Below are 288,358 nucleotides of genomic sequence, written 5' to 3'. Positions count from 1 at the left end.
GTGAAACAAGTAAACTAAAATAAATCCAACTGTACCCAATTTTGGCTATGAAAAAGATCTTTCTGTCAAGTAGATTCCACATATGGGAGAAATTATAATTAACAGGATACAATTTTTTTATTGTCATCTAGCATCCAAATGAAACTTGAGAGAGAAGAAATGTTAGCTTTCAAAACTAACACAGCATTATTTTACAAAGTATTAACTAAACACCTGAAAGAAAGATAAGTCCATGCTATTTGCACTCCAAATGATGCTGATGTGAAAAGAGCTATAGAATTCTTAGTGGTCTAAACATAATTGTTATAATGTAACAGATAATATGATACTACACTTCCTCTTCTGCTATTACTTTTATGTATGAACTTGAAAACAATATTTTTGCTTCTGAGCCAGAACAGATCTTAAGTGGGCGGCATTAGTTTTAATCACGCAGTAACAGGTTATGATACCTTTCTCCGCTTATATTCCCCCAAGGCTTATATGAAGAATGCAGGAAAATAGCAATTTTCAGTTGCAACCCTTTGCTGTTCTGTGGTGTTATAATATTTGCAGTGATATGAAATGCTATAGGGTTTTTAAAAATATTTTTTAAAATGTACTAGAACCTTTTCCCCTTTAAAAGTGGTTCATTGATTGTACTGTATCAACTAAAGAAGGAAGAATAAATAAATAAACTTCCTTTCAAACAGTTCAAGTTTTACCTTATAAAAATTGCTGGAAATTACCAGATCTTTTAAGAGAAGTAATTGTGTGTATTCTTAACGCCTCTGCTTTGACAAACACAGAAAACAATGGCTTTCTCTCTGAAAGTACATTAATCATTGATTTTATGCAGATGGAGAGAAGAAAAAGTACTTTCCATTTTTAGCAAATTCCCCTAAAGGGGAAGGATGGCATATTTGCCAAAATACAGTAATTTATGCTCAATCACCAGGCACTTGGTTCTAAAGCAATGGTGAGATATAAAATTTGTTACTACCGGTTCTGTGCGCGTGGCTTGGTTGGGGGGGGGAGTTAATATGACTGAGTAGGGGTGGCCAACTTTTTTTTAAAATTTTAAAACCATTTTTTTCTACAAAAAAATGCTTTTAAAAGCCTCTGATGATCCCAGCTGAGCCGCGCGATCATCAGAGGCTTTTTTTTTTACTTTTAAAAGCATTTTTTCGGCCAAAGAGGTTGTAGAAAAAAATGCTTTTAAAAATAAAAAAAAAAAGCCTCTGATGATTGCGCGGCTCAGCTGGGCAATGGGGGGGCAGGGATTTTTCCTACCGGTTCTCCGAACCATCCGCCTCCATCGCTATCGGATTATGCGATCCGGTCCGAACCGGGAGCATTTCACCCCTGTTCTAAGGTGGAAGGAGAGGTGGAAGGTTTGATCTGGTGTCTCTGGCCCAAGTAGCATAATGCTTAGTTACAGAGTCCTCACCGAAGTGCCTTCTGGACATGCTTCACCTAACCCTCAAGCTATATACTAATATATACTAATATAGTATATGCTATATACTAATGATGTCCTGACAGAGTTTGAGGAGAACTGATAATATCATTTTGCAATTTACCAGAGATAATTCTTTGGAATGCAGTTTCTCCATTCATGATGACCCTCTTCTCTTTCTTCAGGGCACGGGAGAAGACAGTATGTTCGTGACATTTATCAAGCCACATCCTGCATACATCCCATTCTACAATGTTTTATACTTGTTTTAGAAGACATCACAGAGTAGATTAGCAGATTATATGATCTGATGGAAGACAGTTGGAGTTGATTTTACCATTTGTCCTCTTTGAAGAGAGGTCTTGACCGGTGGGAAAATTGTTTTCTCTCCAGCAACATTAACTGTTTCCTTGAGGCCATCCTGTTCAAAACGATCTATTTATTTTTGCTAGGGATTTGTTGATGGGCGTTTGTGTAACTAGAGGGAGGTGGACAATGTAGTTCTCTTCTACTATTGACAGTTAATGTTGAGATTCTACTCTTACGTCTTTGGCTATTCTTAGAAGGTGGTATCTGCTAGACCTCTTGAGAATATTCTGGAAGGCTTCTCCAGAGTTCCATCCAGAGTTCTAAGTTGTATGGTATCTATATGAAGCCATATGGGAAGGTTTGGATTCAACTGATGCTAGGATGCAATGATATTCATATGCTAATGATATGCTAATGATCCAAATGTTTTGTGAGCCTAACTTCTAGGCCATAAGAGGTTAGATTTGGAAGAATAAGATGAAATGGAATTTGGATAAAAAAAATCTTACTATTGCTGCAATATGCTTTTTCAGATGGAATCTCTCTTCCCTTTAACTAGGACAGAGGATCATCAGTTCTTCAAGGAAGATCAAGGCAGGAAATAGATAACACAGGAATTACTGGAACTTGGTTATTATAGGCCAGGGGTGTCAAACTCGTGGCCCATTGGCCACACCCACCTCTATTTTAGCGAAGGGGGAAAAGTCACAATACGTCATGTGATGACAACATGCCGCCATGAGTTTGACACTCCTGTTATAGGGCATGGTGTGCTGGAGTTAACCAACTCATGAGAGCTGGTTGTTTAATTTTCTGCAATTTTTCAAGCTGATTGACAGAAGAACTGTGATAATATGCCTTGCACATCAATCAGCTGTTCCATGGCTAGTGGTATGGTGCAACAATGCAAATGGAGCTGACAGAGCCATTTCTTAAATATGTACCAACATACCACCGTATAAAGTAAAATAATTGAAAGCTGAAAGCCTGACAGAGGTTCTCTGTCTTCCATTTTATATTGCAAGTGACATTTAATTAAATCCATAAATATTCAAATATTTTTGATGATCTATTGTAAATATTTTGCCAGTGAAGTTATTGTTTATACACCTAATCATACCAGTTAAAATACTGGAGACATAGGAAAATTGTATGCTGTTAATCTGTGTGTTATTGCTTACACTTTGTGCCAAGAAATTTAACGGAAGAATGCATTCTTTTTTTAATCCAGGTACATTGTATATAGTTTTAAAAATGAATATGTTTCTCATTTTCTTTTTCATTCCCAAATGATAGAATAAGCGCAGTTATAATGGGATGACAATTTGCATTAATAAAACTTTTGGATATGTCAAAAATAGAAGTATCTATAGAGCTTGGCAGTCATGAAGCTGGCCAGAGCTTTATGGTCTGTAGAATCTGATTGGCATGCTGATGCAAGGATCCTAAATTGCAGTTATCTTCACTTCTGCAACAGTCAAAATAATGAGTACTTATTATGGGTACTCATGGTCATTCTTCTCCCACGTGACGAAAGAAAGTGCAAAGAATGCAATCAATCATGTCAAGTCTTCTGAGTTATTATTGGTCCTATAGTAACAAAAATACCCAATTACCCTCAAAACTTAAAGCAAAAAACAGCCCATCTGCCTTGTCTGACAGTTTACAGAAACGAAACAAAACAAATCAGAACAGCTCATATGATGGAAAACTATGCGAGGAAGATTTAGTTGTAAAATATGAACCAAAGCATTGAAATCTCTCAAAGGCTTTCAAGTTCCTTAGCCACCATTCCTTTATTGCATTAAAAATACCTTATAGAACTGTGAAAATGAAATGATCATGTCAGCAATGAACACTCTTGGCAATAGCTAGATGCATGGTTGCCTGTTGTTATGGCAGCTTGAATAGGAGAGATACATTTTAAGCTACATGCAAATATAAGCTTCAGTAGGAGAATGCTGAAACTCCAAGACAGTATTGCTGTCCTGAGGCCAAGACCAAAAAAAAAAAGTGAAGCAATGGGAATCTCACCAATGGGAAAACAGATCACCCATAATGTTTGCAATTTTTTTAAAAAATGCCAGCATTATAGCAGTTTCAAAAAATCACAGCCGGGTCCGAAATAAATTGACCATTGTCTCCCAAACAACATTGACAGATCAATTAGGGTTCAAAACTGATGCCAAACAAAACACTGATGTGAAAGTGTTGTCCAAGTATTCCTCACCTTAGCTGGAGATGCTAAAGACTGAACCTGGAATCTTCTATATGTAAATCATGTTGTATGCTACTGGTTTAGAATCCCAAGGTCATGAAAACTTTGAAAGTTATGCTAAATAATCACCACAAACAAAATATCTGCATTCCTCCAATATATACAGTATATAACCAGTTTTTGGTGAACACACATGCACCCCCCCCCTCTCTCTCTAACACACACACACACACACACACACACACACACACACACACACACACATTTCCAGTCATTCTTGATTCCTGGAGACCACATGGGCAAATCCATGCACTATTCTTGACAACATTTTCAAAAGTGATTTGTTATTCTTATTACCTTCTTCTTCCTAGGGTGAGAGAGAGCCCAAACTCACCACCTGGCTTTATATAGCCTAGCCTAGCCTAGCCTAGCCCAGCACAGCACAGCACAGCATAGCTTAGTTTATCTTAGCATAGCATGGTCTCCATGGACTATTTTGAATCACCACTTAAAATCTCAATTTTAAGTGGTGATTGAGGCTTGAGGCCTGATATGGTCCTTTTTTTTTTTTTTTAATTGATTTATATGCCGCCCTTCTCCGGAGACTCAGGGCGGCTTACAGTGCGTTAAGCAATAGCCTTCATACTTTTGTATATTTTATACCCAGTCAGTTTATTGCCCCCACAACTGGGTCCTCAATTTACCTACCTTAGAAAGGATGGAAGGCTGAGTCAACCTTGAGCCTGGCGAGATTCGAACTTACTTTAATTGCAGACAGCTGGTGTTAAATTACAGTGCCTTGTCTGCAGAGCTATCCAGGCTCCTTGACTCCTTGTCTCTATCAGTCCTTGACTGATAATTCTTGCTATATCTTACTGAGATTCTTGCCTGCTGCTCTAGTTAGTTTTAACATATCTCTTTTTGAACTACACAATCTATGATAATCAAAGCAATCTTCCCTGGAAGAAGAATTCTTCTTTCACATGCTATTATAATGTTAAGTACTAACTTTACAAAACTGTGCCTTAGCAATTGTCACTTTATATTTTGCATTTTTGACTTGAATTCAGAAATCCCAGGATAAAATATACATAGATCTTTCACTGACTCTGAAAAATACTTCACGTAAGATTTGGAATGTATTCATTTATAATATATGAAGAAGGAACAGACTGAGCTGATTGTATATGTGTGTGTGAGAGAGACAGAAAGCGTGCATATACTTTAGAATTATTTAAATCCCAATAGAAATTTTTTTTTTTTTTTTTTTAATTTGATTTATATGCCGCCCTTCTCCGGAGACTCAGGGCGGCTTACAGTGCGTTAAGCAATAGCCTTCATACTTTTGTATATTTATACAAAGTCAGCTTATTGCCCCCACAAACTGGGTCCTCATTTAACCTACCTTAGAAAGGATGGAAGGCTGAGTCAACCTTGAGCCTTGGAGAGATTCGAACCAGCAGTAAATTGCAGGCAGCTGTGTTAATAACAGGGTGCTTTAAACCACTGTAGTACCAAGGCCAAATTATTGGCACCAAAATTGGCAAGGCAAACAGTGAAAATGTCTTCTATACGTAGACTTTTTTTTCCCAAGTGCCACCACTTGTGGCACTTAGCATGCATTTCTGAGAGAATTTGGTATATTTTATTTTTTTTATTTATTAAATTGATACGCCACCTATCTCACTAAATACATATAGAACAAATACTTTCCCGAATATTATATATTTTCCATATATCATCATATGAAGAGATACTTTTTCATAATTCTTATTCTTTAATGTCCTTCGGTCAATGTCATCTGAGGGAACAGTTCTATGGTATGAATTGCTATCTTTCATTTTGAATCTTACTTTTTCAGGGTGCAAGTCTTCTGATAGTGTGACATAACACTTCAATAATTTAAGACTTAGGCCCCGGAGAAACACATTTCCTATTAAAAGCCATAGGGATATAGGCTCCAGTATGCTTGAGGGAGACAACTGTAATCTGCGGAAATCAGTAAGCATTTGGCAGGGACTTCAATGAATCTGGCCACTTTGCAATAAGAAATTATACCCTGCAGAGAAACATAGACTTCTGCAAGCGTAAACAAAGGAAAATTGACTGGCTTTGCAGGATTTGCCAGGAGATACTTGCATTTTAAAAATCATTACCAATAGGTGGTATAGAGATATTACATATTGGGTCCTAAATGTATTGTCTTGTTTTTTATGGCAAGGATTGATTTCAAATAATTTTGGATAGCTATTGACAAAAGCAACACAACCTTTATTTTGTGATTTATTTGAAAAACAATATACAAGCAAAAACAATACCTTAGCTAAATGGCTTCAAGATTTTATACCAGCTTCTGAGCTTTTTCTTTTACCAATAACATATAGTTGAATGCAATACAAACATAATGTAAGCCTATTATTGGAATCAATCTGATCCTGATATCAACAAGATGATGCCCTTCAGATGCAATCTTGGTTCTATACAACTACTAATTCCAAGATATTAAACTCTTAAATACCTATCCAATTTCTGTGACAAACTAGAGAAAATTCAACTCCTTTCAACTCCCTGACTGCAATTCCTCACATTATATATACTGAGAAATATATTTGTCTGCTGCAATTTATCAATAAACCTAAATTCCAGACATTACAGAAACACTGTGACAATGATTTCTTGCTACTTCTTTTTCTTAACTTGAATGAAAAACTTGCAAAAGTACATTGTTTTACTTTTAAACTGAAAATAAATGAAACATACAAGGAATCCTCTCTCATATTACATCTTCAATCCCCCTTTTTATTGCTTTATTTAACTGAATACCATCTTTAATAGTAGTAGCAATCTCTAATGAAACAAATGAATTCAGCTTGTTGGTTTTTCTGAAAGGCCCAGAAACAAAATGTATTCATTTATTTATTAAACTTATTAACCGTCCATTTCCCTTACTTAGGGACTCTGTTATAGTTATGAAAATCAAAAGTTCATTGAAATCAGTGCCTATCAAACAATCTTCATGTTCTACTAATCTGTCCCAGAAATTAAGATAATAATTCATAGGACTTCTGAAATCTTAGTTCATGCAGAATCAAGGCTGCCTTGTATTAAATAATTCATTCATGTTTCAAAGTTTTAGTCTTGTTTTATACCATCTTGATAAACTGTATATATATTTTTCAAGGACACAGGCAGGACATGGAATCTACATCATTAATAACAAGATGCACTCCATTCCCACTATCGCCTTGTATGTACCCGTCTCTAAAGAAATGGTGGATGTGATCTTCTTGCTTTATATAATGCTTTCCTTTTAAACAAGAAGAAAAGAAAACTACATTTGTGTCCCCAACCTTACTATGTCTTTTCATCAACTGAAACCAGGGGCTAAGGTTTGTTACAAATAAAGAGTTCCGTTAATTTCAGTAAATTTACTAAAAAATATGACTAATTCAAAAACTTTTTTAGTTTTCTCTCAGCTTTAGTACCACTCACACTGACCCCTTATGAGTTGAGACAAGGATTAGGTTCAATATTACCCTGAAGTTACATTTATTCTGTTCATTTTAATTGCATGAAGGAAAGAATTATTACAGGTGTCATTCTCATTTTAGGAGAGTTACTTGGTATGCTACTTGGACTTGTAGGAACATAATACTTCATGTAAACCTAGCAAGTACGTGCTTTTCACCTAATAAACCTTTACTCTTCTAAATTAGAAGAATGACACCCATAATAACATCAACCGCAAAACTGCCAATTGCAAGCAACTAAAAATAATTAACAGTGTTTTGTTTAGATGTGGAATCCCCTGGAAGCAATTCAGCAGAATGCAATTTTTAGTACCAGATGTCACATTCACAAAATTGATGGCCCAGTCCTAAAAATCTGCTGTACCAAAATAATAATTTATTTTGTATAAGACAGGTGGCCATAAATAAGTCTTCCAAATAAACAAATACATTTAATTTTAGTTCTTAAATCAAGTTAGTTTTTGTTCTGTCTTTGCCTGTTCTTGGAGTCTAACTCATTCCAGATCCACATTCAACTTTGTAGTTCAAAAATATATTTCACCCTTGAAATATGGAATGTTTCCAAGTAGAGCAAACTTCTCCAACTGCTTATCATAAAAGAAATGACCTCTCTACCAACATTCCTATGATCCACTTTTGTCCCTCAGCTTAGAACAAAATATTTTCCAACCTCTTTTAAGTTTTTACTTTTTAAAAGCCCCATTTATATCTATTATTCCTTGAGGAGACACACACACAAACTTTTTGACCACAGCCACATGTCTACTTGACTATATGAGTAAAATATGATGCTGGCACAATGCAGAAGGTTTCATTTTGGAGATTTTGCAGAAGCCATATTGGGAGAATGCATAGCCAACATAATCGGAGGGAACTCCTACTGTGAACATGACAAGACTATGTTTTCCACTCCCTGAAACTGCTTCAGTGCTTCTTTTTCTTGAAACATTTGACATCTTACAAGAGTAATTAGCCAAATCTGAATCTCAGAGTGAATGAGGAAAGAGTCGGTAACATGCGCAGGCTGCAAGGTTTGGCTTAGTGACAATGTCACGTGGGCAAATGAAGCCACTTGAGAGAAAAGGTAATTCTTTACTGTAGTTATTCAATGGGATTGTAGCCATTTGGTTCACTGGTTATTCTCAATCTGAAAACTTCCTCCCTCTTTAAACCTGGCCAAAGACCACCACTGGTAGAAACACCAAAGACTACTTTTAAGTCACAGTTCTTCCCTTGGGAATCCAGGAAACATCTGCAGCTGAGGTGTTCAATGGTGGATGGGCAGTTCTTCCATCCTGTCCTGAGCCAGTGCTCTGATGGTCATCTTTGGATAGTAGTATTTCTCTGCCCAATGGTGCACTTAGCATTTAGAAGGCAAGATGGACCCCATATACACTTCTTTGTGCACTCCATGCCCAAGTTTCCTAATTTCAATATTACTATAAATCCCTCCCCTTTCTTTTCTTCCTTTCTCAAAAGGGCCTCTAGGCAAGAAAAGCAGGAAGAAGAAGGGGTAGAAGGGATCACTCTGCTAAATGTGTATGGAAGATCTCCTGATCAATGTATGGCAGTATCACTAACCTTGTTCTTGCTACTAAAACATGCACTGAAATGGGCTACAAAAGGATAAATTTCGTTTAGTCCTGATATTTTGGCTGTTTGCTTGTACTACAATGCTTAAAAAACATTTAAGCCATTTCTTTTTGTTGTTGTTTTTCTTTCTAAAGTTCACAGCTTCAGGCAGAAAAAAGCATCCTATTTCTCATAATTTCAAAGCCTTCATTTAAAGTTAACATTCCTCTGCTTTTAATATCTCCGCCATTCCACCCCTTCATCAGTGCGTAGGCCTACAATGATCTTGGTCTGCTACAGATGGCTTCCTGTACTTTCTGCCAAATCTGAAATTGCCATAAAACTTGAAAAGAGCTTGTGGTTGTCACTGAATGAAAAATGGTATTTTCAAAAGAGGGATGACGAATTAAATATCAGATTTATCCTTTAATTGCTTAACTTTAATCTTGTTTCATAAATGAACTTTTTTACCCCAAACCAGGGGTGAAATCCAGCAGGTTCTGACAGGTTCTGGAGAACCAGTAGCAGAAATTTTGAGTAGTTCGGAGAACCGGCAAATACCACTTCTGGCTAGTCCCAGAGTGGGGTGGGAATGGAGATTTTGCAATATCCTTCCCCCAGGAGTGGGGAGGGAATGGAGATTTTGTAGTATCCTTCCCCTGGAATGGGATGGGAATGGATATTTTGCAGTATTCTTTCCCTGGAGACGGGTGGAAATGGAGATTTTGCAATATCCTTGCCACACCACGCCCATCAAGCCATGCCCACAGAACCAGTAGTAAAAAATTTTGGATTTCACCACTGCCCCAAACCTTACCTAAAGCTTCTGCAAACATAACATAAAGAGTAAAATAAAATACAGTGAGGTATTTCAGCCTGATCTATGTTCTTTATTAACAATAACAACTGCAAAGCAACAGCAGAAGAATGATTGCCTGGTTCCATTTCAGATATGGTCCCTATCCCATTATCTTTTTTAAAAAAAGTAACGCAGATCCTTACATTGTAAAAATATAGAATCTAATCTCTTCTAGAAGAGACAAAAATAAAGAATGCAGTTCTAAAGAAAGTGAAATCTCTGAACATCTATGTTTCTAAATTGTTCTTTGACCCTCTGGGATGATTGTTTGAGGATATGATTATAAACTTGAGTAATAGGCCTATTCACTCATCTAAAAGCTTGCTCACTAGAGAATAACTTCCACTGAATATCTTGAAGTTTCCACCTGAATAAATATAAATGGGAATGTGCTCTCCATCAGTGGATATGCAATAACAAACACTATGAGAAATACAAATGATGAAGTTAATATTGTTATTATTAGTGATGGTACAGTCTATGCTACAAATGAAAAGATCTAAGGCAATTTCTTGAACCCCAGAATAAAATGTAGTAAGGAAGGGATAGGAAGAAGACTATGAGGTCATTAAATCTAACTTGATGCTCAGTGCAAGAATCCAATTAAGGCATCCTTGACAGATGGCTGTCTGGTCTCTTCTTCTTGAACACAGCTGATGAAGAGGAGCAGCCTGTCACCTCCTGCATAATCAGTTCCAACGCTAAACTCTTCTTACTGTTAATAAGGTTTTCTAACATTCATTCAGAATCTGCTGCCCTGTAAATGAAATCCATCGTTTTGGGTCCTGCACTCTAGGATCTCATCTCTTTCTGCAATAGAATAAAAAGGCTGCTTTCACATGTGATCAATAAAGATCTTGCCTACTTTGAAATTGATTGGCAATTGCTAGTTTGTTCCAGCTGACCAAACTACAGCATTCTATTCTTTATTTTTACCAGTTAACTTTCTGATTCTACTTCTTATATGCTCTGTGTTTAGCAGTCAAAACCCACCATCTTTACACACATTCAAATGTTCTTTCCTTGCTGTTATCCATCCTTTTCCTTTATTTTGTATATGTCATGTATTTTATATAAATGAACTGCAGAACAACTCTGGATAACTTGCAAATGAAATGGAACACACATCACAATATCAAGAAAGATAATAGTCACCCAGAAAGAACAATAAAATCTTTTTCTCCAGTACAGTCTCCAACTTAAAAGGGGCCCAAAACCTGAAAGAAGAGCCAGGTTTTAAAGGCCTGGTTAAAGATAGACAGGGTACTGGGTGTAAGGTAGTGGCTTTCCATTCTTTTTTTCATTGCATATCTTCCTCTCTTCCTCCCTCTCTTTTTTTTTTTTTTATTGAAAAGTTTTACCCTTCCTCCCTCTCTTGATACCATAAAAATCAATCAAACAAGGAAACAATAAATAAAAATTTGTGTAGGTACACCCTGATTGTCTTGCTGAGAGGGAGTTTTTTCTTCTTCTAGTATTGTGTAGTGTATGGTTATATTCCATCCATTCCGTGCTCTCTTCATACCCAATGTTAAGCAGGAGATTGGATCTCTATTTTATTTAAATAGAGTGCCAAGGACATTATTGGGAGCACTGGGAACTGAATGTAGTTCATCTCAGATCCAGCTGAGTCTGATAGATCACTCACTTTGTGAGATATTTCACACAATTCCTGTTTAATCCCCAGTGTCTTCCTCAAAGATTGTAGAATACCTCAGAGATGACTTTGGAGAAACTATGCATCATTGTTTTCTCTTTTTCACATGGGCTTAACAGGTGGTTTTGTTTCCATAATTGTTTCTGCATAGTTTCTCCAAGGCCATCTCTTTGGCTCTCTACAAAAATAAACCGATTGCCTAATTGGAGAATGGCAAAGTATATGGATGGGCTTAAATCCATCAAAACTCCTTTAATCCAATCCATAATGGTGAATCTCTGTTGACATTCTTATTGATGACACTTACACTGAAGACTTTTTGCAGATGCCTAAAGAGAGGAGCCATTTTATAACAGCACTAACATATAAAAAAGTTATACTGTACAATGTAAGTCTATCATTGTATCCCCAACTATCAACTTAAGTATTATCCACAAGCGATATGCCAAGGGCCTTGATCAGACTGTTTTAGTCATGGAACAAGCAAGTTCTAGGCTACTAAACAGGCCATTCAATTGAGAACTATTGTATTACCCTACATCCTTACCCCCAAAGTCATAAAGCTCCCTCTCACATGTTTTTATAGGAAACAAATGTTAATAGTTATATTTCACCAAGCTGTCAACCCTATGTATATTTTATTGGCATTAAGCTTTATGTCCACCTTATTGATTTACAGTTACTCTTGTTTTTATCAATTTTTTTTATGGCATTACAACATAAATGTGTAACCCAGCCAGAATCTTTTGACTTGGGTAGCTATAAAAATTTTAGAATGATTAAATAAATATTTGACAAAGTATTATTGCAGCTTTCTGTAGAGTCTCTCTATGCTGCTTTCATCGATCTGAAAATGGCTTTCGATTCAATTCTCTGGGAGAAAATTAGCAATTTCATCTATCAATCAGCTCCTCCTCCAACAATAATGGTTCTCCATGAGAATAGCTTCATATATGTTAAAAACATGGATAGTGATGACCTGACACCTGCATTATGCCATTTAATTTCTATGTCAATAACATTGTTCAGGTCTTTGCAAAATATGAATTCCACTGTCCAACTACCATATGTTGATGGTGCCATTACAACATCAACTTCGCCTTCAGTAAAGATTTCAAGGGCTAACAATATACTGTGGTCACACACCAAAAAAGTGAAATTAACTGTATTAAAAACAAAAGTGATGGCATTTATTAGTTGTCACAATCATCATCTCTATAACTAGAAAAATAATGAAAATCAAATCAAGCAGATCACAACATTTAAATATCTAGGTATCAATTTCCAGTCTGCTTCCTAGAAATGTGAAGTCTGTGATTTCGCAACATAGCCCATCAATGCAATAATCAGATCTGCAAATTTTATGAGCAATAACTTTGTGCCTGCAGCAGACACTTTATTTAAAGCTGGAGTGTTACACTCATTTTGCACTTAACTCATTCAGAAGTAACCCAGTTTAAATTAATGAGAACCATGCTCAAGCTTCTCCACTCACAGAAGATTCATTGCTTGGCTGCAACTCTCATTGTAACCTGCGTGAAATTTTGCTCTAAGAAGTACTGAAAGAAACAACTATTTGGGACTGAGTCTCTGGGTCCAGCTTATCTTGGTTGACAGAAACACTTTTCCCTGGAAGAAATGCATAGTCTCTAACCAATATTGTGTATTAGGATTGTCAATCCACTCTCTGCTTATGTTGGGCCCACATAAAGCTTGGTAGAATTTAAGCAGAGAGACTGATAGCTACAAAACAGAAGATCAGAAAGCTTTTGTTATTGCTTCATGAACTTTAGCGCCCATTTTACATCATCCCTGAATATTTTTCTAATTAATTTATAACGTAAGCTCATTTATTATTAAATCATATAAATTTATAATATTATCTCTGCTCCCCCAGAAGGTCATTCACATCAAGAAGATGTGATGCTCTATTTTAAAGTGTTGGAAGCAAGATTCAATGATATCCCCTCCAGGAATATATACTTGTATCCTTAGAGAAGCTGAATCACTTCCACGTGTTCTCTCTGTGCATTGTCTGATATGTAGAACTAATGTCTTTCCTTTCTAGCAGATGCAGCACATGAAATGGTCCCAATCAAAAACTCTGCTTCCTATTAAGGAACCCGTCTATTGAAACCTCTGCAAAAATCTCAGCTTTTTTTGACATCATGTTTTAGAAGATGCCAAGATTGATTTGCCTTCGGACAAAAACAGATTTTGTCATGCAGGCTGGCTTGTGATATCAGTGTTTCAGGTTTTTTTTAAATAGTCTTTATTTTCTGTATATCGTCCTTATGTTTATTGCAATTTCTTTGTTCGATTGTTGTAATCAATGTTGAGATTCAGGTAGCATTCAAGTGTAATTTATTACAGATAGTCCTTGACTTTTAACTGGTCATTTAGTGACCATTTGAAGTTACAATTCCCCCCCCAAAGGTACTTAAGACTTGGTTCTGAAGTTGCCACAGCCACCATCACCTTTACAGTCATGTGACAGCATGTTGGGTGCTTGGCAACCAGCCTGCATTATTTATTTATTTATTTATTTATTTATTTATTTATTTATTTATTTATTTACCACCTTTATTATTTTTACAAATTACACACATATACTCCTTCCTCCTCCTATTTTCCTCACCACTTATTTTCCTCAATCCTGTGATGCGAATTGGTCTGAAAGAGAATAACCGGCCCAAAGTCATCCAGTTGACTTTTATGGCTAAGGTGGGACTTGAACTCCCAATCTCCCACTTTGTAGCCTGCTGTCTTAATGACTAAACCAAACTGGCTCTCCAATTCTCTCCAAGTACAGACTTGGTTCCCAGGTTCTGACAGCTGCCACTCCCTCCATGGTCATGGGACAGCATGTTAGGCCCTCACCAACTAGCCTGCATTTAAAGCTGTTTGCAGCATCCAGGCTCCACATTTTATGATAGTCTTGCTGAAAACTACCATGTTTCCCTGAAAATAAGACCAGGTCTTATTTTCTTTTAGGCTTGAAAATAGGAACTTGGGTTTATTTTCAGGGAGGTCTTATTTTTTTTGAGATGCAGGAGGCGGTGAGCACGGTCACCTCATGGCTGCTGGGCCCCTTAACCATGGCCCACAGATCAGCTGACCCAGTGAGGGCCAGGAGTTCTGTCTCTCCAGGTGCCTAGAGATATTTCCAGTGCACTCTTGCTAGCCCCAGCCCTGCCCACGGTGCCAGGCAACCTTGCAGCTGAGGCCCCTCTATTCTGCAGTCACCTTATGGCTCTGGAACAGGCGGCAAACACGGTTTGCACTCCGCCAGGCCTGGAGCTTGGGTGTTACTTAGGCTGCTGCTACGATGAGACAGAAAGCCATGCAGCCCAGTAGAATCGGCTTCCTCCTCCCTGCCTCTACCCTGCTACTGCTTGAGAAAAGGACAGGCAATTGTGGAAGATTGTGGGAAACACATGCTTACGATAGAAGCAAAGCCCAGCCTGTCCCTTTCAAGAGATCAGCTGTCTCTGTGTGTGTGTGTGTGGTGTGTGTGTGTGTGTGAGAGAGAGAGAGAGAGAGAAAGAGAGAGAGAAAGACAGCATTGTCTGCAATTCTTGTTACTCCCATCTGTCTTTTCTCTCTCTCTCTCTCTCTCTCTCTCTCTCACACACACACACACACACACACACACACACACACACCACACACAGAGAGAGAGAGAGAGAGACAGACAGACAGACAGACAGACAGACAGACAGACAGACAGACAGACATTTGTTGAGAAATGGCGAAAGGCAACCAGGTAAGGGGACTGACCCTCCTCCAGCTCAATGCCTGCTCAGGGTGGCACCCTGAGGCCTGGCCTCTGGGTTGGTGACCCTGCATGGCCAATGTGAGAAATGGGCTCCCTTGCAAGTTATAATAATTATTGCAGTAATATCTACGGTTACAGGCAGTTCCAAGTAGGGTGAGGGGGGGTTTTCTTTTGTAAAATTAGGTGTTCAGGTCCAATAAATCTATAAAGCTAATAAATAAATACATCCATCCCAAACTTTATTAAGATTTGCTTGCAACTGTGTGCTTCATGAAAACTACACCTGCACAAGAAGCTATTCTCTAGCTCTCATATCATGATATGAAGTTGACAGCCAAAAGGTGCTGTAATTCCCTACTTTGTACACTTGTCCTAATGGTTGGGAGCACTTCACTTTTGCAAGAACAATAAACTCTTTGAGATACCGTTGGTTTTGTTCTCTTTGGAAATGAAAATAATATTTAAGCAGGATCCAACGGTAGCCCTTTACTAACCTCTTTTTCAATACCCTCAATGGAGTTGTGGACATATGCTCCTGTTCCTTGAATCATTACTCATCTTGCACTCTCATTTTAGGTTGTAGACGGGATGAACAAGCCTACCAGTACATTTGCTTTTTTGTATAGAATTGCATATTTGAATAGAAGGGATGGCAGTGGGGTTTCAGGAGACTTTATAATACGTCTCCCTTATTACGAGTTCCATTGTAATAGATGTGAGCAGTTTCAATATGATTCTCTCCATCTCAAGTAATCAAAACTCCAATCTTCCTACAAAAGGCTTATAATTTCATCAAATACTTTGACCTCTTTTCTAGCAGCACTTGAAACTTTATATATTGAAATTCTCTCTCTTTTTTTCTAGTTATGTGTTGGTGGCTAGATGTGTCATGCTATGTCAGCTTCTCTATTTTTCAAAGTGAATATTCAAACTATGAACAAATAAGGAAACTGTTAGGATTTTTCCCCTTGCAAATCTGGGATGACATTTCCCTTACTTAGAGCTTCTGGAAGCCTTATAAGAAAACTGCATTTTTGATACTGATTATATGAAGCTTTTACGAATATGAATACAAATAATTTTAAAAGACTACATAGTATTGATTTTACTGTTAAAACACATTTGGGGTTCTGAAAGTCTTTAGCTTTCATCAAAGGAACAACACAAAACTGAAGAAACAACAGTCTTTCTTTGATTTAAGGGCACATATGAGCTGTATTTTAAAAACACATCTTTCTATAGTTCCTTTTGGGTGGGTTTGTCTTTGTTTTTCATTGGTGTCTAGGTATTCATTTCACCACTGAGGACAATAAAAATAAGTGGATCATATTAAATCTTGCAAAAATAATTTTTCTCTGTTTGGGTAGAACAATTATGCAAAACATTACTTCACGCCATCAGACATAACAGAGAAGATCTGGATAAAACACTCCCCAATTGTCTTCTTTTTGTAAAGGCTACTATTCCATTGCCTTGGCTGCAATCTCTGCCCCTCTGTGGCCCTCATATCACCACTGGTCATCCCCCTGATCAGTGGTGGGTTCAAATTTTTTTGCTACCGGTTCTGTGGGTGTGGCTTGGTGGGCGTGGCATGGCTTGATGGGCGTGGCTTGGTGGGCATGGCAGGGGAAGGATACTGTAAAATCTCCATTCCCTCCCCAATCCAGGGGAAGGTTACTGCAAAATCCCCATTTCCTCCCGATCCGCTGGGACTTGGGAGGCAGAGAATAGGCGGGGCCAGTCAGAATTTTTACTACCAGTTCTCTGAACTACTCAAAATTTCTGCTACCGGTTCTCCAGAACTGGTCAGAACCTGCTGAAACCCACCTCTGCCCCTGATGCAAACTAGCATGGACAAAAGGTGATGTCACTAGGAAAGTTCTCTCTAAAAATTGATTCTGGGATATACCACCAGAGATCAGACAGGACTCGTGTTCTAGATGGGCCTTAATTTTTTAGTTCTTCTGGGCAATGCGTGACAGCATAGCACATGACCACAACAACAAGGCAACAAAGCAATATGCTGGCATCTTAAATTGTTAAGGAATTGCAAACCACACAGAAGATCTTAGTGGATTCAGTTTTGATAGTTTTGAAATACGGCATAAATGTCCCAATAATATTGATCCATAATCTTTTGGGCTTTGCAAAATTACTGCCATAGATGTAAAGGAGAGAATAAGGCTGTTCCCCCATTCTTGTTGTCCTTCTCTTGTGAAGACGAACTTCAATCAGACGTCAGTTTTTGTCTGTTGTTTGCTGTATAGTGTAGAAGAGTCTTTCTCAATCTTGGCAGCTTTAAGACCTGTGGACTCCTAGAAGTCATGTTAGCCAAAGAGTTCTGGGAATTGAAGTCCACACACTATAAAGTTGTCAAAGTTGAGAAACACTGGTGTAAAATGTGGTTTGACAGCAGTTTGACACTTGACAGAGAACTGGCATGGATAAAAAAATCCCCTGCTTTAAATTTATACACAAGGATAGCAGCATGAAAGAAGAGAGATCTTTCTTGTATTTTAGTATCACACATTGTAGCAAATAATATTTAGAATGCCTGAATAACATTTTGTTTCTAAATTGGGGGAAAATGAAACTGCAATCAGGAACTTGGCTCCTTTGGAAATTATAGTAGTGATCAAAATTTAGACACTGGCAAAAATAAGTGATTGTCAGAACTGAGATTAGAACACACTGATTGAAGAAAACATTTCAGTTTCTATTAAATGTAAAAACTACAATGCCATTGCTTGTAGAGTTTCAAACAGACATTTGAACCTGGATGGGTTGACCTCACTTCACACAAAGGTGATATCTGCAATGTAAGAGTGCTATCATATGTGCGGGCAAGAAACATTTACAGTCAAAGTAAGAGCATATAAAATAGTGTATGTACAGATTATCCTCAGTTTATGACTACAATTGGAACCAAAATGTCCATTACTAAGCAAAACAGTTGTTAAGTGAGTCACACCCATTTTTACATTATTTTTTGCCATGTCATTAAGCAAATTTGGCTTCCCCTTTGACTTTGCTTGTCAGACACTGGCTGAGAAAGTCACAAATAACAATTGCATGATCCCAGGACACTACAAACATTGTAAATACATGTTGGTTGCCAAACACCCAAATTTTGCTCACATGACTGTGGGGATGTTGTGATGGCCATATATGTGAGAACTGGTCATAAGTCACTTCTTTCAACTTATAGAAATCCAATTTTTTTAAAACTTCAAGCTGAAGTTTTAAAAACATGAAGGCTACATGATCAGAAAACATCCTACATTTTTGGGTGCAGGAGACCTGATTTCGTATTGCTGAAACAATAAATCCTTCATTCTGTCCTGCCTGAACAGCTATGAAGATTATGAATTTTCATTAATATTCTAGCTTGAGAGAAAAATTACAAACAATAAATAATTGTTAGGTGAAGTGTGTGACAAATATATGCATATCCAAATACCTTGAGTGAGTCCTAAGAGAATGGAATACATGAGTGATACAAGCGGAACTTTATGTAAAGACTGTAGATACACAACAGATATTGCAGACATGATTCTATTTACAATGAAATTTTATTTTTTTTATTATTCTATAACATTTAAATCTACACCAATTGCCCAATTGTTACTTTATTATTCAGGATTTTCCATATTGTTATAATGATTAAACCTCAGTCTAATGATATATACATGTACTTTGGACAAATTATCAGAGGCACAGCTAACCCTTTTTTCTATTTATTAAAATACTTCCAGTTTTTGGTTCCAAAAAAGACAATGGACAATATGCTTTAGAAACAATGATAAGCAGAAGCAAAATTAAACTCATATGATTATTAATAGATAATTGATATTAAGTTGTGGATAATGGAAATTATCAAATAACTCAGTTGTCTTTGGATTATTTCTGCATGTAAAACAATTTGATAATTTCAAGGCAATTTGGGAAGGATATGTAAATTTGCATAATTTTATTGTAGCATAGGAGAGGATGAGAGAGAGAGACACTGAAAATATGTTTATCAAGGCATCATAAACCAAAATACAGCTCTGGAGAGTTGTCTGGATAATGGATTTGTATAAAAGATAAACATATAATATTTAAGGCAAAATGGGATGATATTTCATCCCTTTAAAAAACTGCCTCTTTCAAAAGACTTTAGAATAGAATAGAATAGAATAGAATAGAATAGAATAGAATAGAATAGAATAGAATAGAATAGAATAGAATAGAATAGAATAGAATAGAATAACAGAGTTGGAAGGGACCTTGGAGGTCTTCTAGTCCAACCCCCTGCCCAGGCAGGAAACCCTATACCACTTCAGACAAATGGTTATCCACCATTTTGTTAAAAATCTTCCAGTGTTGGAGCATTCACAACTTCTGAAGGCAAGTTGTTCCACTGATTAATTATTCTAACTGTCAGGAAATTTCTTGTTAGTTCTAAGTTGCTTCTCTTCTTGATTAGTTTCCACCCATTGCTTCTTGTCCTACCGTCAGGTACTTTGGAGAATAGTTTGACTCACTCTTCTTTGTGGCAGCCCCTGAGATATTGGAACACTGCTATCATGTCTCCCCTAGTCCTTCTTTTCATTAAACTAGACATACCCAGTTCCTGCAAGCGTTCTTCATTTGTTTTAGCCTCCAGTCCCCTAATCATCTTCTCTGCACTCTTTCTAGAGTCTCGACATCTTTTTTACATTGTGACGACCAAAACTGAATGCAGTATTCCAAGTGTGGCCTTACCAAGACATTATAAGGTGGTATTTATTTACTTAATAGAATCAGCCATGAATATTGGCTTATGTGACCTACTGATTGAATAGAAACTTCATAATATTGTGCAATCATTTGAACAAGCAACTCATTTTTATTTCAAGGTAAGGAAAACAAGCGGTCTTATTTATTTCAAGAACTGGGATGACTTGTATTAGGGTTGAGCATTTGTGTGGTTTACAAATAAAAAGTAAAGATGACACAAGTGATATTCTAATGACATTATTGATAAATGATTCTGAAATAGAGTCCCTTATATTGAAACACCAATAGCAGTTTTTCCCAACTCAGTTTACTTTAGATGTGCTAAACTACAGTGACATGGCCATTGCGGAATATGGGAGATTACGCAAATCTATCTGGAATGGATGATTGAGGAAGGTGGCTTTTGCATGATTTAAAGATGATACAGAAACACAGTACATCACAGCAATTATGCAATAGGAACAGCAAAACCCAGATATATTTCCAGAATAGCATTTACAACAGCTATCCCTGAATAATTATTATGCAGTTGTTACCCTGCCTTTCTGTGAGGCTTTACAAAATAAGGGATTAGGATTAAAAGATTTATAACATAGATTAAAACCTAGAGAGCCTATGTATCTATATAGCATATGTATATATGTGTTTTGTATGGGCAGATATACTTTCTTTTGAGAGCAGGCAACAGAATTTCATTTTTAATGTGTGCCAATGTGCTGACAGTAAAATGACAATAAAGATTATCTAAATTTTACCTTAATCTTAATCTTAAAAGTTAATCGGAATAAAAACATTTTCAGAATCTATCTGAACAGTCAACATTCAGTGCAAAAGTGTGGGCAGAGAGATGTGTGCATTCATTAAAATAATCTATATCCCTGGTGATCATTAATCTAAACTGTTTAAACTGTAGACATCCTTGCAATTCTATAGATGCAGATCTATGTCAGGGTCTCCAAACTTGGCAACTTTAAGACTTGTGGACTTCAATTCCCAAAATTCTTCAGCCAGCATGGGAGTTGAAGTCCACAAGTCTTAAAGTTGCCAGGTTTGGAGACCTGTAATCTAGGGTCTCTAATCCAATGCCCTCCGTATGCACTTAGTCTCATGGATGAAGATTATACGAACAGCAATCCAACACATGTCAAGGGTATGAGGACAGATGAAAAAGGTAGGCTGCTCTACATAAAATAAAATAAATACAAACTTTTACATTACAGTCTGGTATAAAGATAGTAAACTTTATTTTATCTGCCCAGATCTTTAGTGAAATGATTGCAATATTTTAATGCATTCCCACTTTCTATATAACTATATTTTAATTAGAATTCCTTGTTAAGAAAAGAAGCAGGAAATATATTAGATGAGTGATAAATAAGATTAAATTATTTCATCAGACAGGTAGTGGATGCACCTCTGAAGTGATTGACATTTGCACTTAATACAAATGTCTCCGGTTCTTGGAGGCCAAGAAACACTTTTAGAATTTATTATCTGTGCTGCCTGTTGAATCCTCTTGTGCATCTTGTGATTGGTTGAAAATCTGTTAAGATCCCATGAATATAACAGAATCCCAGAAAATGTGACTCAAGTTACTCCTTTGCTCAAGAGTGGAGAAGACCTCACAAATGCCATGAGTCATCTTTACGGGTTTCATGTTGTCTATGTGCTTGAAATAGCTGCTTGATACTTTTCAGGCTGTTGTGTCTCATGAAACAGCATGGTGTTTGAGGTGATTTGATGTTAAACCAAGGTGGCGCAGTGGTTAGAGTGCAGTACTGCAGGCTACTTCAGCTGACTGCTAGCTGCAGTTTGATAGTTCAAATCTCACCTGCTCAAAGTTTACTCAGCCTTCCATCTTTTCGAGGTGGGTAAAATGAGGACCCAGATTGTTGGGGGCAATATGCTGACTCTGAAAATTGCTTAGAAAGGGCTGTAAAAAGCACTATGAAGCGGTATATAAGTCTAAGTTCTATTGCTAAACGAAGGGTGTGTAAAGCCCATTTATATAGCCCATTCAATGGTCGATGCTGGGGTCAATAAGCAAAGAATGTTAACCATATTCTGCTTTGCAGGAAAATGAATGTATGCATCTTAAAAATACATCTAACATTAGTCCTCTAAGCCTATATCATGGATATGTATTCATGTATTCCTAAATAGTGTATTCTGCTAGAAAACTAAACCTAGATTATTGCTGCAAATCCATTAATTATTCCCCTCCTCCTCCTCCTCCTCCTCCTCCTCCTCCTCCTCCTCCTCCTCCTCTCAGTCTAAATTGTTAAGAGTCAGCCAGGTATATTGAGGTGTTCTCCCCTGTAAATATCCTTGTGGGAAATGTGATTCTATCTGCATGTTTATGAGTCACAAGGCATAGAACAAGTATACAGTCAACTCTGAAATCAAACAGGATATTATAGGGATCCTTCCAATCAGCTAACAAATTTTTTAAAAATGGCATTAAAATTGGTGATTTTGGCAGTATTTCCTTTGTTATTATTGGGGCTGTTGTTCTGTCTAATCTCCTTGGGGGCTGGATGTGAGTGAGACAATTGACTTGCCTCTTCTTTTTACAGCATGAAACTTTTACCTTCCAAGCCGTTTATGTTGGGATTAGCAATTTGCTACCCCACTTTGGCAGCACTTCCTTAATCTTTCATTAAAGGCCTTGAGATTGTCCAGAGGCTTCAACTACTTCTAATCCCTGAACGGATTTAACATCCCACCAAATCAATGTTATTACAGTTTCTTACTTCTGCATCTGTGTCTGCAGTCAGCAGAAATGCTCTAGACCAGGATTTCCTATGGATTTCAATTCCCAGAATCCCCATGCTGGCTGGAGAATTCTGGGAGTTGAAGTCTACAGGTCTTAAAGTTACCAAGGTTGGGAAACCCTGGTCTAGATTGAAACTGAAAGCTGTGTAGCTGCTACTAAGAGAAAGAAAGGCACCATGTAGAGAAGTTTTTAAAAGCTTGTATAGAATTTTATTTCATCACAATGTATTTCACATGAAATAAAATTAATGAATCAATTTATCAATGTAACCATATCTCACTTACAATTATCAGGAAAGTAGGGTAATGGAACAGATGCTTTCTTATACACAGAGCCCAATAGTGGTACCAGTCATTCTGTAGCCTTCAGGGTAATAAATGCCACTGAATTAGTTTCATTAAATTAACACATAATTAAGGATTACAACCTTACAAAATTTCCTCACGAAAGTGCTACTTCTTAGCATTTCTCAAACAGTTTGGTCAAAATAATGTCTAATTTTCATTGATGGTAGAGATCAAATTCCATTTCCATGATATGTTCATGGTTAAATATTTTAAGCACTGGATAACTGTTCCTTACTTTTTAACACCAAAAATCAAGCTTCAACAGTTGTTTTAACAAATTGGACACATGAAAGAAGCATCACTCTTGCTCTTGAATACACTCTTCCATGTTCACATTATTATAACATCACACTGAGTATTATTAAAATCCAAAATGATGAAATTCTACACACATTCCTGTGAATAAAGCTATTGAGCAGAGTGGGCTACTTCTGAATAACTTGTACAGCTTCTGAAGTTTACATATGCTTCCTTTTTTTTTTTTTTTTGCTGTGCCCTCATGCCGCTGAAGAAATTATGGCTTTTCCCATTTGGACTATTAGACTGACTGAAGTCCAGATTTCATTTACATCAGTTCAATTCGGGTCAGACTTTGGCACAAAGAATAGAGTTTGAAGCCAAAGAGGTTAGTGCTAGGGGTAATTGATTTGCTTTGCTTAGAGTTTTTGCTTGTGTGCTCAGGAATTTTTAAAAATGCCTTGGGGAAATATTTGGAAAGATTAACATTTAATAATTATTTTCACTTTGGCTGCTTTTTAAATGAATGATTGCAAAATTTCTCAGCCAAGAAAGATTACATTAAATACTCCTAATCTTAGTCATTTAGCGAAGTTCATATCACCCCCTGAACTAATTAACTTTGTAGTTTTCATAGTTTTATCTAGTTCAACAATTAAACTCTCCAACAGCTCCATGCCTTTAATTTAACTGACTATAATAGTATTCACTGCTTTTCCCAGGTGCACAAAAAATATGGAACCCCCTTTATTCAGCTTTTGATGAATAAATATTATTTAATTAACGTCATTCAATTAAGAGATCTTTTTAAAACACTTGGAGTATCTTAGAATAAAATTGCCAGAATTTTTTATTTCTTAGATTTTAGTTCTTCTTTGCTACAAGAGCTTCAGATATTGTGTGTGTGTGTGTGTGTGTGTGTGTGTATAAAATACACACAACACACACACTCACACATACATGCACACATACTGTGTATGTTTGTATATATGTATACAGTGTGTACGTGCTGTTACACTAAACAAAATCCTGATGTGTAGGTTAATGTGATTTTTTTTTTTTAAATTTGATTTATATGCCGCCCTTCTCCGGAGATTCAGGGCGGCTTACAATGCATTAAGCAATAGCCTTCATACTTTTGTATATTTATACAAAGTCAGCTTATTGACAAACTGGGTCCTCAATTTACCTACCTTAGAAAGGATGGAAGGCTGAGTCAACCTTGAGCCTGGGGAGATTCGAACCTGCAGTAATTGCAGGCAACTGAATGTTAATAACAGGCTATTAGTCTGCTGCGCCACCAGGCTCTTTTAATAGATATTAAATCACCCAACCTTTCATGGATAAGGAAAAATTAGAACCTTGTCCCCAATCCAAGTCTAACAATTAAAAGCTACACCACACTGGCTCAGATGTACATCATGTCCATGCATAAGCCAACATTTATACAATTGGAGTCACCACATTCAGTGTTTCATTTGAACAGAAGACAATTAAGAAAAAGCTTGGTGGTTCCTACTGAGAAATCAAAATTAAACTCTCATGAAAGATTGGGAGAAAGACAAGATTAATAAGAGGATCCGGTGCCATCAGTTGGTAGAGTGAGGCAGTTGTCTTACCTATTTTCAATGTCATAAAAAGTAGCACATTTTTAATTTTAAAATCTATTATTCATGGTGTTTTAGAATGGAGAGTTTGTAATTCTGGGATACTTCACTTGTCAGAATAATTTGACATATCTTAGCTACCATGTACCTTAACATATGAGGAAACCTGGTGAGATGGGTTGATGCTCCAATTGAGAGAGAAAAATGATTGCAGTCAATCACGACAGAATAAAAAAAAAATCTAACAACTCTAAGTGGATAATAAAAAGAGTGGATTTGAAAGGAATAATAAAACACTGCAATTACTTTAGCAGCAGCAAATACCTAGAATACCAATAATTAAAACAAAAAGAGAAATAATATATTGCAGAAATTAAAATATTAAATTAACCTGGGATTATGCAAAAGAAAATCTTCAAGTATTGTAGGCTAGGTCATAGAATTAAGGATAATTTTTTTCAACATGCAAAATGGTTTTCTCTCCATTTGGAAGAAAATCATAACAGGCTCTCACAACCAACCTCACAGTCGGGACTAAGGAGGACCTGAGCTTCTTAACATTGTCATCAAAGGGGTTCAGTGACATCAGGAAGAATTGACTTGGGATCAAGACAGCACCTTTCTTTATGTTACATTGATTAAGACCTCTAATAATGTTAACATTGAAAGCTTTCAATTATTAAGACTGAAATTTACCAACAACTTTGGTTGTTTGTGTCTTCAGGGTGAAAAAAGAGCATAAACTGAGAGATTAATTGACCCATAAATTTCTTTTTTATGGAAGTATATGCTGTGAAAAACACACAGCCATCAAAAATATTGAAAACTAATTGTATAGTTTTGTCAGAGAGATTGCAAAGGAAAACTCTTCTTAATCAAGTACTTCAAACAAATTATTAGACGTATGCATTCAAAGTCCAATCTCTACTAATGTTCCGAAACATGTTTCATATCAAGGATTACATTCCATAATTCCAAAGGGATTACCAATTTTAAGTAACAATCAACAGTCAACAATTAGAAAAGATGGAATCCAAAATGCCCAACCTGGAGCCTATCTCTTTGGAGTTTGTTTCTCATGATCAAGATGTCCTTAAATCTTGAAAGAGATTGAAACAAATTTCTGGTCCCTGGTTCTGCCCCTTCTATTTTGCAGTCATGTAATCACCACTGCTATCCAAAAGCCATACACATTTCTTATACACATTTCTTTTATGCTGAAAAATGTTTGGCCTCAATCAAGGCTGCTGAATGCAAAAGTTGGGTTCTGATCCTTTCTAGTGAAATGGTGGGAAATCAATAAAATTTCTCTAATCTGAATGACTGTATAATATTTCCAGTTCAACTCATAAATATCCCCATATATCTTAGTTAATTGATATACTCAGGGATCCACGGAATGTGATCATCATCTTGTATCACCAGTACTTGGTTCTCTGTTGCTCCGGATGAGCAATATTGAGAAAGCTTTCCTCTAGAAACAAAACTGTGCAGGCTGCTGAACTTGTATTTACAGGCATGTAATTCCCCACATTCAATCAACCTCATCTCAGCAAGTTACTGCCTCGCAGTAATGTTCTTTGTTCCAGACGGCATAAAAACTACAAATATTAAATTGGTGTTCTGTACAATCCAAATAATTAAACCGCAGTTCCTTCATGGAAGCCCTGAAATTTACTGTCCACTAAAGTCCACTAAAGCTACTTACGCACCATTGTAAAAACCTATATGGCAAAGAGAAAGCAGATTTGATATAAATTTCATGCTTTATTACATGTGCTGTGAGGAAAAAACTAATTCTGAACAAGTCCTCAACTGAGAAAAGTAACACAGTTGTCTAAGTGAAAAAAGAGATACATGATGCTTTTCAGAGCAACGTCCTCACACAATAGTCCTTTCCTCACCCCGAAATATTAATATTTTGAAAACTTTACTAGATTGCTAGAACACAGTTCTGCCCTGAATACTATTGATTGTCTCCAAACATTAAATTTCTTTCATTAAAAAAAAAAAACTTACCTTATACAGAACTACAGCACTTAAACCCCTCTGAGCAGTCAGTAGGTTAAAAACATGTGGAGAATATCCAGTTTCAAGCTACCGAAATAATCTTTCCAGCTGACATTGGTCATTTCATTGTCAGATGCTGCAGACCATTTAAGTAGATAATATCTATTAAGTATTCTAGTTTAGCCAAAGTCCACTTGTAGGCTCCACTTTGCTAATCTTGCATCGACTTCTCAGCTTTAGAAGTCTTCTCTGCAACTTTTTCTTGAGTTGTTTCCTAACCGGTTTGAAAGATCTGAAGAGTAGAAAATTCATCAGGGGCTTTTCTTACACGAAAACTAATCTGCGCCATCTAGAGGTCATAAAACCAGAAGAGCTATTACAATGGGATGGTGCCAGCTTCATCCCCAGTTCACACCCTGGAACCAGTTCGCTTTTGTTTGTTTAATATGATTTCCTTTTTCCTCCCTTTTTGCTCTGACATACAGATACCAGCATGTATTGTAATGCTAATGTTTAGTAAGGGATTTTAATCATTGCAAATCAAGGAACTAAGAAATGTGAGATAAGATAGCTTATTAAATTATGGTGGGTACAAAGCGTATTGAGTGAAACTCTGTTTCTCTTTAAACCGCTCAGTTTCCCTCTGATAATAGAAGTGCTGTTTTATATTTTACTTACTAGTGAACTTTGCCACTAAGAAGATCAGAAGTTACTTATCTCAGCCAAGTTTTAATAATACTGATAAATATATACAGTAACAAAGGGAAGTCGGGAGATCTAAGAGGAGAGACTGAGTAAATAATTTTCTGCTTGTAGTTGTTGTCACTTTTCTGCTACATTTATTCCTAAATGTGTAAAATACAATAAAGAGCAGAAGACTTAACTGATCCTGCAAACTAGTAAGGTTCTTCCTCAGACCTTACTCAGGAGCAAGCATTTTATCTTCAATGCTAGTTTTCCTATATACAGTATAGTAGTCCTCAACGTACGACCACAATTGGGACTGGGACTATTTATTGTTAAATAATGTGGTTGTTAAGCGAGTTGTATCCAAATCTATAAGTCTTTTTGCTGCAGTTGTTAAGCAAATCCTGTGTATCCCATTGACTTTGTTATCAGAAGGTGGCTGAGAAGATTAAAAAAATGGTGATCATGTGATCCTGAGATACTGCAACTGTCGTGAAAACATGCCAGTTGCCAAGCAACCAATTCATGATCACATGACCATGGTGATACTGTGACAATTGTAAGTGCAAGGACTGATTGTGAGTCACATTTTTTTTTTAGCAAAGTTGTAACTTCGAATAGTCACTAAATGAATGGTAATAACATGAGGACTATCTGTATGTGTACAGAGCAGGGGTGAAATCCAGCAGGTTCGGACAAGTTCTGGAGAACCGGTAGCGGAAAACCAGCAAATACCACCTCTAGCTGGCCCCAGAGTGGGATGGGAATGGAGATTTTGCAATATCTTTCCCCCAGGAGTGGGGTGGGAATGGCAATTTTGCAGGATCCTTTCCCTGCCATGCCCATCAAGCCACACCATGCCCACCAAGCCACGCCCACAGAACTGGTAGTAAAAAAAATGGATTTCACCACTGGTACAGAGAGTTGTGCAGTTGCAAGCATAGATGAAAAAGAAATCCTTCACAGATTTTCACAGAATTAATTCTCAAAACCTGCCAGAATCATCTCTCCCACAGCATGAGCAGCAGCTCTGCATGGAACCTGCTAGTGATTTCCTCCACACAGAATCTCCTGCAGAACATTGCATATAAAACAGGGTATTGACATAATAAAGAGAGATAACACCGGGGAAATTTATGCTTTAAAAGGCTTCATAAAGAAGCCTGGGTGGGAAATCTGCAATTTTTGAAAAAAGGATCTTGGGGAATTTATATTAATAAGTGCTTACAGGAGGGTAAGCTGCATTCAATAAATCTCTGCATTGGGAAAGACTGGGGATGGAAAACGGATATGGAAATAAGTTTTAATCTATTTAAAACATCACCATCCCGAACCCCCAATGGACTAACCCTTTCATCAGTGTTACTGTTAAAAAAGAAAGCATATCTTTTAAAGCAAGTTTAATACAGAGTGGTTGGGGGGAAGTGGAAGAATCCAGTAATTTAATGGCCTCCTGAGATACAGGCATAGGAACTGACGTCTTTATTCAAAGTGGCACCGATGCTGGGACTGTTTACAGTGTTGGCAGCACAACCTGACCTTCCACCTGCTCAGCTGCAGGCATTTGGAGCGCGGGGCTCCTTTACGTTGCCAAACTGAGCTTCAGCCAAAGGCTGCTCTGCACAGAGCCAGCCTTGCAAAGAAAAAAAGCAGCAAAGACCCACAGAGCTACATTGGGATTAGCAACCTGGAGTAAATTGAAGAGGGGCCAGAGAAGAAAGAAGCAGGGGAGATGATCTGGAGAAAAATCAGAGCAGTTCTTTTCTTCTGTAGTGAGATAAACAGAAATACATGATAATCTATGAACCAGTAGTAGTTCTTGATATTTTTACAAGTAATAACGCTAATGTCATTTTAGATATTTCTAATCTCCTTGGCAAGGTGGGTGCTCAGTTTGATTGCTTTCATTTCAGAGACACTATATGTACCCCAAATTAACTTCCATTGAGTTTAATAGAATTTATGTTCAGCTAAGTGGAATAATATTGCGTTGGACTACATCCAGGTCAGAAAACGTATATCATGTCGGTATTACATTTTGATGGAACAGTGTAAGTGATGTTCCAAATACTTTTCACGCCAAGTGTGCGCAATATAATTTTCTTATATAAATGGCTCTATTTGTGATACCTCTCCCCTGGTTGATTGCCACCTTTTTTTAAACTACTTTTACTGCCCTGGGTGGTGATTGCCAGGAAAAGTCTCGAGTTTGCCTTTAATTATTCTGTCTTTCCAGGAAATGCATCATCAATAAACAGGCAACAAAGGGAACATGCCACAAATGTTACCAATATGTGCTAATTCTTAAGGAACAAGAATTAAGAGGAAGTTAAGGCTTCCTCTTCTTTTTATGATTCTTTTTTCTTTCAGCCAGACTCAACCAGACATCATTATGAAAAGGAGAACTTACAAAAAGACAACTGCTGTTAAGCCTGAAGTTTATGACGTTAAGATAACCCATTATTTATGGTCCTGATGCTAACCAAAGTCCTACCCTAAGCCTGAAATCCCATTTTAGAGATAGAATGATGTGACTGCTGTATGAAAACACCTTTTTACTACAGACCAATGGAAAATAATTTTAGAACCATGAAATGTATGCAACCAGAATAACCTTGTTGCATCTCCATGGATTGTACCAGTGGGGTTGTGAGGAACCCTCTCTATGAGCAAGCTATGCCAATGTGTATCAATAAAAAGAGATTTAGAATCAATTAGAAATCTCAATACAGTCATTTTCAACATGGCCATGAATTGGCATAGCCAAGTAATTTTATATTTCTATGGGCCTATCCCTCTCTCATGAGCTAACAGGAAATTTCTCTAAGGCCACAAAACTTAACTATCTTGGATAATTAAAAAAAGGAATGGGCAGATTTGTAAATAGATAAAATAGAGACTATAAGGCCAGGTGCATTCCCCTGAGAACTTCCTTTTGCCTCGATCAGTTGTGCTGAAAACCAGAATGATAGATCCAAGATGAAAAACATTAAGTAGTGTATAATTTCCTCTAATGAAAAATAACGCAACTGTATAATTGAAAAACAATCTGTTCTGCAGTTTTCTGTAGCTGTTTTTACAGATGAAAGGGCTCTACAGCTAAGGTCTGCCACTTTCAATAGGAGACACTACTGCTGGCAATTTGGAGCAATTTAATAAATATTAAAAGAAAATTGTGCAAACATAACTTTCTAAAAGTTATTTCAACTTGCATAGAAGTCAAACTTAGGATAACTATTGTCATCAGATTAGAAAAATGAAGCAAAAACAGGTACTATCTCCTATCACACCAGGCACAACTTTTTCTTCTGATCTCTTCAACCAGTCAATATGTCATTACCAAATGTTATCATGGGCAATCTTGACAACAGAGAAAAATAATCCAGATTTATTTTTCTTTGATCCGCTTGATCCATAGTTATCCACTTTTATTCCCCTTTGTAGTCTCTTGCTAGCACAGTTTGTCCATGGATAAATGTCAAATTTCCACATGAAAATATTACTCAGCTTGTTTCCATTGCTTGACCTGATCACCTCTTCCCAAATTAAGTTTGAGAAGGTGTAAACGTGAACTTAAAGTACAGCCTAAGGAATTTGATTTGTTGTTATGACTTCTGCCCTGTGATATGCAAATAGAAAATTTGCAAGCTTTTGGTTCATTGACTGTGTTATTGAGCCTTTGAGCAAACCTTTCAGCTAATCTACTGGTAGGTGGTGATCAGTGATGAGATTAAACAGATTCTGGTTGAAATGTTAACATCCTGAGCCAACCTTACAGCTTCCCATCTATTTGTGCATAATTTTACTCTGCAGCTATGGGTGAATGTGATGCAAACATTATGGGTGTTCACTACTGCCTTTCATGACGTGTGCCACAGCCCCATCAATTCCAATTTGACTGATAAGCGAAATGTCTGATATCATCATTTTTATTTTATTTTTTTTGCTTCTGTGAAAGCTTGTTTGCATGGTTCTTCCCCTTCAAGGCCTTCTCTACTTGTAGCAAAGTTCTCAAGTAATGTTGCATAGTGGCTCCATTTTGCATGGATCTGTTAAAACATCACGTTAAGGTTTGCTGGGTATGTTGTCAGTAATACTGTCAGTAAAACGTGACTCTTTTTTTACAGCAACCATCTCATCTGCATCCAAAATGTTCAAGTCTGCCTGTATACAATAATCAATTATCTGTTGCACTATCAAATACATTGATATTTCCAATAAATCTAGATATCCCATTGTGCTCTTCCTCTCCTTCTCTTTATTCATTGGCATTATTCAGCATTAATCTCCCTGTTTACACAGGTTCTTTTTTTAAATGCCTTTTCTCACTTCCAAAATTAAGGAAAAGTTAAAAGATATACTACAAGTCCACAGTGCTGCCATTGTTTTGCATTTCTAATGGTCCAGCAAAAGATACTGGAGTGAGAAATATGTTTCTGTTTTCTTCTGTTGCTTTCTTTACCTGAACATCAAGAAAAATGAAGACTGTATATCTGTAAGTATTACAATATATCTTGTCAAGCATCAATAGCAGATCATAGGAAAGCTTACAATTATATCCCAGCATCCTAAAATCACCCTTTTTAGAATGTCACTGAAATTTAAGCCTTGCCGTCACTCTTCACAACTTGAATTGTTCAGACGTCAGATGCCTGAACAAACAAGCACGCGTTCATTCATTTATTTTAAGCATCTATAACAGTCCTGTAGGGGGCGTGATGGCTCAGCATTCAAAGATGTTCAGCTTATGAGCTGGAAAGCTGCCAGCCCTGTAGGACCCGGAGTGGGTCCAGGAAGATCTCCTGTTACTTACCCCAGCTCCTGCCCACCTAGCAGCTTGAAAGCAATAAAATGCCAGTAGATAAATAGGTACCACTTAGGTAGAAAGGTAACATCCTCCCATGCACCTCGGCATATAGTCATAGCCACATAATCACAGAAATGTCTTTGGACAATGCTGGATCTCTTGGCCAAGAAACGGAGATGAGCACTGCGCTCAAGAGTCAGACACAACTAGACAGGAGAAACCAAACAAGAGTCCTGTAAGGTTGGCCGTGCCATGCACTGTTCGTTTTGCTTTATGTAGAACAGAACATGTAACAACTGAAAAGTAATCTTAAGTATGCTAAATTCTATTTTTATGTTTCTGAAAACTCCCATATCTTATAATTCCACAGAACATATTAGAGCTGTAGTTAGCAGGTACAGCTTCTGCCTTTTTTCTTTGCTGAAAGGGCAATTTTAATTTTAATTATGTTTTACATTATAGAAGATGTGCCTCATACCAAGCAGCACAAGTGTGCCAATTTCCAAATTAAAAAATAAAAATGGGGATAGACGTTGTAAAGTTGAAGCATTCATGGCCTCGTGTTTTAAGGCACATAAATAATTTAAAAAGGAAATAAGGAAAAGTTTTAAGTTTTCAAATGATTTGGAGGCAAAAAATGGCAAGGATTAGAAGCCCAAAAACACAACTGTTCATTATCAGATGTCCACCCAAAGTGCCTAATCCACTTATTTTAAACTAGGATTTTTTTAAAGATAATAGTTAGTTAAACCAGTGATATACAATCTTGGAGATAGTAGACATTTGTGATATAATGTGTTGCTGGTTTTTTGAAGTCACTAAATCTCAAGAGAGTCATAAGCATGTAAAAAGGGATGGATCATATGTCAAATAGTGATAGCCACCATCTTGCTTTCTTTTACCCATGCCACAGATTCCTTTGCCTAAGGAAGACAGCCACAAGCCACAAAATGCAGCAATCTTAAAAGAGAACGGGGAAAGGCATGAATTAGCATCAAAGAGATTTCTTCTGCCACAGTCCCATATGTGAGATATATCTATAAAAGTAAGTCACAGATCAAAGATTACAGCTGGGAATATAAAGGAAAAATAATCATTTTGAAGCACTTGTGATATAACATTTTCAGCTTTGCATCAAATATTTCTGATTGTGTCATGTACTGGGAGAAAGAAAACTTTCTAGAAGATCTACAAGGTTATAGGGCAGATCTGAAAAGGCCTGATAACATTTCAGTCTCTCTATTTCTCTTTGTCTGTCTGCTGTCTGTCTTTCTCCTTCCCTCTCTCTCCTATTAACTCATTAGAAGTCAGAATTAAAGCATATAATCCAGAAATACAAAAGGGGTGCCAAACCAAGATTGATGAAGGATGTGTGAGTGTGTTGATGGGGATATCCTTAGATATTCATAAAAAACAAAATGAATCAGATTTTTATACCACAAAAAAAGCAAAGGAAATGGTAAACAATAAAGTAGCACTAACGTGAAAGAATGCTTCAATTTTAGCTGCAGAGAGATACCCACAGCTCATAAATTGCAACAGATTTATGGCCTAGGAAAAAAAAATAAAGTGAAAAGGAAGCAATCTGTGCTCCATGAGTTATAGCAAGGCTTTATAGTATCTCTCTAATATAGATTGGTTCATTTTTACACAAAAACCTGCACATTACAATCCTTGAAGGGGAGGGGGCATCAATTTTCACTTAAAACTTTACAGCATCCCTTTAAGGTTGAGATTATTTTAAAAGGATTAGAATGTTAATACCATAAAGATGGGAAATTCCATAAGTAGAGTTTATAATAAATTCTCCAAAGTGCAGATTTTGAATGGCAAGTGATGATCCACATATAGATTTAGGAGGTGCAAAGTAAATAATTCATTTTTTAAAAAAATTAACTAGACAAATTCTCTATTGTCAGATGAAGAGATCTTAATTGTAGAGACAAAAAAATATACAAGCTTGTCTCTATGTTGTTGTCAATATACTGTAGATCAGGGGTGTCAAACTCGCAGCCTACGGACCAGATACGTCACGTGCTGGCCACGCCCACCCTGTGTTAGTGAAAGGGGAAAAAGTCACAATACGTTACATGACAATATGGCGACGTGAGTTTGACACCCCTGCTGTAGATAGTACAATACAGAATGCTAGAGAAATTTTCTTATGTTCACATAAGAACATTTAAAAAATAGAAATAAAAAAATGTAAAAGAGGGATTGGAGTAATTAGAAGCTTAGTAGTAATAGATACAGCAGTAGATTGCAGAAAATATGGAAATAAGGAGCTGAACCCCAGAGTTTGTTTAATAGCTTTCATCTGATAATTTGACATTATGACATTCTGCAAATAGTAAATATTATGTAAAATATTGAGCTCTATAAAATAGCAATGTCAGGACAATTCTCCACGTAGAACATGTCAAGAAGGCATATAAAGTTGCACGGTTAGCATCTAAGAGGAAGGCTGGCTGCCGTGTAGATCCTATATCTACATTCAGCTGTCTACCTCTGTCCAGTGGAACTTATATGCACATTAGAGGATGAGTAACTAGTTCATTCTTTGCCATAAAATGTAGAGGTCACTTTGTGGCTATTCTGACCTTTTCAGATTCTGATGATATATTTGATCTCTGAGTACAACCTAATCAGGTTTCTGCTGTTATATAATTGGCTTAATTGTTTTTTCTTTTCTGTGGATATAACCCATGTCTGGAGATGTAAAACGTAATAATCTTTGATATAATTCTACAATGGAACTCTTGAAAATTAGGTTACAGCAGCTGCAAAACAAGTGGAATAATGAGGCTTTGTCTATTACAGAAATGATGACATAGTGTGGATACTCTCTAATATATTTTATTGATTGCCTTTGTACTATCCAAGTAATAGATTCTAGATCATAGTTACATTCTTGTAATTGAATTCCTTGAGAAGGCTGAATGAGGAGGAAAATTTCTATTCCCTAGTGCCTTTTCTATTAACACAACCTAAATCTCCTTTTGGTTTATCCCTTCAGTTAGTTAAAACGTTATAAATTTCTTCACGGATTGCTGTTCTGATGATACAGGAATTTATCCCTGACCAGGCTGTACTTGGAAGACTAATAAACAAGACAAGGTTATTCATTCGTTTTCTGCTTTGTACCCTTGAAAGTTAGGTTAAGAAATCAAATTGAAGGAAGTTAATAATCATAATATTTGTAATTCAAGGTTCTAATCATCATTTGTTACACACACATACCAGTTTCTCAGAATGCATTTTAAATCCACTAGATTCTATTCAGTGACCATCCCAGACAGAAGAACAGCCAAGATAATAAATGCCACAAAGGTAGTAATGGTGTGGAAAAATTAGCAGCAATTGTAACACAGTTGAATGCAGGTTGTTGAGCCTCAGGTTAATGTTGCTTTGAGACTACTGTATCTGTTCACCTTTTGCTTGCTTGCTACTTACCCACCCAAGCTGTACTTTTGAAATAATTTGGTGATTACAAACTGTGAAACCTTGTTTCAAGGAAACTGACTGTAGCTAAGTATTTATTGGAAGTTTACAATCCTGGAAGAAAACAGAAACTTCAATTAACATAGCCTTTGGCCCCACATCTTGTGATGAGTGAGCATCTGCTAAATTCTAAGCTGTTTAATTTCTAAATTAACTCAGTATGAGTGAAGAAGTTGGTTAGGTCTCTTCTTCACAGCGAAAAAATCCACAGCAGGAGTCTTCTTTTGCAATTGACTTCATGATTATGGTTCACACATTCCCTATTATAAAAACAAATCCATGCATTTACTTAAACATGGCCAATTCTGCTGTCATTACTGGTTCTTTTTAGCTCTATGCTCTGCAGAGCATAGAGCTACCTCTTTCCTTGGTTCCATCAAAACCAGAAAGAGCAGATAATGTTTTTGCTGCATATTGGGATTTATCTTGCTTCTTAAACCAACAAAGGCCTTACAAATCAATTTAAAAAGTGTTTATTGAAATATGTAGTAATAACATGAACTGCACAAAATAATCTAGTTGTTCATTTCATTGAAGGTGAGCAGACAGAAGAAACAAAAAAGAAAACACTGAAGAACACCTATATCAGTGATGGCGAACCTTTTTGGCAATGAGTGGCGAAAAGGGAGTGTGCATGTGTGCACGGCGCCAAGTGCTGAAAAGGGAGCACTTTGTGTGTGTGCGTGCTTTGTGCACGGGTACACGCTAATCAGGGCTGCAACCAGGAAGAGAAACTGCCCAGGGGGCATGAGTGTGCCAGATAAGGTACTGTTGTGGCCCATTGTAAACTGCCCTGAGTCTCCAGAGAAGGGCGGCATATAAATCAAATTAAAAAAAAAATATCAGTGGTCTGTGCAGTTAATAGCTGATTCCGACAGTGAGGAGGCTGGTGTGGTGCTGTGCCAGCAGCCTGTGCAGCTGGTGCTTGAGTCAGACAATGAGGAAGCTGGAAAAAGATGTGATGTCAGAGGCAGGGATTAAGCCAGGGCCTTCAGAACCTCCAGAAGCTCCCATAAGTGAAGAGGAAGAAGAGGAGGAGCCTCTTCTTGATGCACGAGCGCGCAAAGCTGTTAAAAGGCAGTAGTGGCTCCTCAGGAGGTCTCCTCAAGAGTAAGGCTTGGGGCTAATTGGCTACTCCCCTAGTCTATTTAAGGAAGGACGACAACTGAAGCAATTTGCAGGAAACAACTTTGTTCATATTCCTTCGTGTCTTGATTTCAGAAACATTTGATTCGGCTTGTGTTTCTCTCTTGTCAGTTTTTCTGCAAATTGCTTCTGGGCATTCTGCCAACCATAGTAAGATTATGGTTATCTGAAATATTGTGCCTCAGAATTGAATTATTATTCTTTGGATTCTTGTTGGCTGTTAATGAAGTTAAATTAACAGCCCTTGTTCAGAAAAAACTGATTTAAACTGTACTTATGTTCGAACAACTACTAAGAAAGCTCATTAGTAGTCCTTAATTAGTAAACTAAGGTTTGTATGGACTTTATGTGTGCTGCATTCTTTGGGGTCCGTAACTGGAGCAGAACAGGTACTTCCAGGTTCCAGCGCACGCATGTGCACCAGCCAGAAGTCTTCTGGTTACTGCTGCACATGTGCATGTACCAATCAGCTGGCCAGCACGTATGCTCACACCGGAAAACAGAAGACCAGCTCTTCCGGTTTCCGGCAGTGATGCATGCACAAAGGCTAGCTGATGTCGCGTGCACATGCGTGCCAGAACCCTGAAGAGAAACTGGCAACACCGTGCATGCCAGGTGACATGGCTCCACATGCCACTTCGGGCACGCTTGCCATAAGTTTGCCATCACAGATCTATATGATAATATTCTTTCAGACTGAAATACTCTTTGAAAGGCAGTTTATAACCAACACTTATCACTACAATCATTTAAATAAGCAGTGGAAATATCCTTTGTGGAAAAATGTTCGAGAATATACTTGCCATTAATGGAAAGACTTAATTTTAGCTACATTTGTTTTAAAGAAGGCAAAATATGATCACTGGATAGATATGTCTATATAGGGAGGGAGTGGGGGAAGGAAGGAAGGAAGGAAGGAAGGAAGGAAGGAAGGAAGGAAGGAAGGAAGGAAGGAAGGAAGGAAGGAAGGCTATGAATCTATTTATAGAATGGAGCGTAGCTAACATTTCAGATAATATTCATTTATGCTAATAAGTCAGGTTTTTGCAGCCTACAGTAGCTCTTATGAATAGGACTATTGTTTTAGAAATATAAAAGAAATCTGCCAGAAATTCAAATTCAATAACTTTATTGCAGTCATAAATCATTTGCCATAGAGTTTGTTGGTAGACTTAAACAATTTACATGTTTGCAATGATGCAAACACTAATATATTACAGATTTGATTAATTAATTAATTATTAATTAAATTAAATTAAAATACGAATGCAAATATTTTTCTCAAGTACAAACAGTGGTAAACATTGAATAAATCCTAGGGACATTAATACTCAGGAATTAAAGTAAGGAAAAAATAAAATAAAACCATTTTAAAAAGAATTCAGGTTAGTTAGTAAATACATAATAGAAAACGTGTCTAAAAAGCTCATGTTAAAATGAAGAAAGAATCCCAATAGCAAATCACAGGACTTCTCTGAAAGTCAGTAGAAACATGTTATATCTGAGAATAGCAATTGATATGAAAGGATTCCACTAAAAAGAGTGGAAGATTCATTACAAACTAACATACATAGCATGAGAAGAATTTTAAAAAGCAATGGAATGAGCCAAGAAGTAGAAATTTAATTAAATGGATTCTGTTGCCTTTTCTGTTCTGTTATATAAATTATAACTTAACATGTTCTGTCACAGTCATAGAAATACTTAGATTAACCCAATTTGATATTTCTTATATGAGAATAAAACAGGTGGAAATCTACATAGAAAATGAAATCCTGGGAGGATGCTTTATAATTACTTAAAGTGTTCATGTATTTGTGTGTGTTGTATATGTCAGCCTATTGGTTTCCTATTCAACAAAACTTGTGAGGTTGTCCTACCTACTATATGATGGTGGAAAGTATTTATTCCAGCTCACAGGCAGGTTAGAAAGTGGAATTCTCTTTGTTTTCGTTTTTAGTTTTTTTATGTACAACCTAAGGGGCATATACTCCATATGTCAGTGGGTGACATATGAAACTACGTGCATCTCTTTGTTTTCCTTTTGGGATTACATTTTGTATTTTCACCTGCTGTGAATGAGTTGCTTCGCCATAAAATGATCTGCATGTGTTTTATACATACATTAATGAGCATGTTGTTAGTTGTTCAGTATTCAACTAATGGCCCATATGAATGTATTGCCTCTGGCTTTAAACTAACTATTAAAGAACTTCCAGTGGGATTACTAATAAATGTTTCATGCTCACAGAGTACAAGGAGCCAAACAGAACAATGAAACACAAATCACTTCACTTAATTCCCTAGTGTACATCACGGTATTGTGTGTGTGACTTTGGCAGCTTCTTCCCAATAAGACGTAATGTTGAATTCTTCATTCTTGGTGAAAATAAAATTAGTGAGGCATCTGTCATAGTGCATCTCTGGACAGCTGGATACTGAAAAGATCTCATATTTTCAGGGCCACACAGTCTGGTATGATAGAATGCTAAATGGTCAAATTCTAAGCTTTGTCAGAAATAGTTCATGCCTTAAATGGTTTGGAATACTTGAATTCCTGTTATAATGTAGCGCATTGCAACATCACCATTCAGTCAGTTGATTCATGCTTATTTGCAATTCGAGATCTGATTGGTTGGGATCCAAGATAGTTTTTTTTTCTGAACCTGAAGAACATCATTGGCAGTCAGCTGAGCAAGTAAGGCATTTTCATTCCATTGCTCCAAGAGTACTGCACTGTTTTGGTAGCCTTTCTAGATGACTTGTGCGGGAAACAAGATGGGATGAATGTGACTCTACTGTACTAGTTCTCTTGAACTTCTTGGTGTCTTTCAATACCATGAACCATGGATCCCTCTGGATGTTCAGGTAGGGTTGGACTTTGGGACTTTGTTTGAAATGAACCTGGTCTTTAATTTTGGGATATACTCAGAATTACAATTCAGCATCTATATCTCTGTCCTTTTATATTCCATAGCAATGTCTTGCCTTCAATACTGTTTAACATCTACAAGAAAGCACCTAGGGAGCTTTGAATTTTGATCAGATCTTTGAAGTGAGATCCCGTTGGTATTCCAGTTTTACTCTTTCTTTTCTTTGAAATCCAAGGAAACAAGTTGAAATTAAATCCAGACAATATGGTGGTGATAGTTCATATTCAGAGAATGGCCCTGATGAGAACTAGAAGTTAAAAGCAAACCTTATAAAGACAAAACGAAGGAATTGTGTATGTATAAGGTAACCTTGAGAAGAAAAGTCTCAGGAGTGGATAAGACTATGTTTATCAAATATAAGGAATTTTGTATGACACAAAATGAGGCCATGACTTATTTGCTATTATTCCAGAAATAGTTTAAGTTACAGAATGGGCTGGATGGATAAAACATTAGAAAAATGTACAAACTAAAAAGAAATGGTGAATGGTCCAGACAGCTATAGGTCAGGAATACTTTCTTTTTTAGTCCTGTTCTGAGTAGTCTTAGTGACCTCCTTTCATTTCTATGATTTTGTAATCTTTGCTTATGATTTATTAACCTTATTTCCCCAGTCTTGTAGTATCCAGTGGCATGTCCTACAAGTCTCAGAGGTAGTAGTGGGAATATGCTATCCTTCAGAGTTATGCCTATCTGAAAATCAGTCCCAAATCTGATGGAAAGAGAAATATGATATTCCATAAAAATATTTCCTCAGGCTTGGCATACATATTATAGTTTGAGAACCTAGTTGTTCAATTATGGATAGTAGAGAGCTCTCATATAATAGTGAAATAGTTCCTTCAGTGCTAAAGGATGAGTCCTTAATATTGTATTACCATTGCAAACCAATGGGGACGTGGGCCTTATGAAGGCTCTTGCTTTAGATTTAAGAATACACTGGAGAGACGTCTGCAGTATTCGGATTTTATTTCCTTCCTGTCCTGGGAACTCATTGGCCTCAAGTCCTACATACTCCTTGTGCCCTAGAGACAATTTTTGATCTGCATGCATTTTGGAAAGAGGCGTTTATTCAATGACACTTAGGTCATCGGATAAAGATAATGTTCTGACCTAGGCTCTCTTAAAAAGCAGGAAGCAGGAATTGGTCTCGGTGTTGTGGCTCCGTTGCCTGAGCCTGGGCTATCGACAGATGCAGACTCTGAGAGTGAGGGAGAGGAGTTGGCAAGGCCTCCCTCTCCAGGACCCTCCTCTCTGGCAATGCCTCCGGAGGACACCGAAGACCAAAAGATAGGCCCAGAGCCAAGTACGTCCCCGCAGCCACAGGTGGACAGTGACGAGGGAGATAAGTGCTGTCTGGACCCTCGGCAGAGGTGCAGGGAGAAGCGTGCGCAGCAGAGGGGAAGGCGTGCCAGAGATTAGCTGAGTCACTGGACCATACCCCACAGGGTATAAATGTGGGTGTGGTGGCCGGTTCAGTTTGTGACGAGCAAAAACTAGAAATAATCCATGATCTCTGCGTTACTGGACTTCTGCCTGCCTTGTCGGACTGCATTTGGACTAATCCTTGTATTGCGGAAACTTTGCCTGCTTTATCGGAATGCTTGCAGTCTAATCTTTGTTTTGTGTGAGTAAAGTCTGAATTGGCAGCTAGCCACTGGGTTGCTGCCAGCTTTATCTTCAAAGATTTTGTCGTGTGGCTTATTAACTCCGGGCCGTCTGTGGGGGTGCATGTGTGGGACGGGGACAGAACACTCGGCAAAACCTCATTTATTTACACGACTGTGAATTACTTTCATTCCCAGTCAGCAAGGTTTGTCCAAACTGTTTTTCAAAGAAATATTTATCACACACCTTATCTCGTTTGGCAAGATGCCACATAACTTGTTTCCAAACGCAGAGTAATGCAAAACTTGGCAGAGTCTCTTAGAGTCGGGGACAGAACTTTCCACTCTTGCAACTACCAAATGAATGAACAACTTGTTTCTTGCAAAAAAACCCTCCCTGTTCGCTCCTCTTTTGTTTCCTATGGGAGGGGCCAATCATCTCCAAGGTGTGGCTTTACTCCCAAGTCGACCCTGCTTTCGGAGTTGTTCTTGTCTTTTGGCAGCTCTGGAATTGGCTCCAGCTGTTCCTCTGCTTTGCTGCTGTCTATCTCCCTCTCTGCCTCCGACGCAGAGCCCTTGTCCGAGCTTTCCCCAGCCCTCAGGACTGGCCCATGTTCCTCCCCAACCTCCTCACTATCTGACTCTGCTGCCAGCTCTGCTGGCTGCCGGCATGCCACAACAGATAACACAATGGAACCCTCACAGCAAGTTGAGGACAAAAACTCCAGGATTCAATAATATTCTCAAGGTCTTTGAATAGCAATATAGGATTAAAATGTTACAGATTAACATGTAGACAGTCATTTACACAATCATTTATTATACTGATATTCTGCCTTTTGTAAAGAGCTCAAGATAGCACTAGCACCAGCACTTAGAATTATAACCACTTCACAGTGCTTTACAGCCCTCTCTAAGCAGTTTACAGAGTCAGCATATTGCCCTCAACAATCTGGGTCCTCATTTTACAGACCTTGAAAGGATGGAAGGCTGAGTCAGCCTTGAGCCAGTGAGAATCAAACAGCTGGCACAATTAGCCTGCAATAATGTATTCTAACCACTGTGCCACAACGTCTGGCATAGATGGCATAGATAGTGCACCGCCTCCTATTTTTCCCACAATATTCTGTGAGGTAGGCTGGCCGAGAGTCACCTAGTAAGACTTGATGGCTATAGTGGACTAGAACCTGAGTCTCGGTGCTCCTGGTCCAACACCTTAACCAACACATCCAACTGACTTTCACATGCGACAGCATCTTCTTCTCTTTTTTGAATTAGAGGTGTACAAGCAGCAGCAAAGTTCCAATTCATTAACCAGTACTTCTAAACAATAGATTTAAAAATAAATAAAGTAATATAGAATTACATAATATCTGAGTTATCCATCCTTGAAACCTATCGTTTGAGAGACCAGTTATTCATAAACTATTTTGCATTTAACTATTTCACTCTTAGCCTATTAGAATTCATTATGTCTATTTGCAACACTGGACTGGTATACGGAATTATAAAGTGAGTTGGAAGATTGAAAAAAAGCAAGAGCAAGATGGAACGACATATATTTCCAATCAGGAAAGTAGGAAAAAGCCATAGAGATGAAAGAATAGGTTCTGACAAACAAGAGTAATTTTGTTTTGGAGGCATCAGGTGAATGTTTAGAAATGATGATGATACAACTAAACTAAGTAAAACTCATCAAGGGATTTTTAGCAGCATGGTAAGGATCCTACTGCATTTATAGCATGAAAGTCTATAATGTGAAAAAAGCAAATGCAATGCAGAGTATAATAATGCTTGCAAAAGAATTGGTTTCTGAAATTGTCCTAGAAATATAATTCAGAGCTATAGCAGAGACACAACAGAGAGTCTCTCAAAGGGTGGCTTTCCAAGAGATATTATTGCTAGATTTCCAACTGCCAGTGAAGATAAACTATTGAAGGTAACCCATCAAAAATCCTTTATAGAGTTTAAAGGAGACAAAAAGTGTGTTTCCTTAAAACCTTTGGCTAGGAAGCTTTGTTTTAAAAGAAAATATGTAAGGATTTTATAGAAGAAGCTTGACCTAGAAATGTTATATTGTTTATATTTCCACATCATTAGAAGGAAATATTAACACTGCTATTTTATCAGCTGTTTTAAGTAGTCTTTTTCTGAAATCTTTACCTTATTTCTTTTTTGAATTCTGAGAGAAAATATCTGACTTTTTTGTTTCTTTGGTTAACATTCATTAGCTAAGCAAATACAGTGAAATGTAATATTATGAATATAGTGGCCACATTTGCTAGATCCAGAATGATAGGACTTTAATATAAAAATAAATCTAACTCATAATTTCAATTTCAATATTGTTTAATAGATATTCAGAACAAGAAAACATTTCATATTATCCAGTAGTAAGTTCAGAGCACAAAATGTCCAAATTAAAAATGTTTCAAGATTGCAGTAGATAAAAATAAATGTAAACTCATCTCCAAATGCAACCTGAATTCTGTATTTGAGTCAATAACAATGTTATATAGATTTAAGCAGTTTGATTTGCTGTACGCTGACTAAAAGAGACAAACTCCAGCATTCAGTGTTCATTTATATGATTCTAACAATGAAAACAAATGTAAAACAATACATGTAAGGGTAATTGAATATTTCCATCAGTATAACCTAATACTGTGCAATATTAGATTATATTGTAAGTCCTGTAAATAGAATGACAGTCCATCCTTGCTTTGGTATCCAATATCTGTTAACATCTGTGCCATGTCACCAAAGACAGTTATTATACCAAAGATCATCATCATCCATTTAAAAGAGTTTATGTCTTGCTGATTTAATAATAATAATAATAATCATTTTATTTCTATACCGCCCTTCTCCCGAAGGACTCAGGGCGGTGTACAGCCAATTTAAAAACACAAGACACAACAATAATTAAAAATTAAAATAATTAAATAGATTTGGCTGATTTAAAACCCCAAAAATTTAAAATACCCCAATTTAAAATTATTAAGTTGATAGCCCGGCCTGGTGGAACAACAGGGTCTTCAATGCGCAACGAAACACCCAGAGGTCGGAGATCTTACGTATTTCCGGGGGCAGTTCATTCCACAGGGCTGGGGCTCCCACAGAGAAGTCCCTCCCCCTGGGTGTCACCAGCCAACATAGCTTGGCTGATGGCACCCTGAGGAGACCCTCTCTGTGGGAACGGACTGGTCAGTGGGAGGCTATTGGTGGCAGAAGACGGTCTCGAAGGTACCCGGGTCCTATGCCATGGAGCGCTTTAAAGGTGGTAACCAACACCTTGAATCGCACCTGGAAGACCACTGGGAGCCAGTGCAGCTCGCGCAGGAGGGGTGTCATGCGGGCACAACGAGTTGCTCCCATAACCACCCGCGCGGCTGCATTCTGGACCAGTTGGAGCCTCCGAGTGCTCTTCAAGGGGAGCCCCATGTAGAGAGCATTACAATAGTCCAGCCGGGAGTTGACAAGGGCATGAGTGACTGTGCGCAAGGCATCCCGGTCCAGAAAGGGCTGCAACTGGCAGATCAGGCGAACCTGATAAAAGCCCCCCCTGGCCACGGCCGTCATATGCTCTTCTAAAGACAGCCGTGCGTCCAGGAGGACACCCAGATTGCGAGCCCTCTCTGTGGGGGGCAAAGATTCACCCCCAATAGTCAGCGATGGCACCTGCTGACTATATCGGGACGCCGGCAGCCACAGCCACTCGGTCTTGGACGGGTTGAGTCTTAGCCTGTTCCTCCCCATCCAGATCCACACGGCCTCCAGGCAGCGAGACATCACATCAAGGGCATCGTTGGGGTGGTCTGGGGTGGAGATGTACAGCTGAGTATCATCAGCGTACAGATGACACTTCACCCCAAAACCACGGATGATCTCACCCAGCGGCTTCACATGAATGTTGAACAGAAGGGGCGAGAGGACCGACCCTTGTGGCACTCCCCATACGAGACGCCTCGAGGTCGACCTCTGCCCCCCTGCCAACACGAACTGCGAGCTGTTGGAGAGGAAGGAGGAGAACCATCGCAGAACGGTGCCCCCTATTCCTAACCCCCTCAACCGCCGCAGCATGATACCATGGTCGATGGTATCAAAAGCCGCTGAGAGATCTAATAGGACTAGGACGGAGGAGCAACCCCTGTCCCGAGCCCTCCAGAGATCATCCACCAACGCGACCAATGCCGTTTCTGTGCTGTGCCCCTGCCTGAAGCCTGACTGGCACGGGTCTAGATAGATAGCTTCATCCAGGTGCCCGGGCAGTTGTCGTGCCACCACACTCTCAACAACCTTCGCCACAAAACGAAGGTTGGAGACCGGACGGTAGTTAGCTAATTCAGCCGGGTCCAGGGAAGGCTTCTGGAGGAGGGGCCTCACCACCGCCTCTTTCAAGGCGGCGGGAAAGGCACCCTCACTCAGAGAAGCAGTTATAATCCCCTGGAGCCAGCCTCATGTAACCTCCCGGGAGGCCAGTACCAACCAGGAGGGACACGGGTCCAATAAACATGTGGCGGCACTAATCCTACCCAGAACCCTGTCCATTTAAATTAATTTCTATTATGTTTTCCAAATCTGAGATCATTTAAATAAGATTACAACAATGTTGTCCAACTAGAGAGTTAAACACAATTCTTTCAGCCAACTCTGGCTGGTTCAAAGATTAAAAGGTATGTAAAATCATTTTAAAGGATTATATAAGATACAACCAGTTAAACATAAAACATTAAATACAACAAAAACCTGGCACCTTTCATTCAGTATTAATACAGAGTATACAGTTACCGTATTTAAATTTTAAAATGTGTATACATGGAATTGTGTATACATGGAATTCTGTCTGCACATCAGTGGTGGGTTTCTAACTGGTGAACCTCTAGTGGTGGTGGTGGGAAGCTCTGCCCACCCGCCCAGATGTCATCACAGACATTCTGCGCATGCGCAGAAGGTTCTGTGCATGCGCAGAAGCACCAGGAGCACTCACGCGCACACTCCCAGTTCTGAACCAATAGTGAAGGTGAGTTGAACTCACTACTGCTGCACATCATGCATAAATATAGTATAGTTGGAATAATTATATTTGTAATCAAACCAGTTTGCATCCCTGACCAGGAAAATAGTAAGATCTTTGAGCCTCTAGCAAAGGTGAATTACCATTTCCTATTTTTCATAGTTGCCTTTTTGATAGTCATCATTTCTGCTAATCAAAAGAGTGAGCAGTATATTCATCCATCTCCTTCTTCACACAATGTGTTGAAGCCTGTATAAGGTCTTTCCAACCTTATCTCAGACATTTCTGCTAATCAATATTTGGTCTTACCTTCTTTTATCTAGCCATTACCTCATTTACAGAACATGCTCTTTGTATACTCTTTATGTTTCAGTAGGTTAGTTTTCTACATGGATTGCATTGCTATCTTCTGTTGCACCCCTAATCAATTTGTCCATTTTTGTCTTCATGCTTGTGAATCTTCCTTCCAGATCAGGTCCCATTTTTCCAGAGCAAGGACACTTCCAGCTATTGATGTTTATTTATATGATTTGTATGGGACCTTCATTTGAGTACATTTAATTGTCCAGCATCATTGTTTGGATGTCACAGCAATGAATCCTGTCTTTATTGGCAGGGCAGTGCTATCTTCTATTCCCATCTGATTAGATTAGATTCCTGCTCCAACCATCACTATTGTAAACTCACCAGTCAACCATATACAGAGACCATGAAGAAGAAAGACAGGCTGCTTACCTCTAACTGTGATCCTTCAAATGGTCATTTGTGCTGGACTGGCTTTCTCAAATATTTCTGCAGTTATTTGTCAAAAGTAAAAAAAAAAAAAAAACCCAAAAAAAACCCTATCATAGAGCCTGTTAGTACTTCTAAAGTCTAAATTGCCAACTGTCCCAGCCAGATTCTTCCCATGAGTGAGTGTTATTTATTTATATCCCATCTTTATTGTTTTTACAAATTAACTCAAGGCAGAAAACACACACAATATGCTTTCCTCCTCCTATGTTCCTCACAAGAACCCCTGAGATGGATTGTCTGAGACAGAGTGATTGGCTCATATGTCTATGGAGATTCTCACTCATCCAAGTTATGATTGTCCCAAAAGTGCTGTTCAAAAGGAAACTGGACTTTATTGGGGGGTTTCCCCCTTGAAAACATTTTGCTTCTCATCCAAGAAGCTTCTTCAGTTCTGAACTGAAGAACTGAATAATTTTTTTGGATAAGAAGCAAAATGTTTTCAAGTAAAAAAAACCCAACAGAGTCCAGATGCATTTTTAATTTGCAAATTTGTAGCCAGCCCAAATTTACCCAACTGGCTTTCATGGCTTGAACTCACAGTCTCCTGCTTTCTAGCCTGGTACCCTAACCATTAGAGTAAACTGGCTTTCTTCCCATGCAGTACAAGGAAACAGAGACATATACTGAAGGTCTCTACTTACCAATAAATATGGCAGCAAACAACCCCAGAAGGGGCATTTTCTGTGAGAGCTCTTGTTCTGTGTAGAGCAATTGTCAAAATTGAGAAACACAAAAACACAACATCCCATTTTATGGCTTCCAGAAGCTAGTAAAAACATGGCGGCCTTGGGGGGGATCTTTGCATCCTGATTTTAGTGGGAATTAATGGTTCTAGGTGTGTTGATGTGATTTATACATCAAAAATAATACAGTTACAGATAATGGAATGTTTCCATTTTGTCCTTGGATTTCAACATTTCACAATTCTAAGCTTTTGAATCAGGGATGGCTTCTACTTACCTTTACTACTGATTTGCAGTGGGGGGGCGCACTTCTGCGCATGCGCAGAAGCGTTTTGATGATGTCGGGGTCGGTGGGCGGAGCCTCCCACCAGTTTTACTACTGGTTCTATAGAACCGGAGCAACCCATCGCTGATTTGAATACATTTTAGTTAATTTTTAAATTCTACAAACCTGAATATGAGACAGCCTATTGATTATTTATGACTCTAGATATATGTGTACATTTATGAAATTAAATGGTGAATTATGCGAACAGAAACAGTCTTCATGGTTGCCTTGCCCTTCATCACATCTGAGGTGTATAACAGATTGATTATAAAACAGCAGTTGAAAATATGTGAGTACAATTAAGCAGATCTGGAGTGATAAATCTTGTAAGACTTGCATATAACTCATAATCTCACAACAAAATTGTTATGTGCATTTAGAATCCTTCTTGCTCTGGGCATTTATTTGGTTAATCTGTTGGTCAGTATGGATTTAAAATGTTTTATATAACATAAGAAAAATTTTACTTGGTGAATAAGGAAATACATTCATTTCTTACTGGTATATTAGAATTAGGACTGTATTTTCTACTCTCTTAATAATTATTTTCAAAAGAAGTCAAATCAATTACAGAAACTACTTTGTAGGAAAATGTAAGCAGTAATTTAGGGGAAATGTTCTTAAGTTCAGTCTTCTTGATCTTTTCATTGCTGTATAATAAGATATGCATCTGCAATTACTATTCAGGAAACAATTATCAGGGTGCTTTTTTAAACTGAAAAGTTAGAGTAAGAGCGCTAAACTGTATACATTATGGTATTAAAACATGCTTATGCTCAGTTTCTATGATTTTACACTTTAGCACTGTAATTATTTTTATTTTTTGTAATGTGTCCAAAAAAAGACAAATTTTATTTTCCTAATATATTTAAATAGAAATATTTATACTTAGGATACACACAATTATAGGACTTTCTTAAGTCTCTCATAGTGTATCTATATTACACTATATTGAACTATGTTATAAATAATATATATATAAATGTTTATTTGGGGTCCAGTGACATCTGGCTTACTCTTTGACGTGGCTAACAAATGAAAACAGGGTGGTTTCAAGTTCTGCAAAAAAAATAAAAGAATATACATTAGGGATCAGGAAAATGTAAAGCAAAATTATATATTTTTGCAACTCTTGATTAGCATATGGAAATTAGTTGGAAGACTGAAAAAGAACACAAGAAAACATAAGAGTACTTTATTCAGAAAGCTGCAAAAGGCAATGAAGATTAATTAGCAGTTAATTACAAGCATTTAAGGAAAAACTAAAGCAAAATTGGTAGACCTCTATTAACCTTTCAGATGAAAGAATAGGCTCTGACAAACAAGAATAATTCTGTTTGGGGGGCATTGGGTATAGCTTTAGAAATGATGATGACACAACTAAACTAAAGTAAAACTCATCAGGGAGATTAGTATGGTAAGCATCACGTGGTAAGATCCTACTGTAGTGGTTCTCAACCTATGGTCTGTGGACCTCTGTGGGGTCTGTGATCTCATCATGGAGAGTCTGTGAAGGCTTGAAGAAACGTTATGGTTTCAATCTTGAGTTAAATCTTGGGGGTCCGTGGCCACAAAAGGTATTTAAAGGGGGGTCCGTGGTGAAGAAAATGTTGACAACTACTGTTCTACTGAGTTTATAGCATAAGAACACATAATGTGAAAAAAGCAAATGCAATGAAGAATATAATAATGCTTGCAAAAGAACTGATTCCTGGAATAGATCTAGAAACACAAGTCAGAGATATAACAGATACACAACAGTCTCTGAAGAATGACTTTCCAAGAGATATTATTGCTAGATTTCCAACTGCCCCACTGAAGATAAACTATTGAACCTGACAGGTCCAAAATGTGTTTCCTCAAAACCTTTTGCTAATAAGTTTTTTTTTTTTAAGGAAAATCTGGATTTTATACAGTAGAAGCCTGGGCTAGAAATGCTCTATTGTAGGGCATTGAATTTGCCATCCACAAGTCTTAAAGTTGCCAAGGTTGGCCATCCCTCCTCTATTGCTTAGATTTCCCTTCAACTCTGGAACAGAATGGTTCTTGCTGCACACCTTTATTCCTAACTGATCACTTGCTATCATATCCCACCAAAATGTTTCAGCAAAGTGAATTTACCCACAATCCTGAGAAAAAAATGGTTTGAATGTGGGGGAAACAGGTGTTGTAGAGGAAGTAGATGTTATTGAATGGAATGACAAGGCTCTGGAAAGAAGAATATACCATCCATAGAGAGATAACTCACACTTTATTCTGAAAACAAATCAAGATTTTTCCCTGAGAACTCTAGAGTATTGAAAGACCCAGTCCTGGGTTCTGAAGAAGACTGTTCTGAAGACTGTTCTGCCTTGAAGCTGTGTTATTGTAGAGCTTTATATGGTACTTATTTCCAATAAAGTATATTTCCATTCTTGTTTGAAGATGGAGTAGAGCCAGCCAATAGGACACAGTCTTTCTGCTTGTAGAAAACATCTTTGACCTGTCTCACCCCTCTCTCCAACTATCTAATTCTTTAGTTTAGGACTGTATTGCAAACTACTAGTATTTAATTCCACTAAAAGAATTAAGAAATTAAACCATGATTAAGTTTCCATACAGACTTCAACATAACCTAGTTGCAAGAACAAATGCTTCCATGTTTTACAAAACCAATTCTAGGGCAATCAGTTTCTTAAGTGAGTAAAACCATACAGTTCCTTTTGTAACAAATAGTTTAGTTATAAATGTAGTTATTGAGAAAAATGACAAATAAATATGTATGGAAGCTTCGTTTAGTCTTAGATGGAGTGTTTTAAAATCATTATCTTTAGAAATTGATAGTAAACTCTGCCAAGTTCCATTATTTTATCTGAGCCAAGGACATCCCCAAGATAGGAATAGAAGAACAACATACCAAATTTACATAGTCACATAACTGTTTATACATTTGTATCAAATGTTCTAATACAAGTGCATAATTGCAGCATATGAATGATTACTTTATGTTGATGTCAGTTTGGTGATATCATAGTTTGCTACAGAGGCTACTGCTCTAAGCACAAACATTCCAGTGATGGTACTGCCAAGTTCAAGAGTTAAGTAGGGTGTTGTGTGGATAACATTTTCTCTGGGCCAGTGCAGAGATTACAAATTGATTAGTATTCATCCTTTTCTCTTATAGGTCAGCATGGGGTGCAAATTATAAACATCTGATGACTTCAAAATGATATGCACATTATATTATTGCAGAAATGACAGTTATGTAATTTGGATCAGTCACATGAGACAATTATGTATCTGTATGACATCACAATGTGCCTGTTGTCATTTGACTCCATTTGCACATTTGCAGACACATAAAGCCCACCATTTTTTTTCTTTTTACTAGAGCAGTTCTTTTTTAAACGAATTACATAAATTGTACTTGACGCTGTGTTATTCTGGATTGGAAAATAGGAGGCACACATCATCTCTTTTGCAGTAATTCCTAATGTTTTATAAGTTTGCATCTTTATTCAACGGTTATTCTTAAATATACTGTTGTTACCATAGCATTTGCCATGTTTCTTTATCTATTTCACATATCTAATTATGGAAAAAGTCTTCGGAAAATTTGTTTTGTTTTGAGTAATATTGTTACTTATATTAACTTATGATCCACTGCTGGTCTGTGCTGTATGTGTAACTTCTTGCTAAATCATAATAACAGTGATAATTTTTTTCTGTAACTGTATCATTTCACCATTTGATATGCACATTATACAGTCCTCATTGATTTAGCTATGTTCCTGCCATGAAGGAAAACAAACACCAGGCTAGAGTTAGCTATGTTTATATTTAAGTAATCTCTTCACATGACTCTTAAAAAAAAAAAAACTTAAAAAATCCCTTGAAAACCATAAATGCAAAATGACTCATAAAATAATTAATGTACTATTTTAAATATTACCATGGATATTTTAAATTGCTTCTATTTATATGCTTTATGAGCAGCCAAAAGTAATTTTTATTGCCGTGAGGTAGCAATGTGTTTAATGAATAAATAAATAATAAATGTCACAGGTTAAAATAAAGTAGAGCAATGATGACAATCGGATATTAAGGAATTTGAGCTTACACTGCTTGAGATCAATTCATTTTCTGTTCTAGATGACTTAGTATCTTATCATATTTTACGATATCTGTTAGATTATGCAAAAAAGATGTTCATATCAATAGGTAGGTAAATAGGTAGGTAAAAAAGATATTATGAAAAACTGAGAGGATATTCCAGAGTCAAGTGATGCTTCAGGCTAAGTTGTCCTAGCAAACTATTGGAAAACACAGTAGGACTTATATCTGATCCAGTGGTCGGTTTCAATTTTTTTTACTACTGGTTCTGCGGGTGTGGCTTGGTGGGCATGGCATGGCTTGGTGGGTGTGGCAGGGGAAGGATACTGTAAAATCTCCAATCCCTCCCCACTCCAGAGGAAGGTTACTGCAAAATCCCATTTCCTCCCAATCAGCTGGGACTCGAGAGGCAGAGAATAGATGGGGCGGGGCCAGAAGTGGTATTTACCGCATCTCCGAACTATTCAAAAAGTTCTGGAGAACCACTACAGGTGGTCAGAACCTGCTGAAACTCACCTCTGGTCTGATCCAATAGGGTTTACTTCTACATAATATGTACTGGGCACTACAAGATATATTTCTGAATAAACATCTATCAGAGTTATAGAAATTGTTTTCTGACCTTGATATCCATTTATTTCCGAGATTCGCAACTCAACAGGACTATGTCAAATATGATGATGGCACACTGTGCTAGTTGGACCAGATTATTTCCCTGCCTACTTCAACAGTTCTGTCGCATAGTTTTTATTATTGTTAAAAGACGGTTTCTTTAATCTTAACATGGTCTAAACTTTTTAATAATTGTTTATTTTATTTAAATCTATTCTTTAAAAGCACAGTATGAACATCAGGAACATCCAACAACTTAAAATTTAATTTGGATGTGAAATAGATATTGTGACATACTTATATTAGCATCTAATTATAAATCATAGGCTTAAGTAAGCAATTGGTTTAAAACATATGTAAATATAGATGACACAGGATTCTTGAGGCTATTTTAAGCAGGATTATTTCTGCTATGGGATGTTTGGCATTTTTTTTCTTTCTGAAATGTAACGTTTTATGCTCTCCAGTTGCTTTTAAGTACTACATAAATTTTAATTGGGCATTAATCATTCTGTATATTAGCATTTTTTTTCCAAATGCTTCTTATTGCCTTTTGATATAGAAAAATAATATGGATCCTGTACATCATATTGAACAAGAAATAAAAGATGAAGACTGAGTTTCTTTAAATTTTATCAATATAAATTACCTGTTTTGTTAAACATGGCTTATATTTAGCTTAGCAAACATTTCTATGAGTGATTATTCATTTTATCCTTTAATTGCCAACATTACTTTTGGGAGCACAGATTACTTCCTTAGTATGAGATCTAAAAAAGAAAAATATGCAAGGTCAGTCTATACACTCAGGTAATATATGCGGGAAAATTAGCTTACTTTAAACAGCCCAGCTCATAGCTTTTAATTTTTTGTCATTGAATTAATCTATAATATTTCTTAAAGTAACAGCTAATGCCTGTAAAATAGCTTGAACATGTGGACAGATGTAAAAATGGCATTCTATGTGCATGAATGTTTCTTTTCAAGGCAATATTACTCATATTTCTTTAGTAGTTTACACATTATTACTTAACACAGGGGACTCCAACCTTGGCAATTTTAAGTCTGGTGGACTTCAACTCCCAGAATTTCCCAGCCAGCTTTGCTGGGAGTTGAAGTTCGCCAGGGTTAAAGTTGCCAAGGTTGGAGACCCCTGACTTAACATATATTAAGTTTGACATTGGATGCTTTTTAGATGAGACAGAGAAATTGTTCCATTCTGAATAAAAATGTTTGGTAAGCATTTTTAAAACACAGCCTGTTGATCTGTTGTGTCTTTGGTTTATACCCACCTTGATTTATGGGAGGTAAATGTGTAGAAGAATAATAGCGTCTCAACTGACAAGGTCAGCTGCATAGGAAAAAGTGAAGACCTCTATCTTTATCTTTACTAGTCACTCTTTACAAATGCAATACTTCAGCTCTACAAGCAATTTGCAATTCATTTTTTTTTTTTTATCAGTGGATCGAAACATACTGATTTACAGTAGTTTTGCCAGTGGTGGGTGAAAAAAATAAGCTTAGGTAAAACTGAAGTTACAACAACTTTTATCATTATTACCAAAGGAAAATGGAAAGAATTATCTCATAGATACCTAGAGATGAGCATTCCAGGTCTGTTAGAGCACCGGATTAAGAAAAGGTTCTTCTGTGGCCCAAGGGATGCCTTCAATCTTACCTCTCTTGGTCTCCTATTCCAATTTAGGTAAAGGTAAAGGTTCCCCTCCCACATATGTGCTAGTCGTTCCTGACTCTAGGGGGCAGTGCTCATCTCCGTTTCAAAGCTGAAGAGCCAGCGCTGTCTGAAGACCTCTCCATGGTCATGTGGCTGGCATGACTAAATGCCAAAGGTGCATGGAATGCTGTTACCTTCCCATCAAAGGTGGTCCCTATTTTTCTACTTGCATTTTTTAATGTGCTTTCGAACTGCTAGGTTGGCAGAAGCTGGGACACATAACGTGAGCTCACCCCGTTATGTGGCATTAGGGATTTGAATAGCTGAACTGCCGACCTTTCGACTGGAAAGCTCAGCGTCTTAGCCACTGAACCACCGTGTCCCTTATTCCAATGTTTATTAGATTCAATCCAACATAATTAAAAATCAACCAAACCTAAGCAACCTGTTACTTGAATTAACTTGTAAGCATGCTTTTGAAATAATATCCTTGTCAGCTTGTTGTTATTCCAGATCATTGGAAGGTCCTTTCACAGTTGTACAAGGAAAATTTACTGAAAAATACTTACAGTATATTTACAGTAAGAATATTTACTGTAATATTTTCTCTGGCCCTAAAAAGCTGATCTGTAACTTAGTTTAAAGAAAAATATACTGTTGGAGAACACTCTTGCTATAAATTATGTTAATGCAGTCTTTTTTGCATGATTGCAAAAATGGGATGGAGAGATGGCATCTGACTTGTGGACTAGCAGCTTCCTATTGGTGCTCCTATTTTGGGAATGTTTTCTTGTGTAACAAATCGTTTTAAGGCCTGCTAGGCCACCTGAAAAAAAATACCTGGTTTTTTAAATATATTGTAGACTACAGATTATTAAAAGTTAACTACTAAAGAATAATTAAAGCAATATCTACTATACATCTTACTATATGAGTAGTTTCAAAAATCCATTTTTGTGACTGATATAAAAATAATGGGAAAATGTTTCAGTTCTGGAGTTCATGCTGCAAAGTTCTAAATATCATTCAGTTTACTTCATTTGGGCTTTGTGTTATGTTGGAATCTCTCATTGGGTGCATTTTTGTTGAAGTTTTTGTACTGAGCAAGCAGTTCTCTATCTTATTTTGTTTTGCATTGCATTTTTATTGCTTATTATATTGTGAGCTTCCCAAAGTCAAATGGAATCAGGGAGCGCCTAAGCTGAATAAAATAAATAAATAGTTGCAACCTTTTAATGTAAAATGCAGATGATGGTTGATATCACTGTTATCACCCTAAAAGCCTCTCTTAAAATTGATTTAAAAGATACAAGCAGGATAATTTTATAGTCCAGTTAAAAATCCATTTGATGCATGCCCTGTTTATTAAAATATTTGCAACCAACGTATGTTTTGACAATGCCTTACACTTAAAAAGTTTTGAGAGAAAGTTTTGGATTATATAAATATAATTGTGCAGTTAAAGCTAACAATTTTAGATAATAATATTCTTTTGAACTACATTCAGGGAGTCCTTGACTTATGACAATTGAGCTCAACATTTATGTTGCTAAGTTAGACATTTGTTAAATGAGTTTTGCCCCATTTTATGACTTTTCTTGACACAGTTGTTAAGTGAATCATTGTAGCTGTTAAGTTAGTAACCCAAATTGACTTTGCTTGTCAGAAGGTCACAAACATGATAACATGACCCCAGAACACTGCGATCGTCTTAAATATGAACCCAGTTGCCAAGCTTCTGAATTTTAATCATATGACCATGGGGATGCTACAGTAGTCATAAGTGTGAGAAACGATCATAATTCACTTTTTCAGGGCTGTTGTAACTTTGAACGGTCAGTAAATGAACTGTTGTAAGTCAAGGACTATCTGTACTTGAAATTTTACATCTGGACAACATAAATGGATTACATGTGGCATTACCATGACTAAAAGACTTAGATTGCAACATTGGAAAGATAAATCTATGGTCCCATTTACTCAATGGGAGACCAAAATGCACTTGTCACCTATGTGAGGATTTTCCTTTAGACACAGACTCTGTATCAAATATAATAAAATGGAACTCATTTATCTAAAATACAATAGCTTAAAATGATAGTTAAATGAATGCATTAGAACTACTGTACATATGAATATGAATAATAATTGCATTAGATAACTATATATAGTTGTAGCTATTCACAGCCAAAATTATATATTATACCTTTTTTCCTTTTGTTAGATTTCTTTACTTTAAAAAAACCATTCTGTGTTTTTCTTTTTCCTTTTCTTTGACATGCATGTATTTTTATCTTGTGGAGTTTTTTTCCTTTCTCAGACATTATTTAAAAAGCAATAAAAGAATAAATTTAAAAAATACATGCCACCAAAATTTTCATTTATGTATCTACAGTTAGATAGGAACAGAGATAGGGCAATGCAGCACATGATGTACAACTTTAAGAATAAATGATCTTCCTTTTCTGCAGTTTATGTAATCTTAGTTGTCAAAAGAATAGTTATGAAAATAGAATTTCGCACTTTATTACAATTACAAGTACTTTATTACAATTACAAATATCAATTGTAGCATCTGTACAATCGTACTAGACTTATAACAGCAATTGAACCCAAAAATTTCTATTGCTATGTGGGCAGTTGTTAATTTAGTTGCGCCTCATTTTATGAACTTTTTGCCACAACTGTTAGGCAAATCACTATAGTTGCTTGTCGGAAGACGACTGGGAAGGTTACAAATGGTGATCACATGACACCCCCCCCCCAAAGACAATGCAACTGTCATAAATACATGACAGCTGCCAAGCACCTGGATTTTTATCATGTAACCATGGAGATACTGCAATGGTTTTAAGTGTGAAAACTGGTCATGTCACTTTTTTAGTGCTGTTGTAACTTTGAATGGTCATGAATGGTTGTAAATCGAGGACTACCTGTATTGAAATTAATTAATGCATATCAGTCCCTCCTATTACTCATGTGACCATTGAAATTTCTGAATTCAGTTGTTCTTCAGCAAGGTCTCAGCACCAAAAAGGGGGGATGTTAGTAATCCCAAACCATTAGAAACAAATGGTCCCTACAACGTCGTCATTTCATTCTAGAAGCAATTCCAAATGGCAAAACCCCTTCCTGCTCCATGCAACCATTTTATCCTAGATTATTTCCATTTTTAAATAATTTTGCAGTTGACCTAACAATGGCCAATTAAGTCAATGAAGTATGTTCACTTTTCTTTCTTGTCCCCCTTTTAAAGCATCTTTAAGTTGCAAGATCAGAACTTTGCTGCTAAGTTTTGCAAAGCTGGACTATAAATTCTTTATTGCAAAATATCCAAAGGCATACATAGAAAAATGAAAAACTGTTCCTTATTGTTTTAATTATTGTATCATCAGAGGATTGGATGGTTTAGCATCAAAAAAGATACTGTAATGTGGGAAGGATGTGGGAAAGCATCATGTGTGGATATTTTTGGAGATGCAAAGGAAAGTCATGGGGACTAGCGAAGAGAGAACAAACCCTAAAAGGAAAATACAGGCACTGGTAGACCAGTTTGTACATTACTTTCCTTGTACATTTGCATTTCCTGCATAAGTGGGAAGGGCAAGAAGCATGGGAAGGACCGATAGGCCTTGCAGAAGCTCAGCGCTGTTGTCTACCCGTTCAGTCTGGAATTACAGTCTGGAATTACAGAGACAGCTGAGAGCAGCCTAGGCAGCAATACAGAGTTTCTCTTGTCTGCAATTTCCAAATTGTGTGCGGTGGTGCCCCAGGGCATTACAGCAAGCTCACAGGGGCACAGTGGGAAATTTTAAATTCTCAGGGGAAGCTCAACAATGCTGAACATCTTCAGAAACTGCATGAACTACTAGCTCAAGGTGATTGACAATTTGGATGCTGGGAAAAAAAATTCTGAGACACTAAGGGTGCCATGATCTGAAAAAGTTTCAGAACTTCTACCCTTATATGGTACAGTGGCTTATAACTTCCCTGTATCACTGTAATCACTTGTATCATCACAGGAGATATGACAGCAATTCTATTTGTCTCTAGCAAGTGTAACACCAAAGTGAAACTGCAGAATTATTTCTGTTTCCTTAATTCAGTAATCTTGTCACTTGAACAAAGTTTTTCAAGTTTGTGTCTTTGAAGGAAATGAAATACAAATATAAATGAAATAAATAAATCCAAAATTAGAAAAATGGTAAAAGTGCTACAATTTTTACTGCATTTCTTTCTCTTTTCTAGTTATTGTTGTTAGTTGTGAAGTCGTGTCCAACCCATCGTGACCCCATGGACGTTCCTCCAGGCCTTCCTGTCTTCTATCATTTCCTGGAGTCCATTTAAGCTCACAACGACTGCTTCAGTGACTCTATCCAGCCACCTCATTCTCTGCTGTCTCCTTCTTCTTTTACCTTCAACTGTTCCCAGCATTAGGCTCTTCTCCAGTGAGTCTTTCCTTCTCATTAGGTGGCCAAAGTATTTGAGTTTCATCAAATTTGAGTTTCCTCTCTTTTCTAGAGAAGAGTCCAAATGCTTTTATTTCTGAGACTAACAGCTCTAGTAGATTAGTGACCAAGTCCTTGAGGCTTATTTCATTTTTCATATTTCGTCATTACATCAGTATTATTTAGAGTATATTCTTTTAGCTAGTTTGTTCTGTTTTTGCAAGGACACTGCTGAATATTACCCAGAAACAAAAGATCTTCTGATTTTTTAAAAAAGGACCAGCCTAACAAACATGGTCCTTCTATGTACTGAAATATATTATTTTCAAAACATTTGCAAAGCAGAGGTTTTTATTCCTTAGCTCCATAACTAATTTTTATCACAGAGGCAACAATATCTTCATGCAATTACAACTGCATTGTAGGTCAAGGATTGGCCTTACCTATATTAGATATATGACAAGCAGACAATAGGATTCTGGGCACCATAATTACATAGGGAGATCGTGAATGGATAATTGATTAAAAGTGTAGCTCACGGGAAGATTAGAAATATGTTTGAAACCATAAAATCATTTCAAGCAGAGAATGGGATGGCAGAACACAGTGATTTTCACTAAAACAACAGCACAAGAGGATGGTTTTGAATTATATCCTTAATCTTGTTTCTAAAGATTTTTCCCCCACTATGTATTCTAAATGGTCTATGATTACTATATATATATATATATATATTTCTCTCTGTGTGTGTGTTTGTGTGTGTGATATCTTTGTAAGTGTGTGTATGGTCCTCTGTCAATTTCTTATCTAGCTCATCCACATTTTTCTTTTTCCCTTTATTTTTTCTTACTGTGACTGTTCATAATTTTACAACAATGTTAGCAGAATAAAATTGGCATTGGGTCAGACCAGTTTTCTTCAATTCTCCTCCTACAATACAATCTGCAAGTGCAGGCCCAAAGACACAAAACAGGCCCACAAATATTTGAGCCTGGGACATGTTAGCAGCCTCAAAGTAAACAAGAATATTTTAATGTACTGACATGTCATTTCCAATTTTTCTTGTCAAGTGTTAAATTAAATTACATTTAAAAGTGAGCTAAAGAGCAACATTTAAAATTGTTTGGTTACAAAATGTTATTTGAAAAAATAAAATCTACAAAAATGTCAGATTTATCTGTCTGTCTGTCTGTATATCATCTATCATCTATCTATATGTCTGTCTGTCTGTCTATCTATAATCTATAATCTATCTATCTATCTATCTATCTATCTATCTATCATCTATCATCTATCTATCTATCATCTATCATATTTCTTTCTTTCCCATCTCTCTCAAAAATGTTTTGCCTACATTTTTATTTGGCTGGCCAGACAAATCCTCATATTTCCCTCTGCTTAACTTTAAATCTGAATAAGGGCTTCCAGCCCTTCAGACCAAAGTCCACTTCTGTGGTTATTTAATCATTTCTTTAATTCGACAGGTCATTTAATTAATTAATATAGTTATACAGAAATTCTTCCTAACTGCAGGTCAACAACAGATCCATTAACAGATTCCATCTACTGCTCCCCCATATGGACACCAACTCACCAACATGTTATAATGTACTAGCTAGCTAAATAGGTGTTAATCAGTATTAATTATTAATACCATTGCATTTTTCCCCAGTATCAGGTTGCAAAGTGGGGGGAGGGGGAGCCTGAGTGGCGTAGGAGAATAATGCCTCCTACTAAGGCAGCATTTAACATCCAGCTGCCTGCAATTACTGCGAGTTCAATTCTCACCAGGCTCAAGGTCAACTCAGCCTTCCATCCTTTCTAAGGTAGGTAAATTGAGGACCCAGTTTGTGGGGGCAATAAGCTGACTTTGTAAAAATATACAAAAGTATGAAGGCTATTGCTTAACGCATTGTAAGCCACCCTGAGTCTCCGGAGAAGGGCGGCATATAAATCAAATCTAAAAAAAAAAAAAAATGTGTGGAGATGGAACCTAAAATTTTCCTTTTCGCTGCAAGTTTATCAAAATGCCACTAGAGGGAAGCCAATTGCAAGGAATATCTTTGACTCGTCCGGAGTGGGCAAAGTTCTCCAAACTTCCCATCTCCTCCGATTGCTCCTGGGGTACGTATTTCCGTTCCTCTGACGCTTGGCCGAAACCGAGCTCCAGTATGCGAAAACATCCCTCTCTACGCCTCCCCCCCCCCTCCGCCCGATGGATTCTATGACTAAGAGAACATTCTGCGGTGTCGTAGCACCACAAGACAGCACGAAGTTGGCGTCTCATTGCGAAGACCCACGTAACTTTCTTTCGCCTCTAGCGGGATCTGATTTCCAGATTCCAAAAGGAAAAGAAAACAAAGTGATGGACCAATTTTGAAGAGAAAGATTGGGAGGGGGGGGCGGAATAACGGATCTTGAGCCTCCTAGATGGAAGACGTTTGAATCCCTCGGTGGACCAAACGGAGGACTCTTAGTCGCATCGTGCAATTCAGCCCCCTTCGATTAGCAGCGAGCAGCATCCCTGGAGGAGAATAACAGGACCGACGTCGAAAGAGTCGAAGGCGGGGACTGAGAGGTGGTCCTGAGGCTTAGTGAGCTCGGGAAGGGCAGAAAGACCCCAAACCTGCCAGCAACAGAACTTGCCCGGGATTTAGGATCAGGCTGAACTCCTTTCTCACCGGGATCCACGCAACAAACGAGGATTAGAGCAACTGATCGGTCACGACACCCCCCGCAACCTCATCCCACTCCCCCCCCACCCCTCTTTGTATCTTCAGCACCCTCGTCGGGAGGAATATTTGGAAGATGGGAGCGCGTGAGACCCAGCGGGTGCACAACGGGGAGCGGCGGTGGGAAAGCGAGGGAGCCGCGGCTCAGTAGAAGGACCGGAGGAGGAAGCCCCAAAGAAAGGAACGGCCGCTCGCTCTCCGGCCTTTGGCTCTGGCGCTGCCCTCGCTTCCGAGACGGAGGTGAGGAGGAAGCGCCGCGCTTTGAAGAGCCCCGCCGCGCTTGCTGACAGCCAGGCGAGCCCGAAGCGAAGAGAGCAGGTGCCGCTGACCTTCTCTGGCTGGCTGGCGGGCGGGCGGGCGGGCTGGCTGGCAGCGACCCCCTCGCTCTGCCCGGGCTTCCGTTCGCCGGCGGAGGCTGCCGAGAGGCGAAGGGGCGGCTCGCAGTTGTCCCTGTGAGGCACGGCGGACGGCTACGAGGGGGAGCGCGCGGAGCGGCTGGCAGCCCCCGCCCACCCCAGGGAGCCATTGCCCGCCTGCCGGTGAGGAAAGCGGGCAGGGGAGAGAGTCGCGCTCCCAATCCCCGCCCTCCGCTCGGCGGCTGGCGCTGACAGGCCCTGGGCGGGCTGGGCTCGGCGGCCCCTGCTCCGGCTGCCATGTGCTGGGGCTGCCGCCTCTCCCGCGGCCTCCCTCGCTGGTCTAAATGCTCCTAGGGGCGTCCTGGCTGTGCTCCTCCAAGGCTGCCGCCGCAGAGAAGCGAGCAGCGGAGGAGAGGCGGAGGCGGCGGGCGGCTTCGGCGGTAGCGGGAGGCGGCGGCGGGGGCAACGGCGAGGGACCGCCGCCCGCCGCCGGAGGGGCCATGGACGAGTCGTCGTTGCTGGACTTGTTGGAGTGCTCCGTGTGCCTGGAGCGCCTGGACACGACGGCCAAGGTGCTCCCCTGCCAGCACACCTTCTGCCGCCGCTGCCTGGAGAGCATTGTCAGCTCCCGCCACGAGCTGCGCTGCCCCGAGTGCCGCATCCTGGTGGGCTGCGGCGTCGACGAGCTGCCCGCCAACATCCTGCTCGTCCGCCTGCTGGACGGCATTCGGCAGAGACCCCGCGCGGGCGCTGGAAGCGGCTGTTGCGGGGGTGGCAACTGCGGGCCCGGCAGCCCCAAGTCCCCCAGCAACGCTGGCCTTTCGGGCGGCGACAGCGGGGAGAACCCAACCGCCGTTGGAGCAGGAGGTGGAGGAAACAGCGCGGTTCCCCCTGTTAACCCTGGTTGTCAACCCGCCGCGGTGGCCACCACGTCCAGCGGCTCCCCGAGTGTGGCCGCTGCAGCGGCTTCAGCCGCCGCCAGTCTGCGGGAACTCGCTGCCGCCAGCCGGAGCGCCTTGCTTAAGGTAAATTAGAAGCCAAGTCTTTCTTTCTTTCTTTCTTTCTTTCTTTCTTTCTTTCTTTCTTTCTTTCTTTCTTTCTTTCTTTCTTTCTTTCTTTCTTTCTTTCTTTCTTTCTTCCTTCCTTCCTTCCTTCCTTCCTTCCTTCCTTCCTTCCTTCCTTCCTTCCTTCTGTGACCCGCCCCTTTTCCCAACGCTGTTTGTGTCAACCTTTTCAACTTTGCACCATAGAAACACCTTTCTGCACTTCTCATCCAGGAGTGTGACTATGTGTTATTGGGTTGGCGCCAGCAACTTTGCAGGCTCTCTGAGTTAAACTTTGATGATTAGATTAGACGTAGCAGGGTATGTGGCAATCCTAAGGGTGGTAGATATCCTGCAAAGACTGCTGTCCTTTAAAAGCATGTTGTGAGAACTGTGTTTTTATTTACTTTTAGAAATTCCTCACCAGGAGGCAAAAGTGGAGTCAGATGCAATGGGGGAGATTGCAACTCCTCTTTCTTTCCATGGCTTTCTCTCCCATTTGAGAGCTTCCGCTCAGCTCTGTGAATGTCCTATAATTTTCCTTGAAAACAGCTGTAGGAGGTTCAAATTATGATTATTCAGAATTGCAGGACTAATAAGAGGTGCATCTGCCAAAAATCCTTTTCTCTAAACTGAAGCATAGAGGATTCACTTTGGCATCAGTGACAATATAGTGATGGTTCTTTAATTTGTTTCAAACAGTATTTAGCCACCGATACTTGTTTATGTGACATATAAGACACCCTCTGCTTTTCTAAAATGATGCACATTGACCCTCAAATACTGGTGATGTAGTAAAATGTATATTAATTGTATACTTAGCTTAGTCCTTACTGTTTCTGAACCTCCTTTCTCCTACTCATGCTTTGGTCTAAGGAGGATTCCATTCTGTGCAATTGTCCTTAGAAAATCCCCTTTCTTGTTATATTGTTTGAAGCTATTCTTTATGTTTCTGTTACAGTACCATGGATCATCAAATCCTGAAGTAACAGTTTAGCTTTTTAAAGCAATTTTCATAAGGACATATCATTTCTTGTTTCTAACATGAGTACTTCAGGGAGTAAGCATTGTTTAAAATCATTGCTAAGGGTTTGGTCTGGGCAACATTTCTTTCTTTGAAGGAACAGTGACTGTAATGAATTCATTTCTTTTACATAAAAGTCATAATGCTTTAAATAATAGTCAGTGTGTTGAATAATATACAGTACTGGACTTTGTGGTTGAATAAGCTACATGATACAGAAGCTGTAGTAAAACATATGCTACATAAATACAAGTTCCCTGGTACCTCTAATCCCAGTTGTAAGAAATAGTCAGCAAGTGATTGGAAACTCATTTCTCTTCTTCAGACTCCAGAGAGCACCTACCAGTCAGAATAGATAACATGGTGCTGAATGTAAAAAATACGCTATGGTGAAAAGTAGCTTTCGCATGTTCTCGTGAAGCAATAGCATTATTTAATCATCACATAGTAAAACTAGTTTTTCCATGTGTCAGGTGGACTTCCTTACCATCTCATTATGTGAGACTCTGGAACATGACCACAATCAGGAGATACTGCTAGACCTATAGCAAAAATCAGCATTGTTAGTGCAAGAATGAGTGGTTTCTTGTACATACTAGTGTATAACAAGTGACAAGAGTTGTTAAAAGCCTCTTTTTGTTTGCAGTGACAGACTCGCCTCACTTTTAAAATAACATATCCACTGTCACAAATGTGTGGTTGCATGTTTGCTCCCTTTTTCAGGGTAATAAGTTCATGAATGAGTTCATTGAAATTATTTGTTTAGCCTTCTAAGTGATTTTACAGCATTACCTTTTAATCAGCACAGCATTTCCAATCCTTAAAAGGTTCCTCACAGCAAAAGAACTTTGAAGTAATGCTAAATATGTAACTATACAAGGAGATAAAATTCTTGGAATTGTTACTATTAGTTATTTCACACCTTCGCCTCAAACCTAAATGGAGTTCCTTGTATGTATTAAGCAATATAGATTATAAAGTAGGTGATTGCAAAGAACAGATGATTTACCAAATTATAATATTTATTCAGGGGGATATATCCCCAAATAACTTCTTACTCTATAATTTTCTGGGAATAAATACTAATTGGTCATCAAAAGTAGAATTCATCCTAACTCTTCACCTACTACCACAGGAAGAATTATGAATGGTAGAAGTAGCATGCTTATGCTTACTAAGTGCAAAATTATTATCATGTTGGATAGCATTTTTGTTAAAGAAAATTAAGAAGCAATTTTTTAAATTTGATGGCAGCCATCCATTGTGCATTTGCAGGAAATTTAAGTTCATAGTGGTTTTGTAAAACATAGCTGATAGCTTCTTCTTTGAATTCCTACCAATCTAAACTGTCTTTATGAGGACGCAGAATACATTAACTTACTGCAGCGCATAGCCTTAGACTGTATTGGACTAAGTAATTAGGGATATTGGGATGTGGAATTACCTACAAAGGGAAGTAGAATGTCAGCCATTAGAAGATTTTTTTTGTCTCAGATCCAATATGCATTTGTTATGGATGCTTAAATTGGCAATAAATCTCAGAATGGCAAATTATACCAGATGATCTGATTTCATTGTGCCTATAACTCTGTATATCTATTAAGAAATATGCAGTTCTCTCAAAGCAAACTTACTGAATTAAGTAATTAAAATTTCCCTAGAGAAAATTTATCAGTCATCCGTGTTATGACCATAAAGTACAGGTAGGCTAACTAGTTTAGCCACTGTAGGTTACTGTAGATTACTCCACTTAAAAATGTCTGTCTTGTTATAGCTGACACTATAAAACGGTTTTGCTGCTGTTCTTCTTGTAATTGATATTGTTAAGAAAATCCTGTTTCTCACTTCTGAAATGTACAGTTGATAAATATATCTGCCTGAACCTATACTAGGTTGTCATTGCTGATATTTTTTGTTTAAATAAAATCTGAAATCCTATTCTGTTTTATAACTTAATAAATATTTTGCATCTGCAAATGAGATGAATTTTTGATCCTCAGCCTATGCTAGAGAGTACTTACTTTTACCTAACTACTTATTCAATAGTCAACATTTTTAAAAGCCTCATGAAGTCCAAGACATTTAGCATTCATTTGACATGTTAAAAGGAAACAGCAACAAGCTCTGGATTTTTATTTGCATTTTGATGCTTCATTTTGATAAGGGGATCACTGGAAAAAGAGGATGTGTTTAGAAATATATGCAGTATTCATTAAGCTTGTGTTATTCAGGAATATTGTTCTGTATAGTTGTCATTTGTTTGTTTGTTTAATAAGACCCTGACCTCTGTTTAGATGAATAAGCACACATTGTGGTTTTTTTCCAGTGGAGGAGGGGAAATAATTTACCCAAAATTGAATGGAAGAAAAATTATAGTAATTCCTATGATATGGGATATATAGAATATTTTCACGCTCAAACATATTTATTTACTCTATATAGTGCCAAACTCCCAAAAGGTTCCAGAAGATTACAGTATAACTAATACAATTGTAAGATCAATACATAACATAAAATCCATAGAACTGCCATCCCACTACAGTGTCCGTTAATGAATGACAACTTTTTGGTGAAAATTATAGATTAAACTCTGCGAAACAACTTTGTGTTTACAGCTTTGGAAAAGTGGTTTTCACATGCTTGTTATTGTTGCTGTGTTTAAAATATTGGGGGGGGGGGTAAACTATTTTATTTTTCTCTCTAATTTGAGGGTACACTTGTACAAGTATTGACCCATTCAACTGAATATAGTTACATATTGACATCAGCCACCAGCTTTGTATACTTTCATTCTTTGTTTCACAACCTTAGATTGTGATGAATAAAGCTTGAAGGGTCACGAGTTATAAAGGCAGCTATTAAAAGGATATGACAAGAACTCTAATTATTTGGGGGCTACCAGATCCAGGCAAGACATAAACTGCACAAGTGCTAAAATGGCAGAAAAGAGTTTTCTGTATCTTTTTGCTACTATCTAGTGATCACCTGGATTTATGCAGTCTAAAACTAGCAGCCCCAAACTATTCCTTCCAACATGCTTATATTTAGAAAAAAAATGCAAAGTGCATGTTCTTAAAGATTCTCAATATGTAAAGATACTAGTCTTCTGTGATAGTGAGAGATACTGAAATAGTGTCTTTATGGTGGATATTCTTAAAATTGATTATAGAATCTATTGTTCACAAATATCCAATGCATTCTATGTTAAAGTATTTTGCTACATTCAGTATTAGCAAGTTGCATTTAACTAATCTTCTTTAATTGTAACCTTTAGTTTCTTCTGTTTCCCTGTGGTGTCCAGTCTTCAAAGTCTCATACTGTCATGTTTTATTTTAAGAATTCAAAACTACAACATTTCCTCATGGGAAGGATTGTTATAATTATTTTCAAAATCTTATTTCAAATCCATCTGGACCCTTAGTCCTTCTATAACTTTCCAAAATCAACACTCTAATCATCCTTTTGTTGTTTATTTTTTCTAAGTCCCTAAATACATACTTAAAACTTCCTTCACTAAGAATTGAAGGAAACCCACTCAGTGAATGCCATAAAACTTGTCACTCTGGGGGTTCTTAATATTTGAAAAGCAATTAAAAAGTAATTCCAGAAGTGATTAAGAAATGAGGTTCAATCAAACTTTGTTTCCACATAGGCTACATGAGCTTAGTTGAAATCCCTCAACTCCCAACTGCTTAATTTTCAACTGCTGTCTACTACCAAGGAGCAGCTGCCTGGAGATCCCCTATGGGTGATCTCACGATCTCTCCTTTCTCCAGAGAGATTCCGCTTACTTGGATCCAACAGCTGGTTACCAATCTCCATTGAAATGTCGTCCCCACTCCTTCAGGAATATTTAGGTCACTATGATCTACCAGAAGCTTGTGACTCTTGGAACCTTTTTTCCATCACATTTCTTCTTCTTCTACTAATTGAGGAAGACTTTTGCCATTATTTATTTATTTATATTTGGAGTGAAACCATATTTTGAGCTGTGAAAATTTATATTATAACAAATTATCTGCAATTCTGCTATTCCTCTAGAGTTTATTAACATTTGTCATCATGCTGTGGGATCTGGTTATGGTATGGAGCCTTCTGGATGACTGTGTTCATTGATGCATGGCTTGCACTTTTCTGCTGATTACATTTTATGGTTTCAGTTTGTATTTAATGTAGTTATTCTTTTATTGCTATCTGTATTTTGTTTGGTAGTTGTTTTAATTGTGAGTCTTCCAAAGTCACAAAAGTGAGATGGGTGACTATATAATTTGAATTGCTTAATTAATTAATCCTTGGAATTTTTAATTTACTTTAGTTTTTAAACTCTTGATGTTCACAGATAAAATTATATATTATTTTTATACTTCCTGGATCACAATTTGTTACTACATATATGATGCACATAAATATATTTTGAACATTTAATATGGCACCCCAAAAACGCACTACATATTGTTGTAATCTATGATTGCTTTTAGCAATGAAGTGCAGTTGACAGAAGTTAGTGTCATTTCTCTGTTTTGTTAGAAATATGACCAGACTACCAGTAGGAACTGGGTAGATCAATGAACAATCTGAAACTTTATGAAGAAGTCAATGTGCTTAAGATTTTTGAATTCCTGGTTTAAAGAATTACAAGTCAGAGTTTCTGATAAAAACTCTGATAAAAAAGACTGATTGATTGATTTATTGCTATTATAGATTGCCAATGTATCAGCACCAAGATGAGGATAAGTCAGTATAGAGAGCATGGTTTATAAATAAAGTAAAAGAAATTTTTAAAAAGTGTTTGAAATTTTCTATACAGACAGCTCCCCAAATTTGACTCCTTTTTTGTTTTTTAAAAAAATCCTATATCTATCAATCAAAGTGTTCCATTGCAACAAATCAAATATAATTTCATCTTTTAATGTTGTATGAAAAATCCTTATTCCCTGAATCAGAAATTTACAAGTCTTGATATCTCGATAGTTTCCAAATATTGGGGATATAGCCATGTAGAACCTATGCATCTTTGAGAGATAGTGATTAATCCAGAATCATATCAGCAATCCTGTTGAATTTGCCCCAAATACAACAATAATAGGACAAGATCAAAGCAAACAATACAGGATGAAGGTCAAAAACCTATCAAAAACTATGTCAGGAAAGACATTTGTGGGCTTTTCTCTTATGGGATACCTTGCTTTCCAAGACGGAGTATAATTCATATTTTCAAAGCCTTCTGTAGTCCTGTCAAAAGATTATTTTTCTGGTAGGCTTTTGGAAATTAGCTAATCGGAGTTGGATAGGTACCAGAAATTGAAAGTGAGGAATAAAAGTTTAGCATTGGTTACACATTTAATATTATTACAAAAGTGCTGGATTCTTACTCCTATTTTATAGTATGCTACCTAGTGTCTTTTTGGATTACAGTGGTATAAAAATCTTAAATACACAAATAACAGGTTCATAGAAGTCAACTCTTACTGCACATTTTCTAAAATAGCAAATATGTAGAAGTATGGTTCTGTGGTATGAATCACATGTTAAGATCAGAAAGCTAATTTCACATTGTTTATGTAGCCTTCCTTTGGTTTTCCGGGGCATGAAATTAATGTCTGTTGTTCCAATCCTATAAATAAATAATATCATCTTCCTATAAAAATGATTACTGGCCTAGGAACCAACAGTAATTCCTCTAATACCTCTAACTACTATAGAACTTCAGAAGCACAATAGACTCAAATCGATCCAATGTAAGATACTTGAATAAACTACCAAGAAGCATCCGAGGATCAATAAATTCATTTGTTACTATTTTACTATACTCTCATCTATATTTGGAAGAAAATATCACTTCCACATATTTTGCAAAGATGGTTTGATGAAGAGATTTACTGAATGTAGGTCAGAACTATTCCACATTCCTGATGGTATTGTATCTAGCTCATTGTTTCTCAGTCTCAGAAACTTTAAGATGTGTGGACTCCCTACTCCCAGAATTCCCTAGTCAACATGGAGTTGGGCGTCCACACATCTTAAAGTTTCTGAAGTTAAGAAATACTGAGCTAACTGGAGTCAGCTCTACTATCATTGGCCCTAATATGGCATCATACTAGGTCTCAACAATGCATGTCAATCTAGGATCAAACGTGACATGAGAAATTTATTTTTAATTCTGTAAAATTGGGTGACACTAGCTTGCCAAAGATATATTTCATTTCACAGAAGTCCATTTATTTCAGTGTTATTGCACTGAGATTAGATAGAACTCATTAATGAACAACACATAAACATTCTGGGATAAACATTGTGTTCCATTTGCTGTTTATAGCTAAAAAGAGAATGCTAAGTATGAATATCATGATGGAGATGAAGTGGCATAACAAACCATTTAAAGTAGTTTTCTGGATTAGTACTATAACAAAATGAATTCTTGCTATGAATGGTTTTGTAATTTATGATTGTATCCGAGGAATGCAATTTTGTACAAACCTATTGTGTTGTGAATTTCCCATAAGATTTACAAGAGATTATTTACATTTGTTTTCCTATTATGACTACTTTTGCCAGATTCAGGTCCTTATCATTTAATTGGTAAGAATAAGGAAGAAGGGTCTGCCAAGTCAAGATAACATATGTCCTCTACACTACATTTTAAGAAGCCAAATATTTGTTTTATTCAGAGCGATTGTGAACATAGTTTTTCTCTTTTCTGGTTTAAGAAGAATGAATTTATTTAAAAGGTAGAAGTCTGTAAACAATATTTATCAACATTTCCCCAGAACTCAAAAGCTTTATGTAACTATTTAACCATGGACTCATCATCACATTTCCTAATTGTGGCATAAACATATCTTCGTAGCCATTTTTTTATTTCATGACCTCATGGCTTTGCCTTATCTTACCCCAGACCACAGTTCAGGCAGCTTAGTCATCTTGGTTGTTCCATTTTTAAAGTAATATTTTCTGTTTTCTAATACAATTTTTGCTTCACGAGTAATGCGGGCATTAACCCAGGCAAGGGTAAGATCTGTCTTCTTTCTTTTATGCTGTTGTGGGCACACCATCTCTCAGAAACACAAGATCTAATGCTTTCATTAAAATGACTAAAGTATCATCTTCTGGACAGTTGCTTTCTTTTACATTGCTCTGAAACTGTTGACAACATTACATGTCTAGGTTATGAGTAATTTATACCCAAACTCTCCAGTTTTCCTCAGCAGCTTGGTTATAACATTAGTTTAACAATATGCCTCATAAAATTATGAAATAACTTTCCAGGCCCCAGATTATTTTGAATAAGGCCACCAGAAGGCTAGCCATGACACAACGATGGCAGATGTTACCCTAATTGTACTATTCCAAGGTAGGTGGTTATGATGGCTATAACTGATGTTCTTTTGGATTCAATCCTTATTGTCCTCCAGCAGTGCTTTAGGCATCTTCACTTGTCTCATTTCTCTCAACTTCTCTAAAAATCACAGGGAATTTCAAAATCCACCAAAGAAGAGAGTTTGTATGGGCCTGATCCAGAGGTGGGTTTCAGCAGGTTCTGACCAGTTCTGGAGAACCAGTAGTGGAAATTTTGAGTAGTTTGGAGAACCGGTAAATAGCACCTCTGACTGGCCCCGCCCACATCTATTCTCTGCCTACCAAGTCCCAGCTGATTGGTAGGAAATGGAGATTTTACAGTATCCTTCCCCTGCCATACCCACCTAGTCACGCTCATCAAGCCATGCCACGCCTACCAAGCCACACCCACAGAACCAATAGTAAAATTTTTGAAACCTACCACTGGTCTGATCTGATCCAAGTTCCCCATTACATTCTCATTCCAAGAAACAACCTGGGCATCTGTTAGGCCATGAAGTGGACGTTAGCTCCCCCTAGAATAGATTCCAAAAGTCACCTGGGGCAGACTAATCAAATAGGTCTCTGCAAAAAAGCTCTGTTAACTGAGTCGAGCCCTGGGACCTGAAGGTGACAATAGAGTAAGGTGCTAATCTTTTATCTCTTCTCCCCTTTGTAGTGGAGTCCATCCACTTTCCTGCTGATGTCACCTTCTCTTTTTAGCTTTTCCAGCATTACAGACTTTTCAAGAGTGTCAGGCCTTCACAAAACCTTGGAATGCATTCAAGAGATTTATTCATGGTCCACCATTGTCATTGTTTCAGCAGAAAAATTGACTTATAGATTTTAATCTTGCACAGCTGTAAAAGACTCATTTTTGTCTTATGCTAAACCCTTCACAGATGAATTACATCGAGTATTTTTTTAGCAATGAAGGTTAAATACGCACTGCTACTTTCAGAACAATTTGAATATTCTTTGCAATTCATTAATCAGAACTATTGGAAGTCAGGAGAGAAAGCTGTAAAGCTATTGCATCACTGATTGAAAGAACAAAAAATAACATATCTGGAAACCATGATAATGATGGTTAGTTAAATAGTGATAATCTATTTGATTCCATTTTAAATTTTTGTTTTCAGTTATATAAATTGGAGACATCTGTAACTGTCAGCCCTCTGAGGTAGATCAGATTAGGAAACCAATGCCATTTAAGTCAGTACTTCTTTTATTGTATAATAACAGAATCATGCAAGTCTGTATGCATTTTTGCTTTCCTGCCCTTTATTTCTATGTAAACGAGGCATTTACATGTTACATTCTTGCCTCAGACTGACATCCCTTTTATCAAGGCAATTATCTTTGTCCTCTACATCAAGTAACCAGCAAATTATTAATTTGAGGGAAGTATTCAAATAGTAGAGATCTTCTGTTGCAGGGTGTCAAACTCACAGGATCACGTTGCCATCACATGTCGTATTGCAACATTTTCCCCCTTTCTGGAGCTGGTGTAGGCTTGGCCTACATGTGACTCATCCAGCCTGTGGGCTGCCTTGACACGCCTGTTCTATAGTGTATCTATCCATCCGTCTTTTTATCTATCTACTTATCCTTCTGTAATGTATATATCTATAACGAATGCAAGAAACTACGATTTATAATTTATATGCACTCTATAAAATACCTGGCTTTATATATATTCCTTGAAATCTATAACAGAGTATTGGAAAATATGCCTAAATGTATAGATTACACTTTCTGTAGATATAACCTGATGATTAAAACTTCCGCTGAGTCTCTGAGGCAGGATGAATGTAATTAAAATGAATATTACATTGAAACTAATGTATATTTTAAGAGAGATTCTAACATTAATCCCTAATAGATACTTTACAAAGATAGACAAACTTATGAAACAATTTATGGTGAGCCAGGGGTGAAATTCAGCAGGTAGTGACAGATTATGGAGAACTGGTAGCGGAAATTTTGAGTAGTTCAGAGAACTGGCAAATACCACTTCTGGCTGGCCCCAGAGTGGGGTGGGAATGAGGATTTTGCAGTATCCTTCCCCTGCCACGCCCACCAAGCCATGCCCACAGAACTGGTAGTAAAAAAAATTGAATTCCACCACTGTGGTGAGCCCAAACTCCTAAAATATCTGTGACCAAATTGAAATTGCCTTATGCTGAAGAGAGCTTTAATCTACCAGGTTTTCAATTTGGACTTTTAATTTAATAATTTTATTTTTTTTGCATTGAGAACTGTTCTGATTATTACCATCTTTGGACCTATTTGAAGTGTAAACCTGTACGTTTTAGAAAGCAAGGATAGTAAATAAAGATTTTCATTTCAAGCCTTGAAAGCTGCTAGACAATATTTGCTCATTAATAGGTAAAGGGTTAGGATTTAATCCAGAAACCGCAAGAAATTGACATTACTGAGCCAGGCTAAGATTCGATATTGGGATAAAACTCAAATATTAGAAATCCAAATCTTTGGTCAAGACAGAAGTGCCTCTCCCGTGCCAAGGTGCTGAGATGACAAACGGTATTTGACGTAGGTACAGAATTGTAAAAGGGCAAACTGACCCTAAACAGATACATTCTGTTGTTTAATGTTTATTGCATCCCAAATGTCATGCATATCCCTGGATAAGGGGTGCTGCTTCCTTATTGCCCTTAAGGCGTCTTCTAGCCTCTTATCTCCTTTTGTTATGTCTTGAGCTCCGGAGCTGAAAACCTGAGCCTGTGGGAACAGGGCTGTTATGTCTTTCCTAGAGATAGATTAAAGGGTAGCTTCTACGTGTGAAATGCATCACTCTCTGTAATACTTTTGCCTTTAAACTGTATAAATACATGGCCAGAAGAAGCCATCGGCGTTCAGACCCTTTTCTTGTCTTTGGACTGTTTGAACCTTGCGCAATAAACTCTTTCCTGCATTGAAGAGCTTGCCCAGTCCGTTATTTTGTCTACAACATTACAGTAATTTTAAAGCCTTAAAAACCTCTGCTGCTCAGGTTTGAAAATATCAGGAACCATCTTAACCGACATGTTTGGAACGGGTGAAATCCAGCAGGTTCTGGAGAACAGGTAGTGAAAATTTTGCGCAATTCGGAGAACCAGTAGCGGAAATTTTGAGTAGTTCGGAGAACCGGCAAATACCACCTCTGGCTGGCCCCAGAGTGGGTGGGAATGGAGATTTTGCAATATCCTTCCCCTGGAATTGGGTGGGAATGGAGTATTCTGCAGTATTCTTCCCCTGCCACCCCCACCAAATCATGCCCACCAAGCCACACCACACCCACCAAGCCACCTCCACAGAACCGGTAGTAAAAAAATGTGGATTTCACCACTGGTTTGGAATATTGATTTCTAACCAATGAAAGTATCCAATCCATTTTTTTTCCAATTTTCCCCCCAGCCATGGTGGATATACTACTCTCTGCAGACCTATGGGGGCATTATAAAAACATTCCTCTAAATCAGTACATAGACCTATATGGTAATGGCTTTGTGGAGTCTCTGAGTCATCCGTTCCTTTATTGATGTTTTTGTAGGGAATCTTAGATTAAATTAATCTATCCCATTCTAAAGAAATTACCCTGGCAGAGAGTACAATGCTTTTTTGTTGCTTTTTCTGTCTGACTGGGACTTTGATGTGCCCAGTTCTGTTCTTCTATATGTTTTATTCATCCCTCTTAACAACTGGTGATTAATGCTGATTTTCATTTTCAACACTGTTATTTATATTATTACATTTTTATTATATTTTGATTTACTTTTTGTTCATATCCACAGATTTAGGTCTATGTGTATCTATATAAATCTGATATACATATTTGGCGTATATTATATTTTTTAGTTCAAAAGGAAAAGAAAAGAAGAGGTATAAATATCAAAATGTCAAAATAGAAAAAAAAAGATGCTATATTGGAACACTTGGGCCAAACAAGGAATCGCCATTCATCATTCTAGCCATTATCTATTCACTTCCACACGTTTCCAACCAATACTATCTGGAGCTTTCTTTTGTTAATTGGGCCTGCAATACGTGCTGATGTTGTCGCTCCATCTTTTGTACATTTTTAGGTACAATATACGATATCATCAAGAGAGTAGAAGAATTGAAATGGAAATGAGCTGGTCATGTAGCAAGAACTGATTGCAGGTGGACCAAGGCAGTCATAGAATGAATTCCACTTGATAAAAAGCATTCAGAAAAGTTACCTAAAACAAGAGAGAAACAAGGAATAAACACCTTAAATCTGTTGATTTAATAGTTGTTTTAAAAACATTGAGAAACTGAATTTTGAGTTTGGCAATTTATGTAGATGAACATGCACTGAGAAAACAATATAACACAGATCTTTTAGCTACCCCAAAAGTACCTGCAATTGAAATGTTTCTTAAGAGATGCAACACTTGAAGCAAAACCAAAAATTAAGTTTCATAGGAAATTTAAAAATAGAATGAATATTCTATTCAGTCAGTCTTGGAATATCAATTAATTTTTATTTATTTTTTTTAATGTAGGGTAAATAGAAAGAGCAACATATTCAAAATCCATATAAATAGTGTGTTGTCTGGTTACAATTGTTTTGAGTAATACTCATCATAGTAATAATAATAAGATTTTTGTTATTATCTTTTCTTCTGTAGGGATCTCTCCTTGCCCTTCCAGTGTTGTGCAAACATGATTCTGGCCACTGTTAACACATGTACTATTAATTATACATTCCTTTTACTGTATTTTTCTGGTATAATGCCCAACAGAAATATTTCTGGTTTTAAATCTATATGTTCCTTTACCATTTTTTCTATCCATGTGTGTATTTTAGTCCAATTTTTTTTGCTTTCGCGCATGTTCATCACATGCAGGTGGTAGTATGAGTCCGGGGTTTGGTTGCACTTCCAACACTTGGCAGGCATATTCTTAAACATTCTATTCATTCAGACTTGGAAAATCAATGGATCCAAGTTTTTTTTTTTTTTTAAAAAAAAAATATTTCTTATAATTTAATATATCAGAAAATATTATTATATAGTTATTAGGCCCCTCAAAGAAAAGATAACAAATCAAATACAGTATTTTGCTGTTATACTAAAAATCTACGGATTTTTATAATATCATTATAAATAATAATATAAATATTATTATTCGATCTTGTGCATTCATAACTCCCTTTTGGTTTCAAATTGTAACATATGAATACAATTTTGAAAAGCAATATATCTTAAGATTTAATGCGAGGTTAAATTATATTCCCAATATATTGAATGCGTGATTGTATAAAGAGCTTTGACTTTGCTGAGAAGAATTTTACATCAATCAAAAGAAACGTCTTCTGCAATTTTAAGCAATCACTTCAGAATTGAAATCAGTATCTGTTTTAGAAAAATCTTTGTATTATTAAAATGAGATGAAGCAGTATGTTTATCTATGATCTCATTTGATGCAAATTTAATAATGATTATTATTATTTATAAAATTTATATGCCGCCCAACATCCAAAAACACTGAACAGTTGCAAGTAAAATCATTAGGAGCAATAAAAATACAACTAATACATCAAAATGAAGAATAAAGATTGCAAGCATAGCAAAAAAACTGTATAGGAACAAAAGAAACAAACTCACACAATCCAAAGGACGTTTCACTCACCCTCGACAAAGGCCTGGGCAAAGAGCCAGGTCTGCAAGGTTCTTTGGAACACCAACAGGGATTGAAGTAATTCCATACTGATAGAAATGAGTATTGCATGGCTTTTTTCCTGTTATTTGTAGTTCATTTAATCACTGTAGTATATGCAGTTATTTATATTGTATAATCACTACTCTTTTTTTGCTAGTGTTATAGTATAATAATATAATATAATAAAAAAAATAAAATAATAGAAAAATTATGAAAGCTTTGTTGTATGCATCATGTGCAAGTTCTCCCCTTTTGTACGGGTATGCAACATCAGTACAAAAGGGGTAGAACTTGAATTGTTATGGCGCAAATGCTAATTCATCAGTGAGCCACCCTTTGGACACATCTGCCTTCTTCCACCAGTCATTAGAATTGTCATTCTGACATTTGCTGCTGGAAATGGTGGCGGCGCAGTAGTTAGAATGCAGTATTGCAGGCTAATTCTGCCGACTACCGGCAGTTTGATTCTGACCAGCTCAAGGTTGACTCAGCCTTCCATCCTTCCGAGGTCGGTAAAATGAGAACTCAGATTGTTGGGGGCAATATGCTGACTCTGTAAACCGCTTAGAGAGAGCTGTAAAGCACTATGAAGTGTTATATAAGTCTTAAGTGCTATTGTTATCTGGCTTCCCCAGGAGCACCTGCCCACTTCATGCCTGATTGTGGGCTTGCACAGATTCCTTACCATAAAAGATTCTCGGTCTTTTGTATAGCAACATTTCATATTAGGATCTTTTTAAACTGTAAAGTTGAGGTGTGATTAGCATGCCAACTGGGGTCCCTCTTTAGTTATTAGGTTGATTGAAAATACAATATATATTTTACTACTTTTTTCATTGAATGCAGAGATGGTGTTGGAGAGCAGGTAAGGATGCACTGATGCGCACACAGAGAGAACCAAAAGATCAATTAAAATGTTTATTCTTTGGATAACTGCTGTAGTTTGAATGTACAAGTGAGTGCAAAAATAATAATAAAGAAATGGTGGCTTGTGAAGTCGTAAAGAAAATCTTAGCGCAAACTGCACTTCTTTCCCACCTCCTTTCCCCACCTGCTTATCTATAGTGTTAGCTTTGGAATGCTAATTGCTTTCCTTCCCCTTTACTCTATTGAAAGCAAAAGCTAAAGAGACTGTGCCTGTGCCCCCTGTACTCAAGCTTTCTCTGGCTCCAACACCTGAATCAATTAGGTTTTTGTAGAGGACCAGGGAGATGAAGAAAATAGGAGGTAGCTGTTAGGAAAAACATGAATGTAGCTCCCAAAAAAGGAAGGCACAAGAAAAAAACCTCAAAATTGCTTCACTTTGACTATTTAAGGGAGAGAAAAGGGGAAATGCTGTCAGGTTTTCAAGATTATTGTGTTATAACCTATACCAGCGGTGTCAAACTGGCGGCTCCTGGGCCGGATGCGTCACATGCAGGCCACACCCACCCCAGCTCCGTGAATGGGGAAAACGTCACGAAACATTACGTGACAGCAATGCGATGCTGCCAATTTGATGCCCGTGACCTATACTAATAAAGCAGAGTTCTAGTATTCCTTGTGGTGTTTGGTTTCCTGACTTCGGCTACCTTAAAGGACTGAGAACTTTGCAATACAAAGGTACTCAGTCTAAGCCTGTCTTTTCCACAACACTTTCATCCTGTTTCTCCTCCACTGCTAAAGGTGTTCCCTGTTTCCTTTGGGCTGTGTTTCTTCCTGGCTCTCTGGTCATCTTGACCCTGTTGTTCCGCCAGGCCGGGCTAACAATATAATAATTTTAAATTGGGGCATTTTAAATTTTTGGGGTTTTAAATCGGCCAAATCTATTTAATTATTTTAATTTTTAATCATTGTTGTGTCTTGTGTTTTTAAATTGACTGTACACCGCCCTGAATCCTTCGGGAGAAGGGAAATAAAAGAAATATAGAAATAAATATTATTATTATTATTATTATTATTATTATTATTATTATTATTATTATTATTATTATCTTTCTCTTTGTCTGTCGTCATTGGGTGTTCCTCTCCCTGGAAGCATATCCTGCAGAACTGTAAAAAGCTGCCTTCCTGGTTTTCTTCTTCTTTGCAGTACATAACTGTTAACTTACATCCCAGGTTCAGGTACTCCTGGAAGAGTTTTAAGGATTTTTTTTTCTTCCTGCCTCCATACCTTTATATTTGTACTTGGCCATTAGAACTCTCTGGAAAAAAAAACTTTTCACATGAAATCTTTCACACTTCTTCAAAGAAAGTTCCAGTTCTCAAAAATGGCAACACCGTCTGCACAGGTGACGAATGGATCCCATGTTCTCATGAATGAAACTATTCTTAATGTAACACTTAGGCTTAACTTTAGCATTGATTTGGTTGCATGGTGGATGACCTGTTGGGCAAGAAAAGGGAAGTGTGTAACTCAGTGGATTCTTTTAGAACTCTTAGAAGCTTTCGATACTCTGCTTAAGGCATGTTCTTGAAAAGCTAGTTAAATTGTAGTGAGCAAAACAGGCGTTCAGTGGTCTTGTTCAAAATTTGGACATATCTTTTTCAGTTCATCTTCTTGGTATTTTCATGTTGGGCTCCTGCAAGATTATATCTGACCTTCCACTTTGTTCAGCATCTGTCTGAAATACATCTGAATATTTGAAATCTAGTTGCGTTGGTATGTTAATAACATACAGCCCTGTGTCTTCTTTTTCATCTGAAGTAGATGATGTGACAGAAGTACTAAATTTCTGTTTTTTCCAGACATGCATATCATTGTTTTTATTGTTTTATTGTTTTATTGCTTTATTACTTTTAAAGTTGTAGAATCTACAGAGTCATGTGGAGTCAGACAACCTCCAAATGTATGTATGTATGTATGTATGTATGTATGTATGTATGTATGTATCAATCAGATCAATCAGTAGTCATTTATCAGGGTAGATTAATAGTGTTGAAACGCTTTTGTAAGGAGTTTCAAAATCAGGTCTGTAGTTTGAAGTTGTTAATTGTCCCAGTCTTGATTTTAGAAAAACAAGTGTTTTCTGTGACTCAGAATGTTTTGTACAATTTGCATTGGTGCAGCAACTATTATATCTACGTAAGGAAAGAGGATGATCACTGTTCTAATTTAATGATTGTTGCCTTAGTTAGTTTCAGTGCCTTTGAAAACAATCCAAAATTTGGCTGACATGAATTGAAAGTAGATACTGATAATCCTTGATTTACAACCATTTGTTTAATGACCGTTTGAAGTTACAATGGCATTTAAAAAGTGACTTATTTTTTGTATGGTTTTCACACATACAACCATTATGACCATTGCAGCATCCCCATGGTCACGTGATCAAAATTTGGATGCTTGGCAATTGGCTCATATTTATGAAGGTTGCAGTGTCCTGGAGTCATGTGATCATCTTTTGCGATCTTGTGACAAATTTAGCGCATGTCAATTTTTTCAACTTTCAATTTCCAAACAATAGGGGTGCTCAAATGTTGTTACATGCCTTGGAAATTGTAAAGTTATTTTGATTACTTTAATGTAATTTAGGTGTGCTTGGTAAATAACTACATAAATATCACAACTTTTTAACATTTTATTTGTTTCAACCGTCAATAAGGAAGCCAGATTCACTTTACAACCATGTTACTAACTTAACAACTGCAGTGATTCATTTAACAACTGTGGCAAGAAAGGCTGCAACATTGGGCAAAATTCACTTAACAACTGTCTCACTTAGCAATGGAAATTTTTGGCCCAATTGTGGTTGTGGTCAAGGACTACATGTATTATGATTAGTTGTCTCATCTGAGTTGTTTCATCTTCTCTATTCCCAGTTTGTTTCCAGGCTCAATTTGTGACTGATTGTGATTAATAAAACCATTCACAAGTTAGAGTTACAATAGCTGAAGAATCCAAAAGACTATTGTTCTATGAGCTGTCTGTTCTTCAGATCATCTTTAGTAGTGTTTCTTTTTTGTATCTTTACATGTGAAAGTTGGTAACTGATTGTGAATCAGTCCTTCCAAAGGCTGTGTGCCACTTCTCCCTAAATGTGTGCTTACAGCATATTCATGTTGTGTTAAACATTTGTTTCTTTAAAAATATAGTAAGTTTCATTTGCATTTTAAATTTGTTATACTTGTGCTATTTTTGTAGTCTGTTTTTAAACATTTAATTGCATTTTTGCAGCTATAATTTCTTTTAGTGATTTTGTTTTGTCTTATATATTACTTGAAGTGTCTAGGCCACAGAGAAATGCACATATTTAGAAGATGATAATGTTAATCAAAAAATGTTTATTATGTACATTTTTATTACATGGTTTACATAATTTAACAGTATAGGTAAAATTAAGTGATTCCTTTAATATGTGAATGACATCACAGGTTAAATATGTAATGTGAAATACGTGCTCTGTGGATTTATGTAGTCCAGGGTGTCAAACTCACAGCGTCATGTCGTCATGTGACATATTGCGACTTTTCCTCCCTTTGCTAAACCAAGGGTGGGCATGGCCAGCATGTGACACATCCGGCCTGTGGGCCACAAATTTGACACTACTGAAATAGTCTATCCATGTAAATTATGAGTAATTCAGTGATAAGAATTGGAGTTGTATATAGCAGAAAAATAACAGAATAACAGAGTTGGAAGGGACCTTGGAGGTCTTCTAGTCCAACCCCTCTGCTCAGGCAGGAAGCCCTATCACCATTTCAGACAAATGGTTGCCCAATCTCTTCTTAAAAACCTCCAGTGTTTAAGTGTAAATCATCCTATTCAAATCTTGGGTATACCATTGCACTATGTTTCAGCTATATTTCCCTTTTTAACTTTTCCTAGTTTTTCAGCTACCCTGAAAATTTGCTTTGAAGCTAGTTTGATCTATAATTGGTTTATATTTGTAGGTGGCTTTTTATTATTGCATTTGTTACATTTTGATAATACACTGGAGTGGAGTAAATGAATAGCTAAGACAGTCTTTTATTGAACTTGGCAGGCTTCACACAGATAATGTAGCGATTTTGGCATTGGTGTTGTGGAAAAGAATAACACAAACGGCAAGAAGATCAGAAAGCAGAGCTTAGTTTGGAATTAGTGCATCCATCAAAGATAGGAGTTCCCATGCAATTCTTTCTACTTTTTACATCCACAAGTTTTGTAACACTTCTTATATACTTAGTTTTTTTTAAAAAAAATGCATAGTGACAGGATATCATAAAACTCAACTTGACCCAACTCAGTTGGGGCCCACAGAGGTGCACACAGTCATGGGGCTGGTTAGTGCCTTGAAGGCTCTCTCCTGTCTTTTACTTCTGAATTTTAACTATTTTATTCTTGTTTCATTCTGCCTTGTATTATAATATGTATACAGTTTGTCTTATTTGTACACCACCTAGTGTTGCTCTGTGAGGGAGGTGGACAGTTTCTAAATGGGATAAATAAAATAATGAAGAAAGTTTCAAAGAATAAGACTATGTAGCCGTTTATTTTTTGTTAGTTCATGATAGATTTATACCACTTAAAATCTGCTTTTGAGAATAGATTAGCAGGCGTGGTCTCCAATTCTGCAAAATATATTTGGGAAAGAGAACTTTCCCTCCACTTTTTTATTGGCCAGCTAAATAGATTCTATCAGTTTTCACAATCAGTTACCAGTTTTCACAATCATTTCCTAAGAATATACTTTTAGATACCGTATTTTTCGGTGTATAAGACCGGAGTATAAAACGCACCTTAATTTTGGCGGAGGAAAACAAGGAAAAAAGTATTCTACCTCTGCCTACCAGCATTTAAGATGGCGCCGCCCTCCTCCTGCAAGTGAGAGGTGCAGGGACTACTCACTTTCCCCCAAAGAGACCCCTAGCATGCTCTGGGGGGAGGAACAGAGCACAGCCTGAGGAACAACCCTCTTCGGGACGGTCTGGGGAGGGGAATCAAGAGAACATCTCGCAGGCCAGACCGGTCTGGCCGCCAAGCCTGAAAGTCTCAGGGAGGCAGGGCAGAGTTGTCCCCCCCCCGGCCTTTTGCAGTAGTAGGCACTTTACGGAGAAGTTCCTGGGCCCTGCTGCCCCACCATCCCAAGCACTGAGGGGGGGCATCTCTGGTCCTCGGGGGAGGGGACGCACGGCTCTTGCGTCAATCAATCCCCCGCCCGGCTCCGCACCTGCACGGCCGCCCCCAGGAAGCCAGAACCCCTGCCTGGTGGGTCCTTCACAGCGACAGAGGCACCAAGTGGATCCAGCCCGACCTCGGGCAGCTCTCCCCGCCGGCTGGCCGGCCCTCCTGCCGCCCACCCGGAAGGCAAGCACCCCACCACGTGAGCTCCCGGGCGGGCAGCACCGAACCGAGCTGCAGGGCTCTTCAGGAGTGGCAGTGCTGGGCAACGCATGCTGGACTGAAGGCCGCCCTCTGCCCTGCCCTAACTGGGGCTCTCGGTCCGGGCCGCCTTCCGCATGCTGGGCGCTCTGCTCTGCTGCGGCGGGCAGGCGGTGCTCCTTCAAGGCGAGGCGCGGGTGCGGCGGATCTGCCCAGGGCCTCGTAGGGTGCCACTGCTGAGAAAAGGGTGTCTCGGCAGGGCCCAGGAGCCGTCTTCCCCGGATCCTCGACCCAGCTGGCTTCTCGGCTCGCTCGAGCTGTTGAGCCGCAGCTCCAAGGCTGAAGGTGAGCTCTGTGTTGCCTGAAGGCACCCAGGGAGCCTGGCCTGTGCTGAAGCAAAGCCCGCCTGAGCACTGGAGGGGTTGGGGCCAGGGGCCGGTTTGCATTGGGGCTCAACCTGAAGGCCTTTGCCAGCCCACAACTGAAGGCTGTTCCCTTCAGTTTCCTGCTGCCTAAAAGTGCTTTAAAGCCCGAAAATGGCCGAAGGGTGAGGGCTGGCAGGTGGGCGGGGCTACATTTAGTGTATAAGACGCACCCAGATTTTTACCCCCTTTTTGGGGGTAAAAAGGTGTGTCTTATACACCAAAAAATACGGTACATCAATAGTACGGTACTAAATACGGTACATCAATAGTTCATTTCATTTTTTTCCTCGGGGAACTTCGTTCTTCTTTATGGAATGAAATTATAGACTATATCTTGTGCAGTAAATGTAACTATGAATACCAACCAAGTTTCTTGTTTTAATTGTTTCGTGTGGGAGACGTGCCTATGAAAGCTGCTGGAGAACTTGCTCAAAAGATGTTTAAGAGTCAGAAGAAGACCTCCCATATTCTTGTATATCCGCCCTTCTAGGTGAATGAATATGCATATATGCATATATATTTGGTGGATATATATTTGGTGGATATATATTTGGTGGCATATATGTTCCTTGGTGTGCCACTTCTGCCTAAATGTGTGCTTACAGCATATTCATGTATGCTTACAGCATATTCATGTATGCTTACAGCATATTCATATTCATACATTTGTTTTTTTTAAAATATAGTAAGTTTCATTTGCATTTTAAATTTGTTATACTTGTGCTACTTTTGTTTATGTTTGTTTGTTTAGTTTGTTTAGGTTTATTATGCTAAAATCATTTTTTCTGAGATTACTAATTCTGAATAAATGTGCTTTTGATTTGCATTTTGATGTAATAGTTCCTTAAAAAATAAACATGCAGATATAGAATGGAGATGCCTGGATTGATAAGAGAACATGTGGAGAACATCATGACATTGTAGTTGACAACAAACTAGACCTAACCTCCTCCACAAGTTAGTGTTTCATATATCCTTTGAGATTTGTATACCATATTTTTCGGATTATAAGACGCACTTACCTTTTTTGGTGAGGAAAAGAAGAAAAAGAAATCTCCCTCTGCCTCTGCGCAATTTTGCCTGGTTGCAGCAAACAGCCTGCTTTACTTTCATTTTCGTTTTCAGCATAGCTTGATTAGCACAAGGGAAAAAAAATCTGCTCTAGCAATTTACCTCTTTTCAGCAAACAGCAGAGCCCTGTGCAAAACAGCTGAGAGCAAATCAGCTGAGAGTCAGGAGGCTGATCCAATCAACTTGTGCTAATTAGACTGTGCTGATGCTGAAAGGAGCTGTTTTTTCTTGCTGTTTGCTTGCAAGGAGGTAACTGCTGCGAGGCAGAGGCCAAAGGGTGGGGGCCAGTGGGTAGGCGGGGCTACATTCAGTGTATAAGACGCACCTAAATTTTCACGCCCTTTTAGGGGGAAAAAGGTGGGTCTTATACTCTGAAAAATACTGTAATCCTTGAAGGAGGACTTTTTTCAATATGCAGGAAGCCTCTGGGCAGAAAAGTAGGATTAAAATTGATTAGATGGCAGCAATATATCAGTAATATATAAACTTATATATATAAGTTTCCTCTATATCTAGCAATGTTTGATTTTCAGATGCCAAAGCATTTTTGTTTGTCAGAATAGTAACTACTGTAATGTTCTTTTCCCATGGCGATCATAGGATCTATATACAATAGAAGGAGGACAGGATTTGCAGGATAAAAACCTGGTCATTTAGGTTTTTGTAAGTTATTTCATCAGAATTGCAGGCCTATTTAAGAAAGTTCCAGCTGAGAGTTTATCTGCTAGAGAAAATGTCCAGAACTCAGCAATATCATAGATGCGGATTCATACACATCTATGGATTGGCTCTTGGCATGACATAAAAGAATTATATTGTAGAGTTACTTATGATTACAGTCTTTGGGCTGTATTTTTCAGGAACTAAAATAAAAGAATCTGCAACTCTGAAAAGGATTCTATAAATCCTTATTTGACCTTTCCCGCAAAGAAGGGAAAATGTCTCTTTGTAATGTCATTTTATTATATCTCTACTCTTTATTACTCTTTAGAAAGAAAAGTTGTTTAGCTGGCCAAACAAGCTGTGTGAAATGTACTCTTGTCTATTAATTAAAACAAAGACTAAAATTGTGGCTATTTCTGTGTTTGAAGATGAACATGAAGTACTCCTGCCACAAATATCCTTCTAAGAGAAATTAGATGAGATGCCAAAATGGTTTCTAGGTTCCTAGTTGTGGAAACACCACATTGGAAAAGCACAACAAAATACCAGTTTGCTTTTCCATTTAATAATTCTTTAGTACATGCATCTTTCAAAGGCATTGTTCAAAATAATTTAGAATTATCTATTACAATTTGTAATTTCAATGTGCTCCTGTTAGATTGTAGTACAAAATGACATACTATATGTTCCTTTTAATTACCGGTATGTTCATCATACAAAGGTTCCAAAATCCTTTTCATAAATTAAATAATATTTTCCTGATATTTATAAATATAATCACCAACTACAAAAGAGCATATACTGCTGCAGAACTGGATGAGCAACAATTGTGGTAACTAATCAAAAGCAGAACAGCTTTCCATTTCTGCATTTCTGATCTGCTTAAATACTGCTTATATTATTGAACTATTAGTGTAATACATTTTGCTTACATGAACAATGCTGCTACATCTATTTGGTATCAATAGGTAATTCTAGTTAATTTCTTCTCAACACTGAAGAGAAATTGTGCTACCAATAATTATGCTAGAGAAAAAGATCGAATCACTGCATAACTGTGGAATTTTTAAGCATGGAAGATTTTATAGTAAAGTACAGTCCAATGAATGTCTAAGTGGTTTCTCATACTGTATTTCCAGTGTTTTAATGAAACAGATTCTGGTCCTTTCCAAGGTTGTTTAGTCTGGGTGTTTGGAATAGTTAATCTGTTCCAGAAGGCTAACCACCAAGAACTTTCCTTGTCTGGATAGCTTCCGTCCTTCCCGTCCTTGTAGTTGCATTGCAATGCTTTCAAATTCTGCTTCCTCCCAAGCAGGTAACACAAGTCTTTGGTCTTCTCCAGCATAACATGAAAGAGAGTAGGTTTTGGCAGTGTGAAGCTTGAGCAGATCTATTTCCTGTCAGTATTATTACTTAGAAGGGAATACAAGAAACTGACTGCTTCACAGTTATAATTTATTTCAACAACATAAAGAGATTATATGGTTTCTAGAATTTGGAAAACTCATTTTTGGTCCCATAAACCATTAATCTGTGAGGCAAAAATGTATATAATTCACACCTATATAAAGATGGAAACTTACTTTTAATCACTGATATAAAATGCAATTTTTATTTTGCAGAGATAAAAGCAGAAATTACATGAACACTTTTACAATCTGCAAATCATTCATATTAGCGCCTGAAAGCCAACATAACACAAGTCTATTCAAAACTATATCTCATTTAGTTTAATGAAAATTATGGCCCAAACAAATCATTGTATCATTGTATTCATGGTTTCTTAAAGTCATTCTGTCACATCAATTTTCAACCGTAGTTCTTTGAAGTTGCAGTTATTTGAAATCCACAATTCAAGGTACAAAATTTTAGTGTTTTCATTCCACATCCTCTAGGTCAACATTTATTAATGCAAAATAATACAGTGCATGTTAACCCAATTTTGGGTGGATTATGTGGAATCATGCGATTCCATGATGAAATGCACCCATATAGATCCTTTACAGAAGATGTTCTCAAACTTTGCAATAGTATGATCCCTTACATGATAAATGACATAAATTATTCACTGGAATTAAGGAAGGCAAGGAATTACTTATGTTAATTATTACATTTTAATCTTTATAGCAAAACATTGTTGGAACCTACAGGGTTATAAATGAAAATTATTCCATTAGAAATGAGCAACTTCCTGCCCAAAGAATTAAAATATTTTTTAATTGGAAGGATGCTCTTACTTTTGCATAATTTCTGACATTTGGGTTCCATTTAAAAATTAGGCATTCTCATTTAACAAAGTAAAGAAGAGGAGGAGTGCTGTTTCTTTACTTTAAATGCTGTTCTTCTCTTAAAATGCTACACCTTGCAAAACATTGCCATGCTATGAATTGCTTTTGGGGTTCCCTTCAGCTCAGCTAAACTGAATATTAATCAAGTCATCTTCCTTCCTTCCCTTCCTTTGATTATAATTTCCTCTGAATAGCATTCGATGTGCTATATAACTAAAAACATTCACACCCAGATTCCACCTAAGATCCAGAGAGCCAAATGGTTCTCAAAGTTGTGGCTTGACCCTGGATATGTGGATTCAAAAGCCATTTTGATCACCCTTTTAGAGTTAATGCACTGCATGTGTGAGGAATTGTCCTGCAATGGAAAAGAAGTTACAGAAAATGCAGAACCTTGTGCAAAAGAAAAACGTTAAGCGATCTAAAGGAACAACTGTTAGAAGAGGCTCAGTTTAAGCAAGAGGGAAGAATTTTACCATAATTCTTTAAGGTATTTCTTTAAGCAAAAAGCAAGAATGAATGTTGTGCTTCATTTTTCCCCAAAGCTCCTGGCAAATGCGTGATTATCAAGTGCTTGATTATCAGAAATAAATTGATATTTTAATACCAAGTTTAGTACAGGTAGTCCTCAAGGCCACTTAACAATGGTTCCAAATTACGACCGACATCCCAAAACTATATATAACTCTGTTTCAAAGTTAGGACAACTGCAGTGGCCCCACAGTCATTCATCCTTATGATACTGTATCATGGGAATGCTAAGCACAGATAACTCTCTTCCCCCCATCCCACCCTGATTGAACCTGAAGTACTTGAGCTTGCTCCCCATGTCTCCTAGAAGCAGCCGCCATTTTCAGGGCCCTGACAGTTACTTGCAAAATGGTGGGTGTTTTCAGACTTTCTGCACCAATCAGCTGGTTATTGGGAAGCTGCAAAACTCTGCTGCTTTGGGAAGCCAATCCTTGCATAAAAGGGGGCAGTCTGCTTACCTGTGGAGGTCAGCTAGGACTTAAAAGGTAAACTGCCCTCTAGAAGCAGTCAGATGGACAGCTAAAGCTTGCAAAGACTCAGCGTCTTCTATTTTGTTGGACAAATTCTAGAGTATAGTAGTTGGCTAACTTTTAGAAATGAAGCTTTTTTTTTTTCAATTCAAGGGGAAAAGCTGTTTTCTTTCCTTCTCGCTAACATTCCTCTACTCTTCAGCCTGGGGTTTAAAAGGCATAGAGATTGAGAGCAGAGGTGGAGAGTTTAGTTCTAGCACCTGATTGAGGTGGGAGGTGAAGATCAACAAGTCTGTCTCTCCCAGCTGTTTTTGTTTTATTTATTGAAAAAATGTGGCTTTCTGAGAGAGGGAGGAGGGGTTAAGCAAGGAAAAGGTTTGGGAAGCTCGTCCTGAAGCTGCTGTCTTTTATGCAAGAGCCGGCTTCCCAAAGCCTAGCAAAAGGCAAGAGAGCTTTGCAGCCTCACAGATGGCCAGCTGATGAAAGGCCAGGAAACTGGTCTTTTTGTGCCCCAGAAAGAAGGGCAGGAGAAAAGGCAGAGGCAAAATTAGGAAAGGCAGGCACACCCTGCATTTTCTTTGCCCATTGTTTCTTGCAGGAAAGACAGCTGTGCAGTGGCCAACAGGTGAGGCACCCAAGAGGCAGGAAACAGAACATGGAGGTGTCTTGAGGTGGAGAAGGCTTAAAGCAGGTGGTCTTGTGCCTCCTAGGATCTCCTTCACCCCCGAGCTCCACTTAACAACTCATGCATTTATTTTACAAAATACCAGGTAGAGCAGGGGTGGCTGGTTGTTACTTGAGGCAGGAGGCATTTCATTTAACATTGACCCAATCTTTGACCCTACTGTGCAGGCTCCATTACGGTCATAACATGAGAACTACTACCTGTAATATGTTTTTGTCTATTCTTTTTTATCAAGTGAGTGGATTCCCATCTTGTTTCATATTGCATTTGTATTTCTTTTTATATTGTCAGTTTGGAGTTATTTGGCACCTAATTGAAATACATATATCTGAACTCTTGATTTTGTTTAATCCCTACTCCAGCATTATGGGCGCAGCTCGTTATGCCCATGTAACACCTCTCCTACGTGAGCTGCACTGGCTCCCGGTGGTCTTCCGGGTGCGATTCAAGGTGTTAGTTATCACCTTTAAAGCGCTCCATGGCTTAGGACCTGGGTACCTACGAGACCGTCTTTTGCCACCAATAGCCTCCCATCGACCAGTTCATTCTCACAGGGAGGGACTACTCAGGGTACCGTCAGTCAAATTATGTCGACTGGCGACTCCCAGGGGGAGGGCCTTCTCTGTGGGGGCTCCAACCCTTTGGAATGAACTGCCCCCGGAGATACGGAATATCCCTGATCTCCGTGCTTTCCGCCATGCCCTCAAGACCCTGATGTTCCAACATCCAACAGGCGGGGCTAAACATACGAACATGTGAATGATTTTTTAAATGTTATCTAATTCTGGGTTTTATTTAATTGACCAAACTAAGTAATAATTTTAATTAGCAATTTTATGATGTTTGTGTGTCTATATTTTTCTTGACTGTACACCGCCTTGAGTCCTACGGGAGAAAAGCGGTATAGAAATATAATAAATAAATAAATAAATTATATCACGTTAGTCTTTTGAGATGGCTAAATTTACTACAGAACTCAAAATTGGTAAAGTGGCTTGGAATAATCTGATTTTGGCAGGATGCTAAGGACGAACATGGATTGATGATCCCCAATGTTGGCATGTAAAGATTTTCTTTACAAACACCTTGTAAGAAGACTAGACTATCTCTGCTGTAATTTCAATACATAAAAAGAGATATAAGAAGAAACCTTTGGAGCAATCAGCTTGCTAAGCATAAAGAATAAGCATTTCTAAAAGCATTTCTATACAAAATTGGTAGTGTACCTAGTGCCAGATAATGTCCAATGCAGGAGCAAGACAGTTTCAGGAAGAAGAGTTAATGTTTGATTAATATCTCATCCTTATCTTTATCATTAACAGAAAACAAAACAATAACAATCTGCCTGAAACCCTTTGTGCTGCCTTTGTGGCCCTTGACTCCATCTCACGGATAAACTTTGGGAGAAATTGGCAGCTACTTCTTTTGAGAAACATCTTTTCTTATTGATTTGACATTTATGAAGAAGATAATGCTGGTCTAATATGACTATCGGGGTATCTCAATTCATGACCTTAAAGGGACAAAGCCACTTTTTACATTACTTAATTAGTTCAATATGCAACAAAGTTTCAATTTTATCCTCTTTGTGACAGGCAACAGGCCTGTTTCATCAATTTTATATGCTGATAGTGCAGCAATCTTCTAACACAAATGAGCCTGAGCCTTTGTTCTCTTGCCCATTACCGCAGAAGGGAGCAACTTGTCATCAATTACAATAAAAGTAAAGTAGATGTGTTCTCCAAATGAACTGTCACCCACCACTACTCTTGGGAAATTAATGGCTTTGACATTGATCAAATCAAGAGTATTTAAACACCTAGATGCTTCCTTGCAAGTCTCAGCGACCCGGAACAAACAGCAAAGTCTCTGCCCAGGCCCATAAGCTTTCAAACACCATTGTGAGTTTTGCTAATCATATTAGTAATAAGTGTGTCCCAGCTGCTGCCAAAATTTTCAGAGCCAAGGTCATTTGTTATACGGTGCACAGATTTTCCACTCTTGTGACTTAAGCTGCATTTAAGCAGTGCAACTGAAATGTCTAAATACCCTATTGTGTATCTAACTCACAGTTGACTTTAAAATCCAGACTAATCTCTGATGGCCAACATCTCTTTTTGGTAGCTAAAATACTGGGTTAAATGACACTGTCTTAGTGGCATACTGGAAGATAAGGATTGTGCAGACCCAAAATATGATAGTTCATCAGCTTGTTATTTGATCTGGTTAGGCCCCAAGAGAGTCTATATGAATTGAGGGAATTATTTGCCATGCCACTGACATATAGGCATGGTTTAATCAAACTACCATCTTGTATGCTGTATTGTAGCCCAGCGGTGACCAACTGGTGGTCCGTGGACCACTTGTGGTCTCTGAGAAAATTTTGGTGGTCTGCAGAAAAATTATTTGCATTTTTTATATTGCACTAAATTGGGGTCCTCAAACTACGGCCCCTGGCTTGTGTAATGAATGCTTGTGTTACTGCAGAGAGTCTCCCCCTTCAGAGTCTTTTTGTGCAGGTCGGGGGGGCAGAAATTCTGACTTGGGGGTTGCTTCAGCCTCCAGTGCGGGGCTTTGGGTGAAGTCTGGAGGGAAGCACCGCTGGTGGTGAAGAGCCAGAGGGCCTTGTTCCAGTAGGACTGTATCATGGCCTGGAACTGGCTGACCATCTCAGCCCAGTGAGCCTCCAGGCGCAGGTACCTGGCCTTGCACTCCCGCAGGTCTTCCCTCTGCTTGGAAAGCCTGTGCTCCTAGTCCTCAGTATGGTGCTTCTTCTGAGCCTTCTTCTTGGTCAGATCCAATTTGAACTGAGCCAGCTGTTTTGCCAACTCTTTCTCATGGTGGCTGCTTAGCTCCAACAATTGCTTCCTGTTGGGGCCCTAAGGAGCCCGGGCAGGCAGGCAAGGAGTGGGAGAGGAGGGGTGAATAGAGGCCAGCGAGGCACCCCTTGACATGAGTGACATCAAGTTGGCCACGCCCACCCAGTCACATGACCACCTAGCCATATCTACCAGCCAGTCATTAGCCACTAATATGATCACGGGATTTAAAATTATGAATTTAGTGGTCTCTGAGTTCCGAAAGGTTGGTGATCCCCTCCTGTAGCCTGTATAGTAGATTTTACACTATATATTTACCAGTAGCATATATCCTTTCCCGGATCCTCAGAAGTATTTTTATTTTGTCTGCTATAACTTCTTGCCATCTCCTTGTTAGGAGGAAGATTTTAGTTGTCCCTGTCATTTTCCATTTATGATGTCCTTTCTAAATATAATGGTGAATTAATAATAATGCTTTTCTTAATCCATGCTATCTTAAAGGAGGAGGTTACTTGCCTCGTCCTAACTGACATATTATCAATTATCTCTAGAAGGGTTGCTAAATTCCTCCCCCCGTCCCCCCAGATATAACCACGTTCAGCAATTGCAGTCATTTTCTGTACTGCTTAAGCTGATTTGTTCTCTTATGCTCATTTTATTACTCTGGTCTGGTTGTCAGTTGAAAGGCAAATATTCTTGGGTCCAGGGTTGTAGAATTGTTGCATTGTTTTTTTTATTCAGTATACATTAAACTGGTAAGCCTGCTTGGAAAGGAATGTAAGAAAATTACTGTATGATGGCCATGCATCCATTGTCTTGTTACCACCATGTCTTATAGGGATTGCAACCCATACTTTAGAAACACAATTCTATAAAGTGAACCACTTCAGAAGTCACTGACTATCTGGTTGGCTACTCGGTGCGCTGCAGAATTTCACTAATTGTCTGTTTGAATGTAGATTGCAGCTACATAAAGAGATTAAGAGATGCCATTTCAACATTTCAGGCAATTGTTCTATAATTAGAATGCTTGAATATAAATCTATGCCCAGCAAGTAGTTTTAATCTTCTTGATTAAAACTATTTTATGATTCTTTCACTAATCATCAGGGTTGCCTCAGCTGATTTAACTGGCTAGGTGGGTGATTAGAAGTGCCCTGGACAGACACCTGCTTAACTCACTGAATTACAAGAAGGAGGAAGAATTACACTGTAATAAAACTTGCAAGATTTGATTATTATAGCCAATTTTAATAAAAGAAGCTTTATCCTTATGGAGTTGGTTTCTTTGTCTGATCTACCTAGTGAGCTGATAGTGTGCTTGGGAGTGGAGTATACAACATCCAATCTGGATCGGTCACATGGAGCGATCCATGAGGAAGAGGTTTACTCTTCCAAGCTTTGGGAGCCCATCCTCAGGGGACTTCTCTCTACGATCTGAGGATGGGCTCCAGCACGGAAGAGTAAATCTCTGGTCTGGGTAACCAACCCAGATTGAATCTTACAACATTATCCTGGGACATGTATATTTGCCTTCATTTGTGGAATATACATTTGACTCTTATGCCACTTTTAAAAATTTCAATAAGCAGATGTGGTACAATTTATTGTCATGTCACAGAGCATTTCTTTGAGAGAGAACAATAACTTTGCATACTAGATTTATTTTGGGCAGCTGTTTGTTTCTCACCTTTAAATTGATTAGAAATGGAAAACCTTTCAAATGGATGATACTTAGATGCAACCAACCCATAATATGGAACTAATTCTGTATGGATAGAAATTGTGGATCATGGGAATTAAGGTCCATTATATCTGAAACCAAGGGAGATTTCTAATAAAAGCTATTCTCTTTAAATATGGGATGTCTTCAAGTTGAGATCCTTATTTAAAAAAGCAAACATAAGATATGACCATCCCAGTTTTAGTAATTAACAGAATTGTAAAGCTACTTCCTAAATATTCATAGTTAATAAAATCATAAATTCAGTGGCAGTCCCAAATTTAGACCTCCTCCCTAACAGCCATCTGTGACAAATAACTTTTACTACTGCCTGCAGCTTTTCTTTTTATGACACATGCCATCTGGCTTACTACTGATATGTATCTTGAGTCTTTGAAATGTTTTGGTTCATTGTTCTTCAAGTATTCTCCCTTTCCTGTTTTGCCATGTAAGTAAGACTCTGGTGAATCCTTCTGAAAAATTATACTTCAATTTATCTGCAGGATTGTATATTTAACAGCTGGTAATCCTTATAATTGCTAAGAGGAATTAAGGGGCTGATTTTAACCTTCAAAGTTGATATTTGTCATAAGAGTTCACTATGTTATGCCATAGTTTTATCAGTATTTAAAAGGTAGCATACATGATTAGAAAACATGGTTATTCATTATATACGAATAAGAATGGTATCAAAGGAAAAAAATGGAATTCTGGTGGAATTCCAAGTGATTCAGACACATTCCTACAGTGTTGTGACAAATCCATGTACTCAACATGCCATAATCTGATTTATCACGCAAAGACTCATCTTCTGATAATGAAATCCACAGAACATTTTAAAGACCACATGTTTATTGTGGCAAAAACTTTTGTAATTGTAGTCGATTCATCTAATACAAATGAGAAATTTATTTAAGAGAAGAATGGCCAGAATTTTCTTTTTTTTATATTGTATCTTTACTTTGTTTTGTGCTTTCTTTGATTGCATTTGAAGTAATGACTATCAGCATGAAAGTGTATAAAAATGTGAATGCTGCACTTTCTTGCTAATAGTAGCTTCTACTTCAAGACGTTCCAGAGTTTATTTACATAAAATAAATCAGCATGACATAAGAACAAATATATACATTAAAAACAGTAAAATAATGTACCAACATTAAAAATACACCTTTAAAAATCCAGTAGATTAAAATAAGTTTCCTACTTTAGAAAACATAAAATGAGTTAGCTTGCAAAGGTCCCTGTAGAGTCATAAAAAGTAAAACATACAATATCCTACTCCTTCCGTTAATGAGCATAGTCTCAGAAGATTTTGGTGTCAAATGAAGATAAGCTTTCCACAAGTCAGGTTGAACCTCTAGTGACTACATGGACACTTCAATGTAGGCTTCTTGGCAGTAATATAGAAATGATTTTCCATCTCTTTGATTTGTTTGATTCTGGGGGGGGGGTTTACTTGCAGCCCTGATACTACTCTGATGGCTCACAGGTTTGACAGTACTTTGTTTTCTATTCTTTGAGATCAAGAAAACAAACAAAATAAAAACATCTTCCTTGATCAAATTCTGCCTTTGTGCAAGATTGTAAAAAAAATAGCTACAAGATAAACTTTGTGTAACTTGAAAACTTGTATGTTACTATACAGTATTCAATTAAATGTGATCCAGCTAAAATGGTACGAACATGTCTTTGCGTTATATAACTTGTAAAAAAAGACTAGCATTAAGAGTTTTTGCTAGGTATTTTGCCTATATCCTCTTAACAAGAAAATCCTTTAATGCATGGGTGTCAAACTCGCCGCGTCATGTTGCTTTCACATGAAGTTTTGTGATGTTTTTCCCATTCGTGGAGCTGGGGTGGGTGTGGCCTGTGCATGACACATCTGCCTCATGGGCTGCCAGTTTGACATCCCTGCCTTAATGTATCTTAGTTCTTCCTTTTCTGTGTTTTATCTATCCTTCCTAGGTGACAAATAATATAATACACTTCATTTTTTTCCCATTGTCTTTTTAAATGATTGTGAGAAGAAAGCAAGTGGTACTGAAGTTGCCTAGCACAGTTCTTTCTCCCAAGTCAGTGCTCCCCTTCTGTAGTGTATAATGTCTGTTTTATGATTGTGTAAGGGCCAAAATAAACATTACACACAAAAATTAACTAAAGTTCAGTTGTCCTTTTTGAGCTTCACTTTGCTTTGGGTTTTGTTTTTTTTTTGCTTTATTTTGCTATAATGGAGAAAGATATTGTTGTTCCGCCAGGCAGGGCTGTCAATATAATAATTTTAAATTGGGGTATTTTAAATTTTAGAGTTTTTAAAGCAGCCAAATCTATTTAATTATTTTAATTTTTAATTGTTGTGTGTTGTTGTGTCTTGTGTTTTAAACTGGCTGTACACCGCCCTGAGTCCTTCGGGAGAAGGGCGGTATAGAAATAAAATTATTATTATTATTATTATTATTATTATATATTGTTGTTTGTGTTATGTTATATGTTATTGTTGTGAACTAACACTTTGAGAATTTGAGAAGCGATTTGAGAAGTGATTTGCAATAGAGTACTATTTTGGGGAAAAAAGGTTAGCCAGGTGGCCTCTCATTCCTGTTCAAAGTAACTTATTTCATAAGTAGATAACTTTATAATAATTGTCACAACAACAAAAGAAAGCAATATTTAAAACATTATTTGACTTATTATAGTCAAATTTATAATCATAAGCTGGGTGAGAGCTGCTACTAAGGCCTACCTTGTGGCAATTCTTGCAGCAAAGTGTAAATACTTCTCCACACTTGACTGCATTCCCAGTTAGATGCCAGCGTGTTTGTTAGTCCGGTGGAAGCCCCTGAGGCAGGTTCTTGCCCAGTTATCTCGGAACAGTTTGATCCTGTTTCTCCCGAGGAAGTGGACAGGATCCCAGGGAGTATGCGCGCAAGCACCTGTGCTACATATTATTCAATTACATTAGTGTTACATTCTGAAAAATGTGCTTTATGTGGTTGTGAGCTTACAAATGTCGATATCTTTATATGCATATTCTTCGTAGTTAGTTTGATTCAGACGAAATAAAGGAAAAACATTAAAAATTATAGATCTACAAAAATATTTTGCATTTGAAATGTTCCCTCCCTACCACAGGTTGTCCAACGTCGAAACACAGATTGAAGAGTCTGTTTGAGTCAGATCCTTCTGGTGAATGGCCATTCTAAAAGTTAATATCCAAACATAGAACATTTCAGGCTTGAAAAATGTTTTCCATACCTTTGTTGAACATTGAACATAGTTACTCAGTGAAGTAAAAGCAGTGTGACCAGAGATTTATTTTGAGATGATTATGAATGAATGAATGAGATAATGATGTAAGGATGCCAATACTTCTTGAGCTTTTCCCAGAAGTGCTTGTAACACACTCATTTTGGCAGCAAATACAGTCATGAGCTTCTGAGTTGAGATCAGAAAGTGAGGGAAAAAATAAACTTTTGAGTTTGGCACAATGACATCTACTGAAATTACTAGATGCTGAATGAAGCTTCCTGCTTCTCTGAGCAGTGTTGTATCACATTTCCAGATTTCTACTGGCGGCATGAATTGAATTGTACTGTTGGGAAAAGAGATACATCAGCCACTGCTCTGCTTGAGTTCTTTACTGTTTGGCTTTTTGGAGCATAAACCTGCTGATGTCCAAATGAACCTTTGTAGAAGTTATTTTATTTCTTACTATTTGTTCTTAAATAGTAAATGTATAAATAGATGGTTGTTTTGAGATAATAAATTAACTTAGTAGGATTCCATTAGCAATCATACGCATATGTACATGGAAATATAATGCAATGAATTTCACAGCTTCATGTAGGACAGTTGCTCACATCTCTTTGTGGTACTAATTGTAAGACTGATGCTTCAGCAGCAAGACTGAAATTTTATGTTTAATTGCAGAATGATGAAATTAGGCTGAACATTTTAGTAGCTGAAAGATTTTATAGAGAAAATCTCTAACTTCATGTTCTCAATTGAAAAGTGATGGCCTCCAAAACCATTGTACCATATTCTATAATATCAATAATTTTCAAGCCTGTTGTGGCAGATGAAGTCCAACATGAGTTTAGGCATTTAGCCATTTACTTTAGAGAAGTAACAGATAATTCATGAGAAGGGTAATCAGGAGCAGGAGAAACAAGAGAGAAGATCAAAGAAACATGTTTGTCTAATTTTATAAAAGTTGAGAAGATTCTTCCAAACTAGTTTTCTTTTGGGAATCAAATCCTAGAAGAGGGGAACTGGAAGCATACGTCTGTCTTTCTTCAGGTGTTTCAGGATTGAAGTTAATATATGACCATGTGTTTTCAGAAGAACACAGAGATAGCTACCAGTATTTTTAATGGGGTTTCCATGATATAAATAGGCATAGGACAAGCAGAAGATTAAATCTGAAGTTTTTCTTGCTATTCTCCTACAGCAACATCTCTGCAGAATTTTTGCTTATGATTCTCCTCTTAGTGGCACAGAAGTCCAGGTACATAAATACTCTATGAAATTAATGTAATTTGTGGCTTAAGTTTTGCTCTTCACAATGCTAATAGTAATATCCTTTACATCTCCAAATGACTGACTATGGTTCTTTTTTTTCTTACCCACAATACAGGTATTCTTTAACTTACAATGAATTGCTTAGAAACTGTTCAGAGTTACAACAAACCCAAAAAGGGGAACTTGCAACCTTGATTCAAAGTTCCAATAGTTTTTGTAGTCATGTGACTGAATATCAGTTAGCAACACGGCTGCATTTATAGCTGTTTATAGTATCGTGCAGTTACATGACCATATTTTACAATGGTTTTGCTGAAAACCTCACTTCTGGAATGAACACTGCAAAAAATATCATCAGATCAGGTTGGTCATTTGACTGACACGTTTTACGACTATCATGGCATACAACCATAATGGGCAGGCTCTATTACAGTCATATGTCAAGGACTGTAGAACACAAAGAATGCTATTTAAATTTCTTTTTACGCTGGGAAACAGTGTTAGGAAAGCTGTAGTTTTTGAATTGATGCCTTCTTTGGAGACAGAGAAACACAGTTTGGTCAGGAAAGCTTATGGTAGTCATTAAATAATTGAATGGTTTAGTGACTTCGAAAGTAAGGAGATATGGTAATCTATTCTGAATAAACATTACATTTAATGCTACAGGTCTTAAAATATATAGAATGTTTTAAAACCATGATCACAAGCCAGAAGGTTAGCTCCTTTGGACCACATATGTTATTATAAATAATAAAGAACATTAATTCAGATAATCTGTGAAAAAAATTAAATTCAGTTTTAGGTCTGAAATTCATCTGCTTCACCTTAGAAAAGATTGAGTAATTGAAAATGAGAAAAAATATTGAAGTTAAATTAGCAGAATCACTTTGCCATTTTGGGAGTTCTCTATGCCCAATAAGTGCAAACAGGAGATTAAAAACTATAGTGGAGATAATAGGTTTCATCTCTCTTCAGTAGAATATCCTGGAAATATTCTATTAATTACATATATAGAAAGAAAGAAATAACATTCACTCTGATCCTCCAAACCAGTGGTGGGTTTCAAATTTTTTTACTACCGGTTCTATGGGTGTGGCTTGATGGGTGTGACATGGCTTGGTAGGCGTGGCTTGGTGGGCATGGCAGGGGAAGGATACTGTAAAATCTCCATTCTCACTCCACTCCAGGGGAAGGATACTGTAAAATCCCTATTCCCACCCCACTCTAGGGGAAGGTTACTGCAAAATCCCCAGTTCCTTCCAATCAGCTGGGAACTGGAAGGCAGAGAATAGATGGGGGCAGGGCCAGTCAGAATTTTTACTACTGGTTCTACGAATTACTCAAAGTTTCCGCTCCTGGTTTTCCAGAACTGGTCAGAACCTGCTGAAACTCACCTCTGCTCCAAACCATGGGAAGAACTACGAGAACAGTGACATCTGAATCAATTTATTATTGCTGTTTTCTAAAACATAGATTGTGAGAGAACTATCAGATGCAAATTAGCCAGTTTTAATCACTGAATAAAATCCTTTGTTTTAGTTTATGTGGTAAATAAATAATCTGCACAATATAGTTTTTAAAGAGGTATTTGAACTTAGATTCAAAGTTAAAATGTTTCTAATTGAATTTATTTACTTTTTATTCATGTGAATTATAAATGGATTGTTATTTTATCTGTACTTTGGAATATTATAAAAAATATACTGGTGGTGTAGAATCTACCCAGGTTCAAGAATACTATTTGAAAGAAGGTTTATTAAATAATCAACAGCTTTTACAGCACTGTTTCAAATAGTCTTTTATAATATAACAGTTCCCCATTAAATTTAGTTGTCATCACTGAACATTATCAAGCAAAAGTGTTAATTAGTCTGTGAAGCATCTGTAGAGGTACTCCAATGCTGATGATATGTTATAAAAAATTAGCCACATAAAATTCATAAATGAGGATGAATGGAAAATGATACTTAGGTATTTAGATCAATTATACATAGAAATGTAAAATTACATGGGGAGTGTAAGATGGTGGTTGTGATATTGCAATTGAACACTTTTATCTATGCATTTACTACATATATTAAAGAGACATTGTATGGCCTCAGTTGTAATACTGAATTTGCCATCCTGCATATTTTTAAACCCCTGCAGATACTGCTGACAATTTTTTCCTAGTTGCTATTTATTTGCTATTTATATTTATAGTAGCTTAAGTTTTTGGAGACTGGATAATGTTTGCTTTAAATAAAACTGATTACAAGCTTTTCATGGCATAAGTTACTTGATGCTTGGAGGCACCTTGACCTTCCTACCTGAAATAGAAAGAATGGGAGCAGAGGATAGTAATATTGTAGAAGGATAGATCTGTGTACCAGCTGTAAGGGCTGAAATACATTATTTGACTTAGCTGAATAATTCAATTATAATATAATTTAACAATGGGCCAAGGATACAGCCTAATAGTGAAATTTCTTAGGTTGGAGTAACACATCATTCTCTGCTATGATTTGTGACCTAAATTACTGAATAGTTATATTGTATTATTGGTATTACACCAAATATATTATAATATTGATATAATACCAAATTATTGAATAAATTACAGTTAATTAAATTTTCACATAAGCTATTAATTACAAAGGATGGGTTCATATGGTATGCTAAATCAAAATGAAACAAACCACATTTTGGCCTTGTGCAATTATGAACTTGGTGTGTTTATATTTCTAGAAATTAGCCAAATTTGTGTTAAATTTCGAAGGTTAGAGTTAGAATCCTAGTATTGGCAAGTATTCGATGAGTATTTGACGATTAACTTCACTATTTCAACACTTTGTCCTTAATCAATAAAAATGTTTTTACTTAAACTTTGTTTTGCCCTTATGTTGAACTATTTATAGCTAAACTTTATTTCCTGTGCTAAGCCTTTATTCTCCAGCATATCGGGAAAGATCATCCAGGAGTAGGTAGTGCTCAGCTTCTCTTCTTGGAGACCGAGTCAAACTTTCTTGGCCACGCCTACTCCTGCCCGGCCGCTCCCCAGTTCGACTCGGTCTTCCACGAGTTGAGACTGAGAATAGAGACCTATTTCTCGATTATTTTCTCGACATAAAAGGACAACGTTTTGGATTCTTTTTTCCGAGCGAGGCTCTGTGATCGCTCATGAGCGTTCTGAGGGATCTCCAATCAACTGGTTCCCTCTCCTTCCGGCTTGAATCCCAGCCGAGGTCCCTGCCGTTCCCGCAATTAGCGGAGGGGGCCTTGCCTGCTAACAGGCAGCCCCTGGCATTAGTCTGCTTCTGCAGAGAGGGACTCAGTCCCTGCCTAGATTCGTCTAGGCACACTGTTTGAGGCCAGCGCTTCGGGCGCCTCACGGGCCTTGGCAGGCGTGCTCATAAAGAGCCAGGCTGCCCTACCTGCAGTACGCGGCTGGTGCGCTAGGCATCTTTTTCGGCCGCGGCAGGAGTGCTCTCTAGGAGCCAGGCTGCATGATTTGCACTGAAGCGGCAGACGCTTTTCACGCCTTCCTAGCCGCGGCAGGAGAGCTCCCAGCCAGGCTTCCTATCGTGCAATAATGTGGCCGGCGTGCCAGGCGCCCTCATCGCCGCAGCGGGAACGCTCCATAAGAGCCTGGTTCCTGCTTCTCGGTTAGCGGCCAGCGCATTCAGCGTTGTCAATGGCCATGGCAGGAGTGCTCATGGCGAGCCGGGCTGCCCGAACTGCGGAGGAAGCGGCTAGCGTGTTAGCGCCTTTGTAGCTGCAGCAGGAGCGCTCATGAGGATCCAGGCTGCCTATCTCACAATGGAATGGCTGGTGCGCTGGGTGCCTTTACAGCCGCAGCAATGCGCCCATGAAGAGCCAGGTGGCATGATCTCTGAATGCCGGCTGGAACACTAAGCCTCATTACAGCTACAGCATGAGCGCACATAGGCCGACAGCCCAAACTCAGTATGGTTTGGATGAAGGTAAGCCCCATTTCAGCTGCGACGGGCACGCTCCCGAAGCACAGGCGGTCCAAATCGTGGATTGAGGTCTGCCCTTCCAGGCACCATTTCACCCGAGGTAGGCTCGCCGATATCGATCCAGCGGCCCAACCTACAGAGGAAAGGGCTGGCGTGATTGGCTGCGTTAGGGCTGAGGCAGGATAGCCTTTAACGGGCCGGGCTGCACAATCCGCTTATAGAGGCTCGCACGCTTCGTGCCATTTTTGCCACGGCTTCAATTGTGGAATTAGGGACTCCTCATAGCCATGGTAGGAGAGCCCTCCTGCAGCGATGCCTATTGCTGGGGAAACATGAGTCTAGGGCCACTCAGTACTTTCGCTCAATGTCTTCTCCCTTTGGCTTGTGGAGCAGGGAGCATGGGGAGCTCTCACGGCCATGACAGTAGTGCCCTTGGGCCAGTCTGTCAGTTTCATTCTGACAGAAAGGGTCGCCTCGGTCTCTCTTCCCCATCAGAAAGTTAACAGGGCTGCGGCCTTAGACGGCGACGGGATAATCCCTCAGCGCCCAATTCCATCCAATAAATTGGCAGGAAGTGGAATATCGGCCGCTCTAAAAGCCCGAGGCTAGTCTGCTTTATGTGTACCAGTTGCCAGTTACTCCAGCTAGGCTTCTGTCAGTTTGTCTAGCTCCCGTTTGGCCGCAGTGACAGTGTTCGGGGAGTCCCGCCCTCCGACTGCTCCCAATGGCGGGTAAATTGCTGTCTCAGACATAGCTTTGATGGCAATGGAGCCGGTTTCCTGTTCCAGTTCCAGATGAGAGGAGGCAGCATTGCTTCTAAATGGCCACTTACGACAGTTGCCTTCAGCATAAGAAGCGAGACTGCTTATCCAAGCAGGTTCAGGCAGTCATCCGTCCTCCTCTGGCCCCATATTTATATATACTTTAACACGTTTTCTATTGTTTTGTAACACAGACTATCCTGCAGTCCCCTGGTATCATTATGCCTGTTTCAGGAGACGGTTCAGGGCAATGTCATGGTTCCAGTTACCTCTTCAGAGGTCTCTTCTGCTTCCGTTCCAATGGGACTGTATAGCGCTGGAGTGCAGTGGTTTAGGGCCCTCAGATCCCTGGCTGCCCCATTATCCCCTCTTAATTGGGAACCTGACTTCTCAGACTTCTATGCCTTCAGTTTCCGAAGGGTATGCCTGGGGGGGGGGTGAAATCCTGATCTTGGGGGGGTCTGGAATTTCTCTCCTCCTCTAGAGGCATATGTTTACCCGGTTCCCAGGGAACTTTCTTGGAATCACATAAGGTTATGCAGACCTCCAGTTTCCCTAGGGACCTCTCTCCTCTCGCGAGGGACATAATGGTTCGCTAGATAAGACGTTGACTTAAGATAATTGCTGACCGGGGGTTGGCATTTCAGGTCCCTAGTGCCCGGGTTTCCGGCCGTTAAGTGAGACATCCGTTAAATGACATTTTGCCCCATTTTACGACCTTTGTTGCCACGTTTTGTTGAGTGAAACACTGCAGTTGATAAATATTAACCTGGTTGTTAAGTGAATCTGGCTTCCCTATTGACTTTGCTTGTCAGAAGGTCACAAAAAAGGGATTCATGTGACTCCTGGGATGTTGCAACTGTCATATTTTGATCACATGATCATGGGGATGCTGCAGCAGTCGTACGTGTGAAAAATGGTTATAATTGATAATTTTTTCTTTTCTTTTCTTTCAGTGCCATTGTAATTTGAACGGTCTCTAAACAAACTGTTTAAGTTTGAGGGCATGTGGATGGTTGCAGACGGGAAGTTGGGGACCTCCCTTGGTGGAAAGGTGGCTCCGTTCCATGCACCTTTGGCACTGGCCGCGCTTGCCACATGGCTGTGGCTATGTCTTCGGTCACCGTGGGTGATTGGACTTGCAAACGGCGATTACGCTACCACCTAGAGTTTGGGGGTGAATCGCACTTGGGTGCGAGAAGGACCTTTACACTGGTTCAGGGTCAAGAATCTGTGATCCTCTCCTATGTGGAACCTATCAACCCAGATTTAAGAAGTGGCTTCAGGTCCACTTGTCTGACAGCCTGTGCCGGAGTTGGTTTCCACGGAGGGTGAAGCTAGCCTCGGCTCTTACTCCACCACTGGGGCCAAGGGTTCTTCCTCAGCCTGAGTTGGATGTTTTCTAGGTTGTGCCTGTCCTCGGTTTTTCTCCGGTAATGCACAGTGCCAGATTGTTTCTTCTGCAAGTCATAGGCAGCTCAGGTATGGACGGTAACACTCTTAGGAAGGCTTTCAGTGGACGCCAAGTTTCCATTTGGTGTTGGTCACACGGGCACATTGTCGCTGCCCATTCACGCCTTGAGTTGTGAGACCATTTTATGGCCGGTGCAGACGGCCTTTTGAATTCACCTCAGTGTGGGGCTATTTTCCGTGGATTCTGGGCACCTGTCGGTGTGGTCGTTCATTGTTCGGGTAAGGTCAGGTCTGTCATCGGTCTCCTCCTTCGCCTAGTTGACGGTTCTCCCCTTGGATTGTAGACGTCTAGGTGTCTTCCTTCCTCAGCCGATCGGGTTACGGCAGGTGGCCTGGGCTCCAGCCGACAGCAGCTTCATCATGGGCTTTGGAGGCATGCCTGCCATGGTGGCTCAGTAGTTGAGACACCCAGCTTGTTCTTAGGACAGATCGGTGGTTTGTCTTCTTCACCCACCGGTACAGTTTCCTGCTCTGGCAGGGGATTGGGCTGGATGAAGTCCAGGTGCTTCCCATCTTCGACGGCCAATCTCTCTCGACGTGACGAGGTGGGGATGCTGGTCCAGAGCCTTCCGGTCCTTCCTCTCCTCCTCGTTTCCGGGCTGTCGACCTCTCGGGCGCGCGCTTTGAGCTCCTCGCTGGATAGGGGTACTTGGGAACCTGCCGAGGCCTGTTGTTTCCGTTTCCTTGTCGAGAGTGCACTCAGGTGCGGCTCTCCAGCATATCTGGGACAAATGCCTTCATTTCTTTACGGGAGTAAAGTGGTTCCCTTTACTCGCCTCACTATGTATGTGGTTATTGTATATTTGACGGTTGGTAGTGGATACCTGATTAGCTCCCGTCGGACTGCCGATTGACAGCGGTCTTCGTCTTCGTTTTCCTCTTCACGTTTAGTCTTCCCTCATTATCTCGGTCAGTCAGTAACCATTCTGGTGCCATGTGAAGTGAGTAGACTGATTTCTTCGTCGCCATTTTGGTTGTGGCACAAGTTCGGCGGTACAGAACTTCAGTCCTTCCTGGGTACAGGCCTCGCTGGTCTCCTGCCAACGTCGCTGTCTTTTCCCTTTGCCCTTGTTGATCCACGGGTCTTCTACATTCCAACCTTCTGTGGCTACCCTCTCTTCTTTGTCAACAGGGGTCCCTTCGGGATCCTTCAGGGACCGCTCCTTGGGGTCCATGCGTTACCATCTCCCTGACAGGGGAACAGCCGCCCATACTACCCTTTCTGAAGGCAACTGCCAGGTTCATTAAGATCCTCGAGCTGGTCATGGGGGGCGGTGTTCCTTCTCTGAGTTGGTTCGGTTGCCTCTCTGACTGTCCAGGAGGGGTTCTGATTGTTGTTGTTGTCCACCGTGTTGGCTAGACTGTTCATCCCGATAGCCTACCATTGGTATTTATTGTACTACCTTGGACCGGGAAGCGTCTACAGCTAGCGTTCAGCCCAATGATCCTTGCTCAAGGGCTGGTCACTTACAAATTGGCGGACGTCCACATATCCTGTGTCCTTTCAGGGTTGTATCCATGTTCCTCAGCCTACTGGGAATGGCTCCCGGTTCATCACCTCTCCCTTCTGGAGTATCTTCATCATCCCATACCCTTGGGGGATTTCGGTCATGTTGTGTCCTTGTTCCTTCCAACCCTGCCTCTGGGCCGGCTGGTCTTGCCAGCTGGAACTGTGGCGACAATGGGTTGGGGTCCTTTCCCCGTGGGGGATGGCATTCCTCTCATTGCAGGTCTCCTTGGAAGCACCATGGAGAGTCAGTGGCCAGGGATGGTTGGTCCTCGAGGGAAGGGGTCTTTGCTCGTTGACAGAATTCCTGTTTCCTGTGCCCCCGGCCTTCCAGATTTCCTTGGGACATAACGTGGCTAGTGGCCCTGCTGTGCCGATTGCTTCTCCGCTGCTGTCGTCGGTCCTGAAGGTTGGTACGGCGGTTTGGTCACTCCTTCCGACATTCCACTGTTATTGCAGGTGTGGGCTGCCTTTCGCTGGCCCAACGTCGGTAGCGAGTAGTAGAGTTCGGACCAGACTGCTTCCCTCCCGTATGACTGACCGGCTTTGGTAAGTCCCACTCCTGGATGATCTTTCCTGATATGCTGGAGAATGGGCGTTGGTCCTACCTGATACGCCCTTTCTCAGCATGAGGGGAAGATCATCCAGCCCCACCCTGATTGACCGTCTGGTCCTTAGTCTGGGGGAGGAGCTTCTGTTTTTTTGCAGGTGGTGAGTCTCAACCTTGCTACGCCTTCGTCGAACTGGGCAGCGCCCGGGCAGGAGAAGCCGTGGCTAAGAAAGTTTGACTCGGTCTCCAAGAAGAGAAGCTGAGCACTACCCACTCCTGGATGATCTTCCCCTCATGCTGAGAAAGGGCGTATAGGTAGGACCAACGCCCATTTTCATCCATCGCTCACCATAGAAGCTATTTGTTATAAATGCATAACGAAAATGAACTCATCTATGCTTGATTTACCTTTGTATGTGAGCTTATGTGAAAACTTTAAATAGTCTGCTATTGTGGATATTTAAATAATACTGGAACAGTATTTAAAATAAGCAAGCTTGTTACTCTAGAAATGCAAAATAAATAACGCAGGTGATACAATTCAAATCTCTGTAGAGAAGTTGTTCCTTGAGAATATATTTAGAAGTTTTAAAAGTATTTTTAAAGCAGCAGAAATTATACATGTGAAATTAATGTTTTCTAAAATAATAGACTTTTTAAAAATAATGATTACTGTATAGTAAAGAAAAATACTCAATTGGGAAAAACAAATGGAAGCCTGCCTCCCACAATGGAATTCTTCTAAAACATCATGTAAGAAACATTTGTCTGTTTCTGTTTACTTTGGAGAATGTTTGGTCATATAATGCTAAATAATACCATTATGATTATTTCCATTTATATTCTAATTTTCTCTGACAACTTACACAACAATAATAACTGTGTAAGTTGGGCTGCTGGTCTATGCCTTCACCACCATAGTACAGATGTAGTCCTTGAGCAACGTGACCAGATGTCCCGCTTTTGGCGGGACAGTCCCAATTTTTAACAATTTGTCCCGTGTCCCGCGGCGTTTTAAAAAAGTCCCAATTTCTGGAAAGAATGCACGACAAACTAGGGAACGACGGGAGAACGGGAAGGGAATATATTAAAAAAATATATTACAATACTATTTTTGCGTTCTATGAAAATTTTTGTTGCTCCATATAGACCAAATTTTTAATCAATAACCCCCCCCCCCCCGGGTCAATGGTGTCCCGCTTTACCAATGTTAAAATCTGGTCACCTTATCCTTGAGGTACAACTTAAAGGCTGTTCAAAGTTATAACACACACATACTCAAAAGCTACATGCAACCGTGTTTCAAAATAATAGCAGTTGCAGCACCTTTATGGTCATTTGTCCTTATAATATGAACTAACAGTCTGTTTCTGAATAGAAACAGAAAGTTCCTACAAGTTTACCTAAGATCCAATTGTACTAAATTATTTCAGCATTAATACAATTATTGTGTCTTAGCTATTCTATTAAATCTTCTGTTTTAAATATAACAGAATGTAAATATTCCAGAGGCCTAGTGAATCTGTATTGATAATATGATATATAAAATTATATATATTGTGTTACTATTAAAAAGCTTATTGCTAATTAGTGTTCTTCATTTCTCTGTATTCTTTATTACTCCTTCTATGCTTACATTGGAGCCTCAGTGGATCCTTTCTGTTACTAAGGAGAATTTTGTCTGGGAGAGTATATATATCAGTGCCTACTCTTAATCTGTGCCCTAACCATCTCAGTTCTTTTATATGACTGCCTTAATAGTCACCTTATTGGGAAGCTTCTCTGCTCTGTCAGCTAAGGCCAGATGAGGATATTTATCCCTACTTCATTTCTGTCAATTTTATTGGCCTCTCTATTTTTCTCTAAACCAAGAAGAAGAAAAATAACAAAAAAAAAAGCAAAATATTTTGAAGCTGAAATATATAGATATGGGACTGAGAGCCATTTTTGCTGTGCCTTAGGAAATGAAAAATGCTCTGATTGTGACAGCAAATTATAGCTGACTGGTGGCTGCCCACTCTTTTTGAATGTTGATTTTTCATACATTCTCCAAAATTCATGATAAGAAGCCTACTAAATATGGGTGCTTCTTTGGAAGCACTGATAACAGTGGTGCTTTATGATTCTTGAGGAAGTATTTTTCCTTTGGTCTTAGCAAGGTCCAGGTCTCATCTATCTGTTACACAGCTTACTTGACCAGTCTTTACAACTTCAGAAGACAAGTGTCTACCTGCGTCAAGGGAATCTTTATATTTATAATAATCTACATAATTTCATACATAAAATATGATTTTATGGTCTGATTGTATTTTCCTTCTGCATTGTTTCTGATTCCCATTTCAAGGGACCTTTATCCTTTGACCTTTCTTCTCACCCATCCTTGTTCCCTTGTTCTGTCATTTTATACCTCATTTTATTTCTGTACTATTGTACTAGGATCCATTTTTCATTCAATGCGTAGATTACAAACTTTGTTGGTCTATATTGTCAACTTCCCCCAACACAACTTCTTTGTGCAGACACTTTACATTGATTCTCTCCACTTCAGTTACTTCCAGGTATCTGCCACCTGTACTGTACGTTTTTTAAAAGCATGATGGATTGGACATATGGGATAGAATGAATTACAAGCAGTAGGATTATAAGTAGTGCCTTCTATATTGGGCAGAGATGGGCTCTTGGAACTGCCCTTTCTTAATTTTGCTGTTCACTGTGTGATGTACAGGGACTACAGTGAAAAAAAAAATAAGTTGCTTACTTCGTACAGTAGCTCTTAAAAATGCATTCACATAAATAACCTGTGTTCCTTTTTTCCAGGTGTTGCTTTGGTAGATGTTCCTGGTTTCTGGACAACACTGGTTCAAAAGGAATTGTGAAGAAAATATGAATATCAGTTAGGTCATGCGGCTGAGATGTATTTTTTACCAAAAAAAAAAAGTGGTCTACTATAGAAAATTTAAAATTGAGCATCAGCAAAAGTAGTGAACTTAGTACAATTGGATCTTAGGCGAACTTGTAGGAACTTTCTGTTCCATTCAGGTGACTGTTCAGGCACAAACATCTAATGCTTCCTGGTTTAGTTTTAAGTCATGGAAGCTTTATTATAGCTTCCTATGAGCAATTTGTACTTATGCAGTACAGCAATATCATAAGCCTCTTTTTGAATAGGGAAGCAAAGGGCATGAAATGTAGTCATAGAGCTATTTGTCTGTGCATCGGGGCATTCTCTCATACAGTTGGATACTGTTCATTCATAGCCACATAAGGTGCAAGCTACAAAATTGCAGCCAAACCAAATTCTTTCCAATGTTAATGTCTGGGGACAGCGAATTGCTATTGACAATTAAAATAACTCTATTTAGAAATATTGCAATGCTACCACAGTCACACAATCATTATTCAGGTGCTTCGCAATTGGCACACATTTACGGCAGTTGCAGCATCTCAGTTACATGATAATCATCTATAACATTCACAGCCAGTTTCTGACAAGCAAAGTCAATGGGGAAACTGGCAGGAAGTTGTAAGTCACTGTCATTTGAAGTCATGCTAATGACCTGTGTTGATTCCCTTAACAACTGGAGTAGAATTGACATAAGTCTTGCACAGTCATATGATTGAGACAGAGTTGCCAGTCTCAACTAGGTCAATTAGGTCTACCTGTATATGGTAAATGAGATATTCTTTGTTTGAAACTCACCAACTTCAGTGTAGGGAAGCAAATGTATTGTGACTATTTATAAGCAACAAACTGAAGGTCAAGTGCCCAGTTGTTATGGCTGTAATTGTATTTGAGCCAATGTGCCCCAATATGTTCTTTCAGAATTCAGACATTTCAACTAATATTAAAGTACCTAAAATTGTGAATCAAAATAATTCAATAATAATTTCATGTACATTTGAGAAAATTTCACATATGCATATAGTATTAAATGTATGTTGGCATTACTCTGTTTTCTTTCTTGTCCTCCAAATGATTGTTAGTATTAAAACCAGTATGGTTTCAATTTGCATAGAACTAATTATATTATACAAAAACATCTTGCTGGTTTTTGTGCATCATAATTTCTCTACAATGATCACAAGCCACACCAAACTTATGCATGATGCAGTTTAAACCAAGAAGCAGTGTTTAACTCTGCATTAGTTATGCACAATATGTTTTTCATTGCAGAAAGTTGTTTAGATATTTTTATATAAGCTTGAGAATAGTAAACGTAAAAAAGGTTATGGTTCTGTGAAATATCTAGATGAAAATTACACTTGTTTTCCCAGTAATAAGAAGAGAAATTGGTTAAATAGTTTCGTTTCCTTCTTTCATTCTCATTTTCTTTCTGTAGTCTTGGAAACCTACTTTGTACTCTAGCCAAAGTTTTGTGAGTTTTGGAAAGCTGCTCATACTTGTTCTTGTTGGACATTTATAAATTAGTCTGGTTAAGATTATATTTCCTTAAAATAAGCCTGAAATACAAAGGAACTTCTAAAAGTCACGGATTGAATACATGGGTTCAAGGAGTTAATTGTGAGAGGCACTGCCACATCATATTTAATTGTAGGAGGACACCCATGTCATTCTATGGTAGCCAAAGTCTGTTATCATCTTTTAATAATAATTATACAGCATAAGCTTTCATGAGCTTCAGCTTGCTTTATTTAATGGCATAGAATGAGGAAAGGGGAGAAAGAGGGGAAAAGTCACAAGGGTTATGAAGATCAAGAGAGACAGATTCCTGCCCATCTCTATGAATTTAAATCCAACATTGCTTTAAGCCACCCTGTGCATTTGACAAAGTAAGCTGTCTTTAGCCAAAGTTTATTCCTTCTAATACAGTGTGTTATTAAAAGATGCTACAAGATTTGTTACAACATAATATTCCAGGGTTTCTCTTATTTAACTTACACTGAAAAGCAATTTCAGCCAAACTATGGAAGGAAAGTTTAGTGCTTCACTGTCTAGCTTCAAGCCTTGTTAATTGCTTTGCATTCTTTAGTTAATTGTTTCTCTTGCTGCCTTTAGTCCTGTTTGCTCCAGGGATAATCTAGCCAGCACTTTGACTGTTTAAGCATTTCTTCTGAATTCCAATTTTCAGTTCTAGTCAATCAAAACATTTACAGGTAGGTTTGTTTAACAATGATAACTGGGACAGTAAGTTCTGTTGCTAAGATATATGGTCACACAGCACACAATGTGTCATGACTACATTGCTTACTGATGGCAATACCACCATTTCCCATTGCTGTTGTTAAGTGAGGGTTGTGGTTCACTAAGTGCGGACCTCAGGTGCCAATGACTTATGACTTGCTGCCAGCTTTCAACAAGCAAAATCAATGGGAAAGCCAGCAGGAAGTTGCAATCCCAGGAGGTTTGCAAGTAGGTTGATGGGTGAGTGAATACTGTGGAATGCAGCCAGGGACGAATGCTGTAGCATCGCGTGAGGGTAGAAAGGGACCCTATGGGTCTGCTTGAGAGTGAATTGGCAAAGGAAGGGCACTGTGATGCTGTGTGAGTGCTGGCAGCTATGAGAAGGAGTGTTGATTTTTTTTTTCATAATTGAATTTTTGTACAATATATAAGACTGATGTCGTATTCTGCTCACCGAGCTGGCTCGATCTGCTGTAAACACAACTTGCAGACAAACCACGAGGTTGTTAACAGGTTTAATCCTCATATCCCGGTGGAGTCATACCCGAACGTTGCAAAAAACATAAAGTTGGCGTTGGGAGCGGCTGCCTCCCAGCGCCCTTTTAACAATAATCAAATTAAACCGGGAGCATCTCTAGCCAATCGGCAGTACTTCCGGGCTCTGCCCCGCCCCTCTTTTGCAGTGGCCGGGAACTGCTCTCCCTCCCCTCACGTAGCCCTGCCCCGGCCGTGGGGTGACCGACCGCCTATTCTTCGGATTCAACACCACCCACCACCATTGTGTGAGACTGTAATCAGCACTTTCCCCCCCTGTCCTGACGTAGCAGAAACGTTGTTGTGCGGTAGAGCTGCCCCATCACTGATGGTCCTGCCGGATATCCCCTCCCCACTTCAGTGTCGAGTTTGCTTGACACTCGACAACTGATTTCTTTAGAGAAATTTACATTGTTTCTTTTAATTCTGCATTTGGGCCGCTAATGATATAGTTCATGATTTCATATTGATAGTCTTCAGCTGAAGGTTATGAACCATCTAAATATAGAAATTCAGAAGTAAATTCCCTATATATCCCTGTATATAGAATTCATTTCTATATGAATTCTATATGAGCCTTGGTGGCGCAGCAGACTAAAGTGCTATTAAGTAGCACCAGCTGCCTGCAATTACTGCAAGTTCAAATCTCACCAGGCTCAAGGTTGACTCAGCCTTCCATCCTTTCGAGGTAGGTAAAATGAGAACCCAGATTATGGAGGCAATAAACTGACTTTGTATATAAAAAAGAACACCGCTTGGGGGGGGCGAAAGCCCTGCTAAGCAGGTATATACAAAAGTATGAAGGCTATTGCTTAACACATTGTAAGCCGCCCTGAGTCTCCGGAGAAAGAGAGGCATATAAATCAAACCAATAAATAAATAAATAAATATAAAAGCATAATCAGGAGACAGCTCTTAAAATACACTTTTGGCAATGAATAATGTACTTGATTTAGATTTCAGGCACATCCAGTATCAGTATTAATTCATTCCATTCTAGTCTTACTTTCTACTGAGGCAATAACACTGTAATTGGCATAATGAGGACCCAGATTGTTGAGGATCATATGCTGACTCTGTAAACTGCTTAGAGAGGGCTGTAAAGCACTGTGAAGCGGTATATAAGTCTTAGTGCTATTGCTATTATACATATTTATGAGACTATTTAACCTTGCATTTTTGTCCAGTTGTAAGAAATCATTACCTGGAATTAGTAAGAAATTAATATGCTAACATTTTATATGACTTTAACTATGTCCCTCCATCTGTCTTTCTTGTCTGTCTCTCTTTTACTCTCATGAAATAGTAACATTCCTGGGAGATAACTGCACTATGTATTTTATTGAGCTTTTTCCATTTGAAGAATTTTTGTAACTTTTATTTAAGTTTACAGGAATATTTAGTTATATAAATTTTCACCTGAAGTGTGAATAAATAGTAAAGACAAAGTTTTGGTTTCTTGTGAGCAATATATCTGGCTAGCATGGCTTTCTGTATCCATTTCTATAGGTTCATCATATGCTGAACTTTACATCTTAATGAAATTTGATTGACATAATTCCTTCTACGGAAAGCCATAAGCAAAGTATAAAAATATAGTCAAGAGCACACTCCGTATTCTATAAATATGAAATTATCCCTATTTGTGTAGATTTGCAGCATTTTCCTGAAATTGGCTGGCAGTGATATTCCGAACTACAGACTTTTTGAAAGCTGAATAACAACATTCAGATCCAGACTTTCTATGCAAGTCTCTCTTGAATTCAGATCATATTTATATTACTAAAAAAGAAGTAGGGAAGGGGAATGGATTACATCCTTGAGTCAAGCTTGTACATATGAAACCGATTTTGTGGATAATGCTTGATTAATATATGCCATTTTAAAAAGTTGCTTCTGTGAAAATAAAAATGTGTTTTTTGTATGTAAATAGCTTCTGAACCACAGTCTCACTGTTGTGGTGAAACATTCAAAATACTACTTACTAAGCCCACTGGTGTTAAGGAAAAGTGGGGTATAAATAACTTAAAAGACCAACCCAACATTTTTGAAGGATTTAAAATCTAAATTAAATCCAATTTCAAGGCAAGTTCAAATTAACAATAAATTATTTGCAGAATTTTAAATAGGTATTATTTATTCCCTCCATCATATAGAAAATCCATTCTACAGGGACTAATGATTTTTATTTTTTTTGTACATGGAGTTAAATAAATTCATGAAAAGATGTTTATACACTTATTTTAACATTGATTCTGTATCATGTAATGTAAGGAACACCATCTAAAGATGGTATCATTCATTTTTTCAGAAGGATCAAATATTTAATTTTTCCTCATTTTTAAACTAAATGGTGTTAATTACATTTTTAAAATTTTAAAATTTTAAAGTTTTATAATTCATGCTTGAAAAGTTGTCTATAGATCTAAAAATGTTTTGGTAATGAATGTGTTTTCAGGTAGCAAAACACGAATAATTTGGGTCAAGGCTACGTACTTGCTAATACTTTTAGACAGATCACATCTGGTTTACTGCATATCTTTGAGATATTATATTTCTGTAGACCCTGATCAACCTACTTCCTACTTCTCTAAAATTTGTAACAACAGTATGTTAAACCATCGTTCTGAACCATTTCAGTCCCTTTGTGTAGATTGATATAGCTTTTAGAAAATTGTGTAAATTTGTCAACCTGAAGTTGAGTTTGATTTAATGTAATCCAGTCCCATCCCTCACTTCTTTTTAATGATAAAACTACAACCTCTGACTACAAAACAGATAGTTGTATACAATCAGAATGTTTAAAAGTGTTTTTTTTCCCCAATGTTGATTTCTACATTTCCTTTTATGCAAAGTAAGGTCATGTATATTTTTTAGCATCCAAACAATTTCTTTGTTTTATGATGTCAAGCCACACTTGATAAGATTATTATTTACACATAAATAATAACAGCTAAAATCTTGAATCTAAATTTGAATTTAATATTTTTAATTTTAAACCTTTAGAAATATTTTTAAATATTTTTGAGTGCCCCCTATTTATAATTTTACAATATGGGAAAGCATCTTCTAATACTGTTGCATTAAAGAAAAAAAGTAACTTCCTAGTTCTCAGCCATGACTCCTGGATTTTTTTGGATTTTTTTTTTTAAAAAATAAAGCAGCATTCCTTATTTCTGCCTAATAGTCTGTTACCTACACGACTGCGTGGCTTGTTGGAACACTCTAATTTCAAAATGCTCCAAATTAATTTTTAATCAGTCTGCAAATGAGGCACTGAACGTATAGAAGTCTCGTAACACCAATATTCCCTGAAGCATGAGTTATAAAAAAAATGGACAGAAACACTTAAATTCAAGGTAGGTTTTTGAGCCTGTTGGGAACTGATAGCTATTTCAAGTACTCAGAGGTTGCTATAATTGTGGTGCCTCATTAAGAAACTAACATTTAGCTGAGCCCCTAAGGATTATAATCCTTTGTAAACTGTCTTCATAAGTTAGTTATAAAACTGTTCCATGTACAAAGTATTTTATTTATGAGGGTACCAACAGTCTTGTAGATGTTATTCTTAAAGACAAATTTCTGGGCTCATCAAAGCTAGATTTGAATTTTGTGCCTCAGGGCGATCTCTGTCAATTATTTCTTATCATTCAAGGGTTTACTCCAAGAACTTCTCTCAACTGATGAATATTACCGGTAAATTGTCATTAAATGTGTCTTTTAAGAGTTATGTAAATACTGTCTTGTAAGTTTGTAAACAATTTTTATCAGGTAAAGTAAGCTGGTAGAAATATTGAAAAATATAAAATATACGTGACATATGTAAGTTGCATTGAATTGGCCAATGGAGAAATGAGTTTCATTACTTGCAATTAATTGTCAAGGTTCCTGAATGTCAGTGGACAACAGTAATAGTAAATGTGGTTCATGGATAGCAGTTAATATTTGTTATGTTCTTTTCAAAAGACTAGCTAAAATGCCCAGTCCATTTAGGATCAAGGCAATTTATTTTTGTGATTATGTTCTTTGTAAAAGGACACACTTATTTATGTATTCATTCACTCACTCACTCACTCATTCAATCATGTGACTAGAAGGCATACAGTAAAAAGTGTAAAATAGAAATATAAAAAAATTAACACATCCCAGAAAATTTAAAAGTTGTGGTTAAATAAAAGGCAGAGGGCAGCAGATATTAACAGCAGTGGAACCACATTAGAAATTCACATGTCTGTTGGGGTCCCCAAGCTGATATGATATAACCAAGTTTTAAGGGACTCCCAGAAAATTAACAGGGATAGAAACAACCCCATTTGGGGGAGGGGGCAATGTTCCCTTAGGCATACATTCCTGTTGTTAAATATCTATTGTGTCTATTAGATTGTTATGATTGACATGTTTCTTCTGACTAGATTAATATAATTAATACATATGAAATTACATACATACCTATACCGCTTTCCAGATTCCTCAGAATAAATTAATACAGACATTAACTTATTAAAACTGGTGGTTTGAAAATTAATACAAGTAGAAGTCCAGTTTTCATTTTATCCAACAATGGAAATTATGGCTGTTTGATCTACATAATTGACTATTGACCGGGTCCAGAAGTACCTTGTGCATCTGTACAAATATACAGCCACTGCTCATTTAGCAACTGCCTCAATTAGTGACCATCTCCAAATATCAAGGTAATACATGGTAATAAAAATCATTTTCTGAACAAGGTACACATTTTGTGTGCCTGAGAACAAAAGATTTCAGTGTAAAGGTGATTAAGATCTGGTCAGGCAGCCCCTGAGAGTTGGCCAGAATGTGCTAATTAACTAATTAAGGCCACAAAGCTGAGCTTGTTAACTTGTGGTTGTCACTTTTTAGGGAAACACTGTGCTGTCGAGAAAAGCATCTCTGGAAGAGATAGTTTGTTCAAACAATCTCTCCACGCTGTGAGGGGGCAAAAACGGGGAGTAAAAGGCAAAGTACATTGTAGAACTTTATATAAATAAAATGACAGCAACCAGTGATCTTAACAGCGTCAGTAATGAATATGTTTGTGTGTGTGTCTCATATGTTCACTAGGCAACCATTTTGCTTAACAACCAAGTCTTTGGAATGGAATATGGTGTACTTGCACAAGGTCTGAAGAGAGGCTCCCAGGACGGGCTTTGAAGGAGGGTAGAATGAGGATAAAGAAAGATAATTCTATGCCAACAATAATAAGATAAATAGAATTAAAAATGAATATCAGGAAATTATTGTTACAATTAGATTTTATCCTACCTTTTAATATATAATTCAAGACAGGTATTCTTGTCTACTATTTATTTATTTATTTATTTTTCATATTTGTATACCGCCCTACTCCCAAAGGACTCAGGACGGTGAACAGCCATAAATAAAATACAAAGACATACAAAAGTTAAAAACTATTAAAAAAAACAGATTAAATAATTTAGGCTCAAAGATTAAAACATCCAAATTTATCTAAAAGAGATTTAAAACCCAATTTAAAAGCCAATTTAAAAGGGAGAGTTAGGCCAGACCAGCCTGTTGGAATAAAAACGTTTTTAGGGCGCAGCGGAAGATGCGTAAGTCTTGGATCCTCCATATCTCCGGGGGGAGCTCGTTCCAGATGGCAGGTGCCCCCACAGAGAAGGCTCTCCCCCTGGGGGCCGCCAGTCGACATTGTTTGGCCGACGGCACCCCGAGGAGCCCCTCTCTATGGGAGCGAACTGGTCGGTGAGAGGCTACTGGTGGCAGGAGTTTCCTCACCCCAACAATAATTTTGTGAGTTAGGTGGATTTCCTGCCTAGAATATAGTCTCCTCATTTCTAAACCAACATCTTAACCAACAGTGAAATCCAGCTGGATCTCACGCGATCCAGTAGGGGCGGTGGCAAGAGGGTCCGCCCACCCGCCCGGACGTCATGACGACCCATTTTGGACCCTCTGTGCATGTGCAGAAGGCTCTGTGCATGTGCAGAAGAGGCACACATGCTCACATTTGCAATCCAGTAGCAATCCAGGGGTAAGTGCATTTTACCCCTGGCCTTAACTACAATGCCAAACTGGTTCTCCCATCTTTAAGTGAAAAATCTATAATCCTCCGGTGCACAGAAAATAAGTATATATTGCATATTCTTCCTAATTACAGATCTTATCCAGAATATTGAATATTGAAATATTGGAGAATGCTAATTAGTTCAATACTACTGTAATAAAGAGGCTTTTGCAAACTGTTTTGTAGACTTTTTAGGATTTCATGGTGAATAAGAAGAAACTAAATATGGAAGGACAGACTATAGTTTTGTTCTCTCCATTTATCCTGCCAGGTAGTTTGAACAAAGAAGACAAACCTTCTGGAAGTTGTGTAATGAACAGGTTTCTAAATTCAGTTTTTCACAAAGACCTTCTGTTGTGCGAGTAATTGCCAAGATACACCCCTTCACTACTTGGAACAGATGGGAAAGAGTGGTTTGCTGGCCTAGCTAACCAGTGGGATTCTGTGCCAACACATAATTGTGCTGATTTGTGTACAGATTCCAAAACCTATGTTTGATATGCAGACTGTGATGGTATGAAGGGTTAGAGTTTTGGCAGTGTCTGGAATGCTAATGCATATGCAAGACAATGCTTTCATTGAAAAAAGAATCGGTATATGTGGTTGAGAATTTAAAGTAATATTAATTCATCACTCTCTTCCTTATCTACCAAACACTGGTGTATACTTTGCCATCTGTCTTTGTATTTTAATCACAGTTGCTATTGTGACTATGGGGCTTTTTTCCTGCGTCGTTTAGCTAAGTAAATAAAATCATATGAAATTAACTCTTTGTATTCTGGTTAAATTATGCTGCACATTTCCAACATTATTTGTAGGTAGCATGGTTCATAGGGGTGTAAAAATAAGATGTCTTAATTTATCCCCTTTTTTGGTACTTCTTTTGTTAAATTAAATTTACTTCATGTTTTATTCATTAGTATTTAAATCATTTTGTTTCTTAATCTCCGTTTTCCTTATCTGTTCATTTGAATATGAAACCCATCTGTTCCTCATTTGCCAGCAATATAATCCATCTAGTTAGTTTCACTATTTCAGACACTCCCCTCCGTTTCCACCCTTAGTCTAGATAGGCCAACTCTGAGACATAGAGAAAAATGTTCTCAGTTTTGTAAAGTAGTGAAAAAATCCTGCAATTTATGGAATGTTATGTTCAGAAAGGTTTTCCTGTTGCTCTTTTGGGTCTTTCTAAAATAAGGAAAGGGCTTTTTTGCATTCTTAAACAATATAGTTTTCACTTACCTGTAAAAAAGTAAATGGGGGTGTGTGTCAGGTTAAAAGAGTCTAATCTCCGGGTGTCAAACTCACCATCACGTGACGTTTTACGATGTTTTTCCCATCCACAGAGCTGGGGTAAACATGGCCTATGCATGACATATCTGGCCCATGGACCGCCAGTTTGACAACCATGCCCTAATCCAAATACATCTTCCCATGGAGACAAAGTACTGGCCCAATTTAAAGATGTCAAATTATGCAATTAGCCCCTTTATAAAAACACTTTCCCAGGGAAACTTCCCTGTCAGCTTAGCCATTAAACATTTTAGAAGGTGAAAGAATGATAAGCTGGAGAAAGGTAGAGATAGTCCTCAATTTACAATAGTTCATTGAGTGACCATTCAAAGTTACAACAGCACTGAAAAAAGTGACTTATGACCATTTTTCACACTTACAACCTTTGTAGCATCCCCATGATCATGTGATCAAGATTCAGATGCTTGGCAACTGGTTCATACTTACGACGCTTGCTGTTTCCCAAGGTCATGTGACCACCTTTTGCAACCTTTTGACAAGCAAAATCAACGGGGAAGCCAGATTCACTTAACAGCCAGTTATCAACTGCAGCAATTCATTTAATAAATATGGCAAGAAAGATCATAAAATGGGACAAAATTCATTTAACAAATCTCACTTAACAACAGAAATGTTGGGCTCAGTTGTGGTCATAATTCAAGGACTACCTGTACTGGGAGGTGAGCAGAGCTCTGGAAAAGGAAACCAAAGTGACATGTTTTATGAGCCATGATTCAGAATCTGATGCTAGTTTTGAATCTGATAATGTTGCTTCAGCTGAGCTTGTGCTTCTGGATTCAGCCTCTGCCTCCAGTAAGCCAGGATTCAATTGAAGCTGGTTAGCCACAGGGATCTCCTGTTGAGCTGGACCATTCAAATGAGGCACAACCCCCAGGTCCAAACACATACACGGGTGAGCAGAGTAAACCTCCTCAATCAGGTTACTTGCTAGGCAAAAGGTAAGGCATAATTGCAGCCAGCTGTCTGCAGATTTAGGTAGCTGCTTGGCTTGCAGTCTTAGCTGGAAACAACCTCTTGTAATTCTAGTTTTTGGTTCTTGCTTCATGACCCTACCTGATTTGACTTTTTACGACTCTAGGAATGTATTTGGGCAAGGCTATTGCTTCTTGGACTGTAATTGGCATTTTTCAGACAAGTCCTGTCTGCTGAGCATTTGAATTACATTTCTGTCTGCTGTATCTCCTTCAGCTTTTGAGTACTGTCTGCCTGTGTGTGCCTGAAACCTTGAAACACAAGTCCATGTTCATGAAATAATTCCCTCTTTATTCTTGCAAAACATCATTGTCTTTGTAGTCCAACCCTGTTGCATCTTAATTGCCTCACTGTCTTTGCTAGGAATATGACATATGTACCCAATCAAATACTTGCTGTTGTCTATACCTAATCAAATATTTTTGCTGCTGTTTCCAATTATATGCATATTCTAGTTTGCCTAAACCTATAAAAAGGTGGTGAAATCCCATCTCTTTCTACTTGACTTTGCCTCCTGTGTGGCTAATGAATCAATTTGTGCTTCAGTGTAATGTGTCCTGTTCTTGCATTCAAAGGTATGTTTTTAAAAAGTCTCCCTCAAAAGCTCCACTGAACTAGATCTGTTGCTTTAGTAAGTGTTTGACCTTAGGTAATTAACTTATTCTTCTGTAGAGTTTTGAAAATCTGGCTGTTCTCTTATTCACTTAGCCAGAATCTTAGTTGAGCCAATGTATAAAAAATTTTCAAATGGTTTATTAGGAGCCTTGGATACATTGCATTATTTATAATTATTTTGAGGCTGATGTAATAGATTCTTTAAAAAAAAATTAGTTATAAAATTGGTATTGTTGTTTTTGTACTTAGTATTTTGTTTTTATCTATTGTTAGGCAATGAGAGTCACTCTGCTGAAATGGGAGGCTATAAACATTTAAATAGTCGTAAATGGTAGAAGGTATCCACCATTTCAGTGACTTCATTATCAGTTTCTAAAGCTCCCTGCCATACCTGCTCTCTTTCCTGAAGTCTTCTTTATATTTAATTGCAGTCCTGTTTTTCCACTATGCTCCTTGACTTTCAATACCAGAGTTTGGAGATCATTCACATTTTCTATTATTAGAGTAGCGTTATCAGCATAGCAGGGTTTATTGATATTTCTTCTTCCCATCTTCCAATCTAGGTTCCATCAGAATATATTAGGTATATAGATTGAATAAATGAGGAAAGGCAATACAGCCTTGTCTCACTACTTCAACATGGATACAGTCTGTTTCACCATATTCCATCCAGACTGTGGCTTCCTGTTCTATATATAGATTTTTTTAAAAAAAAAAAAGAATCCAAACATCTCAGTTGCACACATTCAAATGAAGCTTTAAAGGTAGAGGTGCAGTGGGTTTGCCAGTCCTGTATGTACTGTTTTGCATTACAAGAGGAAATTTAAGTGACAAAATTATACCATCACCTGATTATTTCATTCAGAAAATTAGCCTATGTTTCAATTGCCATACAAAATGCAATTTTTATGGCAAGTCTTTGATTAGTACCTGTAGTCTGAAGTAGCATGGATCAGACATGAAAACAAGGACCAGATTTGATCAACATAGTTATTTCCTCTCCAGTTTATGAGGATTTAGTAGACATGAAATCATTATTTTTATGGGCTACAGTATTCAACCAAAATTACCACAGCTTTCATAAAGGCAACTTTCATAAAATTCAACAGAATTTAACAGAGAACAAAAAGCCACGATACATAAAGTGGTAAGAATAAAATGACAATCCAAACAGAAATTACACTCTTATTCAGTTGGGCTTCCACCATATCACAACCCAAAAGCCCACTAAAGAGCCAGACTTGACAACTTATCTAAAGTTCAGCAGTGTTAGAGCCAACCATAAGTTGAGAAGAAGACCTTCATAAGATACTGTAAACTGAAATTACCCTTAAAGTGTGTTCTTGGCGGAGAAAAATGCTAATTAAAGAAGTATATTAAACTAATCAAAGTTAAAACATGCAGTATTGCTGATCTGGTCTTATTTATTTATTACATATATAATCTACCCATCTCACTATCCAAAGTGATTCAGGGCAGCTTACAATACAATAAAAACATAAAAGTATTAAAATGTTAAAACATTAGAATTAACAGGAATTAAATAAAACTAGAAAGCAAGTACGTGAGTGTAGCAGGTGCCTTACTTCACCTCCAGCATAAAACACTCCCATCAAGGTCCCAAGCCAATCAGCAGAGCCAGGTTTTGAGGTCCTTTGGGTGAGCCAAAGATGGTCGGGGTGGGTCTTGTCTCCAGCAGCAAGAGGTTCCAAAGGGCAGGGGCCACAGCAGAAAATGCTCTTCTCCTGGACCCCGCCATCCAAAATTCCTTGACCAACAGGATCTGCAGCATGCCCATTCTGCCAGAATGAATAAGGGTGGGAATTAAATTGAGACAGTTCCTCAGGTAACCTGGTCATATCATAAAAGGTTTGAAAGTTTAAACCAATACCTTGAATTGGTCATAGAAGCAAACTGGGCAGCTCACATAATGGTGTTACATGCATCTCCCATAGTTGCTACTACAACTGTCCTTGCAGCTGTTTTCTGAAACACTTATAGCTTCTGAATACTCTATAAGATTAACTTCATGTAATGCATATTGCAGTAGTCCAAGCAAGAGATGATCAGGTCATGAATGTACCCATAGATTCCGTGTACCCATAGCCTCTGGGCCTTACCAGGTTCAACTAAACCTTGTTGTCCCCAATCCAGAGTCCAACAGGCTAGAGGCAACAACACACTTGGGTTACAAGGGCTAGAAATATAAAATTGAGTATCGTCAGCATACTAATAATAGCTCATCCTTTGATGTTGGATGATCTCACCCACCAGCTTCATATAGATCCGTGATGGCGAACTTATGGCACATGCGCCCAAAGTAGCACATGAAGCCATGTCGCCTGGCACGCGTGGCCTTGCCTGTTTGTCTTCCGGATTTCTGGTGCGCATGCGCGTGCGATGATCAGCTGTCCTTTGCATTCGCAGCAGTGCCAAAAACCGGCATGCACATGCGCACCGGCCAGCTGATTGTTGGGCGTGTATGTGCACTAGAACCAGGAAGTTCAGCTTTCCCGGAGCGCAGCTCTGACGAGCACATGCGTGGCATTTCCCCGCAACCTTTTTGGCACCAAGTGCCAAAAAGTTTCGCTATCACTGATATAGATGTTAAAAAATAGCAGAGAGGGTACCAAACCCTGCAGCATGCCACAAAAGAGTTGCAGAAAGTTGGACCTCTCCCTATAAACACCAATTGGGACCAGCCTTGGAGAAAGGACCTGAATAAACACAAGACTGAGCCACCTAGCCTCGAATCCTGCAACCAAAAATGATATAAAGGTGGATGATATCAAACCTGCTGAGAGGTCTAGGATGGATGAACTACCCCCATCCCGCTCATACCAGAGAACATCTACAAGTGAGAACAATGCTATATAGTAGAGAGTACATATCTACAGTTGTTACTATTTCAGCTTTATTTTTCATATAGGTTTGATATATTCAAGCACCTATAAGAGACTAATAATTTAAAATTATTGTGTGGAAGAGGAAAATGATGAAGAGGTTACTATGATTAAAATAAGTTTGAGTTCTATAAAATAAAATGTTCTTCTAAGTACAAATTTTTGCAAGAATCAGCTTTCCAGAGTCTTAAGAAAATGAATTACAAATTAGATTGACAAGGAAAACATGCTGCACACAACAGATTGCATTTTAGACAGCTTCTTGAATAAAGTTAACCTTCTTAATAGACTCTATGAAAATTGACAAATTATAGCCTGCTACTATAAATTATTTTTAGTTCTTACCTAGAGCTTTGAACTGTTACATTTTCAATATTTAGTTAGACTGACAAGGTATACAGTATTTCCTGAGAATATGTCTCTGCATGTAGAGGCTTATTTTTAAATAAGTAAAATATAATATAAATTGACATTTTAGCCATATTATTTACATAATTTCCAACATACATACTCCAAAAATGTATGGTTATATCACCATTGTAACTCAGTAATACAAAAGTAACATCAACAAATCCTAAAACTGCAAATATTCTACAAATTACTTGTAAATTTCATGGGCAAGGAAGTTTCTATAAAAGCTTAAATCATAAACTGTGTATCAATACTTATATAAAAATAAGCTGATATGTGTAATTTAGCTTCTTCTTGTGCCATATCCATCATCGGACATCAGTGATCATGTTGGTAATCCTATTTTTATCAGCAGCCGCATGAAAAAGTGCTGCTGAGTTTTGTCCAAACCAGTCCCTTAGATTTTGAAGCCATGATGTTCTTCTTCTGCCTGGACCTCATTTGCCTTCAGTCTTTCCTTGGTGGATTAAGTAAAGTATGCCGTATTTTTCTGGGTGTCGCATCACATGTCTGAAATATTCTAACGTTCGCTTTTTAATAGTTTTGATGATTTCCCTTGACTTTCCCAGGCGGCTTATCACCTCCTCATTTCTGATTTTGTCAACCCAGTTTATATGTAACAGCCATCTGTAAATCCACATTTCAAATGCTTCTAGTCTTATATAAAAATAAACTGATATATGTAATTTTATCTTCAAGTAAGGTAAAATCACTGCCCTGTTATCAGAAATTCTTTTTTCCCCAGCAGAATATCACATTCTAGATATTTTTTTTCAATCTTTCAAAGGTTGTAGTAGCTGCAGAGGAGGGATTAATTTTAAGAGATGTACTTTGAATAAATGATACTTGAGACAAAATTCTCCATATTTTTTCCCAATGGTCACTATTTTAATATCTTAATGATATTTGGGCATTTCTTTTTTACTAACCATATTGATAAATTTTCTTTGTTTCCTTTAGCCTTGGTTATTTTGTTCTATTTTACTTTCGCTTTGTTTGAATAACAGAACAGAGGCTACAAATCAATATCAATTTATAGTACAAGATAAAGTATTCACAGAAGCAGAATTGGAAGAATTACAAAGGTCTATCTTGACCAAAGAAATCAAATCCTTGCCAGAAGTAACTCAGACTATAGAAGCAAACCAGAGGGAGTTGGCAATAGAGCAATCCAGCAGAGATATAGAATTGTTTTCATTTGGAAACCAATTCTTTCCTCTGCCTCAGAAAGAACAAAGACCTCTAACTGAAGAAGTAGAAGAACTGAAAGAAAAAAATAATTTAGCATCTAGAACAGCACAAAAACTTCAGAATAAGGCTGCTTACCTTGAAGCTTCTTCTAAAGAAACAGCTAGCACAAGTATTACAAGATGCCAATACTGCAATATCAAATATAAGCACCAGTTCACCTGCAAGAAACAAACCAACTAATTTATAGCACAATTGTAGTTATAACTGAATACCTGGGATGAAAAATCAACAAAGAAGAAAGAAGCCAAACAGTGTGCCATCAAAATGGAAGATCAGATTGGAAAGTCAGATCAGCAAGCTATATTTGAAAGAAAAGAAGTTGAAAAACAAAAAGACTGAAAAATACCTAATCAAGAAATCAGAATGGGACAACTCATCACAGCCAACTCACCATGGCCAACTTGCTACAGGACACTTGAACAATTCAATTTAATTATTTAAACTAATTTAAAAATATTTTATTTTTTCCTCATTCATATTTCATTTTGTCCTTCCTTTGGCATCCTTTCTTTTATTATTCTATTCCAATATTTCTTTGACATTAGTGTAACTTTCTGATGGCAGGTTGTCCCACAGCGAGTTGCCCATGGTGATTGGTCTTGCAGTGAGTTGGCTGCAGTGAGTTGGCTATGATGAGTTGTCATCGACCCTCAAGAAATACCACTTAGAAACAAGGACGATCAAGAAGCAACGGAAATAATAAAGCAGCAAATAATATCTGTAGCCAAGAAGATCAGCAGAAATGAAGCTTGAATGGCAAATTATAGGCAGAAACTCCCACTTCAATCTAATCATAAACATTTCTACCAATCCATCAATGGAAAGACTACAGTGAATCAATTAGTACCTGATGAAGAGGAAACAGTGCGGGGGTGCAGATATGGGATAATCCAAAGAAGTACAACAAGAACGTTGCTTGATTAAAAGACGTGGATAAGAATAAAAAAGATGAAATGAAAGAACTCAGAATAACAGCAAAAATGGTGGAGAAAAGGATAAGGAAGATCAAGAATGGGTGAGCACCAGGTGAAGATGAACTGTGTGGATTTAGTTGAAACATCTGAGTAGTCTACATCCACATGTTGCCAAGCAGTTTAACAATATAAAACAACTGCACTGGCTCCCGGTGGTCTTCCGGGTGCGCTTCAAGGTGCTGGTTATCACCTTTAAAGCGCTCCATGGCATAGGGCCTAGCTATCTCCGAGACCGCCTGCTGCTACCGACGACCTCCCATCGACCCGTGCGCTCCCACAGAGAGGGCCTCCTCAGGGTGCCATCAGCCAAACAATGTAGGCTGGTGGCCCCCAGGGGGAGGGCCTTCTCTGTGGGGGCTCCCACCCTCTGGAATCAGTTGCCCCCAGAGATAAGAAGAATCCAGGACCTCAATGCCTTCCGTCGTTCCCTGAAAACCCATCTTTTTCAGCAAGCCGGGTTGGCTTAAGAAGAAATTTTTAAATTCTTTTAATTAGTCTGTGATTCTTAACTTTCGGGCCAAAATTTATATATATTTTTAAATGTTTTAATATTTGTATTCTATGTTTTTTATCTTGGCTGTACACCGCCCTGAGTCCTCAGGGAGAAGGGCGGTATATAAATTGGAAATTAAATTAAATTAAAAAAATTAAACAATAAGGAGGTGAAATTGAAGACTGGCTAACATCTGGCAAATCTACCTGATAATGAAATATCCAATAAAAGGAGCAGCACTAGGGCAACCAATTACCTGCTTACCAACAACTTTCAAATTACTAACTGGTGTGATAGCTGATGCTATCTAGTTGCAAATAAGTTCAAGATGATTCTGGAAAACTGCAAGAGAAGGAAGTCCAACTTGAATGTAGCATGAATTGATTACACAAAGACATTTGACTCCCTGCCACATGATTGGATAATGAAGTACCCAGAAATAACCAGAGTCAGTAGAAACATCAGAAACTTTATACAAAGATTGTTGGCACAATGGCAGACACAGTTGCTGGTTAATGGTGAACAGAAAGGGAGAGGTTAACATTAAGAGAGGAATCTTTCAAGGACACTCCTTGAAATACCTATTGAATACCATTGATGTTGTGTACTTCTTGTTTAGTAGCAGAAAACCTCATTTACATGTTGTGATGACTCGGGGTGTGGCATGAAAGCAACACAGCCAGAGAACAGGTCTAACTCCCCTTTATTGCTCTAACTTTGGCCCCAAACATCCCCACATTTACTATAAATTCTGGAGCAAAGCTCTCACATGCACCTTCTGCAGCCTGTGACTGCAAGTAGTCCAGTAAGCCAGGTTAGCCAAACAGTAACCAGGGCCAGCAGTCCAATAAGCCAGGTTAGCAAAACAGTAATCTTCAGGCGTCGGCAAGTGCACACAAGACTCCACAGATTCAACGCTTGTTCCCGACAAATGCCCCTCCCACCAGCACTCCTTACATCTCAATCCCCAGGTGTGCCTTGTGAAGGGGGGCGGGACACTCTCCTTCCTCGTAGCTGGTTCAGTCTGTGTTGTTGTCGCCTTCTCTCTTCTCTCCATGCTCTAGGATCAGAAGGGAGTGGTCCTTGCTCTTCGCCTGAGCTCTGTCTCTCCTGCTCCTCCCCGTCTGCAAGCCTTTCTGATCCTGAAAAGTCTTGCCCGGACTGACTCTGCCCTTCCCCAGTTTCCTCCAAGGCCAACGCCCTCTCAATCTCTGTCAGCTCTTGTTCCAGCTCCTCTTCTCCCACAGATTCAGACACCAATGGGGGCATTTATTTTGCAACTGCTCTATATAACATTTAATTTTCTGTATACAAGGGAGCAGGAGAATTTCCCTCCACCTGCTGTAAAAATAATGTTTTAATTAGTGGATTGTTTATAAGTGAAATGCTTAATAACACATTAAAAGCAGAAATTTTCATTAGATAATCTTGATGCCTGTGCTATAGCTGATATAGCCTATATTTTTGGTTTTTGCCAAAACAATTTTTCGCCAAGCACAAAAAATCACTAAATCTATTCAATATTAGGCCAAACCCCAATTCTTTGTGTTCCAAAATATAATCCTGGCATCTGCTATGACGTATTGTATTATGGCAGCCTTCCTCACTCTGGGCCACCCGATGTGTTGGAATACAATTCCCATAATCCCCAGTCAGCAAATACAATATTCTTGCTGGCTAGAAATGATGCATTTTAGTCCAATACATCTGGCAAGCATCAGCCTGGGAAAAACTAACATACTGTTATGTTCAAAAACCTACATATTTATAGGGATGTTGCTGTAGAACCGGACAAATGAATCAACTTCATTGTATTAGAAACAGCTGTATTGTTTTGTTCAGTAATCTCATTGTGAGAGGCAATTGTAGTGCGAATGGCACAATTCCATTCTTGAGAGAAAAACTTTCCCTTTACATCTCTAAAACAGCAAATTAGAAGTCAGGTCTTCTGCATCCCGGTTGTAGCATTTTCCTTCATTCTAGCTACAATTATATATTTTCTTTTTTATCCTAATTAATTGTGACTTTTATATTTTATCTGCTGGTCTGTGACTGAATAAGATTAATTCATTGGTTGATTTCACATTATTTTTCTTTCTGTGTGTATGATCTATTTGATCTACATGTATGATTTGTTTGGTCAAAGATTTGTGTCTATGAAGAAACCAAGAGGAAGACAAAACAATCATTTCTAAGTTGTGGGTGTGTTTTGGTGCTACAGAACCTATATGATGGAAGAAAATAGACTTTAATGTACGTTTCAATTCCATTCTTCTGTAGAAATATACAAAAATATTGAAAGATGCTAATGTGGATACCCTAATGGCAAGTCAGGAGCCAATTGGTTCATTAGAATTTGATGGCAATACTATAGGCTCACAAATTGGGGAAAGAGCAAAAATAATTTTAGTGAATAGATGTTAAAAGAGTTACTAGAGAAAGATAGTCAATCCATATCCCTTATTCATGCTAGGAATCCCTAGATCCAGCAGTTATCTAGCACTCTCTATGGATTTCGGATCTACAATAAGATCAAACTGTCTGGGGGCTTTTGCCATCTTTTTATCATTTTCTTAGCGGACATGGGGTTTAAACACTAATATCTGGAGATGGCTTGGTAACCCCTCTTACCAGGAGTTGATCATAACTTTGGACATTATCATCAATGTCTTCTAAAATTCTGTATATTTTTTCAGTGGATTACTTTCATCAATATGATTGTAAATTAAACCTAAATGTAGTGAAATTGAATTACAGTGGAAAGTGATAGAATAATTTAATTGATAGAAACGGTAATAATAATTATAATTATAAATATAAATATAAATATAAATATAAATATAAATATAATAATAATAATAATAATAATAATAATAATAATAATAATAATAATAATAATAATAATAATTGATAGAAACAATAGTTGCTTATCTCACAATGGATGAGTGTTTGGTAGATATCAGGAATTGTGTTAGTATGAGCATAATAAAACATTGTGACTAGTAGCCATATTCTAGCTAGGTATTTTGAGAATTTGTCTCCCAATATATCTAGAATATGCCACCTCCTAGAAAGGCTCTGGAGCCTGGGGGAAGTGAAAAACGGGCCTTCCGCTCCCCTCCCCGGAGGCCAGAAATAGCCTGTTCCCCAACTTCCGGTAGGCCCAAAAGGCATGCAAAAGAAGCTGACCTAGGGCAATGCTTGCATGCACACCAATATGGCTCCATGTGCCACCTGTGGCATGCGTGCCATAGGTTCGCCATCACAGGTATAGTGTGTGAAAATAAAGCTTTATGACATACATTCAAAAATCTTGTATAACTTAGTTAAATTGTGAGAATTCTATAATCATAGTTATTCCTTTTATTGTTGCAGAATTTGGCAGAATAATCTTGCTCTCCTTCCTTCCTTCTCGCCCCCCCCCCCCACACACATTGTATCCATACTACTGAACAAACATTGCCCATAGTTCCTTGTCTTTTCTTGTAACAAATGCTCAACAGGGGTGAACTGCTCCCGGTTTGGAACAGATTGCCTGATCCGGTAGCGATGGAGGCTGGTGGTTCAGAGAACAGTAGCAAAAATTCCTGCCCCCCCAATTGCCCAGCTGAGCCGCACAATCATCAGAGGCTTTTTTTTTATTTTTAAAAGCATTTTTTCTACAACCTCTTTGGCCGAAAAAATGCTTTTTAAAGTAAAAAAAAAGCCTCTGATGATCGCACGGCTCAGCTGGGATCATCAGAGCTTTTAAAAGCATTTTTTCTACAACCTCTTCGGCCGAAAAAATGCTTTTAAAAGTAAAAAAAAAAGCCTCTGATGATCGCGCGGCTCAGCTGGGATCATCAGAGGCTTTTAAAAGCATTTTTTCTACAACCTCTTCAGCCGAAAAAATGCTTTTAAAAGTAAAAAAAAAGGTTATAGAAAAAATGTTTTTAAAGGGAAAATAATGCCTCTGCCAATCAGGCAAGTCAGCTGGGATCGTCAGAGGCTTAAAAAAAAAAAGCCTCTGCCGATAAGGTAAGTCAGCTGGGATCATCAGAGGCTTTATAAGCATTTTTTCAGCCGAAGAGGTTGTAGAAAAAATGGTTTTAAAAGTTAAAAAAAAAAAAAGTTGGCCATGCCCACTCAGTCATATTACCCCCACCCCCACCCCCACCAAGCCACGCCCACAGAACCGGTAGTAACAAATTTTACATTTCACCACTGAACAAACCTATTTATAATTTGATCTGAATCAGAAAAAAAATCTAATTTATTTTATTTTATTTATTTTATATTGGATTTCTATACCGCCCTTCTCCCTGAGGACTCAGGGCGGTGTACAGCCAGATTAAAAAACATGCAGAACAAATATTAAAAACAATTAAAAGATATATAAATTTGGCCCAATTAAAACTCATTACCAATTAAAAACGTTTAAAACATTTAAAAAACAGTTAAAAATTTCATCTTAAGCCAGCCCGGCTTGTTTAAATAAATGGGTTTTAAGGGCGCGACGGAAGGCACTGAGGTCTTGGATTCTCCGTATCTCTGGGGGGAGCTGATTCCAGAGGGTAGGTGCCCCCACAGAGAAGGCTCTCCCCCTGGGGGTCACCAGCCTACATTGTCTGGCTGATGGCACCCCGAGGAGGCCCTCTCTGTGGGAGCGCACGGGTCGATGGGAGGTCGTTGGTAGCAGCAGGCGGTCTCGAAGATAGCTAGGCCCTATGCCATGGAGCGCTTTAAAGGTGATAACCAACACCTTGAAGCGCACCCGGAAGACAACTGGGAGCCAGTGCAGCTCGCGCAGGAGCGGTGTTACATGGGAGCGCCATGCTGCTCCCGTCACTACCCGCGCTGCTGCGTTCTGGACCAGCTGGAGCCTCCGGGTGCTCCTCAAGGGGAGCCCCATGTAGAGAGCGTTGCAATAGTCAAGGCGAGAGGTGACGAGGGCGTGAGTGACTGTGCACAGGGAATCCCGATCAAGAAAGGGCCGCAACTGGCGAATCAGGCGAACCTGACAAAAGGTCCCCCTGGTTACAGCCGTCAGATGTTCCTCCAAGGACAGCTGCATATCCAGGAGGACTCCCAGATTGCGAGCCCTCTCTGTGGGGGCCAATGACTCGCCCCCAATAGTCAGTGATGGAGTCAACTGACTATATCGGGATGCCGGGAGCCACAGCCACTCAGTCTTGGAAGGGTTGAGCTTGAGCCTGTTCCTCCCCATCCAGATCCGTACAGCCTCCAGGCACTGGGACATCACTTCAAGGGCATCGTTGGGGTGGCCTGGGGTGGAGATGTACAGCTGGGTGTCATCAGCGTACTGGTGGTATCTCACCCCAAAGCCACGGATGATCTCACCCAGCGGCTTCACATAAATGTTGAACAGGAGAGGCGAGAGGACCGATCCCTGCGGCACTCCACAAATGAGAGGCCTCGAGGTCGACCTCTGCCCCCCTGCCAACACAAACTGCGACCGGTCGGAGAGAAAGGAGGAGAACCACCGCAACACGGTGCCTCCCACCCCCAACTCTTCCAGCCGGTGCAGCATGATACCATGGTCGATGGTATCAAAAGCCGCTGAGAGGTCTAACAGGACCAGAACAGAGGAACAACCCCTGTCCCGAGCCCTCCAGAGATCATCAACCAACGCGACCAATGCCGTTTCTGTGCTGTGCCCAGACCTGAAACCCGACTGGAACGGATCTAGATAAGATGTTTCCTCCAGGAATTGCGGAAACTGTCGTGCGACCACACTCTCAACAACCTTCGCCATAAAGCGAAGGTTGGAGACAGGACGATAGTTGGCCAATATTGCCGGATCCAGGGACGGCTTCTTGAGGAGAGGCCTCACCACCGCCTCTTTCAAGGCGGTGGGGAAGTAACCCTCACTCAACGAAGCGTTGATAACACCCTGAAGCCAGCCTCGTGTAACCTCCCGGGAAGCCAGTACCAACCAGGAGGGACACGGGTCCAGTAAACATGTGGCCGCACTAAGTCTCCCCAAAATCCTGTCCACATCATCAGGAGTCACAGCATCAAACTCCTCCCAGATAACATTCTCAAGACTATTCCTCGTCACCCTGCCCTGATCTACCCAGTCAGAGTCCAAATCCCCCCGGATCTGGGCGATTTTGTCATACAGGTATTGTCCGAAATCCTCCGCCCTGCCTTCTAAGGGATCCTCCCGCACTCCCGGATGGAGCAGGGCACGGGTCACCCTAAACAGGGCGGCCGGACGATTCCCTGATGACGCAATAGAGGCGGAAAAGTAGTTAGACTTTGCCGTCTCTATCGCCACTAGGTAGGCCTTAATATGCGACCTTACCAGTGTTCGATCAGATTCAGCGAGACTGGCCCTCCAACCGCTCTCCAGGCGTCTTTTCCGGCGCTTCATTTCCCTCAGCTCCTCAGTAAACCAAGGAGCCGCACGGGATCGGCATCGGGTCAGAGGCCGCAAAGGCACAACTCGGTCCAAGGCCCCACCAGCCGCCCGATCCCAGGCGGCTACCAGGTCCTCGGCCGAGTCATGTGCTAGATCCTCAGGAAATGGCCCAAGCTCCGTCTGGAACCTATCAGGATCCATCAGGCGCCTGGGGCGGATCCATCTAATTGGATCCGCCTCCCTGCGGCGAGGGGTCGCGGTTCGAAGATCTAGGCAAAGGAGTGAGTGGTCAGACCATGACAAGGGTTCCATGTCTATATCCCCTATAACAAGACCACTCAACCACTGGCCAGAGACAAAAATCAGATCCAGAGTGTGACCTCCCCTGTGAGTAGGGCCATGAACTAACTGGGTCAGGTCCATGGCCGTCATGGAAGCCATGAACTCCCGAGCCACCTCAGACGTTTCACCGACGGATGGCAAGTTGAAATCACCCATGACTAAAAGCCTGGGTGTATCTACTGCCACCGTGGCTATCACGTCGAGTAGCTCAGGTAGGGCTGTTGCCACGCGGCAGGGAGCCAGGTACGTAAGCAACAAGCCCATCTGAACCCCACGGCCCCACCTCACAAGGAGGGACTCACATCCGGCTATCTGAGGCACAGTGGTCTCCCTCGGACCCAGATCCTCGTTAATAATAACCGCCACCCCCCCCGCCCCTCCCCTGAGCCCTCGGCTGATGGAATGCTCTGAAGCCTGGTGGGCACATTTCAACCAGAGGGACGCCACCCTCCGGGCCCAACCAGGTCTCCGTAATACCCGCCAGGTCCGCTCCTCCCTCTTGTATAAGATCGTGGATGAGGGGGGCCTTAATGCCAATGTATGAACTGAAGTATCAAGAGATAAATCTTTAAAATATCTGCTTTGGAGAAATGGGTACATATTTGTTTTTTCCAGATTGATTCCAGCACAGAAGCATAAATATGAATGCAACTATTCCTTGAATACATAAACATAGGGCATCTTGGGGGGAGAGGGGAATGTAAAGAAATCACTAGTTAAAAAGTGTTGAGTTTTGCCAAGGCAGAATCTGTTGGTTTAGTAGGTATCTGACCTTAGATAATTACGTTTTTAATATTCTTTTGATGGATTTCAATTTTTTCAATTTTTAAAATTGACTGAGCATAATTATACTATTTTGTCACTTTGGAGAGTTTATGTTAGTAGAATAAAAAAAAAATATTCAGAGTAGTAGTCCCTTATATCACAATATAACATATTTCTTTGTCTGTGACTAGAGATCAATAAATCTTTCTAATTTTTAATGGTTGTATACTGGGTTTAAGTCAGGACTATAATTGATTTAGATGTTACTATCAAAATAGGATTAGGGGATTCTATTGTCCATTAATTTTTGCTAATTTTGATGAAAAGAAGAAGAGTAGGCTAATATGTTGGCTAGAATACAGATCTGAGAATAAATTCATGCAAGGTTGCCTATTAATGGGTTGCCCTTGGCAAGCATTTGTGTGAATTGGACACCAGCCTATGTGTGGTGTCTTTAATTGCAACACTGCAATCTTCCTTGAAATAAAATTCCTGAATCTATTAAAACTATTTGAGTTTCTTTCTGAGATTTCATGGGAACTGTTATTTGAAATTTAAAGTATGATTTTATATTGCTTTTTGTTTTAGTCCTTAAACTTTTTCCTAATGAAGAATAATTATATAGGAAATACAAAACTGCATTCCGCATTAAAATTGTAGTCCGTTTTCTAGAAATAAACTCTATTGAAAAGTCTTTAAGGGCTCATGTCCAATTTCCGTCTACAACAGACAGTGATTTTTTTATTACTGTTATTATTATGGTTACTATCTGATCAAGGGAGTTCATTATTAAGAGAAAGTATCTAAAGACTGTTTGAATATGAAGTGTTTTCAGGAACTGTCTCTCGGTTAAGCTTGTTACATTGTAAGCCTTAGCAGTACACCTTGACTTTCTGTCTGTAGACTGAGCTTCTCCAGAGTCGTCTCACCCACCCACACACCGGAGTTTTTTGTGGTACTTTTATTCCTGGGGCTTGTCATTCTGTCTGATTTTTTTACTGTCTTTCTGGGGGAATGTGGGGAATCCTTAAATCTGGATGATTACCTAAGGATATCTTGTGATGTGAGTGAGACCAGCTGGTATCTTTAAGTGGTGCAAATTGATCTAATGATTGTTTCTCCTGGGTGGGAAACTGTGCTTTGTCAGTTCACTGAGCACAGGAGTTTCTTGTCTATGGGGATTCTTCAGTCATCCAGGTCATAGTTGCCCCAAAGGTGCTTTTTCAAGAGGCAACTGGACTTTCTGGAAACCAAGAAAGTCCAGTTGCCTCTTGAAAAAAGGAGTCTCTTGCATTGCTTCAGAGTGGGCACATGATTGCTCACTGATAATAAGTGGATCATCCTTCCAATTTGTTTTAGTTTTCTCTCATGATAATATGGCATAGAAACATGGCATCAATTGTAGAAAGTTAGCACCCACCCCTCTCCTAGAAGAATGAAATATGTTGAGAAATATTAAAAAGGAAGAATATATTTCTGAGAAATATATTGAGAAATGGAGAAACATGTTTTCTTAGAGGGCGAAAGCAGCCCCCACCTTTCTTAATAGCCCACAGAAGATGTCAGCACTTAAGAGAAAAAGAGCTAGATAGCTATATTCATAGGCAAAAATTCCCTGCAGCAAGGTCTGAACAAAGGCACAATGTGGTTAGCCCTTACTCAAGATGTTAATTTGTTAATTTGTCTCTTTAGCTCAGCATTTTGTAGCTCAAATATGCCCACCCACTTTCTGGAGAGCTTAAATGACCTCTCTGCTAAAGGTTTCACTTTATGAGCAAGAGTAACTTGGCTGCTGATAGTTATCCTTGTATTTTAACTATTTTAATTCCTCAATGTCCTCTGGCAACCTGTCTGATTTGTAACTGCGGGTTGCAGGTATTGCTGAGGAAAAGGAAGGTATTCAGACAGAATGGTTTAGCTTTCCATGACAGCTGTGACTCGTTGATCTTCAGTGTGTATTCCCCCATTTCTAATCTAATGACTGGTATTTAGGGCACCTTATTGCAAGCAAAGAAGCTTTTTGTATTTTTGTAGAGGTAATCCTTGATTTACAACAGTTCATTTAGTGACCATTCAAAGTTAAAATGGCCCTGAAAAAAATGACACGACCGTTTTTCACACTTACAACCATTGCAGCATCCCCAGGGTCATGAGAGGGTGGGCGAGGCGAAGCGCCCCTCGATGTGACATCGAGTTGGCCACACCCACCCAGTCACATGACCACTCAACCACGCCCACCCAGCCATTAGGGCAGAGAACCAGTTGTTAAAAAATTGGCAGCCCACCACTGCTGGGAAGGCATGCTTCATGAGTCTGGCAAGATAAGCATTTTTTTATAAATGGGACCTGAAGCATGACCATTTTGCCTGACCCTACTGGCAGAATTGGCAGACTGGCATAATCTATTATATTATATTCTGAACCAGTAATGTACATTCTATATAATTTTCAAGGGCAGCCACATGTAGAGAACATCACAGTATGTTCACTCACACTTTGAGGAAGCCAAAGTGGGAATGACTGTCTGATTGATCTCTACCCCATAGCAGTTTATAATAGTGTGCTGAGTTACAATGGCTGTTCTTTTAAATAGATTAATACCCCATTTCCTTTTAATCTTTAAAAATCCATTTAGAATTTATTTCTTTTAAATTTATGCAGTCTTGGAAAGTAGGAATATTGTACTGCCACCTTAATCTGGACTGTAGAAATCCAGAAGGCACTAATTCCAACAATGGTTAAGTTTTTCTGTTTCTTTTTGGGTGGATTTTTGCAGGTCCAATAGACAAAGTAATTTTTTAAAAAATGTGTAGCCATCTCCATAATTAACATAGACAATCACTGGTGTCTGGCTTAATTCTCACTAAATGGAGAGTGATCTTAATAAGTGTCTTATTCATTAATAAATCAGAAGGCTATTAATACTGAGTTTGCTTATTATTTTCATTATTTTAATATTTCCACTCCTCTGATGAAAATATGTGCTACATTCGGTGTATAAGATGCACCCAAATTTTCATCCCCTTTTAGGGGGGAAAAAGTGCATCTTATACTCCGAAAAATACGGTAGTTATAGAGATATGAAAAAAAAAGTGGAAGAAGTGACCTGAAAAGATTCCAAATCAATGATACATAAAAAGATCACTGAACTAGAGTCAGACATTTTGTAAAGTGAACTTAATAGTCCATTAAACATATAGAAACATAGAAGGCTGACTGCAGAAAGAGACCCAATGGTCCATTGAGTTTGCCCTTTGAGTTTGTTTGTTAACAAGCAAAGCTGCAGGATTTGGTGGAATACCAGGAAAATTGTGGATTTTCTTAGAAGATATTGAAATGCCACATGATGTTTGTAAGCAGGTGTGGAAAACTCAGCACTGCTCAGAAGACCCTGAAAAGGGCCCTTTATATTCCAATTCCAGTGACAAAAAGGTCAAGGTAAAGAATACTCAAGCTCTCAAGGAGTTGTAGTTATTTCACCTGTTATAAAATAATGCTAAAAATTTTGTAGACCAAACTTCAACAATATACAAAATGAGAGCAGCATGTTGTGAATTACCCTTAAAAACTCCTTACCTCTTGAAGGATTTGTGTGACACTTGGTTTTTATATATATATATATAGTTGTGTATATTTGTTCTTTAAAAGGTCACACTTGCTTTTCAGAAGCAGAGACAGTGGAGGCATTTATGATTCTTTTACCATATACAAAACTACATATAGTAGAATAACAGTACAGCAATAAGGAGCTACTATTTACAAGGGTGTCAACTTTCTCTAGGTCTCACTACCAGGGCTATTCTCTAGCAACCACTAGCTTTGTTGCTTAGCTACCAACTCCCCCATTTTTTTGCTCCCTTCCCTTCAGCTTCTCACTGAGAGGGAGGGAGGGAGGGAATTGGCTGAATTACTTAGGCATGTGGCTCCACTCTTTCATCATCAGCCACTCTCTCCATAGACATTGCATTGATGCAGTTCCCTCTGGATCTTCTGCCCAGCCCTTCTGGTCCGAGCTTCTCTGAAAAGTTCAGGTGTCTGTCTGCAGTTAGGCACTTCCCTCCTTTCCTGTCTGCCTTGGGTTATGGGTGTTTTTACTTCTGTTTTTTCAGGCAAACCTCCAGCTGACGTCCCTTTTTTCCCTTTGGGCCAGAAATTGGTAACTACATGCTCGAATTTCCAGCACCCTTGCAACAGTGTTTAATTTTCAGCCAGACAACTTCTAGCACAGTCACTCCACAGCCACGTTCTGCAACAGAGTCAGAAATATGGCAATACGTCTCTGTGTTGTGCTCCCTCTTTTGTTCTCCTTTACAGTTAGAACACTAGCATGTCCCCCAGTAACTGGGAAGCTGGCTAAACCCACACTTTAGTCCCTAATACAATTAATCCCTAATACAGTAGTGGGTTCCACTTACCTTCTCTACTGGTTCGGAACTGTGCATGCACATGGGTAGTGGCTTTGCTTGTGTGTGGCGCTTATGCACATGTGCAGAACCTGCACATGTGCAGAGCATCCGTGATGATGTCCGGGTGGATGGGCGGAGCCTCCACCGCCACTACTACTGGTTCGCCCGAACCGGGGCGAACTGGTAGAAACCCACCACTGCCTTAATCCCTATATACAGGTAGTCTTCAATTTATGACCACAATTGGGACCTGAATTTCTTTTGTGAAGAAAGGTGGTGTTTAAGTGAGTGACGGCAGAGTTTACAACTTTTTTGCCACCGTTGTTAAGCAAATTGCTGCAGTTGTTAAGTGAATCATGAGCTCATTAAGTGAATCTGGCTTTCTCCCTTGACTTTAGCATGTTGCTACCATCGTAACTCAATGCCAGTTGCCAAGCAGCTGAATTTTGATCACATGACTGTGGGGATGCTGCAACAGTTGTAAGTGTGCAGACTGGTCATGAGTCATTTTCTTCAGTGGCATTGTAATTTCAAACTGTCGCTAAACAACGACTACCTGTAATAGGCTTGGGCAGAGAGAATGCTGCCTCCATGATCCCCATAGCAGTCCTGGCTACCAGGCAAATCAGCTCATATGTTCTGATGATGGCACAGCTACATTCCAGAACCATATCATAATGCATAAGCTTTTTCTTCCCATTTTTTCTCTCTCTCCTTCTGATTCATACCAGCCCAGCAGCAGCCATGTCTGGCCACAAAACCCATAGGCCACAGTAATCAGGAAGGAACTAAACATAATATGGAGCAACTAAATGATTGAAAATTGGGAAAAGAATATGGGTGTGTTATACAGCCTAACCTTATACATGAAAAAAAATGCATATGAACTGAGGAGAAATCATTTTCTCCTCAGTGTTCTGAGGAGAAATCAGAATACTTCTGAATACCTCTGCTACAATTTATGCCAAAACATTATTAGATGAATTAGAAGACTGGATAGAAATTAATGAGATGATTTTATATTTTAGAAAGGGCAAAAGGATGCTTAACGGTTGCCAAGTTTTAATTTATCTTGCCTCTAAATATATAAGCATTATTACAAAACATTTTTTGTAGCACTTGCTGATTTGGCTGCTGTTTTTGAGTCAGTAAACAAAATGAACAAAATGAATGGATAATGGTGTAGATAAGCACCTATTGTATTTTGGCTATATAAACTGTAGCCTTATACATGCTTTTAAATCTTTATAAAAATTCAGTGATGTCTTATTTGTTAGCTTCATTGTTTTCCCTTCATTTCAAAATAATAAAAAAAACATTTGTTTTATTCCATGTTAATGATATAGTTCTTCTCTCAATAATAAAAGAATGATTTAAAATGTTTAAAATAATAACAATGATTATAAATTACTTTTGCCAAAATTAAAATTATCGATTTTGAGAAATAATTTACAGAAACAGATATTAGAAATTATACAAAATCAGGAAATCTGCTTTGTATGAATTGTTCAATAAATATCTACCCTTAATGCCACAAGTATTCCTTTAAAATTTAAGGAGTTGTTAGAGTTGAGTTATAACTTGAGAAGTTCAAGATTAATGAAATTGATACACAGAATTCTGGTAAAAGAAGACTAAAAATGAGACTGATTGAGCACAGGTACAAACCCAAAATTGGATCTATATTATGGCAGTAAACTGATATGTATACCCTGTCTCACATTGTGAATCCCAAGACTGTTGTTGACCAGTCTTCACGTAAATGGTAAAATATTTTTTTTCTGACTGTACATATTACAATCTGTTATGGATATGGATATGGTATAGATTTACAATAAAATGTACTGTATAATTTCAGTGCTGCTACAATTTGGAAAAAGTTATGTTGCAGAAATGCTATTGTACTGCTGTATGGAATAAAGACAATGCTTCTCAATGTTAGTTCAATATCGACCTGATTCCTTATTTGAAACATTCTTTTTCTCACCAAATGATGTTGTTTTGTCCTTTGTGACATACTATTGTTTTCCCATATGTAAAAAAATATATGATTTCTACTATGTTTACTAGTTTTATCTGAACGGCTTTAGGCCTTACAGATTTTCTGAGGCATGTAGATAGATAAAAAGAAATATTCCTTGATCCTGCCTGTAGTGGTACCCACCATCCTCAGTGGATTTTAGCAATTGGGTTGATTTGATTTCAAGGGCTGTGTGTTCCTATACTTGAAGTCTGTTTCATGGAAGTAGATGGAACAGCAGTCAGATAACAACCCCAGAGGATATACCGCCCAATAATATGCAGGTTATATTAAGGTATGGAACACAACTTTATGAAACTATACTTAACTCTTAGGACAGCTTCATTGTTAATAGTAATTACTAGATTTTCTAATCTCTTAATATTAATGGAAAACCTCTGTCTTCCAGAGGTGGGTCTTGGTGCAAACAGAATATTCAGAGAAATTAATGAAAAATCCAGACTCTTAAATAGAGTAATTTTCTAAAACTTACACCTGTGTGATTATTTAATAAATAAAACTTCCATAAAACTTACATGCATCATTAAAACTTTTAATAGAATATGTGATAGATTTTTAAGTTTAGCTTAGAAAATGTATGACTATCTCTCTGATGCAAGAGACTAAAGTAGAAACAATTACATGGTTTTGTATTTTAACGGTTTAACAAAATAAATGGTATTAAATCAAATACATACACTTTCATTTCATAATTGCAGTTTTATCTCTATCTAGACACTGTCTTATCAAGTTCTGAGTATTCTTTATATATTTCTTAGTTTGTGCTTCTGCTTTACCATGCATTACTGAGACTTGGCTGAGAACAGAAATGTGGGGAGCCCCCTTTCAGAAATTTTCCCAATTTTGTTTCAGGTGTGGTATCAGCTGAGACCTCAGGCAAGGGTGGTGATGTGGCAATCAACCATAAGTCACTTAAGGGTTTCAAAGACACTGCTCCACAGGTTGCTAATATGAAACCCTGTTCATTAAGTAGGGCTCCAGAGATCAGTTGGGTTTCTGGAAGGGGGCTCCTCATACTTCTGTTCCCAGCTAGGTCTCAGCTTCATAGGACTCTGTGTGAGGCAGATTATTTGGACCCTTCCAGTTGGGATTCGTGCCTGGATATGGGACAGAAATGGCATTGGTCAAGCTTTTGGATTATCTCTGATAGGGTCAGGATGGAGGTTGTGCATTCACCTTTGCTGTAGTTGACCTTGCAGTTACCTTCCATACTACTGATCATGGTATTCTGGATCAGCTCAAGGGATTGGGGATGAGCAGCACTGTATTGTGCTGGCTCTCCTCTTTTCTCCAGGGTCAATACCAATTGGTGGGGTTGTAGAGGAGAGAACCTTCCCTTGACTCCTTTGTGGGGTTCCTTGGGGCTTGGTTCTCTAGGGACCATCAGGTTTCAACTGAATCTGGGCAAGGATCTGGACTTTGGGCCCTCTGATTCAAGGACTATGCCATCTTTGGTACTGAATGGGGTTGCACTGTTCAAAAAAGACCCAGTGTACAATCTAGGGATTTTCCTAGTCTCACATCTCCTACTCGAACAACAGGTGGAAATTCTATCTAGGAGGGCCCTTGCACAACTTCACGTTGTGTGCCAGTTGCACTTGTTTCTGGGCTGGGAGGCTTTCCTCACAGTTACTCATGCCCTGGTCACCTTATCAATAGACTACTGCAATGTGCTCTACATGGGACTTCCTTTGGAGAGTATTTGGAAGCTTCAGGTAGTACAAAATGCAGTGGCATGGGCAGTTAGGTGCGCTTCTTGAACAGTGCATGTAACAATTCTGCTCTATAAGCTGCATTGCTTATCAGTTTGATTCTGTGTTAAATTCAGTGTGTTGGTTTTGATCTTTAACGCTCTTCATGCTACAGCGCTGGGTTACTTGAGGGACACCCCCATTGGTTACATCTGCCTGTCCCATAAGGCCTAGCAGAAGAGATACACTACAGGTCCTCTCTGTGAAGGAGTTACATCTGACATGAATTCAGAGACCAGCCTTTTCTGTTGTGGTTCCTGCCCTGTGAAACATCATTCCCCCTAAGGTGAGACTGGTCCTTTCTTAACATCCTTCCAGAAATCCGTGGTGAATTAGTAAAATGGCTAGATTGCCTATTATGATAGCTCTAACAGAGTTTGTTACTCTCTGGCAATGGTAACTTTGACTAGTGTTTTTAATTGTAGAACGGTTTTTAATTGTTAATTTTTTATTATGTATTTTTATTGTATGTGTCCAATAGCCACATTCTGTGAGATGAGCAGCTAAATAAACGGGAGAGAGATTCTTTAAGCTAAGGAAGGGCAGGTGAAATAATCCTTCTCTGAATGTATACCTTTGGTGAATTTGCATAATCAGGTTAGGTCCCTTCTCTTTCATAATTTATAAGGAACTCTGAAAAAGGAGGAATGAGGTTTCTACTTGTACTTTTCAGACTTTTCCTTTAGACATCTCTTAATGCATTGTATTGCTTGTTTTGGTATTTATTTTAATCTGCATTTGCAACTGTTCTTTTTTGGAAAAAATGTTAATTTTTTTAGGTATGTGGGCTACTCCCCAGAAAAATAAGTTGAATTAATAAATGAAATAATAGAAAGTATCAATCTTGTTGTCAGGAATATAAAGTTTGTGAGGCAAAGTCCAACTAAATAAAAATAAGATATGAATTTCTTCATATATAAAAAAGAGTATGTCTAAATCCACAAATTCAAATGTTATTGTACTGTCTTTATCTAACCTGCTACCATTCTGTTCTATAATATTTAGAATAAACTTTATCTAAATATGTACAGCACTATTTGATAGAAAATGAGGTTTGATAAATAATCTTGCGTATTTGATAAAAAAATTCTATTTCCAATGCATTTTCAAATCCCATTATCTGTGAAAAAAGTGAATGAAAATGATACCTGCATACTTTCCAACGTACTCTAGATATTTTTAAATTTTGAGAAATGTGAAATGAAAAAAGAGGAAAAAACTATTTTTTATTTTTTCATTGCAAATTTTATTTGTGAAAATTGAAAAATGTTGACATATTGAAAGTACATGAAAACAACACCTCTGAGCAACTACTTATAATTTTCAAAATAATGTTCGGATATAGGAATGTGTCTATATTGTATATTTGCTTTTCAGGGCACTTCAGTTCATTAATTGCAATTTTATTGTATTTGAGTCTTTTTTTTGCAGGTGATTGTGTCATCCAGAACACACCAATTATACATGTGCATGCATCACTTGAAGTTGATTTGCATAATTATTGCAGTGAATAGATAAAAGACTAGGCCACTGATAATCCATAATGATGAAGACTATCTTGGACGGTATATTGATTGATATTGCAGAGTAGGGTATTTAACCTTTTCCATTCAGAAGCTGGATACATTTGGGGATCAGCTTCATAACACATGGTTCAGTTAGAATGATTAATCCTCTATTTTTTGTTTTACTGTTATCCGTTGAAATCATGTCCACTATTCTTATTAAATACAGCTAAAGTTCAGAAAATTAGATACTTGTACAGTGTAATAATGAGATACATGAATAATTATTTTATTGCTCATAAATAAAGAGAAGTTTTACAAGAATAAATATTTGGTATTTGTAGAAATGTAGAATCGAGCTGACAAAATTAAAACAGTGATTGTTATTTTGGTATGATTCTTGACTTTGTACAACTTCTTCAGATTGAGGTTTTGTATTTCAAAGACTCCATCATTAATTGTGTTCTGCAGGCAGTCAGCTTCAAAGCATAACTTTGTGATTGTGAGTCCAGAAAAATACCAATTTAGTTCAAGTTGTTTCTGCCTGCCTCTTTCGTTCAGGCAGAATCAGTGCAGTCTTATTTCTTACAATTAAATGCTGCCGTCTTGCAGAACTCAGGAAGTTCCCTTCTCAGTCACAGCTCCACCCTCTGTAATAGTTTCCCCCAGAGATTCAGGTTTACCTTATGCATGGATGGATGTTTCTGCAAATATACATGATAGTGCTTTTTAAAAGTAACCATGTGTACTGTTAGTCCTTACTTAGCATCTGCCTCATTTAGTGGCTATTCAAAGTTATGATGGTGCTGGAAAAAAAATAATTTTATGACCGATGCCTACATTTAAGACTTTTACAGCATCTCTCAGTCACGTTACATTGACTGTACCTTGATCTATTGTTTTTCTTTTTTTCCCCTTCCTTTTTTTCCCCTTCCTTGCAGAGAGGATAGATTGATTGATTTATTTTATTTTTATTTTATTTTTGAATTTGTATACCGCCCTTCTCCCTGAGGACTCAGGGCGGTGAACAGCCAGATAAAAACATCAGATACAAATATTAAAACACATTTAAAAATATATATAAATTGGCCCCATTAATTAAAACGATAAGCAAAAACAAAACAATTAAAAAAAAACCCTTAAAAAGAAATTAAGCCAGCCTGGCTTGTTGAAAAAAGAAAGTTTTAAGGGCACGGCGGAAGGCACTGAGGTCATGGATTCTCCTTATCTCAGGGGGCAACTGATTCCAGAGGGTAGGTGCCCCCACAGAGAAGGCCCTCCCCCTGGGGGTCACCAGCCTGCATTGTTTGGCTGATGGCACCCCGAGGAGGCCCTCTCTGTGGGAGCGCACGGGTCGGTGGGAGGTCGTCGGTGGCAGTAGACGGTCTCGAAGATAGCTAGGCCCTATGCCATGGAGCGCTTTAAAGGTGATAACCAACACCTTGAAGCGCACCCGGAAGACCACCGGGAGCCAGTGCAGTTCACGCAGGAGCGGTGTTACATGGGAGCGCCACGCTGCTCCCGTCACTACCCGCGCTGCTGCGTTCTGGACCAGTTGGAGCCTCCGGGTGCTCCTCAAGGGGAGCCCCATGTAGAGAGCATTGCAGTAATCAAGGCGAGAGGTTACGAGGGCATGAGTGACTGTGCACAAGGAATCCCGATCAAGAAAGGGACGCAACTGGTGAATCAGGCGAACCTGATAAAAGGTCCCCCTGGTTACAGCCGTCAGATGTTCCTCCAAGGACAGCTGCGTATCCAGGAGGACTCCCAGATTGCGAGCCCTCTCTGTGGGGGCCAAAGACTCGCCCCCAATGGTCAGTGATGGAGTCAACTGACCATATCGGGATGCCGGGAACCACAGCCACTCAGTCTTGGAAGGGTTGAGCCTGAGCCTGTTCCTCCCCATCCAGATCCGTACAGCCTCCAGGCACTGGGACATCACTTCAAGGGCATCGTTGGGGTGGCCTGGGGTGGAGATGTACAGCTGAGTATCATCAGCGTACTGATGGTATCTCACCCCAAAGCCACGGATGATCTCGCCCAGCGGCTTCACATAAATGTTGAACAGGAGGGGCGAGAGGACCGACCCCTGAGGCACTCCACATATAAGAGGCCTCGAGGTCGACCTCTGCCCCCCTGCCAACACGAACTGCGACCGGTCAGAGAGAAAGGAGGAGAACCACCGTAACACGGTGCCCCCCATCCCCAACTCTTCCAACCGGTGCAGCATGATACCATGGTCGATGGTATCAAAAGCCGCTGAGAGGTCTAACAGGACCAGAACAGAGGAGCAACCCCTGTCCCGAGCCCTCCAGAGATCATCAACCAACGCGACCAATGCCGTTTCCGTGCTGTACCCAGGCCTGAAACCAGACTGGAACGGATCCAGATAGGATGTTTCCTCCAGGAATTGCGGGAACTGTCGCGCGACCACACTCTCAACAACCTTCGCCAGGAAGCGAAGGTTGGAGACAGGACGATAGTTGGCCAATATTGCTGGATCCAGGGACGGCTTCTTGAGGAGAGGCCTCACCACCGCCTCCTTCAAGGCCGCGGGGAAGTAACCCTCACTCAACGAAGCGTTGATAACACCCTGGAGCCAGCCTCGTGTAACTTCCCGGGAGGCCAGTACCAACCAGGAGGGACACGGGTCCAGTAAACATGTGGCCGCACTAAGTCTCCCCAAAATCCTGTCCACATCATCGGGAGTCACAGCATCAAACTCCTCCCAGATAACATTCTCAAGACTATTCCTCGTCACCCTGCCCTGATCTACCCAGTCAGAGTCCAAGTCCCCCCGGATCTGAGCGATTTTGTCATGCAGGTATTGTCCGAAATCCTCTGCCCTGCCTTCCAAGGGATCCTCCCGCGCTCCCAGGTGGAGCAGGGAGCCGGTTACCCTGAACAGGGCGGCCGGACGATTCCCTGATGACGCAATAGAGGCGGAAAAGTAATGATGAGGAAGAATTATAAGAAAGTAAGCAGGCAAACAATGGGGAATACACTGGCTCTTTACACAGCACGATCAGGGCTGTTGGCACAATCACATTATTTTCAATTCTCCATTGTATGCTTGCTTACTCTCTTGTAATCCCTTCCTTTTCAATGAATCCAAATGCACATATTTATTCCCTTCTTGCTCATTATCTCAGGACTAGGGTAAGCATTCCAAAGGGAATGGAGGAAAGAAAGCACAATTGTATGATTCCTACCTGGCAATCTCTTAGCTTAACAACGTTGCTGCTGGTCCCAATTGTAGTTGCTAAACAAGGACTATCTAAACCACGGGTGTCAAACTTGCTGCGTCACATGATGTTTTGCAATATTTTTCCCATTCGGGAGCTAGGCACGTGACGCATCCGGCCCACAAGCCGTCAGTTTGACACCCCTGATCTATACTCATGGATAGGTTAACCATCAATTTTTTACCAATAAACCAATTGTGTAAATTAAAACATAAAATTTTGATGGTCATCTTATCTTTCGGTGATACAGTTTTCATAATACTTTTGGTTAAAATATTTGAGGGTTGGTTTATCCATAGATGGGTATAATAATGAGTATGCATAGTAAATTAATTGCGTCACACAAAGATGTAAGAAAAGGAAGTAAAACTTTCGGAATCTTTCCTCCAAAGTTGGGGGTTTTTTTCCACTTTGATGTTGTCTTCCAGAAGCAAATTTAACATCAGGAAAAAAATAATTTCTTGCTTTCTTTGATTTTCTTCTCCCAGAATGTATGTTTTACTTTGAAAACTGTTAGCTGCTCTGTGGATCTAGCCTTGTTTGATCTCAGCCTTGCATAGACTGATCAAGTTCTGCAAATATAATGAAAACATAGCTAGTTTCATGTTTCTACTCAGAATTTAAGAATTATAAAGCAAGGAATTTCTTTCAGATAAAAGTGTTTCTGCCTCATTAAGGAATTACTATAACTTGTTGAAGATTTTCTCACAAGTATTGTTTACCTACAAACATATTTCTTTATTTAGTGATTCATAACTCATCATAGATTATATACTCTGTTTTAACTATTCTATGGTTAATGAAAAATTGTAAACTATGTCTTAAGAAATGTACTTGTGCTGACTTTTTGCCTTATTTTGAAGTTATTCAAGTCCAAATTGATAAAACTAAATTAAATATTCCCACCATTTATTTTCTTGACAGTTCACATTATAAAAAAGTAGTTGGCTCTAATAAATATATCATGTCTTAGAACAGGGTGTCAAACTCACGGCCCACAGGCCAGATGCGTCACGTGCTGGCCACACCCTCCCCTGTTTTAGTGAAGGGGGAAAGTTGCAATATGTCATGTGACAACAATGTATTGTTGTGAGTTTGACACCCCTGTTTTAGAACTTCTTTCTTTTTTCCATTATTTTCTATTATTTGGGTACTTAACTTCATTAAACGTAGCAAACAGAAGAATTTGTAGGAAACTCAGTAGACTATGTAGCATGTAACAATAAAGGTTGTATTGAACATCTTAAATTGTTATAATCATAAAGAGAAGTCCTGTTTTATTATTATTCATTGGGTAGCTCTGGATTGCTGGTACACAGAGGGTGAGGCCTGGTTGTCATATGACTTTATTAGGTGACTTAATGCATAGTCAATATTTCATTGTTTTCTTTGAGATTAGTAAAATAATATTTATTCAATACTCAAGCTTCATGCTCTTTTTAGTATTGACTATGCTGTCTCTGAAAGCAATAAAACAAATTCTGACTTTAAAAATTATGCAAAATTCAGTAAACAGCTGTGGCTCTCAGTATGCGTTGTTTCAGGCCTTTTGTAACAGGTTGCTTTAGAATGAGGTCATATTCCTCTTATCTCACAATTGCAGCTAGATTAAAGGAAGGCACAGAAGTAATTCATCACTCTACCATGAAAGAATCTGTATGTAGAGGAGGAGCATCTGTGAGGCTTCACACAATCAATAGTCCTATCATTCTGTTCACAGAAAATACGCCTTTGCTGATATACGCTGGTGAACATCACTAAACTGAGAAGCAAGTGGTAATGTTTCCTATTTTCACAGCTTGCGACTAAGTGCAAATTGAAGGATAAAGAAGACAGTTAAAATAAAATGCAATAACCTGTGCCTGACACAGACATTTTTACATCTGAAAGAAAACTCAGAAAGATATTGATACCTTTCCCGAAGTATCTTTAAGGACATGCTAGAGCCCTGATTTATTCAGGATGGAATGATTATTTTTAATTCACAAAAATTCATGATATATTTTATACGTATGTTTATAATGTCAAATTTGTTAGTATTGAGTGAGGCAAGGATCTCCTTTTATAATCACTCAGCCACCCAGGGTTGTTTCAATAGTGACATGGGTGGCTAAGTAAGTAAGTAAGTAAGTAAGTAAGTAAGTAAGTAAGTAAGTAAGTAAATACACACACACACATACACATTTGTTTTTCATCTATTTAGTCATGTCCAATTTTTGATGATAGTCTGAACAAGTTCCTGCTGGATTTTTTGGTGAGATTTCAGAAGTGGTTTGCCATTGCCCCCTTCTTAGGGCTGAGAGAAAATGATTGGCCTAAAGTCACCTAGCTGGCTTTGTGCCCAAGGCAGATAATCACACAGATTATCTTAAAGGATGGGTCCTATTTTCAGGACCTTATTATGAAAAAAAAAGTCAATAGGAAAAAACATCTTCATCCTTCATATCTAATTTGTGATGTTATACTCAGCATTGTTCTTTAGATACATAATGTGTGTGGCTTAAGTATAAATCTATAAATGATACTTGGATGTTGGAATCACTTTCATCTCATTATCCATAAAATCTACTTCATGTTACTTTGGGATATTCATCTCAGAACAGCTTTATATAGTAATATTTTATGTTAAACTCAGCACTCAACATAAACATAATTTTTTTCTAGACTTAACAATTAGTCTTTGGTTATATAAGCGTCTTTTCCTCCCTAGTTTTTGCAAGACTCTGAAATGTTATTTCTGTTTTCCTCTTAGGTTTTCTTACTGCTTTTTTTTTTTTTTTTTTGGATTGTTTTAAATATTTTAATACTGTGTGTGACCAGCCATACACTAAATAAATAAAATAAATTTGCAAGACTTGTTGGTGCAGAGTAGCGTTTTTTGGATTGATAGTGATACTTATGAAACTCTCATAATTCCACAATTTTCCATGACAACATGTGTGATTTAGGTAAATATTTGAGGACTGTGCTTATGCATTAATACCTGAGAAGGTTATTGGATAACTCTATGTTGTATTGTATTGTTCATACTAATCACTATTCCACAACAGAGTCTTAACTTAATCCACTTACTGTAATGTTTCAATTTTATATGGCAACTTTCAAGTTTTAAGACAGTTACGTTGTGTCTTTACTGAATATCTATGTCTTCTAAGTATCTGACATTTACCACATTATAAAAATTAACCTATCATAATCTTCTGTTTCTCCCAGACTGTTTTGTAAATGATTTTTTTTTGCAAAAATAAGTAATGACATTTTCATAAACAAATATATTTAATATTTGAAAATCATCAAACATTCAGAGGGTTTATGTTGAAGAGCCCAGCAGTACAAATCCTTTAAAAGCAGTGCTACAAATGCACAGGTGTTGTGTACAAAGTATCTCTTTTTGAATTGTTAAGGCAGCTGCATCTTTTTCCAGGCTTATGTAGCAGCTGCTTAGGAGCTACTCCCAGCTGTCTCCATATGTATATGCATGCACTGCCACTTTGCCTGACATTTTTCCCAGACTAATGCAAAGCTTTGTCATGCCTAGATGACCAGATAAGGGGTACTTGTTCTTTTAAAATTATATACAAGTATTTTGACAGACTCAGCAGAGATTGAAAAGAAGGAGCTAGAATTAAATTCTATATTTGATATTTTGATATGTTAACTATCGTTAGTACAAACGGCAGGTTTCTGAATTCAGATGTGATTGGGAACTGCAATTAGTTTAATGATAAAAGTGGAAACTTCTGTATAATCTCCTTGCATGTGGAGAACTGGGACAGCAGAAGAAAGGTTGGGTGTCCTCAGGGCTTTTTCGGGCTTGCCCTTTTAATGCCAAACATGATTTCTATAGACACATGCAAATTATTCTTTATTCACACTCTATTTGACTTAGCTTAATTTAATTTTTCACATTATCACAGCTTTAAGCAACCTGTGCATTGTAGAACTCAGACAAAACTATGCAACCCAAGAAAGGACCAAATCACTTTTTAACTTACATGTTCCATTTCAAGATACAGTTTAAATGTCTGTGTGCCAGATAAAATTAAATCAAGCTACTATTTCTTCAAGTGAGAAAAATTTGTTATTCACAAATTTTCGTGTCTGACCCATTGCGACCCCGTGGACAACGTTCCCCCAGGCCTTCCTGTCCTCTACCATCCTCTGGAGCCTACTGCTTCAGTGACTCCATCCAGCCACCTCGTTCTCTGTCATCCCCTTCTTCTTTTCCCCTCAATCGTTCCCAGCATTAGGCTCTTCTCCAGGGAGTCCTTCCTTCTCATTAGGTAGCCAAAGTATTTGAGTTTCATCTTCAGGATCTGGCTTTCTAAAGAGCAGTCAGGGTTGATCTCCTCTAGGACTGACTGGATTGATCACCTTGCAGTCCAAGAGACTCGCAGGAGTCTTCTCCAGCACCATAGTTCAAAGGCCTCAATTCTTTGGTGCTTAGCCTTTTTTATGGTCCAACTTTCACAGCCATACAGTACACTGCGACTGGGAAAACCATAGCCTTGACTATGCACACTTTGTTGGCAGGGTGATGTCTCTGCTTTTTAGAATGCTGTCTAGATTTGCCATAGCTTTCCTCCCCAGGAGCAAGCATCTTTTAATTTCTTGGCTGCAGTCTCCATCTGCGATGATATTGGAGCCCAGGAAAATAAAATCTGTCACTACCTCCATTTCTTCCCCATCTATTTGCCAGGAATTGAAAGGGCCAGATGCCATGATCTTAGTTTTCTTAATGTTGAGTTTCAAGCCAACTTTTGCACTTTCCTTCTTCACCCGCATCAAGAGGCTCTTTAGTTCCTCTTCACTTTCTGCCATTAGAGTGGCATCATCTGCGTATTTGAGGTTGTTGATAATGCCATCTGTTGATTCATCTAGCTTAATTCCAACTGTTGATTCATCATTCATTCATTTTTCATCTAGAAAAATTACTGCATGTTAATTCCAAAAATAAAATGTTTAGAAGCAACATATATATATAAACTCCATATTTCCACAAGCAATGCATTTTACTTGAAACAATATAGTCTAGTTGTTAGTCATAATAAACTAGGGATGTGGGGGAGAGACAGTGGAGCCCACACCTGTTTATAGAAATGATTTTTGGCTGTATAAATAAGCAGGGCCAGCTGGTTCATAATCATCTGATCATTTTGACTTATTGTTCATGAGCTTGAAAATGAATTTTGGAATTAGCAAAGGCTCATTTTATACTAAACTGTGGAAACGTGCATGAGAAATGCGGCATTACACAGATGCTCTATTAAGACAAGAAAAAAAGCATCTCAATTCACCACAGATCTTTGCATAAAGCAGCATCAGAAATTAATGAGTACGTTTTGAAAAATTATGTAATATTAATATAAATGATATGCATTATAGTTGCAATCCACAAAACTATTTCCTGTTTTAGATTTCTGGAACTAATTTGATGGGGGGGGATTGTCTCTTTGATGGTATTTTTCCCGCAAATGCCTATTTATGCTACATGAATTGTCATCCTTCACCCCAAAAATCCAGGCAGTAGAGAGTGACAGTGTTGAGAATGCCATTAAGAAGTACAGTAGCTCTCCTTTTCTTTTACAGCTCAAGTCAGTGGATCTGTGTGGATATATAGGCAGAAATAGCCAACAACTTTCAAAGCAGCTGTCTGAGCAGGAAACCTTATGATTCTTTTAGTAGTTGGAAGTGAGTTATTCAGCTCTACCACATTCCAAAGAACATCTGAAGGGTTTATACAGCTCTATCAGTTATAAGTTGGGTTGGGTGCAGCCATGGGCAAGTCAAACTCTAAACACAAAATGGAATGCTTGTGGTTGCTACCCTTTACCCAGACACCAGTTTCTGAAATCTTCATATGCTCAAGGTGCATTCCTGTGTTTTGGCAAGAAGAAAATGGGAAGATGATGTTGAGCAAAGGATGATTTAAATTAAATGTTGGTAAGAATTCACTTTGAAAATATATAAAATCAATCCGTCTTCAGAGTAAGTCAGGCAAACCTATTTTATTTTTTATACTTCTGTATTCTAGGAAATATCATTGTTTTGGCATAATTTTAGAACTTTTTCATATAAACTTCCATGAATCTTAATATGTGCTAATCTGTCATCATCAGATGGATGTGTTTAGATCTCTTTCTAACTTAAACCCTAGTATTTAAATCCAAGAACTGAAATCCATTAAACTCCTTGCCTTACATTTGACAGGCAATTGTCAGACAGTTTATACTTTTTTACAGCAAGAGCCATATGTGCTGTTTAAACAAACGGAACAGTATTTAAGTTAAGAATTAACAACACAACTTAAAAATCATATTTTAAGGTTATGATTTTTATCTACAGAATTGTAGAAACAATAGAGATTAATTATGAACATTTTTGTTTATTCCATTGGATATAGCACATCTTGTTTGAAAGTTGTTAACATTGAAAAGCAACTTGTATGATTCTGAAATCTGGTATTCAAGGTGATTTTTAAAACAATTTCTGTTCAGAATATTGATTTCCAATGGTTCTTTGGATATTATGTATCAATGTTCAACATTATTATTGGTATTCATTCAGGTGTGATAATTATCCTCAGTTGAATGCCATATCAATTTATTTCTAAGTACTGGTATATTGTTTTCACATCAAAGATTCATACTGTAGAGTCTTATATGTTCTTTTCCAGTAATACATTGCAATTTGTCTATAAGGGCTTTATTTTTAAAAAAACTAATTTAAGATTTACAATTGCTTTCTAGATTTGCTGTGGTAATTCATGCTGTGCATTTTTATGCCTACTGAATTATGGAAATGCATTTTGAAATATGACATAGAAATAGATGATATCCTGCATATGAGAAGAATTTGAATAAGACTTTTGTTGTGACCATAACAACAATCCTTGACCAGTCAGAAATCAATGAATTACATAGTTCTTTGGAATTATACAGAACATTTTGGAGATGGACATTATAGTTACTACATATTTGGTGCTATAAGAGACCTCATTGTAAGCGATAACACACTAGTTTACTTTTAGTTCTATTTTTATGTGTGGCTAAATTTATATTCATGAAGACTACTAAAAAGAGATCATGATATGAATTTTCAGACTTAACATATGTCCTTAACATATTTAAAAGTGAATTCTTCTTAATATTTATTTAGCCTATGATATCTCCTCCCCTGGTCTTCTTGAACAAATAGAAAAGCATTTGTTTCTCATTAATAAATAGTTTATTAAGAGTGTTAGACAACTTATAGCTTTAATTTCAATTAGTAAAACTAATAAACTTCACACAAGAATGAATATACCTGTTTTATTTTCATTAAAAATAAATAAAATAACCCTACACTTTACTACTTAATAACTAAACAACATTTAATCTAAAATAAAACAAGTAGTCATTGTACTTGGGCTTGAACTAGGAAGATCCAGATTCAAGTATATAATCAGTCATGAAAGTTCTTTGGTGATCTTGTGGATATATCGTGAAGGGCCAGCAGCTTCCAACACAAGCTGCAGAGTGCACACTATGTCTCCAGGAAGCTGTCATCCCTCTGCTTCCTCCAGTTCCACTGCCACCTTAGACATTGCCCCCTTCAAAGCTCTTTGCCCCGGAGCCACCATCACTTGTCCTGCATTGTGCTTCCACCATCATCTCACTCTCCACAATCTGTAGGCTATCACTCCTCACTCCAATGGCACAAGAAAGGGCTCCTCCACCCACGCTCCTGCCACCTGCCTCTGCTCACTTATCTGTAGCTGGATCCAGCGGTATCTCTTCAGATGAGGTTCCGCCTCCTGCCACTGCATGTCACAGGGCTGTGCCCTCACCCAGTGTTTGTACCCCAGGCCAGCAACAACAGGAAGAAGCAGCAAGGGGCAGCTAGGAAGGTAGCAAAGGTAGGAAGAAGAATGCAGGGTGACCAAAGGGAGAGAGGTAGGCAGGTAGGCAGGTGGGAGGAATTGAAGCAGAGGCAGTTTCTGCAGGGCAGGACGCAAGCGTAGGACACTGCAACAGTCATAAAAGTGGTTTAGTCACCAAGCACCTGAATTTTAATTATGTGACCAGGGGGGGTCACTGCAACAGCCAGAACTTTGAGGACCAGTCATAACTAGCATTTGTTCAATGAATCTGTAACTTTGAATTGTTGCTGAACCAATGGACATAACAAAGACTATCAATTTTTAAAAATCATCTTGGAGTTTACATAAAAGAAATGTTCTAAGTCTAGTGGAGACCTAATGTGAGGAGGAACACCTGATAGTAGGCATGGATTAGAAATTACTCAACAGATGCAGAAGGATCAAAATGGCTTCTTGCAAAGCTTCGTCTCACTCACCTCTTAGCTTTTGAGAGGCATTAGCTATGTGCCATGGATTATTGAAGAATAGGAAGCAGGTAGTTAAAGTAAATGGACTATTTTCACAAGAGATATGCAGTGTGTGCAAAAATTGTTTTGAATTGATGTGTTTAGTTTTGTTTCAGAGATGACCTGAACTTCAAAGTAAACTATATGGAACCACATGACACCAGTATTGACTTAAGATAATGTCTGGAGTCTGCTTGGATTTAACACCATTCAGTGGAATGTAGCTTGTCCAGTCTTCCTTTCTTTTTCCTCCCTCCGTCTTTTCCTTCCTTCCTTCCTTCCTTCCTTCCTTCCTTCCTTCCTTCCTTCCTTCCTTCCTTCCTTCCTTCCTTCCTTCCTTCCTTCCTTCCTTCCTCCCTCCCTCCCTCCCTCCCTCCCTTCCTTCTTGCAACTGAATCTCAGTAAAATCATGTCTTTATACGCTTAGCATAAAGTATACTTTTAAACATGCATACACATGCATACATACATAACTAATCATGTGAAGTGGATTTATGGGAAGGCAGGGAAAGGGGGAAATGTCTGTTTTACTGTCAGGAATGAAAATATAAGAATTGGGTTAAGAATTTCAATATGTTTATCATAACATTCATAATGCACTCCATTTTTTTCCTGTGTTCTGGAGTACAATAGTGACCCAGGTTGTTGTTGGAGACAAATTTTAACCTGTGTTTTTCAATTATTCTAAGTGTGGCTTATTTATCAATAGTTTTCAAAAACGCGGTATCAAACATTAATCAATTATAGTTCAAAGTTGAAAAATTCCAATGCTCAATGGAGCTTCGGTGGGTTTATTTTTCTGTCTTAGTGTTCTTGGACATTGGGGGGTTTTTTTTAGTTATTATTCCTATACAATCAGAGCTTGTCCATATTCACAGAATATAATTCCTTTAAAATCTGAGGAATTACAAGTTACCCTCATTTAGCGACTGTCTTGCTTAGCAACTGTTTTCAGTTTTAACAATGATAAAAAAGTAACTTTGCAACCAATGCTCGCATTTATGATGTTTGCAGGTGTGTAAAGCAAAGGAAAGCTGAAGATCATAAGCAGAGTGGCAGTTCTGCTTATCAGTCTCTTCACTTGATGACCAAATTGCCAGTCCCATTTGTGATTACTAAATAAGGACTTCCTGTATACTAGATTTATAACCACAGCTGAGAATGGGAAATGCTTTAAAGCTCTTCCAATTCTGGCTATATCAGCTGTTTAAAAATTCACTGAAGGAAATCAAATTGAGATAAAAAACTTAAGTCTATATTTTATATTACACTAAGAAAGAATATTTTTTCTCATTGGACTACTATTTTGTTCTGTATGCCTGTACATTTTTTTTTAAACAAATATATTCATGTTACTGTTTACTTTCTAGAGTTTGTTTTGAAAGCATATGTTATTACGTTTTTGTATTTTGTGTGTTTTTGTGCACATTATAACAGTTTTTTTACTTACATGATTTATAAAGAATTTCCACAATAGAAATGGCTCTAAGAAGACTGTGGGATCACTTCATGTTTAAAATACATTTCAGATGACAGATGAAAAATAAATCTCTCTGTCTCTCTTTCGTGTGCATTTCAAATAATACAGTGATGATACTATATTCCTCTGAGGCTGAGATTAAATGAGGTCTTGAAATACTGCCTGAAGAAAGGTTAGGCTTTATTATTGCTCAAACATATTTCTATGCACAGAATTTCAAAATTCCAGTATGTACTCATTTACGTTAATTCATTTTTCCATTCTCATGTTTCTGAATGACAGGATACTAAAAGAGCAGTGCCATATATATTTGAGACAGCATTCTAAATTATCTTCTAACAGGGATGGTGCTTGCTTTAAGTTCTCTCTGGGGCTGTGAAGATGATTCACCGAACTCTAATTGAAACAAATACGTGAGAAAGAAAAATGCACTTTCTGGATTAATGGTGCATGGAGTTATATCCTCAACCTAATTTCCTCTGGGGCTTTTATTTTAAGTATCTTCACAAGCTGACAATTCTAGGGGGCAATTTTCTTCATATACATATGAATTAAGTGAATTACATTTTAAAAGTAATTATAAATAACAAGATAATTTTGTAATGTCTATTGTAGTCATAAGGAGCGAATCTGATAATCATATTAGATTTTTATTGTATTTGTGTATAAAATAGGGTAGCTTTTTCTTGCTCCTTCCAGGTATGAGAGGATTGGAATATAATTCCTGAGTATTTAGAAGTCTTAAATTGCTCAAACTGATTGCAGCTGAATTTCCATTTATGAAAGACATTGATGCATTATTTTGTGGAAACAACTACAGGTAGTTCTCAATTTATAACAGTTCATTTAGTGACCATTCAAAGTTACAATGGCACTGAAAAAAGTGACTTATGACCATTTTTCACAATTATGACCCTTATAGTATCCCCATGGTCATGTGATTTACATTCAAATGCTTGACAACTGACTCACATTTATGACAGTTAAAGTGTCCTGGAGTTAAGTGATCCCCTTTTGCAACCTTCTGACAAGCAAAGTCAACGAGGAAACCAGATTCACTTAACAACCATGTTACCAATATAACAACTGCAGAGATTCACTTAACAAATGTAGCAAGAAAAATAGTAAAATAGGGCAAAATTCACTTAACAAATTTCTCATTTAATAACATAAATGTTGGGTTCAGTTGTGGTTGTAAGTTGAGGACTACCTATACTTTGGTTGTACAGGTAGCCCTTGACTCAGCCCTTGACTCATTAGTTTTTTAACAACTGTTTGAAATTTTAACAGCACTCATCACTATCACAGTGTTTCCATGGTCACATGATTAGAACTTGGGTGCTTGACTACTGGCATGTATTTACAACATTTGTAGTATTCTGGGGTTATGTGATGTCATTTGCAACCTTCCCAAGGCCTCCAACAAGCAAAGTAATGCTGTTTGAAATCAATTTAAGAAGATAATATTTTCATAAAGCGGGATTTTTTTCTTCTTTTTGTGATCTGTAATCCCTTGATTGAGGGTGGAGTTGGATCAACTGAATGGAGCTGAGCATTCACTGGCCAGATGCCCTTCCTGATGTCTATACATCATAAAGCAGAATATATACTATTTATTTCCTAACATAGGGGGTGGTAGAATTAACTTTTGATCATGGCTTCAGAATGTTTATAAAGATTAAATAGGAAAAAAGTCAGAAACAGGGCAGAAAGGCCTCAATTTCCTGTACATATAACTTACATATATGTATTCTCTTGAAGTATTATGATTAATATAACCAGGGCAATCCTTAATGTTTCATCCCTGGTGGAATTTCACTTTTCCAGGTCAAAGGAATTGAATTTGCTATGGTGTGCAAATTTGTGCCTATGGTGAGGAACAAAATTTTGAGGTTATCCCAAGTTCTTAAGAAGAATATTCACGTTCCTCATTGCATTTCCATTGTAAGCTTAATTCTGAAGCTAAGTTGCATTCAGTTGAGGTTTGTGTGAGGATTTGCCAGTTAAAACACTGGCTAAAATTAAAACTTTGGGGGAAGATCTCTTTCCTATTTCATCCTTGCTGACAACTTTCGCTCCTCATTGGAAAAAAAGTATAGCCTCCATCTATCTATCTTTGGATTCTCAGCTGCAGCATTCACTTAATGACCACAAGAAAGGTCATAAAACCTCTTTGAGGAGGTTGTGTTGTTACTTGTATAGTAGAATACCTGGTTAGTGTGGATTTCTTTCAGGTAAATTTGGGCTTCTAGTTCGTTATTTCCTCTGATGAGGATACCCAGCAAGGGTATTGTGTTGTTGGTTTCTTCTTATTTTGTTTCAGGTTTTAGTCACAGATGCACACAGTTTCTCATGAGATTATCAATTTCACTTTAAGTCTAAAGAATTAGTAATGAAATAAAGGAATGTAAATTAAATAGGGATTTGCCTGCAGAATTGGCTTTGAAATAGGAACATGCAGAAAAATGAGATTTACTCCCTTGCTTGGCAAGAAGCCTAATAGATCTTCGCTGTTCTGTTCTGTTCTCTTCTCTACTTGTGCTGGGAAGTGCTCCTCATCTGACTTTTCCAGCTGATTAGGTGGTGCCTATGTTTGATCAGCCTCATGTGATTCCTAGATTTCTCTCTCCTGAGGATGACATTCCATAGGCTCACTTGGAGCAGCTTCTTCAGGATTAAATTCAGCATCTAAGTACTGAGTTTATGCCATGACATTTCTTCTTTTGTGAATTTCATTCCTTTGAAAATGTTGATGATTGTTTCATGTGTCTTTTCAAGTTGTTCCTTTTTAATTATGATTTGATATCATTTATGTCTCCTGCCAACCTAGCAGTTCAAACATGCAAATGTGAGTAGATAAATAACTACCACTTTAGTGGGAAGATAGCAGCGCTTGTAACAGAGATGAATACCAGCCCCTATATTCGGTAACAACCAGGGGTGGGTTCTACTTACCTTTACTACCGGTTTGCAATGGGATCGTGACCGTGCGCGCAATCGCTTCACTCACGCACCTGCCTTGCTTCTGCTCATGCGCAGAAGCTTCTATGTGTGTGCAGATCGCCAATGATGACATCCAGGGCAGTGGGCGGGGCCTCCTGCCAGTTTTACTACCAGTTCTTGCGAACCAGTCCAAACCGGGAGCAACCCACTACTGGTAACAACTAGCGGAATAAAACGGTCATTTACCATTACCTTTTTATTATGTGTGTACAGATTCATACTTTGGGTTTCCCACTAGATGCTCCATCATAATATCATGAATGCTTAATTAATTGAAAACATGATTTAATTCCTCAGATAACATTACAAAATGGAAACTAGTTTATAAAGGAAATTTGAGTTTCCCTATAAGCCACTTCTTAATATTCTAAAAACTTAATACCTACTTGGATATATACTAAAAAGATACCATTCACGTACCATGTAAATATGACTATTGTGTTTCTGATAATTTGTGGTGTTACTAAAGCAACACAGAACAAATGCACCAATTTAGCAGGTTTAAATAGTATGTTTTTTATTGCATTGGCATGTTTTGCTGCTTTCTTATTGCTTATCTAATTTCTTTGTAGTCTGTCTTAGATGATTTTCTGACTCCAAATTGGACTTGGTACTATATACTGTATTTGTATCATCCTCTGCTGCATGGCTAATCCTCATGGAATTTTCTATACCTGCTTTTCCTTCATTGTACTGATCTTTAGAAACTGAGGCTATAAAAAAAATGAATCTCAGTAATAAGTCCTAAGTGCAGAGGCTGCAATAATTCTAAATTATGTCTGGATATTATAATATCTTCTACAATTTGGAATACTCCCTCACATAGTTCTGAAATATTGCTAAGATTTCTATGGCCTTTACTTCCTCAGATTTCCATTTAGTATTACTACACTATATGAGTTTCTGGTTTATGCATAGCCTTTGGTAAAAGTAATGACCCTTGATTGCTGACCCTTGATCATAGAAACTCGAGAATGATTTGCTGCTTTGTTATTATTAGTTTAGCGTGAATATCCCATTTGATTGATGAGCTCTATTAGAGTGGGCAATTATCTTCTTCCCCCTTTTGCCTGAGTTGATTTTAAATATAGCTCCAATTTTAGAAGGACATTCTAATGAATGGTGCAAGACTTCAAGTAATTCATGTCCTTAGAATTATGTACTTCTTTAATATGTGCAGTTGTTAAACTTATCCTTTTTTCACTCTAATCTGCATTTCTCTCATTTCCATAGTCGTGCTCCAAAGTCTTGAATTCTGCTGTTCATTAAAATATTTCGACTATTTGTTTTAGTTAAATACAGTTATTAAAAAGCCTGTTCTTAGCCTTGAATACCGTTGGCAAAATTCTTCCTTATTCAAGCATAGGAATGTGTATCATATCATTCACTTAGTTTTTGAAGTATGGCAGATATAATCAATTTAAACAAATGATTATACTTTGTATTAAGGTTCATTAAAATAGTTGATACAGTCAGATGATTTCACACCAAATTTAAGACTGTATTTCTGTACTTCTTTTAATACATAAAAATTCAAAATCAGATCTCTATTGTTATGCTTCTGCGTATATATATTTTGATGGTGGTAGTTTTTACAAAGCTGAACTGAAATGCCCATGCGCACAATATTTCTAAATTTGAATCACATAAAGAACATTCAGAAAATCCAATATATTAAGCATTTTCACCTGGTATTTTAGTCACAACCTTATATTTATTAGACTATTTTAAATTATCCTTCATTTTTACTGGCTATGGTGTAATGTACAAGTATGAACTATTAATTATTCATAGTCAAAATATTCACATAAAATAATGGCATAATAATTCAGGTGTTGAGCTGTTAAGACAGCAGACCATCAAGCATATCTAAATTATGGGGATTATGAGGTCTTGAAGCAGTCAAGTCATGGATCATGCAAGTCTGAATTCCAGCATACCAAATGAGTCAGAAACAGTTCATAATTAAATCCAGGCATAGCTTAAGGTCCAAGACTGGAATAGAGTCATAAAGCAAGAACATGTACATCGTTAAAGTTGAGAAGAAACAGGAATCAGGAAAAGGAAGTAAGGCCAGTTATTCAGAATTAAGAGTAAGATTAGGACAGGGCTTTATATAATTTGGTGAAATAAATTTAATCCTTGGATCATCTTCCAGGCTAATTATTCAAAGAACCAGACATCCTTTAAAAAATGGACTATAGTCTTATAACCACAATACTCTGTTGATCCAAAGAAAGTACCAAAAGTTTCACTTCCTGCCTAGGTCATTGGTAGAAACGAAAAGCATAAAAGACCAGGTATATTCTAAAGTGCAAGTTATATAAATGAATAATAAAGAATTAAAAAGACACATGGAGTTAAAGTATAAAAATTAATTTATATAGTTGTGAACTTGCTGTTAGTCCCCTTCATCCCTGGCACTCATGCCCCCTGGAGACTGCTATCCTGTAGTCTTTTTGCAAAGATCAGCTGTGTGGAGCACATATGTTATATATCTCAGTTATATATTATCATCCCTGGTGAAGTGAGTGATGGATGCCTGAAGCTGTAGGAATCTAGATGAGGAACGGTAGATTTCAACTGAACCCCAGTAAAACAGAGTAATTGTGGGTGGGCCCCTCTGAAGCCAGGAGTTTATCATCTTTCATCTTGGATGAGGTTGCACTACCTCAGACAGACCCAGTGCATAACCTGTGGATCATCTTGGACTCACAGCTCCAACACAAAGAGCAGGTGGCAGCTGGGGCCAGGAGGGCCTTTGCCCAAGTCTGAGTTGTGCACCAATTATGCCCTTTACTGGACAGATAGTCTTACACTCGGTCACTCATGCCCTGGTCATCTCCCAATTGGACCATTGCAATGTGTTCTACATGGGACATGCATATTGGGTGCCCAAAGAACGGCACAAATATCAGCTATATGTTGTTAATTTAATAACACCCGTCAGTTCCGTGAACTGCACTGGGTACCAGTTTGCTTTCAGGTCCTATTCAAAGTGTTGGTTATCATCTATAAAGTCCTACATGGCATAGGACCAGGTTACCTACATAATCAACCATGCAATCTTATCAGCCCATCACACTTGATCAGGCAGTGAAGGTATGTTACAGACCCCATCAGTCAAACTACTTCGAATGACAGGATCTATGAGGAGAGCTTTCTTTTCCACTGCCGCTTTGTGGAACATCCTACCCATGTAGGTGAAGAAATCCCCCAATCATTTGGCTTTCTGTGAAGGGATCAATGCCTTGCATGGGGGGCATAGAGCACCACACAACCATGGAGCTGGCAAATCCCTTGAACCCCCTGTTATACTGTTAAATGGCCATCAGAGGATTTCCCTATTTTGATATTTAATTGTCATTCTATAATTTTAAAATTGTTAACCCTTATTTAATGTTTAATTTTAATTTTAATGTTTTTTATTTATCAATTATATTGTACAACGCTCAGAGCCCCTCTTTGAGGGTTTAGAAATATGAAATGTAAATAAATATAAACATGGGGAATCTCCCATCTTCACCTTATCTGGAGAGGCTCTGAAGAACTATTCTCAATCTTTCCTCAGATGTCTTTACCAGTAGTGGGTTTCAAATCCCTTCATTACCGGTTCACTTGTGGGTGCTCATGCGCTCACATGCACGATGCTTCTGCACATGTGCAGAAGCTTCTCCTAATGCGCAGAGACGTCCGGGCAGGTGGGGGGAGCCTCCCGCTCCCACCACTACCAATTCACCCGATCTGGAGCAAACCGGTAGCAACCCACCACTGGTCTTTACTACAAGAAAACATGGTCATTGATCTTACCTGTATCTTAATGGTTAAGTGTGGGTATGAAAAATAGAAAGCAAATTGTTTACAGGTTCTTAAATTTAAATCACAATTAAAGAACAGATACTGAACAAAATTTAAAAAATTAAATGATTTTATACAAGAAAAAGATACTAAGAAGAAGGAATTGATAACATGGAACAAGAACAGGAACCGTTCTGACCCAGCCTTAGCAGAAGCAAGAAACAGACTCCTTGTCACAAAAAACTCCTCTTTATTTACCTCTTGTGAATTAATTGCATTCACCTACTGAAAAGTCCAGGCAATAGTCCTTCAAGGAGTTAACTGCAATAACAAACCTTATCAGTTATTTGCGATAATTGCAAGGCCATGAGCTGTCAGCTGAAAGGCTGCAAATTAAGTTCTGGCAAACAGTCTTTTTGGCACAAAACACAATGAGCAAAATCTTCAGAAATATGAATTGTTGTCTCCTATGACAACTACTCCCCTTTCCTTCTATTTATTCCCCAGCCAGGGAGGGGCCATTCAGTGTCCACGTGTGCTTTGCTTCTCGAGTCAACTCCTTGTCCTCCATTGTTCCCCTCTCCTAACTGCTCTGCGCATACATGTGTCTGAAACAGGTCCCAGCTGTTCTTCCTCCTCACTCATCTATCACTATGGAGCTTTATAAGGCCAAGAGTTTCCAGCTATTCATCTACATCCAGTTAGTAATGTTTCAGAAGCAATGCACACAACAAGGGTTTCTCACTATTGTCAGCGCTTATGAGCTCAGAAAATGCAAGAAAACAACAGGGGAAGCAAGAAGAAAGAGCAGAAAATATCTTAAGATTGGAAGCAGGTTCTTTGACTTGTTGCTCTGGTAGCCCGGGTTTTCTGGAATCAGAGTACTGGTAATGCAGAAGGTAAAATAACTGCTTTAAGAATGTACCTGCTAAAAGATTTAGTTCACATTTTTGCCCTCAGTTGCATGTTTTGCTTAAAAGTAACCCCTCAAAAAAATTTTCTGCACATTTAGTTATATCCCTTAAATGAAATCCTTTTATTTCCAGGATAATTATTGATTGATTGATTGATTGATTGATTGATTGATTGATTGATTGAAACTGACTGGCCCAAAGTCCTCCAGCTGACTTTCATGGCTAAGATGGGACTAGAACTCACAGTCTCTTGTTTTCTAGCCTGATGCCTTAACTACTATACCAAACTGGCTGTTTCTGTGAGACTACTATATGTGATTCTTATATGAGAGTGCTATGGAAATTATTCCATATACTGTACAATATATTTTATGAACATTTTTTACAGTTCCCTGAGAAATATATCACAAACATCAGACTTGTCCCAAATTTTTGAGTTATAGACCTTTGCATTCTTTTTTTCCTGACTAGATTCCTTTTGATAGAAATCTGGAGGGAGTCAGAGATTGCTATGGTAGGAATGTCAATGGCTCTAAGCCAGAATTAGGTCTGTGTTCTGTATATGGCTAATCTATCTGAAAATATAAGGTGATAGTAAGACAATAAATATATTCATGATTCCATCATAATCTGAAGAAAATTGCATTTAACAATTCAATTTAAGGTACTGCACCATTTCTTTAGCTTTATTTTTCTCTCCAAAATGATTTAGAGAAAAAAACCATATATTTAAAGCTTAATGCCTCTGAGGAGGCGAAGTCATCTGGCCCGAATGTCTTTCATGTGAACAAGTCTGAAAATTAATCTTCCTGCCACAAGCGCAAGGTGTATGATAACCTAACCCATGACCATTTCAGTAAAATAATAAATTTTGCTCCATTTTTTTTACTGATTTTTCATTCAGATATGAACATAATCTGACCAAAGAAATGTTAAATTACTTCCATCATGCCCTTTTCTGTCAGTTGGCTGTGAATTTATGAACAATAAATAACTTCTGAGGAGAGGAAACTTGAAGAGCCTTCTGTAGCTCTGTTAATATAAATGAAGTCTGTTTAATTTGGCCATTTTGAATTCTGGGACATTTTAAGTAGAAATGTTCGTTTAAGAAATGATAATGAAAATCCTAACTAGTTTAGTGTGCTGTATGTCATTACCTTGACAGATGAATTCATAGAGTCCATCATTCTGTTTCCAGAAGATAACCAACAGGAAAATGCTGGCATTTGTAAGCACAGCATAAAATCATTGTCTTTTTCTAGTTTTTGATTCTAAGCATTGGATTTTGATGAAGCCCAATATTTTAAATCTTAGACTTTGATTATGATCTGACAGGTTTTTCCTAAATCTGTTCCTAATTCACAGGCCATATCTGGTAATGAATGATAAGATTCAGCAAATATAATTAATATCTTTTATGAAAGTATTCAAAGTATCCCAGACCCAGTGATGTGTGCAATTCACAGCAGTCACTGATTACAAAGCTGTACAAAAATTAATTAAAATGTTTAACTATTAAAGAAAAAAAATACTATTGTTGTACAGAATAATAGCTAAGAGGCAGAGATTCCTGTGGCCTTTTGTTATCATGGAAATGGGTTACAAAAATAATTAGTGCACAGATTGAGAGAGGAACTACAATGCGGTTAATAGTTGAAAGTAGGGGATCCAGAACACAGTTCAGGAGAAGTTAATTCTACATCTACATTAAATTATACAGAGGAAATATGAAGTCATATAAAAAGGAAAACAGAGAGTAAGGCATGAGAAGAAATGCTTTGTTCAAATAGTATTCCATTAAAATTTGTAGAAGTGAAGGAAATTAATCTAAAAAACAAATTGTCAGACTACAGAAGAAACATGAATTCCTAGTGATTTTTTACAGTCTCTTTAAATTTATAGAATCATATTGTATAAGAGAATACTTTTAAAAGAGGATACTTTAAAAGTCTTCTAAAATTACAGTATACATACAAATTAATTTATGTTAATTATTTCTTGGCTTCATAAAATGAAGAAAGTACAAAAAAGTTTGTAAGTTATCATTAGCATAAATCTGGGATTTATATCTGAATGATTCCCAAGTGATCCAATTAAAACCCAGTGTGCTTTGTTGAAACTCTTTCAGAGCTTAAGAGGAGAAACTCTTTATTTTTAGTTTGATAGTAAGAAAAAGTGTAGTTGCAGTTTCAACTAAAATAGATCATCTGTGACTTTGTGATCAGAAGTTAAGTAGGGCTGGGAGTACCTGTACTACAAGAATGAAAGTAAAATAAAACAAAGCCAAATAAAACTGGCCTTCATAACAACCCTATCAATGAAATTAGTTGCCAGTAATGCCACCCAAAGTACATTACAAGAAGAAAAGGAATATGTGCTATATAGAAAGAATAGCTAGATTCATGTTGGAATCTGGTAGCCTATAAATCTAAGAAATATATATAGCAAAAGTAAATAATTAGGATAAGATGGCACAAAGGCAAATGTTGCTTTAGGCTTTTTAATTAAGATTAAAAATATAATGCAAATTTGTAGACTTATAGTTCCACTTGAATTGAATGAAGTTTGTGCCCAACTGTAGCATCAGATTGTACCTTCATGCAGAAATGGAAGATTGCATAACATCTACCCTTGGGTATCTTCTGGATTTGAATTCATTTCAGCACAGCTGATTAATTCCGAATTTGGAAAGTTAAATTTTCAGCCAATCTCAGTTCCTGGTGGCTTCATGGACATATGTATGTCATTTCTTGGCAGGAGTAGGGAAGTGGATTGTCATTGCCATCTTTCAGTTTTGTTTCCTTTTGTTTTTCATTGTTTATAAATGGCACAAATACTCCCAGCCCTGCTTAGCTCCTGAGTTTGGACCAGGTCAGCCAGCCACCTGCTGAGATTTAACTGGCATAATGCCAGAAAAAAAAACAGTTAAATAAAAGAATAGGTATATTCTGTGAGAAGATATTTGCTCTGGATAACATTTATGTTTTAAAACAATTTTAAAAATTGTCAAAAAATATATATTTGTGAGAAAGGATCCCCATAGTTGTTTTAAGCTTAGGCTTCTGCCAAGCTTCTTCATCTGTTTTCCAGAAAATGGTGTGCTGAGCAGCTGTATGATTTTTTTTCTCCTGCCGACAAACAGCTGACTTTGCTGCCAAATCTGGTTCTTTGGGAATGATCAAAGACAACCTTCAGGAGGCTGTGTACTTATCTGGGAAGAGTAATGTAGACAGTTGCAATTCTCTGTAAGAGTAGTTGGAGGGTTGGGTCTCAATCTTTTCCTATCAGTGTTTGTTTCTTAGGCATATTTTTGTTTTAAACAACACACTTTGATTTTTTTTTTTTAACTTACATCTTTAATTAATTGTCAGGTTGAATGCTGATTTATTATATATCCCCTTGCTAGACTGTGAACTTTTTACCTGTTTTATTGCTTTCTTTAGAATTATGAAAAACGCCACATAGAAGCAAAGACAGTGCCAAAAACTTTCTCCTTGGTAGTGAAAGTGATATTTGATTTGATTTATGTTTACATTGGATTTCCACTACAAGAATTTTACATTTTACTAGTTTTTAAAATAATTTTGTTATTTTATTTTTCTTTTTATTTCTGGTCTCTTCTCTCTCTTTCTCTCTCTCTCTAAAGAGATGGAAATTTTGTTATAGAACATCTATTTCTTTTGCCCTTGAGAAGAATTACTTATGTTTTGTTGTGAAAGCCTGGCTATAAAAGAAATTTGGATTATATTAAAAATGGAAACAACAATAAAGCTAGATCAATTTAATTCCTTCTTGGAAGCGTTTGGAAAAAATGCTTTTCAACTTACAGCCTCTGAATGAAAATTTACATAAAAGGTTTGATGATTTAACAACAGTCATAAATCAACCTAAGGATGATATTTAGAAGCAAATAATAACAGCTAAGTCAGACTTGCAGTTGGGTAGATTGGAAGTCAATTTGCTCCTGAGAGAACTGAAGGAAAAGGATTTTTTTTTTAAAGAGTTGTGGGCTCATTGGAGAAGGCTGAAAGGGGCATGAATTTTAAAAGGCTTAGAGATGCCAATATGGATCAGTGATGGACTGGACTGTCTTAAGAAAACTGATAGAGATTGTGGAATAGGCTTACTATATTCAATCAGAAGACAACTGTTAAGAGATGTTGTAATTCAACTTGTACGAAAACTTTCTGAAAACAAGTGCTACAGAAATGTTCACAACAGAGATCTGTGACTTTGGGGAATGAGATGCAATTTCTTAGGAAGATACCAGTTATAATTTCAATAGAAAGTGTTATTATTAAGAATCAAGATATTGACTGATCAGAGACAAGGACTGCAGTGGTTTATGGTAAACTAGAAGCCATTGTGGACTTTCTACATGTGAATTACAATAATACATTGTTAACAGAGGGATGTGAAGTTTTGTTTTGTTGTGGGTTTCATCTGTTAACTGTTTTCTTTTACAATAAATGGATGGTAGATCAAGTAGCTGGGTAAATAGAGCTGCAGAAGTTTATAAATTGTAGATCTGTTTTGCAAGGGATGAAACTATTATTGTCAAAAGACATTAATTAGTATTCAACTAGAGGAGACAATATAGGTCAGTGATTGCTAACCTTTTTGCCATTGTGTGCCAAAAGCAGGGGGAACACGGGGGGGGTCGTGCATGTGCATGCCCACACCCATAATTCAATGTGCCACACCCATGCATGCATGCGCGACCCTCACTTTTGGCACGCAATGGCACAGTGGGCCTGGTAGACCCATTTTTTTGCTCTCTCCAGGCTCCAGAGGCTTTCTTGGAGCCTAGGGAGGATGAAAAACAGGCTTCCCCACCCTCCTGGAAGCCCTCCGGAGGCCAGAAACAGCTTGTTTCCTGATTTCTGGTGGGCCCGGAAGGCCCAAAAATCAGCTGGCCAGCGCATGCATGCGCACCGGAGCTGTGCGTGCCCACCGATATGGCTCCACGTGCCACTTGTGGGATGCGTGCCATAGGTTTGCCATCACGGATATAGGTGAAAGTTTACTTTTTTAATGCACTTTTTGTCTTGTTTAGTTTTTGCTTTGTTTGTTGTTTCCCCTTTTGGGTGAAGTTTGTATTTTAACTTTGGAAATAAAAGAAAAAAGAAGATTCAGAGATCCTTATGTGCAAACATACATCTTATCTGGGAATATAATAATCTGTGGGTGGATTTTATTCTAATATTGGAATGAGAAATAAAACAAGACATCTCTGAACTCTTCTTTTAAAAACTGTAACATAATTAAACCAAAACTGCTGTCCTTCTGAAATTGAAGACAATACAGCAAATCACAGAATTGTCACCATACAAATTGAAGTACAGATTTCCTAGGTTCTAGAAATACATTTGACATTCTCTGTCCACATTCAATCTATATTTTCACAGCAAGGTTTTAGCAGTCAATAATACCATATCTTTATGCTATTTCCATAGGAATAGCACATTTTCACCAAGCTATTTTCAGAAATGTGTCTTGACTTGTGAATTGATCAAAAAAATTGAAAAATTGATCAAAGCAGTGGAGAAATTGCCTTACATGATTCATCAGGGGAACAATAAAACAACTACCCTTTTACACTCTTGAAGCATAATGGTATTTTTTCACTCTAGGGAATAGTTAATGTTGGTAATGTGTTCTGTAAGAGCATGATCCAGACGACACTAAGCACTCCGAAGTCTCATTTATTTTAACAAGAGAGCCAGTAAAAACATGCTTTCCTATCATATATTGGTATCAATGGGATTTTAATAGATGGTTAATTTAAGATGGGTCATACCCTATATGTGTCCTTTTACATATCGTTCTTTACAATATGCAACTTCCTAATTCTTATAAATCAAAGCCTAATTAACTGTTCTACTGATATTCATACAATGTTACTAAAATCTTCCACAAACTATGAATCCTAAAATGTTCCAAGGACAGAGGGCATACCAGGTTTAGTTCCCTTTTGAAGTAAATCACTGGAGATTTATTGTATTATATAATGTTGTGCATAATGATCAGCAGAAAGTCAAAATCCACTCATCACAGGATGCATTTCTAGAGAGAGAACATTATGATTGCAAACTTCTTTTGATTTATAGTGCACAAACTGAGCTTGGCGTCATATCCTAAAACTATCGTTTAAACTATATTTGATCTGACATTTCTTTAACAAGGGATGCTTTTTTGGCTTAAGAATCATTTACAGCAATTTTAGTTATATTAAATTCTTTTTCAAACCCATCCTCGACTCACAACACTATTATAGATAGTGAACACCCTGGGATTATTCCATACAATATTGGATATGAATATATACAACACTAAAACATTATAAAGTGTGTTTCTCTTCCCCCAACCTATTGCTAAAATTTAGAATATTTATATTATTATTACATTGGAGATAAAAACTACATAGTACATTTTGAAAAATGTTCCAATTATTTCATAGTGCTCTACAGGAAACATATTTGTGAGGTCTCATACTCATATATGCTTCATGTACTCAGGACTTGTGAATATTTATCAGAGAAATCCTTGGACAATTCTTTTGCCTCACAAAGTGAAGTAAAAAAAACATAATTGAAAGGCAAAAGCTTAGAAACAAAAGCCACTTAAATACTATAAAGCATTTTGGTTCTTTCTTCCAGTATTCTGATAAAATGTATAGTAAAATATTCTGGGCATTCTATATAACTTACTAAGATTCCTTATATGTTTCTTTGCTCTATTTTGAGGCTTCTCGCTTTTTATTGTTACTTCTCACAATATCAGCAGAGTATTAGTTTATGTATCTGTATTCTATTAAAAAATTTCCATTTTTTCCAAAGGTTCATGGAAAACTAACACGTGTATCTAAACATAGTAATAATACAATCAAAATATAACTAAATTCTTTAATCCCTAATTATGAAAAAGAAGGACAAAGCAGTAAGGCTTAACATTTGAAAAGTAAAACCTAGAAGAAGAATTAAAACATCAAAGAGCATTGAGTAAGAGAAAGCACAACTCTCTAGGCAGGAAATTCCAGTCTGGGTTCAGACTGTGAAAAAGCCAAATATACTTTTATTGCTCTGTGTTCATATATGACCAGCAGTGCCTGGGATTGGTGTAGTGGTGTACAAATGATTTGGGATAGAATATCCTTTCTTTTCTGCTGTGCTCTACAGTGAGCTAGCGGCTACTAGGATCTGTTTGATGTTAAGAAAAACTGGCAATGTGAATGGACTCTGGAAAATGCAACCTGCTCTGTCTCCTCGTTTCATGTTCATGTAAACTAATTATGATCTCAGAAAGCCTGATAATTTTTCATGACTGTTACAAGGTGGATTCTTAATGTACAAGCTACAGTTCTCAACAAGATTATATAAGTGTATCAGGACAATTATAATAATTGAATATGGTTTATGCTGGGAAAACTGAGAGGTGTTTTGAATAATTTTCTTCGGTGCAAAGGGTCACAATTATGCTATATAGTTAAAATTGCACAAATAAATTAGAATGTGGGTAGCTTTTTTCCTGTAGCTTTGCAGTTTTTCACCGCAGTGAGAACTATAGACCAGATTTCTATAGGGAAGAAATCCCAAAACATTGGGAAGGTGATTGAAAATGCCTCCTTCTGACTTCTCAGATGACAATTTTGTATAGATGTGATCTGGAGGGAGTTGCTTCTCTTGAACAGAGAAGTCAGCCACTTGGATAAACCAGTGTAGAACCATGTAGGGTCTTAAAAAATTGCATTGGGAAACCAACTACCAATCAATGTAGCTCTTGAAACAATGGGGTCACCTGAGTATCTGGATACACCCTTCACTGTTTAGTTCACCTCATTTTGTACCAGCTTTTGAATGTTTTCCAAAGACAACATCATACACAGCCCATTAACCAACTCAAGTAAGAGGTGACAAATTATGCATGATTATGAGCAGCTCCTTTAAATTCAGCAGTTGCCTCAGGTGTAATTTAACAAAAGCTCTCCTGGACACAGCTGACATCTGTTTTATTGAGCAGTTGTTGTGAAGAGAACACTATGGTGCAATTCGATCAAGTGCCTTAGTTACGTTTATTCTAATGGTGACCAAGCTCTTGATCAAATTGCCCTCTGAAAGCCCAAATGATCCATAGGCACCTGGGGCAAATTGATCTAATAGGATCTTCCTCATTATGGAAGGAAGTCATCATTAATAGTAATCAGGAGTAATTTGTCCACATCTGATTAAGCTCAATACCCACCCCTCCCAGAAGCAACCAGTGCAACTCCCGCACTGAGGTCTGCACAAAATCATGCGGGCTGCTGCATTTTGAACCAACTGGAGCTTCCAGATAATTTTCAAAGGCAGCCCCATGTAGAGCGCATTGCAATACTTAAAACGGTAGGTGACTAGGGCATGAGTGATTGTGAACAGGGATTGTTGGTCCTCGAAAGGGCGTAACTGGCACGCAACCCACAGTTGTGCAAAGGCCCTCCGAGCCAAGACTAGCATCTGCTCTTGGAATTAATTGTAATACATGGCTGTGAAAGTTGGACCATCAGAAAGACTGGGGAAAGAAAATGGATGTATTCAAATTTTGAAGTGCTGGAGAAAATTGTTGAGAACAGATAATTCAGTACTAGATTATGTAAAACCAAGCTATTCACTAGAAATACTAATAGTGAGACTAAACCTCAAATATTTTGCTAAAGCACGAGTCATTACAGAAGACTTGGTGTGAGAAAAATTAAAGTCAATAGAAAAAAAAGACCCACAAAATGCAAGATATACTTACTGATGACACAAGCAGTGGCTTACAAAAGAAGTTACAGAGAGACAATCCAGGTGAAATGATACCTGTCAGTTTGCAAAAAGTCAGACATGACTGAACAACTGAACAGCAGTAACAGATAAATGTTATACATAGATAATTCCAGATTATTATTATTAACTAAAATTAATTTTCCTTTCTGGAATCTGATATATAAATGATGAACTTTAGTTTACATCACATGGTCCCTACCATTGGCAACAACAGATAGGAAGTGGCATTTTGATATTTCAAGGAGAAAGTTCAGATGGCCACAGAGTTGCATGCACATACACACAGACCCACCACATGTCATTCATGTCTATATCATGCACATATAATAGTTTGCTCATTTATGGATTGAACTATGTGTGTATTCTGATGGGAAATAGCTCTAAACTATTAGGATATTGGATGTGGATAAATGATCCCATTTCCTCCAAACATTTGTTCTTCATCTCCTTCAGGGTGGAATTTATTGCAGTGTAATTTAATCTAGCATTTTCAACATCATTAGCCAACACATTTTACATTGATTCTTCCAGAATATCAAATCCTGATGGACAGTTTACATTATCCAACAGTTTGTTGTCTGTTGAACCTTAGAAATAAAATAGACTCAAATTAAGACTTGCATGCTATGATTTGGTTTATATCCTTGCATTCAAAATTGAGAAAAAGTAAATGGTGAACTGTTTATGGTTTAATAAACCTTTGGTTTATTATGTATGCCAATTCCTGATTTCTGCATATAGATATTTGCCTTGCTAATTGTCCAGCTCATTTATTGTTTACTTTGAACACCTGGCTATGCCTTTTGTAGGTTCAATATCAGATGTATATTAATTTATATTACCCACATTCTCATGATGAAACTAACGTATTTTCAGTATTGGAATTACAAGTAATAACAACATATTTGGGTCACGTATACTTAGTTGTTTGCTTTATAAACAAAGATAGATTAAGAGTTTTTCAGAAAAGAGAATGTTTGTAGCTCAAGGTTAAACTTGTTAAGGTTAAACGCATTGTAAGCCGCCCTGAGTCTCCAGAAAAGGGCGGCATATAAATCGAACCAATAAATAAATAAATAAACAAACTGTGGGGGTCCTTGGTACTCTCTGAGTGTGGTTGTTTTCTTGCAGATGTTTCATTATCAAACTTGGTAACATTATCACTGTTTTTCTCAAATAACATAAGATCGACCATAAAAATGGCAGCTTGTTTGCTGCCACTGAATAAATTCTATGTTCCCCTATGAGGGAGATTCTAAATTTGATAGATAAAATCAATAAAATAAAATCTAATGTGCATAGGCTTCAGAACAAAAGATTTCAGTTGAACATTAGGAATGATGGTCTTTCCTCTCTGTAGATTGTCAAGCAGAAGGGGGATATTTTCGCTCTAAAATTTCTTCCTCGCTGAGGAGGATTCTCAAAGGCTGTTTCCAATTCCGTGATGTATGTAATGAGCTAACTGATCTGAAGACCACATAAAACATACAAATGGCTCTTATACTGTATATAACACTTGAATAGCTTTGTCAGTGTTTTGTAATATCATACAGCAAAATGAACAATACTGAATAACAAAAGAAACAAGAGACAACACCTACATACAACCTAACCCACTGTGTTCCTTTCAACCCTAAAGAATACAATACTTACCAATAACATTATGCACTGCCACATTACTCCTGCAGTGAATATCAATCCAAAAAATAACATCAGGAATGTTGTGACAAAAAAAAGATGTTGAGACTTTGGAAAAAGTTCAGAGAAGAGCAACTGAGATGATCAAAGGTCTGGAGACTAAAACATATTAAAAATGGTTGCAGGATTTCGGTTTGGCTAGTCTAAAGAAAAGAAGAACTAGGGGTATCATGATAGCAGTATTCCAATATTTGAGGGGCTGCCACAAAGAAGAGGGGATCAAATTATTTTCCAAAGCACCAGAGAGCAGGACAAGATGCAATGGTTGGAAATTAATCAGAGAAGCAACCTGGAATTAAGGAGAAACTTCCTAACAGTGAAAACAATTAACCAATGGAACAGCTTGCCTCGTGGGCACTTCATCACTGGTGGGTTTTAATAAAAGACTGGACAGCCCTTGTCTGAAATGGTATAGGATCTCCTGCTTGAGCAGGGGGAGACACAGTCCCTTCTAGCTCTATTCTACCACAAATTTCCCAAGAGAAAGGCTCATGTTCCACTGGAATGCAGTCTGTCCACCAAGCTAATGCATGCAAGGCATCAAATCCATTTTACCATCTGTGTAAAGGGAAGAATTATTTTTGCAAATGTTTACTTTCCTACTTTGTTGTTAGCTATCTGTTGCTATTGAAAATGCTCCTTTATTTTAAGCACTAAGCTTCATCTCAGTTTCTACGGCATGTAGAAAAATGGTTGTGTAAATATCTGATCAGAGTAACATCATCTATTTTAATATATGAGCTCTGACCCTTAACTGAGGCTTGGTGTTATACATGAAGTTTTCACTTATAACAATTGGGACTGGCATCTTCATCACGAAGTTACATGGCTGTAAAGTAAAATATCCATGACTGCACCTGACCTAAAACATCAGCTCTTCCTGCGGTCATTAAGCTAATCATGATGGGTTATTAAGTGCAACATCATGTGACTGTGACTTGCAACTTCTTGCTGGTTTCTCCATGGACTTTGCTTTAGAAGCATGCTGTGAAGGTCACCAATGGCAATCACATGACTATGGGATGCTGCAACCATTGTAAATGCATACTGATTGCAAGTGCCCTACTTGTGATCATGTGACCATGAGGATGCTGCAGTGGCTGCAATATTATCCATAAATATCCTTATTCAGCACTGTCATAACTTCAAACGGTCATTAAAGAATAGTCAGTGAGCAAGAGCTACCTGTATTACTATTTATCCAGAAAGCCTATTGGAATCCCAACATTCAAAGTAGTGGAGTAAGAAGGCAGCACTGGACGGTTGTTTGATTGCTGGAAGATACACTTTGTCATGACGGGGAGAGGAATATGCCGAGTGGCCAGGGTTGTCTTACACATATGTATGAGGCAATTTCTTCCCCCCACCCCCCAAACAATGAGGCTACATTGCAGTATTTATGTTTCTTGTTTCAAAAGTGTAAAAATATACACTTCTGAGTTTGGGGTTGCATGACCTATTCCTGGAATGGAGGTGGAATGTGGAAGATTTGGAACAGACATCAGAATTTCCCAGGGAAAATATACTGTATTACTACTTAATACTTACAATAATAGCATGTGTATTGATATGCAGAGAATTGGCTTAGTCCATTTTATTTACTCAGATTTCAGTAATTAAAAGAGAACACAATCAAAATACAGAAAGGCATAGCAAAATCAGTTCATAGCAGGGAAGAAATATAATGTGCCCCTGTGGAAGATTTTTCCGTCTAAAGGATGTCAGCGTAAGCACCCAGTAAGTCTACCTGGAGAGAGCCGCATTTTCACAAGCAAATCAACACAGCCAAAGAAGCTTTCAGTTACCTTGCTGATAATTCAGGTGTTAGGTGAGTAGAGTTTCATATCAGAACAGTTGACTGAGTTAACAGTTATACTGCTTCTCTGATTTTTATTTTTTTTTAAATGAAAGCATAACTGAAATACATGGTTGCAGTAATGATGTTACGTAGCTTTGGTAATGAAACTAGTGATGCAGCACTGGTGATATTACCTAGTTTGAGTAATGAAATGTTTGCAAGAAAACAACCAAGCTGAGAGAGCACCAAAGATCCCTCAGTTGTCGTCCTTCTCTTCCTCCTCCTCCTCTTCCTCCTCCTCCTCCTCCTCCTCCTCATCTCCAAACACCCCACTCTCTTCTAGCACTGATGATGTTACCTAGCTGGATAATCAAATGTCTGCAAGAAACAACCAAGCTCAAAGAGTACCAAGGGCCCCGCATTTCAACCCTCAGCTGCAAATATTCTTTTTTTATGTTACAGGGCAATCAGTTTCTTGTACAGAATCAGCCTTTCAGAATCAGCATTAATACAGAATCAGTCTTTAAGAAGAGATTGGACAGCCACTTGCCTGAATTAGTATGGGGTCTCCTTCTTGAGCAGGGGGTTGGACTAGAAGACTCCCAAGACTTCCAGTCCCTTCCAGGTCAATTCTGATTCTGATTCTGAGCTGCTCCCTGTATGTTCCCATCTTCATTAAATCTCCTTTAAAGTCCTCTCTGTAGTTTATTCTGATCAGGAAGCAGGGACCGCCAAGGAGGCTATAAAGAAACAAATGATCATAACATATATAATCAAAAAACAGTCCCAGCACCCACCACTTTTCTGCAATATTGCGACATGCAGCGACCAAATTAGTCTGTAGCAATGTACATGAACATTAACTTAAATTTTAAAAAATGCTCTAAAGAAGCTAATCAGAGAAAAACACTTCGGAACAAATACCAAGAACTCTGCATCACAAATATATCTAATGCACCTTAGACAGCAAAGGGGTATGGAGTAGCCCATCCAGAGAAAATTTCAGAGTTGTGCAACTCTGCAGCCACAATATATAGCACTTCAGCCAACACTTTGAACAAGATTCAGAAGGGCAACAAAAGGTACCACAGAAAATAACACTGAAATCAGAGATATTTTCTTCAATAATATCAGCTAATCATAATTTCCAAACAGCTCTCCTGCTTTGAGCTTGTTGAAGACAGCTAACAAAAACATGAGTATTGCTGGACAAATCTAAAATTTGCATTATATCTTATGTTCCAGGAGACCAGAGATAACTGCAGATTTGAGGGGGGGGGGGGTGTTCTAAAAAAAAAAAAAAAGCCAAGGTGATTTTAACAACCAGATGATTAAAACACCATCCTTTTTATGTGAGTCATATGGGCAGTGCATTATCAAAAGGAAAAAGGTTTCATTGAAAGAGTTGCTGTTTTACTTGCCTTCCACCTGCAAATACACCTGTAGAAACTGAGACTTCCGTAAGATCCAAACTGAAATTAGAGCTTGTTTCTTTGTAACACTGTCATAGAACATGTATATTAAACCAGCCTCTCTGTACTTTAATGTGTCTTTTCCCTATTCATCTCAACTTTGATTATGTTTCATTATCGTTTAATAAATGCAATAAGTATAACAAAGACTCTGAATATCTTATGTATTAACAGTAATGAAACATAACATTTCATGGACTAGAGCCCATTTTATTGCATGCATCAAATCTGGGCAATTTCTCTTCTTTAAAAGTGAGGATGGATCTCTCTCTCTCTCTTTCTCTCTCTCTCTCTCTCTCTCTCTCTCTCCCTCCCTCCCTCCCTCCCTCCCTCCCTCTCTCTCTCTCTCTTCCTCTCTCCCACTCCCCCTCTCTCTCATATCATCAAGCCACAGAGCTGAGGTGCCTCAGTGGGAATGATGCCTTAAGGCTTATAGGAACAACATTTTTATTTTATCTTACTTATTGAAAATAGTGCAGAGTGTCAGGGAAATGAGGTTAGAAATTACACTGAATGCTTGAGGAAACTAACTAGCCTAGCCAAGTCATAAGCAGAAAATATCACTGCCCAAATAGCTATATTAGAACACCAATTATGATATTACTTGTTTTAGCTGTTTAACATAGCTAGTCCTTTAGAAATTATTAATTTAATTTTCACTGTTTCTTTGCAGGATTCAAGCCAGAAAGTAGAAAGTAGAAAGTAGCTTACTTTGTCTCATTGTTTCTAACGTAAAACATACACTTACAAATCCGTTTGGAACAGCTATTCATAGAGTTTAAATTAACATAATATACATTAGGGCAAACTTTCCCCATAATACAGTACAGCATTTTTTTTTTTTAAAAAAAAGTCCTGATATTGAAGCCTTCTAAAGTTTGAAAAGCCAGGCTCATTATCAGTAGTTTTGTAAACCACAAAGTAACTGATTCCAACTATCCAGATATAATCAAATATTCCACTTTCTTAATGGAAGATTCTCTCAGTCTAAACTAATATGCTCCTCTGACTGAACTGTGGCTAAAGAATATCACATGGAATTATTGGCAATGATTCCAGCAGCCTAAACTCTGTTATAAAAGATAACACTGACTGCATTCAAGAAAATGAAACTAAGCTTTCGAGGGAAAATCAGAATTAAAAAGGGGTTGGAAGACTGGGAAGAATTTGCATTTAATCATGTGGTTGCTTTGTAATTGGACATTTATTTTATTGATTGGCTCTCCTCTGAGAGAATAGAACTACTATTTTATATCTTTGCAAGCCAATCTATAAGCATGTATTTCCACCTTTCTCATTTCTTTAAAATTACATGTTAGTATGGAATATTTGTGAATTTTTACCATATTTGGATTCCATTTGTGGGAAATAAGATTGTATATTTTAGTTTGGTGCATGTTTGTCAGTTGATTTGCTGTCTTGTTCTCCAAACAGTAGAATATTATAGGAGAATATTTTTCTGTTCTGCAGAATTTTAAAAAGAGTACTCAGATAGGCAGGCATTGAGGGGGGGAAATTAGATATTTAGTGGCTGTAGAAAAATGACAAAAGAACCACAATTAGAAGATCCAATTAGAAAATCCAATTACTTGTCCCAAGTCACAATCACCCTCAAATAATTGTGGAATAGTTATTTCTATTTCATTAAGGTTCTAATATCACATATAAGCAGTTCCAAACCACAGACATCAGTCATGTCTTAAACATCTGTCCTTGAATCAGTGTTTAAGGCAATGTTTCATATATTTCTACTAATTGTTCAATACTTTTTGCATCAAAACTGAAAAGCTGGAAAGACACAAAGAGGGAAAAAAGGGGGGAATAGAAATAATACAAAAAACTTAAATGATTATACTGAGATCAACAGTGGAAAGACAGAAAAGAGGGTGAAGGGATGGAAAACAACAGGAAGTACAGGGCAAACTAGAAGAGTCCATGTCTTTGAAACACAAAATTATTACACTGGGACTAACAGTGGGGAAATAAGAAAGAGGGAAATGAGATGGAAAATAATGGGAGACACAGGGCAAAACAGGAGAGTTCAGGATTTTAAAACACAAAAGAAAAGGAAGGGAAAGAAAAAGAAAAAAAATAGAAAGAAGAAATGAAAGGGGAATATGTTACATATAATTAGAATTGAAATAAGAACTGATGAATTGAAATAATTTTTAGAAATATGTAATAGTTTGAATATTTTTAACTAAAATTATGGAAATTGTAACAATTGGAATATTTTTAATTGTATTGTTGGAATTTATATAATGAGAAGTTTTTAGAAACATGAATAAGTTAAATAAATCAGAGGATAACAGCTAGAATGTCTTCAAATTTAATTAGGGAAATTGCAACAAGTGGAATATTTTAATTGCATATTTGGAACCTAATCAAAAAAGGAAAAATTGAAATGATATTGTATTATGAACTAATTAGACTATGGTGAAAGCAGAAATGATTAAGATGTTGTTTGAAGAGATATAAATATATATGCTTGATAAAACAATTGAAAATTAGAGATATTATATAAAAAGAAAAGTTGGCTACTGGTTCTTATTAAGATGTTGGATTGTATCATTTGGAATATAGATTTATTATTTTTATAAGAAATGAACGATTGTAACACCACATAATTAATTGATTTGATTTAAGATATTAGATATTGAAAGAGTTGACAATGGAAAACATTAGTGATTATATTAAAAGAATATAAGGGAAGGGTAACATTGGTTTACAAAAAAACAGAGAATAATTATTATGGCAAAAAGGGAATATATAAATTGTGAATTTAATTGAAATGACTAAAAACTGTTTAAATCTGTGAACCGGCAAATACTCTGTTCAGAAAAAAATACATTGTATGTTTGTTTGTTTATCTGTAAAAAATAAAAAAAAAACCTTTATAAAAAAAAACTGAAGGAACATTTGACTTTCACAATTAGGGGAAGTTGCAAGAGACAGCACACAACATCCCCTAGTACAGGGGTGTCAAACTCAAGATCAGATCTAAGTGCTTAGATCTCGCCCATGGGGCTGTCCTGGAGACAGCAAAGAACCAGCCTGTGTTGCCTCTGCCAGGAAAAATGGAGCTCGGGAGGGCCACATGCGGTTCTCCCAGCTCCGTTTTCAGCCACGATGGCATCCTGCAGCCCTCTGCCAGCAAAAACACAGCTTGGGTGTGGGGGGAGGTCTATTTTCGCTGGCAGAGGGCTGCAGGAGTCACACAACGACTTCCGATTGATATCGCAGGACTTCCAGTTGACGTCACGGCAAGAACTGCTGGAAAATAGCGGAGCTCTGCCGGGCTTCATGAAATGCAGCCAACAACTGCTTACTGGGAGTCCTGCCTTAGCACTTGGCCACCAGTAGCCTGCTGACCTTTTGCCATGCCCTTGTCTTCTCCTCCTGACATCTCCTGGTGGTCTCCCAACCTATTGCTTTGGTTACAAAGCCGAGTCTCCTTCCATGGAGAGGGAGTGACCTCCCTCTGACCAACACACTTTTCCCTCCCACACACACCATGAGCAACCTGGCCAAAGAGAGAGAGAACAGCAGCAGCAGCCTCAAGGAAGAGGTAAGCGCAGCCAGGCACCTCCTTAGGGAAGCGGGTTGGGTTAGGCCGTGGGGTCCTGGTGCCCTGGGTTGTGTGCTTGCCCTTCCCTTCCTAGGGCTCTGGACAGCCTGTGCCACTGTTCGCCACTGTTCGGAGGTCTTCCATGTGGCCTGAGAGGGATGACGAAGCTCCTCTGGAAGACAAGGGTTTGGCACTCTCCTTGGTCTCGCCTTCTTCCACTGGAGACAATGGATGCCTCCAGCACTGCCTGGGCCACCACAGGTGCCTCGACATGAGTGACATTGAGCTGGCCACACTCCCACACCCTTGCCTCCCGAGCTGAAACACAACCCTGAAGCAGCCATCAATGAAATCGAGTTTGACACCCCTGCCCTAGTAGTTTGATGTCTCTTTGTGTACAGTATGATTTAGAATAGGGGTATCAAACTCAAGGCCCGAGGGCTGGATCCAGCCCACAGGGTGCTTAGATCTGGCCTGCAGGGCCACCCTGGAAACAGTGAAGGACTGGCCCTTGGTGCCTCTGCCAGCGAAAATGGAGCTCCATTTTTGCTGGCAGAGGATTTCAGGCGGCTGTTGCATCTGAAAACAGAGCTTGTGAGGGCTGTGTGTGGCACTCCTAAAGTCCGTTTTCGCTGGCAGAGGGATGCAGAAGACCATCGCAGCTGAAAACAGAGCTCGGGAGCCTGTTTTCGCTAGCAGAGCACTCGGGCCACCACAGGTACCTCTGATACAAGTGATGTTGACCTAGCCACGCCACCTCGGCCCCCCCGAGGTCAAACACAACCGTGATGCGGCCCTCAATGAAATTGAGTTTGACACCTCTGATTTAGAAGATATCAGATATACAAGAATTATCTGCCCTAAAATGTTTGGTGAGAGGAAGATATAGAAGAGCTTAACAAAAAATTGTCATGGTTTATTGTTGTCTGTAAGGATAGTGGGTTTCTCAAGGCATATTAAATATCCTAATAACATGTAATTGGGCAGGATTATTGTTATAAAACTGTACCTTATTTGTTGAAAAGTGAAACTGTCAGTATTCCTATATTAAATATAGTATATGTAGCGGAAACAAGATTGAGGAAAGAGAGGGCAATTCTGAGGAAGTATACAGTAAGAACTTACTAGAGACAATGAAATGTTTGTGAACAGCCTTTTCTAAAGGTGTACATAAAAGTGCCATTTCAGTAACTATTGGGAAGACATCATCATTGGTTGTAATGTTTGATAAGGTAGAAACAAAAAAAGAGAAGAGGAATTTCCTTTGTTAGTGAATCCAATTCCAAAGAGAGGTAGTAACTAGAAAGAAAGGGAATTTTTGCAAATGCCAGAAGTTAATTTAAATCCCTATAGATAAGGATCTATAACATTAGGAACAAATTTCCATACTATTTTCATACCAATTATACGAGACACAGTATTTCCTATTTTACCTACATATGAGCCATGTTCCATACTATTCTTGACCTGCTATGGGATTAACCCATTTTTTCTGGAATTTCATTCTTAGGGAGAAATAACAGGAGTTTAGGAGAAGTACAGGGATAACAGGAGATAAACTTTGTGTTCTGAAAGATTGTGTGCTGAGCTGAGGGTGAAAAAGTAGTTTTCTGAGTAGCTGTTGTTTACAAGAGTTATATCCAGAAAACTTCTGATTGCCCGATGAGGGTGATTGAATTATTGCTTCTCGCTGAGTAGGCAGAGATTACAGGGAAATATAAGGCAGCCAAATTCTAGGGAGCATACTATTTGGACCAAATGAATAGGCAACTTACTCGGAATTTCAGCAGAATACAGAAACTGCTGTAATGTTCAATTTTGTACATTAGCAACATCCATCTTAAAGCATAGAACCAAATTTTGCAAATCTGACAGTAGATATCACATGAAGTTGTCCTGCAGTTATGTTTATTTGCATTTCTGAAATGATAGAATTTAGATAATTCAGTGTTTCACAGCTTCTTCCTGGGTCCCAAGGGGACAAAAGTGAAAATTGGAAAAGCTACTTAATATATTAAGCAATTTGTTGTGTTTGTAGAATATATTTTAATATGACACTGTTTCTGGGTTTTTTTTCTTATGAAGAGGTATGAAATACAACTTTGTTATATTTGTTAGCATATTTTATTTTGTTGTGTACAATACTGTAACTATTACATAACATTTCTCTTGGAAGTGGTATGGACTAATTTTAATTTAATATTAAGTTTAGCAGTATTGCAATTTAAATAAGAGAATATAATTTGTAAAAAAAAAAACTGCAGGAAAATAACTTTTCATAATTTTAGTTCAGTTAATAGGCTTACACAATATTTCAACCTGTTTCATAAGTCATGAATTTCCTACATGCAAAGTTATGATAGAAGATTGCAAACATACAATTGAATATTTTGCTACAAGATGTCCTAGGAAATTCCAAGAGAGTAACAAAATAGAAGGTTGTATCAATTATATTTTTGAGCTGTGATCCTCTGGGATATATAAATGGAAGTCACCTTCAGTTTGGCATAACAATTTAAATCATTCACAGGGTGATATTATAGACTCCATCAACTAAACCAGGGACTCAAGGAACATTTCATATTCAGTTATGAACCTTGAGCTTTTAGAGAGGGTTGACATGATGACAGAATCATTTGCATGAAAAATCACTGGAATTAAATTGAATCCAGCTGCAATAATTGGGTTTTTTAGATCATGTTTCTTTGACCTATATATTGTAAATAATGATTTTTTTTTCTTGTGTAAAGAGATTCATTGTAGGGACATGAAAGGCTCATTTGCATTCTGGAGGCTTGCATCTTCTTGATACTTTTCCCAGCTGGTTTTCGAAGTACTGCTGTTATCTGATCAAAAATATAACGAAGATAGCATTTATTCTAGTTGCGGTTAGAAAAAAAAAGTAGAACAGCTGATATTGAGAGTTTTTTTCTCTGAAAAGAATTCTCTTTCAGAAAAGGACAGTTTGAAATGTAAGAGTGCTTGACCTCCAAAGCATTCAAAACTAGTTGGAAATGATCAGTGTTGTAGCAGGCTGTATCTTCTACCCACTCAACACTTATCAAGGTTGAGCTGATTAAAGACCCTGTGGCAGGAGTCAGGCTAACATACAAGCACAAGAATGTATCAGTCTGTACTGTCAGCAGGATTTACTTTCAAGAGGCTCTTAATCATCTTTATGAAGAGAGCGTGTGCCAATGAATTGCAGTTAATGAGTTGCTACATGCAACGGATCAGGGTGAATGGATAACAACAGGAAGATGCTGAAAAAGCCTCTTCAGACTCATCTACAATATAAAAAAAGGATTGCTTGTAACAAAATGTTCTTGTAATTTAAATGGTATTGAGACTGATTACATTTCACTGTTAATATGTTTAACATTTTTATTGTTAGAGCTACAGATATTAAAAGGAAAAAGCAGTTATGATGTCTGACAGGGAGGTGGGCAGTTAAGAAATATGAAATACAAATAAATAAATATATTGAATTTCTAATAAAATTATGCAGCTCATTCCTCATAAACAAGAACAAACATGGAATACTATAAACCCGACTGTGTCTTTCAACTATTGCAGTGTTTTTTATACTCCCTTGATCCTCCTTGTTGATCTTCTCTACTCTACTCTGAAAGTGTTTAATATTTATTGTAATTTAGTCATAATTTTAAACAGATAAATTTCTGGTCTACATAAGAGCATCAACTTCGGAATTATGTATAAAGAGAAGAGAAAGAACCAAAAAGGAGGAGGAACTGCACTGTATGTTAATGACATCTATTCCTGCTCAGAAAGAGAGGCACATTGGCTCAGTGGCTTAATGACGCTGGATATGATCTCTGCTCCAGTGGTTTGAGTCCTAGCACTGTGTGGCGGGGTGAGCTCCCATCATTTACCTCACCTTTTGCCCACCTTGCAATTTGAAAGCATATTCTACACAGTGGGGAGACAAGTTGGTGCTCCATGCAGGCAATCAGATTTCTGCCGGCTATGAACCTTCCTGGTTGCAGCACACATTTATGAGGCAGCTTTGGGGAAGGGAGGGGGCCTAGGATGCTGCTGTAGGAAAGCCACTTGTCTGTCTTTCTGGTACAAAGCCAGCTTGCCCTCCGGTGGCCAACCTTGGGAAGCATGTGAGTGTGTCCTACAACAGTAGTGATAAATTGGCAGCCAAATTACTGCTCTGCAATAGAATTATGGTCTCCTGGCCAATGTAACAATGCCATATACTAATAGTAATACTACTACTACTAACAACAAACAACAACAATAATAGTTGTCGAAACCCGAAGCGTACAATTTATTGATATTGCTGTACCAGGAGACTCCAGAGTCGAAGAAAAAGAACTGGAAAACATCACAAAATATCACGACCTGGCCATCGAAACTATGCAATTATGGATGAAACATGTAACAGTGATACCCATTGTCATCAGGGCACTTGGCACCATGTCCAAGAATTTTACAAAGTACATCAAGAAATTGCAGCTAGTGGAATTGCAAAAACTGTGCTACTCGGAACAATATACATTTTAAGAAGATACTTGGTCAATACCTAAGATGCTGGCAGCATCTTAGTATCAACCATCAGAGCCAGTCAATGAGATTTGTGATACATTTTTAAATGTTCAGTTGACTTGAGTTTCATGTTTAATGAATACAAGTATAATAAAAATATTAATAATTGTTGATAAGAAAGACAAAAAAGTCTGGCTAGTGGACAGTTCTTTAGACAGTAGAATAGAAGAGAAAGAATTGAAGATAACAAAATACCGAATTTTCCGGCGTATAAGACGACTGGGCGTATAAGACGACCCCCGACTTTTCCTGTTAAAATATAGGGTTTGGGCTATACTCGCCGTATAAGACTATCCCTCTTCCAACGCACACCAAATAAAAATTAAAAAACATCAACTGGCTCACCCACAATGTAAAAGCAGCTGTGCTAGACCCAAAATGGCCCCTGCAACAAGCAGGAACCCCACACAGACACAAAAAGCCCAAAAAAAAACCCAACTTTCACACTTTACACACACACAACACAACACAACTGGCTCACCCACAATGTAAAAGCAGCTGTGCTAGACCCAAAATGGCCTCTGCAACAAGCAGGAACTTCACACAGCCACAAAAAGCCCAAAAGCCCAACTTTCACACTTTATACACACAAAATTCCACATACAGTTTTGTGAGATTTTGTGTGTTTGTGTAGTTAGAGTGAAACACTACAGAAACACACTAAATCTCAGAAAGCTGCATAAATATTATTTTATTTTATTTTTATTTTTATAAGAAAGCTAAATTTAAAACTTCCTAAACTTTAAATGGCTAGGTCTAAAAAAAGAACAACTAAAAAAACCCCCAATTAACTATTTTTTTAAAGCTCCCAAAGGGGGGAAAAACTTACCCAATAGAACAGGGGTCTCCAACCTTGGCAACTTTAAGACTTATAGACTTCAACTCCTAGAATTCCTCAGCCAGCTTTCTTTGCTGGCTGAGGAATTCTGGGAGTCGAAGTCCACCACTCCCTGCCTGCTTGATTGCAGGCAGGGAGTTGCTTGCTGATGGAATGGATTCAGGCAAGCAAAGCAAGGCAAGCATTGCGACTAGCAGCTAAGGTAAGCAAGCTAGAGGGGGAAAACTTTTCCTTTTAAATGGCTCTGGCGATCCCAGCTGAATTGCCTGATTAGCAGGCAACTCAGCTGGGATGGTCAGAGCTTGGCTCGTCAGAGCCATTTAAGGCTCGTCAGAGCCTTTTGGGCTGGTCTGCCTGGTTACAGGAGAACGGCACCCGGCGTATAAGACAACCCCCAACTTTTGAGAAGATTTTCATGTGTTAAAAAGTCATCTTATACGCCGGAAAATACGGTACAAAGACCTGCAAATAGAAATAGAATGACTGTAGCAAAAGCAAGCAAAGATAATAGCAATAGTAATAGGCATCTTGGAAGCATCACTTGAACACCATTGGCATTGACAAATTTGCCATCAGTCAATTGCAAAAGGCAGCTTTACTCAGAACAGCTTCCACCCTGTCATGATATCTGTAACACCATCAAACATCCAGGAATGCATCTTGGTAAGTAGACAAAAATGACAAATCCAACCTAATATCTGGCTGACTGTGCAAAAACAACAACAATAATGTAATAACAACAACCCCCATGAAAGAAAAAAAATGCCAATGCTATAGAAAGTTTCTGGGTTTAACACAATTGTAGAAACAAAAATAACACAATTAATGGTGACTACTATTCCACTCCCAACCAAAAAGAAGATGTGAATGATGCCCTCCAAAAGAAAATGTCAGATCTTTCAGAGGCATGAAGTAGCAGTGATAAAAGAGTCCAAACATTTGTTGGGAAACAAATTCTTCCAGGCTTGTCTTTCCAGAAATTCCTGAATTGCCTTGCTGCCAACATTCTTCTTCAGAGAGTACAGGATGACACAAAAGGATCGGCTATCCTTGACTTGATAGCCAAACAACAGAGTAAATATAACTAAGGAAAGGGAAGTAGCAGGGGCATTGGGAAAAGTGGTGATATAATGCTGGAATTATTGATTTTAAGGCAGACTAAAATTACACATAGGGAAATGCATAAAACAATGGATTTTAACAAAATCAGAATAATGTTAAGTAGGTTTCTATGGCAAGATAAATTAATGGGTTAAGATGCTCAGAATGGATCAGAGGTCCTATCAAACAGTTTCTAAAGGCATGGTTGCAAACAGCTCCAATACATGGAGAAAACATGAGAGCAGCAAAAGAAGCCAATGTGAGGCTCTGAAAACAAAAGAGGATGCATACAGAAAATGTAAACGGGCAGGTCCCAAAGCATGGGTACAGGTGTATAACATAAAACAATGGGACTGGTATCAGAAAACCTCAGAATGATTAAAGATTGGCAAGGGATGGTAAGAATAATTTTAAAAGCATTTCTTTAGATATAAGAAAAAGAAAAGAAACAAATCAGCATATCAGTTGTTCAGTTAAGTTGACAAAATGCTGGCAGGTTAAAAAAAGCTGCTCAATGCTTTTCATTGATCCTGTTTTCTCCAACAAAAAAAGATTACACATTGGACCAGAAATTAGAGAAAGACATGGTTAAAGGCCAAGATTAAAGAATGAGATTGATAGACATGGTAAGGATCAACATGGTCAATAGCTTTTTGAATGAGTTCAGATCTTGAACTGAACTGCAACCTAGGATATTAATAGAGCTTTATGCAGTGCTTGGCAATAAATCTCTCTCTAAGAAAACAAACCCTGTATTTATTGTGGATACAAGGGCTAATTGTGAAGTACATCAGCTATGGCAAAATCAAGCTATGAAGCTTTCTATTTAATCTTGCATCTCTTTCTCCTACCATTAAGTGGTAACAGTCTTCTTGCTGCTGCTTTTTTTTTTTTTTTTTGCATTTGATGGAAGGGCTTTAATAGTCTTCTCTGACATCAGACTCTTTGCTTCCAATCTTGTCAGCGTTAGCCTTCAAAAATACTAGCTGATGGATGGCTAAGTTGCATCTTGTTTACACAACACACATACCTAAGAGGCAAGAGGCTCCCCTTTATTGAATGTGTTTAAGTGGAGGCTGGATATCTGTGCATTTGGAATGTTTTAATTTGGATTCCTGCACTGCGAAGAGTAGTTGGACTTGATGATATAAATAGTTCTATTTTTCTTTTAAGATTTCTTAAGATTGTAAGTATTAAACAAAACAATAACACCTTCAGTGGCTATAAAATCCTTAAACTATGAAAGCTATATAGAAATGAGAAGACAATATCAACCAGCTAATTAGTTGATGGAAAGCAGGAAACAGCAAGACAGAGGAGTATAGCTTGTGTCAGCTCATGATAAACATTAAGAATTCAAAGGTAAGGATTCCCAGTTGCAAATTGGACTATATGTCATATTAGTAATGGATATGTATATTTTGTGCAACCCTGCATTAATGAAAGGAAGAAAGCAATATAAGTTGGTCAGTGAAGAATTCCCACAGTCTCCTGGCACCTAAGACAAATGGTTGTGGGAGGAATTTGAACAAGATGTAGCTTTCACATAGAAAGCCAAGGTGAGATCTGTTGAAGCATATTTTTTTTCCTCCCACACTTTATGCTAGGAATAAATTTATGGAAGGTTCTTAACTTTGTATCCTTCTTATGAGCTTCCAGACATCTGGATGACTCCAGCAAACATAATACTGAAGTGAATGGATCTTGACTCATCAAGCATGGCAGTTCTTACTTCCTAATCCATGCATTTCTTGAGATATGAATACTGTATTCTCTCATTGACTAAGCCAAGAAATCTTGTATCAGTGAGCCAAAATTGATATTAATAGCTATCCTATAAATAAAGAGATACTGTCATTTTAGTATCCAGATTAAAACAAACTATTTGTTTCACTACTAAGTACAATTCAACTGTACACATTAACCAAAGTTTATGGGAATGTATTCCTTTCTGGACTGTAGCTTTGCTACAAAACACCAAAATATCTTATTGAATTGGAAATTACAGCAGTATAGATAGTTATTTTTTTAAAAATTAGCACCTGGATTGTCCCAATGTATCTAGCAAATGTATACAAATATATATATATATATATATATATATATATATATATATATATATATATATATATATATATATATATATATATATATATATATATGATATACTGTATGTGCAGTCATGTGAGGAATCACATGATGATGATGGTTTCCATTCATTCCATCCAGGTCTCGCCACATCTTCAAATCTTGCACTACTTCTTTGAGTTTTTCTGTGCGCTCTCTGGTGTCAGTTTTGATAGTATCCAGCTACCATGTTCTTTGACAAATAGATAGATCATATTCTACAATGTAAAAAATTAAGCCTCAGTATCAAACAAGAACTGGAATCAAACAAGAACTGGGACGTGGCTCAGTGGCTAAGATGCTGAGCTTGTCAATTAAAAGGTCGGCAGTTCAGTGGTTCGAATCCATAATGCCACGTAACAGGGTGAGATCCCATTACTTGTCCCAGCTTCTGCCAACCTAGCAGTTCTAAAGCATGTAAAAAATGCAAGTAGAAAAATAGGGACTACTTTTGGTGGGAAGTTAACAGCGTTCCGTGTGCCTTTGGCATTTAGTCATGCCGGCCACATGACCATGGAGACGTTTTCGGACAGTGCTGGATCTTCGGCTTTGAAACAGAGATGAGCACTGCCCCCTAGAGTCAGTAACAACTAGCACATATGTGCGAGGGGAACCTTTGCCTTTTTATCAAACAAAATTCTAGCTGTCTCTCTGTCATTTTCTACAGAGTTAACTGCACCTATATGTACACACATATACACATTGCATTTCACAGTGCCATAGTCCAGAAATACATTTACCAGTGTGAATCTGAGAGTTAATAAAACAGCATGAGCAGACCTATAATTAGGAAGATTAAGACAGCCATCTCAGGCAACTAATTTTGGATGTCATGAATGAAGAATAGTTGATTAGGTATTTTTACTTGAGATGTTAGTTGCAAGTGTTTTACCTCAAATTTGGAATGGATTATTTTAGCACAAGCAATAAAATATTTTGAAAAAATACTACGTAGTTACAGTTTTGATTTACCAGATGTACCAAGATTTTGAGCAGATTACTGCTATAGAAATCATATGATAAATCTCTGCTTCTATCATGTTGCTTCCATGGAATTTCTAAAACAATTCCTCCTCCTTTATCTTTCTCTGTACTTTTAGAACCACAGAGATGGAGCAATTGGCTCCATATATCACTAAGGTCATTATTTCAATTTTGAAAGGATCCCTTGTCACATAATCCCAGAAGTGAAAATAGGAAGGGGGTTTTGAAAATAGTCAGGATATAAAAGAATCTTCTTAACCACAAAGTAGGGTATTATTATTATTTCAGTAATAATTGCTGAGGAAACTACCTTAATAAACAGTTATGCAATATGCTTATTTAGCTATTCAAAGTACTATTTTATTTGCCAAAGTTGCTTAAGTGTCCATACCAATGTTTTATTTTCAAAGGTTGCTTTCAGAGCTGAAATGAAACTCTTTATCTCAATTAAATTAATTAATTAAATTATTGTACATAATTTTCATTTTAATCAAGAAAAATATCCAAATAATGAGTGAACTGACTGGGTCTGAAGTAGTTCTTTGCCAATGAAGGAAAAGTAGATCCAAAGTAATAAGTACATCTAAATCATTAGTAAGGGGTAACTAGAGCTGAATTAATGTTTGCCATTGCCCAGTTAAACTCTTAAAAAGTTTGTTTCTTTGCCTGGAATTATGTGTTCATTGACAAATGTGGTTTGTGTTTAAATCAGTGGCTGCTGATCACTCAGCATACCTGTTTTTCTTAAATAAATTATTTGACCATCACTACACAGAGAATGTTTCTAAGATCTATGTCTTCTGTGTTATGGCTATAGAAATCATTTGAAGATGGCATTTTGGAAAGCACATTGTTTGAGTGAAATATCTCCTCTCAAAGAGTTTTAAGTATCCACATTTTGCAGAAGCCTGGGCATGGCCACTTCAAAGGAGATCCAAATCCCAATGGTGTGCATCTCCGTAGGGATTGCTAGCCAAATAGCTGCATATACACAAACATGGACAGACAAACAGAAACCCTTTAAACGGATTGCTGAACTTTCTTGCTTTAATGTTTTGTAAAAAGATAGTTCATTAATATATAATAATGAGCTTTGCAAAATGCCCTTTCTAAATGCACAGCACATTCTTATTCTGCAGATGATTTGGCTATAGCATATTCTTCTGTTGACTTCCCCAACAAAATATAACTTTCGTTGTATTTTTTTTTTCAAATATGCTGAAAAAATATCTATGGGAGGCATTACTGTCTTAGACAACTACTGTATATTTCACAAAATGAAAATGTGTTGGAAGCTGTTATTACTTGTATTATGCATAGTCTGTGCTGAAATTGATCAGTCTTATTTCCTCAAAATATATAGAGTAAGTTAATCAGTGAAACAATTGTTCTACATGCACAACTCCATGCAAATGATGTCCACTTTGTAGCAATACAGTAATACAATTATATTTCAAAAACATTTTTGTCGAAAAGAGTTGTTCTTACCCCTCACCTCAAATATATATCTTCTTTGTGCTTAAAAACAGTTGATGATTGAATAAAGAAGCATTAAAGGTTTATTTGTCTATCTAGGTCTTTTGTGTTGCTTTCAAAGGTTGCTTTTGATAACTGTGTGCAATCAACCAAGACAAAATATCTTATTAGCTTCTCCTCCCATCACTGCAAGTTGAATATGGATTAGATGGTGATTGTTATCTTTCAACCTGATTGTGCTTCTCATCCTTCATTGTGTCTTCCACTATTTCATTTTCCAGATGAATCCACCTACTTCTTCAGCTTATTATATCAGGAACTAATGCTGGTCTGTGACTGTAATAAAAATTGATTTATTGATAGGAACTATGTGTAGATTCACAATATTTTTATTTGGATGTTTGTTTAGTCATAATTGGATAATATGTTCTGGTCTTGTTTATTTGTGAAAGATTGGACTACATGACCCATTTCCACAAAACAAATACTAATGTAAATCCTATTAATGGTATCTTTTTTGTTGCATTATGGCTAGGCAATAAAGAAGACTTGTCCAATATACCCTAGGTCTTTCACTTGTATAAAAAGTTTAACAAGTGATTCTGTAATAAAAAAAAAACCACTTATGTATAAACTAAATAAAAACATTTGTGATGATTGAGTATTAACAGTTTATTTTGTAGCCTGAACTGCAGTTATTCCAGTGTTTCATCAATAGTCTTTCATTTGCAAATTTTCAGAGCCCTCAGACTTCTGGTAAGCATTTCATCTCTCTGGTTTTTCACTTTTATAGCAGTGGTGCTCATTTCCTGTTCATTATCTGTAAGTGTGGTAATGAATAGTAAATTCAATAGACTGATTTGAGTGTCTTTGGGAATTTGCAACTAAAAAAATACTGGCATTGAACTCAGTGACATATAACAACAAATGATCTGTCATATATTCAGTCCTTATCCCCATCAGTAATACTAAGAAAAAAATGTGATTCCACAAATTGATGCTACTGTACTGATTATGAAGAGCCATGTTAGCTGTATATAAATTATTTTTACATGGATATCTATGGATAAAAATAGACACTGTCTCAGAAAACTCAGTTATTTGACTCCAAAACAGGCATAAAATATTTGAGAATATTGTAGAACAGAAATAAAAGTTATATTTTTTGGAATTAAAAATGTTTTGACCAACAGTACAATATAATCACATATTTCCAAGCAGGCCAGCTGCAAGAGTAGTCAAAAAAGCCAAAATTGCATCAATAACCATACAATAGAAGCCCTGGTTCTTCCTACATGCATTGCATGTGTGACATACATAAAAAAGGGACTAAGCTTTGATCACACAGCTGCAAATACCCTCTTGATGTTTTTGACACCTCACTACTGCTATATTTAGATATAAACGTCTGTTTGAAATGGGAAGGGAAAGGGTTTTGGTTTGCTTTAATATTGATCTGACTGTGAAAGCCCACCACTTGGAAGAATGCTGGTACTTGAAGAATTATCTGTAAGAGATTTAGTTATGTTGAAGGAATTAATACTTTGAACACAACACCTAGCAATACCAAACATTTTGCTATTTCAGTACATCCTATAATTTAAATTCCAGTTTTTGTTTTGTTGGAGCCTTAAGGTTGTTTTTTCAATATTTCAGAAATCTGTTTTAATGCATCTGGCACAGGGGTGAGTTCTACTTACCTCCGTTACCGGTTTGCAACGGGATTGCGTGTGTGCTTCTGCGCATATGCAGATCGTTCATGATGATGTCCGGGTGGGTGGGCGGAGCCTCCCACCACCCTTACTACCGGTTTGCAAGAACCGGACCGAACCGGGAGCAACCCACCACAGATCTGGCAGGATTAGGATTCTCAGAAGTATGACAAAAGGAGGACGTGCCCTCTCTGTTCTGCAAGCTTAGTCTTAAAATCAAATATTGTCCAGGTTTCTCAGTATGAAGCAAGCTATCACTTCCTGAGCAGCTTTTCTCAGTGCAGCAATTCCATAATAAGTGTTAAGCATAAGTTAACAAGCTCAGATCCGTGACCTTAATTAGTTGATTAGGACTCGCCAGCCAGTTTGTGCTGAGTTGACAAAACTTTAATCAGATACTGGCTGAAGTCTTTTGCCTTCTAACCAGATATAGCACATTGCTCCAATCTAAAAACTAGTCTTTTTAATGCTAGAAAAAGTCCCGCACTAAAACACACATTCTCCTCCCCCCCAAAAAAAGTAGATGAAAATGTCTGTGCGTCTTATAGAGCGAATGTTGCCACCGGCCCCCACCCTTTGGCTGTTTTCAACCTCCACATGCCCCGTTTTCAGCCTCTTCATGTCCCATTTTTGGCCTCTGCATGTCCCATTTTCAGCCTGTTCCAGCCGCCTATCACTGCCACTCATGCTGCTTGCTGCCAGCGGAAATAGGCAGTGATCGTTGTTGATAGGCTGCAGCGGCAATCCCCACCGCCTGGAACAGGCTGAAAATGGGATGCGCAGAGGCCAAAAATGGGGCATGCAGAGGCTGAAAACAGGTCACGTGGAGGCGGCGATAGGTGGCAGTGGCGACAGACAACGGCAATTCCCGCAGCCTGGAACAGCTGATTGGCTGTATTCCGGGAGGCTGATCCAACTGCCAATCAGCTGCTCGTGCTAAATCAGGCTGTGATAATATGCTGAAGCTGATCAGGTTGTTTGCTGTTTATGGTCCGGAGCGTCTTATAGTGCAAAAAATATGGTAATTTCATATACATATGGCTTACCGTATTTTTCGGACCATAAAGACGCACCAGAGTATAAGACGTACCTCAGTTTTTAGAAAGGAAAATAAGAAAAAAGCTGATTGGGGGTGGATCAGCTTCCTGGAATATCCCCAATCTGCTGTTCCCAGAGGTGAACTTTAACAACAGGTTCATTGGTTGTGAGCTCTGTGCTTTGCTTTTTTTTCAGCGTCTCAAACTGAAGTTTGAAAGGCTGAAAAAAGCCTTGAAACCTCCATTTGAGAGACTTTTTTTTCAGCCTTTCAAGTGGAGGTTTTAGCCACTAGGCTAAAACTGGGGCTAAAATTGAGGCTGGGCGGGGCTACATTTGGTGTATAAGACGCACCCAAATTTTCACCCTCTTTTAGGGAGGAAAAAGGTGCGTCTTATACTCCAAAAAATGCGGTAAGTACTTTTTAAAATACTTGCTACATTCAAATTATTTGAAGCCAAACCAATAGCACAACTTCTTTAGCTGGCCTCCTTCTCCAATTTTGCACCATTAGAACTTGTACAATTCAAATTTCTAAGATTAGCCCTTCATGTCTCAAAATGTGTCTCTAATGCCATCATGAAAGTGGAGGCTAGAATCCACTTTTTTTTTTAGATGCTGATGCATCTTCTGTGTTTTTAATTTTAACCCGTATCCTATCCTCCTAATGCTAGTCCACAATCATAATAAAGATTTGATTGATAATCTAAAAATGTGTAGAATAAATGTCCAATCCTGAGTCCTGTTTCAACATGGAGCATTCCAAAGGGTATTAAAAAATATCTGCTCTGCTTTTGGCAGGATGGTAATAGTGATGCCATTGACTTTTGATCAATCAATCAGGCTGTGTATATTAGCAAATTGTAAAGGTTTTCAGCTATTTGAGAATACCACTACAAGGCCCTTTGATCCATAACACACAGTGGTAAAATGAGTTTACAAATATAGTACAATGATTTTTATGGCAAGAAAGAATCCAGAAAGAACAGGATCAGATGTTACCCAGGACATAAAGAAACAGAACCTTCTATTGGGAAAAACAGATTTAGCAAGCAAACTAAGGACAAGATAAATATACAAACACACACACACAAACACATTATTCTGAATGTATCATTGCTACAGAAAGTTGCCAGATGTTCAAAAATATATTGATCGGCCTTTATTTTATTGTCTCAAGCATGTCAGCAAAACAATCTTTAATTGACATTGTGGGGGGCTGAAATTCATGACTTATGGTCTGTTTTCAACAGATCTTAATAAAATGTAATATTCCTTGTCTCTCTAAACAAGCATTAGAATTACACAAAGTAGCTTCTCAGTTAATCAGTCGAAGATCTTTTCAATTAACTGTTTTGATAACTCTCCTTTGCCAAATCTGTGTTCTTTATCGACCCCGTACTTTTCTTGGAACTGCTAGAGTAACAAATTGTTGGGTTAGAGAGTCAGCTGTGTCCCAGTGGAGAATACAAAGCCAAATTCTAACTATATCACTGCACAAATATGCAGTTCCACCGTAGATTTAACAGTTTTTGGAAAACCAAAACATAATTTGACTCCAAAGTGTTCATAGCATTTATGGCATACACTAAACAGATGGGAGTTGCACAGTTAAAGAGCGGGGGGGAAGGGCAGGGACATCCGCTGCCATCATTTAGTCTAGAATGTAGCACATCAGAAATTAGTGCTTGGCCATGTTCTCTCTTTTTCCATATCATTCAGATGCATAAATTAAGATAATTTGCATATAAACTTCACAAGGTAATTGGTATCATGTTACAGTTGATGGACAACAATGCAGTTATAATGCGTTTATTAATTTGCAATTTATTAATTTGTTTGCATTGTCTGCTCTTTCGCCAAAAAAAACCCTTTTGTTTTACTTCCTTCATTCTTCCAGTACTACGAGGTTAGCTTAACTGAAAAGAATAACTGTTTTAAAGTGACAGTACTAGGTGGGAATTTGGTAACCATATACCTAAAATACTAATCACTGCAGTCTAAAATACTGCAAGTCGACTAAACTGCATCATATTGGATCTGCACAATGTTTTAATTCTGTAATTGATTTTTTCAAATTAAAAAATACCGTGTTCTTAAAAAATCCAAACTTGAAATCTTAATTGTGGGTCACTAGTGGTTTTGTAATGTGTTAACATGTTTTTAGGATATTATATTTTCTCAAAGTTATTTCTGCAACCATCAAATTTATTTTTCTTACATTCTGTTTCTAATAACAATTTTTAATTTATACATTTATATATTAATGCATTGATACAGATTGGAATCACCGTTTCTCTACTTAACCATCAGGAAAGTATTAAACACGATTCCTGTGAAAAGAGTTATTAGCAAAAAAAGTTGTTGGAAAGGTGGACAAAATTGAAGGTTAAATTAGATACATATAATTTAAGACACTTGAAATTTGCATTATTTTACTCTGAAAGTTCTGAATATCTTAGTAGATATACTATATGAGAAAATTGAATTGCACCAAGTTTTAAAATACTTTCATATGTCTGAATGAAGTAAATGCTAAAATCCAATGAAATAACATAAATTATGGTAAATAAGCAACAAAGGATCCTGTAGCACTTTAAGAACTAGGATATTTATTGCTGAGTTATTTATTACTTGAGTTAGAGAAGATTGTCATATTCATGAAATGATCATGGTAAGTGGAAGGTTTAGAAAGCAGAAGATTTTATACAGAGGAAAAATCAAGAAATTATATACAGTATATTACACATTCTAATAATTACCTATAATTGATATTTTATATTGTAAGTACTGCAGAACCAAAGTGATCTGATGGCCTTGAGAAGACTCCTACTCATCACTTTGGCTTCCCACATTATATTTAGTGGAGCTATTCCAATGTAAGTTGTGACAATATTTCAATTTCCCCTCATTAAATAGTTGTAAGTTTGCCCTGAGAAGTGGGACTTTTAAGGTGCAATTTAATTATGACAAGGTTGCATGGGAAAGCTGAGCCTTTGGTGCCACAGCTCTTCTATTTAAGAGATTGTTTATGTTCAATGTTAGCACACCATTGACAAGCAACTCGGACTGCTTTCTTTATACATCAAATAAATGATTTGGAACATTTGGTAAGAAACTTTTAATGGGGAAGGGATTTCCATAAGCATTTAAATTGGAACTTTCTCTTCAAAAATTTCCAAAGTAATTAAATATGTAAGCAACTCGTTAAAGTCTTGGAGGAGGATTTGAGAAGTCATGAGAAAATGGAAGTCAGATATTTTATCTCTCTCTCTCTCTCTCTTCCTCTCTCCCTCCCTCCCTCCCTCCCTCCCTCCCTCCCTCCCTCTCTCTCTCTCTCTCTCTCTCTCTCTCTCTCTCTCTCTGCATGCATGGAATGTTTCAGATGTCAACCATTGTAGCAACTTCATTGTGTTTGCTTCTTGGACAGGCTCAAGTAGTTCCACTTTTCCCTCCCTAAATCTTTGAAACAAGAAGGAATTTAGCATGTGCCTTTATTCCTAAATTCCATTTACAGAAGATTTAAACAGTAGACTACTACTACTATATGATTCGAATATGCCAGCTGAATCCTCAGTTAAAAACTTAGCAAATTCATCTCTTCAGCTCACAAGGTTTTTAATTAAACAATTATTTACCTATAAAATGAACATTCAAATTTAGGATGATATGTCCCTTGGGCAAAACTTTATTATCTGCACTTCCATGGTTGCAATTTTTTTTTAAAAAAAATGTTCGCTTTTGCAGTAAAATTGAAATGCCCATGTCTGACAGTAAACTTTTCTCAAACTATGGGCACACAAGATAAAACATGCCTTTTATTTAGGCATGTTTTATTTTGCCAATTCCTTTTTGAAGAATGATAAACTGGCATAACTTCTTAGGCACATATATGCAAACCTTTCTTATTGACATTCTTGAAGCTTACTTGGGATCAGCAAGTGGAAAGCTCCTTCAAACAGTGCAAAGTTAGAAATCCTACAAGGTTTTCTTTTCCACTGCAAAGCATCCTTGGATTTTCTCTCTAGACCAAAGGTCCCTAACCTTTCTGGCTTTACAGACCGGAGTGCGGGGGAGGAAATGGCTCCATATGAGTGGCATGTGTGCATGCTCGCACAGCTCCGTTTGTGTGAGCGGCGGGCATGCCCTCCACCTCCACAAATGGAGTTGCAAGTGTGCACACCTGCCACTTGTGCGGCCCACTTCTGAATGGGCCACAGCCAGGACCGGGCCACAGCCCCGGGGTTGGGGACCCCTTCTCTAGACAAATGGAAGTAAGACTATTTCTTTTATAGTCAATAGGAATAATATTGAAAAATTGCTGATGCACATCAATAAGTCTGACAAGTTTATATGAGAAGAGGAGAAACAGTAGAAAATTAATGTTCTTTCCATCCTAATAATTGCATAATTACTTAATATATCTAATTAATAAGGTGATGTTCTTTAGTTTTCTGGTTCTTATTAACATGCAATTGAGAAATCTATTGCGTCACCCAGAATTCTTCCAGCCTTTCATAATGGTAATGCAACAATTGCCACAGTTGTACCTTTTAGCTGTAGCTAAACAAAAGTGAAGTACTTACGAACACAACTGAGCCCAACATTAAGTGTTGTTAAATGAACCATTTAAGTGAGTTTTGGTCACAGAAGGTGATCATGTCATCCCAGGACACTACCACTGTCATAAATATGACCATGGGGGTGCTACAGCAGTCATAAGTGTGAAAAAAATGGTCATAAATCACTTTTTTCAATCCCGTTGTAACTTTGAACCATCAATAAATGAAATAAATGAATAAAAGAGCCTTGGTAGTACAGTGGTCTAAAGCACCCTGTTATTAAGACCAGCTGCCTGCAATTACTGCAGGTTCGAATCTCGCCAGGCTCAAGGTTGACTCAGCCTTCCATCCTTTCTAAGGTAGGAAAATTGAGGACCCAGTTGTAGGGGCAATAAGCTGACTTTGTATAAATATACAAAAGGATGAAGGCTATTGCTTAGCATATTGTAAGCTGCCCTGAGTCTCCGGAGAAAGGTGGCATATAAATCAAATTAAAAAAAAAAAACTGTTGTAAGTCAAGGACTCCCTGTACTACATATCTGTTTGTGAACGGTCCAATTCAACCAGTTTCTGTACTGTGATTCTCTCCTTCAGTTTCTGCTGATTTAAATTATTTCAATATATATATTTAAATAAGAAACCCCTCTCTCTTCTGGATACAGCTGATGAGTTTTCCAAGAAGCTTTAATGCATGACAGAAACCATAATGCCTTGTCCAGACTGCCTGTGTAAAAGATCTATCAGAATGTGGAGGTGATCCTTTGAATTCCTTCACAAAATGAGAAATGGCTCCAGTGCGCCTCAAGTAATGAGCTACCAAATAAGCATTACCAGTTTTAATTGTTATTAATGCCTTGTACTGACATTTATTGTTTCATTGCTGAGTGGACAAACTGTGGATATCTTCTTCTTTCATTCCCCTTGTACATTTTGCCTGATTGTGTTGGCTAATAATGATTTCAGAAGCTAACCAGAAATAGGATTAGGCCTGACAGAAATAAATTCGAGAATAGGGCTATTTATTAATTATATATTCAATGTATTTTTAGCTATTTTTAGCTGCAGTTTGTCAATTTTGCTTATAATGACAACAGTTCAATAAAAATATAACCGTATAGGTAGTCTGTGACTTGTGACCACTCGTTCAGTGATCGTTCTAACAGCAGTGAAGGAAGGGATTTACCACCCATGCCCAAAGTTACAGCCAATGCAGTGCCCTCATAGTCAGATGATCAAAATTAGCCCACTTGGCAGCCCATCTTACAACTGCAGTTATCCTGCAACTCTCCCCACCTGCCTATTGATGAGCCATTTGCTGTAAAAATGCAAGGTTATGGCATGAAGTCAGAAGGAAGGGAGGAGATGTTCTCTACATAGAGCTCCCCTTGAGATGCTCTCTACATGGGGCTCCCCTTGAGGAGCACCCGGAGGCTCCAACTGGTGCAGAATTCGACAACGCGGGGGATTATGGGAGCGAGGGGGCGCTCCCATGTGACACCTCTCCTGCGTGAGCTGTATTGGCTTCCAGTGGTCTTCCGGATGCGCTTCAAGGTGTTGGTCACCACCTTTAAAGCGATCCATGGCATGGGACCTGGGTATTTGCGGGACCGCCTTCTGCCGCCGACAGCCTCCCACCGACCAGTATGCTCCCACAGAGAGGGACTCCTCAGGGTGCCGTCAGCCAGGCAATGTCAGCTGGCAACCCCCAGGGGGAGGGCCTTCTCTGTGGCAGCTCCTGCCCTCTGGAACAATTTGCCCCCGGAGATACAAAGGAAATCGGATCTCCAGGTTTTTTGCCGTGCCCTAAAAACTTTTCCATCAAGCACGGCTGGCGTGAACTCCCCCTTTTTTAGCCTTTTTTAGCCTTTTAAATTGTCAAATGGGTTTTAGTTTCAAATGTTTTAAATTTTGGGCCACAGTTATACAATTCTTTTAAAATTTAAAATTTTGTATTGGTATGTGTTTTAGTTCTGGCTGTGCACCACCCTGAGTCCACTAGGAGAAGGGCGGGATACAAATTGAATAAAATAAATAAATAAATAAATGTGTATAATGCCTGTATAACAAATATTAAGAGCTGACTGTCAGGGACATCATACAAGACATATTGCTAAGATAAGGAATAGGACTAAGACAGAGCCAATAGAATACTGGTTAGATAACTTTTAAAGTGTTTATTAGTTAAGACTTAGAAATAGGGATGGCATGGAGCAATGGAGGACCCTTTAGATAATTTTCAAAATGCCTATTAGACAATGCTTGTTTATCCCGCCTTAAAAAACTGCATAAAAGCTTGATGAATCCTTTGTTCTGAGTCCTGGGATCTTGAATTGGATGGGGTCTTTTTTGCTGAAGCGCTTCAATAAAAGGAAACAAAACCTACCCCTCATGTCTAGTGTTCTTCAATGGCTTTGGCATCAGGTGCAGATCTGAATTGGGGAGAACACTATCTCCTCCATATCTATGCCCTTATGGCCCTCTGCACCCTGCACTCTGCTGCCCTAGCTGACCTTCACTGTTTACTTGTTTCCACTGCTGATGGGGTGTGCCCAGCCTGCTGATGGGCCACATGGGGTTGATTTCATGCAAGGAGGGGAGAGCCAAAGGCAGCCCTTAAGCCACAGTACACCATACCACCCCTTTGCAAAGAGCTCCTTGGTAGAACTGGTGCTGGCTTTTTGCTGCAAAAAAGAAGAAAAAGTCAAAAGCAGCCTTTCCCCCCCTCTCCCTTTTCACAACGTGAAACCAGCGCCAGCCCCACCCAGGAGCTCTTTGCAAAGAAATTTCCCTTTGCAAAGAGCTTATGGGTGAGGCAGGGCTGGTTTTTCATTGCAAGCCATCACAGCCATCAAACAGAATCAAAAAGACAGTGATGGTCAGCAGAAGTGAAGGGCAGGGCAGCAAGGATCTTGGAGTGGGGGGGACGGCAACTGGGACTGGGTTGGTGCAGGTATGACTTCCCGCAGTGTGGCAAGCAGCACAGAGCCATGCGGTTCTGGAGTTGTTTTCCATTCCAAAGGCAAGATTCAGGAAGGTTCAAATAGCACAGATGGGACTGGAAAAATAGGCAGGTGGGCAGAGTTGAAGGCAGTCCCTTATCTTACTGCGGGGATGTCAAACTGGCAGCCTGCAGGCCGGATGTGACACGTGCAGGCCACACCCATCCCTTCCGCAAAGGGGAAAATGTTGTAATACATCACATGATGACAACGTGATGCTGCGAATTTGACATCTGTGAAATGAGACTCAACACTGAAAAGGACCAACCCTGAAACAGGTTGGATTGTAGATCAGTCCTTGGCTAATGATCTGGAAAAAAAAAATCACATAATGATGGTAACGGAGATTGCCAGAACTGTGGTCGCTAAGTGATGTGGTCATGTGACATTTCACTTTATGACTGCATTGCTTAGTGATAGAAATTCCAATCCCCATTGTTGTTTTAAGTCAAGGACTCCCTGTACTATTACAGATGACTTCTAAACCAGGTGAAGAGCTGAGCCAATCAAAGCAATCCAAAATACTTCGGACAAAAAAAGAAATGTAGAATATGCAATAACAAATCTAAACTTCTATGATTCTACATTGAGTCAGTGGTAGGGTAAAAGGATACACAGCAAAAACCGTATCAAATGAAACAAAGAAAATGTTTAAAAGTTATGATATTTATGTAGTTACTTACCAAGCATATCTAAATTATATTAAATTAATCAAAATATCTTCACAATCTTCAAGGCATATTACAACTTTGGAACATGCCTAATGTTTGGAAATTGAAAGTTGAAAAATTTGACACACCCAAAGTTGGAATCACATATTAAAGCTTTTTACAAATGGCAGAGGAAATCAATTATAAATATTCTGAAAGAAATTTTATAGGTGGGCCTTCAATGTGAGTGCCAATAACCGCAGAACCTAATAATAGGATAGGGAGCAAAGTCTTTAATGTCTACAATATAAGATATAAGTACAAAAGACAACACAAATTATTTAAGTTCAAAATCCACACTTTCGGCCCCAAAACATTAAGACAACTATTGTAATTAGTATTGAAGCAATGTATTATTATGAGAAGTTAATAAAGAAGCCCAGTTACAATGTAAATATTCTATAATTGTAAATGTAAATATATATATATAATTAAATATAATTGAAAATGTAGGGGACAAGATCTCAAATTCTGGAACTGGAGATTTTCCATTTTTGTTCTGGTTGAGATTATGCTTTTCCTCTTGGACACAGTGCTCAGCCCTCCTAGATTCATAGTTCCTGCTCAGTGAGCAAATGGCAACTATGGGATGTTTGCAGAATTTCATTTTGTGAAGCAGTTGCACCAATTCAAAAGCCTTGCTTGCTGTCACTGATGTTGTGATTCAGAGTGTGGACTATTGCAAAACACTGTACATGGGACCATCCTTGAAAACCATTCAGAAGATATAATTGACCCAGAACAGGTCGTTCTCAACTTATGACCACAATTGAGTTCAAAATTTATGTTGCTAAGCAAGGCAGTTGTTGTGAGTTTTGCCCAATTTTACGACATTTTTTGCTACGGTTGTTAGATAAATCACTCCAGTTGTTAAGTCAATCATGCAATTATTAAGCAAATTTAGTTTGTCCCGTTGACTTTATTTATTTATTTATTTATTTATTTATTTATTTATTTATTTATTTATTTATTTATTTATTATATTTCTATACCGCCTTTCTCCCGTAGGACTCAAGGCGGTGTACAGTCAAGAAAAATATAGACACACAAACATCATAAAATTGCTAATTAAAATTATTACTTAGTTTGGTCAATTAAATAAAACCCAGAATTAGATAACATTTAAAAAATCATTCACATGTTTGTATGTTTAGCCCTGCCTGTTGGAACATCAGGGTCTTGAGGGCACGGCGGAAAGCACGGAGATCAGGGATATTCCGTATCTCCGGGGGCAGTTCATTCCAAAGGGTTGGAGCCCCCACAGAGAAGGCCCTCCCCCTGGGAGTCGCCAGTCGACATAATTTGACTGACGGTACCCTGAGTAGTCCCTCCCTGTGAGAACGAACTGGTCGGTGGGAGGCTATTGGTGGCAAAAGACGGTCTCATAGGTACCCAGGTCCTAAGCCATGGAGCGCTTTAAAGGTGATAACTAACACCTTGAATCGCACCCGGAAGACCACCGGGAGCCAGTGCAGCTCGCGTAGGAGAGGTGTTACATGGGCGTAACGAGCTGCGCCCATAATCACCCGTGCGGCTACGTTCTGGACCAGTTGGAGCCTCCGGGTGCTTTTCAAGGGGAGCCCCATGTAGAGAGCATTACAGTAGTCCATACGGGAGGTAACTAGGGCATGAGTGACCGTGCGCAAGGTGTCCCGATCCAGAAAGGGATGCAACTGGCGGATCAGGAGAACCTGATAAAAGGCACCCCTGGCCACGGCCGTCAAATGATCTTCTAAAGATAACTGTGAATCCAGGAGGACACCCAAGTTGCGGGCCCTCTCTGTGGGGAGCAAGATCTCATCCCCTATTGTCAGTGATGGTACCAGCTGACTATACCGGGACGCCGGAAGCCACAGCCACTCGGTCTTGGAGGGGTTGAGTCTGAGCTTGTTTCTCCCCATCCAGATCTGCACGGCCTCCAGGCAACAGGACATCACAGCAAGGCCATCATTGGGGTGGTCTGGGGTGGAGATGTATAGCTGTGTGTCATCAGCATACTGATGAACACTCACCCCAAAACCACGGATGATCTTGCCTAGCGGTTTTACATAAATGTTGAACAGAAGGGGTGAGAGGACTGACCCTTGCGGCACCCCACAAATAAGGTGCCTCGAGGTCGACCTCTGCCCCCCTGCCAAAACAAACTGCGAACGGTCAGAGAGGAAGGAGGAGAACCACCGAAGCACGGTGCCCCCTATTCCTAACCCCTCCAGCCGGTGCAGTAAGATACCATGGTCAATGGTATCAAAAGCCGCTGAGAGATCTAAAAGGACCAGGATAGAGGAGCAACCTCTGTCCCGAGCCCTCCAGAGATCATCCACCAATGCGACCAATGCCGTTTCCGTGCTGTATCGTGACCTGAAGCCCGACTGGAACGGATCCAGATAGACAACTTCATCCAGGTATCGGGGTAGTTGTCGCGCCACCACACTCTCAACAACCTTCGCAACAATGCGAAGATTGGAGACTGGACGATAATTTGATAATATAGCCAGGTCCAGGGAAGGCTTCTTGAGGAGGGGCTTCACAACCGCCTCTTTCAAGGTGGCGGGAAAGACACCCTCACTCAGAGAAGCATTTATAATCTCCTGGAGCCAGCCTCGTGTAACCTCCCGGGAGGCCAGTACCAACCAGGAGGGACACGGGTCCAATAAACATGTGGCAGCGTTAAGCTTGCCCAGAATCCTGTCCACGTCCTCAGGAGCCACAGAGTCAAACTCTTCCCAGATAACGCTCTCAAGACCTGCCCCCGTCTCCTCCCCTGGATCTACCCAATCGGAGTCCAGGCCTTCCCGAATCTGAGCGACTTTATCATGCAGGAATTGTACAAAATCCTCAGCTCGACCCTTTAAGGGATCTTCCCGTACCCCCACCTGAAGTAGGGAGCGGGTCACCCTAAACAGCGCAGCTGGGCGGTTCTCTGCAGATGCAATAAGAGCGGAGAAGTAGCTAGATTTCGCCGCTCTTATTGCCACTAGGTAGGTCTTAATATAAGATCTCACCTGTGTTCGGTCAGATTCAGATCGGCTTGTCCTCCAATCGCTCTCCAGGCGTCTTTTCCGACGCTTCATCTCTCTCAGCTCCTCGGAAAACCAAGGAGCTAGACGAGATCGGCATCGGGTCAGAGGCCGCAAAGGCACGACGTGGTCCAAGGCCCCAGTAGCCGCCCTGTCCCAGGCGACCACCAGGTCCTCAGTCGAGTCGTGAGCCAGAGTCTCAGGAAATGGCCCAAGCTCCATCAGGAACCTTTCGGGGTCCATCAGGCACCTGGGATGGAACCATTTGGTTGGTTCCGTCTCCCTGCGGTGGGTGGAAGTGACTTAAAAGTCCATGTGAAGGAGAGAATGATCAGACCATGACAAGGGCTTGATGTCTATATCCCCTATTCTTAGATCATTCAGCCACTGATCAGAGACAAAAATCAAGTCCAGAGTGTGATTCCCCAAGTGAGTGGGGCCTTGAACTACCTGGGTCAGGTCCATGGCCGTCATGGAAGCCATGAACTCCCGAGCCGTCTCCGACATCTCACCAGCAGATGGCAGGTTAAAATCCCCCATAACAATAAGTCTGGGGGTTTCCACCACCACCCCGGCTATAATGTCGAGCAGCTCAGGCAGGACCGTTGTTACGTGGCAGGGAGCCAGGTACGCAATCAGTAGGCCCATCTGAATCCCCCGACCCCACTTCATAAGGAGGGACTCACATCTGGCTATCTGAGGAACAGTGGCCTCCCTCGGGCAAAGACTTTCTCTAATGATTGCTGCCACTCCCCCAAGCCTTCCCTGAGTCCTTGGCTGATGGAATGCACGGAAACCTGGCGGGCACATTTCCACAAGGGGAACTCCTCCCTCCTGGCCTAACCAGGTCTCCGTAATCCCTGCCAGGTCAGCACCCCCCTCTGAAATAAGATCATGAATGAGGGGGGCTTTATTTACCACTGACCTGGCATTACATAACATCAGCCGTAGACCCAGGGTCTGAGACTCTGAACAACCCGGGAAACGAGCAGTGCTTTGGGGGTCGGAGTGGGTAATCGCTCGTAAACATCGAGTGCACACTCCCGAAACATAATATGGCCCCCTGCAGCCGTCATATCTGCCCCTCCCACTTACTATACTAATGCCCATCGCTTCATCCCCCTGCATCCTTGTCAGATTTCTGTCCCCATCTTCCCCACCATGATTATCAGACCCATTACCCCTTTCAGTGGATTTATGGATCCCCCCAGATCCATTCCCACAATCCCTCCCAGAACCCCTTAAAATAGAACTTAAAGATTTATCTAAAAACCCCCAAAGCCGTCGGTTTTTTGCAAACCACCTCTCAGGGTTCCAAAACCCGTCCTCAAGGGCCGGCCTTGATAACTGAGAGGGTCAGACATGCAAGAGGGGGGAATCTCGCAGTGCAAGGAGCTCCGCAGTTGAATACATCAAAGATAGGAGCGAGTTGAAGGAGATGAAGGATCATTTTCTTCTAAGAGTGTTAGAGATGGTTAAGACAGGTAATTTAAAATAAGGGAGGAAATAGATGTAAAAGGGAGACCAGTATGTTACAAATGTCAATACATCGGAACATCATCGCCCTCTCACGACGATGGGAAGTCTTGTGGTTGTAGTAAGTCCATCCAAAGGAGGTGGGGGTAGAGGTCTCAAAGGGTCATCCTCTCACAGCGACCAAACCATTTGAAACAAACAAAGAGAAGGTGGTCTATCTCCCCATAATCCAAGACTCTCGATGTCTGTATCTCCTCCAGTCCTGATACCAGCGATGGCCGAGGATTAGATCAAAAAAGTAAGGCAGAGCCACTGGACAAAGTATTTAGGGTTAAATAATCAGGGTAATCTTGGGTGGTAAATAAAGCTGCAGATCGATCTAAGATTGCAGGTTAACGCTGAGTGGTCGTAATAGATCTAGATCTGATAAAGGAGAGAGGGACAGTTGAGGGGGAGAGTAAGTCATCATCTCCAGTTTGTAATCCTCAGTCCCTATCCATCACCTTGCTCAGGCTACTTAGTTCAATTAGTTTAATAAGTCCTCAGAGTTTGTCATAAGCCAACTGGAAAGGTTACAAATGGTGATCACATGACCCTGAGACAGTGCAATGTGCCACTTGCTAAGTGGCCAAATTTTGATCATGTGACCACGGAGATTTGCAATGGTCATAAATGTGAAAAACAATCATAAGTCACTTTTTCAGTGCAGTTGTAACTTTGAACACTAAATGTGCGGTTGTAAATCAAGGACTATCTGTACTTTAGTATGCCCCTGTATAACACCACTATTTCATGAACTACACTGGCTCCTACCACTTTCCAAGGGCAATTCAAGGTGCTGGTTGTCACCTATAAAGCCCTACATGACATAGGGCTGAATTATTGTGAGATATCTGCTGAACTTACCTACACTAATAGTATGGGCATGCTTTAGGTCATGCCTTGAGGCAGTGTCATCTGATGAAACCCAGAAGCCATTCCATTTCTCTAGGGGCATCTGCCCTTTAAAATAATTCCTACCCCCAATGTTCAGTTGTTTCCAACTTTGCTGACCTTTAAGTAAAATTTAAAACTTGGCTATTCCCCTGAGCATGGGGGCTAAAATGAATAAACTCATCAGGAAAGAGTATGAATGTCAAACAGGTTGTCTATTCCTGATAATTATTGGCTGTTGTTTTTGTTGCTTTGTTTTCTGTTGTAAGCTGCTCAGAGTTACAATGTTTGAGTTATATTACATTCTTTAGATAAACAAATAAATTAAAAATTGCTACTGCTGCAGCAATGCTGGAAAAAATACCCTGGTCTATTACTGTAGTAGATGATGGCTCCAAAGACATTGCAATATTTGGTCCTTCCAGAGAATGCCTAAATCTCCAGTTTAGTATATTTCTCGGTGACAGGATTTCTACCTGTCTTGAATTGAGCTTCTGCTTGTTGCTCATCTGTGTGGTAGAGTGAAAATTGTAACAAAAAGGTTCCCAGATGCAGAATAAACTAATAGACATGAAGTTCAGAAATGAAGAAGCATGTAAAGAAGCCGTGGACTGAAAAACAGAAAGGGGAGGTAAAAGAGAGGGGAGGAAAAGCTCAAAGGAGATCAGGAACTGAGACAGGAGGAGGTTAATGAGAAGTGTCACAGCATGTTAAAAAGAGAAGTGGCAACATGCTAAGCTGGGGAGAGAAAGAAATTGAGCCAACAAGGCATAAGATAGGCTGAAACAGAAACATGAGGTATTGGCGATTTAAAAAGAAATCTTTGAGAAAATAGAATAATGCTGAGGGAAGCCTTCACACTGAACCAAAGGATAAGAGGAACTTTGCATAATAGAGAATAGACAACGGAGAGCTCTTCGGTGGCTGAAAGCTTTTGAACAGGGAAAGAAGATAGTGACGCACTGAATGTCATACAATCGTTTCTACTAAGCAATCAATTCATAGGTTTCAAGGCCCTAGTTACCATTTAATTGCCTCGTGATTGTTGTTTGTTTGCTTGTAGTTTCTTAAGTGCTGCCATTTGATTTATCTGAAATGTAAATGCTCAATGATTGAATCCCCAGCATGTCATTAGGACTTCACTTTTCCCTCAAGTACACGTAATCGTCCGCTTTGTCTTATCAGAATTGATTGGTTCAAAATAAAGTCATATTCTGCAATGTGGACATACAAGAAATGTTGAGACTTCCATGGCTGCTTCATTTATATGACTAACCTACATTCGTAATAGATGGACATTCTTCCTTTCATTTTTTGATAGAAGAAAGCTGAGAGGAAATCAGTAAGGCTAATCAATTACTTGGGTTGGGGTTTTTTTTGTTTTTCTTATTTTTGGTAGAGAAAGTGCTTTAATGTGAAGCCACATTCTCTAGGAGTCTCTTTTTAATTAGAGTAAGTAGAGGAAAAGTGGAGAGGAATTCTGTCTAATTTAGAGATTCACTGGTCAATTAATTTGCAATGGATGAGAGGAAAACTAGCTTACAAGGAGGGAATAGCTTGAAAAAGAGGGGAAATTTCTGTATCTGCTTAACAAAGAGATACAGAAAATATAGTGGATAGAGAGAATGATAATTACCTTATTAACAGTCACAATTTCTGAAACAGCTGTTGGATATAACAGAAACATTCTTACATAGTTGTCCATATAAGAAAATGGTATGAGACATTTTTTGTCCCAAGTGCAGGAAATAAGAGTTTGATTTGTAGTTGCCTCATACTAAACTATTTTGTAGTGAATTCTAAGATGAGAAATGGTTAAAAAGGCAATGTGCAACAAAGGGTAACAATAATGTATATTATAATTAATTGCATAATAGTACATAGTATTTTTCTTTTTTTGTTGCAGAACCCCACTCAGCTTCCCTATGGAAAAGCTCTTTATGCCTACGAAGGGAAAGAACCCGGTGACCTCAAATTTAACAAAGGAGACCTTATTATACTGCGCAGAAAAGTAGATGAGAATTGGTATCATGGGGAACTGAATGGAAATCATGGCTTTTTCCCAGCAAGCTACATCCAGTGTATCAAGCCTCTTCCACCAGCCCCGCCACAAGGCAAAGCACTTTATGACTTTGAAATAAAGGACAAAGATCAAGACAAAGACTGTTTGACTTTTACCAAGGTAGAAATGCCCATCCTTTTCTAATTAGTTTCATTATAGTTCCTAATGTGTTTGCTTTAAAACGCTATTCTTTAAAGTATGAATTTTGGAGCTACCACAGAGCTCAACTCAGAAGTTTCCAGGGCGGAAGGTTAAAAAAAGTCAGATTGGCAGTCCAAACTACATAATTGAAGTCCCGACCCTTTTTAATGTTCTTTTCCCATAACACATGTAAAGAGCGACAAGACTCCAATCCTGTATTTGTGGCTGCCATCTTGACCTTTTTTATTGCCTGCAACAATACCCCGGCTCAACATTATTCCCAGAAGGCCTCTGAACTTTGTCATTCTGATTATTTTCCTTCAGGCAGGCAACAAGGACGGAGTTGTAGCCTGAAGGAATGATAAATTTACAAAGAGAATATTTAAGTGATATGGTATGGTTACTTTTTATTTGAAAATGAATGCTTCTCTAATATAATGAGATAGTTTCAAAAATATTTTTCACGCATCTGCTGCTATTTAGTGAATGATTTTCTGCCCTGTCAGTTAAGAGTCCAGAACAGGACTCATTGTTGTAATACAAGAGGGTGGAATTTCTTCAGTTAGTGTCTATAACTGATCCAACCATCAACTGGAAGATCACGGAGTACATGCCCGGAAGTAAAACTGATTCAAATGGCTAAAATTGGGTTGTTTTTAAGTCACAGCACATGCTAAGCAAGAACACACAAGATAAGCCAAGTAAAACAAGAGTAAACCAATTGAAAAATAGACTTTTCACAAACCTCAGTGTTGCCAAAAAAAAAAAAAAAAGTCCCAGTTTCTCCAGTGTCAAATAAAACCACAAAAATATGGATTCAGCTCTTGAAATGAACATGGATGGACATGACCAGAAGCATAAGGGACTGAATGGAAAGAGAGATTAAGATCCTTAAATGTCATTAGGTTTGGAGAATATAACAGTATTATCCTAGAACCAGAAGTTAGCACAAAACTGACTGAAATTTCTGCTGTAGCTCTGTGGTCCACAACCTTTGAAAGATTAATATAACTGTGCTCATTCAGGTTACAGAACTGCACTGATTTAATATTCATCTTTTGTTGACCATGAGATATTTTATGGAACTGAAATCTTGCATTAAGACTTTGCTGCTTTATCCATAGGACATTTCTATGAAAGCCTGGAACAGTTGCCTTGTTCTTATGTCCCATATATGAATCATGTTATTTTTGGACAGCAGCAATTTAAAAAGATTTAAAGTTTTAAGGTTTGTGGTATCTTAAAAACTAAAAAAAAAAATGTACTTACAATATCTCATGCAGTTGGGATTTTGTGGCTGTGCATTCATACAATTCACTAATCTAGACAAAAACTAATACAGACATATGCATCTCCCCCTTATACTCACTGTATGGTCAGGCAAGTGGCTGATTACACTGAGTTATATCATCACAATTCGCCCTACCTTTTTTCTAATGAGAAGCACAACTGTGGAGATGAAAGAAGTAAGGGGTACTGAAAGAGTGCTACAATGAGGAGGAAGAGGTGGAAGGGCACAAACAAATTTGGAAGATCTGGCAAGATATATTATAGGAGTCAGAGCTCCTAATGCTTTCTCTATATTGACTTCTTGAGGGATAAAAAGCTTGAGGAAGACCCAAATCAAAATACCAGTTTTGGAAAGCCATGAGATAGAAAATTCTGGACTAGGAACAAACCATAGGAAAATGTTATTTGACTTCACCTCAGTATATTCTAAAAGAAGAAGGCATAATCTTTTCTGTGAAGGAGAGCCTTGGAAGTATCTAGTAAATTTAAATAAAATAAAAACAAAAGTTACCTGTTTGCATATAGTCATATGAAGCACATGTTTATACCAAAGAAAATCTTAAAATGATAAATTTGATAATCCTATGTTAGGTTAGATTTTTGTAAATATGGGAAGTGTCTCATTGAAGATGAGGGCTTATTGCCAAGGTAAAATCCATTTTGGAAAGGTCTGGAAAATTCACATTTTATCAGTAGGTTAACTTTATATTGATCTAATCATATGAAGATGTAGTCATAGGATTACATCATTATGTGCATGAAGGAACTTCAGCATTTCTTATTCCTCCGAGACAGAGCTATTTAGTGCGAAAGAAAACCAAGAATTTAGCAGTATCTCAAAACTGCAGCTCCACAAACAATAATTAATCATTCCTGCACCCAGTGCCTTTTCTGGCAGTCCTAAAGGAAGAGAAAATATTTTCATTAACACATTTTGATTGAATTAGTCTCCAGAGTTGACTGTTTTTATATGTCATGATAAGGAAGCAGCAAACTGTTACTCACTTAATTTACTGCTACTATGTGTTTACTGCCAAAAAAGAAAAGAAGGGTGTGTGGGATTTTCAACCTCCAATACCCAGCAGAGTAGGATTGTTGTTGAGTTGTATGCACATTGGCTTCCTGACCTTGTGAAGCAAAAGCATGTGGGTCAGCCCCGTAATATTTGACTAGAGCACCTTTGTTGACCTTACAGAGTTTCCTCATCTTCCCCACAGATCTAAATTCCAACTCTTTCTTTTCTGCATCCACCAAAGAGTGGTGGTTTTTTTTTTCCCTCTGGATGTTTATCTTATATCATTACCAAATAAGTTTTTCTCCCTCTGGTAAACTTTGTAGCAGCTTTTTTTCTTATCCAACTTTGATTCAGTTACTATCTTTAATACGATTCTTCTCTCCTTTAGGTGCCTTGAGACTCTCATTGTCTCCCCATCACATTTTTATTCTTCAGCTTCCTTCCTGCTATATATGCCTTGTCACCTAGAATAACCACATCTTTGTTCTTGTCTGTTGTTTTCTCTGACAGCAGATAATCTATTTTTCATTTCTGGATTTCACTCTGTCTTTATTTCGTCAGACGTTTCTATGCTAATTATAGTTGTCACTCTGCTGAAGAAGCTATTCCTATTGAGATAGATTCCAGCTCCCACACGCTACTGAAGTCACTCACTCACTCAGCTACACCACAATGACATGGCCTCTCTGTTGTCATTGATATGATTTCTCTGAGAGATACAGGCTAAAATTTTCATTTCATCTTGGCTGAGAAGAAGAAAAAATCCTATTTGTGTGTGTAAGACTCTTGAGCCAGATTTTTCATCTTCTTTCTATTAATGGCTTTCCAGTAGTAAGTTGATAAGACTGTATGGTCAAATATGCAAAAATATGTAAAAATGATAAGTGTTTTTCTTTACCTTAAACAAGTCTCCGATTCATTTAAAGCTTTTTTTCCCAGAAATAGACATGAGACAGACCTATCTCCAATAGGAGGTCTATGCAATAATTTCTTTTAGATTGGAATTCCAATCTAAAGCTTTTTAGAGCTCCCCACCCAATTTTTATAAGACAGTTGCCTGAAAGGAAAAGAGGTATTTTATGAGGTTTTTTGTTTAATGCCTTGACTTGGAGAAAAGAGATCACCATTTCTTGCCTACTTGAAGAAACAAAATATTTGTATGGATATTGTATTTAAGCCAGTGTTTTTCAAACTTGGCAACTTTAAGATGTGTGGACTTCAACTTCCAGAATTTCCCAGTTATATGCTAGCTGAGAAATTCTGAGAATTGAAGTCTACACATCTTAAAGTTGCAAGCTTGAAAAATACCTAAGCCCTGCCTCATTTTTGGCAAGACACTTGCTTTACATTAAAAAAAAAATTCTCATTTTACATGTTACTGAATGGATGCTTCAAGCACTAATAAATAAGTGGTTATAAACTATTCCCTTTGATTTCAGAAATGTTTTTCTCAATTCTGATGGCCAGCTTCTGTTTTGAACACTCTGGGCCTTTTAGAACTGAGTGCTTCTCAGCACAGATAAGGCACTTCTACCCCAAGGAGGATTGTGCCATTTTGAAGACATATCAACTAAATTTGAAGGGTGTGCCTATTTATTTTTGGCTTAGCCACAATGAATTTGAAAAAACTAGAGGGAAAAGTCACCTTTTGTTTCAAACACTGCAACTGTGTAAATCTTACAGCTGGTCTCCTTTGTGGAATCTCTTGTTTTACTCCATCTCCAGGTTCCTGGGTTTAGCAATCCTTTTAAGGCTTAGGTGAGTTGACAACTTTTCAGCTGTATTCCGTTGGGGCTACTCTGCAGGAAGGAAGCAGACAAATACACATATAAAGTAGGAGAGAAGAGGGTAGTTGAAGCAATTTATTATAATTTGCTTTTGCACTGAGAGAGGTGATTATCTTTTTATTTTTGCAGAACCTATTGTAATATTGTATGGTCAACAGAATAGAAGGTTATTGCAGATTCAATTCAAAAATGCTTTGAGCAATTGGAAAGTAGATAACCATGGTGTTATTTTAAAAGAAAAGTGTGGTTTTGAAATGAAGGGCTGATTGACTACAGATTAATAAAAAATGGAAAGACCCATAATAAGTCCAGTTATAGAGTTTTCTTGGCAGTGCTGTGGAAGATGTTTGCTCTTGTTTTCTTCTGGGAAAATTTTCTGACTTAATAAGAGACAGTTAATCAGTTGAAATGGCAGAGGTTTTATTTAGTTACTTATTATATGACTCTGTCAGCTGAAAAGCTCATGGACCAACAAGATGGTCTCTAGCTTAAATATAAAGTGGAAGTGAAAGAAAAGCCAGAAATGAGCAAAATTTCTGGAAAGAACTATAATGAGAGCCAGTTTGGTGTGGGGGTAAAAACACCAAGCAAGAAAGTGGGAGACTGTGAGTTCTAGTCCCATGTTAGCAGTGGTGGGATTCAGCCAGTTTGTACCACTTTGGGAGAACCGATTGTTAACTTTCTGAACAGTTTGGCAAACTGGTTGTTGGAAGAAATCATTAGGGCAGAGAACCGGTTGTTAAATTACTTGAATCCCACCACTGCATGCTAGGTATCAAGCCAACAAGGGTGACCTTGGGCTAGTGAATCTCTCTCTACCTTAGGATAATAGTAAGTACAAACCATTTCTGAAAATGTTGACAAGAAAACTGCAAGGACATGTCCAGGCTGTTGTCAGGAGCCAAGGATGACTCAAATAAAAACCTGAAACAGTTCAGAGAAGGCAAAATCATAAGACACGTGTGTTTTTAAGCAGATCAAAAGAAGTGCCTTTGCCTCTCTTCTCCCACTGCTCCAGTCTGAGGAAATAACTGCTCAATGAGTACAGGGTGACGAAGCGCCAAAGATAGCTTGTTATCTGGATGACTTGAAGCCAGTCAGTGTCTCTCAGCATAACCTTACTATCAGATTGTTGTGAGTTAAATGAACATGTTGTTACTCAGGCACAACATGGAAAAGCAAAGCAGATTCAGAAGGCACATAACTCCTTCTTATCTCAAATCCTTCCTCAGTACTCCTTTGAAGAAAAATTGTGGGCAAGCATTCCTCAAAACATTTCTTCCTCATTTTAAGCTGAGAGCATTTTCTTTACCATTAAAGGGGAATTTAAGAATACAAAATTTGTGCGAGGCACATGAAGCTAGTGAGTACTAAAGAAACTGTGATGGACCACCTCACATATTTTTCAATTTCAAATTACCATCTTTCCCCAAAAATAAGACCCTGTCTTATATTTCTTGAACCCTGAAATAAGCGCTTGGTCTTATTTTCAAGGAGGTCTTATTATTTTGGGGCCTGTGGAGCAAGGCAGGGCTCCTCTTGCCATTTTACCTGATTTCCAGTTCTGTCTCCCTAACCCTAACCAGAGGAAATGGTGGTGACTGGCTGCACATGCATTTAAATATTTTTGGGGAGGGCTTATTTGGGGAGGGTATTTTAGTGCATGTGCTCCAAAGCCTTATTATCTGGTGAGGTCTTATTTTCAGGGAAAGTATGTATAATTTTAGTTGCCTGATTCAAATACATATTAGACTTTTTACAATTTATCCTCATATATTTTTTCCATATAAAATGTAAATTATGATTATCAATTGGCAAACAAGGATGGCACTGATAGTGGAAAAATATACTATTTTGCCACCATCTCTTGCTCATTTTGACTCTTAAAAATGCAGGAATGGTGTTAATAAATACCATTACACGTGGCATGAAACTGTTTGAAACATTTTTCCATGTAATTTCCCTCTCTGAAAAAATAGATGACTTCTACTCCATTTAATAAAAATAAAATCAATTTTGACTGAAGTGATTGATTTCCAGCATAGCTTTTGATGTCAATGATAAAATAGAATTTCTTATCTTAACAATAACATGGAGCAGATGTCAGACAGTGATTAATTCTGAGGCATATTAGCAACAAGGAACAGAAGAAAGGACATAACATCTCACATAGACAACAATTTTGAAACAATGATTCACAGGTTTGTTTGATGGAAATCAGTATGCATAGAATAGCAGACTCTGCAGTAAGATCAAGTGGCACTTTATCATTTATGTAAATAAATGATGGATTGTTTATTTCCTGGTTCAGTTCATATCCTGTTTCTAAAAGATGTTCCCAAGTCAGTGTATAACAATTTAAAAACAAAGGAATCCTGTTAGGTCATGTTAAGGGATTATCCAGCATCCCACATACTAACCACTCAGATGCTTCCCAGAAATTCACATACAGTGTAGTGTACAAATCAGCATCTTCTTCAGCAGCCAGGGTTGATTCAGAGAGATTCAGAAGCTGCCTTTAATAGGTTTAGTCTAATCTTCTCGAATTTGTCTTGAATTAAAAGAGCAGAAGAAACCAATCTGGACAGGAGAAACTCATTCCTGTCAAGTCTGTGCCTGAATCCTGGGAACATATGGAGCTCATCATGGTCAGAGCAGGGTACCTGCCAAATTCCACAACAAACACAGCATGGTACTAGGAAATGTTTCTAGTCTTTTGAGAATCTCTGGCTTTCTCTTTCCTCCTCCTTCTCTTCTTCCTTCTAGTTTCTAATCTGTAAATTTAAAAACTTACCTGAAAGTAAACAGGTAAAGTCTATTACAAACAGGTCATTGGTGATACACACACACCCCTATGAATTATAGGCCCAAATAAATTATGTAAAATAGCAGGCTTTGAAATAAGGACAAAGTGAAAAATATGGACTAGGATAAAATAGTTGGTTCACAAGGATGTTAGTACAACTCTTGTTTTTTTCCCCAGTGTATCCTTGGTGTAGAAATACAGGTTGCCAATGTTTGTTTTTGTTAACATAAAATATAAACAGTTCAGGGAATTGTATGTCAGTAATTTGTATGTTATGGTGGAGCAGATTGGTAAATGTTGTCCACATCTGATGTTTTCTTATAAAATGTGACATGAAAACTGATCTGAGTCAGAAAGGACCTGGAATGACCCATTACATTTTTCAATGGAATGTTGAAAGACACTTTAAAAAGCTGGCAATGGCTCTGCTTTTGTCCTGCAAATGGTGTATTTTGTGTACCAGGGAATATCATCCCACTGATTTCATTCCTCATGTAGTTATATAACACTTCATAGCTACATGAGATGGAAATTAGGCAGACAACTTACTCTACATAACAGTTCATCTGCCAAATCAATTTTGCTGTGCTCCTTTTTTCCGGCCTTAAATTTATTCCACCTTGTTTCCTTGCCAGTTCTGTTTTTTTTTTTTTAAACTGACATGAAGAGCTTACATATATTTCTCATAGCATAAATATTTCTATGCATTTCTTTCACTACGTACATTTTTATATATATTTTTCTAAGCATAATTTTTTGGAATATATTTTCCTTTGTAAGCCTCTTTCTCAATATTTTTCACCAATATACAAATCAATGAACATATCTTTACACTATGAAGTATAACTTAATATTTAAGGAATCTGGGTAAATATCATTGTTTCAGTTCAGATAAGGATTCAAAACTGAGTTAAGTGAATATGAACTAAGTGGATATAATACCATCCCTAGCTTAATGGTTGAACTTCAATTCTTTTATAAATAGAAGCATTTCTTTCTGTTCTTAAAGTTTTCATTGCAAAGTTTATTAGAGAAAAATCCCACTTTAATGGATCATCTGGGGAGGACCAAAAACCCATTAAACTTCTTAGTATTCATTAATTTGTGATTTATTTATGTATGTATTTATTTTCATTCCACCTATTATTTTTATAAATAACTCAAGGCAGCTAACATACATGACACTCCCTCTTCCTCCTATTTTTCCCACAATTCTGTGAAGTGAGTTGGGTGATTTCTTTCACTATATGACATAACATAGTATTAATATAAAATAATATAATTATAATGCCTCATTCAAACTATGGGCTTTGATGCAACAGGCTGGTCCATTATTTCACCGGAACATCTGGATAGACATGTGGTCTGTTGTATCAGAAGTCTGCCAAATGGGCAATCTGTTAAATTGAGGCTTCACTGTGTTATATTCATTAGGGTTGGATAGTATTTTGAATTTGAAAGCAAAAAGCTGCTCCCTTAAAGAACCTGCATCATCTCTCAAGAGTTGCACTGTAATTACAATGAAATATAAGCTGTTTATAAGAATCACAGACTGTCCCTGCATCTTTCTGCCTTCAAATCTGTGGTCATGTACAGTCCTAATATTCATCACACCTAGGCAGATGGAGAAGAAAAAGTGTTGGGGAAAGCCAACATGATGAATATAACTGAGGAAGAGGAGGGGCTTCTGTAAGGAGTAGGCAGCATTTATCCTCTGTTTGTGAAAACGGCATGGAACAAGCCAACTGCCCTCAGATACCTGCTTTGAAATGTCAAATTCAGAAGACAGAGGGGACCAGCAGCCAAAGAAAATATGTAGAAGCAGGAACAATTAAACCAGCTTCTGTACTATGGACTATAGAGTTTGAGTATTGTTTGTGATAGTAATTCAGTCCAATATAACATCTGTCTTTCTTTTGTGTTACATAGTATTTTTGATATTTTTCATCAGTATATTTTTATGGATTTCAAATTCCCTGAACTTTCAATTTTATATTTTAGTTCTAGAGGTTTTTTTGGAATTTTTCTGTAAGCAGTTGCTTCAGTGCAGATTTTAAAATGGTAACAGGGTTTGGTATTTCTTTCTTTGTTTATTTGGCTATATATATTTGGCTCTATAGAGCCACCAAATCAAGAAATACTCAAAGCAGCTTAACTGAAAAATTTAGAAATCACACTACAAAACGTATGAAAACTAAATTTTACTACAGTATGTGGAAATACTTTACAAAAATTATTTTAGTCATTCCTCATCGGTCTTTACTTAGTGGAATCACAAAACATTTCAGCCAATTTGAAAAGCCAGATTTGGTCAATAAAAGGAAATGTGTTGTTCTTTTTCCATTATAATTAGCATATGAAATGGCTAATTATTACAGCTGAAAAAGGAAATTGAGGAAATTGAAAAAGAAAATACTTTATATAGCAGAAGTAAAGGAGTTAATATAAAACATGAGCACATTTCATGAGATACATTGCATTCTTTTCAAAAAAGAGTATGTGTTAGAATTTGGGGATCTATATTGTTTTTATTTGAAAATAAAATTCTTTGAACAAGAGTCAAGTTTAGAAAGCATGCCTTTTGAAATTAGTCTTGAACTGAAGGGTCTGTGGTTCTTATCCTGAATGCATATGTACAATAAAAGATTACAAACAAATCAAGATAGCACCAAAAAAAGCATTTCATGTTTTTTTTAACAATGGCTAAATGCAATTTAAAAAATTGATTTATAGTTTTTTAAATAGTTGGAAAAGTAGTTAGAAATGTATAACTACTTTTATCTTATTCTGGTGAAAATCATCGGCTTCCTAGAATGTTTGTTTTTGCTTTACTTTGTGAGATATATTTAAAGAAAAAAAATTCTTCCCATTTCCTTTGAGACAAATATTTTTTAAAATCTTAATTTTTTTTGTGTATTTATAATTTTTTAGGATGAAATTTTGACTGTCATCCGAAGAGTAGATGATAATTGGGCAGAAGGAATGCTGGGGGATAAAATTGGAATATTCCCTATTCTGTATGTGGAGGTAAGCTCAAATTACCTTTGTGCTTCTTTGCTGAGAGAAAAACTTTGATTGTTATAACTTGTCATTTGATTTTTAGGGTGAAATCTATATAATTCTTTTGATGGTGAACACAAAGTGCAGGATTTTTCTGTTGCCCTGAGATGAACACACAACTAACACACACACACACACACACACACACACACACACACAGCTCTGTCACCACAAATGCACTTTTGAAAATTGTCAGAGACTTTTCTGTGAAGAAGACACTGCCCATTTTAGTTGATCATTTTGAGAAATACGAATCAACAAAGACAAAACTCCAGTTTGAAAGTTTACCTTCAGTTACTATACAATTGAATTCGCACTTGCTTGAAACTGTACTTTTTTCTCTGCTGTTTTCCATTTCTATGAATGTCTAGTATACTGAGTTCTTATCCTCTAATCCAGGTAGTTGCTGCTTTTTGAAGACACAAGTTGCTAACTAAGCTAATCCTTTAATGGAATGATTTATTAAAAGTGAGCGTCTCCAGGAAAATTCTTATTCATAGCAGCCTTTGCATATAAATCAAAGCTGCACTTGTAAGATATGACTGGTTGTACCTGATAGTGCTGCAGTTTGTGGAACCCCTAATTCACATTGCAGGGTCTCGACTTTCACTAGTATCTTGTGCCAATATTGATCATAATTACTCCCTTTCTTGGACCGACAATCCCTACTCACAGTCACTCGTGCCCCAGTCATTTCCCATCTTGACTATTGCAGCACGCTCTACATGGGGCTGCCTTTGAAGAGCATTCGGAAGCTCCAGTTGGTGCAAAATGCAGCAGCCCACATGGTTTTGTGCAGACCTCAGTATGCACATGTATCACCTCTCCTGCGGGAGCTGCATTGGTTGCTGATTTGCTTCCAGGTACAATTCAAGGTGCTGGTTGTTACCTTTAAAGCCCTTCATGGCTTGGGACCAGGTTATCTGAGGGTTATCTGATGTGTCTCTTGCCGGTCACATCTACCCAACCCATCAGAGCAGGAAGGCAGGAAATGTTGCGGGTCCCATCCTCTAGAAAGATACACTTGATGTGACCCAGAAGAAGGGCCTTCTCCGTGGTGGCTCCCTCTCTCTGGAACATCATTCCCCCAGAGATTAGAATGGCCCCCACTCTAACACTCTTCTGGAAGGACTGAAGACCTGGTTCTGCCAGCAGGCCTGGGGAACGCAGAACGGGACGGAACCCATTAAATGACTCATGTGATGTGTTGTCTCTAGGGTAGGGGGGTTATTATATTATTTTATTAATTTATTCTCTTTTATTATTTTTATTGTTTTATATATGAAGTTTTTATATTCCTGTAAGCCGCCTTCAGTCACCATGTGCAAATAGATAGCAATAAAGTAAAAAAAAAAAAATTGTTTAGTCAAATTGAATGCATAATTCCCACTCCACTCAGAAGTTTATTTCTACAGTGCATAAGGAAACTTGCATGTAATAATGAAATATGATAGATAAAGTGAATAGATTATCACAAATTAATTATGTCCCAGTTTCTGACATCACCAGTAAGGGCTTCTTAATGAATATACTACCTATGTTTGTGTTTATTATACTGAAAGAACAATTTTGTTGATTGTGAATTGCAACATACCGGTATGTAGGATAATGGTTAATATGTTGGAATGGAATGGAAAGATCTAATCATGATTTATTTATGTTATATAAGATAACTTAAGGCCACTCACTCTAACTCATAGGAATGCTATAAAATGAGTGGAAAATCTATGTGCACAGCCTTCATCTCATAACATGACAGTTACATGTAATAACATGTAAATAAATCTCTCAAAATAAGTCCTTCCCACTGTTGTAACCCATCCCTTTGAAATAAGTCACCACTCTCTTTGAAAGACCTGAAGGAAAATTAAAAAATAAAATAGCTGCCTGCATATTCACAACCGCAGTACAGTATTCAATATTATGCAAAGCACCATGAATATAAATTCTTCAGTGACAACAGCTATAATTTTTTAAATTATGTTTTAGCAACTGTTATTGAAACATTGACTGCTTATGGTGGTGTAATAGTTGATGATGTTCTATACTCATAATGTTAGATGCAGGCAGTTTATTTGATTAAATGATACACTGTGGGAATTCTCTTGGCTGTTATGCTCCTGTTAATCAATGCACTAGGACTAAACTAATTATTGTAAAGAAATCTTCAGGGGATTGTTCAGTCAAAAATATTCTGAGAATTAAGGTGTAAAGTCTACTATTCATTCTAACTTGTTTTGGCAGTCTATAATGCCATTATGAAAGGAGGAAATTCACAAACAATTATAGTTCCTAGTTCATATTTTGCTTCTTTTAAGATCTGGGGAAGAAGCTGAAATTTTCAAGGCCCATCTTTTGTAGGATCCTACCATTGTTTTGGGACTGCTGTTGTAAAGTAACTTGGAGTGGGGTAGAGAGAGTGTACATTCAATATTGAAATTCAACATAATGCAAGCATAAAGAATAAAGTCAAACTAGAATATTGTACTTTAAGAGAGCCGATTTTAACAAACATAGAGGATTCCTATTGTCCAGGAATAGAAATATTTAATAAGTCTGAATTTTTTTCCATCTTACCTAACTTTCAGATTTTTTTGTTGAACCACAAACAATGCACCTAGGCATTCTCTTATTGGCAGTGTTACTCATAAATGTCACAAACTGCTTTTGAATAAATTCTCCAATCTGTACAGTGGTCACAGCCGTAAAATAGAATTTCCATTAGTAAAGGAAAAATTTTTTGAACCATGTACAAGGCAATATGATTAGGTCCAACATGCAGATTTGCAGAGGTGTCTATCAAACTGGGTGAATTGGATTTTTACACATGCCATGTACAAAAAATCACTTAAGGCTTAGTTGTTCCACTCATATTCACAATATTTAATATTGAACACTAACTATTGTTCAAAAATGGAGTAATATCAATCAGGTAATGGGAAATTTATAGTAAAGGATAGAATCATGTAGAATTTTACCAAGATTTTTTAAAAATGATTATTTACAATGATAAATTGTACATTGGGACTGCCAACGAAGTTTAGTATTTGCACAGAAGATTCAACTAAATTAATCCTGTAAATCCAAAAATGAGATCACTGGACTGTATTATAGATACTTTGAAATAGCTGGATTATACTAGCTGTGAGTAAATCACATCTCGGCAACGTCAAGATATGTTTTGTTGTGGTAGTTTAGGGTGAAGGAATTTAATAGTCTGCTCAAGGATTTTATGTCTCCCCTAAACATCTACAGCCTGTCAAATATGGAATTAAATGTATATTATTCAATATTATATATTCATAGAAAATAGTATTCTTGAGGAATATTCTCCACAAAAATCCAGGTTTCTACTTAGGTAAAATATTAACTGTAACATTTCTTGTTCAAATATTATAAATGCTCTAGGGAAGGAAAAAAAATCCTTGCTCACTGTCAGGGGATTAATGCTTACTGTTTCTATATGCATTATTTATTTTCTTTTTACAAACTCATGGATGCTATCCTGTCTTAAACGTAGACTGCTTTGATATACATCCTTTTTGGAATTTACTTATAAACAACCTTCCTGGTAAATAACAGAGAGGCTATATGTAAAGATCATAGTAAATACATATTGTTTGACATTGGGGGAAATAATGGTTATGTCAGAATTTCTACAAATATTGATATAAGAATGTAAAAATTAAAATGTATTTGCAGAGTATTGAACACTAGCATCAGAATACTCAAGTAAATATAAAAATAAAAATATTGTGTAAGTATAAAAATATATAATTCTCTTTTTGAGCATAAATAGCTAGCAAAGAATCTGGGCTTTTATCCACTATCACAATCTAACAGGAAATTAATATGTTAAAGCCAATTAATTGTTCTTATTCTTTTCCTGAAACAAGGTTAGTAAGCATTACACTACATATCTTGATACTATAGAATAAAGGTATTGTAATGGAGACTGAATGAACATTTTGTGAAATGTTCTGCATTTGCTTGTCTAAATTAACACATACAGCACAGAATAGTATGCAGCTCAGTCTTACAATTACCATGTCTTCCTTTTTCATTGGTAGAAGATTCAAATAAATTGGACCTTTGGAACTGAGTTGTTTTCTTTTTAAATTCAGGATTATTTTAAAAAATGAAACAAATACAATATTATGTTAAGAATATAACTACTAGAGATATATTATAGTAGATTAGTTGATCTAGTAGTATTATTGGAAATTATATACTCTCCCCATTATACAAGTCCATGGAGTACAGATTTGCCCTATCATTTAAAGATAAAGGTATATTAATAAAGAAATGTTGAATTTCTTTTTCTGGTGAAACTAGAATGGAGGCTGCTGCTGTGCATATATCTCCAGATCAGTGGATGAGTAGCTTTGGACTAAAGTTTAAAGTAATTTATAGATTTAATAAAATCACAATATATTTCAATATAGGAGTTGAGAAGTATATATATCATCTATAAACAGTTTAAAACAAACAATTCATGTACCACATACTGTATGTGGCTTTCAAAGGAGTCACTTTCAAAGTGAGATGGGCAGCATATAAATTAAATGAATAAATAAATGTTCGAAATTGTTTTTATAAAAAAAGGATGATCACTCATATTCTCCTGGGAACCTGTGAAGACCTGGCTGTTTCAGAAAATCTCTGGGGACTGAATCTGTATAATCTTGGGATGTTGTTTTGATGTAAGAAATGGAATTATGGGTGTGGGTAGAGACGATTACATCATGGGTAACACTGATAATAGCTGTACATTTCTGCCCTTGACTGTCCAAGTGATCCTATCAAGGATCTTTTACAATTGAGAGAGGTTGTTGGAATCCGAATGGGGAAGAAAAAGCTTTGGCTTAGTCCTAGCAAGACTAAGTGGATATGGGTTTTAGGGCTCACCAGATCTGGAGATTTCCCATTTTTGAGTCTGGATTGTTTCCCCAAAATGTGTTGGTTCACAATTTGGTGTTCCTACAATTCATGTTTTAAGGAACAGATAGCAACTGTGGCCTGGAAAGCCTTTAGCAAAAAGCTAAAGATTGTGATTTTAGAAAGTTTAAAGCGACTAAGAATCCCAATAAAATTGGAATATCGAAATATAAACGGTTGCAGTGTCCTTGGGGTCATGAATGGCTGCACTTATCTGAAAAATGTGAATACACCTTTTACAGGTACTCCTTGATTTACAACCACCATTGAGCCCAAAACTTATGTTGCTAAGTGAGACACTTATTAAGTGAGTTTTGCCCTATTTTACGACCTTTCTTGTCACAATTGTTAAGTGAAGCATTGCAGTGGTCAAATTATTAACACGGTTGTTAAGTGAATCCAGCTTTCCCCATTGACTTGTCAGAAGGTCGCAAAAGCTGATTATGTGACCCTGGGACACTGCAATTGTCATAAATATGAACCTGTTGCCAGACGGTTTGGGGAAAAGGATATTTCATTGGAACTATAAAAGAAATTGACTTTTAAAGTTGTGGCTTTAAATTAAAAGGGAAATACTAATGATAATCTAAGAGAATGACCTGGATAATTTTTTCCTATGGAATTTACAAGGGAGGGAGGGAGGGAAGAAGGAAGGAAGGAAATATTCTCTTTATATATCTTTGTATATTTAGGATTTGCATGAAGTAATGTCTCATTACGTGATGGAACTGTAAATCTTGCACTGTAGTAGAGTTATCGCTCTGTAATGCCCCTTTCTCTTTGTTACTGTATAATGCCTGTATAATACCTATATGACAGGGCTGCTCTAAATCAACAACTTCAATCAATAACTAAGTAATAACTTCAGCTTTTCAAAAGAAAACTAATTCGACAGTGGGATTTTTGATCATTGAACAAACTGCTTCTGTTAATGACACATCTATGTGACAGAATATTTTTATTTTATTTTATTTTATTTTATTTTATTTTATTTTATTTTATTTTATTTTAATTCAATAGCATAGCCACTGCGTTTTGTATTCTGCTTCTAAGAGACAATTCTGATAATCTCATATACATTTAACTAAATAAGTTCTAGTTGAAAAAACATTACATTGATATATTCAATGTAACAAAATGTCATTCTTACGCTGATTGGCTTCTACTGTTTATTCTCTCATTTGATGATAGAATTTGAATTGTATAGATATTCAATGATAACACCTTTGTAATGCCCCCTTTCCCCCTTCTTTTTTTATTTCTTCTTTTAGCTCAATGAATCAGCTAAGCAGCTTATTGAGATGGACAAGACCAATGTAGCTGCTGCATCTGGCAGTGATGTCCCTTTGCCAGTTGACACTAACCTGGCAGTAAGCACAGCCCAGTGCTGCACACTGAACAGTGCTGGAGCAGTCAGTGCCATTCAGCGACATATTGACGGCAAGAAGAATGCCAAGAAGCGCCACTCCTTCACTGCTCTCAGTATGACCCACAAGTCCTCCCAGGCCTTGAATAATAGGCATTCCATGGAGATTAGTGCTCCTGTTCTGATAAGTTCAAGTGACCCCCGAGCTGCAGCCAGAATTGGAGATGTGGCTCATCTCTCCACCAGTGCACCAGTCCAGGTAAACTTTTAATTAACCATAATTCTCAGTCAACAATGGGAGAGATCAGATAGAAGTGACTTCATGTGCTTTGGCTATTAAATTACAATAGGGTGGCAGAAGTCCCCAAAATAACATTACCCTCCTCCTCCTCCTCCTCCTCCTCCTCGTCCTCCTCCTCCTCCTCTTCCTCTTCTTCTTTTTCTTCTTCTTTTTCTTTTTCTTCTCCTCCTCTTCCTTCTCCTCCTCCTCCTTCTACCTCTACTCCTCCTACTGCCATTTTTTTTAAAAAAAGAACAGAAAATATAAATCCATTAAGGAGAAAAAAGATGAAATAACTCAATTCTATAATTTCTTTTCATTTGTAGTGCTAGGAACTCTCTCCCATTTTCCCCCAGAAGCAAATTCATCATATGCTGATCATCCCATAGAAAAAGGCAAACAGTCAAAACATTGTTCAGGAATTGCTTTGAGGAAAGAACAAAGTGCCAGTTGACTTTGGCTTAGATAACTTATTGGGGATTTGTCTGTGTGGTGTTTTTTTCATGTGATACATACAACACAATAGGATTTCACAATGTGGTTTTTCTCTGCTGTAAACCTCTTCTGAGAAGGTTTTATTTTTAATTTAATACTCTCACCAAAAAACCCTACAAAGATGTATTCACATAGTCACCAATATATGATTGGTGCAATTAATGCACTTGTCAGCCTGTATTATCGATACATTAAAAATTCATTATTCATTATTCAAATTCATTATTATTAAAAAGTAATATTGTTGAATTGTAACACTAACAATGTGATTCACCAGCCCCATTTCACTGTGTTCTTCTTGAGGTCTTTGTGCATTACGCTTACAGGATTTGTACCTGTTCAGGTAATCATCACATTACACTGAAAAAATTCTCATATAAGCAAGCAGTTGGGGATACTTCCTAGAAAACTCCTTTGGCTCTGTACAGCTAAGTGACACCAATCTGTTTTTTAAAAATCTGCAAGAAAAGTCTTATGTTGATTGAATACTATACTTTGGGACATTTTTGGAGACTGAGAAAATACATTTGTCTTTTCTTAAAATCTGAGAGCTAATATTATTATCAAGGGCTTTCTGCTTCTATTTCCTAGTTCTATCATTAATGGCTTTTAAGCATTTTTAAAAAAGATTCATGTTCATTTTCAGTAGGAATGGTATTGATTTGTTTTGACTTTATTCTTTAACTGGTATTTTAGTTATTACAATATTTGTTGCTTTGGTTTTAATTATATGAGATGATAGATAGATAGATAGATAGATAGATAGATAGATAGATAGATAGATAGATAGATAGATTGGTGATAAGTAGATAATGCTTTTATTTAAGTGCTTATAGCCAGCATAATATAGTGGTTAAGGTGCTGAACTTAGAGTAGGGAAGTCCAGATTCTGGTCCTCCCCAGGCACAGAAGACAGCTAAGTGATCTTGGGCTACTCTGAAGCCTAATTACAGTAGTTTCAGTCTCTGCAATAAGCCAGTTGTTAAACAAAGTTTTGTGGTAAAGGACAAGGCAAGTGTGATGCCAAAGTCAGAAAAAAATGCTAAGAAAAATAACTTTTTAAATAAATATTTTCAAACCTTTTCATATATATTACAGATGTGCAGATTTGAAAACAAAAAGATGATTTGGAGCCTGCGAGGCCATAAACAGCATATTTCTAGAATTCCTTAAACCAAATATAAGATTTCCCACGATTGTGCAGCTGCTACAGAGGGATAATCATGGAATTAGGGGAAAAGATGCAGCATTTGTAGGCGTTATAGTTCAAAACATCTGGAACATATAGATGCCCACAGTACTTCTGATTTGTATGAAAACAAAATTAAGATTATTATTAATTTGATTAATGTCTTATTATAATGATAGTTATTGCTGCTACTACAGTACTATTACTTTTGTAGTACTTTTTAAAGCTGATATAAATGACATAAAACCTTTCTTTTTTTTTTCTTCTATACATTTTTTAAAAATTTTATAACATAAAAGTTTCATTTTTAGTTAAACAGTGTGTTGTCTGGGTACAGATATTTTTTTAAGAAACACGGTAATAAAGTGTTTACAACAGTATTCATTACATTGGTATAATAATAATAATAATAATAATAATAATAATAATAATAATAATAATAATAATAATAATAATAATAATAATAATATTTGCTTGTTCATTTTAAAAAACTTCCCTTGTATCATTAGTCCTTTTCTTATATCCACATGTTTCTAACTTCTGTTTTCATTAGTTAGCCATTGATAAAATAAGTCCCATGTCAAAAAGTATTCAGGTTCTTCCTTTTTCTTAATTGTAAGTGTAAGAGGACCTAATACTCCCAACCTTGCTTGCAGTTATACAAATACTTGCCTTTGTTAAGTCCCAATGAATTCTGTAGGACTTATTTCTGGGCAAAGAGGTGATGACATTTAAACTTTAGAATAACAGAGTTGGAAGGGACCTTGGAGGTCTTCTAGTCCAACCCCCTGCTCAGGCAGGAAACCCTATACCGTTTCAGACAAATGGTTGTCCAATCTCTTCTTAATTGGTAATGTTTCTTTTTCTTCCTATATAGGAAAAAATTCCTATATTATTGGGCATTTACCTAATAGCTATTGTTATATGTGTGCATTAAGTAAGAAAGCTTTTTAAAACTTTAATGAAAATGTAGAAGCATGCGGTGAAAGTTACTGTTTCTACTAATCTATACATCAGAATAAAGTAAGCTTTTTTTTTAAAAGGACTCTGCCTAGTGTTTTTTTCATGGCTGTTATTTACACACTTCTGTTTTCCAAGAGCATATGGAAGACTACAAGCTTTACAATTCACTCATAATTGCATGTCCTGTCCAAAATGGACTGGTTGTATTGTTCCTTTCATATAAGAAGAACCAAGACTATGATATAGGGACTCCTTTTAGCCAAGCCAAAAGGTTTGCATAAACCAAAATTGGCTTTAAATTGCCCTCCCATTCATACAGTGATGCACAGGCAGCTTTTATGTGTTGTTTTGCAAAATGCTTTTATGGCTCCCCTAGGTTTAAAATGCAAATTGTGGTGTGGAAAGCTGCTGTTAGAAGTGGGGTAATAAAATAAAATCCTCCTAAGGGAGCAAAATCAAGTTTACAAAAAGGGTGCATATTTTCTTTATGCAATCATACATACTCAAAGATACAACCATATGGAGAAAGACTAACATTGTTTTATAAAGAATCAGCAGCAGCCATTTTGTAATGCTGTGGTTTTTTTAAAAGGAGCTATAAATGCTATTTCCACTATGTAATCAGTGGGTCCAGACTTAATGTTTTACTGTTTAGTAAGTAGAATGTCTGGGTAAACAATTGTACATTTTAAAAAAAACTCACTGTAACCACCCCTTAATATCACAGTTCCCTGGATTGCAACAGATCAAAATCTATAGATCTCTTCCAATCCTGTTGCAGTGACAAAAACACAAGCTTGGTTCACTAATAAATCTTTTTACCTAAGGAATATTTTCCTGTGATAGAATGTGAAAATTAGAACCATATGAAAGGCCATCCAAATTTGACACAACCATGTCATTTCTATATTCACATATGTATGATAATGTCACAACTTACCACGGGTGGGAAATTCCATACAAAAATCCAAAAAAACGCTTAATTATCATTCTCAAAATGGGTGGGGTATTGTGTTACAGGACAATAATGGAAAGCAGGAGGACTCCAGTGAATTCTAAGCAGTGAAAGCTGGTTGTGGAATTTCCCCATAATGGCAATTTACTAATCAAAGCTGTGATTATAAGGTCAGTTTAGTTTATATAGTCTCTGCTGTAACTTAGAAGTTGATCCTAAATTCAAGAGCTGATTACCTCCAACGTGTGCAGTTTCCTAAACAGATCTCTTTGTGCTGCTATAGAATTACGGTAATACTCATCAGGCCTGCTGCCTGGGGTAAGTGTGTTTATGTATGTGTGTGTTTATGTGTGCACACATGCACACACACATATATACACATACATACAGATACATACACATATATACAAATATATACAGATACATATAATTGAGCCCAAAATTTCTGTTGCTAAGTGAGATAGTTAAGTAAATTTCCCCCCATTTTACAACCTTTCTGGCCAAAGTGGGTAAATGAATCATTGCAGTTGTTAAGTTAGTAACATAGTTGTTAAGTGAATCTGGCTTCCCCATTGACTTTGTTTGTCAGAAGGTTGCAAAAGGTTATCACATGACCCAGGACACTGCAACCATCATAAATATGAATCAGTTGCAAATGTCTGATTTTTTTATCACACAACCATGGAGATGCTGAAATGGTCGTGAAATGTGGAAAATGGTCATAAGTCACTTTTTTCAATGCCATCGTAACTTCGAACAGTCATTAAATAAACTGTTGTAAGTTCAGAACTACCTGTATACATCCTCAGAGACAGCTGTGCCCTAATCACCTCCAGATTGCATTGTTGCAATGCGCTCTACATGGGGTTGCCCTTGAAGAATATTTGAAAGCTTCAGCTGGATATTTATCTTTTAATGTGGATTTTTTATAACTCTATATCTTAGATATAAAAAAACAAATATAAATATAAATATAAAAACAAATATATAAACCCAAAGCAGAGAGAAGAATAGCCTCCTCAGCAATGGAGCCATTGAAGCGTATCTTCAGTTCTCTGGGAACCCCAGACCTAATAACAATAACCTGGTCTTGAGGGACTTCTGGAATATCAAAATCTAATCTAATATAATCTCAGGGGGAAAGAAAGTTTCATTAGGTGGGCAGCACAGCAGAGACTGCACGTCTCCTGGGACCTATAGATTTCTAGTTGATGGTACCTGGAGCATGCCTTCACAACCATCTCTAATGGGATGGGCTGATGTAACGAGGGAGGGGGGAGGGGAGGAAGTCCCTCAAATAGCCCAGTTCCATGCCATGAAGGGATTTACAAGTTAAAACCAACACCTTGAATTGGACCCAGAAGCAAAATGGCTTTTTATATTTGTTGATTTGTTTGTTTGTTGAACGTCATAAAGAGTCGCAGCTGTATAAATTGATGGATGGATATGCAAAAACAGTATAGAATAGGTACATTGCTAGCATTAAACATACTTAAGGTATTGATCTCATTGGGGACAAATCCTCCAAATATCCTATTTAAAACAATGGAGCTCTCCATTCCTTTTTTCTTCTATTTTTCCTATTCATTTTTTAAAGTATATTTTCATTATATTAAAAAATTCTAATGGAAATATTTTTTTAAAAAAAAGCAGTGGAGTTCTCCCTACCCCTTGCCAAAAAAATTAACCATAATTGACTTGGTATGGCGTCCCATGTAGCAGTGTTCCTTTCTGTCCCTTCCATCTTCCCTCCAATCTCTTCATCTTCATTTTTCTTCATCTTGGCCTTCCAAACCACAATTCATCCCCAGCCAAATCCACAGTATGGTTGCCTCATAGTTTCTTATGCTGCATATTGGTCAAGCTACCAACTGGCACAATATCTTTTCTGTTTTATCTACTTCAAAAAGATAAACTAATTCCCTAGCCTGCTAGTTCATTTCTTCTTTCCCTTGTCTCCCTCACCACATCCAAAGCTGATTGTGTATATATATCACATAGTTACCTTGTGGTAAGATTGGCAGCCAATTAATTAATTAATTTCTGAATTAACTCTCTGCCTCTTCACCCAAGCTAACTTTTTGTCCCTTCATCCTATCCCTCTTCACACTGCATGGTCTTTAAATTATAACCGGGACAACAAGAAGTCGAAGGAGAGCTTCTGTCCAAGATCTGTGGCTGTGACCACCATGGTCACATCCTGCTAATTTTAACTTTAACTTTAACCTTGAACACTTTTCTGTAACTACTAGTTGCATTTGTGTTTACTCTTGATTGCAGAGTTCTATGAGCACACACTAATGAACAAAATTACTATAAGTGCCGTTTTCAAACAGATGAAACAAAACTACTGTAGTTATGTATCTTTTGAGGATAATGTTGCAATTGTTGCTTGAAATGAGAGGCTTTATTAAAGCATTTTCTGAATATGCAAACTAAATAAATAAGAAATACAAAGTCCAACAGGATTTATGTTTACTAAGAGACACTGCAGGGAAAAGTTGATTACTTTATTAGTTAAACAGTTTGTAAAATATACTTGCACTTCAACAAAGATTGACAATTTTAAAAAATTAATCCTGATCAGTGATATTATTCATATCCTGATGCAAAAGATGGTTTATTAGAATTAGATTCTCTTGAAATCAGTAAGATAGATTTAGAATTTACATACTTAAGATTTTCTGTACATTAAAACCTAGATGTGTTATAAAATGAACCCATTACAAGAAATTAACTTGCAAAATACATGTAGCACTATTACTTTAAATAACTATGTTTAATACTCTATCACATAATGTTAACATCTCAGAAAGAATCTGCATTTAGAGTTACTGCTGTGCTAAGTATCCAAAACTACAAAGATTATTCTTCAAGTCTCCACAGTTCCCTGCTTGTCAGTAATAAGCACATACATTTCTTGTGCTGTTATAAATGCGTTTGAAAACAAGGAGTATTCTTAAGCCTTTTTATCGTTTGAAAAGCATGAAACTAATGGATTCTAATTTCTATAGACACAAAAAACACAAGAATAGCTTCCAAAAGCCCTAGGAAGCAAGGGATTTAGTGGCAGATTTTGCTAATGTTTGTTTTTTGTAGAAACCTGTATTGTCTTGATCAGTATGTGCCCTGCCTCAACCTAATTTGCATTTAGCACATTTGATGCCCAGTGATTGAATGCAGCCATAAAATTTAAATATGGCCTTCTAAATTGTGTCTGTGTGTCACATCGAGTGTTCTTATAGGCTAGTTAAATTGATTTGTATTGAGAATATAATGCAGCTGCAGGCCAGTGATAAAACTGAGCCTGCATGAGGTTCATAGAGAAGATATGTGAAAGTAAACTGCTCTGAACAGCAGAGGAGGTCCCACTTGGCTCACCAATCTTGCCTAGGCCTCAGATGTCTCATCTTCTCTCCATTTGAACCCCTTATGAATTATTCTTCTTTGCTATTTGGAAAGGTCACAGGTCAGCTAGCTCCAAATCCCTAGGTTTTTCCGGCCAAAGATGAATCTCATAAATAATGAAGCATGGCTGCCTCCTTCTCAGTATATAACCTGAGCTGGGAGATAAGAATGCTAGAGCACTGCTTGTAAGTGTTCAAAATAAATTCTGATCTTGAGCAGAGAGTACATTTGTTCACAATTTGAGCCAATATCTACTTCCCAATTGTATGGTATATATTTCGAAGATGAAAACCATCTTCGGGCAGAATGATAAATTACAATAGCAGCGCTAAAAAAACACAGTCTGTCTTAATGATTTCCCAATATAAAAGGAAGTAGGCATATGTAACTGACTCTTGGTCAATAGAAAACAAGAAACATGCTCCAAATTTCACACCTATCAGACTGTAGAAGACCATTGGAAGAGTAAAGATAAGAAGCATACAGATTATATTTAAAACAAAGAAGCCAAAGGCAAAGGTTTAGTTTTATGTCTGTGCATTGGAGACTAGGAGAAATCAATCCAAATCCTCTTTGGTTTTTGACTTGGACAGAGTCAATTAATTCTCTCTTCCAAAGAAATATTGTTTTGTGAATAATGGTAGTTATACTCATAACATATCATCAGAGTTCAAATTACTTTTTGTATCAAATTCACCTGGCTCCCTCCCAACCAACCCAGAATGTTGGTTTGAGTTGATTTAGCCCTACTGAGACAAAGCACCAAGGTCATATAATCACATACATTGAGGTGGAAATGTACATATATCCATAATATAAGCATGGCTCTGTGTTTAATTTAAAAAAACCCTGAACATGCACTATTCCACATATGTTATGCAACCTGCACATTTTTGTGTTTGTTTTTGAAAAGTTACCAAAAAATTTTTTTTAAGTCACTCAGAAAACTGATAGGTGTGAAGATCTCTCATATGGCAGAAAACTTGTTTAGGATTTGGGGGGGGGAGGGATAATTTTCCATTACTGCACTTTTAAGAATTAGTGTTGGGCAGCTGTGTCTATATTTATGATCAACCAAGGTCACCAATATGTTCTGTGAATACATCCCTTGAGATTATGAGTCTAATGGAAATGTTTTGAATCAGTTTAAAATTTTCACTACTGCCTGCAATAACATTATCCTTGAAACACTTAAAAAGAAGTCTGGAAATTAACAAATACGTTCATCCTGGTCATTCACACAATTCCATAAGGGAAGAATATTGTTATTCTTCAAGCTTCAGGGTGCATTCCGGAGTATGCCTACAAGAACATAAGAAACCTTTAAATGAATATCCTTTCACAAAGGCACCTATTAAATTGCTTCATCTTTCAGAACTTCAGAATTTTTTTGTGGGTGAAAGATAGAATTGGAGGTTGTTTGAGCCATTCATAAAGTTCTGTGTTTGATGCAGTTGATTTCACATTAAAAAACTTGTATCTAAAATCATCTTGACACCCTCAAATCAGGGGTGAAATCCAGCAGGTTCTGGAGAACCGGTAGTGGAAATTTTGAGTAGTTTGGAGAACCGGCAAATACCTCTGGCTGGTCACAGAGTACAGTGGGAATGGAGATTTTGCAATATCCTTTCCCCTGGAGTGGGGAGGGATGGGGATTTTGCAGTATCCTTCCCTTGGAGTGGGATGGGAATAGAGATTTTGCAGTATTCTTCCCCTGCCACACCCACCAAGCCACACCATGCCCACCAAGCCATGCCCACAGAACCGGTAGTAAAAAAATTTGGATTTCACCACTGCCTCAAATGATAACTTTCTGCATTCCTAAATTGAAACTCTTAGTCACAATCAGAAATATGAAGAAGAGTTGTAAAGAGTTGTAAATATGAAGAAGTATAGTAGTTATAAGGAGCTACCCAGTTTAGTTCTCTACTAGTCTGTGCAACTGAGTGGACCTAGAAGAATAATGTCTGCATTTATATTTTGTGTTGTTTAAATGGCTTTTTAATTAAAATGGACACACTGTTTTTCTGTATCAGAACCACTGATTATAGAATAGAAATTTTACACCAATATTGCGGGGGGGAAATACAAACCTGTGCAAATTTATTCTTAGTTTTCTTTTACTGTAGAAGAAGCCATGTTGAATTAAGTCATATTTGCTATCAAGTAACATAATAATTATTTGTGAAATCATATTGTACCTTTCTTGCTCATCTGATATGAAAGTCAGTGTAAATCCTTTCTCTTGCCAAGGACAAGTGACAAGTGAAAAGTTGATTCATACAAGTTCTGCAGTTTGGGTCCTCCTTGGTATGGTGTTTCATTAAACAGATGCTCTGCGTTACTACTGAATGATCTTAATATTCCCAACCAGCTACACAGAAACAACTGAGCCGTAGTTTATTTTTTAGCCTCTCACACTGCCTGGTCTAGGCAAGAGTTAGAAATACCACAGATGTTTTTGTAATTTATGGCTTAGATAAATCTATAGCAAGAATTGATGTTTATCACCTCCTGCAATAGAGAAATAGCTTGTGTGCGCCCATCTGCAGCTGTAATTATATTTTATCAGTGTGTGGAAGGGTGTTTATTAATATATTGCACCACTAGCGGAAAAGCTGTGTTCTGGAGTCATTGGATGCCCTAACTCCCACTTTGTTAATTAACATTTGATGAGAATGCTTTATCTCGGGTGCAGCGCTTTCTTGCCAATAGTTGATCCAGTGCAAATATAATTTCTGTGCTTTGGCATTATTCCTAAGAACATTAAGGAACTGCATGACCCATTGGTTAGTCAATGAATTTGACAGAAATGAGTAGTATGAGTCTCAAAGACTATTAGTCAATTTTCTAGCTGAGATATTGCCACAGGATTACATATTATTAAGGTCTATGGGTGGATTTTAAGTTTATTGCTCTTACTTTAAAGATAAAATCTCAATATGCAATGAAGACATGAAAGACCTTATTATTTTCATTAATAAATATGGTATTACTGCAATACACAATATTCAATATTCAGGGAAACACTTTCACATTTGTTCCAAATTTAGATAACACAATTTTTATCCAGTATCCAATAAAAGAGCATATTTGCATTTAAACTTGTTGTAATGTTGGTCTGTACGGTATTTTGTTATAGGTTACATGACTTCCATTTATCTTGAAAATGCAAGTAGAGGCTAAAAAAAACCTGATAAACCTGTTTAGCGGTTACAATTGTGGTAAGAACCCCCCGACACTCTGGAACTGTAAAAAACAAAATTCAGGCATAAAATAGAAATTGTTATGATTGTGCGCTCTCCCTCTCTCCCTCTCTCTCTCTCCCTCTCTCTCTCCCTCTCTCTCTCTCTCTCTCTCTCTCTCTCTCTCTGTGTGTGTGTGTGTGTGTGTGTGTGTGTGTGTTTGCATATGCACAGAAAATCAATTTGCACTGTCAGAACTTAGTTGAATATCTGTCTTCAGACACCAGAAAAGCCCACACAGGGAGCAGCACAATAGAGAAAAGACCTCCTATCAGTGTTAACTTTATTACTTCTCCACCCCAAAGAGAACAACAGATAGCAAAATATATACCACACACTTAGGGTATTGTCTAAACCACATTGTCTTTTTTTTTAATGCCTTCAAGTCAATTTTGAGTCCTACTGACTGCCTAGAGTAGTTAATAGAATTCTCAGAAATTATTTACTCTTGCTTTCCTCCTTGGCCTGAGCGTGACTGGCCCTCAATCACCCAGCTGACACTGTACCAAAAGCAGAACTAAGACTCCCAATTTTTCAACTTCTACCCACGACATCAAACTGGTTCTGGTTTTGGGGGGGAAGGGAGAAGAATGTTGCATTTATTGTGTTGATCCTTTGTCTTTAATGCCAGAAATGGAAAAAGGAGTCAAAAAAGTCCTTATTGTCTTGTTTGTAGTAGACAATTCCATTCCACCAAATGTTGCCTTTGAATTCATGATTTTAAACTTGTCAATTTATTTGCCTCCCATTGCCTTCAGTAATTGTGATAAAATGTAGTCTTTCCAATAAATGGTTCTCTGTACAGATAAAAATGTCTTGTTATCTATCTGTCTTCCTAATCTATCCTCAATATCAGGTCCATAGGACAGTGTCACCATTATTGGTTGAATATCGAGCAACCATTATATTTGAAATGGCTCTAAGATGTTTTCCTTGTTCCTTATCTCCTGTAGTAGAAGTGAGGTAAAGATGTGGTCTGTATTAATAAAAATATGGCTATAAAAAAGGTGACAAAAGAGAAAGTATTTGGCAGTAGGAATTAAGTAAAAGCAACTGATGACATTGGAAAATGTCCAAAGGAAAGGAAGGGAAGGGAAGGGAAGGGAAGGGAAGGGAAGGAAAATATTAATTAGCATGTATATAACAACTGGAAGTAGCAGGAAAATAATAAAAGGCAACAGATACCCTTCCTCTTGCATTTCTCCTCTGCCCCAATATCTTTTTTTTTTTTTTTTTAATTTGATTTATATGCCGCCCTTCTCCGGAGACTCAGGGCGGCTTACAATGCTTTAAGCAATAGCCTTCATTCTTTTGTATATTTTATACAAAGTCAGCTTATTGCCCCCACAAACTGGGTCCTCATTTCACCTACCTTAGAAAGGATGGAAGGCTGAGTCAACCTTGAGCCTTGGAGAGATTCGAACCAGCAGAAATTGCAGGCAGCTGTGTTAATAACAGGGTGCACTAAACCCTTGTACTATCAAGGCTTTTGGGTCCTTCCATTTGATATTCATAATCCTAAACACATTTACAGCACTGCAGTCTGAAGTAATTTTCCATTTAGTTTGTATTTCCATTTAGTTTGTGTTTTGATTTTCATTTGTTTCTTTTTCTTGGAGACAGATGCATAAATAAATGATCATATCCCCCTTATATAGTTTAGTTAAAAACTAAATCAGATGTTTGACTCATTAACAAAATAGAATAAGAATTTGTTATTTTACTTTTTCTGGATTCCATGATTTGTTTTCTTTAAATTCACGCTTTCCTAAACAAATATGTCAATATGCTGGGAAGCAAAGAATCTGTTAACAGATTACTATGTTCATAGATCAATGAAATGTAATTTTCTGAAGATTATTGGTCCTTAAATCAAAATGCCATCTTGCAAGCATCCTTTAATGGTCTAAACTGTTTTAATAACAGTTTCCTGAAGTAAACAAAATATAAGTTTATATATGATGCTTAGCAAAGCCAAACCCCAAACAACCTAATTTATGCAAAACATCTTTTTACAAGTGATTAAGTTTTAACTCTTCAATTGTGATATTTGAAAACAGGCATAATTAAATAGGCAAGATTTGCACAAGTGATAATATATTTGTGCAAAATTATTTTCAAGCACACATTACACTATTTATCATTGTAAAAGCTAACCAGAGTAGGTATCATACAGATATGGTGTGTCTTGCCTTGAGTCTCAAGATTAGATGGAAAGTAAATGTAAATTAATTGCAAATATATCAGCACTTCCCTCTGGAAATCAAACCAGTGGTCCTGTGTATCCAGATAGCTTTCTTTCTATCATATAAAATATAATGTTCCATGTGAAAAATAATGTTATTTATTATCCATATTAAGAAACTGAGGCATATCTTCTATTGAGATATCTGCCAATTTGGATGAGATATTATCAATACATAGAGGGTATTATCGGCGTCTTTCTTGGTAAAGCTGTGAGAAGCATTGGGTTAAATCTGGCAAAATAGAGTTGCTGTGTATATAGAAATAAATTTGTTGATGGCCTCCATATTCATCCTGAGTGGATAATCCTTGAAGGGGATTGTCCAAAACCTAAGGATTCTCCTTGACTGTTAACTACTTTAGGAACAGCAGGTGGATCCTATGACCAGGAGATCCTTTGCCAGTTTCAGTTGATGTGCCATTGCAGTTCCCCTTGGAGGAAGAGAGATTAGCAATGATGGCTCATGTTCCAGTTGCCTTTAGATTAAATTATAGTAATATATTGTATATAGGCCTGTTTTTGTAGTCTGTCCAGACAGTGCAGAGTTTGCAATGTTAGTATGATATAAATATTGAAAAATAAATGTCCCAAAAAATCATCTGAGTTTAACATTCATGATATAGGAACTTCATCTGGGTATCCATGATTTACAAAGTCTGTTTTGTTCAATTCACTGCACATTTTGGGGAAAACATGTTATTAATGAATACAGATCTACATGTGGAAAATATTATATCATTTTCACCAACCTGATAAACTCCAAATGTATCAAGACTCAGCTTGACTTGGCAATTTTAGGAGTACTGATCCAAAGAACCATATTAGGGGATTGTTTAGATCAGTTGCATATAGGATGTCAGCATTTCACGCTGCACTTACTCCAATGCTTCAAAACCTTACATAGGGACTGATTCTGGCCTGGATATTTTTTTGACTGATCTGAACAATAGAGACAGCCAATCAGATATTTTTATGACTCAAATGACTTATTTGTCTGCATTTTTACTGTGTTCTGCGATTTAATTGGGGGAAGGGAGATTCCAATATATTTTAAGTCCAATATATTTCTTCTTTCCAACCTTTATCTGTAGAGCATTACTCTCGTGTATATCCATACTGTTCAGAAGGACAATTCCTTAGAAAACCAGGTATCCAATATCAACACTAAAAACTGGTCCTTCTGCACTATAGCCCCTGTACCAGTCCCTGGTGCTACAGTTAGCTAAGTAAATGTCTGATAGATGCTTTAAGATTAAGAGACAGTGAATTGGAAAGAAGCATTAAAATTAGTCACACTTCACAGCTTATGAAATGCATCTTAACTTGGGGATTTGTAAAATCCCACAAGATGACATAAAGAAGAAGAAGGATTTATGAATATATTTCACTTCAGGAGTCTTTATAAGTGAATAAATGAATCCATCCATTTGTTGGCAAACCTTGGAAACTAAAATCATTGGTCCAAATTCCATCAAATGAAAGAGAATGAAATGCACAATCTCTTAAAATGCACAGACAGGGAATAGCCAGGAAAGCTTTTAACATTTCTTTTCTTGAATATATTCTTTCAAAAAGGGCAAAATTTACTCCTTTCCAAACAACTTTTTTACTGTTAGAAAGTAGAGAAGGCATAAGTATTTTTATTTTTTTAAATATGTTTCATTAGTAGTAGATCTGGTTTCCCTTTTGACACTGAAATATGAGCTGAGAATAAAGAACATAATAATAAACTGAGTTACAATGAAAATAGTTATTATTTTAGTGCTTTGTAGTTCACATCTGATTGCTGAAGAGATTTCTGGCTGATTATAAAAAGTAATATACAAAATAACCTTTGGAGCAATTGACAACCAACTTGTTTTTTAACATACAGTACATATCAAGTATTAGTGCACAAGAAGTTAATAAGAAAATGAAATTAAAAGCGAATAATGGCCCTTATCAAATTAAGCATAGTATAATCTGAGGGATGGACAGACCAATCTTGTTTTAGGCTGAAAAAAATACTGATTTTTCTGATTTTTTTTTTTTTACAGTGGAACTTTGGCCATTGGTGATTCTTCTGCAAAAAATACATTGTTAGAATGCATAAAGCTAAAGAACCTATCTTAAGGAAAATAAAGGATGCTAATAAGTGAAATAAATAAAGAAACACATTGAAGGTCATACAATTGAGTTAAAAAATGAGTGTGAAATGGGCATTCCTTTCATTTTTCTCCACTTCTGTTGCTTCTAGGATTCTACTTTAGCTGGATCCGCAACCATGGCTGGACCCAGAACCAGTGCAATTGTGGGAGATCAAGGAACACCATCAAAGGTCCAACTACCACTCAATATGTAAGTAGACGTTTTGCTCTGAGGAGCAATGTATCATTTTGGCTTTATTATTTTGGAGTTTGAAAATGTCAGCAGAACCCCTCCTCATGGTTATCACTGGTTTGGGTGAATCAGCCTTTTGTCAAAATTGAAAAGTGATGAGTGAAAGTCCAGGTCACTTGTATCCACAGGTTCACACAAATTTTAATTTCCAAGTTAGTTGTTTTTTTTTTCTCCCCACATTTTTTATTATTAACATATATATAAAAAAAGAAATTAACATACATAACATACATGAATCATAATATATAATATATAACAATATACAGAATACAAACAATCAACAAGTGCTCCCCCACCCCTCGGGATCATTCCTGCTTCCAGAATCTTAAAGCTTCTTCTGGTGGTGGTATCCCTCTTCCTCCAGAAAACACATATATTAGGAACTGTTTCCAGATTCCATTGAAATCGTTTACCTTCATTATGCCCCTCCTTACTTTAATATTGCAAGTCAATTTATCATTTATGGCAATATCCCATACCTCCTTATACCATTCTTTCAAATTATAAACACCTTGTATCTTCCAGTTCCGAGAAATCATTAGCCTTGCTGCGGTCAACAAATTTATTATCAATTCTTTAGTCTCTTTTTTACATTTTATATCTTCCAATAGTGAGAGTAATGCTACCTTTGGTGCCTCTTCTATCTTTATTCCTACAATTTCTTCTATCTCCTTAAACACCATCTTCCACAATTTTTGCACAAATTTACAATCCCACCACATATGTAAATACGTTCCTTTTTCCGCACAACCTCTCCAACAGTTATCTGAATAGTGCTGATTCATATTGCTTAATCTAACCGGAGTTAAGTACCACCTCCATACCATTTTGTAGTAATTCTCTTTTATTCCCCTCTCCTCTTCCTCCAACAATATTTTATAGATTCCGCTCATTAAGCCTTTTATCCCTTTATTTTCTTCCTTTACAGTTTGATTTTTTTCAATTAATTCCTCAAACCTCGTTAACTCTCTACACTCTCCATTTTCTCTTATCCAATTTTTAGTCCATTGTTCCACTTGGCTATAATTTAACCAAGACCACCGTTTTCCTCCTAGAACCTCTTCCAATTCCCCACGTGTCCTCATTCCTCCTAACCATTCCCTTAATTTCATTTTATTTTTCTCTTTTAAAATTTAATTCACTTTATTCTTCAAATTCCCAAGTTAGTTGTCATAGTTCTGTGAAGGATTACTTGGCAGGTATTGTTCCTATCAAATAGAGAAAATCATTAATATCATAAATAAGTGGTTCTCGACCTTTTCTTTACCACGGACCCCCTTTAAATATGTTTTGTGGCCACAGACCACCAAGACTTAACTCAAGATTTAAATAATTTCTTCAAGCCTTTGTGGACCCCCGTGACAACATCACAGCCAGTCCACAAGGGTCCACGCCACGGACCACAAGTTGAGAACCACTAACATAAATTATATTAAACCATTTATGAAACAATATTCCTATACAATTTAGTATCTGAAATTATATTCCATTAGGAAGAGCTGTTCATAAAATAAAATTCTTCCAGGTATATATTTAGTGCAGCAAATGATGTTACAGCATTAGCATGGAACGTGTAAAAATTTTGGTTTCAGTGAAAGATACTAAAAATAGAATGATTAAATATTTATCGAAATTAAATACACAGGGGGAAAAAAAACAACAAGCACAAGCTCAGTTTTCTTTTCCTTGGATCTAGCACTTTTCCTATCAGCTGGAATATTCTCTGAAAAAACATTCTGGTTAGTTTGGGAGATTAGGAAATGGTAAGTGTCCTTCATCCATTTCTCCATTACCTTTCTTTGCTTCTTTGTCTATGTGCTTCCTATCTCGTCTAACTTTATTTTATCCATTATATAATCTCAGCATTTGAACTTCCATCCAAGACATCTAAGGTGGTGTCTTTGCTGCATTTAAAGAGAGAAAGAGGACGTACATTTTTTTGTGCTACAATGTCCAAAGTGATTGAAAATGTTTAGTGACATATAATAGTGAGGTTAACTACGCAAGGAGTGCAGGAAAACTAAAACTAATATTAGAACAAATAGCTGGTACAAACTGCATTATAGGTGGTTCTCATTTAACAACTACATTAGGTTTATTTAATGTGGTTAATAACTAGCAACTAGGTCATTAAGCAAAGCAGTCACAAAATGATATTGTGACAACTTGTGATCTTATTCCAGCTTTCTTTGCAGACATATAAAGGATTGGTCACTTTGGGTTACTTTTTCATCATTGTAAGCACAAATCCTCACTAAACAAGACAGTCACTAAACAAGCACTACCTATATACATAACATCTACCATGAGTACTTAATTATGTATGTTTAATTAACTCGCTCTATCTTTGTTTTTTCTGTAAATTGTCTACAATATTCCACTTGACAAATTGTGGAATTTTTTAATATGCTAAGGAAAAGGGAAATAAGCACTTTTGTGCTCTTAAGCACTAGAAAACCAGACTTCACTTCAAAGGTGTACCACAAACTCATAACAGGCCTACAATGATGACATCAATCAAAGTACTGTGAATTTGACGTTTTAAAATCAATCACAGTTGAGGCCCTCTAGCCTAAAATTAAAGCTAGAATACAATTCTACCTGGTAACTATTAGTGCTGAACAGTGTAGACTGAAACGTAACTCATAATATCCAGACATCCAGCATCACAAAAAGCCCCAAGTTCAATAATGTTTTCTAATGCCACTGAGTAGTCAAAGATAGCTGAGGGTTTTACATTTTGTTCCAAGTGGCTAGTACTGATTGCACTAAAACCAGAGAACGCGCTCATGCTAATTAACATAGTTCACTGCACATACACTGCCAAAACATAATGTGACAATAATTCCTCAAGCCTCTTGTGAAAAATATACATTAATTATTTGATCAGGATGCTGCCTACTGGAAGCATTTGATAAATCAAGCCAAAGAGTGCCTCAAGGAATTGTTAAAAGATATGAGCAATCTAATAATTATTGCTGTTTATTTTCTGCTTGCAGTGAGAATGCTTACTGCATACAGGGACAAAATAAAAAAATCAAGCAACATTTATTTTTCAACTTATATTTTCTATAAAGCAGAAAACATTAAGGACTCATGTGTATTGGTTACAATCTGTATTCAATCTGAATAATGTGGTTTAGTGTTTTTTTTGAGATGCTATGTGGAGGATATTCCAGTTTTACACCTTCCAGAAATTACAAAAAAAAAAAAAAATCACATGTAATTTAGCAAAGCCAGTATAGCTTTATATATAGTATACTTTATTAGGGGTATGCGCACAATAGAATATGCAGTATATTTGTTTTGAACTTGAAGCAAACCTTCATGTCGCAGAGCTTCTGCCAAACCATTTTGAATTGGCAGATTTTTGGTTGTTCTGAGTTTTGGCTGAAATAAAAATCTGGAAGAATCCTGGCAAGTGATTTTATGGGACAAAGAAGGCAAAGCTGTTACATGTCATCCTTGCTCTTCTCCATGGCCAGAGTTATCCAAGTACAGTGTAACCCGTTATCAGTCTATCTGTGCCCAGACTTTTAAGTTCCTTTCCTTCAGGGTTTTCCCTCAACTTCAAGTCCCAATCTCCCAGAACAGCATATCCCATCAAACCATCCACTCTGATTTTCAAGGACTATCCCTCTGATATGTATAACAATAGGGAAATCTAAAAACTATAATTTTTTTTTTAAATGATTTCTGGTAATTTTAGAAATACTACTTTCATTTGTCCTTTAATTCAGCTGCCTATTTTTAAAGTGCAAAATATCTTAAAAATACATTACGTAGAATTACATGAATGTTGCGTCTTTTCTTCACCATGATTTGCTTTTCATTTTGATAATCGGTATCCAGCTAAATTTAGTTATGAGCATCCTATTTTTGAAATTTGTAGGCAAATTTCCAATTAATATTCTAGTGCTGTCAATGTGTTAAGTATCTTATAGCTGTCTGGATGGAATTTTCCCTTTTATTTTCCCATATTCTTTTGCTGGTTAATAATTTCAGTTGCTCCCCACTGAATAAATAAATTAAGCAATAACAGGTATTTTATTTTAAAACAAAATATGGTTTACTTGCTATGCGCGTCTTCAGCTTTACCCTCTCACTATTTATATATTTATCATTTTTGACAGTTATTTGGCATTATATGCCTACAAACCTCAGAAGACAGATGAACTAGAACTACGTAAGGGCGAAATGTATCGTGTTATCGAGAAGTGTCAGGATGGCTGGTTCAAAGGGACGTCCTTGAGAAATGGCATGTGTGGCGTCTTTCCAGGCAATTATGTCACTCCTGTTTCCAGGTGAGAAGCGGTGTGGGAGATTTAGCAATCTGATGTCACCACTTCCAAAAGAAAGAAAATAAATCCCAAAAAGTGTCTTCTCTGAGTTTGCACTCAGATGTTTTTGTTTTTATTTTAATATATTATTTTCAATTCCATAATATTTTTATCATAATATCCTCACCAATGGTTATAAGAACTGTTTGTGATGCTGAAGGATTGTGCCTGATGTCACACTTGTACCTCCACAGTGATGTACATGTTCATCCTGTCTGTGATCTCAGACTGTTGTCTAGATACAGAGGTTGTTCATAGTTAGGCAGGGAAAGGCTCAGTGGTGGGTTGCCCCCAGTTCGCACCAGTTCTATAGAACCGGTAGCAAAACCGGTGGGAGAATCCGCCCACCGACCCCAACGTCATCAAAACGCTTCTGCGCATGCACAGAAGAACGTGCGGCTCCGCTGCGAACCGGTAGTAAAAGTAAGTAGAACCCATCCCTGGAAAGGCTATATATCTAAACTGCTGCATGTGGTAGAAATAACAAAAAGAAGTAGAAAATCTGAATGATTCAGTGATCAGCTAAAATGCCCATTTTTTTCTGCTTCCTACTTTTGGCATAATTCATGCTTTTTTTAAAAGAGATCAAATAAAAAAATTTTATGCAAGGACTAGCACAGCCTACATTTCTTTTCAACACCAGAAGTAAGGATTTCTGTTCAGCTTTTCTCTCTATAATAGAGCTAAGGTTGCATATTTTGTATAATACATATTACTTCTGTGGCTACTTTCTCATGAAACATAATGTGCTGTTCCACAAGTAGTCCTCAATTTATAACTGGTTGTTGAACAACATTTACGACAGCTATGGGTGTTTTACAGCCTGTAATCTATTCCCCAGCCATTGTAAATGGTCTCCCTGTTTCACTTGGCAACAAGTTTTGATGCTTCACAATGTTATGGCCAGTTTCTGGCAAAAAAAATAATCTATTCAAATGAATGGATTTGCACTTACAACCACTACTTTGGCTTAATAACCGTTGGAAAAAAGGTCATAAAATCACATGAGCCTCTCAAGTTATGACCATAATAACTTAGGACTGGATTTCCAATTCTAATAGCAGTCATAAGTTGAGAGTCATCTGTATCTAGCAGCTACTAAAAAGTTTGTCCTCTATTTTATTTGATAAGCACATCAACAGAAATTTCAAGAGATGCTGTGCCAAATACAGGTAGTCCTCAACTTACTGTACGATCACAACTGAACCCAAAATTTATGCTGCTAAGTGAGACATTTGCTAAGTGAATTTTGCCCCATTTTACGACTTTTGTTGCCTCCTTTGTTAAGCGAATCCCTGCAGCTCTTAAATTAGTAGCATGGTTGTTAAGTGAATCTGGCTTCCCCAGATTCCCCCATTGGCTTGTCAGAAGGTTGCAAAAGGGGATCCCATGACTTCGGGACAGTGCAACCGTCATAAATGTGAGTCAGCCGACAAGCATCCGAATGTAAATCACGTGACCATGAGGATGCTGCAATGGTCATGAGTGTGAAAAATGGCTGTAAGTCATTTTTTTTTAGTGCCATTTTAACTTTGAACGGTCATTAAGCAAACTGTTGTAAGTGGAGGACTACTTGTGATCGCATGATGAGGAAACATTGGTTTCAATATGTTGCCTTTGACTTCTTGCACAGAGCTCTTATTTTGGGCTTCCTTTTTCTCCAGGGTTCCTGCAGCAACTAACCAGCCCAGGAATTTAACAGGAGGCTCTCCAACAGCCAAAGGCTCCCCTCGAGATGCAGTCCCAGGAGCCCCAGTTCTTCCCAGTTCTGCTCCTGTCACCAGACCGGCGGTTCCAATCACAACCCCTCCCTCTCAGACCCAGTTGCCAGCAGGCTCCCCACAGATGAATAACTGTTTGAGATACTCTTCTCAGCACCCTGTGATTCAGCCTCGCAGCACTGTGCAAATGGGTAGGTATAATCGGCAGGAATCCTGTCCTCTGAATCACGCATCAGAGAAAAGGAGTCTCCGGAACCTTCTGTCTATTTAGGGCTTCTCTGCAAATTACTGGCTCTGTTCAAAACTGTATCAGTGATAGGAATTAGAGCTTTTTGCCTGTTGTTAGGGTTCCAAGTAATACACCCATAGCAAGCAAAACTCCAAGGCAGGTAGATTCCTCAGAGAATAGTTGGGTATATCATATTGGCCCAGTTCTGGTAAAAAGTGACTCTAAAGGTTCCAGTGGTTTTCACCTAATTAAAAGTAAAAGTTTTTTCCCTTTCCCAAACAATCAGTCACATGGTCCAATCACGGTGCTATCCGGTTGCCTGGTAACATTACTCCTCCTTTCTCTGACCAGGTGTGAGAATGTCCTTAGTTCCCAGGAGAAAGTATTTTGTTTTGGCAACAAAACCCCAGCTTTCTCTATTCCATCCCCCTATCCTTCATCTCCAGTGTGGCAACACTGAATCCTCAAAATGGCTTCAGTCATTTTGGATCACCGGATCACCCCAACGATGCCCTTGAAGTGATGTCCCGGTGCCTGGAGGCCGTACGGATCTGGATGGGGAGGAACAGGCTCAGGCTCAACCCATCCAAGACCGAGTGGCTGTGGTTTCCGACGTCCCGATATAGTCAGTTGACGCCATCTCTGACTATTGGGGGCGAATCACTGGCCCCCACGGAGAGGGCTCACAACTTGGGCATCCTCCTGGATTCACGGCTGTCTTTAGAAGAGCACTTGACGGCCGTGACCGGGAGGATTTTCTATCAGGTTCGCCTGATTCGCCAGTTGCGTCCCTTTCTGGATCGGGACTCGTTACGCACAGTCACTCATGCCCTCGTCACCTCCCGCCTGGACTATTGTAATGCTCTCTACATGGGGCTCCCCTTGAGGAGCACCCGGAGGCTCCAACTGGCGCAGAGTGCGGCCGCGCGGGTGGTAATGGGAGCGTCATGGCGCTCCCATGTGACACCTCTCCTGCGCGAGCTGCACTGGCTCCCGGTGGTCTTCCGGGTGCGCTTCAAGGTTTTGGTTACCACCTTTAAAGCGCTCCATGGCTTAGGACCTGGTTATTTACGGGACCGCCTACTACCACCAATAGCCTCCCACCGGCCAGTACGCTCTCATAGAGAGGGACTCCTCCGGGTGCCGTCAGCCAAACAATGTCGGCTGGCGACCCCTAGGGGGAGAGCCTTCTCTGTGGGGGCACCTACCGTCTGGAATGAGCTCCCCCCAGAGATACGGAGGATCCCGGATCTGCGCACCTTCCGCCGCGCTGTGAAGACTTTTTTATTCCATCAAGCAGGCTTGGGCTAATCTCCTCCCTCTTTTAATATATAAATTTTAAATCTGTTCTTAAATTATTGGGGTGTTTTAATTTGTCTGGGCCAAAAAATGATTTAATTCGATTTTAACTGGTTTTTAAATTTTTGTATTTATGTATCTTATTGCTTGGCTGTTCACCGCCCTGAGTCCTTCGGGAGTAGGGCGGTATACAAATCAAATAAATAAAATAAAATAAATAAATAAAATAAAATAGTCAGGTCAGCTTCAGGGTTAACACCTGCATTGTTTAAGGTGGTATTTATTGCTTGCAAGAACCACATTTTGGTTTTCTGGCTATCCTGTACAGGTAGTCCTTGACTTACAACAGTTCACTTAGTGACCATTTGAAGTTATAACAGCACTGAAAAAAGTGATTTACGACTCTTTTTCATACTTATGACCGTTACAGCATCTCATGGTCATGTGATCAAAATTCAGATGCTTGGCAACTGACATAATATTTATGACCGTCGCAGTGTCCCTGGGGTCATGTGATCCCCTTTTGTGATCTTCTGACAAGCAAAGTCAATGGGGCGCCAGATTCACTTAACAACCCTGTTACTAATTTAACTACTGCAGTGATTCACTTAAGAACTGTGGCAAGAAAGTTCGTTAAATGGGGCAAAATTCACTTAACAAATATCTCGCTTAGCAACAGACAACTTGGGCTCAATTGTGGTCGTAAGTCGAGGACTACCTGTACTCACAGCGGAACTCCCACTACAGTACTTACAGATGTTACACTAATTCATTTGGGAAGCATGAAGCATCCTGTATGTTAAGGAGTAAACTTGATACTGTAAGTCTACTTAACAAGTTATGTATTGCTTTAATGTTTTAAAACAGTTTATTAGATTTAAAATATGAAAGATGTTTATTGTGCAACGCAAAAACAAGGGATACATCCAGGCCAGGCTTGAAATACAATTTCCTTTTTAAAAAATAGAGTGTATACATTATGTAATGGGCTTTTTTCCCACATGGCATTCTTTGTTCAAAGAATTTTCTCCATGCATATATAATCAGCTTTTACACTGCTGTTCTTTTGAGCTTTTTTATTATAATTATATATTCCAGCAGCTTTTCAGAATCATTTCAGAAATACTTTCTGATGATCACCAGATTGCTTTCCTAACATACAATACTGATTTGTCCTAAAAACATTAAGAAAAAGCAGCCTCTGATCAGAAGTGAAATAGAATGGACTTGGGTTTTTAGGTGACTGTTTCAAATCACACAATAAGTGGCTCATTATCCCACATTTTCAAGAAGATTAACTCATTACAAAGGTCTTATTTTTAAATGTCTATATATTGCATGTAAGTTCTGCTAGACATTAAAGAAAGAGAAAAACAGCTATTTATTATGTTTATTGTATTGTACATCTAGTGTAAATGTTACAGCAACATCATATGATTCCAATTAGCTATCTTTTTCTCAAACTGCAACTTCCAGACACTTACTAAGAGGAACCCCATGTAGAGCATGTTGCAGTACTCAAGGTATCCAAGATAATAATGCCTGCCAAGGGATTATTACTCAAGGATAGACATGTGCATTCCGCATCAAAGATATTATTAATGGTAGCCAACATTCATGGAATGTTCTCAGGCTGCAAATCTGTTCTTTCAAGGATAATGCAACTCTTTCTGAGATAGTCTGATACTTAAGACTTGAAATCAGTTTCCTGTTTCCCATTAGCACCTTGTCTTGTTTGTATCCATCTTTCATTATCAAACTTACATAATATATACTGACTGCTACCTAGGAATTGAATGCATATTAATGACAATCCATTCCAAAGTTCCAGATAACCTCTTCCAGTATCTTGGTGTAAACATTGAACTGTTAGTCCTACCAGGTAAATCGGACCAAAAATCAACTTCATGAGAAGGTTAAATTTACTTTTATTGAGAGAGGCTATCATAACAGAATCCTCCAAGTCTGATTATGCTGAACTTCCTCCCCTTCTTATGCCCATGTGGATTAAGATGTTTGAGCTGTTGCCACATACTTTGTGCTTGTTTTGAATTCAAGATATATATTTTTCCTCATTCCTGGAGATGGATCTCACCTGTCTCCATCAAGACAGTTATTCTGTACATGAATAGCATGGGAGATAAAATGAAATGGCCCTGTGGACTAGAATAAATCTAAAATCTAGGTGTCAAATCGCAGTTTTTCAGTATCACCTTCTGGACCCAGCCTGACAGGAAGATTCAGAACCACTGTAAAATGATATCCAACGATTCAGCTTCCCCAGGGAGTCCAGAAGGACTCGACTCTCCATATATCTTGTCCACATCCTTAAAACCTAGATAGCTAAAAACAATTCAAAATAGTAGAACAAATAATTGCTGATGTAACACCTGTATAAATAATCTTCTCCAACTCAGAATTAATCTCATTGACTTTCCCCACAAGTTGTTCAAGTGTTCTGGGTTCCTTCATCTGTCAGAATAGAGTACAGTAGGGGAGTAAATAAGACAGCTTCCTGAATTCATATGTAAGTAAGAAATGTTGTCATTTTCAGTTAAAATATTCCATATTGCTTTTATTTTAAAACTATTATATGAAAATCTTGTTCAATCTGATCCTGAGTATATTTTCTTGGACTACATTTATTTCTGAATTGCATGCAGTTTTGCATATGGTTAATCAAGATATAAAATGAAAATTTTAAGCTTTTGCACAGCTTCTACTGAGATGTTACTGTTTCTGTATTGTAGATGAGCTATAATCAAAGAGTTTCCAACTGAATTTAGTAGTTTGGATTGTTCAAAATCTCCTATTATATCCCCATTTCTATTTTGACAGTGTTTCTGAAATTACTTTTTCCCCCCTCCTGTTTCCTTACACCCTTTTTTTTTTAGTTGTTCACAATTCTGTGCAGGCCCAGGATCGGCCCACAGCCACAGTCTCACCACTGAGAAGCCAGAATTCTCCATCTCGCCTCCCAGCAACTGTGATCAGATCACACTCGGTGGTTTCTCCACAACATATCCACCACTCTCCTGTGCATGTCATCCCTGGAGCACAGTGTGCCAGACCTATTATTCCTCTCACCTCAGCAGCTGCAGCAATTACTCCTCCCAATGTCACTGCAGTCAATCTGAATGGAGAAGCTGGAAATGGGCCCATCAGTAGCTTGGTGACTTGTAGCCCAACCAACACAGCTTGCAAAACAGAAGAAAGGAAAAATGAAAAGGTAAATGATCATTTTGCAACATGGAAGAATAGATACATTACGCTGTGCCTTAAAAGAATTTATTAATTTAATTAATTTGCTTACTAGATATGTAATAAATGTTCTGTTTCTGTCACAATCATCATTGCATTTTGATGTCAGTTTTTTAAAGAACTCTGGAGACTGCATAAAAGGTTTTCAAAGGATATATATATCCTTGGGGTATTCACTCCTGATTAATTTACTGTTTATACATTTTTTAAAAATTTAGATTTGGAGCTGCTGACTGGTTGAGTGAGTACCTACATATTAAGAAATTCACTATCTTCTCCATCTGTTGTATCTCTTTGATTGTTATGCTTTCTATAAATGCTACAAATTTGATAGCACTGGTATACAAAATAAATATCAAATAGTCTTTTGCCATATATCCAGATTCAGCCAAAATGGATTAATTAAACTAAAGATGTTAAATGACAGGTAGCCTTGGGGGCTTAGAGTCAATTAAAACATTGACACATATATGTTTGAGGCTGTTTTAATAGTACTGTAAACATTTCTGGTTCTTTCAGAAACTTGCACTTGCAGACTTTGGTAAAACAGGACAGGACAGGACAGAGTTAAATATGATGATGAATATATGATTGATTCTCTAGAGATGCAGGCATATGGAGTTCACTTTCAGAACAGTCTTTCAGTGTCAGTGCAGTAACATGTTAATGAAGGTTAGTACCAAGCTGATCTAAACATGCTAAACTCAGTAGATCCTTAACAAATACAGTACTGTATTTTGTTTCCATATAGCGTTTACACATGTTGTAACTAATCACTCTCCTGCATAGGTGATGATGAATGCTGTCTATTAAAAGCTACTTGCAGAACTTCATGATTAATCACTGTTTAGAAGTATTGGAGCGAAAATCTGAATGTGTAAAAGCATTCCTCCTTATTAGTCATAAGTTTTGTTGCTAAAGGTAAAGGTTTCCCTGTCCAGTTGTGTCCGACTCCAGGATGCGGTGCTCATCTCTGTTTCTTGGCCAAGAGAGCCAGCATTGTCCAAAGACATTTTCAAGGTCATGTGACCACCCTAGCTATATGCAGAAGGCATACAGAACGCTGTTACTTTCCCATCAAAGTGGTAACTATTAATCTACTTTGCATGCTTTAGAACTGCTAGGTGGACTGGAGCATTTTTGTTTAGTTTTGGATGGATCTTTTGTTCCCTCTTCTTCTATTTTTGGGGCCATTTAAAAAAATACAAATTACCAATTAGAATAGAGTAGAGTAGAGTAGAGTAGAGTAGAGCAGAGTAGAGTAGAGTAGAGTAGAGTAGGGTAGAGTAGGATTTTTTATTCAAGTGTGATTGGACACACAAGAAATTTTTCTTGGTGCATACGCTCTCAGAGTACATAAAAGATACATTAATCAAGAATCATAAGGTGCAACACTTAATGATAGCCATAGGGTACAAATAAGCAATCAGGAAACAATATCAATATAAATCGTAAGGATACAAGCAACAAAATTACAGTAATACAGTCATAAGTGGAAGGAGATGGGTGGTGGGAATGATGACAAGATTAATAGTAGTGCAGACTTAGTAAATAGTTTGACAGTTTGAGGGAATTATTTGTTTAGCAGAGTGATGGCATTCGGAAAAAAACTGTTCTTGTGTTTAGTTGTTCTGGTGTGCAGTGCTCCATAGCGTCGTTTTGAGGGTAGGAGTTGAAACAGTTTATGTCTAGGATGTGAGGGGTCTGTAAATATTTTCACAGCTCTCTTTTTGACTCGTGCAGTATACAGGTCCTCAATGGAAGGCAGGTTGGTAGCAATTGTTTTTTCTGCAGTTCTAATTATCCTCTAAAGTCTGTGTCTGTCTTGTTGGATTGCAGACCCAAACCAGACAATTATAGAGGTGCAGATGACAAACTCAATAATTCCTCTGTAGAACTGGATCAGCAGCTCCTTGGGCAGTTTGAGCTTTCTGTGTTGGCACAGAAAGAATATTCTTTGTTGTGCTTTTTTGATGATGTGTTTGATGTTAGCTGTCCATTTTAGATCTTGCGATATGGTAGAACCTAGAAATTTGAAGGTCTCTACTGTTGATACTAGGAGTCTTTTTTTTCCACAAGAGTAAGTTCTGGATAAGTAAAGAGCCATATATTTTATAGATCTCTTATCTTTTAATAATCAATTTAAAGGATGGATTTTTTTGTCCTTATTCAGTAAAAAATGCTAAAGAACAAATGAGACCAATTCAGTTAATGGGTCAACTTTCTTCTTTAGCTACATTGCACAGTTTTTAGTCCAGCATGGTTATACATTTTAATTTATAATGATTAAACTAATACAGATTTTTATTTTCCCTGTACTGTTTCAGAACTTATTCCAAAATTCAGGTCTCATTGATTGTCCTAAATGGTATAATTCAGGGGTCTGCAACCTTAAACACTCAAGGAGCCATTTGAACCCATTTCCCACAGAAAAGAAAACACCAGGAGCCACAAAACCTGGGTGGGCATGGCCAACTCGACGTCACTCACTTCCACCAGTCACATGACACCTCCCCAGCCACGCCTACCAGCCGGTCATTAGGGCAGAAAACTGGTTGTTAAAAAATACCAGGAACCACAAAACCCTTTTGACATCTCTCTCTCCCTCCTTTCCCCGCTCCTCCTCCCCCTCTCCCCCTCTCTGTCTGTATTTTTCTGTATGTCTCTCTCTCCCCCTCTCTCTGTATCTCTCTGTCTCTGCCCTGGCCGCTTCTCCATCCCCATCGTCCTTACCTTCTCAGGCTAGGCAAGGAGTGACTGGGAGGGGAGGGCGAGGGGCGGGGCCAGCCAGTTGTGGTCACCCGATAGGGAGCCACAGCAGGGGACCCAAAGAACACATGCAGCTCAGAGCTGCAGGTTGCTGACACCCGGTATAACTGGACTACTGGTAGTCCTTGACATAGGACCACAATTCAGTTTTGCCCTATTATGTGATCTTTCTTGCTACATTGGTTAAGTGAATCGCTGTTAACTTAATACCACAGCTGTTATGTGAATCTGACTTCCCCATTGACTTTGCTTGTTAGACGGTCACAAAAGGTGATCACATGACCCTGGGACACTGCAACCATCATAACCACATGCCAGTTGCCAAGCATCTGATCACGTGACCACAGGGATGCTGCAATGGTTGTAAGTGTGAAAATTATGTCACTTTTTTCAGTGCCGTTGTAACTTTGAACAGTCACTAAATGAATGGTTGTAAGTCAAGGACCACCTCTACATGCCATCTTTTTCAAATGTCTGCAGAGCCTGAGCCTTGCCTTGTTGTTCCATTCTCCATTAGCTGATCAAGCAATAGTATGACTTCTTCTCTTTTTTTTTGGATGCTTTGAATTCAGGCTTAAAGGTGCCAAAAGAAACTCTGTGTCTGCACATAATAGTTAGTGTGACTTAAGACTTCATTGGGGGTAACTCCTTTACTAATTCCTGCTGGCTTATGATCTGTAGTCAATCCACCAAATACCTAGATCTTTATTATACACTAAACACCTTTTTCTGTATTTTCTAAATGCAGTATATATTTAGGTTGAAGTTCATATTGGAGATCTTGGCTTTGTGTTCTAATCTATGAAAACAATTTTGAAAGTTCTGGTTTGTTTGTTTGTTTTTTAATCCTGTTTTAGTATACATTTTCACATAGTTTATTAGTGACTGATTGGAAAGTTGCTGGCAACATGTGAGCAAGTCAAATCACTGTAGTAAAATTGTTTCAGTCCATTGTCAGCTTCAGATTTTTGGAATAAAAAATATTTGTTTCTGAAGCCTTCAAGTTCCAAGCCTGCTCTTTAGAAGTTAAAACTATTTCAAGTTGAAGCAATAGGATAACTGTGAATGTGGATAATTTAGTATTACAAAGTCAAGCACAGAGGGCAAAACGCAGTGTTGTTTTTATCAATCTTTTTTATAAAAAGGATTTTATAATATATACATTTCTTTCAGGAGTGAAATCCAGCAGGTTCTAACAGGTTCTGGAGAACCGGTAGTAGAAATTTTGAGTAGTTCAGAGAACCGGCAAATACCATCTCTGGCTGGTTCCAGAGTGGGGTGGGAATGATGATTTTGCAATATCCTTCCCTCAGGAGGGGAGGGAATGGAGATTTTGCAGTATCCTTCCCCTGGAGTGGTGTGGGAATGGAGATTTTGCAATATCCTTCCCCTGCCACGCCCACCAAGCCACGCACACAGAACCGGTAGGGAAAAATTTTGGATTTCACCCCTGATTTCTTTGGTTTATTACCATAAACCAATCTGCAGCAGTTTATTATGTGTTAAAATCACAGAATATAATTTTCTCTTTAACAGTAGTATTTCTATTAATTACCAATATGTTATGATTTGATATCAATCTATTTTTCCTCTGACAGTTTCTTTGATAAATAATTTAGCTATTTCATGTCAGGTGTAACTACTGACTTGAACAAAATGATACTGTTCCAGGAGCTTAATTTGATGAAGCAAATCACACTGGAAATGTTTAAACATATAATTATTCTTTCTGGGAGAAAAAAAACTCTGACTTCTGATAAGAATTCTGATTAAACTTTCCCAAAGCATATGGCACTGTAGCTGCTAAAGAGATTAATACGTTGTTGGTTCTTGGAACAGTTTATGAATCCATCATCAGCGACAGAGCATCTTTATAATTTTCTGATGCCTAAAATATACCCAAATTAGTTGAAAGCCAGCTATTTGAAAATGCCATTTGTTCCTCTAAGCCAGTAGTAAAATCTGTTCAAAATGTTTAATGTAGGGTAGAATTACCATATGGACTTAAGGAATTATTGATTAGTGCATAATTTCATTCCTGTACACTATGCTTAAAATAGTGTAGTGATTCTTCTTTTTTACCAGTTAGTAAATACCGTGAGTTGTGTGACCTACAAATTTACTTACATATTTATCTTGCAAATTTATATCTTAACACCGGGCAGCTAACTAAACATAAAAGCAAAAATCTCAGTTTAAAAAAAAATAAATAAATAAAAGATGTCGATTAAAAATAATCAACTCTTCACCAAGATTGTCAAGGAAGGCAAACAGAAATACCCACTTATCCTCCTGGCCATATAGCCTGAGACAGGAGCTGGACCTTCTGGAATCGTGGTGGGGGGGAGGTTTCCCACAGGCCAGGCACCACCACAGAGGAGCCCCATATATAGCCACAGAAGTGTTCAGCACAGGGGTGAAATCCAAATTTTTTCCCTACCGGTTCTGTGGGTGTGGCTTAGTGGGCGTGGCAGGGGAAGGATATTGCAAAATCTCCTTTCCCACCCAACTCCAGGGGAAAGATATTGCAAAATCTCCATTCCCACCCCCACCCCCCCCGGGGCCAGCCAGAGGTGGTATTTGCCAGTTCTCCGAACTGCTCAAAATTTCCCCTACCGGTTCTCCAGAACCTGTTAGAACCTGCTGGATTTCACTCCTGGTTCAGCAGCTACAGTTTTATTCAGCCTTACCTGAGAAATTATTCAGAGACACAGGTATATACCGGTTGCTCAGATCTACTAAAGGAAAAATCAGCTAGAAGTTTAATAAAATAATAATTAAATTAGCCATAGATATTGAACAGTTGCTACCCATCAGATGAAAGCACGCCGATTTCACACAATGGTATATTTATTTATTTATTTTACACTTTTATTATAGTAACACTCCCATCAAGTTGGATAATGTCACCCCAACAATGACATAGCAAATGTTGTGGAAACAATTTTATTAAAATAATAAGTGGTGCAGTAATAAAAATACAGAAGAGACATAAAGGCAAAAAAGTATAACACTACCACAAAAAGACAAATAGCAGAATAAAAATAACAGAACTATATGGGAAAAGCTAAAGTTTTTGTTATTATTATCCATTTAAATATGATATAGAAGGGACAATCTAAATAGACTGGGTGAGACAATTTCATAATAGTGGGCTGCCACTGACCAGGTCCTAGTAGTTTCAAGACAAGCTTCTTTTTTGGAATGATACACATAGTAGGATTTTATCCAATGAACACAACTCTATAGTTTCCCAAAATAGCATGGATTGAGCCTTCCAGCTGAATGAAATCCCCCCCCGCAACTCTAGTTCCTCCAGCTTGACTGGATTTACTTTCACTTTACTTGATCCACTCTAAGTAGCCAATGACAGAGTCCTGCGCAACTCCTGAGGACAGAAAGGAAAAACTGATCTGAATGCCATCTATGAAGAAAAGTCACCCACCCCAGAAATTGGCAATGTTCCTTATTAGAATCTATCCTAGAAGTAGGAGCGGAACTGTAACAAAGCTATGTGTCAAACAACTAATTGATCAGTAAATTCAGACCTCCTGAATATTTCTATAGACGTGTGTATGAACACGTGTATGAACAAAGGAATCATGTAGTGTTTTAGCCCAAGTGAAAGGTTAGTCAGGGACTCATAATTCAGATAGAAAGAGCAGCGCAGAAATTTGTGCAAAATTTGTTTTGATGGCCAAAGGCATAGACCATCTTGTGTTAGTGTATTATTAAGTCTTCCCTTCTAAACCACTAGTGGCAAGAAATTGAGTATGTCTAATGAAAATGCTCTTCTGCATAGTTCAGAAAGAATATTATAAAAATAATTAGATGAAGAAAATAATCTGCCAGAGAGGCTTTTGTGGTGGTAATGTGGGACTTTGGTCTTATCTCCTTGCAAGCCCAGGGCTCTCTGTTTAAGCTCTAGTATGATCCTCTTACACTTAGTAGTCCTCAATGGAACTACATCTACATATACATTGAAGACTTAGTAGTCTTCAATGGAACTACACCTACATGGAGTGGAAAATGCAGTGGGGTACCCCAAGGTTCTGTCTTAGGCCCAGTACTCTTCAACATCTTCATAAATGATTTAGATGAGGGGATAGAAGGGGAACTCATCAAATCTGCAGATGACACCAAGCTGGGAGAAATAGCCTTCAGTTTAGAACAGGGGTGTCAAACTTGCATTATCACAGTGTTGCCACGTGACATATCGCAGCTTTTTCCCCCTTCGCTAAAGCAGGCATGGGTGTGGGCGTGGCCAACATGTGACGGACCTGGCCCGCAGCCCCGACATCCTGTTTTAGAACATAGACTCAAGATCATAAGGACCTTTGTAGACTGAAACACTGGGCTTTATCCAACAAAATGCAATTCGGTGGTGAGAAAGGTAAGGTTTAAACTTAGGCAACAAAAACCAAATGCACAGGTATAGAATAGGTGGTACCTGGCTCAAAAACAATAACTGTGAGAGGAGTGTTTCTATATCCTAGTGGGCAACTAGGTAGTGAGCTGCAGCTGCCACAAAAGTCAGTGCAGTCCTAGTCTGGGATAGTATCAAGAGCGAATGAATGGTTAGTACCTCTTTATACACACTGGTAAGACTGCACTTGGAATACTGCATCTAGTTTTGGTCACCATGACCACAAAAGATATTGATACTCTAGAAGGCATACAAAGAAGAGAAAAAGAGATGATTAGGGGACTGGAGGCTAAAACATACAATGAATGGTTGCAGGACCTGGGTATGTCTACTCTAATGAAGAGAATGATTGGGGATGTTTTGATAGCTGTCTTCCAATATTTGAGGGCTGTCACTGAGAAGAGTGGGTCAACCTATTCTCCAAAGGAGTCTATGACAGCTCACCATGGCCAACTCAGCATGGGACAATTCACCATGGCCAACTCACCACAAGACAATTCACTATGGGGCAAGAGTTATAGTAATATCAAAGAAATAGTAGAATAGAATCATTGAAGAAAGAATGCCAAAGGAGGGGCAAAATGATATGTCAATGACCAAAAAAAATGTTTTTAAACTATTTTAAATAATTAAATTGAATTGTTGAATTTTCCCGCAGTGAGTTGTCCTGTGGCAAGTTGGTTTATTTTATTTTATTTTATTTTATTTGGTTGTGGCGAATTGGCCATGGCGACTTGATCGTGGTGAGTTGGCCATGGCGATTGTCCCATTCCGTCTCCAAAGCACCTGAGGGCAGGACAAGAAGTAATGGGTGGAAGCGTATCAAAAAGATCCAATCTAGAACTAAGGAGAAATTTCCTGACAGTGAGAATAATTAATCAGTTGTGGGTGCTCCATCACTGGAGGTTTTTAAGAAGACAATCATTTGTCCAGAATGGTAGACAGTCTCCTACTTGAGCAGGAAGTTGGACTAGAAGACCTCCAAGATCCCTTCCAACTCTGTTAATGTCTTGGACCTAACATCATAAAAAAATAAATTCTTTTTGTTCACAAATTACATCATTCAGAAAGAAGTGTTGGTGTTTAAAGCAAATTTGGGTATTTTGAATGTTTAACATTAAATTAGTTCAAGATTGAATTTCATTTCAGTTTAGTATATTGATTATAGTTCCTGTATTTTTTTGGTCATAGTACATTTAAGAATATGCATTTTAGATCCAGAAAATAGTAAAATAAGAAAAGCAAAATAGTATGCAGCTGCAGACATAGATTCCTCTCATTTCTAATTTATTCTTAACTATAGAAATGTAGTACTGCCAAATTTTGTTCTGCAATGATAAAAGCTTGATTTAACTGCTAAAGTTCAATTTCCTTTTAATATACAGATGGGATTCTGTTCAGTACATGTGGCCCACAGCTTTCCCTGTGCCAAAAGGCGGATCTGGCTGGTTCAGTAATAGTCACATGATTCATTAGAAATTTGACATATCTGGAAAATTCTCATTTTTATTGTTTAAGTAGTTGCTGTTTAGTCCCTATGGAACAGGTAAAGAACATTCGTAGGATTTTTCATTTGCTAAACAGAGCCTGTTGATAATTTGCTAAGATTCCTGAAAGGTTGTGTTTAAACAAAAATGAAGAATTGGATATTATATAAAGCCAAACTATTTTAATCCTATAATGTAAATTGTGCAGTGTATCATTCTCTAGCTCTTTTCCACACCCATCTTTTTCTCAGAAATAGGTTACAGAATCAAAGTTCAGCACAGAACCAGGCATACTTTACTCTGGGAACACCCATGGTGAGAACTCCCAGAGTGATCTGCTTGTCTTCTTCTCTTGAAGAATATGCTTGTCTTCAATTCACATTTTGCATACTGATTTGGCAGCAAAACAATATTTGCAAGGAGCATAATATTGGTGGGTTTTTTAAACATAAATTTTAATATGTTTCATTTGGTGCATCAGACAGTACAAACTAAGACTATCATTCTACAGTAAATAACTAAACAGTATCTTCAAAATCCAAGAATCTTGAGAAATTACAGTGGGTCTAGGAGATTGTTCCCATCCTTCCGCTTTTTAATTTTGGAAGCCCCACAGTTTTGACTCCAGGAAGAAATCATACTGCTCTGTTGAATACATAAAAAGGTAAATGAGTTGGCACAGCTATAAGCTTTATTTCTATTATACAGTATGCTCTTTCAGGAAAGGCAACTAGTTCAGGGGTGAAATGCTCCTCGTTCGGACCGGATCGCCCGATCCAGTAGCGATGACGGTGGATGGTTCAGAGAACCGTAGCACAAATCCCTCCCCACCCCCATGCCCAGCTGAGCCGCACAATCATCAGAGGCTTTTTATTTTATTTTTAAAAGCATTTTTTCTACAACCTCTTTGGCTGAAAAAAATGCTTTTAAAAGTAAAAACAAAGCCTCTGCCGATCAGGCAAGTCAGCTGAGATCGTCAGAGGCTTTAAAAAAAAAAAGAAAAGCCTCTGCCAATCAGGCAAGTCAGCTGAGATCATCAGAGGCTTTAAAAAAAAGAAAAGCCTCTGTCGATCAGGCAAGTCAGCTGGGATCGTCAGAGGCTTAAAAAAAAAGAAAAGCCTCTGTCGATCAGGCAAGTCAGCTGGGATCGTCAGAGGCTTTAAAAAAAAGAAAAGCCTCTGCCAATCAGGCAAGTCAGCTGGGATCGTCAGAGGCTTTTAAAAGCATTTTTTACAACCTTTTCAGCCAAAGAGATTGTAGAAAAAATGGTTTTAAAAGTAAAAGTAAAAAAAAAAATGCTGGCCACGCCCACTCAGTCATATTACCCCACCACCATCAAGCCACGCCCACAGAACCAGTAATAACAAATTTTACATTTCACCACTGAACTAGTTGTGTATCTTACTAAGTGCAAGTGATGACCCCAAGTGGCAAACATGGCTAGGGGGGCTTTATGTTGGGAATATAAAGGATAAAGACCTTGATAGAGAGAGGGAAGGTCTGTTATCAAGGCAACAAATAAATCAACATAGATTAAGCCCATACAAAGTTACTTACAAAAACTTCTAACACAGGAACCGTCCTAATTCACATGAAAATAAAAGAAGGAAAGATTCAAATCTGCAAGATTTTGTTACTATAGCCATTTTACTAATATATGTATATATATAGCTGTAAACCTATGCAGCAACAGTTTCTTGATGTGGTCTACCTTGTAAGTCTAATAATTTGTACAAGTTCATCGTGTGCACCAGTTGCACCCCTTCTTGGACCGGGAGGTCTTGTTCACAGTTAATCAAGCCTTAGTCAATTTGTATGTGGATTACTGTAATCTACAGTAAAGACTAAAGAATAAAGAGCAGTTGGAACTCACAATTGTCCGGAATGCAACAGTATAGACAGTTTTTGGTGTTTCTGGTGGTAGGCTGATATAAGACTGCTCCATGAGCTGCATTGCCTTCTGGTAAGCTTCCAGATATGATTCAAGATACAATAGAACCTCTGGTCACGAACGCTTCTGACCACAACCAAATTGGGTTCTGACCAAAAAATTCACAATTTGTTTTTCGCGGCCGATTTCCCCTTCCATGCCATTTTTTTTGTAAGCGCCAAATTTCCAAAATTAGGTTCGGGTCATGACGAAATCGGATTGCGACCAAAGTTATGGAACGAATTATGGTTGTGACCAGAGGTTCTACTGTATCTTTCTTACCTATAAAGCCCTATATGGCATAGGGTTAGTTTGTTGGACTGCCTTTCTTCATTGTTTCTGCTCTCCATACCAGATGTAGCAGAGAGGACATGCTCTGAGCACTTCTATTAAACAATTTCATCTTGCTGGACCAGGAGTTGTGACTTCTCTATGATAGTGACCTGAAAACCCTGTTCAACTTTCGCAAGGTTCTGAAGACCTGGCTATTTCTCCAGGCATTTGTACCAGGAGTTTGGCGAGCTCTACTGCTGCTGCATGTGGTTTTTCATAATTGGATTTATTCTTTATCTCAGGCAACATGAGTTATCATTTGCATCTATTGTTTTAAATCAGTTAGTGGCCTACTCAGGGATCAGTGTGATTGGCTAGTTCAGGCTAAGTAATGTTTGGCTGAAGGTGCTTCCTGGGAGCTGAATATACAGTAGGAGCTATACAAAACATGTTTGAGATTCTAGGATGGTGAAAACAATATGGAGAAACTATGGGATTTAAAGTACTTTGGAAATGTCTTGCAAATGGAATAAATTATGGTGAGGCAGAGTTCAAAATCTGGATTAGATGTCTCAGTATTTTCAGCTACTGTTTGTAATCCATAGTTTTATTTCTATATGTAGAAGACTTGTTTACAAGTAAAGGTACAAAGAATCTATGAATAATAAAATTCTATATAAATTGACATATCAGAAATTCATCAAAAAGAATGAGCAAACACAAGGAAGTATCAAGGAAGATTCCCATACAAAATAAACATTAAAGCCCTTTCACTGTGCTTGTTTAGGCCCACTGTCCTGTCAGTGATTCAAATAATTCGAAATGTTAGCTTTAAAGCAAATTATTGATCTTATTCCCATTTGGATTGTACATTGGGCTGTAGATCCTTTACTTCATTTATTTTGTGGCCATGAAGGTTTCAGATCATAAAACACTTATCTATAAGAGTTATCTCATGCTTAGCATTTTACCTGCCATTTCTTTCCTAACATTACAGCAAAAGATCTATAGTAACAATCAATGGATGATTGTTTCTCAGGCTGGCAATTAACTCAGTCAAATGTATGAACTCCAACTGTCAATACATAGTATGCTTCAAATTACGTAATAAAACAGGTTTCTCTCATGTTGTTAGCTTTAGCACTGCTTCAAACGTGCTTAAAAATGACTTTCCTTAAACATTTGTAATCTTCAGAATATTCTTTCATGATAACGAACCAGATTCTACTTTGAATTTATTGCCAGGACATCTCAGAATATATTTTATTAAAATCTCATGAAAGGACTTATCCCATGTGTCCATTCCAGAATTTTCCCAATCCCATTCAGGCAATTCTGTATCATGGACTTTAATATTCAAAATACAAACCTTAAAAAATGAAGAAAAATATTTTAAAATTAAAATTACGGTTAAATTTAAAACCGTTGTATAGTATTTATAAATGAAGATGTTAGGATAGAAATTAACATATATGAATGTTTGATAGTAGGGTACAAACATATGAGATGCAATTGGATATTACTTGATCCTTTCAATAAAAATCCCTTGAATTACATTAAATTTTATGTGTGTGATAGCATTAGTGGCCATAGCAGAGGTATGCCATAAATGAATATTTAAATCCAATCCGGCAGCTGTTAATTTCTAACAGAATTCTTCTTTTTGATTACCTCCTAACAGTGAAGAAATTTCTGATTCCAGGTTTTACAGACTGCAAGAAATAATCCCATTTGCTCACTTTTCTCCATGCAGTAGGAGGAGAGGAAATTTAATAAATGCAAAGTCTACTTGAGAGTCAGAATAAGAAAATACAAGAGTTGTTAGGCAGGCCATGTAAATTATTTAGAATAATATTTCAAATGCACCAAACGTATTGATCATTCTTTTATTACCATTATTAACAGGGTAAGCATTATCATTCTGCAACCCTATGAAATTTGGCACACATGTGTTTCTTTTGTTCTTCTCTGTATGTGTGCAGAGAGGGAGCCATGCATTATTATCTCAGCTGAAGGAGAAAGCTCATTCAGCTCAGGCAATCCTGACTTTTGTGTGCTGGACTACAGTTAAGTTTATTATTACAGATCAAGGACCAGCAAGGATCCAGCAGTTTTGCCAAATCCTAGCTTCAGTCAAGTCACAATGTATTTTTATTTTAAAAATAGCTACATTCAGTAGCCTTCCTCCAGCAATGTTTGCCATTCCGTTAACACCCCCTTTCTTTCCATCTTGTCACATGGAAAAGAACCTTTAAATAGCCAAATAGTGCTATGTTCTTTTCTCTATGTGGAAGAATAGTTGGCATGCAGAAGTTTGTACAAGCTGTTCTTCTCTTCTAGGTTCCCAGTGGTACAATGGTAGGTTTCAAAAATTTTTACTACCGGTTCTATGGGGCATGGTTTGCTTGGTGGGCATGGCTTGGTGGTCATGTGATTGAGTGGGCGTGGCCAACTTGACATCACTCACAGCCACAGCCACTCAGTCACATGACCACCCTACCTAGCCATGCCCACAGAAAAAGGTAGGAAATTGTTTTGAATTTCTACCTATCTACTTATTTTCTGCCCAGGCCTGGCCTAATCTATCAAAGGCCTCCTCCTGCATGCCGCCCCGCCCTCCCTTCATCAGTCACATGTGTCACCACATTTCCCCTTCAGCCCTAGTCCCACTTCCTTCCCCACCACCACCTCTTTCTTTGGGCTGCTTACCTTCCTCCGGTGGTGGCTGGTCCGGAGTCCGGAAAGCAAGCTGACCTCCTGTAGATTTTGGTGGCCTCCAGCCAACTGTCACTGCCATGAAGCAGCTCTCAGAGAGGCAGCAGCTGGGAGGCTTCTCGCAGTCGCATCAAAAAAGAAAAAGTCTCCCAGCTGCTGCCTTTTTGAGAGCTGTTAAGCTGTTGTGGCAGCTGGCCTCAGGCTGCCGAAAGCTACCGGAGGTCACCGAAAAAGCCGTTGTGTCATCACTAGAGGGACCCAAAGATACCTGTGCCAGTGGTGGGTTCCTCCCGGTTCGGTCCAGTTCAGCCAAGCCGGTAGCAGTGACAATATGACATCACCGAACCGGTTCTCCCCCCCCCCGCCCTCCCACCCCACCCACCCACCCACGTTATTCTTACCTTTTATTTGGTCCCACCCCCAATCTATTGCTGCCTCCTGAGTCCCAGCTGATGACTAGAGGGAAAAAAAACTGTTTAAACTCTTGCCACGGGGCTTCAAAGGGCCGTCCTACAGCTGATCAGTGTTAAAAGCAAACAAATGAATCTGGTCGTAAGTGCGAGGACCTTCCAGAAATGACTCTGACCAGCTAGCCATGCCCACCTAGTCACATGACCTCCAAGCCACACCCACAAAATAAGCCATGCCCACAGAATCGGTAGTAAAAAAATTTAGAACCCACCCCTGACCTGTGCCCCATTGCAGTGTTCCCTGCTAATAGTGAGGTTGGTGCTGGCAGTTTTGATATACTTTGGCCATTATATCACAAGGGCAACCAAAGCCCAATTTTAATATTTCAAGGATGCTCACACTATTTTGCGCAAGTTGGATCTCTAATCTGGAGACTACTTTGCAAGCCAGCGTTTTTTTTCCAAACCCCACCAGTTAGAAGGAACACACACTGAAGACACTTCTGTCATTCAGCATGCTTCATTTACTGCTTTCACTTAAGATACTTCTGTTATTTCTGATACAGAAAATTATTTTGTCAGCTGTGCACAAAATTTCTCATCTGAAATACTGCATGTTCTGTTTGCTGTTTGCTGGGAAAATATTTGCAGTTAAACCGTAGGCATTTTCACAAACACTTCTAAAATATGTATTGTGGGCATTTTAATGCTTTTCTTAAAGGGTGGATTTAGGGTAACAATTTTTTCTTTAGGAAGTAGCATTTTGATGCATAGTTTTTGCTAACATATTTTTTTGGGTTATATTTTCATTTATGTACTAATTTTTGAGTTACCAAACACATTACAAAATTGTGAAGATGTAATTTTGGGTATGCAACAAAGGCTAGCAAATCCAAATGGTATATTTGACTACAAATTTCTGATAGGTTTCTAATCAATCCTAAGAATCACCATCAATAAGATTGTACATGGCCAATAGCTTGCGTGTCAGTAGCTCCTGATTCTTCCTATCAGATGATCCAACATCCAACTCATGTACATAAAGATTTGACCAATCGTTGAATGTGTAGCTATATAGGAGTATTGCCAGAAAAATCAACCAGAAATTATTAGGCGCCACGGAAATCGGGAGATTCAGGCAGTTCAAATGAGTATAAAGCTTTATTGCAAGCTTGAGCTCTCTACAAGAAACTAAACTATTAGCAGTCAAGGGAAAAGAGTAGGAGTTAAGAAAGGAATTCAAGTTGGACTGGACTTACATCTCTTGTGGGCTCACAGGGACTCATGACTGATGACACATTTGACCTCTCTCTCAGGCTCAGCCTGGTCAACTCCTACAGAAATGCTATGCTTTCTTTAACTGATCAAAGAACTGTAGGTTAGGTTGGAAGAATAGAACTAGCCAAGACAAGTTTTTAATTCCTTTTTACACATAGTAATGAAGAAGAGAACAGAATAACAGAATTGAAAGGGAACTTGTAGGTCTTCTAGTCCAACTCCCTGCTCAAGCAGGAGACCCTATACTAGTGATGGCGAACCTTTTTTCCCTGGGGTGCCAAAAGCAAGTGTGTACACGAAATAGCGCACGTGCCCACTCCCATAATCAATGCTCTCTGCACTCCTGCACATGTGCGCACGACCCCCTGTGCATGCGCGCATGACCCCCGGGCCCCATTTTGGGCCTAGCAGGCCTCCCTGAAGCCTCTGGAGGCTGGAAAAGGCTTTCTTGGAACCTGGGGAGGTGGGGGAGGCAACGACCTCCCCCACCCGAGGCCCTCCAGAGGCTGAAAACGGCCTCCCAGAGCCTCCACACAAGCCCTGTACTTACCTGGCATCCAAAACGGGCCTAATGGAGACTCCTGGGAGGGGAGGGGCGGCATGGAAGGGGCCAGCCGAAAATCAGCTGGCCGGCGTCCGCAAGCGCACTGGAGCCGAGCTAAGGCAACGGCTCGTGTGCCCACAGATATGGCTCCGCATGCCACCTGTGGCACACGTGCCATAGGTTCGTCATCACGGCCCTATACAATTTCAGACAATTGGCTGCCCAATCTCTTCTTAAAAGCCTCCAGTGATGGAGCATCCACAACTTCTAAAGACAAGCCGTTCCACTGGTTTATTGTTCTCACTGTCATGAAATTTCTCCTTTGTTCTAGGTTGATTCTTTCCTTAATTACTGTACATTTCCTGCTTTGTATCTTGAGTTTTTCCTTCCTTCCCATCTTCTTGTTTGACAGGTTATCTTGAGGTTTATGCTTGGAATTAGATCCTAAAGTTTGGTCACCCTCCCCCCTCAGTTTTTGTTTGAAGCCCTTCAGATAAACTGATCTAGTCGTTTTCCAAATTCATCCTTCCCAGTTCTTGTGAGATGCAGCCCATCCCTTGCCAGAAGCTCTTCATGTATGTAATGCAGACTGTGATCTAATTCTAATGAATTAATTCTAATGAATTAATATTCATTACTCAGATTTATAGGCTGATTGAATGTTCCATCTCTGCAACAAGTGTTTTTTAATGTAAAAAAACCTCAATACTAATCATAAAAAATTCTTAATTCATCAAGAAAACATTTTTGCATAGTAAACAGTCACAGCGTCTAGAAGAGCTATCTTACTCGGATTCCTGAAGACATCCTGATATAACAGACAATTGATGGCTTTCCTGAATTTGACATTATATAGATGATCTTGCCAATCAGCCTAAATATTTGTTTCCATTCCAAAAAATTATTAAGACATTACTTTTTCTGGATCTGGATCTGGAGCCCATTAAGCTGAATCTAATTAGGGCAAAACAAAATTCAGCTAGCATGTTTTAAGGCTGCCCCAACCCCAAACTGGGTAGACTTGCCAAAGTTTTAAAAAGCAAGAACGAATACTTTTTAAGTGTTGTATTGTGAATACTCTGTACTGCCAGGCAAGAAAAAGTGGACTCTTGACTCACAACTGTTGAAAATCAGGATGAAACTTAGCAGTAGCGAAAGAGGAGAAACATAAGTTCCATAAAATATACAGAAACAGGTGGTAGTTTAATGTGATTGAGATAGAATCCCTGGGAGTTGGGCAGCTTGTAAATGGGCAACATACCATACAGGGCAGGTATCACAAACTCCCCATAGCACATTGTTTCTGCCCCTGTCACGCCAGAGGTAGAATGAATTATAGGCGCTCTTTTATATTGCAGGTTTTATATAACATTGTAAGAAAACCTTAAATTTCCCTTTCTCGCAGGAGTCCCCGGACAATCAGGCAGTTTCTGTGATGATTTTCTGCTCACTGATAAGATTTTTATACAACCTACAGCGCACATTTTGTTACTTATCATCAAGGCTTTGGCAAGGGCTCTGTAATAGGATTTAAGATGGATTGTTGTGTATGCTTATTTGTGTTTTCTCTTGTTTTATCTCTCCCTCCCTCTCCCTCCCTCTCTCTCTTTCTCTCTCTCTCTCTGTTAGTTAAATTGAAAGTTGAAATGAAATGGAATAGAAAGCCATGTTTAAAGTGACAGATTAAGGAACCTACAGGTATTCTTAATTTATGACCACAACTGGAACCAAAATTTTGGTTTCAAAGCAAGATTGTTGTTAATTGAATCATGCCTGACTTTAATATAGTTTGATATAGTTATTAAATGAATCTGACTTCCCCCAAAGATTTTTCTTGTTGGAAACAGCTGGCAATGTTACTAAATGAATGGTTATAAGTTGAGAACTATCCATGTATTACAACTGGGATAACCTCTATTTAGCTACTATCTTTCACCTTAACTCGTGAGACTGAACTAATGCAAGAACAAAATGGGAGAGTATAGTGCCATATATCACTTTGTGTTTCCTGGAAGGCAAGGCAAGCCAAGACAATTAAATTAACAAAAAATAAATATTTAGAGGAAACCACATGGGGCTTGCTTGTATGTTCAGTTACAACTCCCGTTGTTGCTAGTCAGAATGATCCACTATCATTGTCAGCTAAAGATGATAGTATCAAGGCTGACTTAAAAGATCTGGTGAAAAGGAAAATTGTGCACTGTAAGAAAAGATTGATTTCATGTTCTGATCTCACAAAGGCCCCAGTGCTGGGATCAGTCAAAAGGAGGGAAGCAAGAGAAATAAGCAGAGAAACAACATGCTTGTAGGAACAACCAATTTCTTGTTGCACCAAGGACTTAGACATTCAGTGTTCTGTTTCCCCCATGGGTAGACTCAAACATTATTGCCTTTTCAAATTTCAGCAGTTTAGAGTTGCCTATTCCCTCCCTGGGATGAATCATTTGTCCTTATTGCAATGAAATGTAATACCAACTCCAGTATTGAACATCACATTTACAGTCCATAAGGACATAAGCATCTTTGCAAAGATAATGTGTAAATGTTGCTTGCTTTCTTGTTTATTTTTCTGCCTAAATAAAATCCTTCAGTGGAACAACCTGGATGAATATTTCGGTTTATAGTATATGTGTATGCACACCGAGGTACTTGTGTGTGTGCGTGCACGTGCGCACACACACACAAAAACACAGATACATACTCCCAGCGGTCCATACTTTTCCTGCTGCAAGACTATTTAGCTTTTATGTTGGTGGATATGAAAAAGAGGTGGTGGTGTTTACTTCAATTGCATAATTGGACCTTCAATGGTTTATGTGATCCTCATGCAGAAAGAAAAGAAAAGCGGACTCTTGAAACTTCTAGCAGGAGCATCCACGAAAAAGAAATCCCGCTCTCCTCCCTCCATGTCTCCAACACACGATCCTATGGCAATAGTGGAAGGGATGCTGCAGGGCGCAATGGGACCTGAACTGTCCTCTCTCTCCAGCCACGGGAGGGCAGGATCGTGCCCTATCGAGAGTGAAATGCAAGGTGCAATGGAGATGGAGCCTCTTCACAGAAAGACGGGATCTTTGGATCTGAATTTTTCTATCCCTTCTCCCATAAGGCAACTGCCGCCTTCAATGGCAACCAGCCACCCAGAAGCTAAGCCGTTGAATCGAGAAAGGTAAGGCCTTAAGTGCCAATACGATGTTTCAACAGCAACGGTATATTTGCAGTTCGTTTCGGCTTTTTTTCCTATTATCAAAGCAAACCAATCAGAAATCTTTCAGAATGGAAAGCGAAGAGATTTATTCCCCCCCTTCGTTTGCAATATTGAGGGTGGGGAGAATGATCAAAATAATCATGTCCCACTTGTGATCCTAAGAATGGAAGCTAATCCTGTATTTTGATTGCCAATCAAGTCCAAGTATAACCTCTAACTGAAATTATTTTAATTGTACTCAGGAAGCAGGATTTCCTCTAACTGATTTATTAATTAAATTAATTCATATTCTGAGTTGATGTGGTGGAATGTAGTGCAAAGTCGCAGTTGATCTTTATCCCTTAACAGTTGGTGTATTTTTAATCAATAAGTGAGGAATATTAATTTCATCTTTTTGTGAGGAGCTTAGTCTTGGAATTATTTGAGCAGCTATATTAATCTGGAAGTTCATTCCACATCCATTTGTTCTCATAAATATAGTCAAAATGCCTTTTTAAAAATGTGTACCCAAAGCCTCATGTTCCATCTGGTGCACGTCTGATCCACTGATTGGCAGTGAAGAATCATTGCCAATTTACAACATGACACCAGTCACTACTAGATACATCCAAATACTCTGCATTTAGAAGTTTCATATTTCATTCATAAGTATCCTATCTAATTACTGGACTAACTCCAAATTACTGTCTTCCTTTATCTTTCAAAATAGACCCACCCAGTCCAGATATAAAACAAAGATTGGAATCCAATTGAAAGAATTAAAGGGGACAAAGGCAAAGTGTACTGAATCTTTCTCTGTCTGCTACTCTTAATCTCATTACACATCTCTTCAAGCATTCTTCCACCATCTGGTTTTAACTCCAGAAGTGAATCTCTGGAACAAAGGTTCCTGGTGAATGGTCATGCAGGAAGATGAAATTAAGGAGAGCCTTCATTACTGTGAGGGAAGATGGCTTGTCCATCTCTCCTGATTGGCCCACAGCAGAAGTTGATTTTGTCCTTGAGATGTTTCCTTACCTCCTTGTATATTGAATGAAGCTAAATTAGCTTCATTCAGGCTCCCCAGCTTAAACCCAGCAGAAATTTCCCAGCCGTTCAATACAGGAAGGCTATATAGAAATCTTCGTTGCTTATTTCCATGAAGCCACTAGAAACCGACCCAAACGGTGTACCTTTGTTCCACCTTCCCCATAACTTCACAGATTTTTTTTTCCTTGTCCTTCTTGGCCTGAGAGCTGGTCAACAGCTGATAGTTGACAAAACTAACATCTTTGCTCTCAGAAACTTTGGTTTTCAATGTTAGTCCTAGCAGTAGTGGGATTCAAATCCCGTCGCTACCAGTTCGCTTGTGGGTGCGTGCGTGCATGCTCATGCACACGCGCAACGCTTCTGCACATGTGCAGAGACGTCCGGGCGGGTGGGCAGAGCCTCCCACCACCGCCACTACCGGTTCGCCTGATCTGGGGCGAACCGGTAGACAACCCACCACTGACTCTTAGAGCTTTCATTGGAATTAGAATTTTTAAAAAATACTTTCATTGTATTGGATATTTGAAATGGGAAATAAAAGACCTGGAACAGCTAAGACTGATTAGAAACACGTTTGTCATACAAACTCATGTGCCAAATCTAGTCCTACTATTCATTACAAATAACAATAGCAATATGCTTTTTGAGATTTTCAAGCTTCAGCTTCTTTGTTTATTGTCACCTATATATGATACATTGATAAATCAAAAATAGATTGGTCATCCAGATGACCAGCATTTCAGTCTCCTAATACTCCTCAGCCTGGGTTAAAATTCACTTCTAATAAATCCAGGCTATGAATTCAGACATTTGAGGTCATGTAAACAGGATAATATGTATGTGTTTTTTAAAATCTAGGGCTGACAATTTCTGGCCAATTCAGTACTGTCTACAGAGTCTGGTCAAATCTTCAAGATGATGTCTATAATGGTGGAGTCAAATTTCTGACTATTGTTTATGTAAGGATGTTGTTTGTTAAAAATATAAGCAATTACAGAAGAAGCCCTTAAAGGTTTTCATGACCAGAAGCTGCTGTTACCTTTCGAACTTCTGCAATGTATAATGCTGTCATACCAGTCGCTCTGCCTTCCGGTGTCTTTCTCGGCATGGCCACGTAATGCTACGACAGGAGTTGAGAGAGGCAAAACACAACAATAGCACTAGGATACGTTACCAGGATTGTTAGCTAGTCTGTTTGGTCTGGTTCATGAGGATCAATTTCTACTTCTTTAACATACATCTCTCTTTTTTTCATTCTACATTCTACAAAAACATACGTTTTTAATCAGTATTGTAAAGCACAACTAAAAATGGGAGATTGCAGGAAGATTGTCAACAGTACTAGGGATGGAGAAGGATGATGGGAAAATCAGAATGGGTGTCTGAGAGGTTGCTAAGAAGATCTTTTTCCTAGCCACAAGATGCTAGGAAGACAGGGGTCGGAGCAGGCCAGTGGGAAAAACTGGGAAGATGTAGCCTGAGTTGGAAGCCATTGGAGGAGTCGGCAGAGAAAATCAGGACAGGTCAGTGGGAAGATGTTAGAAAGATTAGGGGGAGTTAATAGGAGGACACTGAGATCAGAGAAGTTAACAACCAAACCAGTGGTTGCCTAATTTAGATAACAGCCATGTGTGTCACGCTCGCAAGCCTCTGGCAACTTTGTGCAATGAAGCTGGAGTCATTGCTCAGGCAGCACCTGTCATCTTGAAGACTTGTATAAACATATCAACAGAACCGAGACAAGCCCCCTGGAAGTTTTTCCCTGTAAGAGCTGCTATAGATTGCCATAGAAATACCCCTGCTCTAGGTTAAGGACTGACATTGCATTAGCCTGGTTTGGCAAATCAGCAGAGCATTCTCCTGAGATTTAATCGTTAGTTATTTGTGCTATGTTTTGAACAAAAAAACAACACAAAGGGATATATAGTCAATATTTTTAAGAGACAAAATCTCATGTGTCTCTAAGTATGTATACATATATATGTATCACTTTACAGTTTCATCATTTGTTCATTGGAAATATGTCTCACCCTTCAGTGGAAATTTTGTTGTTAAGACTGATTTTCCATTTTTTTAAAAGCATTTGGGGAATCTGAATCAGTGTCAAAATTGTTGTATCAATGCAATGCATATCACTCTGAAGAATTCTGGGAAAGAAGTTTACACATCCTTTTGCCAAAATGATACAGTCCAGTGAACTATGACTAACTTTCTCTCGTTTTGTTTATCCATATGGAGTTGCAAGATTAGTTGGTATTGTTCTAGCTAAAATTGCTGTAATGTAATAATGCAATTATCTGACACTTGTTTAAAATAATGCAAACGCTTATTTATACGTGGTTGAAATTGGCAATGCACCCCAAATGTAAGAGGAGCAGCTCTGCTCTTCCTATCAATTTGATAGGAAATGTTATCTCCAGTCAAACAACATCTCTTGTGCCAAACTTTATTACATCTGTCCGTATATATAAGGGAAGTGACAATCAGATTTGGGGGGAGGGGCTTGCCAATTAATTTTAAATCAGAGTATAAATAAATACACATATGCAATCAACATTAAATATATTGCCAGAATAGAATAGAATAGAATAGAATAGAATAGAATAGAATAGAATAGAATAGAATAGAATAGAATAGAATAGAATAGAATAGAATAGAATAGAATAGAATTCTTTATTGGCCAAATGTGATTGGACACACAAGGAATTTGTCTTTGGTGCATATGCTCTCAGTGTACATAAAAAGACAAGATACGTTTGTCAAGAATCATAAGGTACAACACTTAATGATAGTCATAGGATACAAATAAGCAGTCATGCCTGCATGGCAAGCTTTGAACACATGCACATAATCTGGCATGGTGTACTGATTCTTCTTTGCATTTCCTGCAATGGCAAGGTGGCAATGATGCTGGCTAATCCTGAGCGGGTATGCTTCTGGGACTGCTAATGGCTGATGTTGACTTCCAGGCAAAGAATAAATCAGTCATAAACATGTTGCTTTGTAAATGGATCTACAGTATCTGCAATAAGCTTTCTTTTCTTTTCTTTCCTGGAAGATACCGTGTGGTGGTCCCGTATCCCCCGCAGAGTGAAGCTGAGATTGAACTGAAGGAGGGTGACATTGTGTTCGTCCACAAGAAAAGGGAAGATGGTTGGTACAAAGGGACGTTACAGCGGAATGGCAGGTCAGGCCTCTTCCCCGGCAGCTTTGTGGAGAGCTTTTGAAGGCTTGGGTTGTGGACTTGAGGGACGTCCTGGAGGAAACGCTGGAGCACAAAACCATATAAAGCAGCAACAAAGGGAAAGTGCCATAATGGGAGCGAGCCATGATTATGATTTCCAAAGGCTCTATGATTGACCACCTGGAAACAAGGGGTCTGGCGGCGCTTTCAAACAGTACATACAGCAGTATGTTGGAGTCGTGCCTTCTACATGGAACAGATCAGAGATGGAGAGGACACACGTTAAAATCCAGCCAGTATATGTCATGTAAATGATAGAGGAATTATGTTTGGAAAAGAAAAGAAACGTGTTGTATCGCTGTAATTTATTTCTCTGAGCTGCAGTGTTCTTATTACTGGCCTAGGGAAGAGAAAGAGGGACTGGATTTAAGAGGGCAGCCAGGGAATGCTTGTTGTCTGTCCTCCAAATAATGGGCATATGCAGAAAATATTGCTCACATAGAAAGAACCAGAAGCCCAAAATATAATTTATTTCCACATATACCTCAAAAATACTCTATTCCATGTCCTCATGATGACATTCCCAGCCTGCTACCACAGCCCAAATTTGGCTTTCGTTGATTTGGTTTGGAAGTGGTGTTTCCTCCCATTCTCAGTCCAAAGCTGACCACCAAGAGTGACGAGGGGTTGATGCAGTCAGAGACAGCAATCTGCTTAGCTCCAGTTGGCCCAGTAGATCTGCTGGAGGAATGCCTTTTGTAAGAGTTGTAAGAGATACCAGATACTTTGCGTGTGTAGCCTATTTCTGTGGGTTGTGGAGACTGGACTTGGGAACAGGTCTTCCAGGGAATGGCTATTTCCACATCCAAAACCCAAACCCATAAAAAGCATTGGAACTAACAGGACAGATGGGTTGTGGAGGGATATCTTGCTTTCAGTAGGAAGTTCTAGAACAGTGGATCTCAACCTGTGGGTCGCGACCCCTTTGGGGGTCGAACAACCCTTTCACAGGGGTCGCCCAAGACCACATATATTCGATGGTTTTAGGAATAATTTTATTGTTGGGGGTCACCACAACATGAGGAACTGTATTAAAGGGTCACGGCTTTAGGAAGATTGAGAACCACTGTTCTAGAACAAGCTGTGTGAGAAGAACTGGGAAATGAAGAGGGCTATGGGCAACAGGGAAGCTCTTGCTCATCCCTGGCAAGGCAACATCTCCTGAACTGGGTATCAAATGCCCTTTTTGACGGGGGGGGGAGGCACATCACCTGGAAACGAGCAGTCAGCCAAATTTACTACAAAGCCAAACAAGGTGTGGGAATTTTCAGATGTTGGAGAAAATCTGGCCCAGACGGGGGTTGGAGCTGGGACTTCTGCCAGTGGAAAACAGCCTTCCATCTCTTTAGTAGTGACTGGCTGTTTGTCCTTCATTTTGTCCTGTATTTTGTTGCTAGTCCTTGTCCATGCAGTACTGGGAAGAGAAGCAACCCTCTCCGTATGTGTAGAGGACATGGAGGCAGCAGAGGAACAGGAAAATCATTGGTCCAAGGAGCTGGAGGGTGAAGGGCCCAGCCTAGACGATTCAGCCTATTTAATATAGTTGTCAATTGCAGAAACTCAGAGCAGCATCAACAGGTCAAAAGACCCTCCTGGGAGAAGGATCTGGGACTGCAAACACAGCTTTCTTTGGACAACAAGTCCCATAAAGGCAAGCAGAGGGAAGCGGTTTCTTCCTCCACCTGTTGCTTTACCTAAGGCTTGACTGCTTGGAAAACCAGTCCTAGATCTTTGAGTCACAGCTCCTATGATTCCCTTCCCTTGGCTTGGCTTGAACCTGTATGGAAAGTGCTTTCCCCCACCATTTACAAATGCTTAGTGGGTGGGAAGGAGCAAAAGCCCAGGGCCACAGCTTTCAAAAATCCTGGTTGTTCTTGGCACAAGATTGAGGTTTTGATCTCCCATTTTCCAGAAGACTAAGAGATCAATATTCCCACTGTCTCCCTTTGACAGCTGTTGACACTTTGAGAAATCATGCTCAAAGAAGATCAATAGATTTGCCAGGAAAGAAAAAAATATCAGAGGAGCTGATTAGGGAATACTGAAATCCCCAGTTCTGCCTCACTCAAATTTGGGAAAGTGATTGTGTTTGGACTGCCCACTAGTGGGAGAAGCCAAGGGGATGAGGGAAAGGGAGACAGGAATACACCAACAGCTGCAGTGAAACTGGGTCACAATACAGGGGGAAAGGTCAACGAACTGCCCTACCCTGAAATAAAGCCACTTGAGCTCATTGTGTATTCCTGCTGCTTTAAGGAAGGGAGGAAAGTACATAAAAATGTCTGGATAAGTTGAATGGGTACCAATCAGAATCTACTTTTAGTTTGAGAGTCATCTTCCAGGGCTTCCAATTCCTTTCTTCTGTGTCTAATGAGCAGCTCATCACCAGTTCATATCAAAGCCCCTCCCTTTCCCCCCATTAAAAATATGGCTAGGAAACCACCAGTATTGAACTGATACAGTTCTGTGCTATTTCATTTGTTCCAAAATACTTTTTGGCTCCTCTTTTAATATTCAATTTTGATTGGTGCTTTATTTTATCAGGATTTCAAAGAGAAGGAGGTTTTGTACAATATAATTTTCTAAGGTAAGAAAGGTATTCCCTGATATTCCTTGTAAGTAAAGGACCTCTTTACAAATAGGGAGCAGTTTTTAGAATGTCTTTAAAAGACACCTATTTGGAAATTATTGTTGTAGAGATCATTGTTATGTCTGGTACTTCACTCCGAAGTACCAGTGTAGGGAATTAGTGATCCTCCTGAGGTTTTGCAGATATTGGTAAATTATAGCTTTTAACATCTCATGTTATTGGACGTGCTTTCTAATTGTAGTTCAGCATCTGCATGACCATTGGCTCATTGCTCCTGATAAATACAGACAAGCAAACTTTTCCCTTGGATAGTGCATCCATGAGTTGCGTGAATCAGGTTTCATAATGAAGATGCAGGGTTCTGGATGCACCTTGACTTGCTTCAAGCCTGAGAAAAACACCTCCTTTTTATGCAGAAGAGACCCCCTGGATTCTAATCAACCTAATGGGGTATTATGAGACAACCAGGGCAAGACGCCAAATTTTTAAGTTAATTCCTAAGGAGTGGAAGGAAAGTAATTCCTAATCACTTCAGAAGAAATCTCATTGAGCTATAATAAAGGATGGTATATAGAGGGCAGAAGGAATCTCTGATCCATAGGGCAAATAAAAATCTTTGCTCTGTGTCTAGGCCTTGCCTCTAGCTCTAGTGCAGTCCACTTTCTACATCCACCATGGACCCACCCCAGGAGTAGGCTAAAGTTAGGGAAGCCAAAGCCAAAAAGAAGCTTCACAGTAGGTCTGCCTCAGTTGATGCTCCCTTGAAAAAGATACATCTTCTGCCGTCACTTTTGTTCCCCTCCTAACATTTTCCTGCAAATGGAGGGTCCTTTTTTTTCCAGATCAACCAAATGTTGTTCTATTGGCTGTTTCAGGGATTGACCAACCAACTTGTCACCCAAACCTGACATTCATGCAATTTGTGTTGCTACCAATGGGTCAACATTCAGTTGATATGGAAAAAAAAAGGCAGACATTGCACTTCTGCAGAAATACTAGAAGGGGGGAAGAATAGGAAAATATGCATTAAGCTAAGAGGGGTCCAAAAGGCTAAGATGGCAAATGTAATTACACAATCAAAGCTCCATACTTTTGTATATGAGTCAATATAATGCATCTATATCAGTGGTGGGTTGCCCCCGGTTCACACCGGTTCTATAGAACCAGTAGTAAAACAGGTGGGAGGCTCCGCCCACTGATCCTGACATCATTAAAATGCTTCTGCGCATGCAAGCGAAGCGAGCACATGCACGCGGCCCCGTTGCGAACCGGTAGGAAGTAGAACCAACCCCTGATCTGTATAAAGAGATGGGACTTCTGTCACACAATTACATGTGCCATCTTGCAGACTTTTCACTGAGGAGGCCTTGACAGCACAACCCTAGCTGCTCCAAAGCATCTTGTCTCACTTTCTTGGCATCTTCTGAACTCAAAACATGTATTTTTGTGGAATCTCCTGGCTACCATTCAAGTTAAGGAGAAGATGCAGCTTCTTTAAGGGATTGTCAAGAAGTGTGCCTCCCAAAGGGACTTTTTGTTTCAATCGAAATCCAAGCACATCTTGTTGCTCTGATTAAATTGGGAGCTTTTTTTTCCCAACAAAAGTTTAACATTGCCAGTTGGGACTGCTAATAGCTGCAGGGGAAAACAGACATAGGATATTGCTGGAGAATAATCTGTCTTCCCAGTAATCCTGATCCATCTCAGGGACTCCACCTTTCAGGCTGCAATCAGGTTTTAAAAAGGATTTCTGTTGTTTGCTAAAGGAGGCTGTTTTTAAAAATTCTAGTTGCAATTCAAAGCAAGAATTCCAAAGAAAGAGATTGGCTACCAAACATTGCTACTACTCTTTCAATATCGTTCTTCCAAGTTACAGTGAGACTTCAAAATGGTTTCCATAGATCAGGCAGAGACTATTTTAAAGCTTCTCCTATTACAGTGGGGAACCATTTCTGGAACGATAGGAGTGCAATTGCAGGAAAAGCAGCTAGTTGCATTTGACCAATAGTTACCCACCCGTTTTAGGATCAGCTGTATCCTGTCTCAATTTGTCTAATAGGATTTCTTCTGCCCAATAAATACCTGTTTCCCATTTCTTCTGTAAAGCTACATTGGGAGATTTAGCAGAAGATACCTGGTGTATCTGCATTCAGCCTATTCTTTGCTAAAAGAATATCTTCATAAACTCAGATTTTATTTCTCTAGGAATTTTTTATCAGTTCTAGGAGCTAGTGTCAGATTTTGGAAGATCCAACACTGTGGAGATCCTAATGCTTAACCAAATGGGTGGGAAAATCTTCTGGAATACTGCTAAATACCACAAGGTCCTCTCTCTTACAATAATATATGGAAGGTCTCATGAAAGCATGGTGTTCCATCTAGATCAGAGGTCTTCAAACTTGGCAGCTTTAAGACTTGTGGACTTCAACTCCCAGAATTCTCCAGCCAGCTATTCAACTCCCAGAATTCTGGGAGTCGAAGTCCACAAGTCTTAAAACTGCCAAGTTTGAAGACCTCTGATCTAGATGGATGGTGATTTCTGGAGAATGGGAAGCTTTTCCAGGACAATTCTCTTTAATTGGCTTCTACTTGGCAATAAAAAGAACACTGCAGTCTCCCACAAGCACAGAGCATTGCAATTTTTCTTACTCTCTGTTTTACCATCAGAGCAAAAGATAACATATGATTTGTTATTGTAAAAATGTATCATTCTAAACAGTATTTAGTTTTGTAACCCAGCTCAAGCCACAACATTTCAGGCAACAGAAGCTTCCTATAACCAGAAACCTAAAGGTGCAATAAATAGGGAGCCAAGAAATAAACCTACAAATTGGCTGGTGACATTGCTAACATTTTTTAAGAGGTGGAAGAATATTTTTAGTCATGTATGTGCTATGTCTCATTTAGATGTCAGAAACATCTCCCAAAATATTCTCATTAAATTGAAAGGAATGGTTTTCTCCTGCTTAAAGTATGTCCTTTTTGTCATACAATACCTTATGAATACAAGAGATGCAGACCAATATCCATCCAAAATGTAAGGTATATTTGGCTTTGCATATTTTAATGATGTCAGATCCCAAATTAATTGAAACAGCAAGCAACCATTTACCTATTACAGACTGATTTCTGATGACATCCATCTTTGGACAAATGTTCGTGGAATTAGACTGTACACTAGGGGGGTAGCCAGTTAATACTTGAAGTGAGAAATGTGCATGTAATTATTTTACAAAAAGAAAAACTCAGATGTAAGAACATAATACTAATATGCTGAAATATTCTATAGGTCTCTGTGCTTTAAAAAAAAAAAACCAAGAGAACAAGCAGAGCAAAGCAAATAAGTTCAGCAATATCTTAACTATTTTTCTTAGATTCCTTTTCTGTAGTGTAATTGTACAGTACATATTTATGTACCCAGAGTTGCAGATGGGACAGTCTAAAGTTTTGGCATTGTATCCTTGCCTTCCTAAAATGAGAGGTCCTAAGTAGAGTGCACGCCAACATTTTCAGCTGTCATCCATATATTTCAGTCCCTACCTTTTGGAATTAAGAAAAATACCATCCAACCCACAATTGCTATGAGAAATGTACTGTAGCAATTGCATCTCTCTCCCTCTCCCTCTCTCCCCCCTCTCCCTCTCACTTTCCCTGCCTCCCCTCCAGTTGAAGAAAATGGAACCAGTCTTCCAGGTTCCAGCCTGAATGCCTCCCTTTGAGTAGCACATTCCATGCATGGAGCACTTCCAAACCCTCCCTGCTCAGAGCTCAAATAATTCCCAAGATCCAGCCAAAGCAAATCATTTTTAAGTCCTTTTGTTTTTAGTGGCATATAGTTTCCATATGGTTAATTTCCCCATCAAACTTTAAAAGATCTTAGAAAAAATTAGACATTACAAACATTCAGGCAAGAGTTCAAAAGAGACAGAGACAGAGCTGGAAAGGAGATTGAAAAGGAACAAATGGAAGGAAAGAGTAATGTCTTTTCTTGAGTTGTTAAATCATAACACTCTCAACTGCTATGCAAGACTTCAACCACAATTTTGCATGAGTTTTTAGACCCTCGATGGCGTGGTAACTCCTTCAGATAAGTGAAGAAATAATGGGATGATCACACTGTTTCCAACAACTTTGCAGCACAACATTCTACACACACACAAAACATACACACTAAAGTGTTTTGGGATTTTATTTTTTTTTAATAACGGGTACTTCGAAGCAAACTATGTTGTTACAAACTACTTGTAACCTATGTTAATGATGATTGCAGAATTTAATTGGCAGGAGAAAGCTTACCTAATCCCAAGAGAACAGGATGAGTCTAAAACGTATTGACTCGAAGGCAGATGGAGAACCATTAGTTGCCACTGTCAGATCCTGAATATCAGGATTCAGAATGCTCTTCGCCTCATATCTCTGCCTAATTTTATCCTTTTGTTGGTCTGGTGAATAATGAGCACATTCCCAAAGCACTAGGTTTGCGTGACCTACCATTTTGTTTCCTAGAAATATTTATGGGATCTACTTAGGGTCTAGAAATTTCCCTGAAGATCTCATGGTTGCCAAACAGCTAGCAACCAATGTTTTGCTTTTCATATGCCAGAGTCCCATTTTTTAAATTAAAATCTCATTAAGTTGGGCGTACCAAAACTAGTGAACCAGAAGTGATATTGGAAGGGACCAGTATTTGTGAACATCACTTTTTTTTAGCTTTGCTCCTTGGAAAGTCAGTTTTAAGTTTGTGGGGCATATGAAAGGCAATTTGTGATAGGGGAACTAGAGGTAGAGTTACTGTTAATGAGAGGGCACACCCATTCCCCCTCAATACAGACAAAAGGCTTGCCTGCTGCTGAAATAACTCTGGCTTAGTAAACATGAGGCCAGATTTATCTCATATTGGCTTCTTTCCCATGCTCAGAATGTAGAATTGCAGAGGTTTGTAGCTCTTGTACTGTATATTCAGCTGGCCACCTTGAGTAACGTTTGTGGAAAAAAGAACCAATGTCTTGATAGACCTCTTTGGGCAGGGGACAACAGCTATTGGGTGTTACTGGATGCAGGTGTTTAATCTGTGTAAAGCTAAAACAGCCAATAATTTACCTCATCCCAACTCCACCCCTGGTCAAAAAAGCCCCTCTTCAGAATTCAGTATTTTTAAAGAGTTGGTTACCACAAATTCTCCTCCAGCAATAGGTGCTGCAAGACCCATCCATCACACTTCATCTGAGGATAAAGACCTCCTTTGACTGTTCAATGCTCTGCAAATATGGGTTGCTGGCTCTTAGATCTCTTTCATCATGGTAGCTGGCGCTCATTTCCGGTGGTCAACCAATCCCGCCTAAGTAGCACAAGCACAGAGGCAAAAGCAAGCCACAGACTTCAGACAGTGACTTCTCTGTCCTTCTATGAGATCTTGCTTCTACAGTGACTCCATTGAGAAATACGCCTTCAATGGACTGAGAGCATGAGGGGGGGGAAGGGGGGAGCTCGTGCACATGTGTACGTTTCCTGTGACAGAAATCTCTGAAGAAATTGTCCTTGCAGCCTTCTTTTGTAAAAGGCCAAATTTGTTATACTGGGGGGAGGAGGGGGGAGGTTTCTGCAAATGAAAAAGCCTTTGTACTTTGCACATGTCAGAAACAAGGATTTTTGTTACACATGAATGTTAACATATTATTTAGAAAATGTCAATGGTTGTTATGAGTACAAATGACCGACAGTGACAGTGTTCTCATCCTTTAAATAAAATAACCATTAGTGTAACCTGAGTGAAGAAGGTTTGTTTTGCTTGGCTGGAGAGCAGGGATTTAGAAAAGAGACAGAACATGGTGCTTAGTTAAGCAGTATAAGTGACCTGGTCCTCCAACCTCTCAGCAGTTCCCAGGATCTCTTTCTTCCTTCTCTCTCTGAACATTCTTTTCTGATTTGTGATTCAGTGGCAGGAGCAATTTATGCTTTTCTTTTTCTTGTCTTACTCAATGCTGATCCACACAAGATGGAATTCTCAGCTGTCCCAAAGATGTGCTGAGGATCACCCTGGGGCCAGCATGTCCATGTCTGGGGCCAGCACCTCTCGGTTTGCCTCAAATAGCAAAATTGTATGTGTGGATGAACATTTCTGATGAGTGGGAATCAAATCTGGACAAAGATTAATAAAACAGAGCTATGATTTTCCCAGGGAAAAAAAGGCTTATTGAATGAAACAGAGGCTGAGCCAAGCTCCTGGGTGGATCTGACCCATGAGCAAAACCAAGAGTTTTTTTGCGTGCATGTCTGAAAACAAAGGCAGAAAGAAGATTAGCAATTTCAGAAAATAAAAGCAGGCAGAGTGATAGACCAAGAGGGGACATAAATAAATCTGTATCTTTCTTCATTGGTAGGCTGTGAGTTGCTGAAGAGCCAAGGCCATAGGAGTTACCCTTCCAACACAATTAGCCATCTCTGGGATGATGTAGAAATTTGGAATGGTGAAGATTCATTGGGCTAATCTGCAGCATTAAACTGACCAAAAGGAGAAGTCAGTTTAATAAGGGTCCATAGAACACAAATGCAATTTATGCAGCTGTCTGGCCTCTGGAAATTAGTCTTAGAAATAGCCTAGTTATATGTTACTCTGGGAAATACGGGCTTGAATTATACAAGCGCTAAAAACTAGAGAGCAAGAAACAGTAACTAGTCATCCCCTACTTAAAGCCCTTCATTCGAGGCAGGCACCATTTTCACACAAGGAAACCAGTGTATGCAAGATCTTTTCATTGCTTTGCTGCATGAAAATGCCTTTAGGATGCTTTCCATATTTATATAGAACATTTATATACCTCCAATTGTTCCTGATGCTATCCTTTATGCACTCTTACTTAAGCATAAAATATTTTGTCACATTAATTACAAGCGAGCACATCAGAAATTCATTAGAATGAGAAGTATGTTCCATCAAAAAATAACACTTTTATAATAACTTTCATGCTTTGAGCCCAGTAGTTCCCACAAGATGGTTCCTAATATCTCAGGATAAAAGACTAAAATAGCAGATGATAGGACTGTGGTACGTCTTAGAAAACTGCAACCAATCACAGGAGACAAGATTCATTAGACAGATAATGA

At 38.1% G+C, this 288,358-nt stretch overlaps 1 protein-coding gene across 1 annotated transcript; it reads left to right on the top strand.

Annotated features, from left to right (window-relative positions):
* Nucleotides 1-62,862: 62,862 nt before the first annotated feature.
* On the top strand, nt 62,863-278,994 carry SH3RF3 (SH3 domain containing ring finger 3). The gene is made up of 10 exons (XM_070943179.1): nt 62,863-63,543; nt 212,784-213,059; nt 222,910-223,005; nt 229,248-229,601; nt 244,359-244,459; nt 248,635-248,805; nt 250,506-250,753; nt 254,985-255,319; nt 274,015-274,352; nt 278,479-278,994. The coding sequence occupies exons 1-10, from the start codon at nt 62,863-62,865 to the stop codon at nt 278,645-278,647; spliced, it is 2,769 nt and encodes a 922-aa protein (XP_070799280.1). The 3' UTR covers nt 278,648-278,994.
* The last annotated feature ends 9,364 nt before the right edge of the window (nt 278,995-288,358 follow it).

The sequence above is a fragment of the Pituophis catenifer genome, unplaced genomic scaffold (assembly GCF_029215685.1).
Source record: "Pituophis catenifer annectens isolate HBS135680 unplaced genomic scaffold, rPitCat1.0.hap2 SCAF_4, whole genome shotgun sequence".
Taxonomy (NCBI): domain Eukaryota; kingdom Metazoa; phylum Chordata; class Lepidosauria; order Squamata; family Colubridae; genus Pituophis; species Pituophis catenifer.
Note: the sequence above shows the minus strand (reverse complement) of the source record. Positions and strands in the feature narration are given on the sequence as shown.

What these genes read in the sequence shown, in the direction of transcription:
- SH3RF3 (XM_070943179.1), top strand. Translation starts at nt 62,863, where the DNA reads ATGCTCCTAGGGGCGTCCTGGCTGTGCTCCTCCAAGGCTGCCGCCGCA. An exon ending in TCCCTATTCTGTATGTGGAG is followed by an intron (nt 223,006 to 229,247) that starts GTAAGCTCAAAT and finishes TTCTTCTTTTAG; the next exon opens with CTCAATGAATCAGCTAAGCA. An exon ending in AAGCCGTTGAATCGAGAAAG is followed by an intron (nt 274,353 to 278,478) that starts GTAAGGCCTTAA and finishes CTTTCCTGGAAG; the next exon opens with ATACCGTGTGGTGGTCCCGT.